This window comes from Loxodonta africana, chromosome 2, assembly GCF_030014295.1.
Source record: "Loxodonta africana isolate mLoxAfr1 chromosome 2, mLoxAfr1.hap2, whole genome shotgun sequence".
Taxonomy (NCBI): Eukaryota; Metazoa; Chordata; class Mammalia; order Proboscidea; family Elephantidae; genus Loxodonta; species Loxodonta africana.
This window is the reverse complement of record NC_087343.1, coordinates 94,890,985-95,179,342: the sequence shown is the minus strand read 5'-3', so window position 1 is coordinate 95,179,342 and position 288,358 is coordinate 94,890,985. Positions and strand designations below refer to the sequence as shown.

Here is a 288,358-nt window from a genome sequence, read left to right as displayed (position 1 = left end):
TTATAAATCATGAAATCTTAATCTTGATTTGGACAAGAGAAGTCTATTACTGTCTCATTCATTTATTGCTTAACTGTGCATTGCCATGTACTGCCTAAGCCTATGGGACACATGCAAGTTGACAGTTCATTGTACTACCAGGTGATAAGGGCTTTGATAAGAAGGCCTGGTGACACTACGGTTAAGCACTGGGCTGTTAACCCAAAGACTGGCTATTTGAACCCACCCTGGCTCCATGGGAGAAAGACCTGGCTGGCTATTTGCTTCCATAAAGATTATTTTAAAAAACCAAACTTGGTATTTGGTTGATTCTGATTCATGAAGACCCTATAGGACAGAGTTGAACTGCCACATAGGGTTTCCAGGGCTGAAATCTTCACGGAAGCAGGCCACCTCTTTTCTCCCACGGAGCTGCCAGTGGGTTCCAAACACTGACTTTTCAGCTGGAAGCCAGGCTTTTAACCACTGCACAATGAGGGCTTTTTCAGTAAAGATTACAGCCTGGAAAACCCTATGGGCAGTTTTCCTCTGTTACATGGGGTCACTATGAGTTGAAAATCAAAACTCGATGGTACCCAACAACAACAACAGGACCTGTGGAGTAGGAGAGAATGAATACACACTGTTTAGAATTCTCCAAAGGACTTTTTAAAAAAAGTATTATTTATTTTATTTTTGTTGTTGTTGAGAATATACACAGCAGAACATACGCCAATTCAACAGTTTCTATATGGACAATTCACTGACATCGATTACATTCTTCGAACTGTGCAACCATTCTCACCCTCCTTTTCTAAGTTGTTCCTCCCCTCCAATAACATAAACTCACTGCCCCCTAAGTTTCCTATCTAATCTTTCAAGTTGCTGTTGTCTCTCCAAAGGACTTTTAATGACTATGAGAAGAATTTTCTGAGTAGGTGATCCATGATTCAGAAAGCTAGCTTTGACAACCAACTTCTCTCTCCAAAAAGGGCAAAAAAAAAGGGCAGGAGCAGAGTAATTCAAGCTCAGCCCGAGAAGAGGTATGGGGCAAGGGCAGAGGAAATCCCTCTCCTCTCTGCAAATTGAACTTGTATTCCTCTATCAGAGGAAAATATTAAGCAGACTGACAAATATTTTCACCTCCCTAGTAAAGATTCATGTTGCATACAAGCCATTATGATCACAATTATACATTCTTCTCCCTCTTTTTACCGATTCACAACAATGCATCTTAGAAACAGTGGTATTGAAATATGGCAAACATCTTACTTCCAGCTGCAATAAACATAAGACTGGGACATAATGCTTTTTTTGTGTATTCCTTATTTCTTCTTTTGGATTACAGTTTTTTTTTCTTCTTTAAGGATTTTATGCAGCAGTTGGTGACAAAATATATTTCTTATTAATGTGTAATATTTGCTACATTAATAATTTTATGGCTTTAATTATTGATGCAAACTTAATTGTGCCCCATGTCCCTTCTTCTTGCAGCTCAATAAAAACTATATATTTCTTTAATTAGGCTTCATTTGAAGACTGGAAGACAATGCAGGAGTAGTTTCTTGCTAATTCACCTATCTGCAGCCAGGAAAGAAAAGGAATTAGTGTCTTCAATGTGGTTTAGGAAGAAAAAATATCTAACTGCTCTGAAAGTGTGACTTTCCTTTGCACAGTTAACCTCACCCGGAGGCCAGGGATATACAGCCAGCTGAAACTGAGCACTGTGGCAGCGGATAGTTTTCTCCCCTTCCTGGCTCTGTGGGGAAATTTCATTGATTTCAGAAGAGATGGAAAGGGAAAATTGGGGTCACCTACATGGTTGTTATACTGGCTTCCCTCTTTATATTCTTGGCTTTACTAGAACTGTAATCTGACGCATTCCTGCTTGATTTCCACACTTGGTTGTGGTGCTCCACTTACAGTCACTGGAAATGTTATAACCACTTTATACTGTGTCCAAATATTTTAAAACAACTACAAGAAAGGAATGATGGAAGGAAACAAACGTTTACGAAGCATCTGGTCTAGGTTATTTTAGACGCTTCCGGTCCATCATTTACTTAATCACCAGGAGTCACAATCACAAATGCCAACAAAATCATAAATGAAGAAAGCACATTGGACTCGAGAAACAAGGAACTCTCTGAGCTCTATCTTTCATTTTTTCACTCTTGATAGATAAATAAGTGCATACAAATACTTCGCTATGGTAAGAACGGCAGCAGAGCAAATCCAAGGATGAATTGCAATGGACACTCCGTGTCAGTGTCAGGAAGGCCATAGGAAGCGATGGGACTGTGGCAAACTGGAAGGTCCACATCTAGCCTAAAAGAAAGTCTCAATGCCAGCCCACTGTTGCCATGTGAGAACATGGGCCTGATATTGACAGATCTTCTACATTTTTAAGCAAAAGTTTAAAATCTGGTTTTTATGTGAAACTTGCCAGTTTTTAAATGTTGTCTCAAATGTTCTTAAACCCTGTGCAAAACATATCTGCAGATGGATACAGCCATGAGCCACCATTTTGGTATCTGCCACAGGGCTTCTGAGCACCGGTGAAAAATGTGGCTCAACACCACTGCATGTCAACCACCCTGAAGCCTTTGTTAGGCTTATTCTAGGGGTAAACCATGGGTTTATTCTTAGAAGGCAAAGGGGTCTTCAGTGTGCTTTTCTTAGGGGGAAAAGGACTGTTGGGCATTGCGTGAGTGTGTATGTGGGTGTAATTATTAAAAAGAAGCCATATATACTCACTTAAAGAGATCTGGGACCTGGGCGGCACAAACGGTTAAGCATTTAACTACTAGCCGAGAAACGTTGGTACTTTCAAACCCACCCAGAGACACCTCAGAAGACAGGCCTGGCAATCTGCTTCTGAAAGGTCACGGCCTTGAAAACCCTATGGAGCAGTTCTATTCTGCACACATAGGGTCACCATGAGTCAGAATCTACTCAAAAGCAACTAACAACAACAACAAAGATACCTGAAAAATACCTAAAAGTGGAAACAAAAAAATAAAATTACCATAGTCCCATCATTCAAATGTAATCACTGTAAACAGTGTTATGCATTTTTATCCAGGATTTTGAATTATACATGCATTTGGTAATTTTCAAATCACTGTAATCATACAATATATACAATTCAGCATACTTCTTTTTCCCTTAATTTTTTTATACTAAGGATTATCACATATGATTTATTGTCTCATTTAACATCACTTTTAATGGCTGAATAACATGTCATTGGGGGGTTTATACTAATTTACTAAGTCAACCCCATTTAAGTTTAATTTAGGGTGAAATTTCATATTACCTAAAATGCTACGGAAAATACTTCCTTGCATAAAATATTTTCCATTTAATAAATTATTTACTTGATATAGATTCAAAAGAGTGCACTGCTGTATCAACAGTTATTCATGTTTCTAAGGTAATTATACTGTGGCCCTTCCATTTCTTTGGCACTACTATGTAATTATTGGCCTATAAAGTCTTAAAAATTAAGTACATTTCAATAAAAATTTCACACCACAGGCATGAAGACAGTCAAATCTTTTTTCCTAGTGCTAACCATAAATGGCAACGGGTTTGGTTTGGTTAACCACAAACAAAGGAGCCCTGGTGGCACAGTGGTTAAGCACTCAGCTGCTAACCAAAAAGGTCAGCAATTCAAACCACCAGGCACTCCTCGGTGACAATCTGCTCCCCTTATGATAACAGCTTAGGAAACCCTACGGGCAGTTCTACTCTGTAGTATAGGGTCACTATGAGTCAGAATCAACTCTACAAAGCTCAACAACAACAACCATAAACAATCAATATCACTCAAATGCTTCTTATCTCTAATATTAAAACTTCTACTTTTGCTCAGTAATTTAATAGAATGAAAGATCTGTCACTTACTCCAGCTATACCTATAGCTACTGATATAGATTTAGATATAGATAAAAATGTGGATAAAGACAAAGGGTTATAGATAAGAGTTTGAGATACACAGAGGCAAAGATGTATGTTAAAGAAGACCTAAAATAAATTATTCTACATGCATATAGAATTTGATGAGAGGGAGAAAGACATGTAAAGAGAGATAGGGACGGATTTACACTCTGGATTACTCCTGGCTGCCATTTATAACCCTGTCTCTAATCTTCAACTATACCGTCCACATAAAAAATTTATTCTCATATAAACCTGTTTTCTATTGTTCTGTAAAAGCTTACCACAAATTTAGCGGTTTAAAACAACACAAATTTATTATCTCACAGTTTTTGTGGGTCAGTAGCTGGCTACAAGTTAACTGAATTCTCTGCTCAGGGTGTCACTAGGCTGAAATCAAGGCATTAGCAAGGGTTACAATCACATCTGAGGCGCCACAGTCCTTTTCCAAGCTCAATGTTTGTTGGAAGAATTCATTTCCTTGGAGTTCTGTGACTGACAACCCTGTTTTCTTGCTAGCTGCCTCCTGGAGACTGCTTTCATCTTCTAGAAGCTGCCTTCAGGTCCTTGCCATATGGCCTCCTCAATAGACTCTCCCACCATGTAGAAGTGTGTTTCTTCCGGGCTAACAGGAGAATCTCTCTCACGCTTTAAATCTCTCCAATCTCTTTTTTAGAGCTCCCCTTTACAGATTAGGCTCACCCCGGATAATCCCCCACTTGATTAGCTCTAAATTAACTGATTAAGGACATTGATTGCATCCGCGAAATCCCTTCTGCATCTAATGAAACATCGTCATGAGTGTGGTAACCTATCATATCTCAAGTCCTGCTCACATCTAAAGGGAGGGGATTGTACACCAGGGGGCAAGAATCCTGGGTGCCATCTTAGAATTCTATCTACCGTAACAAACACCTTTCCTCAGGCTTCCCACAAAAGCATTGCCCTCTTTAAAAATTAGCTGCTGAATAGCCGCTAATACTTTCTTAACTTCCTTTCATTTTCCACAACTGCTTTGACCTCTTAGCACTATCTTATCACATTAATGAATGGTCCACTACCATCTACATTCTGCATCTATCACTATTTTTAAAACTTGAGTGTTGGAGCCCTTCTGCTACCATTTGGTAAGTATAATAAAGAGTTGTCACAAATGAATCTTGCACAAAAGCTGGCTGTGATGTCAATAACAGGTATAGTTTTTGTAACTGTAATGCAGGCCGATTCTTGAAATACTAAATTTATCATTAGTATAAAAAAAAAATTTTTTTTATATACTGTATTCAGAGGGACTGACTCTCTTGATATACATAGAAAATTCAAACTTCAAAGCATTTTAGAAAATGACAGGCATCTGAAAGTCCCATTTTTATTCCAATGAAAATACCTTTTACCAAGAAGTTAAAATTTCCACAAAATGTAAAGCAACTTAAAAAAAAAATAAAAATAAGGGTAAAAAGAGTGCTATTATTCTCAGTAAGACAACTCTCATGCCTGTTAATTTAGGAAAATCTTCAAGCTCTTACTCAGGAAATTGTATGGTAAAGTCAGTTCCTACAATGAAAGGAAAATGCTTATAGGAGTTTGCTGGGGTTTCTTTCCAGCTTGTTTCTTTCATTGCCTATAAAAATCTTCCATACCATTTTTAAGGGAAAACTAAGAAATATTATGTCTGGGGGTGAAATCCATCTATAGGAATTCAGATTTAATTTTAAACACAGGTAAACAATCCTATAAACAAAATCAATGATTTCCCCAAGTACTTTTTGAAAATAAATAAAAACAATCCAGCTCTGGTTGTCTCATTTGTTTCTTGAACACTGAAGGGCAATGCATTTGGGATTTTAAAGAGCAGTTTGTATTATTTCAGATCTTACAAATCATAGTACTATAATTCACGGTTTAGAAAAGAACGATTGAGCTATTAAGTTTCTCTCTTTTAAGAGTAGCAGTTGAAACAATCAGTTCACTTCATGCACGGCAGAGAATTCTCTAAACTATTCTTCTTAAATCTTCAGATAAATGACAAGTTTGTTTAAAAGAGAAGTATTTTTTACTTCCTCAATTCTTGCTGACCAATCTCTCATTCACAATTTTTAAAATGTATTGTGTCAACGAAATGAATAAAAATGAATTGACACATACCTTTTTAAAGTACAGGCGGGGTTCCGGTTACTGACGGACTTCCGACTTACACAACTGGTGCTTGCCCTTTAATGTTATGTAAATTTGTCCTCACTTTGAAACGATGGAACCAACCCCTACTCACAACAATCTCTTCATCACAATCACCGTCACTTGCTGCACATCCAGCTTTTAAATCATTGAAAAGTCTTGGAGCCTTTTCTTGCGCTAAAGTAAGGTTAAATAAGAACTGAATGCACCTGTTCAGACTTCCCTACAAATTCTCAAAGACACAGTTAGGAATGGAACTTGTTTATAACCCAGGGACTGCTTGTATATAGATTTACTATAAATTCAACCAAACACCAATATTTCACCCCATCAGATTTTCAACACAGCATGTTGATAAATACTTGTAGAAGACTCTTCCTGTAGATATTATTTGTATCTTGAGAAGACTGCCAAGCTTAACAAATGTAATCCTAACTTGGAAATTTACTGTGATGAGCAATCATTTCTAGACACTTTATGATTCTACCCAGGGTGAAAAACATGCATTAAGTCTATTATGGTTATTTGATAAAAATAATAAATTCAAAGGAGAACATAGAATTAGTAATAGAAAAGAACTAAGTTCATTTGTTAAAGCATGTTGTTTTGTTTTATACTATACATAAAAATAAAAGCAAAGCTAACTTTAGCTCCTGAACTACCTCTTCATTCCTGTTGGATAAACAGAGAAATCCCTACATAGTGTAACTGGAGAAGCACTGCAGGCCTTCCACTGGCCTTGCCTTGGTCCTAGTAACTAGAACTTCAAGACTTTAGTTTAAAGGTATTGGCAACCCCCATTTAAAGGTAGAAGTTATCTAGAAGGGGCAATGTATAAAGTCATTTTCACTTAAGATTGGTTCTGTAAGATGAATGGTGACCTTCTAATTAGACTCTAACAGAATAGGAACCAAGGCAGTTAAGTTTTGAAGAGAAAAGTCATATACTAAAACACTGCAGTCATAATAAGAACCCAGTGAATATCTGTGGAGTTGAATCAACTTGAACAGAGAACACCAGACCTGACTTCTGGTACACTGTCACAGTGTAATGCTTTGCAGGGCAGATGCTGGATATCAAAGAAAAGTCTGAGGCCCAGCAGAAAGGAGATGAATAGCTAGAGTGCAGAAAATGCAAAAAGGGATAAAGAGCATCCACAGCCAGGTCCGAATATTTGAAATAAAGCTGGGGTTAGGAACAGGAGATGGTATATAAGTACTACCCAGGGATATGCCTCTCTTCCCACAGAACAAAATTTAATCTGTTCCTATTTAGCAGATAATTCATTTTAGAAATCCATAAATATTTGATGGACATCAGGAATTTAGTAAAAGTCTACAGAAGTTTTTCATATATCCAGGTAGCCTGTAAGTGTAGTTTTCATGTCATTTAAGTAAAACAGAATATCAAGGTTCCTCTCAGTTTGTACCTGGAACCCAGAGTACAATTCAGCAATAATGGAAAATACAGCTACTGGTTAACAACTTGAACAATCAGCACCAAGTATAAGATTAAGTCAATCTTGTATTTCCAGGTTTTCAATATCACCTTCCAAAATGGCCAGAGCTTGAATTCAAATCTGCAATAAGGGCCTCATGGCAAAAAGTATCTTTAATTTCACTACATAGTCATTTTATCCAATATGATGTGGATTCCAAAATTTCATTTCATACTTATAATTGTTACCATTTAATTTTCCCCAGCAGTGTAGCAAGACATTTCTAGCAGTGAATTGGTAAAATCATTATTTTTCTCAATTTGTTTTTTGCCTCTTGATGACAATTGTTCAACCCAGCTTTGTTTCTAAGAGTATTTCCAGCTCTTCTTGTGGGAGAGAAGAAACAAAGCTAGTCTGCACAATGCAACAAGATCCAGGGATTTGGAACAAGGGAAGCTGAGCGATTGTTTCAACATTTCCATGAGCAACTTTCAGAAGGTGGGATCGGACAACTGTGCTTGATGAGAGGAATTTATCAGAGAAAATCAGGATATGAACGGGGAGACATTGCACATGATGCAGTGCTTCCTGTTGGTGTCTGGGGTATTCCAGAGTTCAAAGGGAAGATCCACTAGAAGGAGCTTCCCAGGGAAATCAGGGACTTCTGGATAATATTTTAAGTCTGCTTACTCAGTGACTGATCACATTTCTTTGAGTCAAGATGCTCATTTTTCACACTTTATGATTTCCAAAATCAGGAAGCAACTTTTAATCAAGGTGTACTTTTAATGTGGTAACTTTTTTTTAAAACTTCATTTTTAATCAATGGCTCATCGGTGGTTCTTTAGAAAAGAGAAAACTAGTTATTTCGACAAATACATTAGAGGACCAAACATAAAAACAATAAAACCTCATGAGGGGAACCAGTATTTGTCCTGATAGTGTTAAACCTTAGCAAATTAGGAAAAAAAGGAAAAGAGAAGGTTTGTGCCTTAGTAGTGAGCTTAGCTATTAATCACTAGATTTCTGTTTAAAAGCATGTGGAATGCTTCACCAGACTAAATTTAGGAGGCTTGTTGGGGAGAGAATTTACTTGTTATTTATAAAAGCACTGTGTGTGTGTGTGTGTGTGTGCGCGCGCGCACATGTGCGTGTGTGTGCATGTGTGTTTCTAAGTAATTCAAAGCATATTAGTCTTTAAGACCATATCTCCAGTAGCACCATCTTCGTTTTTGTGAAAGATAAACGATCTCATGTGGTTAAGGGTTGTGATAGCAAAATGATTTTTTTTTAAGTTGTAATTTGACCTGTTCTGACACGTTAAAGGGAGGCTTCCAGTCTAAACTTTTTTGTTAACACATGAATCAGACAAATGATTCTAACAGGGTTGTAACGAAGCATTTTGGCCACAGAAGGGGAATTAAAAATTATCTAGAACATCTGACTCACGTTACAGATAAGCAAAATGAGTTCCAAAGGGAAGAGTCATTTACTTTGCCCATGGTCATCTAGTTAATCAATGACAGAACCATGAGTAGAACACAGTTCATCTCTTCTCCGATGTAATGCTCTCTTCAAAGGGCATGAAGACACTGCCTCCCTTCCCCAAACATGAATACCGTGGTTCTGCGCAGCTTCATCAAAAGCTTCAAACTAAGCTCAGGTCCCAGAGGAGTTTTAAAGAAGCAGAGCTCAATTTTACCACAATATTTCAAGTTGTTCTCTGAACTCCCTTGACCACTGTGCACAGACACAATGCCTGCGTGGCCTTTGTAGCAGATCTCGAAAACAGTATCTTAAGCAGTCAAGGAAGTCTTTAGTAAGTTAGAATTATATATCATTTTGAGAGTTGGAAGAGTCCTTTCCAATACATTTATTTCATTCTTTAAATTTATAGGAAAGGAAGCTGTTTGGGTAAGTAAAATGGCCCATCACTTGTTGACCAGTGCAGAGCCAGTACTGGAACACAAATGTCCTAACTCACTACCCACTGATTTTTCATGACAACCACATAGCATTATCATGAATTATGTCTAGAGAAGAGAAGGAAGCAAAGGTCACATGACCTAAATCAACTGTCTTACGGAAGATTTCTCAAGCAAGACAATATGACATGGGTGATGCTTTTCCTCAGGGCTGTCTAATTCTCTATCCTCACCCTTCGCAGTAGTCAGTTCCTGCCTCATGGATTATCCACTTTCCCCCTGTCAAAACATGCACTTAGAAAAGGTTTCACAAGTTACCTTATTCTTCACAGCAACCTTACTTGACAGGCATTAGTATAAGTATTGCCATTTTAGGGATATAAAAGTGAAGGATGCTTGAGGATTGAGTTACTTCTCCACAGCTATACAGTTAGTAAATGGCAAGCAAGGGTTCAAGCCCAGAACTGTCTGAATTCAGTACCTTTCCTAAAACACTGCTAATTCAGCACTGTATCTAGAACAGAGCGTGTGCACAACAAATGTTGGCTGCATGAAAAGAAAGGAAAAAGGATAGGAAAGAAGGAAGGAAGGTGAGAAGGAAAGGAAGGAGGGGAGGAAGAAACTTATTAAGACTAATGTGTGATGAAAACTAGTCGAACTTGTTACCTCTCATTTGCATGTGAACAGGAAAAAAAAATTGAAGGTAAAGAAATAAGGTAGAATTTGAAGTGTCTTCCAGCAGGGTGGGAAATGTGGCAGGAAGAAGATAAAGTTGCCCTATAATTACATATTAGCCAATGCCTTCCTTACAGAGCTTCGTTGTTGTTGTTAGGTGCCGTTGAGTCGGTTCTAACTTACAGCAACCCTATGTAAAACAGAAAGAAACATGGCCCGGTCCTGCGCCATTCTCACAATCATTGCTACACTTGAGCCCATGTTGCAGCCACTGTGTCAATCCATCTCTTGAGGGCCTTCCTCTCTTTCGCTGACCCTCTATGATGTCCTTTTCCAGGGACTGGTCCCCCCGAAAACATGTCCAAAGTATGTAAGACAAAGTCTCGCCATCCACACTTCTAAGGAGCATTCTAGCTGTACTTATTCTGAGACAGATTTGTTCATTCTTCTAGCAGTTCATGGTATATTCAATACCCTTCACCAAAACCATAATTCAAAGGCATCAATTCTTCTCTAGTCTTCCTTATTCATTGTCCAGCGTTTGCATGCATATGAGGCAACTGAAAACACCAAGCCTTGGGTCAGGCACACCTTAGTCCTCGAAGTGACATCTTTGTTTTTGAACACTTTAAAAAGGTCTTTTGCAGCAAATTTGGCCAGTGCCATATGTCGTTTGATTTCTTGACTACGGCTTCCATTGGCGTTGATTGTGCATCCAAGTAAAATGAAATCCTTGACAACTTCAATCTTTTCTCCATTTATCACTATGATTATCCTGGGGAGAGCTTTTCATGATGCAACAAAATTATCAACCCTGTTTCTGCCCAAGGACCACTGTGAGAAAGTTCAGTGCAGTCCAGGAGCAGACTCTGTATGGTTAGCTCAGAGAGCCTCAAATGCCAGAGGTGAGTGGTGAGAAAAGTTTGTTCCAAATTTCGTGGTCTGTGGTTTCCCAGTGGAGACCAGGGAGGGCCACCCAAGGTCAGAATGAATATTTTAGAGAACTCATCCACAATATCTTTAATTCCCTAGATTTGATGAAGGCTTTAAGGTCTTGAGAAGGGTTCCCAGAGAGGCCTAGGCATCGAATCAAGAATCTGTCCCATAGATTTCCTCAAGTTTCTCCCTGTTCATGGCCGTGGTCTACACAGGAGTTAGAGTAGCAGGGACACTATCAGAATACAGACGTAAACACGGAAAGGAAAAAGAGCAGGACTTGGGCATTCTTAATAAGACAACTCAAGTAAGTTACCCAAGGCTCCCAAGATGAATCTGTAGATCATCGTTCAGGAGTCAGAAGAATCAGGTTTTAGGTTCAATTTAACGTACTGATCAAATGGTCTTAAACAAATCACCATCTTTGTACTTTAGCTTCTCACTTATATTGATGACAATCAATACCTATGTAGCCTACCTCACCTGATGGATGTAAAGAAAATTCTTTCAAATTACATATTACTCTACAGCCATGATTATTATCCTTGTTGTTGTTAGCTGCCATAAAGTCCACTCCCGGCTCATGGCAACCTCATGCACAGTGGAACAAAGCTCTGCCGAATCCTTTGCCATCCCCATGGCCTCTTGAGGATCGGACCTTTGTGCTCCATAGGGTCTTCATTGCTGATTTTTACTAGGCCTTTCTTCCTAGACTGTCTTAATCTAGAAGCTCCACTGAAACCTTTTCAGCATCACAGCAACATGTAAGCCTCCACTGATTGATGGGTGATATCTCCACATGAGGTGCCTTGGCTGAGTACCGAACCTGGATCTCTGGCGTGGAAGCCAAAAATTCTTCCTCTGGCCCCATGATTATTATCATTACTTTAGTAATGATAAGAATGTTTTACTATGCTGTTTGGCCTTGGGTATTTCTTTCTTTTTTTTTTTCTCTAAATTGTGATCTGTAGATGCCACATCTTGTAAGGGGAAAATGCAACCCAAGTAGCAGCAGGTAGTTGGAATAGGTTATTATATGATGACATAGCTTAACACCCTGCTATTTTTTGTTATGGTTAACATGAATTGCAAAGGCTATGCTATTGAAATAGAATCGTATTTCTACCCACTTCAAGTAGATGCCACCAAACAAATGGTAGCATTTGCCTGCACAGGTATGCACATGTTTCAAAATCTCAAGAGTATGACATAACCCAGTAAAAAAAAAAAGAGTATGACATAACAGATTTTTAATAAAATGTTTTTAGAAAAAAAACTTTCAAAATAGCAGAGTATAAATATGTGTACTCTCTGTCTCATAACTACATACTATACAAGACGTAGCAGGGATTAAGAAAAAACAGGACATGTAGATAATAAATGAATATGTTTCATATACATATATACACATATATTTAAAAATAATAAATATTACATATATTACAAGGCATAAGCAAGAAGTTCTTTTTAAATTATTATTCAACTTTTTAGAAAATACAATACATGGGAAAGGCAACAATCCTTCAATACTTCAAAGAGCACAACATAGCTGTCATGGGTAGAAGTAAATAGAAAAGAATTGGAACTATCATTTTAAGTATTACTGTTCTAAGCTTTTTCTATAAAAGTAAATTATCACATGCCAGTGAAATTTATAAAGAAAGAGGAGTTTAAGCATCTAAATGTGTAAACATTTAACTAAATGTTAACATATATGTACATATAAACATGTTATTAGGTATACATCATTTATACTTGATAATTTCCTTATGTCTTTGTGTCTTTTCCATTTCAATACAACACAGAGCAATGCTTTCTCCAAAAAAACAAAATAAAATTATACCACTTTCTCACTAGATTCCCCTCAGAAGATAAAACAAATGAACAAACGCTGTGGGGAAGAAAGTGCCTAGTTGTCAGTAGCCTAGAGTCTGACAGAACCCAGGGTTACCTAATATAATGTGGCCAAAGGAAAGGGAGAAGAAAAGTTAATTCAAGAGAAGTGGTTCTAAAAGGTAGATCAAATACCAGTGGGGGCCCCAATGAAGAAGTTAAAAATGTAAGGTCAGAGGTTGGAAGGATGAGCATTGGCAAACCTAGTGAAAACAGGGTTAAGACCACATCAAAGAATCATAGTCCTGCCTTTATGCAGGTTCTAGTGTGGGGTGCTTGATGACTTAAAGACACTAGATGGTTATCCACATTATATACCTCAACCCTCATGCGGTGGAGACTATAATGGCATTCTACTGAGCAGCCTACGAGACAACTGGAGGGGTATGACATCTCAGACATCTGTGGTCAAGTTCAATTAATTTCCTGTTACCACTAATTTGTATTCAAACTCTATTCTTAGAAAATTTAAACATTTATTTGTTGGAAGAAACACTGGAATTGCTAGAACTTTAAAATGAGTATGTGTATTATCTTCATTTTAACATAAGATTTGATCAGATGTATATTTCAAAGAAAATATTCACGGGTTTATAATAAGTTTCTCTTATAAAAACTCCTGTAAGTAATTTTAACAAATGGCTTTCATATCTTCCTCAGTTGGGTGTTTTGTTTAAAGAAGAAAAAAAATATGATATTTCTCTTCTGATAAAGTCAGGAAGTTTCAGCAATTGCCTCAAATGAAAATATTTCACTGTAGCCCAAGTTTCCTCTCCAGTATACGGCATAAAGACCAAAAGTCACAAAACATCATTATTTTCTGGATGACTTCAACCCTTATATTTCATAAAGGAAAGGAGGAGAAGGAATGAAACTATTTCTGAGCATTCCCAAACCAGTTTGCTTTTGGATTTTGCATGTTTAGGCAGCTAACTGTTGGTTGTTTTACTGATTTGAATAACCTAGCCAAGGTGCAAGAAAATCTAACGTCTATGTTACAACTCACATCTGCTTATGCTAGAATGAAAACCCATTTGAGAATCAATGAAGCACATGGAGAGGGTCTAATTAAATCCCTATGCCATTTCCTTTAAAACTGTCAAATTGAAATTGTAATGGTGTATTCATTCACCCCCAGTGGTGTAGTGGTAATTTTAGAAGTGGGAATATTTAAGCAATAAGACCCAACAGGGTGTGTTTTGCTGGAACATCAACAAGACCGGATAGTTCTTAGGTAAGCAGCCAACAGCCTGAAAACAAAGCCTTTCCTAAGTGATGGGTACATTGCGAGACCCTTCTATCAGTGTACAACCACACTACTGACAAAACCTTAATTCTATATTAGGAATGAAAATATGTAATAGATGTATTTATTAAATTATGCACAAAATTATCCTGAAGTGCTTAATGAAAATAATACCAAGCATTGGCACATTAAATCATTGTAGTAATAGGCTCAACAAATTAAAAATGAAACTTCCAAGATTCCTAGCTTTCAAAATCACCATAAAATTCCAAATGCTTGTTCTGTTCTGTCTGCACCCTGCTTAATTTTGCTGTTGCCTCAAATGATTTCCAAACCAAAATCTAGTTAAATAGATTTGAGAGGACTATATGCTCTGCAACTAGAATATTGGGGTGCTCTTTTGCCTCATTTTAGAGGACAACAATAGATTAAGGATGAATCTGTTTGGAACATGGATTAAAATATCCATAGGCTCTTCACATACACTGAAAGATATATAGCCAAGCACAACAATTACCCAGGATGCTTTTCATGCTATATTTAGACAGCAAATAGAGAAAAGAGACAACTTATGTACCTAATTGACTAGCTTCATGAAGACACATCCTGAGTTAAGAAACCATAAGGGTAATTCCAGTCCTCAACAGAACCGTCTTTACCTCTTGTTTCTGAGCTATAATGCAGCTTACTCAATCTCAAGGCAAGGACAAAAAAAGAATACTTCTGCATGTCAAATTATTAAACTGTTTTCCTTGGTAAACTTGCTGACCAGACGATTCAATAAACCCAAGAAGGCTATCAGATAGCATTCTTACAATCTACATATTAAAAAGTTTTCCTTCTGCTCACCTTCTCTCATTCATTCTATGCCCTCCTATCCTTCTCTATATCCAAGCCCAAATATATACACATTTGTAGACGTTGTGTGCCTGTCTGTTCTGCAGCTATAAGCCAGGTAGGAAAGATCATCAAGGTGGAACAACAACAGAGAAAAATGTTAATAGGGAGTTTGGTTCTGCTTTAGCTCTCCCTACTCCTTATGCCAGTTCCTCCTCTACACAAAAGCCTCTTAAAATGTTTTCCTTAGTCAAGCTAGGCTATCTACCAATGTCACTGTGTACAAACACAGAAACCTTAAAGAAAATTAAGGGAGGTTCCATTGTCCTGTGTGTCTATAACATCCTTCAGGGAGAGATTATGACAGGCAATGTTGACCATAACAAATCAAATAAAACTGAATTATCACTTCTGTGTAAAGAACTATGGAAAACTGAGTCAAACTAGAGGTCACACAAAAAGAAAGAAATAACTGGATAAAGGAAGGGCATGCTTTTCACATTCCTCTCCACTTTCTTTAAGCCCATTCAACTTCTGGTGCCTGGAGGTGGGGAGTAGGGCGGGGTGGACACATAGGAGAATGGAAGAAGCCCACTGCTTTGATAAAATAATGATCCCTGTCTCATAGAATATGAAAACCACTCATGCCATCAGAGAATCCTAACACCAACTCACACATTAAATTCTCTATCCTGCACTGGCAACATAACTATATAGAGAGTAACAGAGTTTTAAGATAAGTTAAAGAAGGATGAAATTCATAAATAGTTGATAAGAATCGAAAGTTCTCAGAATACCAGGAGAACCCGTAAATTGCATCTCCCCACAATTAAGTCAAACCTCTTTGACCAGGAAAACATGCACAGGGTTATGACAAAATTCTAACACTGAACTCTTATAAAAAGGAGCAGAAAGCTTAAATGCCATGGGACTTTTCCAGAGAAGGTCGACATTTGAATTATAGGTGAGTGTTCTTTGGGCTCTTAGTTTACCTCAGCCAATTTGGTCCCCACTTAAAAAGAGCGTGTGGCTTCAAAAGAGCATATACTTCTATTCTCCAGGATTAGTGGTAAAAAAAAAAAGAAAAAAATTAGTGATAAGATTGCTAAAATCCCCACAGAAGAAAAAAGATATTAAAAATACTTATTTTCAATGCTTATTGGATAGCATATTTACAGGCTCAAGTTAATCAAGCATTGTCTAATAGATTTCATCAGTGTCAAATAAAGATTCTAAATTAAAATGATCATCTTATAGCTTTATTTTCACAGAACAACGACCAGAGTTTTACAGAAATAAAATTATTATTCCTCAAGGTAGCATTTTCCATGTTTATTTTATGCAGAGGACCCATATAAATAGGTTTCAAAAAGTATCTTTCATTTACAACTTTATAGGGTATCCTTTTTCATTTTTACTGGGTTTTAATTTTTTTAAGGAATATAACATATCCTAAACATCTACAGTGAAAAGCATGTGTCCCATTTAAATAGATGTGCTGATTACTAACAACTTATATTAAAAGGAACTAATTTTATAACATTCAGACAATTCATCCTTTCATGTATACTCAGAGCAAAACGGACCATTTATAAGTACTAAGCGTTATTAACACCTTAACATGTAAGTGATTCTGCTGCAGTGCAAGCAGGTTAATAATGAAAAATAATTAGTTACCTAATTGGTCTTTGGCCAGATAAGAGAAATGCAAAAGACATGCCAGTCCAGACATTTTAGATTGGGTAACACCTGACTTACCTTGAGAGAGAAAAATAACAAAAACTTGTTAAAATCTCTGCTGTTCTAATTAGAGATTCTGATATCATGAAATACCATTGCTTTTTCTTTTTTTTTTTTTCTCCCCTTGCTGGTGGAAAAACACCTGCTCCTCGCCCATTATCTGATCTTGTCTGTGCCCAATGAGAGGAGAGCAAGCGTTTGATATCAAGTGACTTTCTGAGTGGTTCATCTCAACTAAACCTCACACACAGAGCAACGGTTTGATAGAGGAATAATAGTCCAAATTATCCTAGTAATAATTTTACTCTGGAAGTTGAAACGTTTGTAAATGCCCCTATTTAGTGCAGTTTTTGTCATACCTGCGCAGCCTTGCCACAAGGCATGCTGGGATCTCAGAGGTGGGCTGACATGATAAGTAAAGTAAACTGGAATTTAACCTAACTGTAGATCCAGCCCTCAAAAAAGTAATTAAAGACCAAAATATTATGTGTAAGAGGGCATCAAAATCTCAGCTATAATGCTGAGTGTTATTTATGTACAAGAGGCCATGTAGCCGGGAAGCACAGGAGGGGCTGGTAGAGGACTGGTGAGAGCAATCTGAGAGGTAAGCATACAGTTAAATGGCCTAGGGTTCATGGCAGGACGTTAGTTCCAACAAAGATAACTGGATGACACTCAAGAAAGCAAGCGCAGGGCACAGTCCGATCAGGAGATGTAGCTTTAGGTTGGTAGGCACATGGATTGCTTAGGCCCAGGCCAGGGCAAGCACTTAGAATAAAGACTAGTGCTAAGCCCCACCCACCTGGTGGAGATGGAGCTCACATTTCTTTTTCAGTCAGTTCTCATTGGCTCAAAACTGGATAGAAATGAGCCTACAAGGTTAAGGCTTTTCATATCTAAAATTAGATGAGTCTCCTGTTCAGTGGTCATTTAATTTTTTTTCTACCCAACAAATGCTAAGTTCTCCACACACACAGAAGCATTCACACACAAATGGAGTCACACATAGTAACACATTTTTGTTAATATAATATGAATAATTTTCTTAAGTTTGGACTCTTCAAAGTCCCAAAATTATTGCTGCCTGCCAAATCTTCCTAAAATATGAGAACTAATAAGTCATACTTAAAATTAGGAAAACCAGAGTTGGAAATGTGTTATTCCACACTGGTTACTCCACAACTCTACATTTTTTCCCACTAATTTTCACACTCTGTGATGGAGTAGAAGTCTAACACGCATCTATAAGTAAAGTCCATCATTTTAAGAACATTTTTTTTTAAATGTCAGAATGTAAAATACCATAAATGTAATGCGTGCAGCTAAAATTATCATTTCAGGCCATTTCACGTAAATACAATGCGGCAAATATATGTGCATGTTGTATGTATATCACGTATTGTCATCTAAAAGCAATATCCATGAGCAATTGTTTATTCTAAAGAAAGAATATACTTACATTCTTAATTTCCATTCCATATAAGAAATAAATTTACATCTTAAATTCAAGCCCCCAAGCTAGTCTATAGTGATAGATATCGGATCAGTGGTTTTCTGAGGCTGGGAGGGAAGAATGGCAAGGTGGGGAGAGATGTCGAGATTGACCAAAAAGAGTTCCCAGGGAGCTTCCTGGGGAGATGGAAATATTCTCTGTCTTAATTGGGTTGTGATTACACAGGCGTGTGCTTTCTCAAAAGTCATTGATGTGTACTCTTAAAAAATGTGTGAATTTTATTGTATGGGGATTGTACCTCAATGAATTTGACTGATTTTAATAAACAAGCTCACATTTACAGTACAATTGTTGCTAAAATTAAGGGTAAGGACTTGATAAAACTTAAAATTCCACCTTCGGCCTAAGCTTTAACTTTATTAAAAACTGGGAAATTGTTAAACAAATCCATACATTTTTGCAAATTAGAAATATTTGTTAGCTGACTATTGTGCTTCAGCTGTCACACAATTATTGTATTTGTATCTATTCCACACATTAATCCCCCAAGTCATAGATGCTGAAATTTAACCCTCTAGATCATTCAGTTCAATCCTTCACCCAAATGCAAAAATTGCTCCTACAGCTTCCCTGAGATATAATCGTTGGGCATTTTAATCCCTCACGTAGAATGGTATTCAAAGGACAGCTCTTTCCATTAGCAGACAGTTCTCATTACTTACTTTTTCTTAGATTGAGCCCAAAATCTGTTCGTATATCCTTTGCCATCCTCCTTAACAACATTAAACATTTTTAAAAGTTGAAATGCACTACTAATGGAGTCCCTGGGTGGCACAAACAGTTCAGAGCTCAGCTGCCGGGTGAAAGGTAGGAGGCTGAAAAAACTCAGCCATTGAAAACCCTGTGGAGAGCAATTGTAGCCTGATACACATGGGGTCGCCATGAGTTATAATCGACTCCACTACAGCAGATACAGTGGTGATATTGATGGAAATGAACATTTGATATATTTTTCCTTCTGGGGACAGTCATTGTAATTCTGTATCAAGAACTACTTTGTTCACTGTAGAGTTGCCATTTTCAAGGTAGAAAATCAGATGCAACTTACGCTATGCTACATATACCCAGTGCCATCAAGTCGATTCCAAGGACAGAGTAGAACTGCCCCATAGAGTTTCCAAGGAGTGCTTGGCGGATTTGAACTGCTGACCTCTTGGTTAGCAGCTGTAGCACTTAACCACTACACCACCAGGGTTTCCATGCTACATATAGTGTCTTCAAATACATATAAATCTAATAAGAAGGTCTTTGAAATTGAGAAAAATAATTTGGAAAAAGCTCTGGTCAATATAAAGATAAAATTACTAGTTTTAATATCTAGCTCTTTATATCCTGATTTATCAAATGTAAAATGTGAGCCTCTCCAGTTGAAATATTTATTAAATTCTAATATAAAAGGATTTAAGTATGCTTCCTATTGTTTCATTTGTGAGAAAACAGACTGAAAGAACAATGATGCTGGATTTCAGATGTTTGGAGGAAATACTGCATGCATGACATCTGTTTTCCCTGAGGATTTGACACACATTTGCTTTCATGTACTGGTGTGTTCCTCATTACCTTAGAAGCTATATGCTGAAAACAAGAGTTTGTTCCGGTTTTCAAGGGAAGGAAAACAAATTCCAAAGCCCTTCCCTCTGAAGAACAAAAATTTAGAGGCTAAGTTTTCAAATAATGCAAATGACTATGTGTCTATATGGTTCAACTTTTTAAGAATATATGTAAATCTTCCATAAACCTTCCATATGTAAGTCCTCCTTGTTATTGAAGAATTATCCAAAGCAAGAAAGAACGTGCCTTTGGAAGTCAACAGTTAAAAGAAAAAGACCTGCATCTCTAAATAGTTCAAGTCACCAATTTAAGATGTTTGAGGTATTAATCCTCTAGAGAATTACTGGAGCTTCAGAAGCGATGAGTTGTTAAATATCTCTGGTGGATGCCCCGGCGTTGTGCCACACTCTGACACAGAGATCAGTGCTGAACACATAATGCCACTTATTCCATATTACATTAGCTGGCTTGTAACATCCACATCTCTGTACACTTGCCCTCCATCAAAAACATATAAAATAGCCAAAACATTTTTATGATTCTCATTCAGTATCTGTTAAACCAATTTGCAAAGTAAAAAAAAAAAATGTGCCCCTCTTCAGGTCACCTCAATTAAAAAGCGATAGTAAAACATACAAAACTCATGGAAGGAACAATCCTGTATCATAGCATGAGAAATAAAATATATTGCAAGTTAAAGTTCACACATGGGTACGTGAGATGACATCTTTTTTCTTCTTTATCACTTTATTTGCCCTTTGCCTGAGCTGAACATGTCAAATGATGAGAAGTGTCTCTGCAGCATGAGAACTTGATGGAGCTCTGAATTCAAATGTCTCAAATCATTTCCTAAGTCCAGACAATGATAATAAACACCTCTTGAAGGGTCTAAGGCAGACCCATTAGTGAACATGAGCTGCCTCACATCAGCTGAAAGGAAAACTGTTTCCTGAAACTAAAGAGCAACTGATATCAACATTTGCTACTCCTGGCACCATTTTTAAAATCTTGGACTCAGACCTTTGACTTATGTATTTGATGCATTTAAATAAAACTAAAAAGACTTTCAAATCCCCCACTCAGCGAATTGCAGTGCATAAGTGAATTGATTTAGTAAATTGCATCCACACACTTAATTAAATGCATTTCACAACTTAATTTGGGAAATTAGAATTAATTTTGCATTTATTATAATGGATTTCTCTGTTAAAAATAGAGATGTCAAGGGGGATAGAGTAGGGTAGACATAGAGGCTATAAGGCCTACTGAAACAACTAATAAAAATGACTTAAATATCACCGTCCCCTTGCCAAGTATAAGTGATATTTTCAGTTCAATTTGAAAACTCCATCCTTGTTTGCTGGTGTTGTATTCTGAACATAAATACTACAGTTTTCTGAAAGAGATGATATGTGTGTACTTAACAGCTGAAACACTGACAGACTTGGAAACCAAAATCTTTTGTTTATCCAAAGATTAGGTACAGTGCCTTCAGCCACAATGCAAACGCAGAGTACCTAGGAGAGCTTCCCAATGACAATCTTTAGGGCAGAAGAGTAATTCAATGCCCACCTTAGCTAGACATGCCACAGAGATGGCTGGCCAAGTCTAGTTAACTGAGACAAGTTATTATTAGCAAATGTCTCTGCTGAAGATGAGACTTAGTGGTTTTTATGATCTGTGTCTCTTTTGGTTTGAAATTTTTAAAGCCCAAGAAACTACAAAAAAAAAAAAAGTGGGAGTTCTTTATTTATTGAACAAATACAACTAATTTCTGAATGGATGAAGAGATGGATAGATGAATAGATGAATCTTTCAAAGACTGTCATTTGCAATATAGTTTTTAAACAAATGACCAAAGTTTTTGCCTTACGGTTTGAAATCGTATTTGATTTGTTGAAAATAGCTATGGGAAAAATGTTCCCTTATGAGAATATAATGAGGCAACAATTCATTTTCTGCATATCATAGATATTATCATGGAAGATAAATTGAAGAGATTCCAAAAAGGAAAAAGAGTCAGGATTCTAGGTTTTAATTTCTAATCAAGAAGTTTATTTCACAAGACAATTGTATTGTTTTTTACAATGCAATATTTCAAATATCTTGGCTGTATATATGCACATTAGAACAAGTAACTAGTTCATGATAAGATAGATTATCCATACCTCTAAAATCATCTCCAGCTGTAAATTACATGCCAGTGGAAGTCAAATCATCAGAGCCTAATTTATTAAACTGTTGCTGTGTTAATCCAACTCCCCAAGGTGACTCACTTATCATTCAGGATTTGATTAGGCCCAGCCAGGAAGAACCTGGTTCATTTTATTTATATAAGGCTGTTTCAAAACAAACTCTACAAAATGGCTCTCACAGAAAAAAAAAAAAAAAAAAAACGAGAATATAATTATGTTGGAAATCTAAAATTCCAACTCATCCATTCACCACCCATATTGACAACTTGCTATTTATAGAGATAGTTACAAGCTATATAATCCTGCTTTTTTTATTTCAAAGATGTATATGGTAACATCATAGGGAGGTATATTTTGCTCAGAGATCCTTACACCATTATGATACTATCCAATATGCTATGGCAATTGTAATACTTTGTAGACCAGTGGAGCATATACCTAAAAATAACTGTGCCATTTCTGAGCAAAAGCAGAAGTAATTGATGTTTCCTAGAAAAATGATCCCACCTGGCTTTGTAGAAGAGCAGCATGAGTGTTTCAGTGACAGGGAGATCCAGAACAGAGCTTTGTCCTCAATATCATTCTGATTCTCTGAAACCCCAAAGCAAGGTTCATAGAGATTCTTTAGACTGCTCCACTTGAAAGCCAGATTACACTATTTAAGAGGTCTATGGAGTTCTGTGTTAAAGCCTCCCTGCTGCTCAGGCTTTTTTTTCCATTATAATATATTGCTGTGGATTTAACAGTGTAGAATAACACTGTAGATATTCTATCATTAACCAATATAGCTCAAAAGGTTGTCATATGGGACGCTTCTAAATTATACCATTGCAAATAAACCTTGCTACAGAAGGACTTGCTTGTTTAGCAAAGGCATTTTTATGTCAGATTAGCATAAAAATACTACTTCTGTCTTTCAAGTTCATCTGTAACATTGCTGCTGAGCAGAAGAGCATTAGATGTGTTACAAATACAAAGCGACTTTGGCAGCAAGCTAGTTCGTAAACGCATATTTGCAAACTTTAGGTGCACGGCTCTGCCCGAACTTCTACCCTGCATAACTCATAGATGTTTGCATGATAGAAGAGAAAAAAATCCTTATTGCTCAGCTTTTCCATTTAACTTACAGGAAATTGGTATCAAGCACTGGATGTTTGTCTCCTGTTACATGTGCCCTGCAAAGCATGTGAATGACGCAATTCAAAGCAAAGCAGTTTCCAGAGGAGAATGAAACACTTGTCACATGGTTAGATTATTTGAAGAGTTTTTTTTTTTTTTTTTACTCCTTCTCTCAAACCAACCAACACTAAACGTTAAGGCTGACATGAGAAGGAAAGCTATTCACCAAGCATTTTTAGAACTCAGTTGAATGTCTTTGTTTACTGTATATTGCAGAGCATTTTAATAGCTTAGGTTTTAGAATCAAAGGAGTCTGGGTTCAACATTTGTTTTAATCTATGTGCTATCGTGATCCTAGACAAGTTGTTTGACCTGAGACTCAGTTTCTTCAGATATTTTTAAATGTTCTTAACACACTGACCTTTGTGGTGAAAGGAAGCTAATAACCTTTTGAGCTAGATAAGGCAAGTACTTTTACCCACATTCTTCAGGTGAGGAAATTATAGCTGACTGAAGTTAAGTGATTTGCAAAAAGTCACATACATAGACAATGGCGGAGTTCAGAACAAAACCTCAGATTTCTGACTCTTGGTTTAAAGCTATCTCCACTACGTAGGAGTCTCAATTCACATAGTGTTTGTTGGGAGCTCTGACCTCACTAATGTATGCGTGAGTTATTTTCATTTTTAACACAAATAAATCTCTATTTGATTCAGCCATATTAAAAAGTAAAGAAAAAAAAAATGTCAAGTCGAAGGTCAGGCCAGATATTTCTCATACCTGCTAATTTGAAAGTCTCTACCCAGTTCTCCTAAACTGGTCCTACTTTTCATAGATTTTCCCTTTATTTCACTTCTGAACTCAAAAAATATGACAAGACTTCAGCTTCACTCTGAGAATGTAGTAGTGTTGTGCGATACTAGAAAACAGCCTGGTCTTTTGTAAGCACAGATCATTCGTGGGTTGAATGTTGATTTAGACACCGCCCTGGTTGCCATGTTAGAATGTGCTGCCATAATTTTTTCTCTATGTAATTAACATGGTCACCTCAAAAATTTAGATTACAGTAATGTTATTGTTGGTTGCCATTGAGTCGATTCCAACTCATGGTGACCCCATGTGTACAGTGTAAAACTGCTCCGTAGGGTTTTCAAGAACATGGCTTTTTAGAAGCAGATTGCCAGGCCTGTCTTCTGAGACCCCTCTGGATGGGTTTGAACCACCAACCTCTCTGCTAATAGTTAAGCACTTAACAGATTGCACCACTCAGGGGCTTCTACAATAATAACCACAGCAAAACATAAGCATATGAATTAGTTTATTCACACATTCATTCAAAGAATTTTTAACTTCAAATTTATCCATGTCACTTGGTACCATATTCCCTACTATATAATTTATACTATTCTATGTCTACTCTCACTAGAGCTAAAACACAGGAATTTATATCTAATATGGTCACTACCATATGCCCAATACCCGGAAAAAGCACCAAAGACTTAGGCACTTGATAAATATTTGTTAGATAAATAAATAAATGAATGTTCCCCCCAAATGAATCCATCCCCCTATTTTCTTAAATTCGTGTACTCTGTCTTCCATCCCGTTATGATATATGAACCCCCATCTAATATGAACCCTACCATTTTTGCACTGTATTCCATCCTTTCTCACCTATTTAAAGTCACCTCTCTGGCAATTTCCTTTCTTTTTCCTGTATCTTCAATTTATTCCTCTCTCTATTAAATTCTTCCCATCAATGTACAATTACATATTAATGTCTGTCAAAAAACAAAGCAAAATTTAAATCTATCTCTCTCTCCAGCTATATCCTCATATGTCTGCTCCTATTACATGAATCTGTATTAAAGAGCTGTCTTTACTTCCTAGATCTACTTCTTCCCTTTCTGTATTTCTTGACAAATATCTCTAAAACTAAAATTGCTCTTGATATAAGGTCATCAATGACCTCCATGTTGTCAAAGCCAATGGTCAATGTGGTTTTGAAATACTTTCTCGAGTTGACTCTTTGGATACCATTTACCATTCTTTCTCTTCCTTTCCCATTTAGTACCTACTCATCTTTCTACCTTGAATCATTGTAATGTCCTAGAGCTCAGTCCTCAAAATTTTTTGCTTCTATTCTCTTATTTACACTTCTTTTCCAGGTAATCTCATCTAATGTCAAGGCCTTAAATAGCATCTATATGCTAATGAAGAGGCATTAGTAGTTAAGTGGTAGAATTCTCATTGAAACCAGGTGGCACAGCGGTTAAGCACTGGGCTGCTAACCAAAAGGTCAGCAGTTTGAACCCATCAGTCTTTCTGCAGGAGAAAAGATCTGGCAATCTGCTCCCATAAAAATTACAGCCTAGGAAACCCTATGGGGCAGTTCCACTCCATCCTATAGGATCACTATGAATTGGGATCGACTCAACAGCATGCAACGACAATATTGTGGAAGACCCTGTTCCATTCTTAGTCAATGCGCATCATGCACAGTCACCACCCGCCTGTCAGTGAAGACTTGCATGCTGCGATGATGCTAAACAGGTGTTGGCCGTGTTTACAGACTAAGACAGACTAGGAAAGAAGACCTGGTGATCTACTTCAGAAAAATCAGTCATTGAAAACCCTGTGGAACATAGTTCTACTCTGACACACATGGTGTCGCCTGAGTCAGCACTGACTGGACAGCAGCTAGTTTTCTATGCTAATGACTCTCAAATTTTAATCACTCTCTCTCTCCTGAAATACAGATGCCTGCATGTCTACTTCCTCTATTCACTTAGATGTCTGAAAGGCATCTCAAACTTAATATGCCCAAATCCAAACTCTTGATTCTCTCACCACTGCAGACCTGCACTTATTCCAGTCTTCCTCATTTCAATAAATGGCATCTCCGTGATTTCAGTTGTTTATGCCCCAAACCTTAATGCCATCATAAGTTTCTCTTTTTTTCCCACATCTCATCTGTAACCCATTAATAAATTCCATGTGCTCTTCTTTCAACTTAAATTTCCAACGAACCACTTATTAACAATTAACTTCTAATACCTAAAGGAAATCATTATCTTCTTTCACTTATACTATTGCAAATGGGCTCCTCATCTGCTTCTAGCTATGCCCCTCTTACAGTGTATTCTCCACACAACATCCAGTGATCTTTATAAAAAAAAATACAGATGAGCATACCAAACTTTGCTGACAATCATCCATTGCCCTCCCATGCCACTCAGAATGAGACTCAAAGTTTTACTACAGCATAAAAAAAAAAAAAAAAACCATTGCTGTTGAGTCAATTCTGACTCATAGCAGCCCCAAAGGACAGAGTAGAGCTGCCCCACAGGGTTTCCAAGGAGCACCTGGTGAATTCAAACTGCTGACCTTTTGATTAGCAGCCATAGCTCTTAACCACGATGCCACCAAGGTTTCCTACTACAGCATACGAGATCCTAAATTACCTCTTCCAACACACCCCACAAAAATTACCTTCTATCATTCTTCTACTAATTCTCATCCAGTAACACTGGGCTCTTGGATATTCCTCAAATATTCCAAGTACCCCCTGCCTTTGAAATTATAGTTTCCTCTGACTAGAAGATACTCCTTCAAAATGTCTACTAGGTTTGCTCCATCACTTACTTCCTCAAGTACTATGCTCAAATAGGAGTCTAGTTGAGAAACCTTCATTGACCATTCAATATAAAACAACGTCCTATCTCCATCAGGCTATATCCCCGTATCTATTTTATTCTTCATGGCATTCATCACTAACATATTATATATTGTTATACCCACCTAGAATACAATCTCCAAGACAGCAGAAACATTATCAAGTTGACACTTAGTAAATATCTTTTGAATCGGCTGAATGACCCCTCTTCATTATGTGTAGGGTAAGAAGAAACCACTGTCCCAGGGAAAGTTATACTAAGACCTTGGTCTGACTTAATGAGTCTGCTTCTCACTGACATTCTTTTGGAATTTAGAGATCCAGGGAGGAATTCAACCAATTTTCATCAGAAGACCAGGAGACTTCAAGGAAGAAAGCTCTACCCCCTATTTTCCAAGATTTGACATTAGAGAAACTGTTAAAGCAGACCAAGCTGACTCTGACTGTGGTCGCCTGGCCCAAAAGAACACCAAAGGCCCAAGGAGAAATTCACCAGGACAGCAAGGGGAGTCTGGGGAGAGACCCAGGCTCAACACTAGAGCCTATGTGCTCAGGAAGCAAGGCTGGCTCTGGAGCCAGATCCTCTGAACAGGGCTGTCCTTTGGAGAGCACTACCTAAACATTGAATATAAAATGGCACTCTAACATTAGTTACTATGGGCCACCAATGTTCAATGCAGGGCTAACAGTGAAAGGCATCTGGACCAGCTTCTGTTGAATTGTGTAAAACCAGCCTTGGGCAGAGGGAAATTAGACTTACAGTTCATCCATCTTACAGTTCCATGATCAAAAGTAAAAAATACTCCTATTGGGCTTTGTTAATATAAGAATTTTTAGGCACTTCAGAAGAATGGGGGTTGGTTGGGAGTGATGAAGATGTTGGTCAAAACACAAGAGCTCAAGTCCATTGCTGTCAAGGTGATTCCGACTCATAGTAACCCGATAGGAGAGAGTAGAACTGCCCCATAGAGTTTCCAAGGAGCGCCTGGTGGATTTGAACTGCCAACCTTTTGATTAGCAGCCGTAGCTCTTAACCACCATGCCACCAGGGTTTCCAAAACACAAGAGAGCTCCTACTAATGATGCCTTAAATATAAATAAAAAATAAAAGAAGTATGGAAAACATATATTGGAAAATAAAAGAAGCATGACTATTTCAGCATTCAGGGTTGGTGGTGCAAATCAGATCAATTAAGTGAATATTTCATAAAATGTATTTCATGGGCTACAAATAGGAGTTACCTAAAAAGAATTTACATGACCAAATAACATAGGAAAATGCAGGCTTAAATGAATTTAAGATTCGAGAGGGAGTAGGGTAAAGTGGGAGCCCTGGGGTCACAGTGGCTAAGAGCTCAGCTGCTAACCAAAAGGTTAGTAGTTCAAATCCACCAGCCTCTCTTGGAAACCCTATGGGGCAGTTCTCCTCCGTCCTATAGTGTTGCTATGAGCCAGAATTGACTCAACAACAATGAGTTTGGTTTTTAACAGGTTTGGGGTAAAGTACAGAATTTCCCAAATTTATGGGCTTAGGCAAAACTTCTTTTAAAAGGATATTGCATGAGACCAACTTTATCAGGAACATGCTTAGACACATGCTGCCAAATCTAAACTGTATAATACAGAATGTGATTTTCAAGAGAGTTTTATTAATGATTTAATTGAACATTGGTGTTTGGGGCCAGTTAGAATGGTACTAGAATTCATAGAAAAAAATTTATTCAATGAAAAATCACACACTTCCCTTTAATTCTATAGTTATGAATGTGAAAGAAAGAAAGAAAGGAAGGAAGAAGTACGGAAAGAAGGAAAACAATCCTAGTGTGTTGACACTGGAGTGATCTGGGTTTCAACTCTGGTCATAGCATTGATTTTTTTTTACTAAGTCATTTTAACAACCTAAGTTTTATTTCTTTCATGTAAAAATACAGGTAACAGTACATATCTGGTAGAGTTCTTATGAAGATAATATAAAAAAGGACCCTATAAATTGCATAGTTATGCCTACTATGTATAGTATTTTATTCTCTTTTTAACTTCCTATCTTCAGGAATTTTTGAATATTTTGTTTTCTTCATAACTATAGAATTAAAGGGAATATTAACAAAATATTCAAAAATTCCTGAAGATAGGAAGTTAAAAAGAGAATAAAATACTATACATAGTAGGCATAACTATGCAATTTATAGGGTCCTTTTTTATATTATCTTCATAAGAACTCTACCAGATATGTACTGTTACCTGTATTTTTACATGAAAGAAATAAAACTTAGGTTGTTAAAATGACTTAGTAAAAAAAAATCAATGCTATGACCAGAGTTGAAACCCAGATCACTCCAGTGTCAACACACTAGGATTGTTTTCCTTCTTTCCGTACTTCTTCCTTCCTTTCTTTCTTTCTTTTTCCTTCTTTCCTCTCTTCGTTTCTTTCACATTCATAATTCTTCTGTAAAAGTAGCAGAAAGAGAATTGATTAAACAATCAACCAATCAAAATTCGGCAGTCTTCCCAACAACATTTAATTTTATATTATGGGAGAAATACTCTTCCTTGGAAATCAGTAAGAATTTTGCAAGTTCCATGAAAAATGGCTCCTATTTGGAGTTATAGTAATCCATAATTTTATATGGACCACCCTGCACTTCCTATATTCTCCACATGCTCTTTTCATTTCACAGGAGCAAAAACTTTCTACTCTTAAAAGTTTCATTTAAAAGAAAAATTATTTTTTAAAAGGCAGTTCAAATGACATTTGAAATCATACGCCATTTCCTTTCATCCAAGGCACTCTACATAGAATGTAAACTGAGGAGACTTGCTATTTTTAAAATGCTCTTTTTTTTTCCAGTTGTATGGTAAGAAGGAAAGCAAAAACTTCATGCAAATGTGCTCAGTTACCACTTGAGAACAGTATTTTGCATTCTTGTTAATTCCCCTTTAACGGCACACAAAGACTTATTCAAATTTGGAAGTTATGGATGATCAAAAACTTAATGTATGAATTCAAACAAAATACTCAGAAGAAGAATAGAAATTAACCTCTTCTTTTTCCTTTACCTTCTCTTAATTGCTTCTGTGACTATGATTTTGTTATTTTATAACCAAATAGTCCTCTGTCTTAATACTGTTTCTCTCCTTCAGATTGAGCTCTGAAACACTACTGCTGAAATCAATTTTGACTTTAAGAGTTTGACTCCATACCACTTTCTCCATAGAAAATTGAGAAGCTTAAAAGATATAGGAATAAATGATAGCTTAACAACCTTGTGGATTTTTTCCTCTGGTAAGTTTCTATATGTCCCTTCATTGTACAGCATCCAATCAGATCAAGGTTCCTACTGGTATTTTAAACATAGACATATGTAAAAAAGAACAAAAAAAAAACATCGCCATAGAGTGGATTCCAACTCATACTGACCTTATAGGACAGAGTAGAACTGCCCCATAGGATTTCTGAGGAGTGGCTGGTAGATTCAAACTGCCAATCTTTTGGTTAGCAACTGAGCTCTTAACCACTGAGCCAACAGAGCTCCAGGTACATATAGATATACAAATTCATGTGTGGGTGTGTATGTGTGTGTCAGTAATCAGGAAAATATAAATTTAAACAATAATGTGATACCATTCTAGACGCATTGCATTCATGAAAAACAATATCAAATGATAAATGTGATAGATTCATTTTATGTATCAAATACTAGTCTAAGTTTTCTGTAAAGGTATCATATGGGTGTGGTTAATATCTATAATCAGTTGATTTTAAGTTAAGGAGATGATCCTTGAAAACGTGTGTGGGCCTCATCCAATCAGTTGAAGGCCTTAAGAGGGAAAACTGAGGCTTCCCAAAGAAGAAGAAATTCTAGTTCAAGACCACAGTGTCAACTCTTGCCTGAGTTTTCAGCCTGCCTACAAATTTGCCAGCCCCTACAATCATGTCAGCCAATTCCTTAAAATAAACGTATATACCCTATTTGATCTGTTTCTCTGAAGAACCCTGACACAGATTTTTTTTTTTTTTTTTTTTTGGTACCAAGAGTTGTTCTAGAGAAACAGAATGTAAGGATGAATTTTTTAAAATTCTTTCTGCAGTTTGTGGAATTGGTTCTCTAAGATGGGAAAGAGGTACATGGATGAAAGAACTTCTATACATACATGTAGGTATAGAAACAGATAAACCCATTGCCATTGAGTTGATTCCAACTCATAGCGACCCTATAGGACAGAGTAGAACTGCCCCATAGGGTTCCAAGGAATGCCTGGTAGATTCAAACTGCCGACCTTTTGGTTAGCAGCAAACTCTTAGCCATTATGCCACCAGGGTTTTCGATACAGATATGGATATTCTATTTCTCTGGAGAGCTCCGACTGATACAGTAGGTATCCTAAAAATTGATGCAACCACTTTTAGGAGTAATTTAGCAGCACATAGTCAAATTTCAAATGAAAAATGGGCATATGCTATGATCCAGCAATTCTACTTTCCTGTAGAGTTCTAAACACATGCCCATGGAGACATGAGCCTGCACAGTCCCTGCAGTATTCCTTGTGCTACTGAAAGAGATTTATTTACATATGTTTAGTTTTCAAAAAAAAAAAAAAATTGAATGTAAATGGAAAAAATTTCAGGAGACAATTAATGTAAATATTTTAAAACATAAATAAAAAAATACTATAGATTATTTATGATATGTATTAAAATAAAAGTGGACTAGAAAGCTGCGTACCAAGTTCATAGTGATGATTCCCTGTGGAGGCTGGAGAAGTGGAATGAGATTGGTATTGGTAGTTAATGGGAAATAAACATGACAAAAATTTAACAATTGTTTGGTTCTGAGGTTAGAGGGGTTGGACAAGAGGTGTTCTATTATTCTATGCATTTTTTATGAAATATTTACTTTTTAGAATTAATTTTAAAGTAATTAAATTATTAGTATCCAAGGTACTTCATGGTTCATCACAAATGACTGGCTATACTGAGGGTGTAAATGATCACCTGGGGTTCAGGTGGTTGTAGGAGGTCATGTTGTCTTTATCACCATTACAGTAAATGAAACCTGTATTTGTAGAACCCCCACAATTGTTTAACAGGACTGGCAACAATGTATTTGGTGTTCCAAAGAAACATTTACACAGTTTGGATGTTGACAAGACATTTAAAAATGTAGAGAACTTATGAAAATTTATACCACGATACGCTAAGGAAACCCTGGTGGCGTAGTGGTTAAGTGCTGTGGCTGCTAACCTAAAGGTCGGCAGTTCAAATCTGCCAGGTGCTCCTTGGAAACTCTATGGGGCAGTTCTACTCTGTGCTATAGGGTCGCTATGAGTCAGAATTGACTCTATGGCAATGGGTTTTTTTTTTTTATGCTACAATATAAGAAGGTCACTAGTTGGCATCAGTAATGTCATACACGACTGCATTGATAGCCACACGGGTGAAAAAGTAGTGTAACCACATCTAATACTGAGCAACATAGGAGAGGCTACAGTGATAGCGAAAGATGGAAAACACTGCTGTTATTCAAAGACAATGTAGGCATGAATTCTAAAGTAAACCATCAGTGTATTTAGTCAGTCCATTTCAAAATAAATTTGCTGTCAGGGATATTTTCCAGGAAAACGTGTAGAATAAAGGAGAAAGTATAAACATGGATGTATGTGGAGGAATAACACACCTCTGTCAAAACTTCAGGCAAGCTGGTGGTGAATATTTTAAGTCTATGCTTCTCAAGCAGCACGCTATAAGGATCTAATGTCAAAATTTTGTGCATCAGATAATGATGGGCATTGGCATTTTATTGAGACGTGTTATATGGTTTACTTATTTTATTTATTTATGTAAAGATACACACTTCCCAAAAAATGTGACTACATTGAACTCAGGTCTCCATAATTTGTTACCTGATTAATCTCTCAATTTATCCCCCTCCTCCAGTTTCTACCCTGTTTTTAACTCATTCTCCGCTCCAGCACCACATCTCTGATATGCAATTCTGGTCTTCTCAGTCCCCTATTTGAAAAATTGCAATGTGCTAGCCCAGTTGGCTTGGAGACATTTCCTTTAAGAATAGTTGAGTAAGAAAAGCATGATGCAGGAAAATAAGCAAAGTATTATTTTGTAAGGCAATGTCCAAAAAAATAAGTAACTCTGTATGTTGGGTGTTGAATACATACATAAACCATATACTTGAATACAATTACATAGCCGAGGAGAAATCAAAGGATACAAATTAAGTGTTAACATAAGTTGGGAAGGAAAGATGTGGGTAGAGAAGGACAAGAAGTTGGGGAGGAGAGAGAAGTGTGAGAGGGAGGAGGAAATTAAAAAAGGAAACACAGTATGCATGATATGATCACATTTTTATATATTGATATATAATATGTGTATAATACTTTCTAAAAATTTTTTGAAAAGAAAAGAAATAATAATTTCCCATTGCCTACAGAAAGAAGTTAAAACTCCTTGGCATAAAAGAGAATCTTTCTTCCACTATCCAATCCCTTATCTCACCAACCACACACAACAGCCTTACGTACTAGCTACACCTTCTTCACTGCTCCCATCCACATCTTTGGAGCTCTCCCTTTCTTGCCTCAACACAGCCATTGACCATGTGAAATGCCTTTTCCTCCTTTTTCCATAGGGAAGCCCTCTCTCATTCAAGACCCAGTTCAAATGTCGAAGCCTTTCTTAAACTCAGATACTCTGTCTTCTGGCCTCCCTTAGGTCTTTACGGATCTTCTCTCTCGGTGCTAAATCATGTTGTGATTACTGTTGGATGTTTGTCAACATCTGATTCTCTCAGTGGGTGGTTGGTTCCATGAGGAAAGAAGCTATATGTTTAACTTTTGCACATCAAGCACCTAGGATAATACCAGCATCTGGGAGACAGTAACTGATTTTTGTTGAATTATTTAATTATTAATTTGTTTGATTCCACATTTTTAAAATAACACTCAGCATTGTTAGCTTATTGTGGATCAAGTTTAAACCTTTAAATCCCCATAAACCAATTAGTTATATTCAGGTTCATAGCCAAGATTTACATACACTCCACACCTGCCAATGTAGCAAGGATTTAAAAAGAAATCCTTTCTACCCAAGTTTTAAGTGAGGTCCAAAAAGTTAAGAACAAAATAATAGGTGGCAAGTCCTCCCACACTCCAAAATGAGAAGCTAGATTTCTATAAGACTTGAAAGGAGGTTAACTAAACTACTTGATGACTCATCTACCTCAAGGGTCTAAAAGAGTTTAAATTGAAGAAGCTGAAAAAGAAAAAAAAAAAAAATTCCCCTCTGGAGAAAGTTACTGGAGACTGTAGCATTTGTCCACCTCCGTTCCCTGTGAGAGACTTTGAGAGCACCTCCCATACAGCTTCATGTTCATTCCCTAAAGTTTAGAGAATGAGGACACAAGTGTCTAGTACATCCTTGAGAAATTTAAGGGGAAAGAATATATAGCTAGAGCTCTTTGACTGGTGGCAGAGCAAAGAGATACACTGTACTGGGAGCCAGCTGCACTTCTGCTGAAAAGGTAGGGGTTATTTCCATGGACTGAGTGTAGATCCTGTAGTGGGAAATAGCTTAGAGGTTCTTTTAAAATGATTTTTTTTTTCTAGGCATGAGGCAACCTTAGCACAAAGAGAGGAGGGGCAGTTAAAGCATTCAGGCAGAAGAGAGGTAAATGAATGGTTCTGGTGAGGGAATCTCTGCAGAACCCACGAGAGTGTCCCACAGGTCAGCCATACACACACAACAAGTCAACACAGATCACTAGCATGCCCCCCCCCTTGTATCTCCTCTCCCCTCCCACCCCCACCACCCATAAAACCCATTGCTGCTCAGTCAATTCCGACAAATAGCGACCCTCTAGGACAGAGTAGAACTGCTCCATAGAGTTTCCTAGGAGCGGCTGGTGGATTCAAACTGCTGACCTTTTAATTAGCAGCCAAGCTCTTAACCACTGCTCCCCCACCAAGAAGGATGAAAAACCCAGAGTTGATGGGTAGGGGGACGACAAGACATTTCCTCATCTACAGCAGGACCAGCATGGGGTATGGGAGAAGCTTTTAATATTACATGAAATTGGGAGTTTTGATTATTGTAAGGACTAGACATTTCGATTACTGAAATGGGATTGTTTGTTCCCATGACTAGAGTGACTGGGACACCTCTTTTATTGTCCAAAAGTTCATGGAAAAGCTATGGAACTCACCTAAGATTTTAACTGGAAAAAATTAGTTCACAGGAAGGACTTGAGTTTATCAAGTTCTAGTTCAACATACTTGTGCATGCTATTTTACATAAAACAGGAAAGGAATTAGAAATATTTACTAATATGTATACATTTTTTGCCACTACTGGAAAAAGAATCAAAGTAGATGCTTGGCTCAGAGAGTAAATATTAGACCATTTTTATTTTGAAGGCCAATCCTACAGTAAAATATTTCATAGTTACATGTTATATGTACAGTTACATATGCTTTATATGTTATATAAATATATATACGTGCAACAGATATGAACAATAAATCTTATTTTATAGACATAAAATGTCTTGACTGAAATTCACAAAAAGTCACCGAAGAAATTTCAACACAAAAATCTTATCTTCATAAATAACTTTTTAACCCACGTCCAATGAATCATTAAGAAAACTTTTAGAAAATAATTCTTTTTTTTCCCCTGCTTTACTAATTTTCTTCCTGCCAGGCACTATAGCAGACACTGGGGACACAGAGATGAACAAGACCACATCCTTGTTAATGAGGAATTCACAGCCTAGAAGAAAGACAAATACATAAGGAACCAATGTTGGCTGCTGGGCTAGTGAAGGTCCTTTGTCAGATCACATCTAGACTATTATTGTACCACCTAACTGCACTTCCTGCCTCCAGACTCACACTCCTGTTCTCCATCTTCTACACTAATTTCTAAAACAAATTTATTACCATGGCACACATCTGTATGGAATGTTCCTCTGGCTTCTAGTAAACTTCAATAAGAAATTCAAGTATCGTAACCTCAGGTGGGTTTTATAATCTGCCCCCTGACTACTTCTTCCTCCCCTTTAAGTACTCTTCTCTCATTTACCTTGTACTCTACTGCCTCAAACTATACCACATTGTTTCATACCACTGAGACTGTCCATGTTGTTCTTTCTCCCTGGAATCCTTCTCTGTCTCAACTGCCTGAAAAACTCTAGCTCATTCTTTGAAGGTCTGCTAAAATATCCACCTTTTCTGTGAGGTCTTTCATGCTTGCTCCTTTTCTGAACTAATTACATCTTCATATAAATTCCATTTCTTCGCCATACTAATATAATGGCACATATGACATTGATCTAAAATTATTTACTTAGAAGTTTGTCTCTACTTCTAGACTAGTAAGCATCTAGTATAATGCCTGGAACATTGTACACAATGAACAATTAAATAACTCAGCTGAACTAAGCCAAATTCTGCTGAATTATATAATATCCATTGGCCATGATTAAGGTCTCTGGATTTGCTCTCGGCTACTAACCACAAGGCTGGAGGCTTGAATCCACCCACTGGTGCTGGGAAAGAAAGGTCTGGAGATTTACTGCCATATGATTGTTGTTGTTGTTGGTTGCAGTCGAGTTAATTCTGACTCATGGCAACCACATGTGTGCACAGTAGAGCGGAATTTTCAAGGTTGTAAACTTTCAGAAGCAGATCACCAGGCCTGTCTCCTGAGGTTCCTCTGGTTTCAAACTGCCAAACTTTCAGCTAGTAGTTAACCATTTGTGCCACCCAAGTACTCCTTGCATAAGATTACAGTCATTGAAAACACTATGGAATGCAGCGATAATCTGAAAAACATGGGGGCGCCATGAGTTGGGATTAACCTGATGGCAACGGATTCAGTCTTGGTTTATTGACCATGGTTGAGGGCCAGGATAGTAGTTTTAGAGGCCTAATGAACTAGGCTTTGCTCAACACTCAAAAGGAAAGTTGCTAAAACCCCTTCAATTGACTCTGAAGGAAACTCAGATAAGGCAGTTTGGAGGAGAGCTGGCTGGCTCATCCTCTGTGAATCAGGCTCAGGATTCATGTGATTGCACATAAGGAGTCCTGAGAAGTTCAGAGGGTCTGGGCTGTATAAGCAACTGGGGATTAGAGGAAACAATTAGCTAACACTACTGAGAAATCAAACAAGAAATCCCTGTGGTCTGGCACAATGTTTATCTGAACTCTGTTCATACTTTAGATACTGTTTGCTTTCTCATATAGCTCCCATGTTCCTCTCTCTTCTCCCAAAAGTATACTCATGTTTAGAGAACCTATAATAACAAAATAGATTAACAACAAAAATGACTGCTTTTCACTCACAAGAAATTCACACTGTTTATATAAATACATAAATGTTCAGGAAGAATTATTAATCAAACACCCCCTCAAAAAAAATTACTGAATATCTTTCCTTTCTCACTTTATCATGTCTTTAAAGAGTAAGGAAAATAGACTTGGAATTTTTCTCAGAACTTTTATTATTTCTGAATATAATTGAATAGGAAATATTTAAATTAATTTTTCCATAGCACTGGGAGTATATCTTATTTTTTTTTAACATTCATCACAGTGATTTATGATTTCCCACCTCTAACACCACCGCTACCATTAGTAGTTGAACATTCTTAGTATCTGTTTATTCTAGAGACGAATTTATTGTTGTTCTTGCTAGGTACCTTTGAGTCACCCTATGCACAACAGCAAAAAACACTGCCCAATGCTGCATCATCCTCACAATTGTTGCTATGTTTGAGTCACTGTGTCAATCCATCTTATTGAGAGTCTTTCTCTTGTTCACTGATGTCCTCCTCCAGGAACTGGTCCCTTCTCATAACATGTCCAAAGCACATGACATGAAGTCTCACCATCCTCTCTTCTAAGGATCATTCTGGTTTTAAACTGGTTTACATATACTGTCCTTGGTTTTTATGGCTCAAATGTACTATAGGGTCACTATGGGTTGGGATTGGCTCGACGGCAATGGGTTAATGGTTACAAATAAGAAATATAACTAGGATATAGATTGCGATTGTAGCTCTACAAGTCCCAAGAGTCAACCTATTGATAAATCTATTCTAAGCTGAGACACTGTAGCCTAATTATATGATTTCTGACCATTCACTTATTCCACAAACATTTAGGGAGCTTCTACTGAGGGTCAGGCACTGGACTACACATTATAAACATGAAGAAACAAAGCATATCCATTACCTTCAGTGAGCTCCACAGTGAACTCATAAACAATTTACAATTACAAATACTTATAGTAGATGCTATGTTAGAAGATGCAGGAGGAAGTAGGAGGAGACTCCAGGGAAGAATCTCAGGAGGCTTCTCAGAAAACATCATGCCTCACCAAAGTTATGAAGGGTGAGTATGAGTAAGGCCAAATGACTGGAAAGGGTATTCCAAGCAGCAGGAACCACAAATGCTAGAGCACGAAAGCATGAACCTAGTGGTCCTTCTAGAAAACCTGAGAATCTGGGGTGTGTATATAGGTGTAGAAAAAGATGAAGCAGGCAGGTCCAAAGAGTCAGCAGCCTCTTATGCCTGTCTAGATTTTGACCTTGAAAGTGATGAGGAGTCACTTCAGAAATTTTAACAGGTGAAATCAAGGTGGCTTAATCAGATTTGTGTTTCAGAAAAATCATTCCGGCCAATGTATAAAGGAGACAGGAGAACCTACTAGAGTTACTGCAGTAATTCAAGTGAGATAGGGAATCCTGAGAAATGAGTCTGGGAGGGAAGATGGTAGGATCAGTTTGGGGCAAGCTGAGATATCTGATAGAGAACTGAATAGAGCACGTTCCTTGGTTTATATAGTTTACCCTTCTAGCCTGTGGAAGAACATGCAGCATTTCCAATTTAGGGTTCTCACTGCATGGTCTACAAGAATAGTAAACTATCCAGCAGCAATGTATGCTGCTGCTACCTCCAGACTTTCCACTTTGTTGTTGTTAGTTACGGTTAAGTTGGTGCTGACTCATAGCAACCTTTGTATAACAGAAGGAAATATTGCCCAGTCCTGTGCCATCTTCATGATCATTGCTATGTTCCAGTCAATTGTTGCTACTATTGTCCATCTCATTAAGAGTTTCCCTGATTTTCACTGACCCTCTGTTTTAACAACCATGATGTCCTGTTCTAGCAATTGGTCTTTCCCCCTGACATACCCAAAATAAGCAAACCAACATCTCACCAACCTTGCTTCAAGGAGCGTTCTGATCTTATCTCTTCTAAGACTGATATGTTCGTTCTTCCGGCTGTCCACAGTATATTCAATATTCCTTACCAACACCACAATTCGAATGCATCAGTTCTTCTCCTGTCTCCTTTTTTCATTGTCCAGCTTTTGCGTGTGTATGAGGCAATTGAAAAGACCATGGCTTGAGTCAGGCATATGCTAGTCACTTTGATGACCAAAGAGCATCTTCATTTGTAGACTGCTAATGAGTTTGTGCCATGATTGAATTATCCACACTGCAAAATTTGCTTTTGGAATTTTAATCACTTTTGATTTAGGCTGAATCACTGCAGAAAAACTGTGTCTAGTAACTTGCTTACTGGGAGATCTGGTGGAAGAAAAAAAGTCATGGAAATTCTTCCCTAAGGCTGTGTTTATTGGCCAGCCTTACACAGGGCACAAGAAGGTAAGGTCAGGTAGCACAGGGGAGCTAATTTCTTGTGTGGGTACTCAGAAATGGAGGACTACAGTCCCTGGTGTTTTTATTGAGTCTGCTTATCCATAGATAATTAACAGGCAGCTATAAAACCTTAAAAATTATATCTTTTTTCTTTTTCATTTCTTTGTGTGTGTGTGTGCCTTAAATGAAGGTTTACAGAGCAAATTAGTTTCTCATTAAATAATTAATATACATACTGTTCTGTGACATTGGTTACCAACCCCATGACGTATAAACACACTCTGCTTCTCGACCTTAGTTTCCCTCCTCCCTTCTCATCCTTGTCCCTGAGCTGGTGTGCCCATTTAGTCTCATTTTGTTTTACGGACCTGTCCAGTCTTTGGCTGAAGGGTGAACCCCAGGAGTGATTTCAGTACTGAGTTAAAAGGTTGTCCGGGAGCCATACTATCAGGGTTTCTCCAATCTCTGTCAAACCAGTAAGTCTGGTCTTTTTTCACAAGTTAGAATTTTGTTCTACATTTATCTCCAGTTCTGTCCAGAACTCTCTATTGTGATCCCTGTCAAAGCAGCTGGTGGTGGAAGCCAAGCACCATCTGGTTGTGCTAGACTCAGTCTGGTGGGGACTGTGGTAGTTGTGGTCCATTAGTCCTTCGGACTAATCTTTCCCTTGTGTCTTTGGTTTTCTTCATTGTCCCTTGCTTCAGATGGGGTGGGACCAGTGGAGTATCTTAGATGGTAAGAATTATATCTTAAAGCCTTTTAATATGATTTCTTATGGGAAAATTATTTTTGATAAAGTATTTTTGGATTAATCATGTTTTTCCAACAATAATTCTATCACATATGTCAAGGGGTTATTATATATTTGTCTGGAAATAACGAAAAAGATCTAAGTTAAAGATACTCAATTATAACTCAAAAAACAAATTAATAGACTTTTTTCATCTCATACTATATGTAACGTTTTACATACGAAAGACATATTGTCTCGAACTCTATCTTAAAAGTGAATCACCAAAGTAAACAAATGGTGTGAGTGCCAAATATTCCAAGTAATAAACTGTAGTAACTAAACAAGCATGCCTGGGTTTTTATTTAATGATCAAAAGTCAAACTATCACCATGCAACATTTTCTTATGTGAATAGATATAGAGAGTTCAGTAATTCATACACTTTAAAGATTTCCAAATTAATTTTGAAATTCTTTAAAATGTTTTAAATATTATTAACTCCAAAACTTACGATTTCATACAAAAAGGAAAATACTTCATTAACCGTGATTATAACAGACAAATTTTAAATACAATTTAATAAATCTGAGATTCCACTCAGAATATTAAGAACTAACCAATGAAACTATACTAAGCACTAGTTCATTAAAAGTTTTAGTTGTATTTTTAAACATGTGTTATGTAAAAATTAAGGATTATTTATGGTGATTTCAATTGGTGTACGTGGAAAATGCTGAGTTCTTAAGTATTGCTTGATGTTCGTAAAACTCTAAAATGTAAGCACATTTTATGTCTTCATAAAATTGGTTTATATAAAAGAATAATATGAAGTAACTCAAGACATCAGCACATTTTCTACCCCTTGATAGTAGTGACTGAAAATAGAATTCTTGAAAAACATTAAATAAAACTAGCTTCTTAGTTAGCAACTTTGGAGTTTCCCCTGGTCTGTTATGTGGTTAGACTACTGCTGGAGTGTCTGGGTTGGGCTGACCACCCATCTAGCTCTCAATCCACATGCCCAGTTTTGTGGGTGTCTTTCAACTCTTATGGTTTTAAAGTCATGTTTGATTTTTCACTGACCTCCTGTTATGGTGACCTATGAAGCAAAAACATTACTACTCTCCCCATGGGCTATGTGTGATGTTGCAAAGGTGAATTAAATGTTGGGCAGAGAAAAAAGGCTGAAAATCCACGTGGGGGGCCAAAAAGGTTGGGGGGAAAGTGTAAAAACCTACTTTGTGAACTTTTGTGAGTTTCCTAGGAGCCTCACACCATTTACACTTTTTGAAAAGGATATATGAAGAAGTTTTGCAAAACATAGAGATTAATGCTAATAAATAGTAGAAAGGCAAGGGGAGTAAAATTCATTTGCTTTAAAAAAAAAAAGATAACATTTCAAAGTGTATTTCGTGTATAGTTAGAACCATGTGCAGATATATTCCAAGTGGTACCATGTGGCTTCTTAGGGCATCCAGAGTTTGATCTCTGCCTTGCTAATGACCTGTGGAATGTTAAAGACAAGAAGATGCTCAGAAACTGTCTCTTCCAATGGAAGCTTTGGGAAGCAAGAGTAGAGGTCAAGTAGGATTTCTGTTCTAGCACCACCTCTACTTCAACCAAGTAAAAAAAAACATCAACCAAGTAGCGCTGCTTTTATCTATTTTACAGGTACCATGCATTGGAAAAAAAAAAAGTGAGAAAAATTTGAAAATCATTAGTCTAGAGCCCATAAAGATAAATTTACTGCAACTAATAAGTAGCAAAAGACCTTGGTGGTACAATAGTTAAGCACTCGGCTTTGAACTGAGAGGTTGGTGGTTTGAACCCACTGAGCGACTATGGGAGAAAAACCTGGCAATCTGCTCCCTTAAAGACTGCAGCCTAAAAAACACTATGGGGTGGTTCCTACTTTGTCATGTGGGGTCACTATGAATCAAAAACAGACTCGACGGCACCTAACAACAACAATAGTAAGTAGCAGCTTGGCGTCCCTGGGTGGTGCAAATAGCTAATTGACAGATTATTAGCTAAGAGGTTGGCAGTTCAAAACCACCCACAGGTGCTTCAGAAGACGGGTCTGGAAATCTGCTTCCAAAAGGTCGCAGCCTTGAAACACTATGGAGCAGTTCTACTCTGCACACACAGAGTTGCCATGAGTCACAATCAGTTTAATGGCAACTAACAACAACAGCATTTCTTGCAGGTAGGGAGCACTAGGACTAAATTCTGCCAATAAAATGTAAGCAGAAGCTGTTGAGTGACACATGCCTTCTCCCCTTTTCCCTTCCCTAGCCTATATGCCTAAAACAGTCATGTTTTGTACAAAGCTTCAGCAGCCAACCTTTGAACACGAGCTATACTTGAGAAGGGAAGCCAGTGCCACAATTGTGGGTGGAAAGTTAGAAGGATCCTGAGGCACAAGTGGCATCACTGAACTAACACACCAGCCCCGCAACCTTGGGTTTTCAACTCTGTTCCTTGCTTTATTGCAACCTAACTGGTACATGCTAATATAAAAACATGGTAAAAATTCTTCAATTTCTCCCACAGTACGACCCTAGATATTGCTTGATATGTAGAAAAAGGCTTTCCTGGGAATTTCCTGTGAAAACCACTCTCTGTAGAGTAAAACTGATTGTAATCAGATTACATGAAGGGAAAGGTCTCTGCTAGTCCAGTACTCTGATTTATAAATTATGTTTAAAACCAAACAGTTTAATTATTTTCCTGAAGATAATACCCACCCATTAATAGCAGACATTATAACAGTTTGTTCTCTTATGTTAATTAGATATATAAATCACATAATGTAAGAGACATGAAGAAGCCTTAAAGATGTTTTAACTTATTCTTTCACTTTCTGATTAAAAAAAAAAGGCAAGAAGGGTTAAGTGATATTTCTTAGCTCTTCACTATTCATTTATTCTTTCTCAAAAGAAAGAACTTAAGAACTTTATTAAGTAGTGGAAGAAGAAAGTGTTCCTACTACTTGTTTGGGGTTCTTTGCTTTTTTATCTTGCTCCTGCCAACTAAAAAGTCCTTCTTTCCCCTTATCCTTCAACTCTCTCCTCCTTTAACCTGAGTAACTGTAACTCGGCCTTTAAGACCCAGGCATGGTCTCACCCAGAAAACATTCTCTGACTTTTGCTTACCCTCCACACCTACCCAGCCCCTGGCCAGGTGAGGAGCTTCTCCTCTACACTGGCAGTACACTATATACACAACCATCACCACCCTCACTTCAGATTTTAGGAGACATGGGTATGTGCCTCTACATACCCAAAAAGAATGTGAACTCCCCAGCGGAAAGGACAAGTCTGTATACCTTGCAGTGTAGTATGGGATCTGGCATAAAATATTTTCTTTTTAGGAAACATCAGTGAACCCTAGTGAAATAAAGACCAACGCTGAATCAATGGAATAGTGCATGGCTCTTTAATGTATTATGAAACACTTTCTTCTATTGACTACCATCCTACAACCACAAACATGTCCATAATCTCAGGGAAGCTTGTCCTAGAAGGCCAAAAATAGTTTAATACTACCAGAAAGCTTGTAAAAAAAACTCATTGATACATGGTAGTACAATGCAAAGTACACGGTTTTCTCTTTGGGTAGGGTATAAGAATTCAATTCAATAAAGAGCAAATAAGGGCACTTAAATAAACAAAATACACTAGATAAAATCATTTGCGCAAGTCTCTGGTTGCTTAGGCTCAGTTTCCTCGCATATCACGAAGGATACAGCTTTGTAAATTAATAGGTTAATCTAGGCTTAAGAAAGGAAGATTCAATGGAAAAAGCACTGATGCAAAACACAGCAGAAAATCAACTATTGGAGGTAGGATGATTTCCTAGCACACACAGCTAAAGGAAACACCATGTACCAAATGATATTCTTTAGGTAACAGATATTAAATTTCTTCTTTACTATATCAATTATAACTTACTGATATTAGTTGAAGAGATTCCTAAATAAGAGTTCTCGAGTGGTGGTAATGTACCCCTACCACTTTTTTAATGAATGTTCTTTATCCAGTCATTGTATTTTAAATTATTCTATAAATAGTTCTTTTAATGCCAAAAAAGTAGTTTTCTCTTTATAATATAGTGTTAAATGTGGGCCCTATATAAAAGATCCTACAGAGTGAAATATTAGGAAATAACCAAATAATTGATATCCTCCTTTTAATTGCTACCTTGTTATCTGTGACCTAGTTTGTTTAGTGGTTTTTATGGAGCTTGATTCTCTGATTTACTAAAGAATGTTAGATTCCAGACAGATGTAAGAATATTTTGATCTTTCCTTCAATTCTATTGGATTGACAGTATTTCTGTATAAGCAAATGAGGTTCACAAAACTGTATTTTTAGTATTTTTTTTCTAAAAAAAAAAAGAGCAAGTTTATATTAAACAGGATTTAATAAAGAGGAAATGCATATTTATAATTATTATTCCCTGTAGAGTATATGAAGAGCCCTGGTGGCACAGTGGTTAAGAGTTTGGCTGCTAACCAAAAGGTCGGCGGTTGTAATCCTTGGAAACCCTACCGGGCAGTTCTGCTCTGTCCTATAGGGTCGGTATGAATAGGAATCAACTCGATGGCAATTGGTATAGAGTATATGAAAGGGCCCATGTGGCACAACAGTTAAGTGCTAAGCTGCTACCCAAAACGTTGGCAGTTCAAACCTACCCAGCAGCTCCATGGAAGAGAGACCTGGAGACCTGCTCCCATAAAGACTCCAAAAACCCAAATCTGTTGCCATTCAGTTGATTCCAACTCATACATAGTGACCCCACAGGACAGGGAAGAACTGCTCCATAGGGTTTCCAAGAAGTAGCTGATGGATCCAAATCACTGACCTTTTGGTTAGCAGCTGTAGATGGCCATAGTTCTTAACCACTATGCCATCGTGAGGATTACAGCCTAGGAAACCCTATGGGGGTACTTCTACTCTGTCACATAATGTCACTATGAGTCAAAAATTGACTCGACAGCACCTAACATACACACACACACATTCGTGTGTGTGTGTGTATAAATGCAGACAAAAGAGAAAATAATTTTATACTCTCTTGGGACTCTATTGCAAACAATCAAACAAAATTAACCTGAAGTCCACTTTTTCCTCTACAAACTGAAAGCAAGCCTGAGATCTTTTGAAGCCAGCCCTGCACATTAGTTTTCTACGTCCTGTATTAAGTCTTTAGCCTGCAAACTCATCTGGAAATGCTCTTCTTGAAAACCCTCATCTCTACGAGTCATCCCATGCAACCAAGAAACAAAATGGCATTCGCTTGTGATTGCGAATGTCCCCACTGACATAGACTCCATTCTCAGAAAGTGTTAAAGGTCTGGATGAAGACTGTATAGAATTATCATATAATTGACAATGGCAGGTATGTAGGAAAGTATTTTCAAGGAAAACAGTGAAAATAATAATAAATGATGACAGGCAACGTAAGCAAACAGAACAGAGTGTTAAGACACACACATGCATAGACAATGCACATACACACCGGTGCACAGGGCATGACTATGGTGTCAGGATCCCCAGCACCATCTGTGTGACCAGCCCCCTTACGTGATAGTCATTTCTTAAAGACAACAGCTTATCTCCCCAGTGAAGGTGAACATTCAGCCTGGCATGTGGACCCATTCCTCAATATTTTGTTTCTTTGTGCTGTGATGTCTGTGTGAGTATCACACATACCTACATGAGAGGTATTAGGATAAAGTGAGAAATTAAACCAGACCATCAAAGACATGTACCAAATATCACAACTAAAGGACATCAGAAGAACCAAGCTGTGTAAAATTGTAATGCTGTCATAATACGGTTCTTCTGAGTAACTCGTTCGTGGATTGTCTTTATGATGGCTGCTAAGAAACTTAGAGTCATCTTTGCCTTTAAATTCACACTCAATCTCATTTTGTTTTCTTTCCTACTTTGGCCTTCATTTTGCTTATATAAGATATCTTCTTTAAGTCATTTTTACTTAGTTTATTGTATCCCTCTGTGAGCCATTTTGGCTTTTTTCTGATATAAGGCAAGAAGAGACGGAAAAAAAGCAAAAGAGAGTGAATGTGTGTTCTGGGCTTTGAAGTTCAGTCAGACCAAGACTGGGATTGCATCACTTTCCAGCTTTTTGGCTTTTGGCATGTTTCCCAACCTATAATTTACTTAACTTCTCTGAGCCTCAAATTTTTCATTTGTAATAGGATGTTAATACCTACCTCAATGGAGAACAAATACTAAAAGGTCAATAAATGCTAGTTTCTTCCTTCCTGATATTCCTACAAACATGCAAATTCTAGATTGATGATAGATAGATAGATAGATAGATAGATAGATAGATAGATAGATAGATAGATAGATAGATAGATAGATAGATAATGAACTATGCATATAGATACATATCATATACAGACACACATACAACCTCCCCAACACACACACACACACACACAAAAGCTGATTTGTGGGATCAAAACCTTATTCAGAAAGTACCTATTCACCAATTTTCAAAGAACTTCCAGGTGAGCAGTTAGGCTACTAATCCACCCTTCATCGCAAATGCTGTTTTGCTTTTTGTTATATTATGATCTACATACAGATAATATTGGGAGTAGGTCTAGGAAATGAATCATTTTATTAATGCAGAGTTTGGGCGATCTCTATATGTTAAATAGAAGCCTAAAAGCAATTCCTGCCTTTGGGTCCCCTACCTACCCCCGTGACTTACTCAGCCCATCTGCTACAACAATCATCACCACACACGCGGCGCTCACCACTGACCTATTGCAGACAGTTAATCAAGAGCAGAGAGGAGCTTTCACAGCACAAGTAGTTACTTGTTCTCAAGTTTTTAAAGTTCATAATTCAGTCTTACTGTCATTTCTTTCCTCTTGCCGGTGCTTTTATGAAAGGTAAAGCTGAACAGAAAGAAAACCAGAGTCATTAACTCTTTGAAAGTTTAATGTGCTACCAAACCAGAATTAGACGTGATAATGTAATTTCCACTGCTGAAACCTGACTTTGCTAACTGATGTATGTAGTGAGAAGGTGGTCACGTAACCAATGGAAATAAAAACTATGCAGATATTTTATATTTCTTGTTCATTTTTTGTTTGTTTGTTTAAGCTGACCAAACACCAAATTTGGCTTCAGTAAAAATACTTTGCAAAGTGTATTTAGTAAAATTCCACTTTTCTTTTAGAAAATATATATTATACATTCATGGTATAGATGTTGATCAAGTAACCTTATATCTAGAGACATTCTAGAACAAGGGATCAATATTTATGGCTTAACATTACTGGACTTCATTCAGCCATTTTAATTGGTCATAAGAGCCAACCCAAGTCACTAGAAACCTTTCCACGCAACACAAAGTAGTCAATCCATTCCACGGGGGCACAGAGTGGTCAGTCCTTTCCATGGGGACACTGACTGGTGAATCCTTTCAACGGGGACACAGGCTAGCCAGGCCTTTTCATGGGGGCACAGAGCAGTCAATTCTTTCCAAGGGGGCACAGAGTGGTCTACCTTCATGTATGCCACCTCTCAGTGTAGCATTCAAGGCATTTCTTAATAAAACTCCAATTTGCTTTCCAATTTACTTTTTTAACTACTTCACTTTCTGTCTTCTATGCTCAGTATAGTAAAAATGGACCTTTAGTTATTCCCCCAAATACATAATTTTTTTTCTATCCCTGTTTTTGTACATACTGCTCTCTTCCCATAAAGTTCTCAGCCACTGCCTGTAGTTATTTCCTCTCCTCCAACTCTCCCTCCCCCCACCCCGCCCGTGCCTCTCTGCCCACCACTTCCTCTCAGGGGCCTCTTATATATCACCATCTTGAAATTACATCCATTTAAAGTTCAGTTAAACTGTCCCCTCTTTCAAAAAATTATTCCTCTTGCCCACCCCATACTAGCCCAATCACTTTCTCCTCTCAATCCCAAAGCACTTTGCTTTAACTTTTATTCATCAGTTTTCAAAGCCTTTGGCACACAATAGGAGCTCATTTACTATATGATGAGTGAATCCATGAATTATAGATTGTATCACACTTTCATCTACCTACTAGCCTCTTCCATCTCTTTATAAACTTCTTAATTATAAAGATGAGATTCAAGGAAGAGTGTCATGGATTGAATCGTGTCCCCCGAAAATGTGTGTAAACTTGGCTAGGCCATGATTTCCAGTATTGTGTGATTGTCCACCATTTTGTCATCTGATATGATTTTCCTAATATGTGTTATAAATCCTAAGCCTATGATGTTAATGAGGTGGGATTAGTGACAGTTATGTTAATGAGGCAGGACTCAATCTACAAGATTAGATTGTATTTTAAGTCAATCTCCTTCGAGGTATAAAAGAGAGACGTGAGCAGAGAGATATGTGGGGACCTCATACCATCAAGAAACAAGAGCCAGGAGAATAGTGAGTCCTTTGGACCTGGGGTCCCTGCGCTGAGAAGCTCCTCGACTGGGGAAGATGGATGACAGTACCTTCCCCCAGAGCGGACAGAGAAAGAAAGCCTTCCCTTGAGCTGGTACCCTCAATTCAGACTTCTATCCTCTTAAACTGCGAGAGAATAAATTTCTCTTTGTTAAAGCCATCCACTTATGGTACTTCTGTTAATAGCAGCACTAGATAACTAAGACAAAGAAGGTGCTTATTAATATTTATAGCCTTTGTATTATCTAATAGGTTTATTTCACTTACTGAAATCTTGATAAATATTTCTTGAATCATATGATTAAATCAGGTTGGCTGGGCTTGGTTAGAAGCACCTCAGGATCACCCCTTGATTTATCAGAAGTAGTGCTAGTGCCCTGGCAGCATAGTGGTTAAGTGCTTGCCTGCTAATTGAAAGGTCAGTGGTTCGAATCCACCAGCTGCTTCATGGGAGAAAGATGTAGCAGTCTGCTTCGATAAAGATTTGCAGCCTTGGAAGCTCTATGGGGTGGTTCTACTCTGTCCTATAGGGTTGCTATCAACAGCAATGGATTGGTTTTTGTTCTTAGTGCTAATGGTGCAAGAGGTAAATTTTCTTTGCTGAATCATAACTGAGTTTATAGCACACTAAGCTGTGGAAGGTACTATTTTTCATATTAAACATAAAAATAATAACCTTTCTGTTTGTAACATTTTAAGTTCTCCTGACTCCTTTCAGGCATGGGGACATTTCTGTAAGGTGTTGACCTAAATTTCTTCTGACCTAATTTCCTTATTGCAAAAGGAACTCGGTGCAGCCAGCCCCCACTGCGGAAAGGTTTTGTTCTACATCACTGTCACATTTCAGTGACAAATGGAATGAACTTTGTTAGTCCTTTTGAGTTTTCGGAATAGCTCAGGATATTCCCCTCTAATATCTAAGAGGATTTCAGTGATTTGTCCTTTTGGCTACAGACTCAGAAAGGACCACCCTTTGTCCCATGCATTCCCCCAAGCAGTCTGGCTTTCCCCCAACAGAAGCACCAGCCACTACTCACATGCATTTTAACCGTACAGTAGCTGGAAGAAAAGGTTACCTATAAAATGGAGAAGAATGAAAGTGACAAAATGACACATTGTGCTCTCATATTAAAAAGGGAAATGCTTCTCAGCACTACCCAACATTACTTTGGCTCTAGTCCTAAGTATTTTGAAGCAAAAACAAACTAACCTCTACTCCTAAAATTATTATGAAATAATTTTCCTTCTAATAATACAAATAGGCAAAAAAAAAAAAAAACTATTTTTCCTAGTATACAGTGTATGAGTATATATTTGTGTGTGTGTGTACATAGTCATGTGTGTTTAATGTCCACAATACGTTCTGTGAAATAGCACACTACGTGATTTGGACGTTGTGCGAACACCATGTTACTTACAGAGGAGTCCCCAGGGTACGAAGGTCCGACTTACAGACAACTCGTACTTAAGAATGGACTGCCATAAAGCCTATTACATTAAAAATTTGAGTTAAGTACAATGGTTTGGAAGTGTTTCTTAAGTGTCTTATATGCATAAAAAAAATAAACCCAGCACCGTTGAGTTAATAGAAAGGTAAAATATATACTATACCCTAAGACAAATGTTTGATTAACTGACGCTAAATAAGAACTCTTTGTACCTGTTCCAACTTACCTACAAATTCTACCTAAACACAGACTTTGGAATGATGTCCTATTCTCTGATTGGGATATCTGAACTCTATTATAACTTTATGGGACCACAGGCATATATGCAGTTGGACCTTGCCCAAATGGATGTTACGCAGCACATGACTGTGTATATCTATATATATAGATATGCATATATATTTGAGAAAGGAGTCCCTGGGTGGCACAAATTGTTAAGCACTTGACTATTACCCAAAAGGCTGGCAGTTTGAATCCACCCACATGTGCCTAGGAAGACCAGTCTGGCAATCTGCTTCCAAAAGGTCGCAGCCTCGAAAACACTATAGAGCAGTTCTACTCTGAATACATGGGCCACCATGAGTTGGGATCGACTTGATGGCAACTAACAACAACACGTTTGAGAAGGGGGAGGCTAATGAAAACATAGAACTCAACTCAAATAATTCACTAGCTGTAAAAGTCATAAGACAATAGGGTAGAATATAATAAAAACTCTCTATTTCAAAAGTTTTTAAGAAAAGACTAGACAGTCTTCTACCAAGAATAGCTTCAGTCCATTACTTCCTGGAAGAAGAAGGTATACTAGATGACTCCCCAGGGCTTCTTTCTGGTGTTGTTACTAACCAAAGGCCATTCATGTACTTACATGAAGTGTTTCAGTATGGAAGAGACTGGTTTTAAGGTTCAGAATTTTAATAATCATTTCAGTAATATGGTGAAAGTGCCTTAAAATGCTCAAGATTACTGGAATTCTCTCCTGTTGATCACAAATTATAACTTAAAAATATTAGTCCATTATTTCCATTTGGAAGCAAGTCTCCTGGAAGACCTTAAGGTGCTACGCCCAGCCAGCTGGTGATGTGGTCAGCAAAGCCTAGAGGAGGTCAAGAAGGCAGCTGTCTCAGCAATTCAGCCTGAACTTAAATGGCAACATGAAAGAGAATAAAAGGAGAAAGGAGCTGACAAAGGAAAGCAAAATCGTGCATTTCAAAAGAGAAAAGATATAGGAAAATAAGTAATAGAGAACAAAGAAAATACAGAGAGGTTATTCCTAACAAAAATCTAGAAGGAAAATATTCAGAAGAGAGGGGGGTTAAGCAAGTGAGAAAAAGACTCAACATCTTTTGAGGAACCCCCCCGCCCAAGGATTCAACCATCACAAGCTGAGTAAATTATATACCAAGATAACAGGTTATATTAAAAAAAAAAAAAAGCAAGTCACACGAGAGTCCTCAATCAGCAAATTGTCACTAAGCACCTACAAGGGGCAGACACTGCTTCAAGTGCCAGGGATACAGTGATGACCAAAACAGGCAAATTCATTATGAATGTGCTATCTGGCCAAGATTGTGTTACCTAATGGCCAGAAAAACTGAATATGATTTTGACTTACATTTCCTATATTATAGTATGGTGCATCATATTACATTTAAAATATTTCAAAGTTATTTTTAAAACTTTAAACCAGAAGGAGGGAGGGAGAAAGAGAAAGAGGAAGAGAAGAGGGAAAGGGAGAAAGAAAATGAAAATGGGACTATTTGACTGGCTGGCTCTTGAGCAGAGAGAGCTGCATATTATCTGAATCAAGTTGAAAAGCTTCTCCCCTGAGAGCACTCCCCAGAATCCCTACATAGAAAAAAACATAGATCACCTACTAAAGGCAAAAAAAAGAAAAGAAAATCTTTTGTGAAATCAAAGGAAATTATTACTCCAGGTAGTTGGTTTTGGTGGAGAAATTTCTTGGCATATTTCTGTGAATTATAAAGGATCACATAGATTTCCTAGTGTAAAGCAAAATTTGAAAAGCTAAATGGCCCAATAAAAAATGGTCTCAGCAGACACCATTACAAAATGGCACAGGACAAGTTCTATGTAAATTAGAGACCTTGTCTGGGTCTTTTGCATCTTGTTAGTATCTTCTCTTTCTAATCAAGAACTTAGCATCACCCTTCTACTTTAATTAGTATACAACGCAGTAAAGCTTTTATTAAACAAGCAAAATGGTAACCTGAGAATACATTTCAACACACATGTAAACTCTGTGGTGAGCTTATTGTCATTTCCTCTAATGGGACTAGATTTCCATTAGGGTCTATTGCAGCACCTATGTGAGGAGCTGTTGGGGGTTATTTACCTCACATGGCACCCTGGGGCCGTTACTCTCTGATCCTGCTGTGACACACCTGTTGCTCCAGGGTCTTCTCTATGTCAAACACATGGAAAGAAGAACAACCTCTGAAATTCGTTTTTACACTATCAAGAGCAAACATGACAATTTGAAGCCAAAGCTGGGTCAAATTTAGCTCTTCATAAAATTAACTGGGCCTGCCTGTGCGCAGGGGGAAGCCTTGCTGAATCTCTGCTTTCGGAAACCGCACTATATTGAACAATCCGACTGTTTGAAAAACCCATCATCCCACAAGGATTTGTGAAGTGTTGAGCGTCTGGCATATGGGTGTTCTGAATAAAAGGATTTCGCCAAGAGTTTTGAGATCAGAGATCCATGATTAATTCTGACTGCCTGGATCAATAAAGATTGTTTTCCTTTGAAACAGAGCACCTATAAAATTATGTAATTTGAGGTATAGAAAAATCATTGCCGAACAAGCAAAGAGTACTTTGCTGCCCACAGAATCCATTTGGTAATAATTTCAGTATGAAAAGTAACACCATTATTTTGATAGGACAAATGCATTTGAAAGTCACGAAAGATTATATCGGTTAAAAATTATATGTGCATAAAATACATTTTCAGCACAAACTCACTCAGGTGTAGCACTATTCACACCAGAAATGCGATTCAGTGTGAGCTGTTTCCTAAAGGAAAAGTACATGTGAGAATTTAGATTATTTCGTCTAGCACAGCTGCTGCTTGTACTGCAAAAGCAGAGATGCAGCTGATGACAAGGTAGAATGGAACTTGACACCTCCCCTGGCATCCAGCCAAGAATACAGAATGTTTTAGCCAGTCTGTGGCATGTGATCCATTTCTTAATTGTTGATAACATATAATTAGGACAATCTAAGCCTAGTTTAATGAATGCAATAAGTTAAACTGCAGCGCCTGACTATACTTGGATAGACTTTGTTAGTCTTGGAGCATGAAACTCCAGAGTAACATTTTATAAACAGTACAAAATGGAATCTTCCCTTTACAAACTATCAGCCTAGAATTATGGCCGACATCCTAACCCACAGTATAAATTCTGTGCACTGTATAAATGTCAACTGATATTCATGGCCAATGTGCCCAAAATAAATTTTCCCCTTGAAGATTTTAAAGGTAAGATTTATGTGAAGAAATTGGGCACATATTTAAAAAATGACAGACTACACGTTCTGCTAATCAGTTATCGACCTGATTTATTTTGACAGACTTCTTTCTAAGAGTATCGGAGCTCAGTCTAGTGTACTATACCTTTTTAAAAATGTAGTGTTTTTCTTGAAAATAATAAATTATTAACTTTATATTAAAAGATACTTATCGTGTTGATCGTTTGACACCCAATATTACTGAGCTGTAGGTTTTGTAGAAACCTTGTCATTATAAAGCACGCAAAAGACCTTTACCCATGCCATTAATAAATTCACCTGAATTTTGCATATCTCTGGCTAAAGATTTTTTTTCCCACAAAGGAGAAAAAAAATCATATAATCATATAAAATAATACAGAAATGAAAACTTCTGAAAAAATGTATTTTAGCTTTTGATCAAAAAAAAATTGTTTAAGGGAAACTGTCAGTATTTACCCACAGCATGCTTTCTCTGATTTTTTTTTTTGGTCTTTAAATGTGTTCTAAAGTTATCAGAATTGATTTTTAGTCTCAGTCATCCCAAAGGAACTGTCTTGAGTGAAGCTCTTATCGGGGAACTGTAATGAAGAATCAGCTTGCAAAGCTGTTACTATGGTGCTCACATATCTGAAGAAATTTTTAGTGGAAATAAAATTCCAAAGCACTAAATTTAGAGGTATTTCGTTTCCTAGTAAGAGGTATAAAAATAGTACTACTAGATACAATTTAAATTCCAAGGGGGAGATATTTATTTCTGTACGACGCTCAACCACGTACATTCTAGAAAGCCAGTTTCTTTCCACAGGCCTTCAAACAAATTAAAAATCATGTTAACTAATTCCCTGTTAGGCCCCCAAAAGGATAACACTTAAAAAAAAAAAAAAAGAAGATCCTTTTCATTTTCACATTTTCATATCAGTGTTACTTTTAAGATAAAACTTTACAAAGTGAAGGTATAACTATTTGAAAATGTACAGTTTTCATATATTTAAGAAAAAAATGACAATAATACATAGCTCCACTTTTGGATATTAAATTGTGCATCATCCCATAAAGGGCAGGGAGAGTTAAAGAAGGTCACCAGTGTTCCGGTTACTAGAAAGCTCAGGTTAATATCATATCTTCCATTATATATAAGTAATAATTACTGTAGTATACACAAGTCAACAAATCCCCTTTTCCCAAAAAAAAAAATTCCAGAAATCAAAACAAATTACAATCCTGAAATTAAAATTATTATACGTATCATACATAAATATACTTTCATTTGTTAATTATTTAATAAGCCTCTGCCCACTATTGAAAAATGTACTGAACTTCCTCAAATCAAGTTATCTTCCAGGGGCATTGCCTAAGTTACTGCACCCAGAGTAGGGAATTTTTTTTTTTTTAATCGTCCTTAAAATTTTACTTTTATGAGTAAGCTACCAAAAACAACATTTAAAAAGTCCTGTAATATTACATGGGTGAGACTATGACAGTACACTTGCACTTTTAGGTTCATAAGAAAAAGAAGGAACTGCTATCTCTCAGGAAACAAGACTACAACAGTTACAGAGCTTCTGAATAAGTGATAGATACATGGAGAATCACTGAAAGAAGAGGAGTAAAGAGTTTTGTCGTAGCTCTTCTATCCATTATGCGTATTTTTATATATGCATATTTGAATTGAAAAAAATTTTAAACATTTAGATTTGACAAGTGCAATAAAGAAAAAGGTTCTGGATTTACACCATTCTGTGCATACAGGAGAAAGGAATAAGAGAAAAGTGAATGTGATAATTGGTTTTGGTTTTATCTGTTCTTACAAACTGTCCTTAAATGAAATTATTCAGAAAGGCAACCCACAGCACCATTCCCTAAATTAAAATGCAAACCTCACATTAACACGAATAAATGTGTACATAAATTCAGAGATTATTTTAGGAAATACGGTCATTATACGTGTTTCCTTTTATGATGAATTTGGAATTTGAGAAAAATGTGGCTCATAATCTTTAGAATATCAAGATTAAGAGGTAAAATGAAATGCAATAGTGGGTAATTCCCATTATTCTTTTCACAAATACTGTATTCAATACTTCTAATTATCAGTTTGTACCACAAAGGACATATTCCTTCCAGTAAAGCAAATGTACCGCCTTCATTAGAGAATTCACACGATTTTCTAGGTACACTGTTCATGTTATCATAATTTAATTTTCACCTTTCTTTGACAAGGCCTGCTACAAATAGTAAATTTTAATGGGAAAAAAAAAAGTACAAAATAAATGAGTTTATTTTGCTATCACATAAAACAGAACTCTATGCTCTGATATTCACAATATAAAAAATGACTAAAGCTTTTTTTCCTGACAAAACACTTAGAAAACAATCTCTAAAAATGCCACTTTGAAAACAGCTCAGAAACATTTCACTGTAAAAGTCATCTTTTTGTTAATTCATTATTTATTGATAAATGAAGTGTTTGCCTGTTTTTTCTTTGTCCCTATAAAAAAAATAAAAATTTTTATTTTATTTTTTTAGGCTGTATATAAATATAATCTACTAATTTTTACCCACTCTCAGCTCACAATAAAACCAGCTCTCTGCCTTTTCTACTTGCTAGACAAAATAGATTAGAAGGTGATCCTTTTTAATTTTACCAGAAGCTATGTTTGTTTTATGTATACACTACAGAATGCAAACTGCACATGAAGCTATACAGACTTCTGGACTTTCAACTGTGTCTACGTAGCTGTGCCAGGGATGGTATCTTGCGAATATTAAACCAATGTATTTCACGACATTTCTTGAATCATGGGTTTTTTTTTGCAGTTTCTCACTTGAAGGCAGAGTCCTTATTGCCCTAGATCAGGAAAGGATAAGAACTTACCCTGAAAAATAAGGCTTTGTGGAGAGTAAAAGAATTTGCTAAATTCTTCTGTTGTTGTTCAGGCTCTGGTGGTGCAGCGGTTAAAGCATTCGGCTGCTAACCAAAAGGTGGGCGGTTCGAATCCATCAGCCACTCAGTGGGAGAAAAGTGTGGCAGTTTGCTTCCTTAAAGATTTACACCTTTGGAAACCCTTTGGGCCAGTTTTACTCTGTCCTATAGGGTCACTCTGAGTCAAACCAACTCGACGGCAGTGGGTCTGGTTGGTTTTGCGTTGTTTTTGTTAGGTGCCATCAAGTCGGCCTCCACTCAGAGCGACCCTATGTACGACAGAACGAAACTATGCCTGGATGTGAGCCATCCTCACAATCGTTGCCATGTCTGAGCCCGTTATTGCTGCCACTGTGTCGATCCATCTAAATTCCTTTAGCTCCTATTTAACATTTCAAGGGCAAAGCCTGGAAGATACAATCATAGAATTCTCATTCTGAAAACAGGATACATCTTCTGCCTCTCTGGGCCATAAGACTTGCTGCTGTACGTTTGTGACAAAGAGGAAAGGGAGCAAAATCCTTACTTTCCGCTTCTGGGGGAAGTGGGTAGAAGAGTGCGGAAAGCAGTCAGAGACTGCACCCCAGTTTCCCATTTTGGGCTTTCACTCCTCTTGGTGATAAGGTGCAGGGAAGTGCAAGGGAAGAGCAACATCAACCTCAATCTCATAAAAAATCTCATACTGGACTCTAAAATGCAATCCTTTCCTCCCTTCTCCCTGGGCTGTTCCACATCAACCTCTGAAGAGCTCATCTTCAGAGCCTTGAGGAACGGCTTTCCTAGACAGCTTGTGGGTTCAATGTGGGCTGGATAGAAACCAGGGTTTACCACAGTAATCCATCCCTAAGCCAGTAGGGAACTGATGAAAGCTATCAGGCAAGTTACCTCCATAATAGGGGTTCTCTACCAGGAAGCCACATGGGGGATATGGCCAAGATTTGGGTTCTTTAGCACCAACCAGAACCAAGGTGAAGTTGAGTTGATCAAGCCAAGATAAAAGCTGCCCAGCAAGACAATAGACAAGTAATATCACCCTGAAAACAAGAGGATCAAAAGGACCCCACACTCAAGAGTGACAGCTCTTCCTTCCCCTCCACTCCTAGATTGTAAAAGCCTTATCCCTCCCCCATACACCCAGATGCAATTTGAAGGGACACCTGGGAGGCGACAGAAGACTGAGAGATCTGGGAAACAAGGTATGTTTTCGTAAAGGGACAGCTTTACTTAAAGGGATGGGTTTAATTACTGGAAATGGAATGAATTTTAAATTGCCTAACACTCTAAATTTATGAGAAAACCAGAGCAGTTATAGACAAAATAATGGAGCTATGTTTTCCGGGCATATCCAAGTTTCAGTGAGAGTGAAATCAATGTTACACAACCACCACAAAGAAGAAAGTTTCTATAGTAAAAATAATTACCTCTCCAAAAACACATTCCTATACACATACAAGATCACAGCATAGTATTTGGTGAGAAAGAGGTGTGGCCTTTTTGACCTGAATTGTCCAAGTTGGATGACTATGTTGATTAAACTGACCAAATAGCTGCTTGAGTTTCCTTTTTAGTTTTTCTGTTCATGATTTAGTCAGAATTACGAGTTAAAACAACAACAACAACTTACTCTTTCTCTACATTTGTTATAAATCTTAGATTCTTATCTAAAATGCATGGAAAGATCATGGGCATTGAGATCAGAAAAGAGCTAAATGGGAGTTTAGGCAAGTGGATTTAGTTTACTGGACTGTTAATAGGGAATGCTAATACCTTATATGGTCCAAATGGTTAATGTGCTCAGCTTCTAACCAAAAGGTTGGAGGCCCAATTCCACCAAGAGTTACCTCAGAGGAAAGGCCTGGTGATCTACTTCTAAAAATTCGGCCACTGAAAACTCTACGGAATACAGTTCTACTCTGACATACGTGGGGTTACCATGAGTCAGTCCACTTGACAGCAATTGGTTTTAATACCTTATGTGTTATCTTAAGAAGTAAATAAGAGGATTTATGTTAAGTTAAGAGCTTTATGTATATTGACTGACAGCGTCTGGCACTTTTATCTCCATCCCCTTCCCCACGCCATTTTCACACCTTTTCTGAAATCTGCTAGGTCCAAACATTCAGCATCACTGACGCTCCACTCTCCGTTGCCATCATTTCAAAACCCTGATCACTGAGTTTCCAAGTCTTTGCTGTTCACTGGAAATGGTTCTTGAACCTACCCACTCATCTCTTTCCTCACTGCCGTGACCTCCAGTCAGGATCTCATTTCTTCTCTCCTCAGCACCTGTAAGTACCTTCTAACTAAACATCTGCCTCCAACTGATTCCCTCTCATTTGCAAACCGCTGCGTAGCTCTGAGCTTGTCACCCCTTTCTCCAAATCTACTTGTCTTTCCTTTCCCCTTTTTCCCCTCCCTCCATCTTTTCCTTCTGTTTTTTGTTTTTGTTTTTGTTTTTGTTTGTAATTTCCATAAAGAATATGAGGCAACTTAAAATGTTGAGATACATAACATGAATCCATTGAAAATAAACCGGAATAAAGATTAATCAAAAGAAGCAGACAAAGGGGTGTTCCAAGAACCTGAAATACATCTTTCCTCAGCTAAGGTCTAAATTTCACTCTGAACTCTCTGGAAGTTCAAGTGAGAAAGGAGGTATTGTTTTTGGTGATCCTTAACTCAAAATTTAAAAATAATTAACTTTATATTTAATATTCATGTTTCAAAACTTGATATTAGTTACATAATGAGTTTTTCTAAGGAAGTGCTAAAAAATCTAATTTTAAAAAGTTACATAATGTATTAGTAATACCATATTATAACATTATATATAAATCAAAAAACACTTGGCATAAATTTTGAATATAATACTTATATATAAGACCTCAACTAATTAACTGAATTTTCCTTTCTTAACTCTAATTTGGAAAGATAAAATAAGGGGAGAAAATCAAGCAAATATGAGGCAGTTACTGAAGGGGAAAAAATGAATTTGTATTACTTTTCTCTATAGAGATAATTAAAGTTAATATTCGTTTACACAGACCATATTCCTAGCATCTAACGCAGTACCTGGCCTATTTCAAATTGTCTGTAAAATTTTTCTTGAGTGAATGAAGACTTTGATACTTATAAAATCTTTTAATGTAAGCCTGGGAATGTCTTTTATAATAAAGATCAGTCTCCTTCTTTTATTTAAAACAGGAATAGTAATAAAATCTGGCATTTTAAAAACAGAAGCTATCGGTATGCTTTTACAAGTATCTCATTTGATCTTCACAAGAAAACTGGGTTTCTGCGAGTTTAAGCAAATTGACTGGGACTATACACATAGTAAATGGTAACGCCAGAGTTTGAATACGGCTTCTCTAAACTCTTTCCATAGCCTCAATCAGCTTCAATTGATTGATTAATTAGGTGAGAGTGATTAATTGCAAGCAGCTGGAGCCTCTGTCACTGAGGGTATATTCCTCATTACAGTCTCATCCAGGCCCATTTTATATATTATATATTGTCCTCCTTCCCTTTTTCCTACTTTAACCAAATAGGTGGTGGAAATGATAAATGATGAAGAAAGAGGAGAGTGACGTGGTGCACATGCATGATATGCATTTCAAAACGGGGCTAATAATATTTAAGGATGTATTTGCTGAGGGTTTGTGGGAAAGGAGGTTCCTCAGTAGCTACATGAGTCTGCAGCGCATGAATAAGAAAACAAGTAGCCTGGTGTCAGCTACTGGCAGCCATCTTGTGATAATGGGGGACAGGGGGAGTGAAAGGCAGAGAGACAGAAAAAAATACAGTTTTGTCGATGGAATGGACCCGCCTGCACCATCTTTCAGTGGAGGCCCTTACATTCCCGTTTAAGCCAGCCTGAGCTGGGTTTTCTGGAACTTGTAACTAGAAGTATACTAACTGACGTACAAGAGGTGTAAGAGTGGAGATAAGGAGGTGGGCAGTTTACACTTTCATATATATTAAAAATAATAATTAAAATAAAAACAGTTGCTGTTGAGACAACTCCAACTCCTGGGATTCTCATGGGCATCTCAGAGTAGAACTATGCTAAACAGGGTTTTCAATGGCTGATTTTTTGATAATAGATCACCAGGCCTTTCTTCTAAGGCACCTCTGGGTAGATTCAAACCTCCAGCCTTTTGGTTTGCAGTTATTCTTGTTAATCATTTGCACCACCCAGGGATTCCTTTGTATATATATATAAACCCTATGAAGAGATATACATATACATACAGGTAATCCCCAATTTAGGACATATTTGAGTTATGATGAATTGTATTTACAACCTTCTGATCGGCTTTTGTTTTTGTACTACAAACAATGTTGCAGTGAGTAATTTGCTCATATTATCATTCTCAGATGTTCACTTACAGATGTTTATATGTAATGTTTCCAACCCCCAAGACAAATAGAAATTGGATTTATAAAGATACTGAAAATAAAAGGCAATAATAATGAAAACTAAAAAAAAAAGAGTTATTTGACTTACATCAGAACTAACTTATAACACAGTCATCGTAAAGGGGTCCTGTCACAAGTTAGGGACTACCTGTATGTCAGATTTATGTGTAAAAGTCATTAAAACAATATTGTTACTTGATTTATTAAAAATTGTAAGTACATAAGAACTGCATAAACAGAATACAAACTATAACTAACAATGCACAAACACCAGAAGAGAAACTAGATAACTGGGAGCTCCTAAAAATCAAACACTTATGCTCATCCAAAGACTTCATCAAAAGAGTAAAAAAACAAATTTTGGGAAAAAAAATTTGGGCTATGACATATTCAGTCAGGGTCTAATCTCTAAAATGTCCAAGATACTGCAAAACTTCAACAACAAAAAGACAACCCAATTAAAAAATGGGCAAAGGACATGAACAGGCATTTTACCAATGAAGACATTCAGGCAGCTAACAGATACATGAGGAAATGCTCGTGATCATTAGGCATTAGAGAAATTCAAATCAAAACTACAACGAGATACCATCTCACCCCAATGAGGCTGGCACTAATCCAAAAAACACAAAATAACAAATGGTGTAGAGGTTGTGGAGAGACTAGAACACTTACGCACTGCTGATGGGAAAGTAAAATGGTACAACCACTTTGGAAATTGATTTGGCACTTCTTTTAAAAGCTAGAAATAGAAGTACCATATGACCCAGCAATCCCACTCCTTGGAATATATTCTAGAGAAATAAGAGCCATGACATGAATAGATATATGCACACCCACATTCATTGCAGCACTGTTCACAACAGTAAAAAGATGAAAACCACCTAGGTGCCCACCAACAGACAAATGGATAAACAAATTATGGTACATACACACACAATGGAATACTACACAATGATAAAGAACAATGATGAATCCAAGAAACGTCTCACAACCTGGATGAATCTGGAAGGCATTATGCTGAGTGAAATTAAGTGAAAAGGTTTAAACACAGAAGAAAACATTCTCTGATGGTTATGGGGGTGGGGAGGGAGGGAAAGAAGTATTCACTAACCAGATAGGAGACAAGAATCATCTTAGGTGAAAGGAAGGACAACACACAATACAGGCGAAGTCAGGACAACTGGACTAAAGCAGAAGCTAAGAAGTTTCCTGAATGCAACCAAACGTTTTGAGGGACAGAGTAGCTGGGGCTGGGGTGTGGGGACCATGGTTTCCGGGGGCATATAGGTCAATTGGTGTAACAAAATGTGTTAAGAAAATGTTCTGTATTTCACTTTGGTGAGTGGTGTCTGGGGTCTTAAAAGCTTGAAAGCAGCCATCTAAGATGCATCGACTGGTCCCAAACGACTTGGAGCAAAGGAGAATGAAGAACACCAAAGACACAAGGAAAAGATTAGCCCAAGAGACAAAAGGGCCATATAAACCAGAGACTCCTTCAGCATGAGACCAGAAGAACTAGATGGTGACTAGCTACCACCAATGACTGCCCTGACAGGGAATATAACAGACAGTCCCTGACAGAGAAGAAGAGTGTGGAGCAGAACTCAATTTCACATAAAAAAGACCAGACTTAATGGTCTGACTGAGACTGGAGGAACCCCTGAAGCCATGGCCCCCAATGCTCTGTTAACCTAGAGCTAAAGCCACTCCCAAAGCCCACTCTTCAGACAAAGATTAGACTGGACTATAGAATATAAAACAATGTTCATGAAGAGTGTGCTTCTCAGTTCAGGCAGATAAATGAGACCACATGGGCAGCTCCTGTCCAGATGCAGGATGAGAAGGCAGGAAGGGACAAGAGCTGGTTTGATGGACATGGGACACCTGGGGTGGAAAGGGGGAGTGTGCTGTCACATAATAGGAATTGCAGCTGGTGTCACATAACAATGTGTGTATAAATTTTTATATGAGAAATTAACTTTAGCTGTAAACTCTCACCTAAAGCATAATAAAAAAAAAAAAAAAAGGAAAGAAAGAAAACCCTGTGGAGCACAGATCTACTCTGACACACATGTAGTCACCATGTGTCAAAGTCAACTCCATGGCAACTGGTTACTCTTTTTTTTTAATTGTCAATTAAATTGATAAGTTAGTCAAGGCAGATGAATAGAAACATATATCAAAACACTTATTTTAAAATCTGTGAAAGCAAATCAAATTAAGAAAACTACATCTGTAAATTGCCATTATTGTTATTATTATCATTTGCAAACTAGGAAAAAATATATGCTTTGAATTCAATGTCAAAAAAAGTTCATGAGAATCTCTTGGATCACACAAATATGACTTATAAGAGGTGGAAAAGGAGTATAAACAGCACATGAGGAAAAGGCCTGCTGCCTTTACAATGGGTGAGGGAGAAACACAGTATGCCCCCTTGCCCTATACAACGCAGTTTGTCAGTGCATATCCCATCTGGTTTACAGGTGCCAGAAATCAAGAACATTGAGGAAAAATTAGACTAGAAAGAATGTATAAGTGGAACGTCCTCTGTACGAATCTCCTCTATTCAAGAGAGAAAGGGGAAGTTTTCCACCCACACACCGGGCATTCTGTTTCTATTTTATAGAATGTACCCTATCCCAGGCCCCTCTCCCCACTGAAAGGCATTGGGGAAAATAGACTTCACCAAAGCACAAGAGAGAATGACCCACAGTGCAGTTCTGGAAGACAGCCAGTTCCCCAGCATTGATGTGGTCCCACTTAACTCCGCTGGGGTGGACGCATGTAGAGGGTTAGTGACAGCAAGCTATCGCAGCAGCTGGCGCACAAGGAACTGAAGTGGAGTCACTGCAAGTAGGGTGGGCAGAAGAAATGCTCCAGAAAACACTGAAGTGTAATTTCAAGCAATGCCGCATTGTTTGGGAATGCGGGAAACCACAGAAGTAAACAGGCCAAGCTGGCAGGCAGCAGGCAAAAAGAAGGCAGGATTCTTTTTTCCAAGCCCTCAGAAAAACTGGATCAAAGATATGGAGCAGTTGGCTTGGAACCTGGGCTCTACAACATTGATTCATTCTTTTCACCACTGTTTATTGCATACCTACTATGTGTCACACACTCTGACACAGGTGTCTGACAATGAGGAAGGCATGATTCTTTCCCTTCATGCCTCCAAGCCTTGAACTGCCAAACTCAAACGTGCAAAAGATAAATTTTGTTTTTCCATAACAATTAATTTGAAGACCCCATCCAAGGGCAGCGAAAAAGAGGCCTCTTTCTAGCCCACTTCTCCCTGGGTGACCTCTAACTTCCAAGGCACTTAAAAAGTGCCAAGGAAACTGGAGAGCAGGTGGAGGTGAGAAATCCGGTCCTCACTGCCAGCATCCCTCCTCACGGAGAATAGCCTCCATCTCTTCTGTGCTGGTGTTGGTCCATCCTCCTCCGCCCAAATGAAAGCCCTCTGCACGTCCCACTCTCTCATAGCTACTGGTTCACTCCTCTCTGATATTTCTTCTCTGCTTCTTGACCTTCTCAGGGCCCCACCAGCATCTAAGCTCTCTTCTTCCCTTCTCAATTCTCTTCCCTTTCCTGGACCCATGGGATCTTGATCTGCTCTGGGATGAGGAGGGAACCACAGAAACAGATCTTTATTCTTTCAAATCTATTTCCTAAATTTGGACCTTAACTTTAAGTCACTAAAACAAAGAAATCAGTTTCCTCATTGTCTCTTGTTTTACTTTGTGGTCCTTCCTGTGAGGTAGCCTGAATTCTCCTGAATGCAGGGCAAAGGTAGGAGCCATAGGAAATACTAGGAGGAGAGAAGAATTGGTTAATATCTAAAAAGAGATGCAAGTATAATAGAGCTATATGATTCTTTGGGAATATGCGAAATTTTTCACAAAGAGAAGATATATGAGCCAGGTCTTGAAAACGGATAGGTGTTCATGGAAAGAAAAAAGTAAAAGAGGATCAAAAATCTGAGCAAGGCTTTAGTTGTAAACAAAATTAACCCAAGACTTTTTTTTTTTTTTTTTAAGAACAACACTTACGACCTCATAGAAAGCGAAGGTTCAGTATCATTAACCAAATAAAATGTTCACTAGGAGTAGGAAAATTGACCATATGCCACTATATTTTATGTGGTTAAATGTCAATTTGAAATTTACATTCCTTCCCTTACTTTAAAAGTTAAAAACTGGAAAGCTTTATTTAAGGAAAATAAAAAGTGGGTAAGGCCCCAACGCAGAGGTCAGATGCAAAATTAAGAACTTTATTTTCCTTTCCTTCTGTGGCAAGTGCCTATTTGACTAGAGGCTTCCATTAAAATGATTGAGTAATGGAATATAGCATTGTGTATGAAAAGGGATCCTGAACGATGCTGCTACTTCTAAAATGAAAAGTTTTTAGATGCACATTACATAACCAGTTTGACCAAATATATTGTCAAGGAAACGGAGACGGGATAGGAAAAATCCATTATTTTTAATCAGCCACCAATGTAAGATTTCCTACCAGCAATTTGTATTACAAATTTTATCAGCGCATGTGTGACTTCCCTTTACATCAGTGAGAATTGTGTGGGTGTCCAGGCACTGGAGGAAAAAGATCCCAAGAGCACACATCACTCTTCCCAATTTACATTCTCAGTATCCTGAACTTAAGCATGCTCAATGAATCTGACAGGGAGTGCTACTGAAGTCTCAACTCTAAATAAATAGTTTAAAATAAAAAGTTGTATAAATATCAGTCTGTGCCAATGATGCGGTTTGAGAGGGAGTGCTATAAACACAAAGTAAATTAAACGGGATCGACTTTTGTGGGGTAAAAGGCTACTTAGGCTGGTTATTATAGAGAAAATTTTGTTGTGTGGTGCGACAGCACGTACCCATGTGGCTAACCTACAACTGGTAGAAGAAACAAATCCCACCCATACCTAGGAGCAGTGCCACAGCCAGACCACAATTCCTATGAGGGATGAACTTAATTTGCTGAAAATGAAGGCCAGGCTCTGTTGCAGCTCATTAGTTGGTTACAGACACGCTGCAAGAGAAGAAAGTGGAATTTAGCCGATGTTCCAACTTCTACATGTGCTGTGAATAAAACAGACTATTGTTTTTTTGATAAAGAAGTATTGTTTTGAATGTGCAGAGCTGTTAAGGAAAGCCAGCAGAATTTTTTGGCCAAATATAGTCTCTTGCTCACTCCTAAAACTCCTAGCTTTCAAATTAGGAGCTGAAGTCATTGAAGAAAAAAAAAAAAGAAAAAGTTTACATTCCTGCAGCCTGCTGCAGCAAAGCCAAACAAATGTTTGGCTTAAAGCTCACTTACATCTCTTTCATGAGCCTTTTCTTTAACATGGAAGTCTGAAAAACACCATTTCTTTTATCGAGTCATTTAATGCCAAGTGCTGTGTGTATGTGTGTGTGTTTGTGTGTGTTTATGTGAGGACACACACACTCAGCAACAGTACTATAGGGTCAGTGTAGTGGTTTGAAAGTGTGTGGGTCATATTTGAATTTAAAGAAACCAGAGTTTTACAGCTTCTAGCATAATTTAGGTCACAGTCACAAACTGTGATTTTTTTTTTTTTTTTTAAGCATCATTAACCACTGAATGGACAAGGAATGTGTTATTTTCAAGGAGTTCCTTTGGTGCCAGTTCAGGCAATAAAAAGCTAAGGACAGGGGTCAAACCTAGTACGTAGCTGCCCTCCTGATGCACTTTTTTTTATCATAAAAATTACATGTTTTGGGGCCTTACGTCTCTAAGCCCAAGTTGGATAACATGAAGAAATATCATCAGATTGTTGGAGACAGGCATCTTGATGGCCAGTTTCCAAGCAGGCAATCAGATTGTCGATTAGCAGCCCATTACAAAAATCTCAGAATTGATTGTGCAGTGGTATCATATTTTTCAAGTTCACAATCTTTGCTGCAATACAGTTGAGCTTTGTTAAAATGACATTCATAGGTTAAAAAAAAAAAAAAAAACCAGTCTGAGAGCAGAATATGAAATGGTTTAAACCCAACCTCTTTGTAACTACTTGACAACTGACAGTCCCAGACCCAAAGTAAGGGAAATGGAAGAAGCCATACTCATCTCTCGCCTCCTCCGAGCTGCCTCCCTGGCTCTGCATGCCGAAGGCGTTATTGTTTTCAAGAGTAATTCAGTGTCAAAGGTAGGCTCCCAAGTGCAAATGATCAGTGTGTTTGTGGTGCATGGGGATGGGGAAAGCAGAAAGTAATTACGCCTTGCCGGTCAAACAACAGCATGATGAACAACTGAGGGCTCCTTAGGCCAATGCTCCCTCCTCAACCTTCAAACACTGAACAAACAAGTACTTTCATCACTAAAGGCAGTTATTACACAGACAGGAAGAAAATGAATCATTTACTATAAAACATTATTTACATACTGAATCCTTTCTCAACACAATATCAAAAAAGTAGATTTTTTTTGGCACAACCATGGGATCCACAAACTCTCTCTTCAGGTGTCATGTTTTGTACTTGCATTAGCTTTAATGAAATTTGAACTGCATAGTTTATATTATCAGTATAATAGTGAACATATTAACAGCGAAGGAAAGGCAGAAAAATGTGTGTATTCTACATCTTTCCTAGTCCAGGTATTGATTCTTCTGCTTTTAATGTGTGTTTTAAGATATTATAATCTACCAAAGAATGTTTTTGATTTATGTCAAAACCTCTGAGAATTACTTCTGGAGGGGCTATGAGAAGAACAAAGCAGGTCACCTTTTGAGAAAATGGATGGGGTCTGCCTTCAATTTTAAAGACAGTACCACCTCATTAACAAGATATGCCCCATTCATGTGTTTTCCAAATAAAAAATTATTAAATATACAAATAAATACTTTAATTTTAACCATTTTTATTAAATAAACCAAACCCATTGCCATCAAGTTGGTTCCAACTCATAGTGACCCTATAGGACAGAGTAGAACTGCCCCATAGAGTTTCCAAGGAGCAGCTGGTGGATTCAAACCTCCAAACTTTTCGTTAGTAGCCGAGCCCTTTAACCATTGGACCATCAGGGCTCCATTTTATTAACTAGTTTGTAAAATGTTTTATAAATGTCCTTGCCTCCATAAAAAAAGGTTTTAGCATGCAAATTTAAATTTTTTGTCTCATGTCAACACTGTGAATATCCACTGTTTTATTACATAACTTTGAGTGCTATGTTTGCCCATTAAGGTGGCTGCTTCCTCCTTCAGTTCCAGGTTCTCAGATATAACTTGTCGCTGCTGTCTCTATGTATAATGTTTCTTATTCTCCCCTCCAATTAGTTCCGAGATAGAAAGATAGATCTAAATTTGTTAACAATTTATTCTAAATATAATCAATATGAGCCTGAACCGAGGCCTATTTAAATTCCCTAGCAGTTTTGTGACAGTTTTCTTCCAAAGATTTTAAGTTGCTGAAATACCAGTATTCACGTAAATAAGGCATTATTGTACTATACAAGTTGTGACTACTGTCAAACTACTTCAAAAAGTCAAGTAATACATATTGCAACAGAAATTCAAGTTGATCAACAAATGAACTCTCCTCTGAAAAGGATTCAAGTTTTGATACTAATTTATGTCTCAAACTTCCTAAGTCCTACCCTATATTTGAGCACTAGTTTACAATTTATTTACAAATGACTTCCACATGATGTACCCTTCCATTTTACCTCTGTAAGTTTGGCTTTTTCAGATAACAAGGAATAGAAACACATTCAGGTTATGCTCAGTCGTCATAAGACATTACAAGAAAATAAGGAATATGAACATCTTTAAAACAAGCCAAATGGACACTAGGGCATCACTCAGGAACGAAAGATGGTTCAGAATACCATGAGTCCCTCACAACCTGGTTATCACATTGTTACCTCATCAGCAGGGGCCCATTTCTCCATTCATTGTTTGGCTTCACCATTATTCTTACCTATGTTCTTATTTTAGTATGTTCTCAGTAATATCAAAAACTTATTTTCAATACTCTATGAAGGATTAAATACTGCATAGTTTAAATAACCAAAAACACAGATGGTACTTAACACCTCACACACACAAAAAAAAGGATTCACTATCGGAAAAATATTGAGTCTTTGGGTCTGTAACACTTCTGGTAAACTACAAGTAATTTTACCTATTTTACCTGAGGTTCCTTATATGGTTGGTGTTCAACTAAAAACACAGACTTGAGCTGTTAACACTTTTATTTGGTCTCCAGGAAAAGGAATAATTTAGTTTCACCCAACTCTCGTCATGGAATGTCAGTTTCTAGTCTCCTAACCATCTTGACTGCATCCTCATATTAGGTGCTCTCCATTTAGGAGAGAACATTTTTCATAGAACACACACACACACACACACAAATCTCAACCAGAAAATAGAAGGAAAGATGGGTGAAGAGAAATTTTGCAGGGACATAAAAGTCAGCCAAGAAACATTAACACCATAGTCTCCTCAAGGGGCTGAGGGAACGTACAGCTGTCCTTTTGCCAACTTTGCTTTCCTGATCGAGTCAACTTTTGTAAAGCTCCAGCGTCAGTATCTTGAGAAAAGGAGTAGCTCAAAAGGAAGTGTGATGGAAATTTCCAAAACACAGGCAGTCTGTTTGGATAAAAACAGTAAAGACAGGTTTCTATATTTAATGATGGGGCCTGAGTTGCCTGTCTTCTGTGATCACTGGCTCTGTGTGGTGCACTTTGGTGAGTTTATGATGGTGTAATCCCCGGATGAATGAAGCACTCCCTTCCCTTCACTGCTGTTTATTCTTAGCTTATGCACACAAAGAGCAAAGGAAGTTGTCAACAACACGTCCAGTTTACACACTGAACACTGCTAAGAGCCAGCTGACTCAAGTGGACCAAGAAGCTCTTGTATCCTGGATATCCTTCATTCATTCATTCACACACACAAATATTTACTCTGCACCTACTATGTGCCAGGCACAACAAGAGAGGAGGTTAGTCGGGGAAAAGTGAACTACAGGGACATGGCAGTGGTAGAAAGGGAGGAAAGGGGAAAAAATAGTTTGTGTTTGTATTAATAAAAGGGGATATTTTTTCCTCACATGCTGTAAAAGTCAGAGACTCTTTGTCTAACGTCTCAGTCATATTAAATAAACGTTCAATTCAAATTTGAACCATGATTTTCTGGGGAAAGGGCACCATGTCGATGGGCCCTTTATTATTCTTGCTAAAATCCCCATAGTTGTTGAAAAAGATATCTACCCTAGTTCTGTAAACAGTTCAATCCTAAAGACAAAACAAAACAAAAAAACTGTTTTATTTATTTCAAGAGCAGAGAATAATGGAGACAGTAAAATTATTTGTTGCTTTTTATGAAAAGAAAAATGAATTCAGAATTACAAAAAACAATTTTGCTTTCATTTTACAATTAGAAATAAAAGAGATTAAAGTGGATCCTCTCACAGAATCTAAATTCGAATACTTTTGATGTAATAGTTTAGGAAGACAATTGGACAATGGAACACACATATTTTTTAAACTGGGATTTGGAGGTGCTGTGAAACATTCTATACCTTTAAAAAATGAGGCCCTGCCCTTAGGAGAAAAAAACAATTTAGTAGTTCTGACCAATGCCAGGCTGTTTTAATATCACTCTGTGAGTTGGGGTAACAGAAACAGTACTTGTTCAGAAAATGTTTTCAAGTCATGCTTTCTAGAAGTCACCTCACTTATCACTATGTCAGAATATTTTTCTTCAGTCCATTAGAAGCAAGTTTTGCCTTTATGCTGCTTTCAAGAATTCCAAAGGTTCACTCGCAATGTCAGACGACAATAAAATTCAGCGTAATGTGAACCATTCTATGATATTGCCTTTCCTTATTGCCTTTCAGTTACACGGTTCTAAATGCAATAAAGGAGAAGTTGTTCTCAATTGGACAGACAGAGAAATGAGTATCATTCCCTGAGTTGAAAAGTCACAGACTGTAATATGCTAACAGTTTAGAAGAGAATTTCTTATATTGATGGTTGACTATACTTGTTTGAACGTCTGAGTAACCTGAAAAGCACAGGATTGCCTTTGCAAATGGGGATGGTTTTTATTTGGCATGCATTCCACAATAAGCAATAAAGCAGTGGCCTTACCAGATGCAAAAGTATCTGTGCACTATTCTGAAGAGTAGACCCAAGCAGTACTGTGGTCATAAGAAAAGAGAACTAGCGGCTCCTGGCTCTGCAGAAGCGCCCCTGTGAGAATGAGGGACTTGGTGTTTACATAGTGGTTTGACATTCAGCAACAGGTCAGAGCTAGAGAAACAAGCACAGCTCAAAATATCATTCTGGGGGCTGTGAGCCCAGGAACGCTCCTGAGCGACCAATGGTGCCCCAAATGATCCTGATCCATTTACATACAACCTTGGCACAATACAGACCTGCCACTCTGGCTTCACTAGGTGAGTTTCTTGCAGGGAGCACGTGATGCAGCCTGTTTTTCTCTGCCTTCCTTGGGCTCCCAGGCAAAGCAGGAACTTGAGGATACCGGCACTGATCATTCTAGGTGATGTTGGGAAGACTCCAAAAATAAAAGCCAAATTTAAAATATTCAGAGTATATAATGGTTATTTTGCATATGATCATGTTTATTTGAAAATTAATTACCAAACAGTTCTGACCTATAAATAACCACCACTAGCCCCAGTCATTATTTTAAGTGTTTCCTTCACTCTCAAAGAAAAGAATGAAGGAAGGGAGGGAGGGAGGGAAGGAGGAAGGTGAGACTCAAAAGTAACATTTGAAGAGTAATTATACTCAATATTTTGAAGTAACTTAAGAATACAACTGATTCCTATCCAGCTCACATGGTTTCATACAGAATTCCCACTAAACATCCCTTTGCCCAGTACCTAAAATAAGCCTATCTATTCCTTCTCTCAGGAAGAAAACAACAAAAATCTCAATGGTTGCAGTGAAATTATCCCCTGTAACATGAGTGAGTCATTTAAGCCACTGCAGACAAGTGCTCACTTCTTTGAAAACTTATTCCCTGTCTTCCTTCTAGGGTACCTGCATTACTGACATATAACTGGAAAACATACAACTTTACTTCATCTTATGTACTAAACACAGTCACAAGAAATTTTATTTAAAGTTAATGCAGGTATATAGAATTATGTGTTCTCATTGACTTTCACCATAAAGTTAAAGCTATAGACCCACAGAAAGAAGTTAGTCTTAAAACATTTTTAACCTCAGTTTCAACATTTGCTTCAACAGACATTTCTCCTAGTTCTTTTCATATACGACTATTAATTCTGCAAAATAACAAATCTGATTCTTCATCCTTATTCAGAGTATGCTTATTATTTAAAAAAACAAAATATCCACAATTTATTTTATCTTCTTTCTACCTTTAATTTTCAAAAAGTCACTCTGGCAATACCAATTTTACAGTTATTTGGTAATGCTCACTTGTTGGAAAATTATTATGAAGATTTTATTGACTGGGCTCCATCAGGCTTACCAGTAACTTTAGACATAGTACATTCATATATTAATACCTTCTTTTTCTCTTCCATTCTGCTCTAATATTAAATTTTTAAAAGATGCAAGTTCCATGATTGATATTTGTAAGATACCTCAAATCTGATGGACTGATTTCTTAAACTGTATCTTTTTATTTAAATCAATTTAAAAAACCCCTCTTTATAACACATTCTACTTCATTTCAATTAAATTAATAACTTTCATAAAGTTAATTCATTTTTACAGTTTTCACAAGAGCTTGATCTAAAATAATTTTTTTCAAAAATATGCTTCTCCATTTTAAATACTGAATTTCCTTTTTTCTAAATGTTTACTGGAAGTCGCACAGGCATCAGAGAAATTCTGAGTTAATCTAACTTGAAAAAAATGATCTACTAGCATTCACGGGTCCTTTAAAATCAACAATCTCCAGTCTGCCTAATTCTTTTTTTGTTTGTTTGTTTAACTGTACTTTAGATGAAGGTTTACAGAACAAACTAGCTTCTCATTAAACAATTGGTACACATACTGTTTCGTGATATTGGTTATCAACCCCATGACATGTCAACACTCTCCTCTTCTCAAACTTGGGTTCCCTATTACCAGGTTTTCTGTCCCGTCCTGCCTTTTAGTCCCTGCCCCTGGACTGGCGTACCTCATTAGTTTCATTTTGTTTTATGGGCCCGTCTAACTTGGGCTGAAGGGTGAACCTCAGGAGTGGCTTCAGTACTGAGCCAAAAGGGTATCTGGGAGCCATACTCTCGGGGTTTTTCCAGTCTTTGTCAGGCCAGTAAGTCTGTTCTTTTTTTGTGAGTTTGAATTTTGTTCTACATTTATCTCCAGCTCTGTCCAGGACCCTCTGTTGTGATCCCCGTCAGAGCAGTGGGTGATGGTAGCGGGGAACCATCCAGTTGTGCTGGACTCAGTCTGGTGGAGGCTGTGGTAGTTGTGGAACATTAGTCCTTTGGACTAATCTTTCCTTTGTGTCTTTGGTTTTCTTCATTGCCCGTTGCTCCAGGTGGGTGGAGACCAGTGGAGTATCTTAGTTGGCTGCTCACAAGTTTTTAAGACCCCAGATGCTATTCAAGTCTGCCTAATTCTAGGCAGTGTATTTTCTGACACCGTTTTTTTAAGAAACACAGTAGGAAACATTAGTGAGTGTATAAATTCCTCTTAAAGGTGTCAGTACTTCCCATTATCTGTGAAAATTTAGAAGTACAATGGAGACAAAGGAAAGAAAATCTACGTGCAATGCCGTTAAGATGAGTGAAATATAATTAAGAAATCTTAGACCCATGCCAATTTCTTATTTTACTGAGTAGTTATCTCAGTAGGATCACCTCCCCATCAAGACTGTACCCCACATCCAAAGGAATAATGGACCACAACTACCACAGCTTCCACCAGGCTAAGTCTAGCACAACTAGATGGTATCCGGCTACTACCACCAGGCTACTACCACCAACTGCTCTGAAGAAATCACAAGAGTTTGGCTCCCAGACACCCTTTTAACTCAGTACTGAAGTCATTCCTGAGATTCGCCCTTCAGCTAAAGATTAAATAGGTCCATAAAACAAACATAATACAGGTAGCTCAACCATGTATATGAAGTGAAACGTGCACACCAGCCCAGGAGCAAGAATGAGAGGTCAGGAGGGGACAGGAAAGCTAAACAAATGGAAATGGGGAACCCAAGGCAGAAAAAGGGAGAGTGTTGACATATTGTTGGGTTGGCAACCAATGTTACAAAACAATATGGACATTAATTATTTAATGAGAAACTAATTTGCTCTGTAAACCTTCATCTAGAACACATTTTTTTTTAATCACTAAAAATAAATAAGGAAGAAGAAAAAAGACTGTACTCCAACTTACAACCTGGAAGACATAATCCACCACCTTAGCACCACAACATAAATGAGAATTAGAGCAAACATTCTGAGGAATTTCCTAAGGAAAAAATATAAATAAAACATCATAAAAAGTTAGGGCTGAAGAATGTTAGAGGTCATTTTGATAAAATCACTTTTTGGGGAATAAAATTAAAAAGTTAGAGAAATTATTTTATTTAAAAATTTTAAAAACTAATGAACACATAAGTTCAAATAAAGTACCCTGCAAATAAACGTCTTTTAACAAAAAATAGAGCGCACCAGAATGACTCAGTAAATTCTTTATATAACTAGGGGTGATATAGGAAAAACAAACAAACAAACAAACCCATTGCCATCGAGTCGATTCCAACCCAAAATGGGAATAAACAAACTTGAGATCTCCAACTATCAGAACTTTCAGAATTTCTCTCTCTATCTCTTGGGATCCTTTCCAGGTGATACCTCTGTAGCCTATTTCTAGGGGCCTACAAGGTGGCCTGGAGTCCCTGGGTAGTATAAATAGTAACACAAACTCAGCTGCTAACTTAAACTTCAGCTGGTTGAGTCTATCCAGAGGAACCTCAAAAGGAAGGCCCAGCCAAAAGTCGTATGATAAATATATTTACAACAATGACAAAAAAAAAAGAATAGCATCTGAGGCTGCTTATGTACCATGAAAAACCTCATGGGATCTTGTTCCTTGGTTTGGAGGTTTAGGGCCATGGTTTCACGGGACATCCCAGTTAATTGGCCTAATAGCATGCTTAGAGCTTCTGTTCTACTTCCTGGTTCCTTGTGTAGAGCCTGGGATCTTAAAAGCTTGCAAGCAGCCATCCAAGGCACAGCAACTGGTCTCTATTCACTTTGAACAGCAAAGGAAGAGGGAGAATCAGGAATGCGTGCAGGATATGCAATGTGTGGCTAGTTGCCTCCATGAACAACTGCCTCCTGTGCCATGAGACCAGAAGAACTGGCTACTATTACTGAACATTTTGATCAAATATTCTATAGAAGAATCCTGATAAAAAGGGGGGAAATGCAGAACAAAATTTCAAACACTCTTGGAATTCAGACGTTCTGGAGCCATGGAGGTTGGATACCCACCAAATCCACTGCCATCAAGTCGATTCCAATTCATGGCAACCCCATAGGTTCCCCAAGGCTGTAAATCTCTACGGAAGCAGACCACCACATCTTTCACAGAGCCGCTGGTAGTTTTGAACCACTGATCTTTCCACGAGCAATAGATTGCTTTAACGACTGTGCCACCAGACTGGATAAACCCCTGAAATTATTTGAGTTAATCTTTAACCCTTAAACCAAAAATACCCCCTGAAGTCTTAATTAAAACCAAAGAATAGTCTAGCTTAACTAGTAAAATGTCTTCCTTGAGTATTATGTTCTTTTAAGAACTATCTATATAGTATCAAAGTCACAACAACAACTTGAAAGATTAGACAGGAACCTTAGGGGGCACTGATTTTATGTTAACTGGGGAGAAACAACTTAGAAAAGGAAAGTGAGACTGGATGCACAACTCAAAGAATGTAATCAAGGTCACTGAACTGTACATGTAGAAATGGTTGAACTGCTGAATGTTTTTTAAAACGAATTTTAAAAAATCTAAAAAAAAAAGGAATGCCCAGCAACCTACTTCTAAAAAATCAGCTATTGAAAACTCTACAGAGCATCATTCTACCCTGACACACATAGAGTCACCATGAGTCTGGACCCACATAATAGTAACTGGTTAGTTAGTTTGGTAACTCTCACCAAGCTGACAACTGGTTCCAAAGAACCTGTTAACTACAGCCATTTAACATACTATCCCAGAAACAGGTATTTCCATTGAAGACTATAAGCTCTCTAGAGCCCAAGAAAAGAATAGAAGAATTTCTAACAGTTGACAAATAATGAGAATAGTGTTTAGTTCCCAAAGGTCTTCAAATTTGTCCTCAGGGGTGGCTGTCTAGTCATCATACCTGTGACAGTCCTGATGGTAGAAGTTATTGGATTATGGAGATAATGTCTATTACCCAGGTGAATGGTAGAGCTTTGTCAATCAGTGATCAATTGGCCACTCTACCAACCTGCTAAATAATAATAAATATCACTCATGGGATGGCACCATTCCTTCTTCAAAACACTTCCATGATGCAATTTGTTGAGAATGGGGAAGAAATGGTGGAAAGTGTGCCTTCCTTGTCAGCATACACACCTGATTAATTAAGCATGTGTTTTAATTTTATCTAAGCAAGCCAGAATGCACATTAAAGTGCCTAAAATTATACCACAAGAGCTTGAGCTAAAACACGAGCATGGAATAGAATAGTAAATTATCACTAAATGGAAGGCGGTAACACTAGTAGCTCAAAATCCATAGTCAGCAAAGCAATTCTAAACACGAATGAAAGCCCCAGGCAAACTCTTCACTTGGGTGGTTTAATAGTACAGAAACACACAATCTATGCTGAAGAATTCAGTCTGTGGAGGTTTATGACAGCCAGCAAGACAAGCAAAGAAACTCACAACATGGCATTTGTTAGGGGAGAGTCATTCCTTGGATAAAGGAGTTTGTCTCCACTGCAGTTCATTGTAGTTCTTTGATGCTCCACTGAGCTTCTAAAGCCATTGCCACTCTGGGAATTTCATTGAACACTTCCAGTGATCCAGCTACAAAATTCAGAGTTGCCTTAAAAGTTATCACCTCAAACTTCCATAGGAAGTTGTCCAGAATTAACCAGCAATGAAAGGCCCCCGGTAAAAATGGCCATGCCCTGAGGCCAGGCAGAACCACTGATCTAGCAGGACAGGTATTGGTGGTATCTAAGCAACAAGTACAGGTCAGGTGAAGACTGGGTACATCTGGAAGTTTCATGTGCAACTAGTGGGGGTGGCAGAGATTCAGAAGCAGGAGCTTTTATATGTGGGGGTGTGTGTGTGTATGTGTGTGTGTAGTGTGGTTTAGCAATAATATCTCTATGTGTAGTTCATATATTGATCCAATGCTTGAATCTTGATGTGTACTTACCTCTAAAGGGATGCCACATTCCTGACCCATAGTAAGGTTTGGGGAAATAAGATGGTGTGTGTTTAAGAGAACACAGACAGGGCAAAGGACCTTGTAAGAAGGCAGGAAATGGGTAGGCATCTGAGAGGGTAGAGAAGGCAAAGAATGCCTTGACAGACAAGGTTGCCACTTCATTCAGAGGTGAGGTTAGATTAGCTGGAATTATATTGAAAGGTACTATAGACAATCTAAGCCCTTTTCCTCATTTTCTTACATCCTTTTCTCGGACACTCCAGAATCATTATCAGCTGGCATTTCTTGTTGTTTTTATTTGCCTGAATCTAAAAGCCCTGGGATCCCAAATTTGAGTAAATTGCCACTTCTAATTTCCTAAAAGGAGCGCTGGTGGCGCAATGGTTATGAGCTTGGCTGCTAACTGAAAAGTCATCGGTTTGAAACCACCCAGATGCTCCATGGGAGAAAGGAGCTGGCGATCTGCTCCCATAAAGATTACAGCCTAGGAAACATTATGGGGCAGTTCTACTTTGTCCTATAGGGTCACTGTGACTCATAATCGACTCCATGGTACATAACTACAATTTCCTAAGAGCAAGGAAACAAACAAAGGCTTATGAGAACTGTGTATAAAATAAGAACAAGTTTGGTAAAGTAGGGGGCCAGCGAAAATGAGAGAAACCCTCAATAAGATGGATTGACACAACAGCCAGGACAATGGACTCAAACATACCAACAATCATGAAGATAGTACTGGACTGAACAAGCTTAGTACTTTTACATAAAAGGCGGCCGGTAGTCAGAGACAACTTGAAGGCAGCTAACAAGCTTGGTGTATCTATAAAGAAAATCCACTGCCAAATCCACTGCCACTGAGTTGATTCTGATTCATAATGACCTGATAGGACAGAGTAGAACTGCCCCATAGGGTTTCAAAGGCTGTAAATCTTTACAGATGCAGACTACCACATCTTTCTCCCACAGAGCAGCTGGTAGGTTCCAACCACTGACTTTCTGGTTAGCAGCTGAGCACTTTAACCACTGTGTCATCAGGGCTTCTCTAGCTATAAGTAGTGTAGAAATGTCTGAAAAGTCCATGCTGCATATACTGAGGAGTCTGTACTTTATCCTGTAGGTACCAGGAAGCCATCGTAGCTTTTTAATCATATTTGAAAATCTCCTCAAAAAAACAAAAGGTATAATTTCTTCCAAGGCCAGAGTAGCAGGGAGTAGGGTCTGGAGACCATGGTTTCAGGGGACATCTAGATCAATTGGCATGACAAAATGTATAAAGAAAACGTTCTGCATCCCACTTTGGTGAGTGGCATCTGGGGTCTTAAACATGAGCTGTCTAAGATGCATCAACTGGTCTCAACCCACCTGGCGCAAAGGACAATGAAGAACACCAAAGACGCAAGGTAAATATGAGCCCACATAAACAGAAAGGACCACATAAACCAGAGACTCCATCAGTCTGAGACTAGATGGTGCCCGGCTACCACCAATGACCACCCTGACAGGGAACACAACAGAGAGTCCCTGATGGAGCAGAACAGTGTGATGCAGACCTGAGATTCTCATAAAAAGACCAGACTTAATGGTCTGACTGATACTGGAGGGACTCCAGAAGTCACAGCCCCCAGGTCCTCTGTTAGCCCAAGACTAGAACCATTCCCAAAGTCAACTTTTCAGGCAGGGGTTGGACTGTACTATAAAACAGAAAATGATACTGGTGAGGAGTGAGCTTCTTGGTTCAAGTAGACTCACAAGACTATGTGGATAGCTCCTGCCTGGAGGCGAGATGAGAAGGTATGGGGGGACAGGAGCTGGTTGAATGGACACAGGGGAATACAGGGTGGAGAGGAGAAATGTGCTGTCACAATAGGGGGAGAGCAGCTAGGGTTACATAGCAAGCCAGTCACATAACATATTTCTGATATCTCACAGAAGCACCTGAGGAAAAACTTATCTTCACTTTCCTCCTCAAAGCTCTTGTGTCAGGAGGTACATGTAAACTCAAAGTTTTTATTGAAGAATATGATTATAGTCATATACTAAGAGAAAGGAATTTCTAAACTATATATACAGATAATGGTTTTCTTTTCCTCACATCCTTTTCTTTTGTTTATGGGTGAAATATCTATAAGTGAATTGGACCAAAACCTAGGGAAGATATTGGCAATGAGAAGACCTGAGTTCCAGACAGATTATACACCGCTAGCATTTAAAAGAAAATCAAAATTAAGGAAGAAGCTAAAACCAGAACTTCATAAATCTCATAAATGATACATAGTTATCTTTCTTCTAGTTTATAAACCATAGCTCAAGTGCAAAGAGTCATTATCAACTTAATTCTAATAAAACTTTATAAAATAAGAATTTGTGGAAATGAAAACTGTCAGCCAAAAATGCGCAAGCCCATGTTTTTCCTGCCACCATACCCTATTATACACCTTTTGCTTTTTTTTATTTATTCTGATCTAATTTTATAAACCACTTGTTTCTTTTTTAAATCAGTTGCTTAATCAGAGAATCTGAGTGCTCTATGGGAAATTTCTCCTTTCTTCTCCCTTGGCTACGTGAAAATAAAAATGCTAACTGCGACAAATATTTCACAAAGATTTTTGCTTCCGAAATGTTTAATTGACAATGCAAATAAGATAGGCATTAAAGGTTATCACAATTATATTGATTTTCATTTTATTTCCATTAGCAACTTTTTGTTAACTTTTCAAATTATGCATTGTTACCTTGACCTATTTTTTAGATGCCTCAATGGATCTGAAAGGCAATAATTTGGGACTTAAAATTTGAACTTTCAATCGCTATATTTTTAGTACGATCTGAAGGTGTTCACAGGAAAACGTGGATCTAGATGAGAAAATAAAGAGTTGTTTTATGAAAGCAACCAACTTTTGTAGTTCAAGTCACTTTTCATCCTTTATTGTTCCTAAGAATTTTTTTAGCTCAACGTTTTAGCTAATTAATTGCTCATGGGCACTGGATTACTTTTTTAAGTGAATTTTCAAACTGTGTCCTTCTGCTTACTATAATGATGAAAAATATTATAAAGTGATGTGTGCTCATGTGAATTGACAGAATAAATACACACTTTATAAATTATAATTTAGAGCACAAAGGTTTCAGACACTGTACATGGTATTCCAATTCCTTTAAGAAATTGTTGAGATTCAGGAATCATGAACCATGCCTAAATTCTTGGAAACTATGTGTCTGCTATGGTGGCTGCTGGCTCCTGTGAATGGAAAAAAGTGCCATAGAGAATTTCAACCAACATGAAGCAACTGTTCCAAAGAATGTGGCTTAAGATTTTCAAAGACAAGTCAGACAGTTAATGCATGCAGCTGTACTAGAAGGTGACCAAGAATAAGAATAGATGAATCAAATAACAAACGCATTACCCCAAGACAGGTTTGAATTGCCAGGACTAACGAGTTTTGCATTTTCACCTAAATGTGAAGGCATTCATATTTCAAAAGAAACTGTGTTAAAAAAAAAAAAAAAAAAAACCTAATGTAATGCCCATTCTAAAAATGAGCAATGGTGAATAAAATAGTAAATAAACTAATGTTCAAAACTAAAAAACAAACTAGAAGTCAACTTGACAATGGGAAATACCTAAATCCTATATATTTTTTGAGGATCGCACATATGACAAAATTTTAAATCACACTGAAATTCAACTACAAAATTCGTCCAGAATAAATTAGTTCTCAAAAATCAAACATTTCCAGACAGCCTAAAAAAAAAAAAAAAAGATAAGTGTGAAGTGTAGGCCTTCTGTGGAGTCACCCAAATCTCTTAGCTCTTTATTCTTCTTTCTGAAAAGTTTCTCTGTCGAAATGTAATTTAGAGGACATGCAGCAAATAAATTTAAGACGGGCCAAAAAAAAAAATAAGAGGCCTGGAGCTCCAATGACAATTTAGAGAACATAAATGTTATTAAATTTCAACCCATCTCTTCTTGGTGAACACAACTCATTATTTCCTAAGGAAATTGGTCTTGACCAAGACCACTGTGAGTTACTTATATAAATTAAATATGCCACTTCCATAGAAAACTTTAGGTCAGCAGCAGATGTTGGTAAATTCCTACAGAAAAGCATGCCCAGAGAATGCTGGTTTTTTTTTTTTTTTTTTTAAATGGCAGAAATCTGCTAGCTATTCCTGCCTATCTGCAACAGCTGAGCAATCTTTCAGTGCCACGAGGAGACGGAAAACTTGGCTCAGATATAGCGTGGACAAGCTTGCCTTAATCACATTGCTCTTTTACATGTGCACAAGGACATCAACATTGACAGTACAGAGTAAAGCAGCCATTTGCTGAAAACAACTGTCAACGTTGTCAAGTTTTTGGAACCTCTTATAATGTGATTTGTATGACAAATCTTGTGGCATTTTGTTTGTCAGCAACAGTAGTGAATTTCCATGTATCTGGGAAGGCAGGAGAACTGTTCATAAGTGGATTGGATTTCTTCACACAGGCTGTGTTAAAGGAAAACACTTATTAATTTTTAAATGACAGATTTCAAATAGATCCAGAATTTTAAAAGTGGGATTTCATTTTAAGTACCACACGAGTACATTTTCCCCCTTCCACTCACGCTTTGGAAAATTGCAATAGTTGCTCTATTTTCTTTCATTGCACTTGAAGTTTTGAATCTGCTCCTGTAAAAATATTAATATCTTCTGAGACTCAGATGTGTAGCAGTAATTAGTAGGTTGTGTTCTAAGTGACAACAGTAAGGTTCAGTCCTTTCCTCAGGAACTCTGTGTGCGTTGCCATATAGCTCATGAAAGCGTTTGTAACAAGTTGTAACTAACCTATCACACACCGGTGTGATTCAACAATGAACCTATTAAGAGACGATTACAGGGATCTTATGGTTCGTTACTTTTTCAACATTTCCCTTATTCCTTCTCTGACCTGTGTTTTTCATACAGCTATTCCTTAACGTGCTTTGCTCGTATGTCCTCAGTCAAGGTCCTCCTCCACGTGGGTGGAGTCAGCGTGGACACGCTTGTATAACAGATCATATACGCGCCCACCGCGCACACGCCACCGCGCCCTTGGGACGTGTGATACCAGCATACTCACCTAGCCGGGGAACTCTTAGGTTCTTCACATCTACACGGTTTATGATTCCTTTAGAACAGATTTGACAAGTCTAATGAGAGAATCTTCATCTTTCCTTTTTTATGCTTTTTCCTGGGTGGATTTGGTTAGAGAACTCCAGAAAAGATATTCTCTCCCTCTGTCATGATCCCAACTACTTCTTTTTTCCTCTCTCCTCAGAAGTACGCTGAATAGAATGCCTAGCACCACCCTTAAAATTTTAGCCCATTAATTTTTTTTAATTGACTTGAATTTAAAATGATAACTAAAAATGTGACACACTCTTATCCTTGAAGAGCCAATGCCCTGCTTCAAACCCCATCTCATCTCCCTCCTTTTTTCTTCCCTTTATTTATCTGCAAGAGTACTGAATGAGGTGCCCAGAGCAGCAAGAGAAATATAATGCAAGCCATAAATGCAAGTCACATGAGAAATTCTAAATCTTCTTGTACCCATATTAAAAAATAAAGAGAAACAGATAAAAGTAATTTTAGTATTATTTTTTATTTCACCCAATATACCAAAATATCATTTCAATATGTAATCAATGTAAAAACTATTTATGAGGTATTTTACATTCCCTTTTTTTGTACTAAGTCTTTGAAATCTAGTGTATATTTTATACTTATAGCATCTTTCAGATAAAACTAGCCACATTTCAACTGCTCAATAGGCGCAAGTGGCTAGTGGCTACCACGTTAGACAGCAGAGTTCAACAGACTTCAGTTCTACTACGATTTTGTCCACTTGCTTATATATAACTTTAGATAAGTCCCCTTCTATAAAGTCTCGTTTTCACCATATATTATAAGGGGTTTAATAATCCCTGTCCTACCTTACCTGTGGGTAGTTTATGAAGAACATATGGAAAAATACATTTAAATAGTTTAAAAGGTAAGAAGCTCCTTGCATTTTTTAAATTTTTGTTGCTCTATTTTTTCTTTCTCCAGAATTCCCTTATTTTTACTATTTTTTTTATAGTTATTGGCTACTAGTTATAATTTTATATGCAAGGACTCAATGTATTTTATGGTTTAAAAAGCTAAATGTCAAAAGTACCATTCTTCTTCTCCCCTCAGTAACAATTTGCCTTCATGAAACCCAAAGCTTAGAGTTATGTCACTTCCTTGTTCTCTGTGATGGTCACCCTTTCTGAAAGACACATTCTATAGTTTTTTGTTTTTTAATTTTTATTGCGCTTTTAAGTGAAAGTTTACAAATCAAGTCAGTCTGTCACATGAAAACTTATATACACCTTGCTACATACTCCCAGTTACTCTCCCCCTAGTGAGACAGCCCGCTCTCTTCCTCCACTCTCTCTTTTCATATCCATTTCACCAGCTTCTAACCCCCTCTACCATCTCATCTACCCTCCAGGCAGGAGATGCCAACATAGTCTCAAGTGTCCACCTGATCCAAGAAGCTCACTCCTCACCAGCATCCTTCTCCAACCCATTGTCCAGTCCAATCAATGTCTGAAGAGTTGGCTTTGGGAATGGTTCCTGTAGTCACCTTCCATCTTCTAGTTGTGCTTGGATACTTTTAGACCAGAGGTTAGCCGGGTGTCAAAAATATGTAGAGATATAAAGGCAGGATCTCTGTACCTAGATTTATTCTAAACTTCCAGCATATCCCCTATTACTAAAATTGCTTAAAACGGAAAACAATGTATATAGTTCAGTGCATGGGCAGGAGGCCCTGCCTTCCATTCCTACCGTCCTATTTCTTTACATTCTGAAATTTAAATTTCTTTGCCACAGAATGATTTTTACAGGCTTTTCTCCTCCTGGTGATTTCAAATTCATTGTCTCTGTCTCTCTGCTCAGTTTGTCTGTCTCTTTCTTTCTCTGCCTCTCTTTTTCTTTTCCTCCCTCCCTCCCTCCCTCTCTCTGTCTCTGTCACTCTGTTGCTGTCTCTCTCTCTCTGTCTCTCTCTCACTATATATATGTACATATATGCCTATTTTCCTCTTGTCCTTCCTCCCTCCCTCCCTCTCTCTTTCCTCTCAATCTTCTCACTAAGTAGTTTTCAGACAAAAGCTAAACTTTAGCCATAATTCTTCCTTATCTCAAGAGCAGTTGGCATTTAGAATCTGGCAGGCCGTAAATTGGCCGTAGCAAAAGAGCTCTGAATTTTTTTTTCCCCATTTACCAACAGCCATTATTCTATATCCTATAAACATATAACTTACACTAAATTATAAATTTAATATATAAAATACATCAAATTATAAAGTATAATCTTGCAGAACTTAGAAGCGTCACTGGCTACCCAATGCAGCTACTATCTCAGCAAAACAGTGATCCATCTGAACAATGCTCTGAGCGTTGTGGCATTTTTTTAATGCTTTTGAATACGATGTTAATCACCATTTCCAGTGGTGTGTCTACATACCAGCTGCAGCCCTGCTGATTAGAGCATCAATACCAATTGATTTTCTAACACATACTTGCAATGTCTATTGTATCTCACTGCACGCTGTACACTATTGCTATCTATCCAAAGCTAAGAAGAATAGAAAAGATCTTGTATACAGAACACATGGGCCCCAGAGAGTTTCATAATTCCCAGGAGAACCTAAGAATCAGGTACTCAGTGTCAGACTAAATGGTTTCCTGTTTAATGTATGTGGTGGCCACAGCCTCAAATAATTCTCTTGTCCAGAGCCAGAGTTACTCAGCTGTATAATAACCTCTACAGTTTCTCCTTCGAAAAGGACTCAGGATTCATGGCTTTAATTTTGCCACTGATAATATTAAAAGTATATTCCATATAGGCCTGAACAAGCATTCACTCTCAGCTTCCACTATAATGAAATTCTAATTGTTTCTAAAGTTTAGGAAGGATAAAATGGTTAATCTCCATGATGACAAAAGGAAGCCAGAAAAATAAAGTGACACACTTGAATGAACTGTGAGGAAATAAAGTGCACAACATGCGATAATGCCATGACTCCGTGTTATTGCGCATTTCTGGGCTGAAAAGATATGGCTTGATGGGTAATTTGTCATGCTGTGCAATAGAGAACAACAGTAAAGAGACTTCAGACAGAAGAAAATTACACAAATAGTAGGGTGGAAAGGTATAATTGAAGATGGCAAAAGATTGAAAGAAAGACATTTAAAATTACTGTACTGACCTACTAAATGCACTTGGGCGTGGAATCCTGGCCTCACAAGAAGAGGCATTAAATGACTGCAGGCTGTGACTCTGCTGCGGAGTAATGCCAATCTCCCGAGCTCTCGGAGAAGAAAAGCACAATGCACAGCCTAACTGAACAGCCTCAGCCCGGCTTTCTTTCCAAGAGGGGCCTGGGCTTCTGCTGAACTTAGATAGGAAAAGTTTGCTAAACAAGTTTTAGGCTTATTTGGCTTTCATTGTGAGTCCTCAAGGCTGTCTTCTGCCCACAATTTATGACCATTTATAAGATGTATAATCAGGGCCATGCATGTGCCAGGCACTGTGCCAGACACCAGGAATATAGGAGAGAATTAAAAAAACATGGTCCCTGCCCTCACAGAGCCTATTGGAGAATAACAGTCAACTGAGTAACAATGAAATGTGGTGAGCGTTAAGATGGAATATATATGAGGAACTGTGGAACTGCAGAGCAGGGATGAGTAGCTCAGTCAAAGGCTCTGCTAAACCTCCTAGGGGAAACCAGGTGAAGCTAAGTCCTGAAGAATGAGGAAGAATAGCTGCTTCTGTGCTGTGCACCATCTGACTTCTGTATTTTTGCACAAGCTTCCCTTTTTCCCTACAGTGCTCTTCCCACCTCCTCACTCCTCATTCTTTAGGATTCAGTTTGGGCAGCATCTCTTCAAGAAATCCTTCCCTAACTCTTCCACCCCATCTAGAGTGGATGCCCCTCTTCAATGTTCTCACTATCCCCATACATATCTCCACTCAACAGTCTGTAATTGCCTCTATAATTTAGACTTCTTGCTAGGCTTGAAGTACACATCTTTGGTTGTCCACTAAGCAACACTTGCCACTAATTTTGTTTAGGTATCTGCCATTGTGCCCCTCCCAGTGCCTTCGTATTTCTCTATCTGTCCTGCTCTCAAAAAGAGAGAGAAAGAGCTGGTTCTCCAGAAAGAGCTGGTAAATTCTTTCGCACTGAGTTATATGGATCTGATTTAAACAAAACATCATTTCTAAATTCAAAGATATTTACCTCTAACTATGCAACTTCAGGTGTCAGCAAGCACACAAAGAAGGCATTTGTGGAGTATGAGAGCCAAGTACGTATCCATAAAATAGGAATAGATGACTGCTTTACCTGTACACAAGGGTAACTCCAGACATTGTGGTCGATGACCAGCTGTACAGTTCTACAGGTACCTACTCTTGTTCCACTTTCTTAAGAGCAAATACATTCAGTCACCAGTGAACCATGCCGACCAAGTGGCATTTGTATCTCTAAGCAAATCTGACTGTAGACTTTATCCCTGGGCCAGAATTTAACACCATCTGTTCTGGATCCCATTTTGAACTGAATAACTTCACAATTATAATAAGCATCTACATTGGAAATTCCCCTACATTCAAATACTATCAGTGAATTATAAACAATGCTTGATTTACTCCAAGGATGAGAAAACTCAAGATACTCTATATAGACCCCAAACCCTGATAAAAATTAAAGTCTCAAAAAAATCAGATATCTTGAAAGCTGGACTAACGGAAATGAAGAATGCAAGGTCAAGAAGGGTAGAATGTTGACATGTCATGGGGTTGGCAACCAATGTCACAAAATGATAAGTGTATTAACTGTTTAATAAGAAATCAATTTGCGTCATCTAAAGCACAATTAAAAAAAAGAGAGAGAGAGAGATGCCCCTACACACAAACGTAGAGCAATTAAAAACTGTTTTGGCTATCTTTTTTTGCAAATCAGATATTTCAGAGCCACCTCTATTGCCAAACATAAAAGCATCCCACTGCACACCTCAACGGAATTGCTTGTATACACTTAATGTCTTTCCAAGAGATTTTACGTAGTCAGCACCCCATACATTAGGGGAGGAATGGATGTGTGCTCTATGGGCTCTTATAATAGCAATGAACCTTCATAATCAGACTCATTTCTTAATTTTGCTTACTTTTTTATGCAGCTGCATGAATACTACATCACCAGACAAAGACAAGGATGAACATGAGGCCTGAGTGAAAAAAAACAATACAGCCATCTAAGGAGCAAGTGCTGAGCTTGTGAAAAAAAACAGCTCCCATTTTATTAAATAATAGTGTTCAGGCAGGGATGTCTGAAGTACTCCTGCAAGGCTAATTAGGATAGATTAATGTACACTCACCGCTCCACAAGGCTGAAAGGTGTGTAGTGACTATGTGTCACTAAAAATTTACTTGACCATGGGCATCAGATGTCCATGAGAGGATGACCCTGGTGAGCGCTCTAAGCTTCCATTTTACTCGTGTCATCCTCAACACATTGCAAATGCCGTAGACACCATTGCCAGCACCCCAGCCTCCAGCAGCTGATGTGCTATATATGTTTGAGAGGGTGGTGTCAATTAACTCTATTATCTATAAAGCCATGCTTGCAATTACTACCACTTCACAATTTATCATTAACATATTTGGCAGATTTTTTTTTTTTTGCAAAGTAACATTTATTTAAAGGTTAATCAAAATTCTTAGAACAGCATTTATTATAATGTGATTTTTGATAATTGACTAAATCAGTGGCTCTAAGAAAAACACCCTTGTCTCGGTCCTGTTCAGTATACACCACGGTGTCATTTGGGGAAAAGAAATACATATTAGAAATGTTCATTTCAGACCTCGTCGTGGAGGATCATATATTAATGTAATCAGGTGATACATTTACATGCTCATTAGTAATCCATCATTAGTCCAAATGCTCACTATTAGGAATAAATGTACAACGAGTTATTCAGAATACCCAGAAATAGTATTTCTTATTTAAACATTCAGAATAAGCTGACTGAAATAAGTGCACACCTTGAATTTGAACTTTCAAGGCACATCACTAAAGTCAATCAGTTATGTCAGGACACTCTGCTATAATAATCTCAATTATAAAATTCTTGCACCTCCCTAATGTGGGGTGGGTGAGTGAAGCTCCAATATGTGAATCTCTCTAATTCACTGTAATGGCAAAAATTCCTGACGAAGTGTGTATTTAAATTTTATGCTTTAATACATAGCATGCTACCAAAACCATATTAGTTATGCTTTATGCTGTTTAATCATATGTCAAAATCTGTAAATTCTGTTCTTGCATGCTAAGGTAATTTAACTGCAATTAATCAATCAAGGAAATAAATAAAATGTAATAAATGCCAAATAATGTAATGTCTTTAAAAACAAACCACTATCTACATATTTATTCTAAAAATGCTTACTAGCCAACATCATAGAAGGAAAGCAGAATGAAACTAGGACTTTACTGAAGTTTTTTCTCATTAGCAGCGTGCTCTAAACTTACAAATGATCTGACTTTCCAACTAAAATGTGAACAACTTAAGGATCAAGACTTATCTTTTTTTATCCCCTGTGCCCAGCATGATGCATTAATCATATAATTGATGTTCACTAAGTGTTTGTTGAATGAAAGAATGATTGGCTCAAATATCCATGAACTAGATTCCTTTGTCATAATGTTTAGGACCTATAACAATAGTTATACTTTTTCTTCTGGCAAAAATTACATATACTTTATTGGCATGTAGCTATAGACAGCTCTTTATTAATTCTTTCATTTTTTCCACCATCAGTTAGGAACCAGCTAGGTAGATTTGTGGACATGTGTGCTCACATTTGTTTCCCCAAATGGAAACAATGATTTTTTTTTTCAAGCATATAATTTAACAGTTTGATGGATGTAGTTTTGGATGAAGGCTGTTGTTGTTAGCTGCTGTTGAGGCAATTCCAGCTCAGGGTGGACTAAGACAAAAAGGGAGGCTAATTATAAGCCTTGGGTTCGGTCAGCAAGAATTCATTAAGCACCAACGGCATACCCACATTATGCTAATAATTTAAAAAGTTATCAAGGAAGTCAAAAGTATGTTCCTAAGATATATTTATATGAGCATCCAACAAATATTACTGGCTACATTCTATACATGGCACTAAAGGGGAAAAAGACAGGCAACAAGTCACAACTCTCAACAGGAGCTAGCAAAGAAATTAAGAAATAACTGTATGTCTATCAGAAAGTCATGAATATCAGTGAAAAGCTACAAACTAACTCAGAGGAAAGAACATCAGTGAAATCAAGAAAGTCTCCAGGAAGCACAAGAGAATTCCATAGCTAAGAAATTAGTACATTCACTAGTGATGTGGTAATTGAAAGTTTGAGTCCAAAAGTTTTCAGAATAAGTTACTCATTTTTTTGAAAATTATCAATTTGTTCTTTTCATCAATGTTTCCTGTCTACAAACTGAAGGAAAGTAGTTTTAGTAATACATAAAATAATGATAACTTCTGGATTAATGCCTGACAGTCCATTACAAAGAACACTGGGGAATTTTCCTTAAAAGAGTTCCTCTCAAGTGAGCAGCTATAGGTAATATGGTATCAAACCAGGCAGAAGTAGGGATGACTATCTGAAAGACCTAGAAATCAGGGAGGTGGTGGTCATCATTAGAAGATCTGATCATACCCTTTGAAACAAAACTGAAGAAGAGCTAGCAGAGGCATAGAGCCATGTAGACAGAAGGGAACAATTTTTGTTTATGGGGCCATACAAGCCCCCAGAACTTACCTCAGAGTCATGGCCTCCCAAGTCTAGTGGACAACACAGATTCAAGTTGACAAGGAACCAGAAGTTATAGTTGGGCCACAGGTGCACCCAATGAGGAAGAGAAAGTCAAAGATTCTAAGTATGCTTCCTATTGTTGTTGGGTGCTTTGGTGGCACAGTGGTTAAGAGCTTGGCTGCTAAGCAAAAGGTTGGCAGTTCAAATCCATCAGCCACTTCTTAGAAACCTCATGAGTGAGTTCTACTCTGTCCTATAATGTTGCTAGGAGTCCGAATCGACTCAACGGCAATGGGTATTGTTGGGTTTTGTCCAGGGAATGGACTGGCTGTGCTTTCAGGTGGGAACATCAATAGATCCAGCTCAACTTGCCCCAGGCAGACACAGGGGAATGAAGGGACAGGATGGTGCTGCTACTGTCCCTATAAACTGAGGAATCATACTGGTGCCTATGTAACTCTTGTTCGAAATTAAGGTTTCAAGAAAATTTAGGCTACTTTAAAAAGCAGAAGGAAAAAAAAAAAAAAAAAACCTCTTCAGTAGCCTTTCAAATCTATGAAAATGCTAGTACCTCCTGTTAATTCCTATTCCTGTCTGAAAATTGCTTATAATATTATTTAATAATATATAGATCCAGCCTGACTCGGGTACAACTTTAAGGTTATAGGAAAAGCATAGAATATGTTAAATGTTACATAACCTTGAGAGTCCTCACAATAACTGCATTCTAAGAAATAAACAAGAATTTTCTCAGCTATAGAAACAAAAATAGGATAGGATATGGAAAAGATCATACACAAAAATCATATTTGATCATATAAAAATCAGGACTGCACAGTCACCATAAGCTGCCAGAAGATAAGAAAGAAATATTTTGTGTCAGCTAACTATTGACACTACCACCCATCTGTCAATTTATTATATTGTGGTGGCTTTGTAATGCTGTGATTTCTGAAGCTATGCTACCAAATTTCAACCACCTAGTGGACAGGTTTTGTTGAAGCTTCCAGACTAAGACAGACTAGGAAGAAAGATCTGGCAATCTACTTTTGAAAATTAACCAATAAAAACCCTATGAACCACAACAGAATATTGTCTGATACAGTTCTGTAAGATGAACCCGCTAGGTTGGAAAGCACTCAAAATACACAGTGGTTGCAATAAAGGACTTGAGCATACCAACGATCACGAAGATGGCTCAGAGCTAGGCAACATTTTGTTCTGTTGCAATTGGGATCGTCATGGTTGTCAACTTTACAGCAACTAACAACATACTATCATCACAGGCTTTTATGTTTTCTTCAAATGGTTTTAAAAGATTTAAAACAAAAATAACAAGCTTTTATTTCAGAAAATTAGAATTACCAAAATGTAAAGATTAAAAGTAGTTCACAATTGTCCACAATAAACAAAGATGAGGGAAAAAAATCTCAGGATATGATCGGTAATAAATGACCTATTAAATGTATAGTATTTCTATGTTAGTAAAATTTAGAAAAATTATTTAGGACCCTACCACTTGTTTCATCAACATTAAAAAAGAAGCTGAGTCAAAAAGATGGAACTATGAATTTCACAAAGTAGATCTAGATAACTTTAAATTAGCTACTATGTTGATCAAGGTACAGGACAAAAATCAAAGCTGCCTATACATACAACTTGCAATCCTATTTCAGGGAGACTCGGGTCAGACAAGCACTCTAAGAATGCTTTCTGCCCAGTGAGTATTCCAGTAACACTTGTAGGTACAGACTCAGACCCTCCTTAATCAAGGGCAACTCCAACTCAGTTTTCCTGACTTAGAAAAGAGTGAGTTCAGCCAGAAAATTCAAAACACATTATTTCCAGCCTACATGTTGTAAGCCCATCTATTCATGGGTTTGTGAAACTTAGAAACTAGGGCTTCCAACTGGTTCATTTCAGCTCAAACCCTGATAAGAATTTGCATTTCTACCCCAGGTATACTGAATAATAATCTGTATTTTAACAAGATCCCCAGGTGATCCTTGTGTATAATAAGTTTTGAGAACCACTGCTCTACTAGTAAGGATTCCTGGTGGCACAGTGGTTAAAGTGATTGACTGCTAACTGAAAGACAGGTGGTTTGAAACCACCAGCAGTTCCACGGGAGAAAGATGCGGCAGTCTGCTTCCGTAGAGATTTACAGCCTTGGAAACCCTATGGGGTTGCTATGAGTTGGAATCGACTCAGCAGCGGTGGGTTTGGTTTGGGTTGGTTTTACTGGAGAAGCCCTGGTGGTGCTGTGGTTAAGCATTCAGCTGCTAACCAAAAGATCAGCAATTCGAACCCACCAGCCACTCCTTCGAAACCCAATGGGACAGTTCTACTCTGTCCTATAGGGTCACTATGAGTTGGAATTGACTCCACAGCAATGGGTTTGGTTTGGTTTTTAGGTTTAGGGATTCTCAGAATTTGTCCCTAACCAGCAGCATTTAGCATCACCTGGGAACCAGTTAGAACTGCAAATTTTCATCAGGGATTTGAACCAGAACAAACCAGTTCGAAACCCTGTTAGAAATAACCTAATAAAAATTCTAAGAGGGCTAAGTTGTTGCAATGTGACAAAAGCATAAATTCATATTGAGTGGCTTTTCTAGTGCTTCCTACAAAATAACAACAAAACCAACATACAGATTTCCCCAAATATCAGAAATAATGTATTTTCTACTTAGTTCCAAGGAAGGGGAAAAAAAAAAAAAACTTCTATAACTTAAGAAAACTCAAAATATGTGACAATCTGTCACTGAATTAAAATAAACTACAGTAACAAGTGACAATATATGTACAAAACCCACTGCAGCTATGCATTCATCATCGCATACAAAGGTACTTCTAAACGGGTCAGAGAAAAGCTTTGGCTGATTTGTGCTGATGGCAGGATAGGGCCAGAGACGAGCCAAAGTTGTGTGTAATCCAAAACTCATTGATATTTAAATTTGGAATGGGTCTTTGTACTTACATTTGAACATGTTGTGAGAACACGAGCCTCCTGTTACTTTATACACGCTCATTCTTATAAAATGTTTGCCTTGTATGGTTAAGGTATTTTACTGAGCTATAATGAGTAGGCAACATCACCATGTGTGATGGGGGTGGGGAGTATCAATCACAACCATCCTGCCAATCTATTACTGTTAAATACATGTCTCTCAAACAGAAACATGCCCTCATTGGAAAGTTTTAGGGGATAAAGGTAATACAGATGTCTTTTGACTTGGAAATGGGAACAAAGTATGCCTATGTACTTCTATAATTTCCCCCAACTGAGTATTATCATAATGTATTCCAATTGGCTACTTCATTCTCTGTATCCTCCACAAAATTGCAAGATTTTTTAAAAACTTTTCTTATTTTGAAATAATTATAAATTCATAAAAAGGTGCAGAGAAATGTACAGGGAGGTCCTGTGCACCCTCCACCCAGCCTCCCCCAATGTCAACATCTTGCATAACAACAGGAAATTGACATTAGTACAATCCATACAGTTCATTCCATTTTCAGCACTTATATATTCTTGTGTTTGTGTTTGCGTGTACGTGTACAACACAATGCAATTTTATCACATGTGTAGCTTTGATACCTTTGATTGCTGTATCACCACCACAACCAAGATACGTAACTGTACTATCACCAAAAGACTCCTTAGTTCTAGCCTTTTATGACTACACCCATCCTCTCTTTCCCCCATCCTACTAATTGGTTCTCCATCTCTATAACTGTGTTATAAACAGGGGTTAGAACAGATTCAGTCAGGTTCGAACTGCAAATCTACGAATCTGCATTTCTAACATGTTTCCTAGTAGCGCCAAAACCAAAAACCCTTTGCAGTCGAGTAGATTCCAACTCACAGCAACCCTATAGGACACAGTAGAACTGCCACATAGAGTTTCCAAGGAGAGGCTGGTGGATTCTAATTTCCAGTCTTTTGGTTAGCAGCCAAGCTCTTAACCACTGGACCACCGGGGCCCCGCTAGCAGAGCAGTGATTCTCACGTATTATACGTAGGAATCACCTGTGGATCTTGTTAAAATATACATTCTGATTCAGTATATCTGGAACATAAAACAAATCCTCAGCAAGGTTCAAACTGGAATGAACCTGTTGGAAGCCCTGGTTATAAATGGGATAATTCAGGAATGTATCCTGTTAAGACAGGTTTTTTTTCACTCAGCACAATTTCCTTACAGTTCTTCCCAGTTGTTGCTGGTACCAATAGTTTGTTACTCTTCATTGCTGAGTAGCATTCTATACCATAGCTGTTTAACCACTCACCTATTGAAGGACTTTGGGTAGTTTGCAGTTTAGGGGCTATTAAAAATAAAGCTTCTATGAACATTCATGTACAAGTTTTTGTGTGGAAATAAAATTGCAAGACCTGTAAGAGGAAAGGTAGCGTCTTATTCCCTATTGCACACTCAACACTTGACATGACTCACAGTTAAAACCAAACCTGTTGCTGCCGAGCTGTTTCTGACTCATAGCAACCCCATGAGACATAGTACAACTGCTCCATAGGGTTTCCAAAGAGTGGCTGGTGGGTTTGAATTGCCAACCTTTTGGTTAGCAGCTGAGCTCTTAACCACTGTGCCATCAGGGCCTCATTTATTCATGCATTATTTCTGTAAATATTTTTGAGTATCTACTATGACTCAAAGTAGATACTCAAAGATATTTACAGAAAAAAATGAGTAAATAACTGAATGAATGAATGAATCAGGAGATTGCCTCCAAGTGCCGGAAAATAAAATAAGACTCACTAAAAAAAAGCAGTTATTTGAGAGGGAAACTGCTAGCAAGAGGTCCTGGAAGTTACGCTAGCAGTTTTAAAGCTAGAGCAGTGTTTCAAAGGGATTTCCTACTCTCTCTCTCTCTCTCTCTCACACACACATACACACACACACACAAATACTTCAATTAGAACGTTTTTAGTTTGCTTTAGATATTGAACTTCATATTAAGATTTTGCTTGTGTTGATAAGCTATGGCTGAACTTTTTTTAGAAACAATTGGAGAGACATCCTGTTCTAGCCAAGATGAACTAACAGAGACCAGATGTACCTTCCTTTCTAAAACAACCTAAAAACAAACAAACAAAAAAATCTTGACAAAATACATGAAGCAACGGATTTCAAGACACAGGACATTAGACAACAAAGGACAGTGATCCTTGTGGGACAGAAACCAAGCAGGTGAATCCTATGGCTGTCCCAGCTTATTATCTTGAGAATTTCAGTGGCAGAGAGAGGGTAACCCAGGAGAAGCCTGCCAAACTGAGGAAACAGAATTGAGTTGAGGAAATAGAACTGAAGGTACAAAAGAATAAGTGGCTAGAGTTTGCAGGACAGAGTACCTGGGAGGAGAGGGCTGCTGCACAGAAATCTGCAGAGAGGCCCCCTCAACAATTCAGAGCAGCGCTGATCTAGGCACGTGTATGAGGAAAGAAGCATCGGAAAGGATTAGAGAAAACAGTGCCTAGCACTCACGCAGTGCCTAGCACTCACGCATGGCTGGGGATAGGCCTTTTTCCCACCAGCAAAAATGGAAAAACCACGTAAGTTATGTGGAATTGGGTAGAAACTCAGTAGTGAGAAAAAATTAGCCCAAGACTAAGTACTGCTCTGGTCTAGCCTAATTAATTTTTTAATCCCTAAAAATTGAAAGCGAAAAGAACCAAATGATCCTTATCTAGTTGGTGGCATAATCACACCAATGGAAGAATTCAAAGTGACTTAAAACAGTAATAAACATATATCCCTCTGGGGTATAACCTGAAGATATAAAGAACTCCAAAAAGCAATTGCTTTCAGTAATCATATTGATGGTGGCAATCTTAGTATCATTATTCTGAACTTCTATATGTTTTATAGCATAAAGCAAATAAGTATACTGGTATCATTGAGAATTGGGATTGTCACTTTAGAAGAAAGGACATACAGATATAAGATTTACATGATTAAATTAAAACCTGTTGGACTGAATATTAACTGGAAGTATTAGTATGAACTGCTGATATATTTTATCTTAAAAATAAAAATACACAATTTCTAGCTCTTTGCTCTAAAAGGTCTAGAAATAAGGACCAAGTCAGTAGCAATGAGCTCTCCTAATTCCAAGATTGTGGTTTCCAAATACAGCTTCTAAGACAAAAAACTAGAAACTCAGATAATCGGCTGTTTCCAGGTTTGGGAGGGAAAATGTTCAAGATGAGTCTAATACATGTTGTTGTACCAGTAATCATGGAAGCTCTGAAAAGTGAGAGATTCTTTCAAAAGCACATAGGAACCAATCTGAATAAACTTTGACTAGCCAAAGATATGAAAATTTGAACATCTGTAAGCATAATAACTGTAATGCATTGAAACACATAAATGTTTATAATGACATTTTAAAAAATCATTGGTCATCTTTAGAGGATTCTAGGGCATCATACACTATACATTATGTTGAAAACCGGCTTAAATAAAAGGAGAGAATCAAGCATCATTCCTAAATTTCTTACATGAATTAAACCTCAAAGTAACATTATTTTCATAGAAGTGTTTAGCTAATAAATGAAGCAGAAATGATAGAATTGCAATATCACTATTTTTAAAACCATAAAGAATAAATGGATCTAGGCAATGGCCATCAATACGTGTTAACATCACAGAAAGAGAGAGAACAAGTAGTCTTACCCATTCTCCTCCAAATGAATTTGATCAGTGGCTAAAGTGTTAATTACCAGTTAACAAGAAAGATACCGGAGAGAAGAGCTCATTAAACAACACCAGGGATATGGCAGCAAATCCAGACTATGGAAAGCTTTATAGCACAATTGGATTTCCTCAACAAAATAAGGAAAAATAAATAGACGAAGAGAAAACCAAGAGTTTAAAAGAGAATTAAGAGACATATCAACCAATTGCAATGTATGGATCTTATCCGGATTCTGATTCAACCATAAAAAGTAATTGGAAATATATATGAGACAATTTGGAAAATATGAACATCAATTGTATATTTTATGATAGTAAAAATTTTTTAATTTTTAAGCTGTTAATTTTTAGGTGAGGTTAATTTTTTTTTAAGTTAAAAAAAAAAAGTCCTAATCTTTTAAAGATTCCTACCGAAATATTGACCTATGGAAGCAACAGTCAATAAATCAAACACGTTGCATTGGGCACTTCAGAGTGTTTAAAAACAAAGATGTCACTTCAAGGACTAAGGTGCACCTGATCCAAGCCATTATGTTTTCAATCACCTTATGTGCATGCGAAAGCTGGACAATGAAGAAGGAAGACCGAAGAAGAATTGAAGCCTTTGAGTTATGGTGTTGGCGAAGAACACTGAATATATCATGAACTGCCAAAAGAATGAACAAGTCTGTCTTGGAAGAAGTACAGCCAGAATGCTCCTTAGAAGCGAGGACAGTGAGACTTCATCTTACATACTTTAGACATGTTATCAGGAAGGATCAGTCCCTGCAAAAGGACATCATTCTTGCTAAAGTAAAGGGTCAGTGAAAAACAGGAAGACCCTCAATGAGATGGATTGACACAGTGGCTGCGACAACGGGCTCAAGCATAACAATGATTGTGAGGATGGGGCAGGACTGGACAGGGTTTTGTTCTATTGTACATAGGATTACTATGAGTCAGAACTAACTTGGCAGCACCTAACAACAACAACAACTGAAATATTACTTGATGCAATGATATCACGTATGGGATTGGCTTCAAAATTATTTGGGATGGGGATGGGAAATGGAAACGTGTAACCAATAAAACAAGATAGACTGTGAGATGATAGTTGTAGAAGGTAGGTATAGGTATATAGAAGTCCATTACACTATTCTCTCTACTTTTGGATATGTTCGGAATTTTCATAAATAAAAAAACAAAGAAAATAAATAGGTGGATGGATAGATATATAAATGATAGATGTTTGTTGTTAGGTGCCATTGAGTTGGTTCGGACTCTTAGCTACCCTAGGTACAACAGAATGAAACACTGCCTGGTCCTGCGCCGTCCTCACAACCACTGATTGTGATAGATAGATAGATAGATAGATAGATAGATGATATCTATGTAGATGATAGATAGATAATCGATGGTGCTGATAAGGATTCAGGGGGCACAGCCTAAGTTTCTGAGTGAAAATTCATTAGATGTGCAGATAGCAGAGATAATATTTTACAAGGACATCGAAGATTGATTTTTAGGATTCCCATAATGGAGGATCATGTTTTCTCCACATGGATCACTGGCTTACTTCTAAGCAAGGATAGGCCTTTTTGATGAAAACAGATTTGGCAGCGTCAAAGTGGTCGGCTACCTAACTAAAGACACCAAAAGACGTAAAAGGAGATCAAAACACTGTATCTACAAATGTGTTTACTTCTTTTTTTTTTTTTTAATAAGGGCAGTTCTATGAAAATTCTAGTGGAGCGTAGAGCTGCTATCCTTCCAATAGCATCTTTGAAAATAGAACCCACACGATTCAATTTTGCCATCCCCATCTTTCTCACTGGTAGAATTCTTGCCTTCCATGTGGGAGGTCCTGGTTCAATTCCTGGCTAATGCACCTTATTCTCAGCCACTACCTATCTGTCAGTGGAGGCTTTCAAGTTGCTAGGTTTCAGCAGAGCTTCCAGATTAAGAAGAACTAGGAAGAAAGGTCTAGTGATCTACTTCCAAAACCCAGCCAATGGAAACTCTATGGATCACAACGGTTCAATCTGCAAGTAATCATTGGAATGACACAGGATCCGGCAGCACTGTTGTTCTGTTGTTCATGGGGTCCCCATGAGTCTGGGGCCGACTAAAAAGCTTCTACAACAACAACACTATTGCTCTTAACTCCAGTTTCAACACGCACTTTTTAATTTTTTTGTTTTGAAGTGAGAGAGAAGGATTTTTCGAGATTTTCAAATATTTTTTGCAAGTCCAATAATCCATTAGAAAGCATGTTTTATCCAGAACCTAGTTGTTTTGCAGCGGGCAGCTGGGTGGGTAGGCAAAAACTGAGTATCTTATCCAAGGTTATGTCAAAAGTAGTCTCTCTTCTTATCTAAATTTCTACCCATCCAAAAGGATACCCCCAAATCTGATAAATTCTGGAGTTACCAAAAGGATGGATGTCACAGCTCCCATTTTTTCAAGACTAGCATTCAAGAAGTGAATTGTTTCACTAATCTTTTTAACCTATATAAATTTTTTAATTCCCATATAGCTTGGTAGGTAATTCTGTCTATAATATTACTATAGCATATCCTGTCCATAATATTGCTGCGCAAGCAATTTTATAAAAATGGTGTCATGCATTCTGATGTTCATTTTCACTAAGTGCCTGAAAAGTCCATGGGAGCAGATTTAACACCTGATGTGTGCTTTGGGAGCAGAATTGGTTATGAGGAAACAAGGCTAGTGAGCATTTTTGTAAGCTGGTTATACTTCTGGACTATTTGCAAGGATGTATTATAGAAATTGTAACTGGACTTTTCAAAATATTTATCACCGTAGTTAGAACTTTCATTAGAGTATTCTTCTCTGATGCAGTCTTGTTTATAATGGCCATTTAAAAAGTTGCTACCCAAGGTTTATAAAGCAATGCTACAGCATAATGTCTTCCCATCAACAATATTAAAAACATCCATCTCCAGGAAAAAGTTATAAAGAAATCCTACTGCAATGATAATTCAAATGTTAAATAAATATAAAAATAATGTTGTATGACAGAATACCAAAGGATTAGAAATTCTTTGCACGGGGGTATTTTGATTTCTGATGGAATTAAATGCTACTCTTTGAAATTTAGCCTGTCACATGACAATATTTCTTTAAATTATACTAAATAAATGTTGGAGCACATTTCTTCCTTAAGCATTAATGATTTCAGTTACAGTCAATGGTAATTGACATTCACGTAAGAAATAACTGTCAAAAATATAAAATCTATACATATTAGAATCTCTCTACATTTATACACAGTCTAGACAAGAGCTATGCAGTCCAATATGGTAGAAATTAGTCACACGTGGCAATATAAATTTAAATTTATTAAAATTAAATGAAATTTCAAATTCAGTTTCTAAGTTGCACAGGTCACATTTCAAGCGTTTAATAGCCAAATGTGGCTAGTGGCTACTATACTGGATAGTGCAGTTATAAAATGTATCCATCATGACAGAATGTTCTATTTAGAGAGACCACTATTGATGAACGTACATCTCAAATGTACATACGTCCACTTATTTCTATAAAGTTCTTTCTTTGGTATAGGAGGTTGAATTACATCTACCAAATTTAAATGAAAATCTATACACTAATTTAATACAAACAGTGTTCAACAAGCAATGTAGTGTAGATTTTCCTTTTCCACTCAGCTACTAGGAGAATGAATTTCAAAATGTCTCCATTTCCTCAAGATAGTGAATTATAAATTAGCAAGTCTTCCCCTTCAATTTGTTTTCTTTTTTCATAAAAATCTATTCTAACCCGGTTCTGTTTCCAAGTTTATCCAAGCAATAGCCCAACCTTTATTTTGTGGCAAGGAATTTCTATTTTAGAAAACAGCAACTCAGACCTCAAACCTCACAGTTTTGAAGTTTGCAACTAGTACAAAAAAACTAACTTCCTAGCCAGGCCCTCTTATTTGGTAAGGAAGCCCTGAGGCCCTTTCAAAGTACCAGCAAATTCTTAGTCAAACATAGTCTCATCTCTCAATACATAAAGACGTATTTTATAGTACATCAAAAGATAGAATTATGAAGATACATATACAAATGTAATTTGACATATTGTATGATAAAGGAAACTTCCTGCAGTTAGTGACGTTGAACATGAAGGGTCTACCTAATTCAGCAGAAAAACTGTGAGTGAGGTCATCTATCCTTGCCATTTATACTTAGTAAAGAACCAAGCTGCAGAAGAAAGGTGGAAATACCAAAGTAACAAAAATAAATAAAAACAATACGAAAAACTCCCAAACCACAGGGCTAATCCAATTACATTTAAATGCCAAGGGCTAGAAACCTTAATTAAAAGTAATATGACTGTAGTTAAAAGACTAGCATTTAACTGATCCTGATGGTAAAAATGAGATCTGTAATTAGATGCGTATACAGCTGCTGACCAAAAAGTCAGCAGTTCGAATCTACCAGCCATTCCTTGGAAACTCTATGGGGCAGTTCTACTCTATCCTATAGGGTTGCCATGAGTCAGAATCGACTCAACAGCACTGGGTGTGGTTTTGGTTTATGGAAATTTTTAAGTATTTTCATTAACACAAAAAAGTATGTTAATAATGAATAATCATTTCATATTGAATATAATTTGATTTTTAAATTATGTAATGCAAATAGGAAAAAAATAAAGTCCGGATAAGGAAATACTTAATAGAATATTTCAAATGTTTTAGAAATGGATCTTTCTCCAGAATAGCATGTTGTTTAGAAACTGACTTAATTGCCACAAACTTCAAAATGACTTGAAAATGAATTAGAATCTTGAAATTCACTACAGAAATGTACAATAGTTTGAAGGAGGAAGGAAGAAAGATGGGAAGAAAGGAAGGAAGCAAGCAAGCAAGCAAAGAAATAGTGTTCTAACCTCCCAGTTCTTTCCCCAATAGATTTCTGCATCTTAGTAATTACAATTAATTTCAAGATACTTTGCGGTGTTTAAAGCGAAATAGCCTCAACTCCTTGCTCACTTGATCTCTCCCAAAGTGAGCCTGAAGTTAATAAATGCTTACCAATAAAAAATTATTTTCCAAAATGATTTTTCTTGATTTTAAAAATTTAAAAAGTTTTACTACAATTAGGAAACTACTCCTGGCACAAGGCCCCTCGAATATTGTTTGCCAAACACTAATGGGTCTTGGAAAAGTTTAGAACTCTCAATTCATTAGGACTTTGAGTAGCTGTTTTGTACCTAAGAATGAGAATTGATGGAGAGGTTGGGGCTAAACACATAATTTTATGAAATATGATGAAAAACATTAAGGTTTTGTTATGACGTACGTATCAAAAACCTGTTTCTTTTTAGCAAGCTCCCAAAAAGTACTCCTATATAATTATTAAATAAAAACACTCGGTTATTCAGTACTTAGCTAGCTTTTAAACACTGAATAAGAGAAGTACACAGTGAGAGAGGTACTTACATGGTTTCCTTGGATACTGGATGATGCCATTCGGGTCCATGTTTTTATCTGAAAGTGGTGCCCTGTGGAGAAATGAGGCTTGCTGAGTGGCTGTTTATACATAGTAACTAAATAGGAACTTTGTTTATCTTACAAAGCATTTTTTATTTTGACCCAAATTTCTTTTTCATCACACCCAACCCTTGTAAACAAAAATACTATGGTAGAACAGGTGCTTTGCACAACTCTTTTTTAACATCACTGAAGAAATCATAATGATTAAGGCAGAAGCTCAGAATGCTTTGGCTAAGCATATTACTCCTTGGGCTACTTTATATATCTTAACTACTATATTTGTGTCAGCTATATCAATAAACAGTGCCTCCCTCCCTGTTTTCCTCTGAAAGGAATTTTTCTCAAACTGTCAATAAAGAAATTAATTTTAAAAATTCACATAAATGATAAATGTCCTTACCTTAATCAAACAGTAAGAGAACTCTATTTGTAGCCAGTTTCTAAAACATCAAAGGTTTCCACAGATATTGGCTGCCATGTTTTAGTGGGATCCTGGATTCCCGGTAGTTCAAGAGCTATGAGCATTCTGTTTTGACATTCTGCCTCTCAGAGCTACACACTCTCTAATTCTGGTTGCATGATTAATCCCTCCTATGTGATAAGTCTTAACCTTCTAATATTTCTTTGGATTGAAAAGAACAAATGAGCCACAGCAAAGAAAGGCAACTAACTTTAATGCTTAACACAATTTAATAACCTGAAACGAAGTGTGTGCTGTTTCCACTACAGTTTCCAGCCACAATTAATTGAACAAAAACTTGTCTTGTTCCGAAATTATTCTTGGAAATGTAATTTTAAAATTTTTAAAGTCTGTGTTAAATGAGGAGACTTACCTTCTCACCATATGAAAGCAGTTTCATTTTTGAGGAATGATTTTTTGGATAGACTACCGATTTGATATTTTCCATTTGAACTGGCAATGTGGAGGTTTTGCGGGGGGAGGGGAGGGGAGTAATTCTGTGTTCTTTTGCCAGCAGTGACAAAGGTCTGGTTGTCAGTGATACCTTTACAGCTAAATTTACTCCAGAGTGACAGCAACAGGTGCACCTCTGCCTGCCAGACACTTGTGCACAAGGGATCACGCATCTTAACGGCTTGACGATCAAGGGGGGAAAGCCTCGGTCTTCATAGAAAAGGAGAGGAGGCAAACGCAGCCCAGACTGGGGGGTTTCTCTTCAAAGCCAGCTGGTCTGGCTTTATTCTACAGGAATTTTTTTACCTGTCAGAGTTGGAACAACAAAGCCCTCAGCAGGTGCTGACGGGTACAACTTCCTGGAGAAGCAGAAAGGCACTGGTAAGTTTCAATGGCCAAAATATATATTTTTTTAATCTCTAGAAGTTGATTTTGGTGTCTTGGAAGAGGTACTACTGAGGTACCTCCATTCAAAGAGCTGCTGAGACCATTGGAATCAGAGCCAACTAACTCAACAGTGGGTTTGCCTAGTATAGAAAGTTACCATTGACAACTTTTTAGATTACAAAAAATAGATTTTTAAAGGAAATAATTTATATTTTAATGCTGTTCTCTTTCATTACTATCTTCGTTCTCTGAAAGATGAAGAGTTAATTACATGAATAGTTACATATTTGACTATTTAAATAAATGCTTAAATATTATTTTAGTCTTTTTATCTAGTCCTGTCATAATCAATTCTGAATAAAATGTTATTTTTAATAAATCTTCAATTTAAAATGTGGAATGGGATATGGTCTTTTCAAACATTCCATGTGCTGGCATTTTTTATGTGTGCATGTTACAGGAATATGATTAGAAGGAGTGTGGAATTAATGTTACTTTTAATACATTTTTAAAAACATGTATTGCACAGGAATATTTAATAATTAAAAGTGACAACACTTTCTCATTAGTTTACAAAGAGTTTCTTTAGAGAAAAAGCTTTGGAATAAACAACCAAGAAGACAGTACTAAAGCATGTTTTTGCGTCATTGACTGCCAAAATTAGTACATTTATATATTTGGTATTTTTATTTTGTAAATTCAAAGGTTTAAGCAAAAAATATTTTTTTTCAGAAGAATAGGATTTTAATTAATGCAAAACACGGAAAAATGAGGCCACATGTTAGGATGTATTTTTTAAAAGTGATTCTGTTTCAAGGACTCATTCTTTTAACTATGCTTCATGGAATTTCTCTACAAATTGTTGTATTATAGCAAATTGAAAACACTTATTTAAGCAAGTAAGCAGCTCAAAGCCAGAGACTATACATAGTAAACATATGAAACCGTTTTAATAACCAAATTCCATATTCACAAGCGACATGGGCTAATGAATGTAAAAGGCACAACAGCATACACTGATCAAGAATGCTATAAATTATTATGCATAAAATCAATTTTCTGGGCTGTGGGGGGTAGAATTGGTGCTTAAGAAGGGAAAGACTTCTAGCAATATAAATTACTGATACTACTGAGGCAATTGTTTTAATCTGATGATACCATAAATAATTTTTAATTTACTTCCTTAATAAATCATAGTGTAGTGGGAAAAAAATAATATTTGACTTTTTTTAATGACTGCTATATCTAAAACAATTTTCAAGGCAACGATGATGCAGATTTACCACAAATTTTTAAGTATCATACTTTTAGCCTAGCTTAATTGCTGTTTAAAATTATGTAAATCTTTGTGGTTTAAAAAATTACCAGAAATCATCCACTCAACCAAAGAATCTGATATTTTTAAAACGTAGTCTTTATTACATGTAGAATACATTTCATATAATTAAAGCATATTTTATCTTAAAAAAAAAAGACTATATTGTGGTTTCAAACTACTATTTTCATATGATATTTTGTCATGCTTCATTATATTGATTCTGGCAACAGAGTAACCAGTCACTGTGAATTTTTTAGATAACTTCATTAGTCTCTCAAAGAATAAGCATGTACTCCATGCACTTGATTTTTTTTTTTTATCTAGTCTAGTAGATACTTTACTTCTAAAGAATCAAAACACTCACTTCTAAAGGTAATCACTAACCACTGCAAAACTTAACAGTATACACTTAAATCAACTTCAGAATTATGTTTAAGTTTTTATGTGCATTACTCTTGGCTCTAATTATCACACTTTTTCATTAGTACTAAATAGAAGCAATACAAAAGCTTCTTCCAAACTATTCACGACTCTTTGTCAATTATTTAAGTGTAATTGAACCTCTTAGAAACAAGGTTAGACATGGTCCAAATATTGTAAAATAACTAAAATTTATAATCATTTTCACTGTACCCTAAATTGTGAGCTTACTCTAAAATCCTGTAAATTTTTCTTTGAATTATGAGAAGAAACCTTAACTCCTATCTCAACATACAGCTACATGCTTATCCCTTCTCATAATCCTTCAACTTTTATGTCACAAAAATACCTACACCAGTTCCCTCAATGAATGGGAATGATTTCTTTTAATAATTCTTAATTAGAAATTGTGGCTTACAGTAGCAGTGATTTATACTTGCCCTGAAATTTTAATTTTAAAACATATGCATTTTAAGCATCTTTTGCAGTGTGTTTTCATATTTAAAGAAGAGTTTATTTATATTTATGTAAGCTTATTTGTATTTTCTATTTCAAAAATGTATTTGAAAAACATTTCATTTATCTTATATGTGACTAGGAAAAACCTTGATTTTTTTCAGCAATTCATTTTAATAAATGATATTGTGAATATCAGTCTATTTAATTTCAAGACAACACAGTCTCTAGCTAAAATGGTTTACTTGTAAGTATTTAAAGAAACAAAAATATTTTGGCAGCTTCATGTGTATCTCCTCATTGACCAGCCACCTGACTGACAGCTGTCAACTGTCAGTGGGCCAAATGTAACCCAGTAAAGATAAAAATTACACATTACTCATCCCTGTTGATAATACCTGGTGCCAGTGGGCTTTCAAATAGGAATAACTAGACTGTAGATACAAAGAAGTAAAAGGGGAATCATTTTGACTGCCTACATTCTTCCTTTGCCTTTAACTTATTCCCCCTTCCTTTTCGTATTTATCCTAATTCTCTTGATGCCCATACCCCATAACTACAAAGAGTTAATTTCCTTAAAGGAACTTCCAGAGGTGTGTAACAAGTGCGTGTCCATGAACATACTGTGCAGCCAGGCAATGGTGCCCACACATTTCTTTCAATCCAACCTTGTTTTGAGCTTATGAAATCTGTAAGAGTTTTTGGAAGGAGGCTTTGAAGCTTTCAATCTCTCATTTTGAAGAAAATGAAACTGAAGCACAAAATGAAATTTTCCCAAGGTCACTGAGGTGGGTAGGCAGATGAAGACTTGTTCTGTCTCCCAGCTTCATATCCAGTGATTATTCCATTAGACTTAAACATGTGGGTTATCAAAACTATAAAGTAAAAGAGATAACATGAGACATTAATGTGAGTTCCACTCCTTTCGAGAACTTGTTTTCAGTCACAAAACTGAATACTTTAATAGGGAAATACTCATTTTTATCGAGACATATTAAAATGTAGTTCTAAAAAAATGAAGGCCACAAACACATTAAAACATCTATAGTACATACTCTTTTTTTAAGATTCTCTTCACCATTTAAACCTACTTCCTAACTGAAAATATTTGTGAATGTGTATGCAATACCAAAAAAAAACCAAATCCACTGCCGTCAAGTCGATTCCGACTCATAGCGACCCTATAGAACAGAGTAGAACTGCCCCATAGATTTTCCACAAAGTGCCTGGGGGATTTGAACTGCTGACCTCCTGGTTAGCAGCCATAGCACTCAACCACTACGCCACCAGGGTTTTCGTGTATGCAATAGCAGAGATTAAAAAAATACTCAAGGGCAATGAATGCAGAAAGAAGATGAATGCAGAAATCAAAAAGTCAGGTTGCGATTTTTTTTTAAATATCAGCGGATAATGAAAAATACCAAAAATACCCAATATACCAAAACATAAGCATATGTATATACTCACCTGCAGAATATACTAAACAGTTTCTATAACTGACTCAACAACTAACTAGGTTGTGGTGTGTTTGTGTGTGTTTGTGTGTGTGTGTGCGCACGCATGCACACACATGAGTCTGAATTAAATTACTAAACTGCTCTGGATCGGAACCCTCATAGCAGGTGTCTCCCAATAGCTCTAAAAGTCAAAGATTCAATAACCCTGAATTCATATAAATTTTTATATTAATTTAAATAATTATTAATTATATTAATTAACATTTTATATTGACATAATATGATTTACTGATAATGCTGTATAATATACTGATTCAGTCTAAGTTGTGAAAATATAAATATTCAAACTAAATACTTAATTTTCTTCCTCTGGCCCTCTAGTAAAGACATTGTTTAGGTGAAATCTACCATATTCTGAATTCAAAAGAATTTATGTTAACCCTGGGCTTTGGAAGAGTACTTGCCTGTGAGAAATGTTAGTTTTAAAACCCAGACGTGCAAAAGAATATGAAAAAAAGGGGGGAGGAGGAAAAATTCTTAAAATATTGATATAGGATATGGGAGGAAATTGTGGCTGGGATTTCCCATCCTAAAACTGATTTGTCTAAAATAATCTCCATCAGTTGTACGACTAACAACACAACTTAATATCCAAATTGTAAATCTAAATTTATAAATGTATTTGCTTATTCCATTACATGTAGTCCAAATCAACATTAGTCATTAATCAGCAAACCATTTCACAATATGCAATAACAATATGTAAATTAATTACAAGCAAAATAATCAGTAAATAACATCCATTTTAACAATTATGAAAGACAGAGGTGTCAAAGCAAAAGCAGCAGACTTTCAAATAAGTTCAAATACCGCCCTGAATCATCAAAGGGACTTCAGTAAAGTGACTACTTGTCCATTGTCTGCTTTTGAAAGATCATAGATGTTTTCTCTTTACAGTTGAAGAGTGCTGTCCAAAAAGCACCAGGGCAGAAGTAGGAAAATTTGAATCCTAGCCTCTGCTTTACTGCTAAATAATTTCATGATGGAAGCAAGTCATTTACCCTCTGTGAGGCTACTGCATGGATAGGACTTTTGCTGGGTAATGTGCAAAATAGGAATAGAAGTTTTAGTCATCCTATATATAGAAAGTCTTTCTTCTGCTTCGTGTGAAAAAGCCCCAAAAGGATGCTGAACCATACTGATGGGTTCCTGTCTACAACAGAGTGCCTTGCCTGCTCCCTACTGCTATCAGCAGCCCACCCTGTAGGCATTTCAAATAATTAAAACTGACACCAGTATTTAGCCTGTGAAATCACCGGGCAAAAGAAAGTCACTCTGCAATACGCTACTGAACCAACTGGCCATATTTTTTTCCACTTAGATATCTTGGTAACAAAACATATAAGGTCTCACCCTCGAAATTGTATTATCGCACATAGTTTTGTATACAGTATAGGTCTGAGTTGACAGAATGGACTAAATGGTCATTAAATATTTTGGTTCTATAAAATAGGAGACTTTTTTTTTTTTTTTTAAGTTAAAAACATATTCACCACACACACTTCTGTAGCCAGCATGAGGATATGTTTGTTCATGTCGGAAAAGCATTGGAATGAGAAACAGGCACATGGGAGAATCCCTATTCTGAATTGTTAAAAAATATCTGGATCCCAGAGAGGTTAATGACAGCAGGTTAAAGGGCTGGGGAGGGATGCCTGGTGGTGTAACAGTTAAGCATTCAGCTGCTAATCACAAGGCTAGTGGCTGGAACCCACCTGGTTCTGCGAGAGAAAGACCTGGTGATGTGCTCCCTTAAAGATTACAGCCTAGAAAACCCTATGGGGTAGCTCTACTGTGTCACAGGGGTTTGCTGTGAATCAAAATCGACTCCACAACACCCAACAACACCACCAAAGGACTGGGAATATGGATTGCCATGTCGTCTAAGATGGCAATGTTGTGAAGGCCCGTTAATGATTGCTTAGTAGACGGAGATAATTACCAAGATCATAGAAACATTTGTATTGATTGAAAGTAAAGCTACATTTCTCAAGGGATCAAGACCAGTAACAAGGGCCAGCTCTAGTTGCAGGTAACCTAGGCTCACAAGGTGGCAGTCACTGAAGCATGAACGTGTTGTCAGTTGTCAGCAGTTGTCAGTTGTCAGCAGTGGTAGAGGTCCCCGAATCCATAGCCCATTTTACAGGTTTTGCAGAGACGCAAGGATCCAAAGAGCATAGTCCCTTCAAGAAAAAAATAAGGGCTACCCCTCATAGAAGTAAAGATGAAGAACTGTACAGAAATTTGAAAGAACTGGGTTTCCGCATTTCTTAATTGGAGCCCCTGAGTGATGCAAGTATAACCAAAAGGCTGGTGCCTCAGAAGAAAGGCTTGGCAATTTACTTTGGAAAATTCAGCCATTGAAAACCCCATGGAGCACAGTGAAGCACATGGGTTACTGTGAGTCGGAAATGACTCTATGGCAACTGGCTTTTATTGCTTTATGTTTTCTTACAGTGGTCTGAATACAATGTGGCATGTCTTTTATTTACAATTTGAACCAAGACAGGCAATATAAAACTCTATATCATTTTGAACTCTCATTCTTACTTTTTTGAAAGGTGTTCACTAATTTAAACATTCCATAAAATTTAAGATTATTTGAGAAAACAGTAATGAATAGCAGAGAACTGAACGTTAATGTCACAACAGTGCACTTAAATATACCAAACTGATGAGGTTGGCACAGGCCCGGGCAACACTTCCTTCTGTTATACGTACATACGGTCCTCGTGAATCTGCGCCGACTCCCCAGCAACTAACAACAAAAAGATTATGGAAATAAAAGGACTTTGTGGATCCTATGCTTATCCTTACATCAGGTCAAAACCAAACCCATAGCTGTCCAGTCGATTCTAACTCATAGCGACCCTACAGGTCAGCACAGAACGGCCCTATGGAGTTTCCAAGGCTGTAATCTTTATGAAAGCAGACTGCTACATCCTTCTCCCACGGAGTGGATGGTGGGTTCAAACCAGTGACCTTTTGGTTTAGGAGCCACTTAACCACTGCAGCACCAGGGCTGTCCATTAAAATGCAGACTCCCAATCTTTGATTCAGTGGGCCTGAGGTGGGGCCAAGGAATCTGCATTTTAATAGATTCTAGGGCACTCTGACAAACCATTTTCTGCCCCAAACTGTTTGCATCTTCTCAAGAGCCTTCTTTTCTTTAAGAGGGTCACTTCTCCTGCCCTACCGTAGCAAGAAAGCCAGCACTTGATCCCACGTTCTGAGAGATCAAAGGGATGTGGGCTGCGTTAGAGTTAATTATGTCTTATCTGCTAGAATAATATTATGATTTTTTATTGTCTGATATAATTATCCTTAAGTAGCTCACTTATTTTAATCATTTTTATGTGAATTGGCAAATAATAAGGTTCATCTAATACTAGTGAAAAGCCAAAATCATACTCAAGTTCTACTTGAGTCTAAGGCACTAAATAAAACATCTTGAAATATGAAAAAAAAAAGGCTTTAAGTGACTCTTAAGGGAAGTCATAAAAAACATCATGGACAGTACTTATTATGAGAAGTATGTATTCATACATATTCACAAAGTTTTAGAATACTCAATCATCCCTGACCTAGAGAATTTAAGAGGTTATATAACAGCCTAGCAATAACGTGAGGAAAATCACAGGTGTTACTCTCCTGGAGGCAAGTTATTTTGTGGCCATAGGCTACACAGACTACAACCTCACAGCTACGTAAGGGTGAGGTGAGAATGTGAAGATGCATCAACGTAAGTTCTGCACAAACACTACATAAACAATACAAACATATGGCTTATTTGTTGCGAGCTAATCCTCCTTGTGACCAGAGTAGTTACAGTGGTTTGATAATAAAAATAATCTTAGAAATACTTCTGTGACAATATTGTCTACAGCACACATAATCAATTGTTTAGAAATGTTTTGTTAATATTTTCAAGCGATTGAGATAAATAGAAAAAAATGTTTTAATATCCTATGTTTATGAAACAAAAAAAAATGTTACATTCCAAAGCACTGAGGTAATCAGAAGCCCAAGCTGCACTGAAGGCACTGGTGAAGAACGAGGCTCCAGGATTTGACAGAATACCAACTGAGATGTTTCAACCAACGGATGCAGCACCGGAAGTGCTCACTCGTCTATGCCAAGAAATCTGGAAGACAGCTATCTGGCCAACTGACTGGAAGAGATCTATATTTATGCCTAGTCCCAAGAAAGGTGATCCCACCGAATGCAGAAATTATCGAACAATATCATTAATATCACATTAGTATCACATACAAGTAAAAATTTACTGAAAATCATTCAAAAGCAGCTGCAGCCAGAGAACTGGCAGAAATTCAAGTCAGATTCAGAAGAGGATGTGGAACCAGGGATATCATTGCTGATGTCCGACGGATCCTGGCTGAAAGCAGAGAATACCAGAAGGACACTTACCTGTGCTTTATTGAATATACAAAGGCACAGGACTGTGGATCATAACAAATTATGGATAACACTGTGAAGAATGGGAATTCCAGACACTTAATTGTGCTCATAAGGAACCTGTACAAAGATCAAGAGTCAGCCATTCGAACGGAACAAAGGGATACTGTGTGGTTTAAAGTCAGGAAAGGTGTGTGTCAAGGTTGTATCCTTTCACTATACCTATTCAATCTGTATGCTGAGCAAATAATCTGAGAAACTAGAGTATATGAAGAAGAACGGGGCATTAAGATTGGAGGAAAACCCATTAGCAACTTGCATTATGCAAATGACACACCCCTGCTTATTGAAATTGAAGAGGACTTCAAGCACTTACTGATAAAGATCAAAGGCCACAGCCTTCAGTGTTATACCTCAACATAAAAAAAAAAAAAAAATCCTCACAATCGGACCAATAACCAACCTCATGATAAACAGGGAAAAGACTGAAGTTGTCAAGGATTTCATTTTACTTGGAAGCACAATCAACACCCACGGAAGCAGCAGTCAAGAAATCAACGGACGCATTGCATTGAGCAAATCTGCTGCAAAAGACCTCTTAAAATTTTCAAAAGCAAAGATGTCACCTTGAAGAGTAAGGTGTGCCTGGCCCAAGCCATGGTATTTTCAATCACCTCCTATGGCACAGGAAAGTTGGACCATGAATAAAGAAGACTGAAGAAGAATTGACGCCTTCGAATTGTGGTGTTGGAGAAGAATGAACAAATCTGTCTTGGAAGAAGCATAACAAGAATGCTCCTTAGAAGCAAGGATGGTGAGACTACATCTCTCATACTTTGGACCTGTTGTCAGGAGGGATCAGTCCCTGGTGAAGGACATCATGCTTGGTAAAGTAGAGGGTCAGCGAAAAAGAGGAAGACCCTCAATGAGATGGACTGACACAGTGGCTGCAATAATGGGCTTAAGCATAACAACAATTGTGAGGATGGCGCAGGACCAGGCAGTGTTTTGTTCTGTTATACACAGGGTCACTATGAGTCAGAACCGACTCGATGGCACCTAACAACAACAACAATTGTTCATAGTCAGTTTTCTGTGTGTGTGTGTGTGTGTGTGTGTGTAAACTGAGTTTACACATGAAAACAAAGAGACAGAGCAGGAAAGAAAGTAAGGAAGAGATGAATAAGCCCCAAGAAATGGAAAAAAGAAAGCAATAAATCTATTGAAAACCCTATGGTGGACAGTTCTACTTTGTGCACATGGGGTAACCATGAGTTGAAATCAACTGCACAGCAACAGGTTTTAACTGATAAAGGAGTCAAAAGGAACAAGTAATAATGTTCCCTACTTACTGTTGTTATTGACTGCCATCAAGTCAGGCCCCTGACTCATAGCAACTCCATGCGCAAGAAAACGAAACTTTTGCCAGTTCTGCACCATCCCCATGATCAGCTATCACTGTTGTGATTCAGAGGGTTATCAGTGGCTGATTTTCAGAAGTAGATTGCCAGGCCTTTCTTCTATTTTTCACTTCCAAAAAAAATCCAAACCCATTGCCATCGAGTCAATTCCGACTCACAGCAGCCCTATAGCACAGAGTAGAACTACCCCATAGGGTTTTCAAGGAGTGCTGGTGGATTTGAACTGTCGAGCTTTTGGTTAGCACTGTAACTCTTAACCACTACTTCGCCAGGGTTTCCATTTCTCACTTAGTCTTCTTTAGAGAGTATTCAGAATCACTGGCTTACAATCCTATTTCTTTATTTCCGAATCCCTTCAGAGTGGTGATTTTTAATATAAAACGCATTCAATTTGATATGGTGCTCCATATTTACAGGCTTACCACTGTGGAAAGTTGGGAGGTATCTAAAAAGGTTTTTTTTTTTTTAATGCTCCAACATTGCACATAAAACTCATTGCTATCAAGTCAGTTCCAACTCATAGCAACGACATAGGACAAGGTAGAACTGTCCCATAGGGTTTCCAAGGAGCAGATGGTGGATTCAAACTCCCAGCCTTTTGGTCGGCAGCCAAGCTCTTTAACCACTATGCCACACAGGTAGATGCTTTACCTAGAATTTCACAGAGAAGGTAAGGGGCAGAATGCTATTTGCCTTCTAGTCCTGCCTCTCCCCAGCCCTTCCAAACTGTTCCTTTCATCCAGGAAGCATCACATATTCTCTTCACAGGGTTCTTATACTTCCTTTGAAATATTTCTGGAGAAATAATCTCTGATTACACCCAAGGCTTACCTGTTATTGTTGCTAGTTGCCATAGAGTCAATTCCAACTCATGGAGACCCCATGTGTGCAGAGAACTATTCCATAGGGTTTTCAAGGCTGTCACCTTTCGGCAGCAGATTGCCAGGCCTGTCTTCTGAGGCACCTCTGGGTGGGTTTGAACCACCAACCTATCAGCTAGTAGCTGATCGCTTACCATTTGTACCATCCAGGGACTCATATGTTGGCAAATGAAGTGGGTGCCAGTGGTTCTGACTCGAGACATGTGTCCTCCCTAAAATGCCTCCTGACCAACACAGCAGGGCCTGGAATCTGTGTGATCATGGACACTCCTTTGGATTATGAACTTTTTTCAGAAAGTTTAAAGAGAGGTTCATTTAAAGGAGTAACACATTGATACTGTATCATAATTTAGGTTGTTGGGAGTGGCTGGCTTCTCAGAGAGAACATAGTCAAGAGAATTCTGGAACATAAAGGGGCTGCTGAGGAATGAAAGGACCTTGTGGGTCATATCCGTGGAAGGCCCTGAGGAGGTAGAGGCACTTAATGAAGAGCTGCCATTGATTTTTAAAATTGCTGCTGAGTAAATGCAGCATGCCAGACAGGGAGAAGGGCATGTTCAAGGTGAGTATAGGGAAGGAGGTAAGGCAAAGGCAAGCTCCAGCAACTTTACAATGTTGCCTATACTACATGGATAGTATCGTTGATTCCAAATGAGTTAAAAATTCAGATTTACTGGGGAACCACGAATTCTACATATTTAGGCTAAATTCCATAGATTTAAGATTTAAGTATAAGATTTTTTAATCAATAAGCAATTTAGAAGATGTCTGTGGTAACTAAAAAATAAAATCTTGGAGCCTTATGCTGGGCAATGGATATATACTTATTTTCATAAATCTGATAAAAACTCAATATAAACACAAAAAGCTTCTCTGAAAACAATATTATATGGACCACTGACTTAAATAATATTAAGTAGCAACAAAAAATGTAACACTTCTTGGTATTATACTGGTTTAATCAACATACTATCATAACTATGTCTTATATTTATTTTAAATATCAAATGTTCTATCAAAATAAAAATTGCTTTGAAGCATCAAACCTGATAGAAAATGTATGTATGGGACATGGGATACTCCTTGAAAGTAGAATATAATGATAGCTAACATCTATTGAGGATTTTCTATATGCCAGGCAGTACACGGCTATAGAAGTAGAATTTCATGTCCTTTTCTCAGCAGCATTATAATTATGGATAAGTTCTGTCACCTTCCCCATTTTATAGAAAAAACATTGAGAAAATTAAGGTCAAATGGTTATTAAGTATCTGAGCCTAGATTCTAATCCAGGATCTCTGATTTATCCTCCCCTGCCTGCTGTACACTCTTTGAAAAGGACATTTCCCATGCTGTTCAAATGTGGCAAAACCAAACCCACTACTGTCAAGTCCATTCCGACTCACAGCGACTCTATAGACCAGAGTAGAACTGCCCCACAGGAGTTCCCAGGTTGTAATCTTGACGGAAGCAGACTTTCACGCCTTTCTCCCTGGTGGGTTTGAACCGCCAACCTTTTGGTTAGCAACCCAGCTCTTCAACCACTGCGCCACCAGAGCTGCTTTTAAATGTGACATGTAACTATTAGTTAGTAAAACTAACATTTTAAAAAATTACTCGATTTCTTATAAATGTTATTTTTTAAAGCTGTCTCCTTAAAGGACATACATTCATACCAGGGATACCCTGATTTCTCCTTTTGTATCTGCTATTAGTCAAATTTATGAGCCAGCGATTAAATAAATATGCTGTTTATAATCACATCTTAGTTTTCACCAAGAACATTATTCAATACATTTGATTTGGATTTACTTTTGGGAACAAGTTCATCCCTAATAATGTTGTTTTTTTTTTTTTTTTTCCTTAATAGATTCTATAGCATATCCCTAAGGAAATTTCTAAATAGGCTCGGGCAAAGGAAACATTACTAAGAAAATTACCTCCTAAAATGTCTACACTGAAGAGGATCACATACTTGCAGCCACGGATTTCTAAAATATTTTCTGGGGGGGGAATTATATTGATTGTATCATCTCCTGCTCGCATTATCACCGTAAGGAAGCAAAGGTTATGAGTACGAGCAAGCAGTATAGCGTCACAACTAAGGGCAGAGTATCTGGGAACAAACAAACCTAGTTTCATGTCCTGAGTAGCACTTACAACCCTGGGCAGGAAATGCTACCTCTCTAAGCTTTAGTTTTCAAAATCTGTAAAATGGGGATAAGAGCAATACCTGTCTTGAAGATTGTTATTGCTGTTTGGATAAAAAGAGATGAAGTTTATAAAGCAATTAATATAGATTATGACAAATAGTATGTGGCCATAAAATACTAGGCACTTTTTGTTGGTGTTGTTAGGTGCCTGGTCCTGTGCCATCCTCAGGATCGTTGCTATGTTTCAACCCATCGTTGCAGTCACTGCGTCAATCCATCTCGTTGAGGGTCTTGCTCTTTTTCGCTGATCCTCTGCTTTACCAAGCATGGTGTCCTTCTCCAGGGACTGGTCCCTCCTGATAACGTGCCCAAAGTACATGAGACGAAGTCTGGCTATCCTTGCTCCTCAAGAGCATTCTGGCTGTACTTCTTTCAAGACAGATTTGTTATTTCTTCTGGCAGTCCACAGTATATTCAATATTCTTCGCTAACACCGTAATTCAAATGAATCAATTCTTCTTCGGTCTTCCTTATTCATTGCCCAGCTTTTGCACACATAAGAGGTGATTGAAAATACCATGGGTTGGGTCAGGTACACCTTAGTCCTTGCCTTAGACATCTTAGGCACTCAGAACTTATATCAATACACATTCTAAGGAAGATAATATCACTTTTGTACATACACTTTAAATACAATAGATAGTAATGATATTATTAATGTTAAAAAGATTTACACCACAAATTTAATTTTAAAAATTAATAGCCTATAGGAAATTAGTCCTGTCTGGTTTGGGTCTTTGACTCAATAAACTAGTATACTGGGGTAAAATAAACCAGTTTTAATTACTTACTTTAATTTAAAAGTTTTATTGCAGTTTACTTTTAATTCTCAACATATTGCAAAATAATTTAGAGACTGCAGTCCAAACAATGAAAATTCTTTCTCCTCCTAGCAAATTAGAATATGGATATAATTATATATCTTCCTGTATTTAAATATGTATAGAACTATCATGTGTTGGAAGCATATAAGTCTATACATGATCTTTCCTGCTTGATTAACTAAAGTTTTATAATGTTTTTCAAGCCCTCAGTTACGTAGAATACTGTCATTTGGAAAATTACCTACAAAGATAGACTAAACAAGGGGCATTTTGCAGTGGGGTAGAGTCATTCCTTTATTTCCAGACCCTTTTTGTCTTAAGTCCTTGCATGGCACAAACAACTTGTACTCTGTTACTAGTCAAAAGATTGGCAGTTCAAAGCTACCCAGTGGTGCTTGGAAGAAAGTCCTGGCAACCTGCTTTTGTAAAGATTACAGCCAAGAAAAATCTGTGGTGCTCAGCTTTACTCTGCAACCCATGCGGACACCGTGAGTCAGAATCAACTCAAGGGCATCGGGTTTGTGTTTTTGTTTGTTTTTCATCTTAACTTGGTGCTGTTAAGAAGCAGCATGAGTACAAGACACAGTATTTTTAATTAACTTTCCCTGAGCTGTTTTTTTCCATAATGTATCTTTATCCCAACCAAGAAATCAATAGGAATCACAAACATCCCAAATGGGACTTTATTAAAATCAAAAAAGCAAAATGTCTATGGCTTCTGTTTTTGAAGATGTGGTAAACACTCCCTTAGACATAGCTGTAATGTGGATCGTGAGTCCATTATGGAACCACCTCTAGGTCTCTCTTGAACAGAATGCTTCATTAAGCATTCCATGGGTTCCCCCATCCCCGCAGGCCTCTGCCCAGCCCAGTTGCCATAGATGGCCATCAGACATTTTGGAATGACATCAGGAGATAATCTGAGCAGGCTCTGCCCTAAAGAATTCAAGCTAGCAGGAGACTGAAGATATCAATGTCTTCTTGGCTGACAACAGCATTCCAAAGGTCAACCAGGGTGAAAAGGGGATGGACTTGGAGTTTCCAGTGCCTTTTCAGCAACCAAACAGCTAACAAGTATAAGGAAGCATTGCTCAGAAAAACAAAACAAAAACAACAAAGGAAGGCTGAGAGTATCCTAGAGACACCATGCTTGTAAAAGGGAAACAAAGCAACCTATACTTATTAAGGAAACCCTTGTGGCATAGTGGTTAAGAGTTCAGCTGCTAACTGAAAGGTCGGCAGTTCGAATCCACCAGGTGCTCCTTAGAAACCCTATGGGGCAGTTCTACTCTGTCCTAGAGGGTCACTATGAGTCAGAATCAACTCTACAGCAATGGTCTTTTTTTTTTTTTTTTTAATGGGCATTGGTCTTTCAGTGGTAGAATTCTCACCTTCAATGCAGGAGATCTGGGTTCGATTCTGACCAATGCACCTCAAGTGCAGCTACCACCTATTGTCAGTGGAGGCTTTTGTGTTGCTGTGATGCTAAACAGGTTTCAACAGAGCTTCCAGACTAAGACAAACTAGGAACAAAGGCCTGGCAATCTACTTGAGAAAAATCAGCCAATGAAAACCCTGTGAATCACAACAGTCTGATCTCATTGTACGTATGTGACTTGATCGCAGCTAACAACAATATACCTATTAAGTCATGGGGCTTCAGGGCTGAAGAAATCTCTACATTTTCAAAGTTAAAATCCAAGAGCAGTTCTCACCCTGAACCAACTCCCACCTCTCTGAGGACCTACTTCTTTCTGCTATGACAGCCCCAGTGTGGGTGACTGAAAAAGTTAATGGTATATAAGTGGAAATTCTTCGCATGAGAATAATAACAGCTAACTTTTACTGGAGGGCATTGGTGGTTCAGTGGTAAAATTCTCCCCTTTCATGTGGGAGACTAGAGTTCAATTTCTGGCCATTGTGTAGCCACCACCCGTCTGTCAGCGGAGGCTTGTATGTTGCTATCATGCTGAAAAGGTTTCAGCAGAGTTTCCAGACTAAGACAAACCAGGAAGAAAGGCCTGGAAATCTACTTCCAAAAGCCAGCCAATGAAAACCTACGGATCACAAGGGTCCAACCTGCAACCCATCATGGGGATGGTGCAGGACTGCTCAGTGTTTTATTCCATTGCACACGGGGCTGCCATGAGTCAGGGGCTGATTCGAAGGCAGCTACAACAACAACTTTTACTGAAGTTTTCACTTACCCAGCCTTGTGCTTTACATCATGTAGCTCATTTAATTTTCATAACAAAGTTTTGGGGTTAGCACTTTATGATCTACATTTTATAGATGAGGAAACGGAGGCATAGAGAGTTTCAGTAACTTGTGCATGATCATACAGTTTCCAAGTGATGGAGCCAACTGGCTTTTGGCCACACGGCCTTCTCCAAGTCAGTCCAGCCTTTTCAGTAGTCAGTCATGGACAGGCTAAGGCCTTCTAGCATGTTTGTAAGCACTTAGAAAACTGAGTATTTTCTTTTAGGTCATTGGATTGCAGGGTGAATGAGAAGGAACCTTTCTACTATGAACCACATGAAGATGGTAACTTAATAAGAGAAATAAGGACAATAATTCAAATACAGAACAGCTCAGGAGAAGTCCAAGCTCTCATAACATTTTATAGTTGTTATTGTTTTAAAATTATTTACCATTCATGAGCATTCTTATCTGAACATTAAGGGGATCCCTCACTATGGGTTAAGTGAAAAGCTAATTACCATAAATGGGCAAAACACATAGTTAATAAATATTCCACTCCCAATTGGGCGTAAGAAAAATAGGAGATAAACAACTACTTCCATGGCAAAAAATAAATGTTGAAGTCAGAAAGCTTATTTCTTCTCTAAATCTTTATGATGTATGTTGCCTCACATATCTCTGATTGTCTAAGTAATTTTTATTTAAAAAGTTATTAACATTTTGTGGTCAAATTCCACTCTAGTAATATCAGTCTAATACCTAATCAATGTTTCTGGTGTCTGTATAGAGTTTGAGGAAGATCATGGTTTGCTAACCATCCTCACCTTATGTAACACCTTGCCTCTCAGCTCCTAAGGGTGCTTTAAAAGGATGATTCCATTTCTCCAACACTTTTGGAGTATAAGTACAATATTATCCCAATTAGTCTCTTAGAAAAGGCGTTGTATGAATCTGTGATGTTATCAACAACACAGCTTTGGAGACAGAATTATTCCCCGTGCACCTTATTCTTTATTAAATGGAATTTCTTCCTAGAGGAATGTTTAGAAGTATTTTCTCTTGATAAAGAATACTCTCGCCTAAAATATTCAGTCAGGTTACCTTTCTGTCCAGATAATTGGCCTAGCCTACCCAAGGCAAGGTGCCCTGGTCTGGCACAAAGGGCAGCGGAGCCTGTCCAGGGACCTTACCGTCTTTCCAAATCTAGGGCATGACTTGGGGATGCACCACTTAACTTCTCTAGACCTTACTTCCCTTCCCTGTAAAAAACCAGGTGCTTGTGTTAGGTGTTCCCCCAAGATCTCTTTTAGCATGAAGATGCTAAAATTTTGACTTTAAAACTTTTTACACTAGTGCTGAGTACCAGAAATGCAGAGAGGGTCCTAAAGTCTGGCTGGTATCAATCATAAACCAAAACCAAAGCCATTGCCTTCCAGTGGATTCTGATTCACAGAGACCTTATAGGATAGGACAGAGTAGAACTGCCCTATAGGGTTTCCAACGACCACCTCTTGGATTCCAAATGCTGACCTTTTGGTTAGCAGCCTAACTGTTAACCACTGTGCCTCCAAGGCTCCTCACCGTATCAATCATAAAGCAATTTTTTTTTAAACTAACATTCATTTTAAACTCTATAGCAGGGCTCTCCAATGGATTTTCTGAAATGATAGAAACGTTCTACATCTCGAAGTTTAATAGTCACTAACCACGTATGGCTATTGAGCCCTTGAAATGTGGCTAGTGTGGTTGAGGAACTGATTTTTTAATTTTAATTATTTAAATAGCCACATGTGGCTTGTGGCTACCATATGGGTAGCAGCTTATAGCTTCAAGAGCACGGTAACATAGTCACCTCCTTGATTTGTTCTGCCTAGTAGTCTATAATGCCTTTGGAGCACTTAACTTTCCACCATGTTAGGGGCACATGTGATGGCATATTTGCAAAAGATCACAACACTGTTCCCACCTGCTAACAAATAAGGGAGGGGTGGAAGGGGAAAGGGAGTTTTCGGTTTCTTTGTTTTGGTTATGTTTTCTTCCTAGTACCCATCTCTCCTTCTAGTTTGCAGTTTTTCCTAGCCAAAGCTCACACACATCCCACCGTGGCAGCTTTACCGGTAGAGCCAGCGGTTGGCTATTAGTTTCTTAATAATCCTGTAAGCCCTGAGAATTTGAACTGTACTATCCAGTTCCGAGACCCCGACTTTTCCTATTGGTCTTTTACAATAAAGCAAGGTTGGCTAGAGCGGGACACGGGCGGCGGCTGGACCTGCCAAAGCCACTCTCGCGCTCCTAGGCTTGCTTGCAAAACGCTCAGAGCACTTGGGACACAGCGCCGCGGGAAGCCGAGAGTGCGCTAGCGCTTTGTGCTCAGTGCGTGGGTGGATTGTTTTTTCTACGTGGATCGCTCCGAACTCACCCCTGGTTCTCTGGATAGTCATTCTCTAGCCAACCCAGGAAAAATACTACCAGGATCCCAAAACCAGACCAGCAGGGTAACTCTCCTGGCACCGACACCGCCCTTTTCCAAAACCCACCCATCGCCGTTGCGCTCTCCTTTCCCCATACCCTACCACGCGGGTTCTTTACAAACAAACTCTCGGCGGCTTTCCCCAAAGCCGTGACAGTCCCACGTAGACGCAACTCTGCACACCCCTTCCAGCCCCGCGCCGAGACTGCCCGACCGTTCGCTCCAAATACCCAGGCCCAGCAGGCCCCCAAGCGGGCTCGAGCCCGCCTCCTCCTCGCCCGTGGCACGCGCACGTGGCGCACTCACCCCCTACGAGCTGCCTCGGAGCTCTAGAAACACTCTCGGGAGGGAGCCCCCGCCCCCTCATCTCCGTCCACAGGGAGAAAAGTGGAGGGGCGGCGGAGGGGGGGGAAGCGGAGACGGGCACAGAAAGGAGTGTATAGATGGTGAGAGCAGCTTTGCCGGCGAGCACCGACAATAACTGGATGGTGTGCGGCTGTTGCGCCTCTGCCGAACGTCCAGCCAGCGAGGATTCACTTTCCACAGAAATCATCCGGATTGTTGCTACCTGCAATCAATAACTCAGAGGAGTGAGCTCCTGGAACCAGAGACGTTCCTAGTCTGGGTCTTTAAGGTGCCCTCCGGGCTGAAGCCCAACCCTCTGCTTCCCAGACAAAGAAGTGGGCACCGGAAGGCAGGACGGGCTTTCTAACCCCCACCCTCACCCCTTCTCAGGGTAAAGATCTTTAAAAATTAAAGGACACACTCTGGTATTTAGAAGAAACCGTTAAAAGGGAAAGTGTGAAAATCCGTTCTTTGAACTGAAGGCTTTTGTGTTGTTTCTAGAAATGGGATAGAATCCATGTTCCAATGAACATTTAACAATTTTATAAGTAATTGAGGTAAAGTCCCATTAAACTTGGCCACGCATATGGGTACGCTAATAATCACGCTCTCGCCCCCAAGCAAATTACTGATCAAGCCTTATTTGGGCATACTGATGATACCGGAAAAGGAAGAAATGTATCATAATTTGTAGTGGCATTTTAAAAAGCCTTAACATATCTTTCAGACATTTTTCATGAAGGTTGCATTTCTTTAAGGTGAAAAGGCCCTGGGTTTTGATTCTCACTTAGTAGACTGTAAAGCCAAGCAGGACTGGAAGGAAGGAAACCAACCGGTCACCTGGTAGTTATTATCAGTCACCAAGTTTAACTCACCGTGGGCCTGAGCCCAAAAGACTAAACTCAGCTAGCGCCCCTAAAATGAAACTGGCCAAAATTCTTCTTTTTCTTTGCTCTGAAATGACTTAAAAATAAATCTTGAGGATGTCAGTCTAAATACAGAGGCTTCATAAATTGTAATGACCCTTTACTATGGAAAGTCCACCTTCTAATACAAATGGGAAAAATGGATATTGGCCATCAAAGTCTGATACTCTTAAGCTTGGTTCTCTTTCTGGGACTAGTCCCAGGCTGAAGCCAAGGAAGGGTTTATTTGTGTGTTAAAAAGTCATGGAAAGTGAGTCTCACCCAGAGATTAGAACACAGGAATATTTGTGCTTAGTCCAGTTAAACACTGCCTGGAAGGATAAGGCCTTTATTGGTAATAGAACTCCAAAACTCACTAAATCCACATCACTAATCCTAAAGTATTTAACATTGACCTTTAGGCAACCAACTACGTAAGCCCTTTCAGCAACTTCAGTTGCATGCAAATATTTCCCAACTTGATAAAGTTTGCTAGTTTGGGATATGATGCATTTTACTTTCCTCCTTGCAGTTCTTCATCAGACATAAAATTAAAGGTAGAAAAACAAAAATAATCTTTAGACACAATTAAACCTTTGCCTGGAACAACAAAAATCTTTTGTATGTTGCAGAGTTCTCAGTCACAATCGGTCCCTATAGTGTATACTCTGCACGGGCTAAAGCTGAACCTCATTAATTTTTGAAATTCAGACGGTTGATAGTATAGTAAGGGTTATAAGCTGTGAAAATCAACAGTAATTTCAAATCTTTTATACTCAAACTTTGGTTTGAAATTGGAACTAATATTGTGTTATTTCAGATTAGATGTTTTAGAAATAAATCTATTTTAATGTACTTTAATATTAGTATTCTTTAAAATATATATATATATAAACCTTTCTATTTTTTTATACTTATACATTTTAAGGTGCCAAAGAAGAGTTGCAAACTGTGAAGTAACTTCTATGAAGAGATGAAGTAAAGAATGGAAGGCAAATGACTGTGGCAGTAAAGAAGTGTATGTGGTGAGTGCTTAACATTTGTGATATCATCTACCACAAAGTTAGTTCATAAAAATGAAATTGCCAAACTCTTTGTCTTTAGGTGTTTTGAAGTACAGACATGTGTAACAGTGATAGAGTGATACAAGCATTACATGCCTTACTTTATGCCATTTTAGCAATGCCACACCATTTTGTTTAAAGGTCACATGTCACCTTTAAAGGCCTACCTTTGCAAGTATCTTTTACCATTATTCCATTTCAGAGGAAGGTACATATATCATCTACACTGTAACTACAAAAGATATAAAATATGTTTAATGTTCTTGGGGTTTTTATCTTACCTCTTCTTAGTTTTTTTTTCTGAACTTCTATGTTCAATTATCATATATGTATTGAAAGTATTCTGGCTGAAGAGCAAATACTATACAGTTGAATAATCTTGAGGGGTAGATTAATCTATAGTCTTTCTTCATCTCAGGGTGGGTTGCTGTGGCAACCGCCCCAGCTCACTTTAAAATAATATTTTAAAGCTCACTTCAAGAGCTACACCCAGCGTGGGCCAAGCTTAAAAGCAGGCAGACCAAGTGCATAGGGCTTTGGTAGACTGCTGCTTTAATGTAGGGAGGTGGTAGAAAGAGAGGACGGTGGTGTAAGATGCTATGCTGAACAGAAATTGGAATGAGCTTTCCCAAGAGTTAAAATCCTAAGGATCATGTTCTCTGTAACTTTTGTGGCACTTTAATCAAATGGATTGCTAATGTAATTCTTTTGGAGAAAAACAAGCTCATATATATTTACATTTATAATAAAGGAATTTATGATGATCAGTAAATGAAAGAAATATTTGGTGGTTCCAAAAAAAAAAAAAAAAACTGGCTTGATGGTAAATCAATATGACATAGTTTTCTCTTAAAGGAAGAGAAAAAGGAAAGTTTTCATTATACTGGAAAGACCAGTAGCTTTCAACTGGTTTAAAGGGTGTAAGAATTTTCTGTTTTCCAGTCTTAGGAGTTGAATTGTTACTCATTTTACATATAAACAAACTGAAGCCCAGAAAGGACATATACATAAGTTAGGCACAAATCTTGAACTGGATAGGGAATCCAGGTCTCCTAACACCTAGCCCAGGCTTCCCCCTATACCAGGAGATAATCTGATCCTAGCCAAGAACCGTTAGGTGGCAAGGATAAGAATGACTCTGGTTGGGGCGGGGAGCGGGGGAAAGCCCAGAGGTATTTAAAGATTACGAAGCACACTCTGGGTGAACCACTTTGTGGATTACTCATGAATAATTTTATATCTCAGGTGACTTGCTATTGTATATTTCTGAGCAACCTCTTCTGTTCCACTTCAACTATAAAGGATCTTGGGAAGAAAACTAACGTTAACTTAGGGTACACATAATTAAGATGCTACATCTGCTTAGGAGGAAATCTTCGATTTTAAAGGCTGTGATATAGTCCAGATCCAAATTATTTTTGAATTTTCTAGAGTTTGGGGTTATACACACTTTTGAATGCTTGCACTATTATTGGTAATTATAGGTTTGCTGTAATGTTTATTATTAAAAAATTCTTCAAATAAAAGGAAAAAGAAAAATAGTTGCTCTTTGAAGGGGAACAATCTAAAATAGAAGTGTACTGTGATAAATAGAAATACCCTCTAAAATGCATTAAAAGTGGCCGTAGTTTAAAGTCATGTATAGGCTATGTCTATTTGCTCATGTAAAATAGGCTGTTACAATTCATTACATAAATTTCAGGCATTATGGCAATCAGCTCAGATGGCCCTGCATATGGTTTGCTTTATCAGGGCCTTTCTGAACCTTGAGAAGACTAAATTAATTCCATTTTTACCACTATATATAGACAATATCTTAGTACTAAAAATCTGCCTTTAAATTTTTTTTTTCTAGAAGTTGTGCCTTGAGTGAAAACCTGATATAGGTTATCTATGCCATATTAAGATGAATTGATTATAACAGTAAACTCACCTGATGAAAAATAAAGAGACAAAAAATACGTTGTAGATACTAATAAAAGATAATACTGCTTGTGGTGGTTTTTGCTTTGTGACAGTGTGCCATGCTTGCTTATAATAAAAGCAAGGGGATTCATTTTAGCTGTGCTGATAGTCACCATGGGGTGAGCCAGAAGCCTGAAGACTGTTCAGATCTAGTTGTACTTGCCTGTGAAATCTACCTTCCCCTTTCAGTTGAAGCCCTGGGGATGCCACCTAAATGTTGAGCCCACCCTTCTGAGAGAAACTGCTCACATCAAATAGCCCTTACAGTGAAGTAGGAGGCTTTTAAAACCACACTGTCCTCATGCATTAAAATAGTAGTCTGGAGGCATACTACAGAACTTAACAGGAAATGCAACCAGTCATTGGGTTAAATACACAGTACTGAAAGGAATTTTTTTTTAAATGAGGCGATACCTTTAATTAGCTAGATATTTCAGTTTACTCCTGTTGTCTACTGTTGATTTTCCCTTCTTCTTTTCACAATATTAAAAAAATTTTTTTTAATTGGGCTAAAGATTTTCTATAATCTACAGTTCTACTGGCATACAGTCTTGTCTTTTTATGATCTGTATACTAGTTGATATATTTTATCTTTGACTTTATTGGATGTGGTGAAATTGGCTAGGGAGGAGAGGTCCCCAGTCACTGGTGGTTGTCGTTAGGTGCCATGGAGTCGATTCTGACTCATAGTGACCACACATACAACAGAAGGAAATACTGCCCTGTCCTGTGCCACCCTCACAATCAATGCTATGTTTGAACCCATTATTTATTGCAGCCACTGTGTCAATCCATCTTCTTGAGGGTCTTCCTCTTTTTCACTGACCCTCTACTTTACCAAGCATGATGTCCGTCTCCAAGGAACTGGTCCCTCCTGATAACATGTCCAAAGTAGTGAGACACAGCCTTGCCATTCTCGCTTCTAAGAAGCATTCTGGCTGTACTTCTTCCAAGACAGATTCTGGCAGTACATGGTATATTTAATATTCTTCGCCAACACCATAATTCAAAATCGCTGGTAGCCTTTGCTAAATGTTGAATATTAACCTAATTTATTTTTTCTAAGGAAACGTGTTTGCTATGCTTAAACCTGAAGATAAGTATACTTTCTTATCAGTCTCTATTTCTGCTTCCTGTGCAAGCTGAAACTCTTCAGGATAAGTGAAGTCATCAGCTATCAGACAGGGAAGCCTAATGCATTTGGGAAGTTGGTTTTGTTTACATGTTAATGACCTGGATAAAGTCCAGTAAGGTGTGGAAGAGATAGGGTTAAGGGGAAATCTCCAAGGAAGCTGCAGCCTCCGTACATGTTTCCAAACTGATGAAAAAGTTCATGGCCCCGTCGTGAACTGGATATTTCAAATACAAGTAATTTTCTTTATTATTTTGTACACTACTAACACTCGAGAAGCATTTCGGCTCGCCTTTCAAGCCCTCCAACCTCTAAGGGCCAAAAACCGCGGATTCTGGGCGGGCAGGAAAAGCGCGCTGGAATCGAGTGCTGCAGACATCCTGGACCGTGGCTTTCACGCGTGAGTAGCAGAGGAGCGCACGGACCGGTGGAGGAATGAAGTGGTTAACGCGTCTCCAAAGGAAGGAAAAGTCACAAGAGTAACTATTAGGGTCGCGCTCCTATTGGTCAAAGGAAAGATCCCGAGTTTGGAAGGACTTTTCTGCTGGCGGGCTCGCGGCGTCCCCGGGGAGCGAGCGCGCTGCAGCAGGAGGCTCGATTCTCTCCGAGCGTCCTCGGCGACGGCGCCGGGGGAGAAGCAGAGAGCCGCAGCTCGCCGTGTTGTCTTCATTTCGTGCAATAAAGAATTGTCATTAGGTTTGCGTATGGCATGTGCCATTACCCCACCGTAAAACTAAAATTAGCAAAATGTCAGGAATGGAAAGATTGATTCACCAAGATGCAATTATCATTTAAAAGTGCTTGATTGAGGTACTGATGTTCAGTGATTTATTCTGCATACCATATACATAATTAAAGTAGTGTAGTGGAGTAATTTATCAATCTAGTTGAGACTGGAGGGGTGAGGAGAGAGCTGCTGTATGTTTGTTTTATTAAAATGCTCCGAGATCTAGTCCCGCCTCCCTTTTGCAAGAGTGAAACTGATGATTTCTCCAGCTCGCGAGGAGAGAGTCAACGGTTTGGGATTGTGGGGGAGAGACAGACAGAGGAAAAAGGCAGCGCGAGGCAAAGGCAAGGGTAAAATAAAATAAACGGAAAGAAAAAGGCACTTCATCGGACGTGCTGCTTAGGACCCCAATCCTGTGCGCACCGTTTTTCCTTGCCACCGCCCCCCCCCCCGCCCCATTATCCTTCAACCCCTCCCCACCCCCACACCTCCGCCTTTTTTACGCGATGTTTCAAAGGCTGTGAGCTGCTCTCTTTTTCCCATTCGTCTTCTGTCACTTCCTTCCTGGACGCAGTTTTCTGGACGAGTCTGGTTACTTTTAATCTGGCCGGCCGCTGAGAGCCACTTTCTCCTCCTCTTCGTAGTCCTCCTCCTCCTCCTCCCCCTCCTCCTTCTCGGACCGGCCTTGGCGCGCGCGAATGCGCGGCCCCGCGCGCGCCTCCCCCCGCGCGCGCCTTCCTCCGCGCGCGCGCGCGCGCGCACACGCACACATCGTCTCCAGCTCTCTGCTCGCTCTGCTCGCAGTCACAGACACTTGAGCACACGCGTACACCCAGACATCTTCGGGCTGCTATTGGATTGACTTTGAAGGTTCTGTGTGGGTCGCCGTGCTGCATGTTTGAATCAGGTGGAGAAGCACTTCAAGGCTGGACGAAGTAAAGATTATTGTTTTTGTTTTTGTTTTTTCCCCCTCTTTCTGTTTCTTAAGAAAGGAAAATATCCCAAGGACTAATCAGATCCGGTCTTCCTTCATGTAAGTACTTCTGACATTTCTCGAGGAAATAGAAATAGCCGGGGTATTGTCTCTGAAATATGCATCATTCTATTCGACGGCACTTGGGCTATCCCTGTGCCTTTTCTGAAGGCTAGAGTTGAGGCTTGTTGTGCAGCCTTTTTGTTAGATGCCCCATGATTTTCTTGTCTGTGGCTAAAAGTAACTTTTTAGATAGTCGTATCCGTTTGCCATCAGCTATTGAAATCACTCCTGACTTGTTCCTGTCACACCAGTGTGTTTAAAGTTTCATGAAGTTAGTTCACGTCATTAGCATGTTTGGTATGGTGGAGCGTGTGGAGCCTGGTGGATTTTAATATTTCACAGAATGTTCTGTGACCTTGAAGTATATGCCACAAGAATTAGCAGTTAGTTCACTGTGGAAAGATGCTGCCGCGAGTCCCCCCAAAGACTCTAATTTGCCCTGGGTTATGCTCCTAAACCACTAATACTTGGGATTAGTTTGAGATAAAGCATGGCTGTCTGTCAGAGTATACCTTTGTGCATCTCCTCCCCTCACCGAAGTGCTGGCTTGATAGAGGGTTTCTTAATTGGTGTGGACAAAAAGTAATACCCTGGTGTCTGTAATCTATACATTTCACAATTGGTGTTGGGATTTCAGCATATGCATTGTTGTTCAGGTCAGGTCAAATGCATAGCTGCTTAAAAACAAAGTTAAGTCACTTAAATTGCCTTCTGTTTGGACTTTGAATGAAAGTTAACAAACTCAGTGATAAAGTTTGGCACAAAGGACGCTTATATAAGCATACACTGGCACATTGTTTATTTTATTATTAAATAGTATGCAAGTATTTAAGTTTAATACCGATTTAACTCCTTTCTAGAATATGGTTAATGCTTCTTAAAGGAAATCTTATATCTGAATTATTTCTAACAATTCTTGGTCTAGTAATTATCATGCTTTGGGGAAAACCTTTTCTTTCTTCACATTGTAGGAATGTGTGTCTTTTGTATAAAATACCCTTATATGTGAAGGCTGACAGTGTAATCAGTAGAATCAGGCTCTCTGCCAGCTCTCTAACCGATCTTGGTCCTCAGTGGAGAATCGCTCTGACACAAAGTGCATCTTACTATTGTGAATCTGATACTAACTCCAATAGTAACTGTCTTATGAAATGCTTAGTGACTGCATACATTTTGTAAGTGCTATGAAGGAAACTCCAGCCACTTCATTATACCAGCCTCTTTTTCACTGGCACCTTGCAATGGAATTGTGGTTGCAGAGCGGAGATGTTTATGGGGAGCACAACTCCAATCCCTAGAGACTTGGTAGAACGTGGAAATGTGACCACCTGTGAACCCCATTTAACCTCTGTATTGCATACTCGTTTTAGCTTTAATTAGATCAACAAAGTACAATTTGAAGTGAAAACATTTTAATTTTAAAAATCATGTCAGTTCTGGCTAGCCTTTGGAAATGCTCAGTATGTTAACAGTATGGCACAAGCAGTAGTTGTGTTTCTCGGTCAGTTTCTGTCACAGATAATGCAGTTGATACACTGTGTTATTGTCTTCCAGCATATGCACAAAATTATTTATTAAGTTAAAAGAAAGTAGTTACAAAAGAAGTGGCTTCAGAACTTGACAGATAAAATGAGATACCCCAGTCTAACATTCTATCTCAACGGGGAAAAAAATCTCTTAAATATCTTGTTCTATATGTAGCTGTATATCAGACTAGTAACTCAATTCTAAAAGTTTTCATCAAAGCACACTTTAACATTTGTTTAAAATCTGGTCACCCAGTCAAGTTGGGGAGATAGTAGTTCACAGTTATCTTTACTTCAAGTTTTACCAAACTTCATGAAAATCCATTTTTACTAATTTAAGTCAAACAGTATTTTGGCATATTTTCCTGGCTTCTTCTTTCATTTATTACACTATTTATATCCTTGATTGTTGTGAATGTGGAATATATTGAAAGATAATATTAAAGGTGAACTTTGACTAAATGTTATTTCTTAGGTTTAAATAACAAATGAGTACTTTATAAGAAAAAGTCAGCTTTCCTGAGCCGTTCATCTTTTCAAAGCATGCAACCACAGATACTAACTTTTCAGAATAGAAACACATTGCATTAAATAACTACATGAAACTTCAATAACAAGGATTTATTGCACCTTGCCTCTTCTTTTAAGCATGTTCATTTTGCAAAATTTGGGGGAAATGGCTCATCGTAACGGGGAGAAGGGCTCCAAAGAGGATTCAAAATTAAATCATGAAAAAGTTATCATGTTTTACATTTTTCAGATTTCTATGTATTTCTTCTTTGGCCCTCACCTTACCAAGTCAGTAAACTGCATTGGTATCACGGCCATATCTTTCCAATAAATGATTGATTGTACTCAAATTTCTTTTATAAAGAACCAGATTAAATACCTCCTTGGCATGTGTTAACGTTATCTTTTAAACCTTTCTTCTGGCTATTGTTGTATATTTTGTGGTTTTATTTCCTAACTCTGTGTGTGGTATATTTTGAGCCTATGAAATCTCAGAAAGTGACAAAAATGGGGAAATATCTGTGCAGCAATTCTTGGCTACATAGAAACAAAGCAATAGTTATTAAACAGAGAACACTGGCTTTAGGGACCTTATTCAGAGCAACATGGCAGAATTTAATATGCCATTTAAGGGTTGCAAAGTGGACTTTAAAGAGATTATTGATAAACTTCTACTTTTTTCCAAAAGCACATCTGCTGAGAAGATACCACACAAATTAATATCTAAAGCTTACGAGAATGCATATATTCATTTTACAAAGATAGCGATTGCCTGGGCTCAGTGAAAGGATTTAATCACCGATGTTAGTCAGTGGGCTGCATGGGGAAGGATAGGTGGTTACGATCCTCACCCTCAGCACTGTACCTTAATCTCATGAGCGCGTGGACTGCCCTGCACTTAGTAGAGCTTGGCTGTTCACTGAGATCTGTCATCTCTAGGAAATCAAACCAGATTACAGAGGCGATTCACAAAACCAGGAGCAACAACAGAATCTGTGCACCTTACAAAAGGCAGATTAGACAGTTCACATGTTATTTTGATAGGTCAGAGATAAAAACTGATTGCTGAGGAATGGCAAGACACTCCAGTTTTAAATGCTTGCTAGATAAGTGTACCACGACCCTGTTGCTTCATCATTATGAAGAGCCATTCAAACAGTGGAAAACTCAGTTTTCAAATGACAGGCTTTCAATAGTGAAGTGACAGAAAACTTGCCCTTTTTATATACGTCTTTGTTGCTTAAATTTTAAGTTCCATTGCTTCTTTATGAACAGACATCAAGTACTGGCGACTTGCATGAAGCAGTTAGTATAAAACTTAAATGCATTAGACATTTCCAGAAGTATTGTGGAAAGCACTAAAAACCGAATTTGCCAGAAATGAAACATACACCCGTGGTATGGAGGAATTGAGCAGAAAATGCACAATAGTCGATATCCATTATGTTATTCTGTTACCAGATATAGTCTTTTAAAAATGTGTAATTATAAATCTGTAAGTCCATACATCTGAAATATGTATGAGATAGGTGTTTATTGGTCAGATCATATGCATTTGATCATGTTATCAAAAAATCATCCTTTACAACAAAATGTGATGTTTTGAGAGTTTATTTCAGAGAACAGTTTGGTTTACATAATAGCATTTTGAAAACTCCAACTTCTTACATATTCAACTCTACGGTAATTTCTTGCTTCTTCTAAAATTGAAGTCCTTTTTTACCCAACTGATGCCTCCTAGTGTTTTACACAATAAAACACTAATGAGTCACCCATAAATGTAAACATTGCGTTTTCATTGCGTACATCTTCTGTGATACATAAAATTAATATTTATGTGTTTAATTTTCTACGCAGTCTTATAATAAGATAGGAGATTTTAGTGAATGAGATGTTTCATTTGAGTGGATTTGTGGCACACACTTGCAGGTTTTCTTTGACCATAACAATATCTTACTAAGTTTTAATAAGTTTATTACCTTCAGTCCCAGTTTATATATTCCCTGTTTGTATTCACTGTCATTCCAAGTGAAAAGCATGGGCAGGATAGCAGAGCTTCCATTTTGTAGGCCTGGAAATTATATAGCTGAGTTCATCCTGAAATGTCTGATGAACAAATTGCAAAAGGGCTGACCATTTCATTTAAACACTAAAATATATTAAAATACATACATACATATATATATATATATACACACATGGTGACTCTGTATCTTTATACCTGCAAATTTCTATGTGAAAGTAAAATAAAGAAAAAGGGGGTTTAGAAAAAAAAAAAAAGAGCAAAGATAAGTACAGAAATTCGCACAGATATGGAGCACATCACTTTATTTAAAAAATAACAACAACAAAAACTTACTTTGGGAGTATAATATTCTACATAATGGAAGGAAGACTTGTTGAAACATAATTTTCCCTGACTAGAAACTTGCCTTAATGAGGTAAAATTTAGTGGACACCAACTGTTGTGAGTTTTCTGTTACTGGGATGAAAATGAACTTGTAATATTTTTGCCCTCCGGTGATTTCAGACAGCTTTCAGATTCTGCGAAGGTGGATACTTTAGTTTTTTGAAAATAATTTTAAATATTTATGAAAGGGGGTGAGTATCCCTCTAATGGGTCTTATATTCATGAGATGTGTTCAGAAACCTGTAACATCCATGGGCCTCTTCATGAGTTGTCACATAACACATGTCCACAAAACATTCACAAATTTCTTCCATTAACACTTTTAAGTGTTCTGAGAGTCAAATGTCGATTCTAGACTGAACGTAGTTCATTCCTATTACCTATGTATATGTCATTTAGTTCTCCTGATTCAAAATGCACAACATATTGATAATATTTGACTATCATTTAGGATTTTCTGCCTTGTCAATAATACAGCACTATTACAATTCTGTCCATGTTGGACACATTTCAAAGAATGTAAGGGGGTGTGTTCCTTTCGTTCAAGGGAGCAAACATGTAGAAAGGGGTGGACCTTTCCCACAAGAGCCACATTTCTTCCCTTGGAGAGTTGGAGCAAACATGCAGTATGTAAGTGAGTAGCAGCATGAGAAAGAACATAATTTATAATGATCTACTATAGTTACTGAACCAAGTAAATGGTCAGGTTTTCTTACAAGCGACTTTTACTGATAACCTCTTACACTGAATGTTGAAAAAAGTCTATGAAAGTTCTGTGAGTTTATTATTATTTAACATTGATGTGCAAAATCACTATAAAGTGCACCTGAATAAATTTTGCCTTACACAAAGCAAGAATTCAATAGTAAGTATCCTCTTTTGCAGACAATATTAAGGCATGTAGAAATAAAGGAAGCTGGAAACACCCATTCTCCACTACTCTCTTTTGAGAATAAGTAGATAGCATTGGTGTTCTTATGTTAGTTGTTTTTGCCTCGCAAGAAGAAATTGTTAAAGACTATCCTATGACAATAATACCATTGCAAAAAAAAAGTAAAAAATTAAAAAAAGGTTACCTGATAGAGTATTGTTACCTCACCTTTCCTTGATATTATTTTTACTGCAAAAAGTAAAGTCCTATTATTATTAAATTTGGAAATTATGTAATACCTGGGATATAAATCCATCTTTTGGTTTCAGGTGATGATATGGAAAACATTTGTCTGTCATCGTCCTAATCCATTTGTTGTACATTGTCATTCTATTGCCCAAGTGAAATCTATGTATTTATTTTTAAAATATAACCAGTGTAAACAAAGTTCAGAGTATACATGAAGAGAATCTTTTGGAGGCATTATAAAGGAAATTGGTGACATTATAAGCAATAAAATCTGTAAACCTATTACAGGCAGATTTCTGCAGGAATCATTACTCTTTAATAATGCAAACGTTAAAAAAAACGTTATAGAGACTTTATTAATTCTTAATGCTGTAAATTTGAAATGAGTGGAGCAATGTTGTTCATGCTGCAAGTGGTTTCGATTCATGTAGAATGACAGTGCAAGTCTTCAAGCAATGATTTAAATAAAGCACCTTAAACTTGTTTTTAGAGACTGGAGGAACTGATCTTTGAAGCAGTCCGTAGTGAGAACCTGCCTTTTCCAAATAGCATCCTGATTGTCATCTGGTTTTCCTCTTGTATCTTGTTGTCATAGATAAGATGCATGTGGAGAATTCATAGGAATTGTTCTCAGATTTTATGGCTCTCCAGCATATTGGCTTTAAAAAGCAGTAGATGTGGTCCCTTGAAATGATGTGAAGTGTTAAAAAAAAAAAAAAACTACCTCTGTCTTTTTTTTAACAAGCCTGTGATTCTTTTAGCAAGTTAGAGTGATAGCAAGAAAGTGCAACCTTCCCAAAACCCCAAAGACAGGCAGCTTCGCTAAGATATGGTTATTTATTTGCAAAATTAGAAAATAGATTCACTAATATAAATAAGGGGACAGACAAGGAAATGAGTCCACTACTTAATAAAGAGGAATTTTTTTTTTGACCTTCTAATTAATTGTTGACCCTGTATAAGGTGTGCGACCAAAGCTTGTTATGGAAAGCTGGTATTATTGCTTAATGTAACATAAGGGATTGGGATTTCTTTAAGGTAATTTTGAAGATGTGATTATTTAGGAGAAATATTCACTGGAGCATTTTATTTTTAGCAGTAATGGTCACACAAGGAAGCCTTTATAGGACCGACTACCTAATTGCAGCCAAAGATCTCTTTAATGAATGAACACACACAGAAGAACACACATTTTAGGAATATAATGGCTCTATATTTTTTAAAAATTTTGCCACGTTTTTTATATCTGAACAGAACGTATGTGTCTAAGCAGATGTTTTAAGTTATATTCTTCATGTAGGTGAGTCTGTAAATGTACCATTTAACTTAAATGGCTTTGTGGGAAGGTAGTTTAAGGTGTTTAAAAAGAAAAAAAAAAAGGAAGAAACCTCCAGTTACTATAGTTTCAGCTCTTTCTTTTTAAAAACAGTAATTACACTCAGGATAAAGAAGGAAAAATAAACCCGTTTAATTCTTTGTAACATCCACCATTTCTGAGGTAGAGCTTAGTGTATTTTTATTTCTGAATATGCAGGGCAGGTACTGGCAGCAGAGCTACAAAATGAAAACTTCCTGGCCGCAGACCAGATACAGTGCACAGTGCCACATCATAAACTCCCCCTCTTCTGTCTCGGAGTGATTTCAGCCTGAAGTAATGTCCTTTTTTCCCCCTGTGCAGGCAAAGGAGCAGAGGGCCTTCTTCCTGGGCAGTAGCTTTGGGAAAGGAAAAGCATGTTTCCCTTCTTTGACTTGAAAACTCAGCCTCTGAAGTCACGAAGACAGTAACTGCAAAGTGAACTCAGTCTGTTTCCTTTTTGTTCCCATAGAGCCGTTTAGAATGCATAAAACAATAGGTGCAAGATAGAAAATGAGACCTCTTCCTCACCCCCCACCCTCAGCACACACAGACGCAATCAGATGTCTGTATTTTTCTGTTTTGCAGAGAAAGATATAATGGTTTCTTTTCAGTGATGCCTGTACATTATATTGCAGATAGGTTATTTTGTGATGCAAATTAACACGGAGCTTTTTTTGTGCTCTTCTCTGGGAATAGCAGTGTGCCACCCCAGTATGTGATACTACAGTAATTTTTATTGACAAACACTCACACACTTTTAATGATTATTAGGTCCAAATACAGAGTACAGAGAGAGACAGTATGGGCTTTAGTTTTCAGATTTGGTTTATGTTCTTCACTTGATAGGTACAGTGCAAGTAGCGCACTTACTGCCGTGCAAATAAATCAGCTTCTAAATACCTACATTTATGGTCCTTGCATTGGAAACTGTCAACAGAAAACTTGTACTTCTCCTTGGAAAATAAAGTCAAAAATTGTTCAAACCAGTCTTTAATTACCAGTTACAGTTTCAGCTGTTACCAGTGTGAATTTTTAAAATCCTATTAAAAAATAATTTCTAGCTGCCACGGTTCCTTTCAGTCTGTAGCAAAATTCTCATTTGTCTGAGGTGTAGTCAAACTCTTGCCAGCACACCTTTCTAAAACCAGCCTTCTCTTTTAGAAATGTATTTAATTGGAGCCTTGAGTAAAAAAAGTGTTACTATGTCATAAATATTCCTCAACTTCATTTTTAAACTTAATTATTGATTTAACAGTATAGGAATAGTGTATAAATGTTAGTATAGGCATTAAATTACTAAACCAATTATTAATTGTCTGCTTAAAATTTAGCAAGTCAGACTAATAGTTAAATGCAATGTAATTTTCTATTTAAAATAGATAAGAAAGATAATTTTCATTATGTTTAAATATCAAGCAACTGTTTTTCATGGATACAAATGTTTCCTAGTAAGAGTGTCAGGAAGTTAATACAACACAGATCTTAAAATGTAAAAGGTAGCCTGTAAGAGGAATGCGATCACAATGGCGAATTCCTCTTGGAGGCGTATTTGCAAAGAAGAAGAAAAAGCTAAACTTTTTCTGTGCTTGCATATGTTAATATATACAGGAGTCAATAATTTTGTATGTTTATTACTTAAAAAATTAAATATTTTAAAACTCAGATTAAACCTTTAAAACTATGCTTTTCTTCAGCTTCTTGAAGTTTCTTCTGAACAATGGGATAATCTGAATCATCGCCCCTCAATAAATATTTTTAGACACATGGTAAAGTTTCAGTTGTTAAACATGTGTACTAGATGGAAATTTTTAACCAGAAAATAAATTCTCTTGCTATTAAATTCTATAAAACTCTATTTGATTAAATCATGAATCTGTTAGATGTTCCTGTAGTAGGTCATTCTGTGGGCAAAACTTTTAAACTGTGTTAACCAATAAATTCGCAATTACTTCTTTAAGGTGCCTGATTTCCACCCACATTTGAGGAGGCTTAAATTGTTGGGTGGTATTTAGTAAAGGTTTTGTGGTCTAGAAAGTAGATTGTCTCACACTTCTTCTGGAACAGTTAACATTAGGAAGGTATAAATCCTGACCTAATTCTGTTCTGAATTATTTTTCTTAAATAAATGAAGGCTAACAAATCTAACTATTGAAAAAATGTATCTTTTTATGATTTCTAGCATTTATCAAAAGCCTACTTAGAGTCTGGTAGGTTGTAGGCTAAAGAAATAATTTTGACTACATTTTTCTTTCTTTTCATGTGTGAATTTTTCTCCCTTTACATAAGCCAAAAAGAAATTCCCACGATGACTTTAATAGATTCACAGAGGGAGCCGTGTAAGATAACTTGGTACACGTTGCTTGTTTCCCTGTGGCCCTTTGACTGAAAAGAATTGGCAGTGTCCCTTCTAGGATTGTGTTCATCTTGAGTGAGCACTATGTGATTTTTTTCCTTCTCTCATTTTATAGCTTCAAAAGTCAAAGAATTCGTGGCTTCAACCTTTTTTCCTACAATTTTATTGTTTTGGGATGCGCTTCTGTCTGAGCTTCCTGCTTGCTTCAAGGCATTTGGTATTGTGAAAGCAAGCGCACTTTTAACTTATTTTGACTATACATGTGAGGTCATAGAATTGTCTCAGGTGTTAACTTCTTATCTTCTTGCTTGATGTGGTTCATCAGAGCCCAATGTCATGTCATGAAAGAGCACCAGACACTGATCTTGAAATAGCGAAGGCTATAGGATAGCGCCTTTGTAGGGAACTTCTGACAGCTTTAGAGTCGATGAATGGTATACCCACAGCAAAATTGCAGAGCATCGTGAAGCCTCAGGAGGTGGTACAATTACTGGACAAATTGAACCAAATTCAGGCATTCATGATCGTCTCTGAAATGTTGGGACAAGCCTTCAACTGTGTGTGTGTGTGTGTGTGTGTGTGTGGAGAGAGAGAGGAAAAGAGCAGAAGAGAGAAATAGGTAGAAGGAGAGCAGAGAGAGTGAGAGACATAAAGCCTGAGAGAATGAGGATAAATGCAAGAGAAAATCAATTAAGCAAGCATAAAGAGTTTGAAGACCCCATAGCCATACTTCATGTAGTTTCTTTACGTGTATATGTTCTCTGAGACAAATGGGCCAGTAAGCAATGGAAAGTAATGGTTAAGAGCAAAGACTAAACCGACTCAAAGTCCAGCCTCCCATTTACTGGTCAGTGGCTTTAGGCAAGTTATTTAATCACCAGAAAACTTCAGTTTTAGTTTCCTGATATGTAAAATGGGAATAATAATAGCACCTATCTCTTAAGAGTGGAAACCCTGTTATCTCTTCCAGTGGAAACCCTGGTAGCATGGTGGTTAAGAGCTATGGCTGTTGACCAAAAGGTCGGCAGTTCAAATCCTCCAGGTGCTCCTTGGAAACCATATGGGGCAGTTCTACTCTGTTCTATAGGGCCGCTGTGAGTCAGAATCGACTCGACAGCAGCAGGTTCTTTTGGCGGGTACCTATTACAGTTGTTATAGGATTAAATAAGACAATACGTAGAAAAGTTAGCACAATGCAGACACATAGTAAGTGATCAGTAATTATTATTATTAAATTATTATAGCACTATAAACTATATTTGGAAACCCTGGTAGCATAGTGGTTAAAAGCCACAGCTACTAACCAAAAGGTCAGCGGTTTGAATCCACCAGGCGCTCCTTGGAAACCATATGGGGCAGTTCTACTCTGTCCTGTAGGGTCGCTATGAGTCAGAATAGACTCAATGGCAATGGGTTTGGTTTTTTGGTTTTGGTTTTATATTTTGGAGCCCTGGTGGTGCAATGGTTAAGAGTTCAAAGATTGGCAGTTCAAATCTACAGGGTCACTTTGAGTCAGAATTGACTCAATGGCAATGGGTTTGGGTTTTGTTTGGTATACCATATTTTAATCATTTTATCTTCTTGCTATGATCACTTAAAAAATGCTTGGTGGGATAATTATTTTGGACTTTTTTTTTTTAATAATCCCCTTTTAGGCCATTAAAATCGGGTCACTTTCAGGCCATGTCTTCAATTCTGATGCTGTGTTAGGTCATTTCTGATGATCACTAAAGGCAATATACTTTTCCTCTAGGAAAATCAAAACATTTCAGAGATTTGTTGCCATCGAGTCGATTCCAATTCATAGCGACCCGATAGGACATACTAGAACTGCCCCATAGGGCTTCCAAGGAACAGCTGATAGATTTGAACTGCCGATCTTTTAGTATAACAGCTGTAGATCTTACCCACTGTGCCAACAGGGCTCCATTTCAGAGACTAGATGATGTTAAGTAAGTACATTGTTTTTAGAACCAGAAAAGGAACCGATGAAACAAAATAATCTCATCCATGAGATTTAATAGTCATTTATTGAAAGTTTTGAGTTCTGATGTATTAATGCTTAGTTTTAAGCTCAGTTTAGAGGAAGTGTTTGATATACATAGAGTTATTAGTAGCTTTTAATAGTGAAACCACCTCGTCTAGAATTCTAGAGTTTTTTTTCTCCTTAGCATTGTATTACCCACTTTTGAAGGATGCCCTAGTACTTGTAGTTTATTTTTCTTATGGTGCAGTTTTATCATATGTGAAGATAGAAATTTATGACGAATGGGTATCGTTTTACTTATCTGAATATACTTCACAATCACTCTTTTATATGGTAGGTATTTTATAGATGTTTGTTGAATGAATGAATTGCATTTACTCAAAGATAAAATCATTTTTATTTGAATAAGTAGTTTTTTTTAAGTCAAGTAAATGGCACTCCTATAGTCCTATTTTATTTTCCAGATTTGAAGGATTGCTCATTTTAATTGTAGTTTACCAACTTTGAGATGATGAGCAAACAAAATTATCTTGATTTGGGTATTTTTCCTTATGTTGGAAGAAATATCAAATAGTATAGAAGTTGCATGATTTTACCTGAGGATTACACCTTTTAATAACACAGATAAACTTGGGTAAGCTGTGGTTGAAAATAAGAATATTTCTGGTCTCAGATTCTGCTTATCACTTATTTGTTCAGCATTTTAATCATTTAATTTCTCAAGAAACTTATGTTTTGGAGGACACATAATGTCGGTAGGGACTGCTCAGTTTGTAGAACTTGGGGAGTTCCAACCACTTGAAATTATTCTCACACTATTGAATAATCCCTGTCTAGTGTGCACCTGGAAACCCTGGTGGTGTAGTGGTTAAGTGTTACGGCTGCTATCCAAAAAGTCGGCAGTTCAAATCCTCCAGGTGCTCCTTGGAAACCCTGTGGGGCAGTTCTGCTCTGTCCTATAGGGTCGCTTTGAGTCGGAATCGACTCGATGGCAACAGGTTTGGGGTTTTTTGTTTGTTTGTTTTTTAGTGTACACTTTGCATTTCAGTTTTCCGTCCTAATCCTGTTACAATGCCTGGCTAAGAGTAGTCAATGTCAGGAAAGCTTACCGAGTGGACTTCCCTATGGTAAAATAGCATGGACAGCTCCCAACACTGCAATCAAGAATGCTTCTAAAAGCTTTAATTTAAAAATAATAATAATAATAAATCTGCATGAAGATGATGGAGCCATCTAAGGCACATGGGCTTAGAGAATTATTCCCATCTGCAACCCCCTCCCTCTACTTAGTAGCCCTTTCCAGGGTTATGATTACTGGAAAATGGCTGTTAATCACCAGGATTTTTTTTTGTTGTTGACTGCAGCTGCTTCAGTCAGACTACTAATCTATTAAACAACTTCGTCTCCAGTTTAAAATTTGCATTGTGTACTGTATAGAATAAATTTTCGTTGTAATCAGAGCATCCAAGAGAACTTCCTGATATAATTTATAGAAGCATATTTGTTTATATATATGGTCCTCTCTGATGCTATGGAGCCAACTGTTAAAACAATACTGTGGCTGATCAGCGTAAAATAAAATATTTTAGCACTACTGAGTGCAAGTAACATTCACGATAGTCGCACTTGCAGAATATTTGAATTGTGGCATCGTTAGCACTTGGCAATGTAGCGCCCACATAATTCACAACTTAACCCAGATTTTTAAATTTTGACTTGAACCTGAAGAGGTTTGTAGAAGTTTAACATTCTTGTACCAGACTGCGGTGGGGTGGTTTGGCCTGTTTTTCTACCCTAATGCTTATTACATTTGCTATAATCTGAAGAAATAGTCCAAAACCTGAGTCAATCTTTGGTGTTAGTTCTAAGAGAAGACAAAACAGCTCTAATTTTCAAAGAACTCTTTTAAAATACATTCTTATATGTAAAATTGACAGGCTACAAGAGGTGGTTGGATGAAGTTCATCATGTTGGAAAGAATGTTTCAATTAGAGTTAAGCACTTTCTCTTCCAGGTCTTTTTTTTCCTCTATTTTTAATTTGCTGTGCCAAGGTACCCATGTGCGTTTTTCCACTGTCATCTGGCTCATTCCCAGCAGATGCACACAATCTGTTCTGCTGTCACTAACAGGGTTTGGTTTATGAAAAGAATGTGTCAGAACATGCCACTATAGTCACTTTTACAGGTTTTTTTAAAGAGTAACTGAGAATATATGCATTGCCCTAGTTTTATTGCGCTCGGCCCTTAAGAGATTTCTAAGAAACTTTTATGATACTCATAGACCAAAATTCATCTCCCAGACATATTTTGATCAAATATTTACTTTTTATTAAAAATAAAATTTAAAAAATACAATAAAAATAAAATTTTAAAGCTCACAAACATCTTTAATGTTGAACCAAATTATTTAAATAGTAGAGTAGATTTTTATAGGAGTGTTTTCAGTAACCCCAGGATTTCTTGAAATAAATTTATCAAGTGTCCAATCGTGAAATTTACTGCATAACTATTAAGTACATATCTGTTGTTGTTGGGTGCTGTTGAGTGGATTTTTTTACTCATAGCGACCCCATGTGACAGAGTGGAACTGCCCCATAGGGTTTTCTTGGCTGTAATCTTTAAGGAGGCAGATCACCAGGTCTTTCTCCCAAGTTGCTGCTGAGTGGGTTTGAACAGCCAACCTTTCAGTTAGCAGCCAAGTGCTTAACTGTTGCACCACCAACCAAAACCAAACCCACTGGCCATCGAGTTGATTCCAACTCATAGTGACTCCATAGGGTTTCAGAGGCTATAAATCTCTACGGAAGCAGACTGCCACATTCTTCTCCCATGGAGCCACTAGTGGGTTCGAACCACCAACCTTTTGGTTAGCAGCTGATCACTTTAATCACTGCACCATCAGGGCTCCTTAAATATACATACTCTCCTATTAAACGCAAACTTACTCTCTTCCTCAAATCAATATTTAGTTGAAAAAATTTTAGGTGCTTTTAGGCTATGACCATAAATGCCAATTATTTGACCTGATAATATTGTTGTCCTTATGTCTTTGACACCATTAAGTTTAACCAAAAGTGGAGTATAAAATACTCCACTATTGTGTGTAGAGAAACTTGATAAACTATACATTCACTAATTAATGTGACCTTTTTTGTCTGTAAATATTTATATTTTAAAAACCAAATAGGTAAATAGCTCTGAACTTAATTTTTATTTATTAATGTTTCTCGATTCCTATCAAATATGCTTAAGAATAAACGTTTCAGGTTTTTTGTTATCGCCTTCAAAGAAAAGAATTTCCCTGGTTTTACATAAATTAAAAAAAATCAGGCACTAGAAATCTTCATTTAATCTTGAGTTAATGGACTTAATTGCAGTTTTATGTGCACATGCAAATAGATAATGGACACCTTTACATTATGTGTAAAGATCAGAACATTTAAGTAAATCCCAGAATTGAAGGTTTTAAAATGTTCAAATTTTATATTTTTAAAGTGATTTTTGATACAGAAAACAATTTCAAGCTTCAGGAAAATTAAACCTGTTACTTCAAAGTTATAATTCACATGAACTAAAAATTCAGACTCAGAAACTATATTAAGGAATAATCACTTTTAAAAATTAAACATTAATTATATATATATTTATCTAGTAAAACTAGTTATTAGATTTGTGCATAAAGAGAATATATGAATTATGTTTTAAGGCATAATTTGTGTCGGAGTTTCTCTGATTATGAAACTGATATATTTTCACAAAGACAACTCAAACAAGGTAAATCAAGATCATTTTGAAACATTTTAGCAAGAAAATAATTTACAGTTGGAACTCAGTTGTCACATTATATAAAGTAATTCCTAAGTTGCCTTTCTAGAGTTGTATCACATGATTATTATACTAAGTTTCCTTAATCCCTAAGAAAAGAGGAAGTTTGTTCATTGTATTTCAAATATGACAACATATACATGCCTAACAAAAGATGATTTTGTAATGTTTTTGATGTCGTGAACTTAGCATATACTTAGGATGAGTCATAAAGGACCATTTTGGAGTTCACTTTTTTCTGCTAACGTTTTTAATTTTTCCATGATGTTACTTGTCAGATTATTTTTTAACTGTTCTGTAGATCATTGGCTATTTTTTGTACTCCTGCCCTTGGCATAAAAAGCTTAATCTAAACCGAGAATATCAGGTGGTGAACTGATAAGAATGTTCAGATGGGATCCCATGAGATGTCATAGGTTGCCACTCATCCTCTCAAAGCCATCGGCAGTAGGGCTGGGAGACAATTACAGGATGCTACACTTAGCCCTGCTTATTGACTATTGCAAGTACTGGGGAGAGGTCACACAGGCTTGGAGAATCAGAATCTTTTGTTTTGCTACAATTTGAATTCACCTAAGACCTTTTGGAAAAGTCCTTGGGTGGCACAAACAATTAAGCACTCAACTACTAGCTGAAAGGTTAGCAGTTTGAACCCACTCAGAGTTGCCTTCGAAGACAGGCCTGGTGATCTGCTTCCGAAAGGTCACAGTCTTGAAAACCCTGTGGAGCACAGTTCTACTCTGCACACATCAGGCCACCGTGAGTTGGAATCCACTCAAGAACAAACAACAACAACAACCACGACAAGATTATCTGGAGACAAAACTCCATTGGCAAACGTAATTGTACTTATTCTGAATTACTAATCCTTCAAGCCCCCACCTTACTACTCAAAGTGTAAGTACAATCCTAAAGTACGTTAAACCAAAACCGATTGCCACTGAGTTGATTCCAACATAAGGTGGAAGAGCTTACTTTTCTTAGCAAGAGCCATAAAACTTAGAGAATATTTGCAAATATGGCTTGCCTTGTGATATACTTCTAAATACCAGATCTTCTAAAAAGGTAGGCTGTTTCATATTGCTTTACAAATAAATAATCAGAATTTCCCACAAATACTATTTTTTTTTAAATTAGAAGAGTAGTTTTAAGACTTGAAATTTTCTGGGTTCCCCAGGGTATGAACTGTGGGACCGTTTTATCTCAAAAATACTTTTTTCAACCTTGCCAGTTGCCTCAATTTCCAACATGGGGAGGACCACCCTCTTTTGTGGTTGGGAGGTAATTCTTCCTTTGCATTTACTTAGTCATAGGTCTTTCTGGAGCAAAGACATTATTTTTGCGAAGCTGTCCCCAAAATATATATTATTCATAGGCTGAAATAGAGTCTCACTACACATGTAGTGATAGGTTGGACTGCAATGACCAGAAGACTCTCCACTCAGCCTTCTTCAGGGAATTTAAAGACAGATGTACACTTTTTCCATCTGCATCAACATGTGTTGACCAGTTGGTTTTCAGTCCTTGCTGCGTTGGTGGTTGGAAATGGGGCAGATTTTCCATAAATGTAATTGATACTTTCGACTATGACTTAGGAATTCCATTTTACCTTTATCCAGTGTCATTCTCAAAATATTTCTTATAATTCTAGTAACTTTAATGATATGTGTAAAAGCTTGTACACCTGTCACTTATCAAATATCTCGTTATCTGACATTTCACATTTACGACAATGGTAAAAAATGTACCATCCCACAATTCTGCACATTAATGATGTGTGTCTGGCAGTAAAGAACGCCAAGGTGCAAGATGAGAGTAATGCTGGCTTTGATGGTTAAGGTTATGTGTCAGCTTGGGTGGGCCATGATTCTCAGTAGTTTGACCTTTATGTAATGATGTAATTTGGCAGTTAGATAATGATGTGGTCATCATTCATTTTCACGTAATGCCAATTTTGCATAATGACCTTGTCTTTGGAAGCTAACCATGTCAATAAGTGAGGAGAGGGTGTATTATTAACTTGAAAGAATTATTAACTGTAATTATTTCTGGATAGTAACAATCACAGCTAATACTTATTAAGAGCTTAACTGCATACTGGGCATTTTTTAAGGGCATGAGGCTTTATACATATTATTTATTTGCAACAAGCCTAATGATGTAGGTTGTACTACTATACCCATTTTACAGATAAAGACACCAAGGCACAAATTGAAGCAACTAGCCTGAAGTCACCCACTTAAGTGGCAGAGCCAGAACCTCAAGTTAGAAAGTCTCCAGAATCAACTCTTTTACACACTAAGCCAAAATCTCACATACATTCTCTCTTCTGTTAAATAAGAAAAAGGAAATGACTCAACTATTGAATCTTAATTTTGCATGGCATATTGGAGAAAAGTATTCAGTAACCTCAGAATGTGTGAATATGATTTTTAAAAAGAAAAAAATTACTTCTTGGTCTATGATGTATTTCCATGATATTGTTAATCTGGTGGGAAAAAATATGTTTTATCCACTATTTGTTAGATCTTCTTTTCACAAGCAATGTTTTACTACTGTTTTTGAAATTACATTTTTCCAGCTACAGTATTAACTTTAACTGGTTTGTGAACATGTAGTCTTATGTCCTCACTGTCTAGTGACCTCCAGCTTGCTTCTCATTGTTTCAGCAGTTGTAATTTCTAACTTTCACTTGCTAAGAATCATAGTAATGTATATAGTTTTAATTTAAGGATATGAGCTATATGATAGAGTCTATAAATGGATGTTAAGTGATTTTTAGCACTTAATTAATTTAATTAGTGTAGGTGTGTATTCTGGATAATTTTAATTCAAGCACAGCTTTTCACTTTTCCTTTGTAGTTAAAAAAAAGAAACTAAAATCAGAGATAGATGTGTAATAAATAATATTAGTTTGTTGTACTGTGGTGGCATGCATGTTACTATGATGCCTGAAGCTATGCCACCAGTGTTTCAAATACCAACAAGGTCACATCGTTGGACAGATTCGGTGGACAGACTATAAACAAAGGCCTAGCAATGTACTTCCAAAAAGGAGCCATTGAAAACCTTATGGATCCCAAGAGAACGTTGTCCAATTTGTTTGCTTTGTCTTCGGGAGGGATTAATTGCTAGAGGAGGACACATTTGAGGAAGTAGAGGGCCAACAAGGGCACCAGAGACCCTCAATGAGATGGACTGGCACCGTAGCTATAGCAATGGACTCAAACATGGTGGTGATTGTGAGGATGATGCAGGACCCAGAAATGTTTCGTTCTGTTGTACATAAGGTTACCGTAAGTCAGAGTCGGCACAGTGGCAGCTAACAACAACAATAACTAATATTCAAAAACTGTTGTCGTTAGGTGCCGTCGAGTCAGTTCCGACTCATAGCGACCCTATGTACAACAGAATGAAACACTGCCCAGTCAGATGTCATCCTCAAAATCATTGTTATGCTTGAGCCCATTGCTGCAGCCACTACTTCAGCCCAAAAGAGGGTCTTCTTTTTTTTGCTAACCTTCAAATTTACCAAGGATCGTGTCGTTTTCCAGAGACTGGTCCCTCCTGATAACATGTCCAGAGTACATGAGACAGAGTCTCGCCATCCTCACTTCCAAGGACCATTCTAGCTGTACTTCTTCCAAAACAGATTTATTCATTCTTCTTTCAGTTCATGGCATATTCAACATTCTTCACCAACACTACAATTCAGAGAAGTCAATTCTTCTTCGGTCTTCCTTATTTGGAAACTAAGGAAGTATTATATCCAATGTGTTTATCAAATGCAAGATTTTTAGTTTTTAATTGGATATTTCTATGTTCAGTTAAAAGGCCTTTTGAAAAGGAAAAAGATCATTTTTAGAATTTATACTATGAGAAACAACGCAAACTTTCTTTCCTATAATAGTTTCCTTGCTTTTTCATAAAAGTATTGCCACATTCTTGACTAGAAGGGAGGACAGGCTGGTCAGAGGTCAAATAGGACTCATATATTTCTGAATTACCAAATATATAAGTTTTAGAGTTCAGAATTAATAGCTACTGTATCTTTAAAGTTATGGCTTCCTTCCCAAATTTCCACAGTACATTTTAGAAACTACATTTGGCTCTGCTTTATTTCACTGTTAAGAAGAATGAAATATGTATTTGGATTGCCATGCAAACACCAAAATAGTCATGGTCTCTCTGCTTAAAAATGTTTTTGTTAGAAATGTGACCTGGAGATTGGGGAATTAGATGTGTTACTTGGAATTAATTGGATACAGTGATAAATGACCTCTGTGTCACTTTGTGGTGCCCACTATCAGGGGGAGTTTTGTTTGCCTTATGCAGTAGTACATGTAACTGGTAATACTCAGCATTCCTTCTTCTCTGGCTAACGAAACCACTGAGGCCAGTTATGTCTACCTCCTAATGCGATTTGACTAGAGCCGTTTGAATTCCCTATCTTTGAGACCTTCTGACAATCAACCACACTCTTAAGACTCCATAATAAACACTGGATTTATATTTAGTGTTCGTTTGCATTCTAAATATGCAAGAAATAAGTATCCACTATGATTGCCCAAAGGCTACGGAGGAAGTCATAGCTGTTGGCTAATTCCATAAAAGATAATTACATGAAGTTATTAGTGATATTTCTGAAAGATTATTGTAATATAGATAATGTTGCATTTCAAAAGCCTTTTCAAAAATTTTAATCATCCAAGGACTAAAGTCAACTAATAATTTCTCACAAACAGAATCCAAAAATTCAAAAATTGTGAATTGTAATTAATCTTGGGTATATTTTTTCTTTTTTATATGTTAAATGACAAGATTATAGGTATAAAATATTTCATTTCCTTTGTCCAGTTAGTTGAGAGCAGTGGTCCTCAATCCAGACTTTGTGTCAGGTGCACCTGGACAGCTTTTCAAAAATACCAGTGTCCAGGTCCCACCCTCAGATTCCACTTAAGTTGGCCTGCAGTCCTCTCATTGTTGTTTCTCAAAGCTGCCCGGGTAATTTTAATGTAAAGTTTAGTTGAGAACCACTAGTTGTTGTTAGGTGCTGTTGACTCAATTTCAACTCATGATGACCCTATGTACAACAGAAGGAAACACTGCCCAGTCCTGCACCATCCTCGCAATCGTTGCTATGCCTGAGCCCATTGTTGTAGCCACTGTGTCAGTCCATCTTGTTGAGGGCCTTCCTCTCTTTCACTGACCCTCTTCTTCACCAAGCATGACGTCTTTCTCCAGGGACTGATCCCTCCTGATAACATGTCCAAAGTATCTGAGATGAAGTCTCACCATCCTTGCTTCTAAGGAGCATTCTGGCTGTACTTCTCTCGAGACAGATTTGTTCGTTCTTCTGGCAGTCCATGGTATATTCAGTATTCTTCACCAACACCATAATTCAAAGACATCAGTTCTTCTTAGGTCTTCCTTATTCATTGTCCAGCTTTCGCATGCATATGAAGCAATTAAAAATACTATGGCTTGGGTCAGGCATACCTTAGTCCTCAGAGTGACATTTTTGCTTTTTAACACTTCAAAGAGGTCTTTAGGAAACCCTGATGGCATAGTGGTTAAGTGCTACAGCTGCTAACCAAAAGGTTGGCAATTCGAATCCACCAGGTGCTCCTTGGAAACTGTATGGGGCAGTTCTACTCTGTTCTATAGGGTTGCTATGAGTCGGAATCAACTCGATGGCAATGGATTTTTAAAGAGGTCTATTGTAGCAGATTTACCCAATTCAGTAGGTTGTTCGATTTCCTGACTGCTACTTCCAGGGGTTCCATCAATGCCCATAGAATCACTATTTAGAGAAAGAGAAATGTGAATCTTGAAATTGGTCATATAACTCCATGCATACTGAAAGTTAAAGAAACAAGCATATAACTTGAAAACTATCTTGAGCTCTGCTCAGAAAACGTTTATTTCTATTCCTCAGCACTCCCCATTGATCATGAACTACAAATTTATTAATCAATTCATTCACTAAATAATGGGGAGGGAGTGGCATTAGGAATATAGAGGTGAAAAATGGAATCTCTGCCCCTGCGGAATTCAGTCTGATAAGGGAGATGAACGTGCCAAATGCAATTATAAATGTCATGTGGTAAATACTATACTACAAGTATATTCAAGGTGAAGTGGATACTTAAGTAATGGAATGTTCAGGTATTTCGGAGGATGGCTGGTCAGGTCAGTCTTCGGTAGAGGCAATGACACCAAAGATGATCTTACATCGTGTGTCAAATTCTGGCAGTATTCTGGAAATGGAATTTTTTTGTCTAGTCTCCCCTCTGAAATCATAACAGACCTTATATGACAGGTTTTCGTTTGACCTACCATATTTTTAACTTTGCTTCCTCATTCAGAAAATCTTCCCAGGCCTTGCTTAGCACTTTAGGTTTTTTTTAAAATTGTGGGGAGCCTGGTGGTGGCACAGTGGTTAAGTGCTAAGCTGCTAACCCAAAGGTCAGTGATTTAACCCACCAGCTGCTCCGTGGAAGAAAGATGTGGCAGTCTTCTCCCGTAAATGTTTACAGCCTTGAAAACCCTGTGGGGCAGTTCTACTTTGTCTTATAGGGTCGCTGTGATTCAGAATCAACTTGATGACAATGGGTTAATGAATCTGTGAGGATGGAACCGGAAGTAAGAAGACCTAGCTAATCCCCTGTCCGTCCCCCGGTATGACAGAAAAACCTCCCCGTATGAGCCTCCAGGTAATTTGAAGGACTTGCTCCTCCTCCACCCCCACTCATGGCCTATTTCCTAGACACAGCTGAAAGGAAGGATGATCTGATCCAGTTACTCCTCTGCAATTCACTATTTTGACAAGAGATATGAGACAAGTTATGAATGAGGGATAAGAGCACCAACAGGGAGATAACACCACAAGCATGCTTTATATAGAAGACTGAATTTTTATCTCTTACAAAAAGTAATTTAAAAAAAAAAAAACTTTAAGGGGTATTTCTCCTTTTATTCTTGTTCTAGAAAAGCATAACTAAATAAATAAGATAAATAACTTGAGGGATATCATACTCTTAGGAAAAAATCTTGTGTACTTCAAAGGAACTCTAATAAAAGAGACTAAATCTCTAAGACATAGGAAACCATGGTCTTACAAGACACATAGAACCCAAGAAACTGAGCTTGTTATTTCTGCATTGCCAAACATAGTGAAACCTATGAGACCTGGAACTCAGCAGGACTGCCTTATTTTTCTGGGTTTCACGAGTTTTCTGCCTTTGATGGGGTGCAGTCTTACTTTTCTATTGCTCATTTTAGTGGAAAATATCTGAGTTTCCTTCTCTGACAGTTTACTACCTTACCCGTGTTCTGGCTTTCATGGGTTTTACTGTATATATGGAGCCCTGATGGCGCAGTGGTTAAGAGCTTAGATGCTAACCAAAAGGATGGCAGTTCAAACCCACCAGCCATGCCTTGGAAACCCTATGGGGCAGTTCTACTCTGACTTAACAGGGTCACTGTGTTGGAATCAACTCCACGGCAATGGGTTTTTTTTTTTTTAATTTGGTTTACTGTACATATCACAAGACAGAAGATATAAGACATGACAAGAAAGCAATATACTAGTCCCACACGTCCCATAGAAAAATGTTTTATTACTTTATAGGAAGTCTTACTATAAAATGAAACATCCAATTTTATGTAAGGGTGGTCTTAGTTATATTAAAAAAAAAAAAAAATTTGCTCTTGAGTCCATTCTGACTCATGGCAACTCTGTGTGCGTCAGAGCAGACCTGTGCTCCAAAGGATTTTCAGTGGTTGATTTCTCTGAAGTAGATCACCAGACTTTTCTTCCAAGGAGCTTCTTGGTGGATTTGAGCCACCAGCCTTTTGACCACGCCATCCAGGGACAAAATTAGAAGGCTGTAAATCTCTTGGTTCCAGCTGTTAGACAACTTTTCATCCACAAACCAGACTCTTCATAAAATAAGTCCAGTTTCATATGCGGAAGCAGGAGGGGAAACTGGGCTGCACTGTTTGATCGTATTGTGTCATACCCCAGTGAATTAGATCAGTTGAGAAAAAATGGAGAACTTTGATCAAATCAGCTGACTTGTTTTCTGGAAGTTATAAAATATAGTGAATTTGATCTCAAATGGATAATACATTAACACCACCTATGTAATTAGAAAATTATTACCTTGAGTAAATTAAGTATACAGCATTGAATTCAATTAGCGTATTATTAGAGATTTACAAGTCAGTAAATATCATAAGGTGAGGTTTTTTTTTTTTTAATGCAAGTGGAAACCCTCCAAAGATTTCATACAACCTAGGTGAAAACTAGTGCTTTTAAGCCCTTGAAAGCTCCCAATGCTGGTTCTGCAGGAAAGGGATATTTTTGTCAGGACTGTCTTGCCTCAGAAAGGCAGAGCTTTCTATGATTGTAACTTATAAACCTACTAAGAGTCAGCAAGGTTACCCAGATGATTTTTTTCTCTCTCTCTTGTCATGCAGTAACCAAGAAACTTTTTCAGGTGAATTGGCTCCTAAATGCGTAGACTGGTAAATTTCAAAAACATACTATACCCATGTGAGGTGATGCTATACACATTCGTATTGGGGTGATATATTTCTAAGAGAGTTTAATACAACGATTTTCAGATCTGGTTTCACGTTAGAATTTTTTGGAGAACTTTTACAAAATAACAGTGCTGGGGTACCATCTCTGGAGATTCTGATCTCATCGGTCTGGTGTGGGTCTAAGTATCAATATTTTTTTTTTAAGTGATTTAAGTGTGCAATTGGAGTTAAGAGCTGTTGTTTTAACAAAACATTCAAAATTTTTAAAACTCCAAATCATCTTTCAACTAAGGTGAAGTAATATGTAAGGGACATTACTATTACTTCCCTTTTGAATATAGAATTGCAATGAAAGAAAATAAATTGATTTCTTAAGTTGTCACAGGAGAAGTATCTTTTCCATAGGATCTTCTGCTTCCCAGTTTATGAGACCAGCTGCATCAATCCAGTTTCTAAATTATTGACATTTCTAAAAATGAAGTAACAGGGGAAGTGATGAACTTTATAAATAGACTTTGCCTAAAATATTTGGCATGAGGGGTCAAGATGTAGGCGAAGCTGGAAGACTTTAGCTTGGGTATTAGCCAACAGTTGTTGAATTCTCTACATTTCATGAAGAAAGGAAAGAGTAAGAATCCCTTTAAGAACTTTTTTTTTTTTTCCCCTCCAATGTGTAGTCAGTGAAACCCAGAGGGGGAAAAAATGTACCTTTCGAGCCAAAATTAGGCCATGCCAACCACAGCAAATTGGAAGCTCTACTTAAAATGTAGTCTTGCAGGCTTGTGTGGATCATCTTAATGTCACGCACGTGGTGCGGCCCGGCGCTTCCAGAACATGGCTGCCGGCTCTGCTGAGCAGCCAGCTTGGCTGCCTGAGTCTGACCGCCCCCGCCAGGCTGCAGATGGCACAGGGTTAAGACTTAAGGCTCTGTCGGAAAGGTACGCTCAGGAATATGGCATTTTTTTAACGGAAAAAAAAATTACAAAAATTTTTGTCATTACAAAAAATAAAATAGCAAAACAAACACACTTCATTTTGCCTCATGATTCTAGAAGGAAAAATGTTAAATGGGGAAAGGACAAGTCCAGTGTACTGGCCAGAAGGTAAGGCTTCTTGGTAATTAGGAGGTTGCCAAAAGACCTACCATACCATCAAAAAAAGAAAGATGAGAAGAAAGAAAAATGTACAAAGTAGTGAATGGCTTCACTAATTTATTCAAGTGTTCACATTAGAAGTGGCGGGATTGTTCTTTTTCCGCCCTTGAGGGATGTGGCGGAAAATTAGAAGGTGCTTTATTCATTTCACTGGCGCTTTTCATCGCTATTAGCATGGTGAGCCCCGTGTATAATGCATTGTATTTCTGTCATGTAAAACGAACTGTTGTCCTTTTCTACCTGCGAAACATAGTGTATCACTCATGTTTCTGGTCATGATTAGAATGTTGAACTGGCCATAAAAATGCGACGTTATTTCCATTATGTAAAGGAAACTTAAACTTTTTCATACTTGCAGAAAGTATTTAATAAAATGATAAGGCCCTTAAGCTTTAAAGTTTTTTTTTTTTTATCATGAATGCACTGAAGAGCTTTATCGAGTTGTGTAAGAAAAGTATTAACATCTGTTACAGTATTCCATGTTTGTTCTCTTCTTAAAAAAAAAAAAAAACTAAAGTGTATCTTTTGTTGAACAGTACTGAATTCACTTCCACAGAAAATAAATCTCAATTTTTTTGGACTTGTTCCTAAGTGAGCAAATGTATCTCCAGCCAAGGGCCTTATAGCCATCAGCCTTACGTCTAGGTCATATCTGTAAAAGGAAGTTTTCTTCTCTTCTAGAGAAACTTCCGAATATTTATGATTAATTTTGTCTCTCTAGTTTCCAAATTATTGGCATAGGATGAGGTAACAGTGAATATATAATATTTTGTCTGTTATGAACTGAACTTGGAAATTATGCAGGAGATTGAAAAAATTAAATGCTTTCCTTCTATTATGGAGCACTGCATTCTTCAATTATTTAATGTATGAACTTTCCTGTGTTAGATGACATCTCCTTGATTTCTCCTGCATGCTGGCTGTACATTCTCTGATAACACAGGAAATAAAGGCCTATTCGGCACTACATGAGGATACTGGAAAGACTTCACAGGGGAAAAACACTTGAACTGACCTTAAAGCTTGAAGCTGTCTCGTCTTGATACGTGTTTTGACTTTTGAGTATAGACTCCAGCGTTTCACAGTGTACCCAATAATACATTCACACCCCAAATTACAAATAGTTTGAGCCCCAAAAGTCTCTTTGAAGATCACTGTTGGGAAATGAAAAATTTAGTTTTTCATGGAACAGTTTCTTAAATAGTTATTAACTTTTCACGTAACTCACAAAAACCCACTGTAGATTTACAATAGAATTTTTTTTTATAGTAGGAATTTTTATAGTTGTAATACAAATAAGTGGATTAGATTGTTCAAGTTTACCTTCACTAGTAACCTTTAGCTAAAGGTAAGCATCGGAATTTTTGTGGAAATAATGAAAAAAAATTTCTAGATTTCATAGTCCTCAGAATTGTTCTTAATGTTCCTTCAAAGTGCAGATTTCTCAGCCACAACTTCCCTGCATAGACATTTCAAAATGATTTTTAGATGATTAGAATGTTTGCTGGAGTTTGAGAATTATTGTTTAAAAATTGCAAGTCCTTCTGGCTTATAATTTCTTTTATAAATGGCTTTTCTGTTCCTTAATAAAGGAATGAATCAGCATCACTCTAAGTATTTATTAATTGTCTCTATCTAACATGTGGAGCATATGAGGAACATATTTCTCCAAGGGATAACTGAGCAAAAACCAAAGAAGGCAAGAGACAGGGATTAACAAGGATGTGTGCATGCCTGAGAATGACATAACCAGTGTTAGGACTCAGGTGGCTGTACTCCAGATGCCGTACTCTTAACAACTACAGGATGCTGCCTTCCTTGTCCCATAGTGAACTCTTACTGGACTGCCTCTTCCATGAATGTCCCAGGTTGGTTTTATTTCCCATATGTCCAAAACCCAGGCAAATGGTTAATAGGTAGGTACTTATTAAACGAATGAACAAATGAATTGTGCCACTCCCCTAACTTCTGAATTATAAGCTCTGTGGACTCTTGTTCATTTTGGGATCCCCTCACATGACTGGAAACTCTATGGGGCAGTTCTACTCTGTCCTATAGGGCCGCTGTGAGCCGGAATTGACTCAGCGGCACTGGGTTTTGGGTGATATGACTGAGAAAGTGCTTTGGTGCTTTGAACATATTACAGGTGGATAAAAGCAAAAAAAAAAAAAAAAAACAAAACCCAAACTCATTGCCGTCAAGTAAATTTCAACTCATAGCAACCATATAGGACACAGTAGAACTGCCCCATATGGTTTCCAAGGAGCGCCTGGTGGATTCGAACTGCCTTTGATTTGCAGCTGTAGCTCTAAACCACTACGCCACAAGGGTGTCCATAGGTGGTTATTACACGTGAATTTAATTGTGTTGGATTGGATTGATTCAAGGGAGAAAAAAAAAAAAAGGTTGAGCCTTGAATTTAGAATCAGTTCTAAACCCTGGTCATGAGGTGATTTGCATATGCGGAGAAGTGCAGGGAAGGAGGAGGATGCTGAGTTTTGCAAAGAGTGGTGATGTAGACGCTGAGTTTATTTGAATTAGACATTTACAACTTGGATTCTGTTACCAGAAAATGCCTAAATTTGTTAAAACTAAGTTCACAGGAAGCACTTTGCTGAATATTTTCGTGAGTTTAAAAATAATACTCAATGTATTTAAGTCAGAGTTTTTGTTAGTAGGGTTTTATTAACATCATTAGTTTAAAAATCCTCCACTGAGACTTTTCTCCACACCACCTAGACTTAAACCATGATTTGTGTACGCATTGAGCCACTTTATAGGAAATCTGAAGGATGGGAACGGAAGTTCATGTAACATCAAGTGCGTTATTTATCGACTGTCTTTTAAATTACTCATCAGTTCACCTAGGTATTTTATCCTTTCAGATAAGGATCCAAAAAAAAAGCCTGTGAAGAGTCAAGGAACAAAAAAAAAAAAAATGCAAAATTATTTTAAAAGAAATGTATCGTTTTATTACTATAGGTAGTACTATCCTAAAAACTTTCTGGATGCTTTTCTAAAAACTTAATGCTATTTGTTTTGAGGATAAAAGTATTTTCAGATTATTTAAGAATATAAACTTCAGTGTGGTATATATTTTAAAATATTTTTTATCAAAGTATTCTATATAGCATTGATCAGGGCTCATTCAGATTGCCAGGTTTAAAAGAAAGACTGTAAATCTGAGAAAGCGTTCCAGAGCTTCCTCCTAAATGGGTGTCTGTTCTCCAGGTTTCTTCAGTGAAGACAGCATGGGAAGGGAGGGGGCCTATACCCTTCCAGGCTGCCTCCCACCCTGCTGGGCTCCCTTCCTGCACATTGAACCACTTTGGGAAATAAGCCACATATAAGCTATTGTAGATGGGTCTCTCCATTCACATAAACGCTGATACTAGAATTAATCTTCATTCTCAGACACATGAAAGTGAAGCTCCGAAGACTCTACTGAGGATAGTTATGATTCATTGCAATTCTTTTTTATATCACAATAGGAAGAATGTCAACTTTTGTGACCAGTAACATGCTTTTCAAAGATTGAATGAATCGATACATGTGTAGCTTTGTAAAATGAAAATATTGTACAAATGTAAATTATTCTTAACCCACATTGGATTGTAAACTCCTTGAGCTTGGTTGAGGACTGCAGTTTATTCATCTTTCTTTTCTCACTGGTTTAAATTAGTCCACTGCACATGATGAATGTTCCATCAGTGTTTGTTGAATTGAATTGGAACAACTGAATGAAGGATAATAATTGTTCCCAATTCACATAAGAGAGACTTATTAAAAACAGTTCATTGCAGTTCTACCATGAGGTCTTTCTCAATGGAGTTATTTTTCCCACATCTGACTTTTGAAGGACTTTATATTTATTTTATGGTGTTTACTACTTTCTTATACTAAAGCTAATATTTAAAGTGTCTGTTTCAACTTAGTAAAGTTTAAGGATTTTGAGGGACAGGGATTAAGTTTTATTCACCTTTGTATCTAGGGTATACTCCCTGATGGGTATGTAATCTCTCAAGTAACAGATTATTTTTTGCTCTAGATTTGTTATACTTCCTGACTGGCTAAATGATGTTGATCCTAACCAAGATCCTTCCTCTAGGGTAGGCATTCAGTTCCTGTTTTGAAATGCTTCTGCATACTACCGTGTTTTTACGCAAATAACGTGTGCCACCTATATTTGTTTGCTGACTACGCCCTCCCCTGTGAAGTGTTTTCATAAGCGCGATATGCTAATTTTTTAAAGTGTGCTTACAAAAATACCTCCCAGAAGAGAGGGCATGGCTGGCAAACAGACATAGAAGTCCTGCGTTATTTGTATAAAAATACGATACTGTATGAACTCACAGTAATAATATCTATTTATTGTATCCTAATGCACATTTTAGAGTTTCTAGATAGTGCAAAAGGAGCCCTGGTGGCACAGTGGTTAAGCACCTGGCTGCTACACGAAAGGTCAGCAGTTTGAACCCACCAGCTGCTCTGCAGGAGAAAGATGTAGCAGTCTGCTTCCATAAAGATTACAGCCTTGGAAGCCCTATAGGGCAGTTCTACTCTGTCCTATAAGGTCACCATGAGTCAGAATCTAGTCTACAGCAAGGGGTTTTAATGGGTAGTGCAAACAGTTAAGGCTCCAGCTGGTAACCAAGAGGTTGAAGTTCTAGTCTACGCAGAGGCACCTGGGAAGAAACGCGTATCAGTCTACTTCCAAAACAGCCAGTGAAAACCTTATGGAGCACAGTTCTGCTCAGACACACGTGGAGTCTCAGGGAGTCAGGGTCAACTCAATAGCAACTGGTTTTTTGAATACACATTTTATAGACAGGGAAGCTAAGGTTTAGGAGCCACATAGATTAAAACCTTGATCTCTGATTAGAAGCTGTTGCTCTTATATGACTGCAGAAAGCTGCTCTCAATGGCCTTTAATCCATCTTGTATGTAGATAATAGACAAATAATTTGTTTACATCATCCTTAAATTAGAATCCTACATTTCTTTATAAGATCCCCCCCACCGGCTGATAAGTTTTTGTGATTCTCATTTTTGATATGAGTGAAAATCATGGGATACAATGGTGTTGTAACTGATAAAACAATGTTGAAAGACATATTTATGATTCATTAAAAGATAGTTTATCTTATTCTGTTCTTAGTTTAAGCTTTACTGATCAAGTAATGTTCATTGTTTTTATTTTCTGTGATGAGTAACTGATTAGGTTGAGCTCTTATTCCTATAAAATATATGAGTTCAGGAACATTAGAAAAGATTTGTATCATTTGTAAATCTACTATGTAGCCATCTAACAAAAGTTGGCTTATGCCTTAGCATTAGTAGATAGTAGGAGTAAGAAAAACAAAATTATATTCCAATCATAAAGTTTTACTTTTCACTAGCAGTCTTACTGATATGTTTGTTTTAGTAATATTGTTATTGAAAATATTTGTCATTTTTATTTTGCCTAGATTTCATTTATGTATTTGTATTCACTTAATTGCAGTGACTTATTACTGTTTTCAATTTACTCAATGTCTTGGCATTAGATAGCTAAGGAAGCATTTCTTCTAAGCAGTTTTAATGGAGGATAGTTTGACTACCAAGTGCACATGGCTGTTTGACAACTGATTCTTGTCCAAAACTATACAAAGCCAGCCCAGAAGAGCTAAATTCTTAAGATCAGCATACATAATGTCTTAATTATCACTTAGAAAATAATTATGATAAAAAATCTTTGTTAAGATAGAGTTTTCTCAGTGTACAGTACATTTACTTCAAATGATAGTTAATATAGCCAGAGTCCAGTGTTAAAATAATTTGAAAATTACCTTGAATGTTCTTTTGTAGGAATTGATGTAGAATGTGATTCTACCTACCTTCTCTCGTCGCACTTCAGGTCCTTTCTTTGTCTCTACTTTCAACGCTATCGTTGGTACTTTTATATGTACTATGTTTTACTTATATTTATTGATATAAGTAGTTTCAAGATTAACTTTTTGATTATGTAGAAGAGATTTAAAATATGTAGTAAAAGAATATATTTTCCTAAATATAAGTTTTGAGTTTCCTATTGTTGCTGGCCAGTGTCGAACAGATGCTACAATATACAGTTCTAACATCGTTTTACTCATGTTATTATAGCAAGAAAGATACCAATGTTATTTTTACCACTATAGAAAAAATGAATGTAAAGCATTCTACAAATTACTTCCACGCATAATCACTTTTTGTTACTCAAATTTTCATTTTTCGTTATGGAGATGTGACCTAAAATACAAATATAGTTTGATAATTTGCTTATATTTTAGATATCTACAGCACGTATGGATTGGGTCTGATTGTATTGATTGCATTATGAGTAAAAAAAATGAAACTTCCAACAATAATCACCTCAGTACTTTTCAGTATAATTAGAATGCTTTAATATTTTTGAGATGCTGAAAATGGATTTTATGATTTCAAGTACTTAGGGCAAACATAGTTTATTCACATAAATATAAGTGCATAAAATAATTACTTTAATTTAAAAAGGTATAAGAGACATGCACATTACTAAATATTGAATTTTTATACTGTAAGTTAGCCAGCTGGTCATCCAGAATGTGAAATTATTAACAGTAGTGGCTTATAGAATGTTAGAATGTATAAGCTAAAAGTTAGCTGAAAAATTAGCCAAATCCTGGCAGATAGGTTGTTCACACTGAGTAAATCTACTAGGAATCATTGAGTGGCATAAACGGTTAGGTACCTGACTACTAGCCAAAAGGTTGGCAGTTGGAACCCTCCCAGACACACCTCTGAAGACAGGCCTGGAGATCTGCTTCCAAAAGGTCACATCCTTGAAAGCCCTATGGAGCAGTTCTACTCTGCACACAGGGTCACCATGAGTCAGAATCAACTCGATAGCAACTAACAACATATCCAATACTTGTTACTAGAGAAGTTGATATCAAAATGTGTGAATATGTACTGGAAAGCAAAGCTAAATCTTGGCATTAGTCTAACAGTGAAACAAAGTTCTTCATTTATACATATATATGTGTATATATGTATATACATACTCACACATACATATCATAGGGATCACTAAAGTCAGCGTGTGCACGAGGCCTGGATGTTTCAATTGCTACTCCATGTCAAAGTGAAGGGCATCCTAGGTGTCATAGTGGCTCTGAAGAACATTGCCCTTCTAAACTCTACTCCAATTCTACATTCTTCCATTCTCTCATCAGCTTTGGCAGTTACCATCCAGATATTGTATTCTTAAAGCGATCGAAGTAGCCATGATTTTTCATTAAGATGTTGGATTATTTTAGCACTACAGTTAAAGGGCAGACTCTGGAGTCAAACTGCATAGGTTCCAGTCCCAGCCCCACCACTTACCTTGGACTGGAGGAGTTCACATTGCCTATTTCTTCATCTGTAAAATAGAGAGAATACTTTATACACATTAATTCATGGAATTCTCATAATAACCTTGTTGTAATATTGTGCGTGTGTGTGTGTGTGCATCCCTGGTGGCGCAGTGGTTAAGAGCTTGGCTGCTAACCAAAATGTCAGCAGTTTGAATCCACCAGCCACTCCTTGGAAACCCTTGGGTGAGTTCTACTCTGTCCTATAGGTCGCTGTAAGTCAGAATCGACTCAAAAGGCAATGGGTTTGTTTTTTGTTTTTTTTTAGTATGTACGTGACTATATATGTATATATGTGTGTATATATACATGACACAAAGCGATGATTATCAATTCTTATCCTTTTTAACTTTTACAATCAAATATTTCATTGAAGGGCTTTGGTTTTTGCATTTTGCGGGTAAGGTCTGCGGAATAGATTTTATAATTGCCTTTGGTATCCTGCATTATCCTACCAGCTAGTCACTGAAGATTACTTTTTTATTTTGCCTTTCAAATTTTTTTTTTAATGCTTGAAGTGGGATTGTAATGGTTTCCATTCAAATTATCAAATTAAAAATGGAACTAGGCAATACCAGATTTACCAATTTCTGGAATTTTCTGAGTTTTGGAATGTCGATTAACACTGGATAATTTCTTGAAGGAGCTTGTGGATTCGTGTCCCTGGATCATCAAGGAAAACTAAAGGAGCTTTAATAGAGGTCATCATTAATTTGATAATAAACACTTGTTGTTAGGTGCCATCGTGTTGATTTTGACTCATAGTGACTCCACGTGACAGAGTAGAACTGCCCCATAGGATTTTCTAGGCTGTAATTTTTTTTTCTTTAATTTTTACAGCTTTGATTACCACACCTTTCTTCAACGGAGGTTCAAACCACCAGTCTTATGGTTATCTACTGAGCACTTGACCATTGCGCCATTGGGCTCCTTTAGACACAAAATAGGATTTTGTATTACTGTAGATTTTTAAATTGAGTGTTTTTGTATTATTGTTGTATTATTGAGCATCTTGGACTAGCCAGATATCACACTCATTTTCAGTATATCTCATTCTCTTTATATAAAAAAAAAATATATATATAGCCTTATTTATTTATGTATTTATTTTTAACAAACACGTCTCATGATCTTTGCAGATTAAACAAGAGAGACTTCCCATAGAATTTAATAGAATAGGCAAAACCATGCGTGGCTGGCTCTTAGATATGTGACTTCTAACATTTAAACAGCTGGAACATGTGAATTTATGAATGCATTTTATTTTCAGATTAACTGATTTAGATACAAGTGAACTGAAAGTATTTTAAAGTGTTTCGCACAATCATATATTATTTGTAAAAATGTTTTCCAATGTTGAAGAATTTTTGTATCAGAGAAAACAAAATATGCTACATGGCTAAATAACCAGTTCATTGACATAGGGAATCTATTAGCCACTCTTTCACGGAGAACGGTGACATTTTAGTCCTAAGAATGCCAATTTTTTAACCAAAATCTGAACTTTTTCCCCTCTCAGTATACCCCCTTCATCAATATAAGTGGGGGTGAATTCATGGCATCTTTTTAATTTTTTTTAAATGTGGTTACCCGAGTTGCAAATCACTGGTTAACAGTGTGGAGTAAGAAGTTACACTAGTTTTCAGAATCTGTCTCAGTTTATCTACCATATTGTGACTAGAATAATTATAACAAGAATTAAATAACGTGTAAAGCACTTAGCATATTGCCTGATCTGCAATAAGGGCTATAAAATGTTACTCATTATTATCATTTCTTAAAGGATAGAAGTAAGTATAAATGTGAGTTTGTTTTTATCTTAAGGAGATGGTTTTCATCCTTATATGGTTGCACAGTATTCTGTAACGTAAGAGGTGTTGCATAACTAGAAAGTGGTATCCATGCAACCAGACTCCCAGAAGTAGGATTTTTATGTTCTACTAAAATGTTTTCAGCCACTGTGGTGTTGGATTTTCAAATATTGATGATTAAATTTTTAAATCATGTAGCTTCTTTCTACCACCTTCTTCTGCTACCTGCCAAAATGAATAATTTCTTTTACAAGGATCCACACAAAGCAGGTTCCTGTGAGGCAGAAGTTAAAGATGTCCCGAATGTCCAACGTTTCTATACTGCGGTAAAACTCTGTCATCTCTAAAGGAAATGGCTCACATGGTTCTGGAGGCTGGCAAGTCCCAAATTTGTGGGTCAGACGTAGGTGTCTCCTGACCCACAGGGCTGCAGGGGCTGATGAACCCAAACTGGCAGTTCAGGCAACAGGCTGCTGGCTCACAAGGCTGAGGAAGCTGGCAAACCAGGTTACACAGTAGGCCGACAGATCAAACACCAGTCCGGTCGGGAGGTCAGTTGATCCCGAACCAAACTGGACATGGTACCCAGATGCAGAGAGCACCTTGCCAGGACACACACATATATCAGGCCACACTCCAGGGAAGGGTGTAACTTTAGTAAGGGTGGGGCTTCAGTCATGCCCTCCTGGAAGGCTGTGACCCAAGACACCTTATACCAATCATGTCTCATCAACATGTAGAGGTCAGGATCCACAACACATAAAATGGAGGACAACCACACAATATGGGGAGTCATGGTCTAGCCAAGTTGATGCATAACCCCAACCATCACAGATTTCATATACCTTATTTGCATAGCCCCACTCAATCACTGTGTGTGAGTCACAAACCAGATTAAGTAATTCACTGTACCGCACTGCCTTTGAGGAAATTTTTTAATGGGAAATTGTTCCGTATCATCTTGTAACAGTTTTGATAATAAAAAAGATTATAAATCTCAACTAAGATTCATATATTAATTTCAGTTACATCATCCTGTGCTTAATCACTAGTTGTAATTGAAAGTTTGCAGAATACAGTTGATTTGCACTCTATGTGTAGCCAGTTTTTACTCATGTTCTTTAGAAACTGAATTTATTTGAATCTAATTTTGTAATTGAGATAATAGTTGTTTGTATTCAACTTCAAATTTGAGAAACCCCTTTGTAATGCATTTGTGATCCAAGTCATTAGAAAAATTGTGTTAATACAAATAGTAGTCTTATGTGAAAGCTATAGATTGTGTGTCTCTTCTAGTCTCCTAACTAATTATGTATCCAATCAATCTGTTAAAATTGCACTTAGAGATACTAGGTTATTCTTTTGTTTTTAACATTGCCGTTTTATACATGAGTTACTAAATGAAAAAAGTAATAGGGGAAGTTGGCATGGAGAATTGTCGCTGTACTCAGCTCTTTCTATCTTTTTCTAAATATAGTTGTAAAATATTGTCCAGGTCAGCTGATGTGAGCAGGGAGTACTTCTTTATGTCTTCTTTCTTTCCCAATCATCTCAATAATGGTTTGATGAATTAAAATGTATAAGTGAAACAAAGAAATCAGTGCTGAGTTCTAATATCAAATTGAAAATTGAAGTTGCTAATTCCCCAGATATTTTTAATGTATTGCTAATCTCAAGACCAGGACTGAATTGGTATTCCAGGACTAAAGTGGTAACTTTTTAATAGAGATGTCTCTTACAAGCAAGTCTTATTATAACATACTAGAATATCGTTTATTCTTTGAGGGTGTGATTTATTCTATTTAAATATAAGCCCTGTAAAGGAGATGTGTTAATCTGTTTTTACTCTAAGTACATAAATACGTCTGCTACACTCTATTCACTAGCTGTATTCAGAAGCCAAAATGCATACACTGTCACATTTTTTCTGTAAATGATTAATAATATTGATAAATGAAAACTACAAATCTGCAATAGTGCTTAACTATTGAGTACTAAATCATTCTGTTACCAACTCTGTGTTCCAGTGACATTTTCTAGGTAAAAATTGCCATTCCTACATTTAAAAAATATTTTGTGTGCTTTTGCAGCAGGGTAAGCAAATGTGCAATTGAAAGAAAATTCACAATGCAGCCCCAAATAATTCCTTTTCAGACTCAAATTGCCATTTTCAAAAATGGTTCAATTTTCAAGATGGAATATTTAAAACCTCTTTCCCGCCAGACTTTACAGTCACTTGTTTGGTACAATTAAAATGGAAGAGTGGTGGAATGGAACTCTTCCGTCTATATTTTGGAAAAACATACTCACTCACCTCAATTTGTCAGTGTGCATTAAGAGGTTGGTCATTATGCAGTAGAAAAAGAAAGCTCTAACTCATGTGACTGACATATACTGCACATGGCCATTAATACAACTTGACAGTGACCTTGGCAGCATTATAGGGCGATCTCCTTGTAGGAATGAGCTATGTTTGAATGATATTTCTACCATGTTGAGCATAAAAAGAGTTCTCTTTGAAATTTTACTGTTTAATTTTCTTTTATCCTAACAAAAATATTTTAAAAGCGGTTCTTGCAATGATTTTCTTTTTCCCTTTGTTCCCACAAGAGACAGTTTACTCTAAGGCATTGCTCCTGTCATTTTTCACTCTTCGTGGGGACTGCCGTATATTTAGTAGCACTTTCATAGAGGGTTGAAGTCGATTTTATTTTTATTATAGGTATAAATCTACAGTCAAATTTTATTACATCACTCATGACCAAAAGTTCTAAAAAGGAGAAAGCACATGTGGAGAAGGTATCGGTTGAAAACTTGATGTTGAAGAAAATTCTTTATTGTATATTTTATAAAAATTATTGGCAGCATGATTAGTATTGCCATTTAGGATTTATTTTATTATTAAGATGAAATATGTATTTTATCACAACTTCTTGGGTGTTTACAGTAGAAGATTCCAGTATATCATTGCTCATTTCCTACTTGATATCAGTTTAAGACACACAGCAAAGGAGCTGTACTGTGTAGAAGGTTCAGGTAAATGTATGGAAAATATGATGACAGATTTTAAAATGGTAATCTTATTAATCTGCTGTTGTAATTTCATATTTAGCGATAATCGGTTCTGAAACACCTACAATAAAAGAAGTTTCACATAATGAGGTAGGGTTCAGTAAAAAAAAAAAAAAAAAAAAACCCTAAGCAGATCATAATTTCTTACTTACAGTTGCTTTAACATCATATTTCAACACAGGAAATGAGCAGTGACTGTAAAGGAAGAGTACTTTTTTCTGTAATGTGAATCCATTTAAAATCTACATCTTCCTGAATTGTCTCTAAAATCTTTTGACAATTTCAACCAGCTGTTGGCAGCAGCATTTATAGGAGCCATTGACACAGGAGGATATGACAGTTTAGGTTCAGTGTTAGTTATTTGTAATGTTTATTCTAGTTTAAAAGTTTTCAAGCAGTCCAAATTCATTAATTTCTCCAATTAAGCGAGGGTCACTGGTCATTGACATTTTTGAGCATCGCATATACGTATTTTCTAATCTAAATATTAGAAAATCGCTTTCAATCAATGGGTCCTTTCTCAAGTGCACAAGGTGAATTGTTCTCATGCATAGAACTCTTAAGAATCCTTTGATAAGAAGGACATAGAAATTTATTAGGTAAGGCATGTTCCATAAAGCGTAATATGCTGTATTTCTCAATTCACCTATAAATTTAATTTTTAACAGTGTCTATTTCCAGTGTATTCAAGGTGACATATATAACCAAAGTTCCTAATTATGTTTACATTACTAAGACATGCCCCAAATAGAAAATACCTCTGGCTATAAATTATAAGTAAATTATGGCCGGTAGCCTATCACCATTTAAAATCTTAACCATGGAGAAAAGAGTTGTCCTTGAAATGACTGTCGATAGAAGAACATTAAAAAATATAATTTGAATCAGAAAAAAATGTCAAATTTACTTAGTATTTTTGGTGTATTATATTTAAGCTCAAATAACAATATATTTTAACCTAATTTTCAAAGGATGGTGTGAAAAAGCTAAACACAAATTAAAACAAAAACACCTTAATCTAGTAAGACTTGAACTTTAAGGTTTATTTTTAGATAATAGGACTGATGCATTTGAATTTGATATGTTTCCCTGGCAACTGATTTAGAACTGTGACATACAAAGTTTAAACTGGACAATGAAAATATTTCCTTAGAATTTTGCAAGACCCCCTAACACATGAGGCAGTATAGCCAAGCAATTAAGAGCTTAGAATTTAGAGTCAGATTCCTTGAACTCAAAACCCAGTTTTGTTACTTACTTGCAGTGTAATGTTGGGCACATTCTGTATTTTTTTCTGGGCCTCAATATCCTCAACAGAAATATGATGGTCACGGTCATGACCGTGATGGTACCTACTTACCAGGTACAAGGTCCAATTTAAATAACAGAGGTAACGTCTCTGAGTCATGGTATATCCTCATTAAATGTTACTCAAAATTAAAAAAAAAAAAAAAGATCTGTTGCCGTCAAGTCGATTCTGACTCATAGCAACCCTATAAAAAAAGAGTAAAACTGCCCTGTAGAGTTTCCAAGGAACACCTGGTGGATTCCAACTGCCAACCTTTTGGTTAGCAGCTATAGCACTTAACCACTACGCCATCAGGGTGTCTGCTGTTACTAGGATTATTTAACATGATTTCACAAGAATAAAATTTAAAAAATAAATTAATTAATTAAAACTCTGTTGCCAAAATTTCAAATGAACAATTCTTCAGATTTTTCTTTTTCCCCCTCTTTCCAATCTGAAATAAAATCTCCTAACATGACAATTTTTTTTTTTGGATCAGACAAAGTCATCAGTATTAGCAGATGATAGATGATAAAATCTTTTGTTAGAAATGGAAAAAACATATTACCTAATTAATAATCTCTCACTTTGAAACTGAGTCTTAGGAAAAAAAAAATACAAAAATTTAATTTCATAGATAGGAAAGCTGCAGGTTAAATGTAATTATATAGGATACATTGCATAATAATGTGTCTCTTTTTTGCACAATGTCCCAGTAGAGTTCCAAAGATAGCCTTTAATTTTTTTAGCTCAGTTCCAACAATTTGTTGGTGCACCATTGAGTTTTTAATAACATAATTTAAATAATATGCATACATGTGCACACACATGCAGTATTTTAAGTGATGAAATACGCCTGTGTTTGGGTGTTTAAGTATTGAATACAGGTAAAGTTTTGGGGAAAGGCACAATGGCTGATGGAATAAATAGAACCGAGCAGAAATATTTCTCATGCCATGATTTATTTTGAACACACACATACACACAACTAAAATGTTATACAAAGCCCTGTATCCAAAAAAATGAAATAGGAAAAAAATAAAGGTAAACAAGGAATCACCACCCCACGTATTAGGATCTTCCAAAATAATTCAGTCTGTTGTGTTTCCCGGTCGGTTGCCACTGACGTTTCTGTCTCTCTGCCATACCCTTCTCCTCCTGGGGTGGCATTGGAGAGGGGTCGGTAAGTTTCATGAGTCGATGCTTGTGGTGAGCATCATCGTGCCCCTCTCCATTTCAGGCATTTTACTGCCAGAATGATACCTGTCATTAATTTCAAGACTTCTGGAAAATGACAAGTTGATATTATTAAAAAATCATTCACTTAAAGCACAATAAAACTTATTTAAAAAAAATCAATGAGATCCTAATCTAAAATACCACCTTGAAAAATTATTATTTAGATTCTCATAAATACATGAAAGATTTGCCTAGGAAACTTGAGATGCTGGCAGAGATTTAGAGAACTAGGTGCAGATAAGAGATGTTTCCTCCTTTATCTCCAACTGTTCTCTCCTCCTAAGAAAGTTTTCAGCATGTTTAAGGAGAACTAAAATTGTGACAAAGAAATCATCATAATATTTCCCACTTTTTTATTCACTGTAATTTTGCTGACTTGGTACTATATACCAGGAAGGAATTTTATTCACTGTGCATCCTTTATTTTTTTCATGTGGCTGATGTCTGTAATTGCATTCCCTTTTTAATCTGCTGTCTTTTATTATACAATTGAGAGTCATTGATCACTTGCTCTCATTCTGATAATAGAAATATCTAAATATTACAGTCACAGATTACCTGGACATATAATGTCAGGAAATATGAATGTTAATTTTTTCTCTTTCAGTAAAGCTAAGACAATAAAAAATATATATATTATTCATTAATTACTTTTTCATCAAATCTGGTGATTGTCCAAAGATTCACAATATTTTAGGGTCCAAACACAGCCCAGAATAAAATATCCAAAGAATTCAACAACAGGGAAAACGGAATTTTAATGGAACAGTTTCTAAAAACTTAGAAATATTCAAAAGGTATTCTCAGAAAATGTCCCTGGTGGTGCAAACAGTGAACGCACTCGGGTGCTAACTGAAAGGTTGGAGGTTCAAGTCTACCGAGAGGTGCCTCAGAAGAAACGTCTAGCAAACTGCTTTCAAAAAATGAGCCATTGAACACCCTATGAAGCACAGTTCTACTCTGACACACATGGGCTTACCATGAGTTGGACCTGACTCAATGGCAACTGGTTTGGTTTTTTGTTTTAGTCTTAGAAAATTAGTATGTAGGATGGAGGATTTCACAAAAGTGGGCAACGATCACATCATCTTGAATCACCAACATTGAAATGGGAGGAAGGTATCTGGTTGGCTAAAGAAAGACCTGCATGAAGAGTGGAAATTAAGAATATATATAATGAGAAAAAGAGAAATTAAAAATAGTGTGAAACAGAAGTTGAAGAAATAGTGAAGTCTTAAAGTTGAATAAGGAGAATCAGAAATGAAAAGAGATGCTATTTACAAATACACTCAGTTTAAATGACAACTATAACAAAGAATAAAATAAGGTGCCATTTGTTTTCAGTGTGGAAGTGAAAGTTAAAATAGATAATACCAGGAATACATAAATTCCACAAAGGCATGGATTTTTATCTGTTTTATTCTCTAATGTATCCCGTAGAGCAGTGCCTGAAACATAGTAATAACACAAAAAATATTTGTTGAATGAAATGCTTCTTTGCTACATGTATTTTGTTGTTTGTTGTCTTTATTAAGTAGTGAAATGAGCTTATGTTTTTCGCCACATACATGAAACGTAGCACATGTATGTATGGTTTGTGGCATCAAGCGATACTAAGAACAAAGCTGATTTCATGGAATGGCAGGGCAGGTCTGGCTAAGACATAAGATAATAATTTCAATGCCTAAACTGTTGGAACATAATGCCATTTCAGGTCCACAAGCCTATTATTCTTAAAAATTTGTGAGTAAAGACTAAAAGATAAAACTATCACAGTGATATACTTTTAAAGGAAACCAAAGATGATCCTGAGAACCTCAGTTAGTAAGCCTCTTATTTGCAGACTTAAAAATATATAGGGGAAATCCCAATGAAATTCATGTGTATATATATCCTGAACATACCATGGTATGAATATGAACCAACACAGTATCATAAAAGAACCAATCCTATGACAGTATTTTAATGTTCCATGATAAGAGTATCAAGAACGGATGATGAAAGAGAAGGGACCAACGTCATCTCATCTTTCCAAGATTTTTGGTATTGTGTATGATGTCATCCATAAATTGGGAAAATATCCTCTAAATTACATAGAATTTAATGGTAGCTGAAAGAATACTAAAGTAAATAACTTATTCATTAAATTTAAAAATGCTAACAAGCCCTGTGTAAAGAGAGAGTTCACAGTGTGGCCCTGGAAAGATAGGAGCGGAACTCGGAGTGACCTGGGTAAACTGGAGAAGTGATCAGAAATCATGAAACCAGGGAGGAAAGTAAATTAAATCTCTAAATACAAAATGTAGAAGAATTGGGTAGAAACAAATCTGATAGGGGAGAAAATGGAAGATTGGAGTAAGTGAGAAGGTAAACATTTACTTAAAAATGCGTGCAGTGTGTGGATCATTAAAAATATGTTATTGGTAGAAGTATACAGGTGCCTTTTTTTGAGTAACCAAAACCAAACTGAAACCATTGCCGTCAAGTGGAGCCTGACTCATAGCGACCTTATAGGACACAGTGGAACTTCACCATTGAGATTCCAAGGCTGTAGTCTTTACAAAAGCAGACTGCCACATCTTTGTCCCTCAGAGCAGCTGGTGAGTTCGAAACTGCCAACCTTTCGGTTAGCAGCCAAGCGCTAACTGCTGTGCTGCCACCAGGGCTCCCTTTTTTTTATTATTATTACTATGTGCATTTTAACTGGAGCCCTGATGGCGCAGTGGTTAAGAGCTTGGCTGCTAACCAGAAGGTCAGGAGTTCAAATCTACAAGCCACTCTAAATAGGTATAATTTAACACACAATCTTCAACGGTATGAAGTGAGGACGTAATGACCAAATGTTCTCTGTACTGAGGACAGAACAAGAGGAGTAGACATAAAGTATTCAGTGAGGGATTAGCTATAAGTAAGAATTTCCTGAGAGTGAGAGTTGTGAAATATCAAAATAGGTTACTGAGGAAGGTTGTGTTGCTCCTTTTCCGGAAGGCCTTAAAAATAGGAGAGGTGGAATCTTTGTGAAATAATTTGGGTGTGATATTATCCAAAGGAGGGAAAAATGATATGACCTTGCATAGCCTCTGCCAGAGATAATATTTAACATTTCTACCCTTAGTGGCTGAATAGAAATATAGATAACTATTTCTACTAAAAAAAAAAAAAAGATCTTTTGCTCTTCTCTGTCATGGCAAAAATTATCTTTCTCATAAAGATCCATTTTAAGGCAAATGATCTTTCCAAGCCCATCCTGAAATTCTGCTTAATAAGTTTAGGAAAATATTTATTAAATACCCTAGCTGATTTTCTTCAAAGGAACTTGATAGAGGTTGTGCTGCTGTGTTCCTTGTTTTTCTATTTTGTCAGATATAGAAGATGAAAAATTTGATGTCATTTTGGATTTCAGAATCCTCAGCAAAATTCTGTAGCTAAGTAACATTTAGTATGTTAACTAGTTACCTGATAAGAATGGCTGCTCTCTAGCCTCTGAAAGTAATGTGTTCTCCCCCCTACCCCCGAACATTTTTACTACTAGACCCACTGATAGATATGGGTGACACTGATATAAAAATTATTCCAGCGGTTTCTTTACTTTGAAAGGCAGTGTTTGCCAACAGGTCTGTACTTACTGAATAAGAAATCTCAGAGATCTCCTGTCTACCAAGAGCCCTTTTTAAAGTGCAAGAGATACGGAAGCAGCCATTTTGAGCTTTCTCTTTGCACAATCAATTGCCTGGTATCAGAAATTGAGTTCAGTCCTGGATTTAATAATATGTCATTGTTGCCTATGAATTTTTAATTATCTCCCACCCACTGTATTTACCAACTAGTATAACAGTAACATATGTAAATGTGTGAGTAAATATGTATGTACCACTATGTCTTTTGCCCGTGAAAGTAGGAAAAAAAATCCTGGCACATTTTAAAAATACACAAACTATTACTTCTTCACACACTATGGACTCTGATGGAGCAAAGCTACACAATACATTGTGAAAAAAATACTGATGTGAACTTCTATACTGCACTAAAGTATGTAATTTTTCCTCAACAATTATAAATATATGACCAATTATGTCAACGGTTTTTATATAGTTAGTGTATTTTATTAGGTGTGTGTCTTACAAACCTGATAGCCATAAAATTACTTCTAAAATAGTATATTTAAGTAGTTTCAATTGCACAGTTATACCCAAATACAAAGAATTCTAAAGAAGTAAGTAATAATACAAAGTTCTGAAGTGGAAACTCCACCTCAGATGGAAGAATATATATATATATATATTTTTTTTTTATTGTATTTTAGATGAAGGTTTACAGAACAAAAAATTTTCTCATTAAACAGTTAGTACACATACTGTTTTATGACATTGGTTAACAGCCCCACAACATGGCAATACTGTCCATTCTCAGCTTTGGGTTCCCTACAACCAGCTTTCCTGTCCCCTCCTGCCTTTTAGTCACCACCCTTGGGCTGTTGTGCCCTTTAGTTTCGTTTTGCTTTCTGTGCCTGTAAACCCTTGGCCAAAGGGTGAACCTCGGAAGTGACTTCATGACTGAGCTAAAAGGGTGTCCGAGTGCATGCTCTCGGGGTTTCTCCAGCCTCTATCAGGGCAGTAAGTCTGATCTTTTTTGTGAGTCAGAATTATGTTCTACATTTTTCTCCAGCTCTGACCGGGACCCTCTATTGTGATCCCTGTCAGAGCAGTCAGTGGTGGTAGCCAGGCAACATCGAGCTGTACTGGACTCAGTCTGGTGGAGGCTGTGGCAGATGTGGTCCATTAGTCCCTTGGATTAATCTTTCCCTTTTATCTTTAGTTTTCTTCATTCTTCCTTGCTCCCAAAGGGGTGAGACAAATAGAGTATCTTAGATGGCCGCTCACAGGCTTTTTAAGACCCCAGACGCTATTCACCAAAGTAGAATGCAGAACATTTTCATCATAAGCTGTGTTATGCGACTTGAGCTAGATATTCCCTGGTCCCAGCAGCCCTCAGCCCAGCTATTTGATCCCTCAGGGAGTTTGGATGTGTCTATGGAGCTTTCATGACCTTGCCTTGTACAAGTTGTGCTGGCTTAAAATGGAAGAATATTGATGTAGGCCTTAATTTGAGGAGATGAAGGGAAAAGAAGAGAGCATAAAGAGAAGGAAGACTAGGAAAAGGAGTTGAAAGGGAAGGTGGGGAGAGGTAATGATCAAGGCCATACCAGAGTTGGGTAGGTCTAATTTAGAAACTTACTCAAATGTACTTTCAAGGGGGGCAAGATATCTGCTTAAAGCCTAGAAACAAGATGTCATTGTTTGTAATTTTCATCGTCATCATGGATGAAGTGGACTGTCCTGACCCATCATCAGGAAGACACCTGTTTTGAATATTTTTCCCAATAGTCATGATGGATATATGGTGATTCATTTACCTGGTTTTACTTGTGAGCAGCCACATTGACTTGTGGAAAGGGGGCGGGAAACAACTACTGATGACCAGCCAGTAAATCCTAATGTTCTAATGACAAACATCTGACTCAAGTTCCATTCTGTTCCCCTACTGATGCAGTGAAGTAAACTCATTTTTGTCTTAGGAATTAGAGAATGTTAGATGAATTAAGGAACACTGATTGTTAAAGTATTTATTAGATTCCGCCAAATCTCTTGGAGCGTGACATTTTCTGCATGTAATTTTAATTTCTGAGTACTCTTGTGAATAATACTTTGGAACATGGAGAAGTAGCAGAGAATGTAGTTCAGAGTGAGCATGGGACTGGTTCGAATTGTAGATCTAAGACGAGGTGTGTGACCTTGGGCAAGCTACTTAACCTCTCTGTGTTCCAGCCTTCTCTTCTATAAAATAGGAGTTACAATAGGGCCTTCCTCATAGGCTGTGGAGAGGAATAACATTAACGTATGGAAAGCTTTTACCGCCCTAGTAAGTATTTTATCATTCCTAGTTATTATTTTTTAAACTTCTGAATATGATTGGGGTCCAAAGTGTATAATACAACGTTGGTCTTAACTCAGGCTTGTATTGTTAAGGCTGAGGTGAACAAACTTTTCAATACAAAAAAAATCTTTTATTCAGGCAGTTAAACACCATTATCATCTTATTTGTTTTTCTAGAAATGTATTATTTTGAGAAGCATTCCAAAGTCATTGTTTTATACCTTTAACGAATTTATAGACCAAAAAACCAAACGCACTGCCGTCAGATCGATTCTGACTCTTAGTGACCCTGTAGGACCGAGGAGAACTGCCCCAGAGGGTTTCCAAGGCTGTAAATCTTAACAGAAACAGACTGCCACATCTTTCTCCCGCAGAGTGGCTGGTGGGTTTGAACTGCCAACCTTTCGGTTAACAGCTGAGCACTTTAACCACCATGCCACCAGGGCTACTTATTGAATTTGTAGCATCTTGAAAGGGGCCTTAGATGTTGAATCCAGCTCCCTTTATATGTATGTCGAAAATGAAAACCAGAAGAGTTGACTGGCCCAAAGACACAGCTAGTTTGTAGCAAGACCCTACCAAAAGTTGGATTCCAAACAGAGAATTCTTTCTACTGTATCTACTGCTTCTTAGTGCTTTGGACTTTGGAAACAAGTTGTACTCTTTAATTGCTAGATATTGTATTAATATTTTTACTTTCAATGAACAGCAATTTTCTGAACTTGATAGCATGTTTGTACTTCTTTCTAAACGTATAAGAATAGTTTTCCATTGTTTCATCATTTATTAATTTATTCAACAATGTTTTCCTTGTACCAGGCACTGAGCTAAGTGTTGGTTTGGGGCCTTTCAGCAGTTCAGTGTAATCAGTAGAGGGAAGAAGCCTGTTCGAAGTTGGTTCCTTTTCTTTAAAGCCAGTATTTCCTAAGTGATATTCCAGATAATTTGGGAAATACTCCAGATTCTGGCATCCAGCATACTGAGGAATATGAAAATTCGACAGCAAAGAAATGTTTTCCAAATTTATTGGATTTCCTGACTTTTTTTTTTTTTTTTTTTGAGCAACAGCTTGTTAGCAGCCGTAGGAACCAGTGATCTTTGGAATCTACTTTGGGGAAAACTAACTTAAGCACTTTGAGATCTTTGAGGAGACTCATGGGCTTGTGTCCACCCACTGGTGTTTTTGTTTAGATCTAGATTTTAGGGAATCTGGCTAAAATACTACCCATTTTAATAACTTCTGATCTATAGTATCGTGGTCTTCTTTACAGAGGAAATACTGTAATACTTTCAATTTAGCATTATCTGCCAAGGATGACTTGGGCTATCCTTGAAAATAGCCCAGGACAGAATGTGTAGACATGCTAAGATAAGGAGCCTCCTGCCAGGCCTCCGACCTAGGGATTGTGTCAGCTTAGCCCTGGCCACAGCGCCGACCCTGTGCTCTGCAGTATGCTTGCCCTCGCCTTGCCTGGACCATATGGAGGAAACGTTTTGCTTGTCTGAGAACACCTCTATTCCTAGCTCTTTGACAGTTTCACTTTCCATATCCCCTCAGTTCTAAACATGTGGAAAAAGAGATAAAGAAAGGTGATGAAATGAAAAAATGGAGTGGGGAATGTTACAAGTAGAGAGAAGAAACTCGTATTTACGTGTCTGGTTTATAGGCAGCTATTACTCGGCTTTGGAGGGTGAAGTAAATTCACTCTAAAGATCATTTTACTAGATGAGAGGAAAGTGAGAATGCCATGTGAAACATTGGTCAGTGTTGAGAATAAAATCAAACGCTGTGCTACTTTTTATTGTAATGCGTATCTATACTATGGTTCATTTAGGAGAGGAAAAAAGACAGTTTTTATTTAAAAAAAATACTTTTTGAAGGTATAATTCTTGTTCAGGGTATTTAATCAATCATAAATGGAATTAGGTTAGTATTAATTTAGGCTTCATGGTAAATTATGTAACTTACCCTATTTTAAAACTAATAAATTATGTTCACCAAATAGGAAATAAAAAGAAAATGATTTGGGATAAAGGATCAAGTTTATACTACCTCCAAAAATGGTAGGGAAGGAGAATTGAAAATGTACAGCCACTATTCCTTAACGTTTCATTGCATAGGAAATTTTTATTCCTCCCCTTAAAATACTATAGCTTTTCACTGTACATTTCCATTTCACAACTTTTTAAGGTATGAATCTACTGTCTTTTACTCTAATTTCCTATTTATAAAAATTCATAACCCTTAAAGTTTTTATTTTTCCTTTTAAGAAGGCACTGATGAAAAAAAAAAATACTAGGTGATTCAATTTGTCTGTTCATTCCAAGTTGGAAATTAATCTGTTTAGCTTGAGGCTACAGTTAACTCTCATTAGATGGGGATGTCCAGAGTTATGTGAATATTTCCAGTACAGTGAGACACTGAGATTTTCAAATATTGCTGAGATCTTAATCAAAACTCTGCTGACTGCTTGGGAGTCAGGGCATTTGAGAGAAGAAATAAATCAACCTAACTCAGTGAGTAGGTTACGTTAGTAATTTTGTAGATTATTTCTAAAAGTTAAAAAAGTTTGTTTTTTATAATTCTATTTTAGATTTGCAGACATTTTGCAATATTTATCAGATTGTACATGGTGCTATCAATATTTAGCATTGTGAGATGAGCTTTATATCCCCAAGGACTGCTTCACCTAGTGAGCCTTGCTTTAATGAAACATCCACATTTCAAGGGAAGGTGCACCTTTGCATTCAATTGATATGACTTTAGAAACCTTTTGCACTATACTGTATGTTCAGGAGAGCCCTTGTGGCACAGTGGTTAAGAGTTTCACTGCTAACTAAAAGGTCAGCAGTTTGAATCCACTAGGTGCTCCTTGGAAAGTCTATGGGGTAATTCTACTCTGTCCTTATAGGGTCGCTATGAGTCGGAACCGACTAGACGGCAGTAGGTTTGGTTTGTTTCTTTCTTTTTTAGTCCCGTTTTACAGAGGAGGAAACTAAGATTCAAGAAACTGATTTGGCAACATTCATACCACCAGTGAGAGGCAGAGTACTGAGGTACTCATCCCTCCAATCATGCCTGGCTACCTCTGTAGTTAAGGTGTTTCTCAAATGTCATCTTCTCAAAGAACCCTTCCCTGACTGCACCATCCAACAAATGTTCACCTCTGCCCTTTCCCACTCAGTCACCCTCTTGCCCCTTCTCCTGTGGTATTTTCTCTGTAGCACTTCTCTGTCTAAAAATCATCATATGGGTGTGCTTGTTTCTTGACTCTTTCTCCCTTTTGAACGTAAGCATCATGACGACCGGAATCTTCTTTGTTTTATTGACGGTGGTATCCCTGCCACCTAGCATCATGCTTGACACATTTTGCACTCTCTGTGACTGTCTCATGTCCAGACTTTCTCATTGATACCTGTGATATTAAGCACCATGATTTTGGCTCCTGATACCCAATAACGGCAATTTAGCTAGGATTTGAATGTCCCTATAGTCCAAGCTTAGTTTAAAAATCTATAATTAGAAAATACCACATACATTACATGTCGTTTATCTGCTCTGAAAGTTGTAGCAGGTGGCCCGGCTTGCACCCTGTTGAGAATCTGTACTGCATACACGCACCTGAATCTCATTTCTGACACTCCACTGTCACCCTTCTTGACCACCACCCCTGACAAAAGTTCTTAAGTATTAAAACCACATGTTACACTGTCCTAGCGTGTTTTACAGTGAGAGGGGCAGTCATTTAGAGTCCTCTTGTGCTAGACTTTTGCACAGATAAAGGGAGGATACAGTTTTGAGAGGAATGCAATAACTACAAAGTGCATCCTGAAGGCCATTTAGCTCACAATGAAGGTCTGTGTTTTAAAATAGCACTACAACAAAGTAACTACAGAGTTTTGGCAAGGGCTTCAACTATTTATAGAACTAAGTAAGGCATAGTAAATAGTACCACAGTACCCAGCTCTCTCTTGCCGTAACCCAAACTTATAAGACACACTGTAATTATATTTTTCTACTAAAAAAAAAAACATAGTAGCCATTATCAGTTTAACCATATGGAAGCTCAGGCTGAGATTTCTTTTTTAAATGCATAGTTTTGATTTTCAACAGCTGCACTGGGTCTTTAATCATATATTATCTTTATGAAGCCTTTTTCTAACATATGTTAATTGGCTGTTTTCTGTGACAAATTATGAGCTCTTACTTTGATGAGGTTCAATTGCAATCATGTTGGAGTGGAGTATGTAGAGTTTCCACCCCTGCTGGCTCCTCAAACCACTACAAACATCCGCACGTCACTGCAGTGCTGAGTAATGGCAGGATTTGGGCTGGCTGATTTCTCTACAGATTCTTTTTTTTTCCACAGGATATTTTCAGCTTCTTTGTACTAAATCTGTTGCAGGGTTTGCCCTTTTTGGCAGAAGCATGCTCTAAAATTAACATCAAATCTTATTGGAGATTACTATAATACTGTGAGAAATATAATACAACACCCCAGTGTCTGTTTTACCACTTTACTAAAATTTTAGAACACTTATTACACATTTTTAAAAAGTCAGTCAGTTGTGAAGTTGTAAGCGTTTTCTAAGTCGTCAGCGTTTTGCAACAAATATTTTTAATTTTCCTTTTTTGAGGAGAAGAACATTTATTGAATAAGCGGATGGCTCAAGGATATATTTAGTTATCATAAAGAAAAATGCACATAGTCTTTTTCTAGGTGTTGCCAATCATGTCAGTATGTTAAAGATCCCATTGTATTTTCTTTGTTCTTTGCATTTAGTTACATCTGTTGATCAAGTAATAAGAGCCAAGTACATGTTCCATCAACGTTAATGTTCTAGAAGATGCATAGCATCCATTCCACTTCCTATCCTAATGTCAGTTTTTAGTGTATGGTTAGGATGAGCAGATAGGTTCTAATCCATTTGCTCTGAGAACTGTAACAGATAGTCTGCATCAGATACCAATAGATGATCAGTGATAGCTATAATTAGAATAAATATAAAGCTACAGTACATTTGTTTATATTCAGGGGAAAGTAGCCAGGGTAATTGATTAAGGCTTTCAGAAACTGTGTCAAACACCAGTCATATTGGGATTAATTTAACTACATTTTGCCTTGACGTCTAAGGCACAGGACTCTTTGTAAACTGTGGTTTTCCAAAGCCAAAGCTAGGGGCCATATTTCCATACAGGTATTAGAGTTTAGACTAAGATGAGCCAGCTGTGAATAGAAGTTACTCCTCCTCATGAGGCTGTTTTTAATCAGTCATTTCCCTGGAGCAGCCCACAGTCAATGAGCTCTAAATCCTGAGGCTACCTGCGCTCAAGTAGGAAGGCCCAGGAACATCATTACGGAACTTAGAATTGAGCATACGTGAAAAAATTAGAACAGAAATTAAGGGTAATAAAGGTTAACTTCGGAAGTCTTACTTTGGCACTGCTTTTTTAGAAGGAGATAAAGAGATAGTTTCACATGTTAAAAAAAGGATGTTAAACCCAACTTATCGTGTAGATACTACTCCATTAAAGTATTATTGTAAACAAGCCAAATAAAAAGTTATTTTCAATTCGTTAGACAGAACTGTTTAAACATGCATATTATTTTGAGATGGTACTTGTGGGTCAAGTTCAGCATGAGCAGATGAGAGAGAATGGCTTCAGGAGTCCTGTATGATACTTCAGTGCGACTGAAAAGTCAGTTGATACACTGTATCTCCAGCTAGTGTATACAGGGAAATTCATCTTCACTTGATAAGACACGTACTTAATTGGCTTTAACAAAATAAACCAAGGTAAAGAATGATGTGTAAATGAAACAGAGAACTTGGCACTTGACTGTATGGAAGCCCGTGAGCCATGTGGCTTAATTGGGGCCAGTTGGGATCATTTAATGATTGCTGTCAGAAGATCAGATTTAATTCTCCTTATAAGAAGACCACAGTGGGATAGAGTTAAACAAATTGTCATCAGAGGTTTCAGATGAACAAAGCCTTAATTAGGTTGATTAGGATGCTGTAAAAGAGATGAAGAGAAATAGAAGAATTGATGAATCACTGGTTTCCATGTTGAGCCCCATATAATAGCAATATCAAATATCTCTATTTTGAGCATTTTGAATATGTGAGTGTGTGTGTATGTATATATATACATACATACACATATAAGGTTTCATGTAAACTTTCTAAAATTCTAAAGTTTAACCAGAAACAAAAATAAGTAACATTGTGTAAACAGCAGGTGATTGATCAAGCGTTTTCCCCTTAATATTTCCCAGAAAATATTGGCAAAAGACGATAGCATTTCTTTGATTTCAAGGTCATCTGTTGGCAAAGCAGTTAACAAGAAGTAAACTGTTTTCAAAGATGTAATTGTCAGTCATTTCACATGTTTTTTTGATACAGACTAAAACAAAGCCTTTACTTAAGACTGTCCTTTTAATCACTGATATCACCATCTGAATAGATGTGATTATTTACTGGTGTAATATTTAAGAGTATTTGAGTGTCTTAAAATTTACTCTTATTGTTTCATTTATACATTGTGGAAGAATAAAATGGTTTTATTTTCCATTTGCTACAGTTTTGTAGGAAAGTGTTCACAAACAAACATATCAGTGAGGCTGAAAAATGTGTCTACCACATACAGGCTTCTGAAAAAAAAAAGTAGAAAATTTCCATTTTAATGATGAAATGTGATATATTAAAGATAAAAAAATAATAAACATAAAATTATTTTTTTCTACCAGCATCATAAGCTGCCTGGGAATTCAGATTTTGTCATACTAAGATGAAAATTTATAATAGCAGTGTCTCCTACTTCAAGCCCAGCTTGCTTTGAAGGCTGACGATTTCGTATTTCACTGATGTTGGTGTGGTATAGTGTTTAACTTGCTTTGTTCAATAATAGCAACAAAAAATTCCGGCTGCATGTGCTTATGGAGAGGTTACAGCTGGGAACAGACCGCGATCTGGGATGCTAAATAGTAGCTCTTGCTTTGTGATGAAGACAGTGGAAGATTTTCCTTTGGGGTAAGCCCTGCCGCATCACTAAGTGGCTTTTGAAAGAAAACTTGGTGGTGGCCCTATTGTGAAAAATTAGGAACGCAAAAAAATGATAGAGCCTGAATTAATTACTTAGTGTGATGTGGAAAGACTAAAAACCGTGGTGTGGTTGGATAGCATGAGGCTTTTGACATATTTAGACCATTTGGAGTTTATTTTGGCATGGGGACTGGAGAATGCTGTTTTAGCTGCAGTGTGAAAAAAACGTACAAGACCAAAATATACCATGGATAACTCTGACATGAGGGAAACTGTGCTTTCCTCTTGTTGATTAAATTGTTTATAATATAATACCGTCATTTAAAGGTATGTGTCTCCTAAATTCTAGAACTGTGTAAAGTGAGTTATGTCAGTGATAATGGCAGGTTTAGGCCCACCTATTAAATTAATTGCAGGGGTTTTCAAAACGAATTCCTTTTTAGCCTTATTATATTTCTGACATACATTTCATCTCCTTTTGTCCTTGGGGAAAGATATTAAATGTAGGACTAGATGCATTAACGTAGAGTTTTCAGCAGCCGTGGTCATTGGGAAAATTGATATATTTCCCTAGTTATTTCTACTTTTGCAGCCTGAAGCTCTTCTGTAGCTGATACTTAAGAGAAACTTCTTAGTTTTTATGCCATTGTAAATTTCTTCTTTATATGGTGATTATTTTTAAGGGATAAATGAAGCATTTTCAGTTAGAAGTTGCTCATTAGCTTTGCAAAGTGAGGGCTTGATGGTGTATGTAAGGACTACAGTTTATTTCATAGCTTTACTATATGGCTTTAAATTTATGCCTCAGAACTGAAGTAGTCTTACAAGGAGTAAGCCATGTTCCCAGTAGTACCGTGTACTCAGCACCTACCATGTTTAATTATCATAACCATCCTGAAAATGAAGAAATATTTTCCCATTTTTTGTAGAGCATGGAAATAAAGGTTGGAAGGGATTGAATAATTAGTCTGTAGTTACCCAGATTCTAAGTACCCTGTTAGAGTTTAAACTCTAAAATTAATTCAGCTTCTAGTTCTCAGTATAAATTATTTAAAAAAAAAAATGCAACATAGGAGATGCTAAATAAAAATGATAAAGGATTAAGTGAGGTTATCAGTCTGCTTCTGTATAAACAACAAAAAATATGAAAAGATTCTTAGTAGTAGTCATTAAAATGGTGAATGCAGACTCTACTTCAGCTGGGAGATAAACATTAATTAATTCAGCTAATCAGTGGGTAGTTACTGAATTCTTACTCTGTGCCTGGCCCTGGCATAGTTGTTGGGACTACAAAGGTGAAACAAAACAGATTTGGTAGCTGTCATTATTTGACCCGCAGATTTTGAGGAAGGCAGGCAAATGTGGGATTTCAACTGTGGCAAAGGCTACAAAGGACATGTCAGTGTGAGACCCTATAATAGGAGGATATGATATGGTCAGGAGAGCATGGAGTGCTTCCTAAGAAGGTGAAACTGGAGCTGAGACAGAAGGGAAGAGAAGTTAAGGAGGCACAGGGGAGAGAGAGAAGCATTCCAAGCAGAAAGATTTGCATATGCAAAGGTCCTGTGGTAGGAACTGGACATGGCAGATGTGAAGAACTGAAAGATAACCAAAGTTATTTGTTATTAGTATGTGTGATATTGATTTATGAGACTTGAAGATGACTCCAAAACTTATCATATTGACACAAAATTGGAATAAATTGGGAAAATAACTTCATCTGTGACACAATAGTATTTATCCAGGGAGAAAGAATGGCTCTTCTTTTTGTTTCTCTTTACAGATTGAGTCTTGGCTGTGTTACTTTAAAACAAACTCAGCTTTCACTCAAAGCAAGGGTAATATAACATTCTATATGACAGATGGTAAGCTTAGAGAGAAACGGAATGGCTTTCAGGACTAAGGAAGTATTCCTCAACTCGTAAGGCATCACGTAGTTAAGCACCAATAACGATAATAATTTCGTTACTTCTTTTGAAGTTCAGACTAGCTCTTAAGGGGATAAAGCTCTACTTGTTCCTTTTAACTCAGATATGATTGTACACTTCATATGTCTTTCAAACAAATCATAGAGAGTTAAATGCATCTAGATGCACCATAATGAGCAAAGTTTTCCACTTTAAAATGATAATGAATCATTTAAGTGTTTGAATTAGTAATACTGGGCTTGAAGCAACTGGGCTTATGATCATTTCTATCCCTTTCTAAGTATTATTCAGCTTGTATTTATTTATACAGTATTATTTCTTGTGTGACGTAGTGTGCTCTATTTTCAGCTTGAGTTTTTACAAAACATTATATGAAGATGTTAGTGAAAATGTGAGTCAATAAAAGAGTTATTTGCTAATATGAGAAAAAGAAAACCAAAATTTCTTCTTTGCAACTTGACATCACATACTTAAATGTTTTATCATTATTCATAGGCTATTTTTAAGTGGCTGCATTGTGCTTATTGTAACAAAATAAATGCTTTGCAAAGATAAGTTTAGCAGAAGAAAATTAATTTCTTCCCACATCTTTTAATGTGGCATGGCAGTCTCACTCTCAGATCAAAACATATAACTGAAGGTTATGTTTAATTTCTAAATCAAAGTGTTGTGGGAAGATGATTGAAATCTGAAGATGACTCAGATTCACTTGATATGTGGTTTTCTTCCTACAGAAACCGTACGGTAGACTGCCATTTCCATGTTAGAAAGAACATAATAGTGATGAGATTAAATTGAATAGTTTGCGCTAGGTACTGCAAGTTTATGTTAGTTACTTTGGATCTTAGTCTGATTTTTTTTTAAAGAACCTGGAAAGCTGCAATAACATCAGAAGCCCCTCACCGCCACCACCACCCCCCACCTCCAAAGTGTAACTTTTTTTTTCAAACTGTGGAGGAAAAAAATGTAATCAGTGTGCTCTGTCAACAAACATTGATATTTTGACAGTTTTATAATCCTGTTTTTTACCAAAAATAATAATTTATCTTTGTTGGGTCTTTGCTTGTATAGAATTCTTCACTTGCCTCAAAGGATAAATTCAGATTTTATGTCTGCTTAATCTATGTAAAATGATTTTTTTTTAATAAGGCATGGTATGTTTTAAACGCTCATTGTGGTGTATCTGCTACTTCACCAAAGTGACTTGTTTGTTTTCTTCTTTTTCTCTTAAAGCAATCACACAAAATACTAAACTTAAAGCCGAAAGGATTTTTCTCAGGTGTTTTAAAAATAGAAATTAAAAAATTACGTCCCCGTGTCTGGATTTTTCTCACTGTCCCTTATCTGAACCTCTCAAAGGCCTCTCTCTGTGGGGTTTGGTAGCACTGCACACTCAGACGGTTCTGCTCAGAGAAGGAAGTGGAGAGTTTTGGTTCTCATTTTACACTTCTGGAACAGTTTAGGGAAGGAAGCACCTTTACACCTTTTATTGTTCGTGGTTGCTGACATCATATCCTTCCCTGACCAGTCTGTGCGTGTTTCCTGCCATTCTGTCAAGATTCTTCTGTGTTAACTGGGAGGGATTTGTAGGAGGGAGGGAGAGAGGAAGAGAGTAAGAAGAAGGGAGGGAGGGAGAGAAGGGAGAGGGGAGGGGGCGGTGTGTGTCACTCAAGGGAACTTGTTTATTAATGAGAGAGCCTGGGTGGAAGAATGATCTTTAGCATCTGTCCAGAAGAAATTCTTCTCTACTTAGGTATCAAACTATTTTGCCTTCATCTGCCTGCTATGCCAAACTCACAGTGAACAGAAGCCTGCCATAATGAAGTTCCCCTTTTTAGTAAGCAGCCTGATTTTATTTTTCTTACATTTAAGTTGGCAAAAAGAAAAAAAAAATTGCAGAAGACTGTAACTCTATAGAGCGTATCTATGGTAGAGCATTTCTTCTTCTTCTTCTTCTTCTTCTTTTTTTAATTACTGATTGTTTATACTTAACGCTGTTATTTTCCAAGAATGCTTCTTTCATGTGGAAAGAAGTAGCGGCAAGGCTGCTGGAATTATTTTAAGCTTATGGTTGATTGTACATAATGAAAGTTCTTAGCATAACATGAAATTTTACTACATTTATTTTAGTTATTATGGTCTTTTTTTCTCATATACATACAAAACAGTTTTATAAATTGTTAAAATTATATAATCTTTCTCAACCTCTCTAGCCTCTTACAAATTAATACTTGAAACCTGCCTTACAATATCATTTTTGCATAAAAATCAGTTTAGAGAAATAGGTGTGTTAGGAAAACAACTGGTGGGCTATTGTGGACCTTTGTCATTCTTTGAATGAATACTGACAACCCGGAAACATGACCCATAATCAAATGTTGTAAGCCACGTTTCATGACACATTTTACTTCGTGAAAAGTTACTCAGTTACATCACCACCACATATCAATCTGCATAGAAACTTGATAGTATCCAATTTTGCATTTTAAAAATATCAGTATGTTTTCAAAAGAGATCCCTACTTTTACAGGAAGCAAAAAAAAAAATGTTTAATCAAAAGGAAATTTAAACTTGCTTCGCTATTTCCTTGTGTATTTCAAAAAGGAAAACAGAATCAGTGGCATTTTTATTCATTAAATTATGTGTATGTATTTCCCCCCTTCTGGCAAAATATTTCCCATCAAGCTTTAAGAATAAAATAAAAGAAATTCTTGCTGCTGTCTTTAAAAAAAAAAAAAAAAGTCTCTTGTTTCCAGATTGCGAAATACAGTAGTGATAGGGAGGAAGTTCCTAAGTTTGGTTCATCAGGAGCTGTGTCTTTTTGAGGAGACTTTTCTCCCAGGGTTGTTTCTCTACTTGTTATTTATATTTTGAAACCAGGATCTTTAGAAGTTCTCATCTTCCCTGCCTTGTCACCATGCTCTAATCTGTTCACCCTGACCTTCCACCTTAAAGTGAGTAAGCGCTTAGGCAGGCATAGTCCTGTAAGCCGATAGTGCCACCGGCCTCAGCTAAATGAAAGGAAAGGAAATTGTCCCATATGCGTTTACTGTGGATTCCTGCATTGGCTTTTCTGTGATAGAAAAAGCCTGCTTGTCTCCTTGGGGTCTTGCACATGCATGAGAAATACCATTCTAACATACTGCTTGCTTCTAAGGTAAGATTATAGGAAACACAGGAAAGTTTCCCAGTGGAGTGATAGTTAAGAATGTTTCTAAAAATAGTGTTTAGCAACAGTGAATATACGATGCACTTGGCTTTGTGGATCTTTAATATTTGAACGTGATTTTAATATATCTTTAGTAATAACTATACAATATGTATAGCTAATTTTTTCATGTGTTTATTTGCCAAGTATATCCGATTTATATAACTCTTTTAAACTTTTGAACTACTTCCAACATTTAAAAATACAGCTGGTGTAATAGTTTTTGATGAGCACCGTGTGGTCATGATGTTACTGAACATATATATGTATGTATATGCAGTCTCAGAAGCAGAACTGAGCTGCAGTTTTTCACAGAAGGGTACTTGGCAAAGGAGAAGGGATAGTATTTAAGCGATGCTAACCCCCCAGAACTAATTATATCATGACAGCTTCTGCAATTAGACAATAATGGAAAACTTTAAATATTAAAAAAAAAAAATTTTTACTCAAGGTGATAAAGAACTTAGGAATAAAGTTACAGAGATCAAAGGACAACTGATGATCAGACCAAGTGTATAACAGCTTTCCTGTACTAATAACTTTGAATTGGAGCCAAATAATCTATTAAATAGCCCGCACATTGGCTTAACATTACATAATACATGTGGGAATTTATCAGGTTGGTTGTCAAACACCAACTAAAATAAACAGGGAAATTCTCAACGATGTGTAAAGTCGTTGCATTCTTTAACATAAGACGGAAGAGAATAATTGAAGCTGTTGCTTGCAAATTGAAGAAGCCATTGAGGAATTCTTTCTTATTAAATTCCACATTTCACAGCAATTCACTTTCATTATGTTGAAATATTTCCAGATAGAACTTAAAACAAAATAAAATATATACTCTTGATATTCTGGTTTTCTCAGGTTTATCTTTTGGTATTGATGATCATTTCTTTCATTTCAATTCATGACCTAAAGATCTCCAGTGTATACTAGCAAGCTTCTGTAATTTTCTTACTCCCCAAGGAGATACTGTGTGTCTTTTTTAAATATTTAAGTTAACAGGACTTAACATCTTTATTTAAAAAAAAAAAAGCCTATAAATGGAATAGTACTCTTATTTTTCTATCAATGATTGTCTTTTTCAATTTCTATATTCAAGATATAGCTTAAGGGTTTTCAAAAGAAAAGATCTCGCTGCTGATAGAAGCTTGTTATGTAAGATTAAACATTCCTTATTTTTACAGTGTTCTCATAGCAGTGATTTAAAAAAACAAAAAATAAGATTAAAGAATTTAGATTTAAATTAGTTGACATTTCCATATATCAGCTAGCACTTTCATAATAGTCCATCCTATTTGCATAACGAGGGACGTTATCACCTCTGCTGTCAAAACACAAGATTGTTTTCCCTTCAGAAATGAATTAGCTGCCCTACTTAGCATACACAGGTACATAAAGGTTCATTAACTCTCTGATTTGGGTAATTTTTCATAACAGAAGGGTGAAAATAGTCACCTAATTTCATTAAAAAATATTTTTAAAAAACTCTTTGCAAAAGATACATTTCAAGTGTTGGGCTTTAATTTAAAGCCTGGTATTCATCATTTAAATGACTTGTTAAACTACTTATGAGATTACTTTAATTATAAAAACAAACTGTTCTTATTTGATATGCTCCTGCATGTTATATACCACGTACTTTTAATAAACACTTACTTTCGTTCATTCATTTTATTGGTTTATTTCCATGTGGTTTGTTTCCTTTATAAAACTAGAATGTGGTAGTTCTTACGAAACTGGTTTACTTTTACCTCTGATATTTAATTTTCTCTTTTTTTTGTTTAGCAGGAACGAATGCAGGAACTTGGGAACTGAGCTGTGCAAGTGCTGAAGAAGGAGGTTTGTTTGGAGGAAACAGGAAAGAGAAAGAAAAGGAAGGAAAAAATACATAATTTCAGGGACGAGAGAGAGAAGAAAAACGGGGACTATGGGGAGAAAAAAGATTCAGATTACAAGGATTATGGATGAACGTAACAGACAGGTGAGTAGGGTAAACTTTTCTTTGTATCATTATTTACGTGGACTATTTATTGCATTTTTCTCCAGATAGGTTAAGGATACTGAAAACGTTTTGAATTTATAAATACCTATTAATTGAATTTAAAAGAAGTTTTAGCAAATTAAATGTGGCCAGTTTAAGGGTCAATCATCTCTCATATGTAAAGGAAAAAAATAAAACCTTATCTTTTATATAGCTTATACATTAGAAATATAGTTTACATAAAGTTATTCAGTTTTTACTTCAACATGAATTTTAAATGGGAGCTATACTTGTGTAACACGAGTAGCTTAATAATTAAGACTTACTAAGCATATCATTGCTCCACTACATATCATTGCTCCACTGCACGCATCATCAAACAAAGATATTCTTATATTCATGGGAACTAGACTTTTTGTGGTCATTCATTTAAAGGTTTATAAGATGAGCTAAATATCCTTTACAAAAATGGCTTTCATTCTAGTCACAGCATAAGACTTTGAAATGCATTCAAAACAGTGTGCTGACGACAACAACAACGACGAAACTCACACAATATATTAATAACTTAAAACATATAGGCAGGTAAAAACCCACCCAGTGCCATCGATATAGGCAGGTACTGGTTAGTAAATTCATGGCATTTTTTGAAACCCTGAATTTTATAAACATAGAAATAAATGATTTTTTTTCTACAACTTAAGTGATAATGTGTGTATGATGTAATTAATCTATCTGAAGACTTTATATAACCAAACACTATTCAGCAGTAAAGACTATAGTTTGGCTGTATTTTCCTTCATACTTGAGACAAGTGGATTTAATTAAGTGATGTAAGGATAGCTGGGTGGTTTGTAAGCATCCTAATGTTAAATATCAAATCATGATCCTTGGGAGAAATTGCAGTGTGCAGGATCCCGTGGCTTCTGACCGTTACATATGGATATTGGAACCTGCAGAATAGACCTTCCTTGGCCATGAGAGAAGAGAGTTTTGCCTATTGCCCATTTATACTGAGGACAAACAAGAGGACAGTCAGCCTTGGGAGCACCCCACCAGACTATAGTTTCCCCCAAGTAAAGATACTCCATCTCCCCTCTCGTCTTTTTTTTTTTTTAAATCTTCTTGGACCTATAAATGAGACTAGAACTGATAAATTTTTAATTTTTAAAAAATTAATGTTGCTAGATGTATAAATTATAATGAATAAACCCATTGCCATCAAGTTAATTCCAACTCATAGCGATCCTATAGGACAGAGTAGAACTGCCCTATAGGGTTTCCAAGGAACGGTTAGTGAATGGAACTGCCCACCTTTTGGTTAGCAGCCAAGTTCTTAACCACCGTCCCACCAGGGCTCCAAGTTATGACAAGTAGAAATTATTATTTATGTCATCAAAGTCTGTATGCAATTAAGAAGTAAAGGAGTTTTTATTCCTTAGTTTTTAAGTTTACGGTCCTTTAAATTATTACATATTTTAAGGTATGCATGATTTGAACTATTTTTAGCTGAAAATTGAACTAGAGAACAAATAATGCAAAGATTCCTTCAGTGTTTTCCCTGCACATTGCTTATTCTTATGGGCCAAGTCAAAAAGCAATAATTCTGTCAATAAAACCACAGTAATTTTTAATTCGTTTATAGCTTGAAATTGACATTAAGGCTGAAATATTGAACATTATGTATCACTGACTGTTTAGACCTTGTTATTTGGACTAGAACCTACTTTGGGCGCAGTCAGAAATTATATGAATTAGCACTTAGCACTTCGTCAATGATGCTAGTTAATTTTTAGGCTCACGAGATTCATTGTATCTTCCTTTCGGTTACAAAGGGAGAAGAAAATTTTTGTGGGTTGAATTCATGAGCTTTCTTTGTGCTTTATAAAAGGAATTTAAAAGTCACACGTGGATACGAGAATGTTAACACCATACTTTTGAGCTAATAATTGAACGTCTTTCCTTGATTTAAGTGTATTTGCATCTACAATTGCTGTTACTCTCACCCATGTTAGAAGTCATAATAATTTTAAGAGAAGAAAAAAAAAATTCAGTTTGATTTTTTTTTTTAATTCTAGAGATAGATTTTTTGATTTAGAATCTATTTATTCTTTATTTCACTTTTATCTAGGTACAATAAGCCCTTTAATTCAGTGCTCTTAATTGGAATTAGTAAAAATGAAAACCTTCCTGTTTGCTGTATATTTCGGTGATTATTTTAGATGGCTAATGAACATTCTAAAGAGCCATGTTATAAGTAAATGTTCATCATGTATGCCTCTCACCTCCTGTGAGTGGTCACAGGTGCCATTTCAGAGAAAACCTGAAAGATGTAGATAACTTTTTTATAATCAAAACCAGCAAATCTTCAGCAGCACCTCATGCTAGGTGTGGGGCATGGGCTTCCTTTAAACTGTGTGTTCACGTGTTGAAAAGAAAAGTGTTGCCTGCATTGCTCTTTATGAAGCTGCCCCCACTGTAGACTCTCCAGTAGACCCTCGCACAATTACTCGCTGTCATATTTTCTTAGAAGTAGTAAAAGACTGCTCTGCCATTGCAGGTGTTTATTTGGCTATACACAGAACAGGATGTTTTTACCGGAATGAGAAATGCAGACCTACAGTGTGAAATGAAATATTAAAGAGCTTGTGTAAATAGTTGTTTATAATTAAGAAATGAAATTATTGAATAAGAGTGGCTACCTGTTTAATTTGAATTTTGCCTTTGCGTTGACTCTCTTTAATAATGGAAGTCTGGAACAGCTAAAGTTTGCGCGGCGGTTAAGAGCTTGGCTGCTAACCAAAAGGTCAGCCGTTTGAATCCACCAGCTGTTCCTTGGAGATCCTATGGGGCCGTTCTACTCTGTCCTATAGGGTCGCTATGAATAGGAATTGACTTGATGGCAACGGATTTGGATTGGTTTGGTTTTTTATTGTATATGTAAAATAATTTAGGAGAGGATATAAACCAACAACTTATTTTTAAATTTTTTTAGAGTTACCAAGTTTATAAACACTGTGTCTCAATTTCTAATGTGAAAAGAAGATGTCTTTCTTAAGCTAGTGTCTAAAAATAATCGAAATTATGAATTGCCAACTTCGGTGTTATGGAAATTTTCCAGATAACTAAATAAAAATAGTTACATTTATTGAACATCTACCAATTATGTGCCAAGAACTATATATGTATATTTCTACGTAATCCTTATTAATCCCATTTTAAAGCTAAGTAATTTATTAAACCAACAAATATTACTAGATTTTTTTTATGATGTGCCTAATGTTAAGTGTTCAATTCTTATAGTCTACTAAAGGGGCCAGCAAACCTCTTTTGTAAAAGCTCAGATAGAAAATATTTCTGGCATTTCTAGTCATACAATCTGGGTCACAACTATTCAGCTCTGTCATTACAGTGTGCAAGTAGCTATGGACAATATGTAAATGAATGAGAGTAGCTGTGTTCCAATAACATGTTATTGACAAAAATGGGATGGGCTGGATGTTGCCTGTGACCCATAGTTGTGAGCACCCAATCTAACGGGATAAAAGAGACATGGAATATGCCAATGTGTATCAAAAATTTGTTCATACATGCTTATAAATGAAAATATAAAAGTGCCTTGGAAGGATAACCAAAAAATAACCCCACACCCATTTCTCAAGGCAGTTTTACCTCATGGCAACCCTATATGTTACAGAGTAGAACTGTTCCATAGGGTTTCCTTGGCTGTAATCTTTATGGAAGCAAATCACCAGGCCTTTATTCCATGGTGCCAGACTACAGTCTTTATGGAAGCAGATCACCAGGACTTTGTCCTGTGGTGCCACTGGGTGAGTTCAGACTACCAACCACTAGGTTAGTAGTCAAACGCAAACCATTTGCACCACCAAGGGACCTTTTATGAAAGAATAACAAGAGGTGACTTATTTAAATTGAGGATCAGAGAAAGGCCTCTATAAGGGAATGTTGTTTAAGTCGAGAGGTAAAAGATGAGTCAGAGTTGGCAGGTAACAGCATACCAGAGGGGATAGTATTTGCAAAGATCCTTCAGATAGGAACGAGCTTGGCTGAGCAGTTAAAGGAAGGCCAGTGGGATTCAAGACTGGTGTCTGACCTTAGATGAGAGAAGAGATTAGAGAGTAGACAGGTCCCAAGTCTTGGCAACGCTTTGAAGGTCCTCTTAAGTTCTAAGTAACCGGCCCAAGGTCATACAATTAATCCTAGAAACTGGCCAAGATTTGAGCCCAAATCTTTCAGAAAAATAAGCCCATGCTTTTCTGAATTATGTTGCATCCAATAGCTAAGAGCGTGGTTTTTAGAATGACATAAACCTGATTCTGGTACCAGTTTTGCCACTTACTGACTATATGACCTCCAGCCAGTTACTTAACTCTTCTGAACCTCAGTTCCTTCATGGGTAGAATTGAGGGTTTAAAAATAGTACCGACCTCATTAGGTCATTGAGATAATTGAGTGAGTTGATAAATGCAAAGTGCCTAGCACGTACTAAGTCCTCAATACCTTTACTTATTAACTGTTCCCATTGAGAATCCTGTACTTTGAACCATTAGCTGTTGTATTTAATATAATTTCCATTAAAGCAACTCCTGCAGTACGTAGCACACTGAAAAATGGTACCTGATCCTTCATTTCAAGAGGATTTTACCTTGAAAGGGTGTGGGGAAATGGATGGAGGAGTGGAACAGAGTAGAGCGGGAGCATAAAGGATCTTTCAGAAGCTAACAGCGGGGCTAGAGAACCATACCACAACAAGAGCCAGCTGATGGCCAAGGATGGTTTGTGGACAGGAAGAAAAGATCCCACAGGACATTTGCAGACCAAGAGCTCATGTCAAGGGTGGGAAGAAGGAAATTTCTAAATTCTTTGGTTTGGGAACTTATTTTCAAATTTATATCACTGACCAAGTTACTTCGAACTAATCACCATTTTTACCACATATGGCCTCCAGTCTCTTCTAATGCTACTATTTCAATCTCTCCATCTGAGTTTTTTGTTTTTACCCTTTAAATACTTTCACCATTTAAGTAACTGTAATCTTACCCTCTTTCATATAGTACCATTTTTTAAATTACGCTCATGAAACAACCATATTTGTAATTGGGATGGGCTGGAGTTTGCCTGTGGGCCATAGTTGTGAACACTTGATCTAGTAGGGTAAAACAGACATGGAATATGCAAAAGTGTATCAAAAATTTATTAAAAATGAAATACCAAAGTGCTATGAAAGGATAACCAAAAAAAAAAAAAACCCAAAACTGTTGCCATCAAGTTGATTTCGCCTCGTTTTGTTCTTTTATGACTGCTTTCACAAACAGGATATACTTAGAAATCGGTTATATCTGTTGTTTCAATTAAAAAGAAATAGAAAAATTAGGCACGCTTAGCCTAAGCCAGTTTATTTGTGTGTTTGTATTTAAAATTTTCAGTTTTCCTACTTTGAAAAGGACAAGAGACATAAACTAAAAATTAGTTTGTGTGACTTGCTGTGTAAAGACATTAAGCATTTAATTAATTATAAGAAAAAAATACTTGCTAAATAACACAGGATCTAAAATATAGTAAGTAAAGCAAGAAAGGTTTTTAAATGCCTTGAGTCCTTTGCTTCCGTCAGAACTGGAACACTAATAGTTTTTGCCAGAAAACAAAATTTCATGCAATTATCAGTGCAGTAACTGGAGCACAAATTGAAGACAATTAACAACAATCTCCTGTTAATAGAAGAATTCCCTCATGGCCAGAAGAAATTCAAAATTCATTACTGTTAAATTTCCTGATTTTTATTCTTGTGTTACATCCCTATCTCAGTTTCTTTACATGACTTATAGATTATTTTAAATGGGCTAGGAAAAACAAAACAGCTTCTGCATATTGATGTCTTTAAACAAAATCTAGTATTTTCTGAACTAAACTAAAAAAAAATAAAAAGAGATATATTGATTCCCTCCATGACACTGTTTAAAAAAAAAAAAAGCTGTACTCCTTCCTATCTCTTGTTATGCACTGTTTTAGCCTCTTCCTAGAATTTTAGCTAGAACGTTAATGGAATTTTCCTCAAAGCGATATGCAGAATATAAGCAGATAAAAGAGTTAATTTCAGCTCTAAATTTGGGATTTACTCCTAATAACTGAAGATAAAATATGTTGGAATTGAGATGTATTTGCTTTTTAAATGCTAAATAATTTAGATATACATGTTGTTGTTGTTGTCAGGTGCCTTCTTCAAGTCGGTTCCGACTCACAGCGACCCTATGTACAACAGAACGGAACACTACCCAGTCCTGTGCCATCCTCACAATCCTTGCTATGTTTGAGTGCATCATTGCAGCCACTGTGTCAGTCTATTTTGTTGAGGGTCTTCCCCTTTTTTGCTGACCCTCTAGCAAGCATGATGTCCTCCTCCAGGAACTGGTCCCTCCTGATAACATGTCCAAAGTACATGAGATGAAGTTTCGCCATCCTTGCTTCTAAGGAGTATTCTGGCTGTGTACTTCTTCCAAGATCGACTTGTTCGTTCTTCTGACAGTCTGTGGTATATTCAGTGTTCTTCACCAGCACCGTAATTAAGAGACATCAGTTCTTCTTCCATCTTCCTTATTCATTGTCCAGCTTTTACATGCTTATGAGGCAATTGAAAATACCATGGCTTGGGTCAGGTGCACCTTAGACCTCAGAATGACATCTTCACTTTTTAACATTTTCAAGAGGCCTTTTGCAGCAGATTTGCCCAGTTAGGCATACAAGATAATTTAGAAATACAAATTAATTGCTTCAAGAAAATAACTTTGTGATGAAATCTGAACCATGAGTTATGAAAACAGTGATCCAGTCCCAGTATCAAAATGCATGTCTTTTGCCATCTCCACAAACAGAATTCCAGCCTCATTGGTTGTTTGTCTGCAATTCAAACAAACATATATTATTTGATAGGAAATTTCATTTTAACTACTATAGAAGAGTTATCCACACTAGTCAAGGGGTATCTGGAACCTTGTTTCAGATCAAGTGAATAAAAAGTTTAATCAGCATAAAAGCATTGATTTTTCTATCTCTAAATCTAAAATAAGTTTCCACATACCTCATAATGGTGATTATTATGCCATTTTTTTAGTATCATAACTTAACATCTGACTGCCTCCTTTAAACTTACATTAAATTTTTTATTAAACCGATTTTATACAAATAAAATTAGGGTGTATTTTTTTATGGTAATATAGTAGGACATAGCACATCCTATAATTGAGTTGTAGGGTATATTGGTGGATAATGTGGACACCTGTTTAAAGGTTCCCCGTGCATGTAAGTTAAATCATTCTTTCGTTAATCTTAAAATCACAATGGGGAGTTCTTATTCAAACAACTGGAATTACTGGTGATTGAAGAGATTGGAAAAGAAAACCAGAAGGAAAGAAGTGGCATAAGGTAAACTCTTGTGAGTTTCCAGATCAAAGAAAGCAGTAGCCGGAGTGTTCAGATGTATATTTAACAGTTATGACATCAGACCATTCATTTCTGCTCCTTACCTAGCAACTTGAAAACAATTCACAAATGGTCTCCCAACTATTGGTAGATGAATCCTACCAATAGTACACCACACACTTACTGTATATTCTGTACACCATGTGCCATCATATATTTATGTCAGCTACATCTGTTTCTTTACTGCTAGAAAGGTATTGTCCCAACTGCCATCACACTCATTCATTAGCTTTCCTTTGGTAGGAAATCCAAGAGACCAAAATTTTCACAAGGAAAAGGATAACTCTGTACAACTCTGTCACTGTTTTATCTATTTAAAAAATAAGCTCTTCCTTGAACTTCAGGGCTTCGAGTTTTTTTGTTGTTGCATTCCTGATTTGTGTCTCTGCTATAGTTTCTATTTCAAAGTCTGACTACAAAAAAAATTCTGACACTTTTATTTATTATATTTCAAGCAAAGGGGAGCATTGAATGACCCCTTTCATGTCTGTGAATGCATGCATACACCATTTGGTTTGCTACAAGTCACCTTCTGCTTTGCAAATGCACAAACTATGTGTGACATTGTATGACTGGGAAACCAACACTAAAAATATTAACATTATAAATAGACCACATAAACCAAGAGAAGAAACCCAAAGGTTTCTTCCAAACTGTAAATTAAAGAACATGTTGCTAATTGTCTCAAAAGCCATGTTCTTTTCATTCTTGATTTCCTTTAACTTTATAATTTATTCTTTTAAAATGAGCTCATTTTCTTCAAAAATTGTTATGATGAAAGTATTTTTAAAGTTTATATCCTAGGGTACTCTTATTGAAGACAATTTGGAAATATTTTTATTCCGAGAATAATGGTGTTGGCACAAAAATAAATAACATAATTAAGCTCAAATAAATTCAAATTCTATAATATATGGTATATATTTGTGGGGTTTTTTTTTTTAATATGTTGGACCATTAATAGGAATAAGAGAACCAATCTGAATGTTTGGAAGTTTGACATTTAATTTTAAATTGGAACAGTTTAGCTTCAGAAATCACTAACATTTAAATAACATTTCAACAAATGTAACTGTTTGGAAACTGCAACAGAGACAGCCTCCTGCCTTCTGTCTTGCAAGGATTGATTTGGAAGGCCCTGAGGGAGAAAATATTGGAGTTAGGAGGTAAAACTGAAGCCATTGTGGAAAGGAAGAAGTTACACTCTTCCTGTTATGACAGGAAACGTAGACAAATGTGCTTCCTGCGCATTTGCTCAGCAGGGAATGAAGTATTCTTTGACCTTTACCTTAGGTACATTTTGGCTTTGTTGAAATAGTAAACATGTTTTTGCCCCCAAAATCTTAGTCTATTTTGCTTCATCCCGGATTCAAATTATATATTTTATGTTTATGAACTGTGGAGGAACAGAGAGATTTATTTCATGGCTCTGTAACTGACTGGACTTAGGATGTAAGTTATCCCTTTAACAAACCAAGCAGACCTGTGCAGCACATTATAAAAAATTAGAAGCATATTATGTTATAGTCGTCTCTTCTTAAACTCCAAAATATTTCTCAGCTTAAAGACAGGTTAAAATAAAATCTCTTAAATTCTGATAAAGCTAATAGTTTACATCATCCTTCTTCCCTTTCCGCATGTAGACAAATGTATCCGAAGTCAGCTGTCAAAAATTTCAAAACCCAGATTCTGTGAGCTTGTTAATAAACACCCGAGTTTATTAATATTCATTAATTTATTCAATTGTGAGCTAACCCAGTGTTTATTGTTTGTTTGTTTTTCCTAAAAATAGTGTGTGATGCATGAGATTTAACATTTTATTTAGGGATCTGGGGTGTTGATTTAGGGTGAGGGATGAAGAGAATTCTAAATCCCAAACTCTAAGCCTTTTATTTTAATCCTTTTATCATGTTCAGAATTTTAGGAACTACTGCTTGAAAACCCTGCTCTTTGGAAATGCTCCTACATTTCAGTGAAACACGGCTCAGTTTGCTTGAGGCTAACGAGGACAATAGTCCTCTTTGCAGCAGAACACACTGCTGTCTCATCCTCTCGAGTTATGCTGGAGGGTTACAAGCACATGGTAGCAGTCTGCTTAAAAGAGTCCCTCACTGGTCTTTAAAGAGCCTTTCATTTATGATGGCAGGCCCCGTCATTGTATAAAGGGGCGCTTGTCTAGAACACAAGTCTGCAGTGGCATTGCTTCCTCCCACCAAGAGTAATCATCAAGCCTAAAGCTCACAAGCCTTTTAATGACAGGCTGAATTAAACAAAATAAAATTGAAGAGGAATACTTTAGAACAGTTGTACCATTACTTACTGTCAGGAACAAGACAGAGGAAGAAAAAAAGCATTTAACAGGGCATTTCCTTTTTTTTTTTTTCCAATTAGAGATTGTCCTTGCAGACGCTTGACTCCATCCCTAACCCTTTAAACACATAGGAAGACCTTGGAGCTCATGGATTACAGAGTGCATTTGTGTCTACTAACTGCTCATCTTGTCACTCATTAGTCATTCAGTTCCCAAACTAGGTTGGCCACGAGAAGGAGGGGATCTAAAATATTTTCGTAGAATGAGGGTTATATTGATCGTGATACCGTTTGTAAAAAAAAAAAAGATAAAATTTCAGAACTTTGAAATTAGAATTAGCTGGCTAGATTCGTCCCAAACACACTCTAAAACAAAAAAAAATATTATTACTTTATGAGTTTTAAGAAAATGGCTAAAATGTTCCCCCACTCACCAAGCAGACTAAGGTTCAATTAAGGTAAGATCAACATTATCTCAGTTGCTGGAAAGAAGTATTTGGGATCCATAGAAAGAATTATCATTGCTTTCCTTAGTGATAGGGAAACAGTTCCCTTTTGCATCTGAAGCCATTTGGGGGTAGGCCTAAATTATTCTTATAAATGTGGGTAGCCGCTATTTCTAAAGGTTCTTTTTCTCATTTATTCAGAACTCTTTCCTGTAAGGTGCAAGAACTCCCACAGTTCATAAAGCAGTAAAGTTCTTCTGAGGTGACTTTATGAATGGGGCCGGGACTGGGAGGGGCGAATGGAGGAGGGATGTGTGTGCAGTGGAGACTCCTTATGAAATGCCCTTTTCGTTACACAGTAGTCAAACTAATTTCCCTGCCCTTTAGGAAATGATACAGGACTGGTCCTCTGTTTTTAGAACTTGCTATTTACATTGCCTGTGTGTAAATCGTAGGCCCACCTTTTTTATGCTGGATGTAAGCAGACCTGTATTTGCTCCTAACCAAAATACTTCTCATTTTGTTAAATTTAAACAAACATCCATAAATATAGAACTAGTCTGTGCCCACTGGTGCACACATGTGGTTCTTACTGGCTCTAGCAGGAATGGCTCAAGTGTCTGAGGGCACAGTTGGCAACAGAGTCCACACAAAAGTAGTGTTGGATTTTGGTTGGAACCTAGAAGCTAACTTCTTCTCAATTTTGATATTATTTTGTTACTTGAACCTAGTAGGAAGCTATCCTTACATTAATTAAAATACACTACTCTGTCCTCATCAGACTTTCTGATGGTTCTTTTATTGTGGTAAATACATATGTCACAACACTTGTCATTTCAGCAGTCTTCACGTGTACTTCAGTGACGCTAGACATGTTCATCGTGTTGTTCAACCATCACCCTTATTTGTCCCCAGATTATACGATCACTTTTAACAGAAGCTCAGTGTCCCCAGAGCATTCTGTCAATTCTTAATGGCGCATTACAAGCTACAGTGCAGGTCGATTGCTCCATAAACAGCTGATTGAATACATATTGTGCTTAACTCCAGCCCATGAAATGCATAGTTATCTATGTATTCTGTTTATTGTTCAGCCAGGGACTAGTTTTGTGACCTTGGATAAGGCAATTCATGTCTTTGTTTATAGTATTCATCTGAGAAATGGGGATGATAAACTGTGCTAAACACTAACTTCAAAGAGATACCGTCAAACATGGCAAGATAACTTATAAAGTCTTTGAACTTCTTTGAAAGAAAAAGTTACCAAATAAAGTCAACACTTATCTAAAAACAGAATTGTAAGAAATATGATATGCTCCAGTTTCACTAACAAACATGCCCATGCACACAGGAGCAAAACTGAGCTAGTCCAGTTTTGCTCTTGCTCAACTTTATGAAATATAAGGTTTTACTGTAAATTAAAAATGACAAAAAAAAAAAAAAAGCAGCTGTGTGAATTTTTTCTCTCTCAGTAGCAAACTTTCTATTAGGATAGCCTGAGCTACAAAGAAATTTATTTTCAGCTATTTATTTTGGGTTCCAAAAAATGGATCTTTCCTCCATCCATCTATCCCTTCTTTCAACAAACATTCGCCCAAGTATTGTTCTTGGACTTCAGGTTAGATAGCCCCTGCTTTCAAGGAAAGCCCAGGGTCTAGTGTAGAGAAACTCGTCAGACATGGGTAAATAATGCAACGCACTTTGACAGGTCCTAGCAGAGCAGTCTTTACAGTATATAACAAGAAATGACTGAGCTTGGCGCATCAGAGAAAAGATACTACTTATCTCTCAGAATTTCACAGTCAACAAGTCACTTACACTTGTATCGGGTCCCTTAGTTTAATTCTCATTCAACTCTATAAGATATCTATTACTACATCCATTTTGCAGGTGAGGAAACTGGGGTTCAGGTAAGTTTAAGCAATTTACCTAAGGGCTCATAGCTTATAATTGGCAGATCCCAGGCTTGATTTTCAATTCCGAAGTTTTTGCTTCTACACCACACTGCCGAGTAATGATGCATCTATGCTATTTCTTTTAAAATATTTTAATCATGAGTTTTCTACCTTAGCAGTCTGGACTATTATTTTCCTGTGCATTTTCGTCACTGTGTATCATTTAATGTTTTCTACTCAAATTCTTTACAACCTTTTGCATCTCTTCTATTCTACAAAAAGAAATGGAACTTGCATATTCCATTTTGTTTCTTAGAATATGAAGATTAGACGTTATGATGCTAACCTGTTTATGGGAACGAGTAAACAAAATATAAGACAGGTTGTATAGTGTGAAACTGCAGACGCTGATATTGTTTTAAACCATATTACCATTCACTCTTACCTACCTCTTTACCTAAAAATCTTTGCTACCTAGGCATAGAATCTCGACACCTGAAAACTGCAATAAATCTTTTAAAAATCTCTAGGCTGACTTCTTGCTTGACTCTGGAACACCTTCTGTGCCTTCCTGGATACGTAGCTCTACTTGAACAGGTCCAGGAATGAGCTGCTTCCTGCTTTGTGAAATAGGGCCACTCTTACAGAGTTCCCATCACTTGGTTTCCCTCTATTTTGAACCTTGTTTGGTTTGCAACAATGCTTTCTAATTCTGCTCTGTGGCGCAACATAGAATAACTCATCCACCTCTTCACATGACCACAATTCGTCAAACGTTTGAAAGCGTTTGGAGTTTAACTTTTAAGTGTACTTTTTCTGGGTTAAATGTTCCAGATTCCCTCAGAAGTTCCTCATGAAAAATTGTTCTCCAAGCCCTGTGTCAACCTGTTTGCCTTTCTGACTTTGTCAGTGCCTTCTTAAGATCTAGCTCTCAGAACGGAATACAGTACCAGAGATGGTTTTAACAAATAGATTAATAGGATGTCTACTTCCCATTAGGAAACACTATAACTTTAGATTCTTTTTCCACAAATCATCTACTGCACTAATTTGCCTTCAGCCTGAGGCTTTGTAATTGTTTGGTTATTGTTATGCTTTTAATATGAATGCAGACTGTAAAATTAGCTCTGCTTGTTTCATCTTGGTAGTTGTGATCTGCTTTCTAGCCTGACGTGGGAGCTATGAATATGGGTACTACTATCTATTAGGTTTCCTCTATCACCCAAAGTTATGTTGTATGTGAATATGATAAGCATACTTTCTGTATCTTTATCTAAGTCAATAATGAAAGTGTTGCTTAGAACAAGGAAGGGTATTGAACTCCTTGGCACTTTACAAGAAATTGTCCCTTAAACTTAATGCTGATCGGTTAATTCGCTCTCATTAAGCATAGTTCTTCAGCTATGTTTAAATCATCTGAATTGTACCCAAAAAAAATCCCATTGCCGTTGAGTTGATTCTGACTCAGAGCGGCCCTATAGGACAGAGTAGAACTGCCCTATAGGATTTCTAAGGAACAGCTGGTGGATTTGAACTGCTGACCTTTTGATTAGCAGCCAAGCTCTTAACCATTGCGCCACCAGGACTCCAAATTGTACTAGTCAGTCTCAGATACATAATATTGAGTGTGAGGATTTCATATGTTCTTTGAAAATCTGAACTCATCTGAAAGTTCAATCATTTTTTGCTCAACAAATGCAGTCATCTCGAACTCTTTAAATCCTCCCCTTTCTCTCTGTATCCTGTGATTATAAAATTAATTTTTTATCTTCAGACTTTTCCATCCTTCATGGTGAGTCATCCAGTCAAGGAATAAAGACCACTCTTTTCTCTGAACTTTCTGAAATATTTTTTTCCCTGAAAGCTAGAGCTTATATACATGCACATTTCTCTTCAGACTTTCTCTTTGCTTCTCTGTTACAAATTCCAGGATGGTATGATTACCCCTTCTCAGTATTGCTAATATGTTCAACTTTTTAGTTTAAAAAGAGAGAATGAGTTCAGAATCTCTTATTTTTCAGAGATTAAATTATCAAAAAGGCAAGTTAAAAAAAATGTCTAGTTTTAGCAGAAAATTATATTGAGACATTATAAAATAGAGTATTTCCATTCTCTAATCCATTCATTCAGTGAAGGTTCATTATTTGTCCACTGGTCAGAGTCTAATGAGGCCTTAGGTGGGATCTACTGGGAACTCAGCCAGCAGGAGAGGGCAACTCATGAACAACCAACTCTGTAATATTAGAATAAGTCTCATAATTAAGGCTTGTAAAAAATGCTATAGGACTACATAGAGGGAGCGATGAATTTTATCTGAATCTGAGAATAAAAGCTTGATAGAAGAAGTTAGCATTTAATCCTTGCAGCATGATGCGAGCCTGCCAGGGGCCAGATGGGAAGAGGGATGGTCATGGTACCACAGTCAGCTTTCACCAAGTCCTAGATAGAAATAACCAGTATGGTAGGTTTCATTTCATATTTATCTTGACTGGATGAATCTAATATTATTTTTCTCACTTAATCTAGAGAAAGAGTTGGTCAAAAAAGCAATAAGTGAATTCATTCAACTCTAGATAAAAATACAATTTCAGGTCGTTAGGTAATACTGAAATGTAACTAGATTGGCCAAATAATTTAGTTTCAAAGAAAGCAATTTTTTTTTAAGCATTAGGGAATTAAGTAACTCCTTTTCTCCATCCATGAAGAAGAGACATGGACAAGAAAGATATACATGTAATGAAAGCCACAACACCTAGCACAAATATCTGACATAGGGAATGCTCAATAAATGTTGCTTAATACAATGTTTAGTATGTATAAAATGCTCAGTAAATATTGATTTAATTATTTTTTAAATTTTCATGAAGAGATTATCCCAATGCCTTTAAAGCTGAATTGTTCGTAGCTGTATTTAATGAATGTACCATCTCTCCATTTCAAACTCTTATTTCAATTTCTGACTCATACCTTATAAGTCCTAGAGCAGTTGTCAACAGAAGATGGGTGACGCCTGTCCTTTAATGCTAGAATTTAAAATTCAGGGCTACTAAAAAAATTAGCAGGAAAACGTCTTAATACAACCTCATTATTTTATTTGGAGCTGTTTAAAGATTTAAGAAGCAAAGTAATAACATAAAATGGTCAGTGTTTACACAGTAATTTTGCTTTCCACATGTATATCACATATTAAAAGTCTTTGATTCTGAAAACTAAATGTCAGGTTATAGTGCCCACTTAAATAATATTGACTTTATTCTCTTCTTGATGCACTTTGATTGATGTAAATACTGAAAAAGAGCATGCGTGGCTCCACCTAACTACTGTAAAAACAGTTTTTAATCTTACCTATGGTTCAAAATATGTTATTGGAACTGAAATATGGACTTGTCCCCATTACAGACTATTGTCAAGTTATGAAAAAATGTAATCATTGCGTTATTATATTTAAGTCTAAAAGCTCTGAATTGCAATCTTTGTCATTGAGTGGCATATTTTAAACAAAGAGTCACATCCCAGGTCTCTTTAGAAAGCTTAATGCTTAAAAAACAATTTTATCTAACGATGAACAATGAGAAAAAGCATTATAAAATACATTTTGAGTATGCTATGAAGAATATGAACACAATACAGAATTAAATTTAGAGCAATTAAGAGTAGATTTTGAAGATTTTCCTTAAATGCTTTAATACAGTCATCATTTCAGTTTGTAGTTTTAATGAAAAGAAGCTACATGCACTGGTTTATTTTATTTTATTTTTGATGGGTATTATCAAATAAGTATGCATTATCCAGCAGCCTGTTTGGTTACACAAAAGGTGAGGAGCATCTGAAAGTAAACACAAATAGTGGCTTTAATGATACTTCTGCACAGAAATGTACTTTGATGGTGAGTGTTGTAACGTGCTAAATTCTGAGGTTTGAGTACAACAGAAACCATGCTGTATTGAGACATTCCACCTACAGTTTGTGGTCATGAAGTCTGATTAAGAGTGGTTTTAGATATATGAAAGTATTTTGGGTTAATGCCTTCTGTATTGAATGTATTCTGTGACCTATTTCACTGAATAAAATACCAATGTGCAGGTATATTTACATGACTAAATTGCATCTAAAAGTTATACTAAATGACATATAGATCTATGTAATTAATTATTACACTTCTTTATACATTCCAAAAAAGATAATCTTTATTTAGATCATCTTTAATATCAATCATGACTCACTTGAATGAACCAAAATTTTAAGTTTCTAAAGTAGTATGATACAAAAATCAAATATGCACTCAGATATGAAAACAAAATATTAGCTGTACTTTATCAGAACCACTTTAATAAGACCATCAGTGAACGTAAAACAGAAGGTGAGACGTTGGCAATTATTACAAAGAAAAACTGCCCAAGTTGAAGTGTAAAATAACATGTCTGAGTGGATATTGACTAGCTGATTTAGATTGGTAACTATCTAAATGCGATATTGTTTAAAGAGTGATCCTTGAGGATTCCACAGCTCAGCATTATCTTTCTATCAACAACAGTAACAACTTCAAATACCCTTAATCGATAGACTCTTCAAGTCACCAGGACAGATATATTTTTTTAGTTCTTTTTCTGTTAGTCAGCTAAGATAGGGAAGGGAACTGTGATTTATTGAACATCTACTTTAACCCCTGTGCTTGATGTAGTACAGACATTATTTCATAGTCCTTAGGCTAATACTGAGAGTAGGTGTTAGCTCTGTTTTATGAATGAAAACTCAAACTCAGGTAAAGTGAATTCCTCATGACTAGCCCTGGTGGCACAGTGGTTAAGTGTTCAGCTACAAACTGAAAGGTCTGGGTTCAAACCCTACCAGCCACTCTGCAGGAGAAAGGTGTGGCAATCACTTAACTGTAATATTATTAAGTACATGCTTATCTCTTTAAAAATTATATTTGAGTTACTCATATATATCGTGAGGAAAAGTATTGCATAATTTTATATAACTAACATACATCAATTTTATGTTTTTAAAAATTTCACTTAACAATTTTCCATTATTCAGTTTTTTAAGCCATAGCCTTTACTGTGTGCCCATATGTGTCTCCTTCTAGGCACTGGGGCAAAATAAAATGCACCAGTAAGCAAAATAAAATCTCAGGTGCCCTCATGGTAGAGACAGATTTTATACGAATGGTATTCTATGGAAGACCTATTAGGAAACGCTGGGTTGTTGTTTAAAGTCTTCTAATTAAGAATGTTCATGACTTTTTGGTGAGCAGACTAGAGTGGGGCTGAAGTGTAACCAACCCAAACCCATTGCCACTGAGTCGATTCCAACTCATAGTGACCCTATTGGACAGAGTAGAACTGTCCCATAGGGTTTCCAAGGAGCAGCTGCTGGATTTAACCTGCCTACCTTTTGCCTTTTGGTTAGCAGCTGTAGCTCTTAACCACTGTGCCATCAGGGCTCCGAATTTAACCAACAGAAGGTTTAAATGAGAAATATATTTCTGCATTGGTAGGATTGGTAGGTAGGATGTGTTCAAAACTACAGAAAGGGAGCCATTGTAGACTGCTCATTAGGAGAAAGGCAGTAGAAGAGTGGGGTTTTGAAGACTGGGATGAATAGAGGAGGGGGTGATTCCAGGCAGGGAGATCAGCTGGGACAGGAAGCTGCTAGGCTGTCCAAGAATGAAGTGATAAGGGCCTGAATGATAGAGCTGCCTGGGAAGCATAAGGAAAGTTTGAACCTGAGAAACATTTTGAGGGAAGGAATTATGGGACTTGGTAACAGATTAGATTAAAAAGAGAAAAGGTCAATGTTAACAATATAGTTTTTGGCCTGGGAGAGGACAAAAGATACACAGAAGAATGAAGCCAAAACCCTAACAGTATTATGGCTAAAGTACTTCCCAACACCCTGCTGGATTTCTAGAAAACAGAACACAACATTGTCTGAGAGCACAGTCATATCCCTTCAAGTGTTTTCAATTAAATGGCCTGAGACTAAACAATTTTAAGATTCCTTTAGAGCATAGACCTAAAATGTTAAGTTCATAATGCCATGTCCAGTCCTCAAGCCGTCAAAAAACAAGCTCCAGACTCATAATTGGGAACGATGTTAACCATGCAGAAATTAAATTTTTTTTTTAATCTAAAATTGCTGAAGGAAACATGAACAGTTTCCTGGTAATCTTCATTAAAATGCCCTACCTGAAATCTTGCATTTACGGTTTCGCATTTGGCAAAAACTAGAAATCACACATTTTCAAATTCTAAGGAGAAGTTAGTTTTAGATTTATTTGCTTTCCTTCCAAATGTGTTAGTGCCCAAGGGCTCTGACAACTGCAAGTCATTGTTTTACAAAGAAAAAAAGTACTGTAAAAAATTGCGTGTGTGATCTTTTTTTTTTTTTTTAGCCCTTAACAAAAAACGCGTGCTTTCTTTTTTCCAGGTGACATTTACAAAGAGGAAATTTGGGTTGATGAAGAAGGCTTATGAGCTGAGCGTGCTGTGTGACTGTGAGATTGCACTGATCATCTTCAACAGCACCAACAAGCTGTTCCAGTACGCCAGCACCGACATGGACAAGGTGCTGCTCAAGTACACGGAGTACAACGAGCCGCACGAGAGCCGGACAAATTCAGACATCGTGGAGGTGAGAGGGCAAGCTTGGTGAGCCCCGAGCTCCAGCAGAGCTATCTGGTGTTTGGGCCTCCCCCACCACACACGCACACACATATGCACGCATGCAATCACGCATGCAGGCACATGTACCCACATACGTACCTTCCTTTTCATATGATGTTCATATTCCCACAGATATATAAGGGTTATCACCCCAGCTGTTCCTCCACCCCAACTCCGTGCTTTTCTGTCCCCCTCAAAATGCAAATTAGAGTGATATTATAATTGGGAGAACATTGAATCTGGTCCTTGATGGAATTCAAATACCAGTATCAAATTACTTGCCTCATCCTTCACGAGTGATCATTGCCTACCAGTGTGACACCATAGTTGGGAACTGTGGGTAGGGGACAGCTAACCATATTTTAGATTGCTTTTGATGACTTTTTTTAATTTAAATAATAATTTTCCAAAATAGTCAAAGAAAAAAATATTTAAATATGAGCTCACCCAAACCCTACCCTTCAATTTTTCACTTAATGCTTCTTCTTTCTGATTGATTCTTCCTAGCCCATTGCTGCTGGAAGAGTAAAGACAATTGTTCTCCTAGAAATGTTTTATAGCAGTGAAAACTCTTAGTACACATGGAATCAGAAATCTGATGAAAATTAATTTTTCAGTATTAGCTCATGTTTATAAAGTGAGATTTGAAATAGTTTAATTGTGCTAAAAATAAACTTCATTGTAAGACTCATTTTTTTTTTTTTAAAGATTTGTTAGCACAAGTGATATTGCCGTACGATTTTGGTTGATACAACTTAAACATTTCCAATATGTATCTTTAGATCTAAATGCTATGGCCTTATAAAACCCATTGCCATTGAGTCAATTCTGACTCCACCCTCAGGGCTTCAATATAATACCCTTTATAAGCAATGAATACTAAACCAGAAAAAGAAGAGGTATAATGAGAACTGTTCCCATCTGCCTATTTTCCTCACCTATCTTTTTTTATCTAGCTACTGCCCTCATAGCCCAGTGGTTAAGAGGTCACCTGCTAGCCAAAAAGTCAACAGCTCAGGTCCACCAGCTGCTCCTTTGAAACTCTATAGGGCAGTTCTGCTCTGTTCTGTAGGGTCACTATGAGTTGGAATGGACTCAATGCCAACAAGTTTGGTTTTTGGTTTTATCTAGCTACTGCAGGTTTCCTAGATTGTGCCTGCTTTCCTAGAATTAAAAGAAAATTAATAAATGTTTCAAAAGTATGTACTCAGGGCCAGTTTGCCAGAGTACAAGTCCTTCATGCCACTATACTATGAGAAAAACCTAGTACTAATGCTGATCAAATTAATCTACCAACCACATCCATCTTCCTTTTACACATTCTGCCTGTCTAAAACTAGTTCTCAGTTTTCTTCTTTTATTTGGAAGCTTTTCAAAAGTGTAGAGATGACAAATTTATTTTTGCCTAACAAAGCCAAGCAAATAGTTTCAGAGAAACTAAAATGATAGTAGGTAGACCTCTAATGTAGTATGTACTTAAAATACTTTCAGATTCGCATTGCTGCACATCATTTTAGGTAGCTTTTCATTAAATTCTCTGCTTGCCTTGATCTTGAAATTCAGGAGTGTTTATAAAATTTACGTGCCATATATTTCAGGTGGTATTTTATCCATGTACACATATAAACATAAAAAAATACATAAACGTATGTAAAGGTGAACATAACTAGTCAGTTGTCAGACTGCATAGTGCTTTTGTGTGTGTGTTCACACATATTTAACATTAATTCTAGAAACAAAACAAGTCTGCATTCAAAGCTCCATCTCGGTATGGAAACCATTACAATAAATCTTCAGAGTAACAAAAGAATTTGAGTTGGAATTTGTCACTAAACTTGAACTGTTCCAGTCCTTATATGTGAAACAAGAAATTTTCTTCTTTAAGGAGTTGAAACTCTAGAAAATGCATCTTTTGAAGGCTTTTCTCGGGAGTACACAAACTCTTTTAATATGACCTAAAGGCCAATTTAAAACTCCATATACTGTAGGAGACTTCATTTTCTTGGGCAGATGGGTATCTGAAAGTCAGACTTTTTTATAGAAGCTGTCAGAAGAGCCCTGGGTTAAGAGTCAGAGGTCTTGCATTTGATCCTGGTTTTGCAATATTATACCATGTGACAAGTTAACTACCTTGCTGGGCTTAACTTTTCTCATCTCAAAAGTAAAGGAGTTTAATTTAAAAGTCCTTCTGAACATTATAATTCTCTAAAAAGCAATACCGTAAAAGAGAGTAAAACAGCAGCTTCGATTTCTTGAGTTTGACATCAACAGATTAAAGTTTCCGACTCCCTGAAAAAGACACCTGGCCTTCTAGGCCAAATCTAGAGACTCGACAGTTCAGTTCTTTGGATGAACATAAGACTTTGTAAGTCTGAGACATTGTGTGTCTGCCTGGTTCAACTGCCTGAGTCACACTTTGTTCACATATTTGACCTTTCTACTTTTTCATAATAACAGAGATGATAAAGAAGCAAGCTTGATAAAATTTTACCTCACTCCCACTTGGAGCATTTTTCAAAGTGCAAATCGTCACTTGGTGGAGAAGAGAGGACCTGGGTGGGAAGTTGCATTTAAAATAGGTTTGCCAAGGAAGTTTGTAAGACTCTGTAGCACCAAGAGATAAAGTGTGTTGGAAGCTTAAGAACCTGTGATACGTCAGGGACTTGAGGAATCTGTTCCTAGATCTAACATCAAGTTGAGAGTTAAGGTAGTTTACTACTCCTGGGTAAAATTTTAAATCCTATTTATTTTAATTTAATGGAATGCATTTAACTGAGTAAGTTTAATGAGGAGCATAATATGTTTCATGAAGGGTCATTAGTTTTATATTTCCCATTTGGACCATTACCCCTCTCCTCTAACCTTCTAAAAACAGTTTACTCACAAGAAAGAAAAAAAGGAGGTGGGGAGGGAAAGTGAGAAATAATAAGATTCCCAACATTGAGATTGAAATACAAATTTCTGGGCCATACCAGAGTAATGTTACAGGGTCATAGGAAATTGTGTGGCGCGTGGGTGTTGAAAAAGATTCCTCCTTTTAGCAAAAAAAGCTCTGCATAATTATCATGTCTTTGCTTGATAATTAGCACTACTGTTACAATGGCACAAAGACTCACAAAGGCTTAACAGACAGACTGAGATAGTTTTTTTTATTATTATTACTTTATAATGCTGCATGAATATCTGTTTAGATACAATATATAAATATGCCAGATTTAGTAAATGTGTTAAATTTTTAATCCTTCAGTTAAAAAAAAAAGCAAACAAAAAGTTATTGTATTAAAAACACTTCTTTTGAAGAAAGTCCATTGTATTTAACTCTGTGACATATATACTTGGTATTTACTCAAAATGCTGGTTTATGAGGCTGTTGAAATTCAGTGGGGATTTTGATAACATTCATGAACTGCCCCCCTCATTACTTCCAATTGTCTAGCTCCACTCCTCGTTCTTTTAGCTGCTTTCCTATCCTAACAGTTTATATTGGGCGCTATTCCTGGAAGGAGATGCGGTTGTTGCGCAGTCAAGACAACCTAATGAATGCAAGTCCCACAGAACATGCTTACAGGCCATTCCTTCATTCAGCAGCTATTTAGCAAGTGCTGCCCAGTGCTCAGCACTGTGCAAGGGATTCTGAAAAAGAAGAAGACAGGCATTCTTAGTAAGGCTATAAAACATATGCAGACATCAGCTTGGATACAATTGGAGGGCAAAGGAGCAGTAACCTTAATAGTAGCCTAGGCCAAAACAACTCAACCATTCATTCGAGCAGGTCATGCGTTCTGCCAGATCTTTCCAGGTGATCTTTGGAGCAACAGAGGTCCCAGACAGATTACCGCCATATCCAGCACATGCTCTTTAGCCACAAAACCCATATGGCAGTGTCACTTAGCACCCAGCCAGGAAGAGGCCTCTCACCCCTCAGTGACTCAGAGATTCTATTGAGCTGCTCCTCCAGTAGGGCTGAAGTGAAGTGACTAAGCATGGGAGGGTAATAAAACACAAGGCCTCCGCTGCTCCTCAGGAAATTCAAACATGGGTTGAACTACTGGGGAAGAAACCTTTCATTCCATAGAGAATTGTTGGCTTTTTTTTTTTTTTGAAGATACAAGAATGGAAAGAATTGCATGTATCTGTGTTTGAGAGGTAATATCTACATGAATTATGTTGTCACCTGAACCCTATTTAGATTTAGACACAACTAAGAACAGTTGTCTCAGCAAAATTCTAGGCCTAAATTAGGACTGGAAAGGCCTTAAAATAACTTGTAACCTTTATTGCTTCACAGTGCTATGGGGGGTTAACAACACACTAACTACCCTTATATAGTTTGGTGAAAATTGGTAAGTGCAATTTTTATTGAAAAGCAAATATAGCCAATAGTATAGTTGGACATCTTTATAAACTCTGTATTACACACAAATTTCAAGGATAGATATACAATGTGACTATTCAGCTTTCAACCAGTGGAGCTTAGACCAATTTAATAGACTTCAATTTTATACTACATAGATATGCAACATTAGTTTTATGGGTGCTATATAGATATATGAAACCGTGGTGGCACAATGGTTAAGAGCTTGGCTGCTCACCAAAAGATTGGCAGTTCGAATCCACCAGCCACTCCTTAGAAACCCTAAGGAGCAGTTCTACTCTGTCCTGTAAGGTCTCTATGAGTAGGAATCGACTTGACGGCAATGGCTTTAGTTTTGGATTTTTTATAGATGTATAAGAGCCCTAGTGGCACAGTGGTTAAGTGCTCAGCTGCTAATTGGAAAGTCAGTAGTTTGAACCCACTAGCCACTCCATGGGAGAAAGATGTAACAGTCTGCTTCTGTAAAGATTTACAGCCTTAGAAACCCTATGGGGCAGTTCTTCTCTGTCCTGTAGGGTCGCTATGAGTCAAAATCGACTCAATGGCAGTGGAGCTATGGGGCATATATAGATATATATTATACACAGATATTTCTCTTAGAAGTATAACTACATTCACTTATTTGTTTGCTCATTTGTTGAATTCCTTAATGTATTCACTTAACAAACATTTACTGAATTCCTGCTATGTGCTACATGCCATGGAATGACTAGAGATACAAATTTAACAAGGCCCCTCTAGGATACTCCATCCTTAAGATGGTTCACAAGGCCATGTGTGATCTGACCCCTGTATTTCTCTTTCTTTCCATCTTCACCTTTTTCTGTTTCCCTCTTATCAACCCTCCACACACCACCATCCCCCTGGTCTAGCCTGTAACATGTTTGTATTCCTTAACCTCTCCAAGCTCTCTGTGTTGGTTTTGTCTGAAACTTTTCTTACTAGATTTATGCTTGGATTTCACTTATCATTCATTCAAGTCAGATCCCACTCTATACTTCTGCAAAGTCTTCCTTGAACTTTCCTCTTACCATAAACCTATGTTCATTTCCTGTATCACACCCATAATAAGGTGTACTTTCCCCTCAGAACACCACTGAAGTTGTTACCCAACTGCCTGTCCCACAATAGATTTTAAATTCCTGGAGGCAGGGACTGTGCACGTTTTGTTCACCATCATATCCCCAGTGTTTTACAAGTCTAGAGAGTTCAGGCCCTCAAAGCATTGATACAATAAACATAGAAGAGACAGACAAATTACCAAATGATTGTCATATAACATGCTACTCATTTGAAGTAAGAAAAATGTCTTTATAGCTCCAAAGAAACAGTTCAATTAGAATCGGATAAATTTTTTTAAAGCACTGAAATAATCCAGATCTAAAATGCTGTCCAATAAACCCTATGGAGCAGTTCTGCTCTGTTCTGTAGGGTCACGATGAGTCAGAATCAACTTGACGGCAATGGGTTATGCTGTCCAGTATGGTGGGCTGTAGCCACATTTAAATTTAAATACGTTAAAATTAAACAAAATATAAAACTCAGTTCCTCAGTGGCACTAGTCACATTTTGAATGCTCAATAGCCACATATAGCTAGTGGCTACCGAATTAAACAGGGCTGATGTAAGTGTGTTGATCATCACAGAAAATTCTGTGACACTGCACTGGTCTAGATTATTGAAACGTGAAGAGAGACATTTAAACTAATTGTGTTCTCAAATTAACACCAAGATTAATTTTTTAATGTAAAATTTGAGCAGTGCATTTCAGAAGTGAAAAACTATGTAGTCTTGTAATTTTAGAATGCAGATCATAAACATTGTCTTTGAGAGAGACAAATATGAATTTAAACACTCACTGTAAAACTAAGGAAACCCTGGTGGTATAGTGGTTAAGAGCCGTGGCTGCTAACCAAAAGGTCAGCGGTTTGAATCCACCAGGCGCTCTATGGGGCAGTTCTACTCCGTCCTATAGGGTCACTATGAGTCGGAATCGACTTGACAGCAATGAGTTTGGTTTTTGGGTTTTATAAAACTAAATGCACGTTTTACCCCTAAACCAATAACCATGCAGTCGGTCGGTAAACTTGGTGTCTGGGCAGAAAGCACTTGCAGGTTGTCAGAGCTGACTGGGAGCACTAACCATGTGATCTAGGTAATGTCTGTTGGTTTTTTATTTGAAGCTGTGAACGGAAAGATGATAGGTCTTCCTCGTTACTATTTTAAACTTTCTTGAGGCAACATTGGGCCACTATTTAGCTTTATAATTAGTGAACTGTTTTTTCCAGAAAAGCAGGGGCATTCTTGAGGTAGAATAAAAATCTTAGGTTTATTGTGAAGCATAATTAAAACAGTTCTTATTGCAAGTGGCTTAGTAAATCTTCCTTGTCCTCCGTTAAACCAAGTATATAATTATTTTTCAATGGGTAGTATTGAAAAATGAACAAAGAATTTGTATACTCCATAAAGATTTAAACCTTCAGTGTTTAGGCTCCAAGGAAAAGGGTGAAAAAGGGATTTTGTTTAAAAAAAAATTCAATGTTTTTCCTGTATTTTAATGTTCATTTTTGTTGACATATCTTTAAAAGACTTTTCCTAGTACCTGTAAATCATATTTTTATTTATTGCCCAAAGTCTAAAAGGAGAAATGAGTCTCAAATTTTGAAAAATATATACATACTCCTCGTAACTATACCACAGTGGATTTTTATATATCAAATTAGAAAACCCATTCCTTTTTAAAAATAATGTTCTCGCTTAATTTGCATATGTTTTATAAACATAAAAAGCTGCTTCACATCTCATTTATTAAGAAAATAATCACTGCTCAACAAATAGTAAATGTGCATGTTAGATTACTTAAGCTGCATGTACAAGGCAGTAAAACTGAATTTCCTCTCATCTGTCATTGCACAGTTCTAATGGCTTATAGGCTTTACTGCTAAGACAGCGTCAACAGAGAATTATTTAATAACAGTAGGAGCAGGGAAGACAATAGGTTTCAAAATACAGCCTTTTTGTCAGTAATGTGACTTCTTTATCAGTATTAATCATTACCATTTTATCACTATTATTTACATGAACCTTCTTGAAATAGAGCAAACTAAAGTTCTCATGTGTTTTTTCCCTAATATCTGGATGTGGAAGGGGAAAAATATTTAGACTGGATTATAATTGTCAATTTTTAATGTAGTTAACAGATTTCAGGGCACGTGGAACTTGATGTTAAGCAGCATATTTGCACTAAAGATTGCCTTCTAGCCATTGATAGGCCCTAAGCAAAAGTGACATTCTTTCACTTTAAAACATATCAAATAAGATATCAAGAATAGAGCAGTCTTAGTTTCTCAGGATTGGTTAGTGAATATATAGCTGTAAAATATTCAAAAGTTAAGTTCTAGGAACGATTGCAGAGTTCTGCCAAGAGTCAGAATAAAAGATGACGGCTCTTTTAATCAGAGGAGTGTTTATTATTTCAGTTACCTCACTCCTTTGTATTTTTTTATTACAAGTCTCTTTCCTGTCCCTGAGGGCCGTGACAATGTTTTATTCATCTCTGTAACTCCAGCTGCCGGCTCAATGTCTGGCACATTGTAGACATTCAGTAAATACAGATATATATATGTGTGTGTGTGTGTATTATGTATGTGTGTATATGTGTATATATATGTAATGAACTGATAAATTCATTTCTTCACTTTAACAACATGCCGATAATGGTTATAGTATGGAGAAAAAAATTTTACAAAGTTTTCTCTGTTAAAATCATCCGTGTTCTAGTAATAATAAAAATGAGACTCAAGTAAACCAGAGATGAATAAGGCTGTTGCTGTGTCAGAAAAAAAAACTAAAAAAGATGCAGGAAATGAAATAGCGATATTGATTGTAGTACTAGTAGAAAACTAAAGAATTTCCAGACCAAACACACTGATTCCTGGGGAGGAGCGAGGCAACCTGTTAGTGTTTTGACTGCGATCTGTTAGGAGGAATCCATGGGTCTCCGATGAACCACCTCTGGACTAGTCTGAATCATTAGGAATCTTGCTAAGATACTGTTCTCATTCAGTACGTATGGCATAAGGCCTGAGAGTCTGTACTTCCAACAAGCTACCAGGTGAAGCCGATGCTGCTGGTCTGTGAACCAAACTTTGAGTAGCAAGTACCTTGGCTTCCTTTTCCGAACATCATTTTCTTCAGCATGGAGCTTAGAGCATTTCTTCTTGGTAGTTTTACTGAGGGTTAGGATCATACCATTAAAATAGATTCATTAAACCGATATTTGGTGAAACTAATTCTTGAAAGCAAGAACATTAGTTTTCCTTGGAAATATGATTATAAAGAGGCCTATCATTACCTAATTTGGTATGTGATTGCTAGGAGCACTGCCTTTTCTGGCCTGGCTCCCTCCCTGGAGAGTGTCCATCCCAGGGAGTGGCTGCTGGGAGCACGTGTTGAGGAGGACTATGAGTCCATGTCCAGACTCGCTGGGGAACTGTGATGTGATTGCTTAGGGATGTCCACCATGGTGAGGAGGGGTGCTGACAGCTATCCTTTCCTTGTGATCCTCATTGCCAACATAATTCATAGGACATTCTGGGAAAAGACTTAGTAGGACTTGGTCATTAAAAAAGATTGTAATTAGGCAAATGCTGCATAGGCATACAATAGATTAAGTGGAAAGAATATTATTATTGGAAATATATTTATGTCCCATTTTACAGATAGCTGTTTTTCATACTATGCATTCACGTCTCAAAGGCAATTGCTGTATTCTGTGTTATTTCTTAAATTTAGTCACCTGATGGAAGTTTTAGATAAGGGAAAAAAAATTCTCTGTCAATTATTTCTAAAGGTCATAGAGTTAATGACTAGCTAGGAGGTTAATTAGATTCTGAAAACCTCTTCATATCAATTAAATCTCTTATCTTTATGTTTTAGTAAATAAACTCAATAACTATTTAGAGCTACTATTTCAGGATAAGAAACACTGTAAACAGTAAACTGTACAATGAGTACCTATATTTTTCCTCACATCTAAGACAACGTTATCACCAAAAGCCTGATGTTTGAATTAATAATAGTAACTCCTATTATAGAATTTCTGAATTAGACACTTCTTTTCCAAAATAGCATACAAATTCCACCTTAGTCATAAATAAATGTCCTCCCTGTGACCTCAAGGAAACCATTTCATAGAGAGGGAAACTGAAGCCCCAGTTACAGTGAGAATGAGCCACTGCTCTGAAACTAACTCCAATCTCTGTCGCTTTTTGGTTCCAGAAGCCTAATTCCTTTCAAGATTATTGTACACGTTTGTAAATAAATTATATGACAATTACATACCCAGTTCTATTTGTTATGTGAATCCTCTTTGGATAATATACCCAGATTTCAGATGAAATGGTACAAAACTGTACCAATTAATAAGGCAGCCACTAGCCACATGTGGCTATTTAAATTATTTAAAACTAAATAAAATTAAAAACTTTGTTTCTCAGTCATACTAGCCACATTTCAAGTGTTCAGTAGCCAGATGCAGCTAGTGGCTACCATATTGGTCAGGGCAGGCATAGAACATGTCTGCCCTCAAAAAAATCCTTGCTTTGGACAGTAGTACTGTTGTAGATGGTGAAACTGGTAAACCTAGTGCTATTGTTTATTGAAGTAACTGGCATGGCGGTTGATGGACTCAACCTAGTAAAGGGCATGTAGTGTGGAGAGGATGCACACGGCCATTGTATCTTTTGTTGCTGCAGCACTATTATTGCACGCCCATGGTGTAGCAGACTTGTGCCAAGACAGAGAATCCAATCAGGAAAGCTGAGTCACTCCGTCAGTATTTACTGCAAAGAACAGAATATTTGTTGAAGTAAATGTGACTTTTCAGAGCAAGACGAGAAGATGGAGGGAACACTGGGACTGGAATTCCCGTAAGGAAGAAGAGAAAATGGAGGCAGGGACAGGAAAGAAAAGTAGTAAAGAAATAGACAGAAACAAGCTATGTAGATTCTGAACTTTTCCAACTGAAAGGAAAAGAGCGTGCGTCCGCACAATTTCTTCTGAGTTTCCCTAATTAGATATGTAAGGAATTTTATCTTCATACGGGCTTTATGCTTGGGTCTGTCTTAAATGTGGTGGTTCTGAATTAATTTCATGTGGGGCGGGGGAAAAGAAAGCTGCATAGTGATATTTCTAAAGAATGCTGTTGAAGCATTGTTATGAAATGTCATCATGTAAAGTTTATGAATTGCAACTTCAAACACATGACAGATTCGGAGGAAAGATAGAGATTAGAAATTAAGTTTGAGTTATAGCAATGTCCCACACTAATTCTCTAACCTGGGGCAAATTCCCTAACCTCACTGGGCTTCTGGCTCCTCCTGTGGGTTAGTATTGTCTACCCTGTGTTCTTCAGAGGGCTAGTGTGAGGATTACTGAGGATTACAGGTTATAAAAAATGTCAGAGCCCATTATAACCTGTAAAGTTATACAAGGTGTTTTTCTTTTTGACGTCAAGGGAAGGTTTAGGTTCTAAAACTTGTTTAAACAAAGAAGAGAGGAAACAAATTCTTAATTTTGCAATGATTGTATAACATTTTAAATGCATAAAGATTTCATTTAATAATTAAATATAAAAAAATAGTATTATATAAATCAATATAGAGTTTTATACAAATTAAGACAATCTATCAGGGTCAATGAATTGATTTTTTTTTCCCCTCTTTCCACAAGCATTTATGAAATGCTTTGTACATGCAAGGCATTACGCCCAATGCCACAGCAGATACAATGATTATGACTTTTTCACTGCCCTCCAAGGCCAATAGTCCAGGGTGGACAAAACATACGCAGTATTTGTCCTTTCATTTGGAAGATAGTGGTGAGCATGAAGACCACGTGCCACGTATTTTGCTGGTTGCTCGTGATGCATCTATGATCGTGATACCCAATAATCTGAATCATAATAGGACACAGACAAGGTGCAGTTGGCATAACAGAACAAAAATAATTTTACGTGTATGCATCTGAAACACCTCATGGTGGATTTTAGAGGAACATATGACCTTGAACAATAAGTAGAATAAGTTGATCATGATAAATCAGTCCATGAGCCATACAGTCCCATTTAAAGTAAAAGTGAGACTAAATAAAAGTAATGATATATAGATACATAAATGCATATGTGTGTATATACAGTATGTAGGTATAGACACACCCAGAAATATATGACTCATGTAATATATGTAGCAGCCTTTATTCTGGTTTCCCATTGGCATTGGATTTTTTAATACATAGTTTCTTTGTAAACATGTGGTTATAATTTCTAGAGAAATCCTATAGAATGCAAATGTTAGAAAAATGCAAGGAATATAATTGCCTTTAAGTTTGATATAAAATTCTCTTGTGCTGTGAATGAAAACCTTAAAACTGCATCCCACATCCTTGGTTTAACTTTACAAATGAATTTTGTTGTTGTTATCTTCCCCCCTTTAAATTCTAAAACATGATACATCTGGCTGAGAGGCTGGAAAATTGGTACATGCCTGTGTAACATTCTTATAACCTAATAGTTCTACAAGTTTTCTCAAAATTTAATCATTGGCAAATGTTCTTTGTTTTTGTAGTCACTGTTTCACATAGTAACAGCTTGTTGTATTTGGGTCTGTTTGCCAGAGGGTAGGTTTATTTTTAAAACCCTGAACTCTGAATTTTTCTTTATTTTTCCAAGATTGAAAGCAGCTGAAATGCCTGGAGTTACAGGTTGAAGACTGCTTTACAATATGTGGAGGGAAGCTTCATTCCCTCCTCCCGTGTGTGTGTGTGTGTGTGTGTGTGTGTGTGTTTTAATTTTTCCCTAACAAATGTCTTCTAAACTGGTAGTTGTCTAAAAATAGAAAACTGCCTAACTAAAAATAGCTTGGCTCCCAGTCGTGCCAAGGAAAATGGAGAGGAATAGGCGTGGAGTAGAAGGCTGAGTAATCCAGTTCTATTCATTCAGAGAAACCTTTGAGAATGCGGGCGATGATAAAGTGCCCTCAAAAAACCACAGGCCTGACTCTCTCTTTTCAGACTTCTAGGTGCCAATAAACATTTTAGCCCCAGGGAATTTTTTTTTTTTTTCCTCATAGATTGTAAACATTTTCTGAAAGACAAGGCTTTGTTTCACAGACCCTGACAAACTGCCATAACTAACTAACTTTTCGAAGGTCTTAAAAAAAAATTCATAATTGTAAGATGCATTTTAAAAAAGCATCTTAAATGAAAGTATTATGAAATTGCGTACATCATGTAATAATTCAGAGGAAACTTTGTTATAATAACTGCTTACTGCTTGTGATTAAACTCTTAAAACTTTAAAAAGCTTCACAGAAAGATTATTCCTGTGACTCATTGTAGCTTGAGAGAGCAGATGACTTAGTTTAGCTCCCTGAAACATAAAATCCTTTGTTGAATATATATCCCCCCCTTTTGATATGCCAATATTTAGTTCCTTTTTAATATGATAATTTTCACCCAAGCTGATTTTCACTTTTAATTTTTAAAGCGGAGTAAAAACTACTTGGAAAAATAACACTGAGAAGAGGATGGCTTTCAGTTTAGAGAAATGGAATTATGAGTAAGCCATAATATATATATGTATTATATATATATATATATATATATAACCCATTGCTGTCGAGTTGATTCTGACTCATGTATGTATATATAGACCAGTTTTACAATGGTGACTTTTTTTTTCTACTTTGTTTTGCTTAAGTAATCTGAATAACCAGGTCAAACATAGCAACAGGGTGTGGAAATGTCAGCACAGTTCATGGGGTGACACGGGTCTGAGCATTGTTATGTTCAGTTCCTGTAAAGCTGCTTGTGATAAGAGTCTTGAGACAAAGGACGATAATTGATGGAAAGAGACTTAAATCATTGCTAGAAGAATCAAGGTCCTTGTATCTATGTACATCGACTCTTCTGGTCTCCTTCCGTCTTGTAAAGCATTTTGTCATCTTGCATGTTGGCCCCCTACTGCTTTTTGTAATGGATGCAGACCACAAGTGATTCCTTTATGCAGTGTACAGGGTATAATTGTGTCTGTGTGGTGTATTAGTAATTACCAAGCTGAATTCCCATATTGTATCTTTACTGCAGGCATGGAAAAATAGGACATACAACCCTGCAGAACCATTTTCAACCTAGATAGTAAACCACTTAGAGCTGTAATCCAGGGACAAAGCCTTTTATATGCACACTTTTTAAACAAAATTTTCATTGTTAAGTCTCTTGTACTATGCACTATACATTCCATTTTGGAAATAATTACCTTTCATATTACACATTTCTGACTCTTAAACAAAACCTTTGTCATATAGAAAATGTTGGCTATTTTTATTTGCTGAAATAAAATTATTTTAATATTGCTAGATATAATAGTGATACGAGCTGTATTAACTATGCTAGACTATTATATCGAGAGAATATAGTACGTTAATTACATTCAGAAACATTAATTATTTTCATAGCATTTTTACTTTAAATAGTGATATTTTCTTATACAATTTATTGATCTGGTGTTAAGCATTGTTAAACTTCAGAAAAAGCTGACAACAACATTTTGTTACAGTAAACAGAATTAATTATTAATTTCTTTGCTATAAAATTTGCATCCATCCTTTATGTATTATGCAGCTGATATCGATTTGACTATCTCCTAATCATGGATTTAAAAATGTCTACAATATTATTTATCTGTAATAGAACTCAAAACAATGCACGAAGGCTGACTTAAGCAAGAGACAGTACATTTATTTTATGCAAAAATGTTTATAATGGCAATTAAAACTATTAAATTAAATAGCAAATAAATTAATATGGCCTTTGCATTAGTGATAATTAGTATAATTAGATGTATTTTCTGAATTATTGTTTAAAGCATGAAAGATTTTCATTTCATTTTTACCTTCAGATCTAAAAGTGTCCTTCCAACGTGTGTATTTTAGAAACTTACTTCCACTTTCATTGGCAGTTATTTGTATTCAGGCAACAATTATTCGATTCCTAAGATGTAGAGGATGTATATCAGTTGCTCACATTCAAGTTCAAGTCAAAGCTGAAGAAATTTAAAACAATTCCACAAGAGCCAAAGTACAACCTTGAATATATTCCACCTGAATTTAGAAACATCTCAAGAATAGATTTGATGCATTGAGCACTAATGACCAAAGACCAGGCAGGTTGTGGGATGACATCAAGGGCATCATACATGAAGAAAGCAAAAGGTCATTAAAAACACAGAAAAGAAAAAAAAAAGGATACCAGAAGAGACTGTGAAACTTGTTCTTGAATGCTAAAGCAAATGGAAGAAATGATGAAGTAAAAGAGCTGAGCAGAAGATTTCAAAGGGTAGCTCCAGAAAAAAAAGTAAAGTATTATATTGAAATGTGCAAAGACCTGAGTTGGAAAACCAAAAGGAAAGAACACATTTGGCATTTCTCAAGCTGAAAGAACTGAAGAAAAAATTCAAGTCTCAAGTTGCAATACTGAAGGATTCTGTGGGCAAGAAATTGAATGATGCAAGAAGCATCAAAAGAAGATAAAGGAATGCACAGAGTTACTATACCAAAAAGAATTGGTCAGTGTTCAAATGTTCAGGAGGTAGCATATGATCAAGAACCAATGATACTGAGGGAAGAAGTCCAAGCTGCACTGAAGGCATTGGTGAAAAACAGGCTCCAGGAATTGACAGAGTACCAATTGAGATGTTTCAACAAATGGATGCAACACTGGAAGAGCTCACTCATCTGTGCCAAGAAATCTGGAAGAGATCCATATATGTGCCAATTCCAGAGAAAGTTGATACAATAGAATGTGGAAATTATTGAACAATATGATTAATATCACAAGCAAGTAAAATTATAGTGAAGATAATTCAAAAACAGTTGCAACAGTACATCAACAGGGACTGCCAGAAATTCACACTGAACTCAGAAAGGACATGGAATAAGAGATTTCACTGGTGATGTCAAATGAATCTTGGCTGAAAGCGGAGAATACCAGAAAGATGTTTACCTGTGTTTTATCGACTGTGCAAAGGCATTCAACTGAGTGGCTCATGAGAAATTATGGATAACTTTGTGAAGAATGGGAATTCCAGAACACTTGACTATGCTCATGTGGAACCTGTACGTAGACCAAGAGGCAGTCTTTCGAACAGAATAAGGGGATATTGCTTGGTTTAAAATCAGGAAAGGTGTGCATCAAGGTTGTCTCCTTTCATCATACTTATTCAATCTGTATGCTGAACGAATAGTCCGAGAAGCTGGTCTATATAAAGAACAAATGTGGCATCAGGATTGGAGAAAGACTCATTAACAACCTGTGTATCAGTTACACAGATAACACAACCTTGCTCACTGAAAATGAAGAGGACTTGAAACACTTACTGATGAAGACCAGATACGACAGCCTTCATTATGGATTTCACCTCAACATAAAACAAAAATCCTCACAACTGGACCAATAAGTAACATCATGATAAATGGAGAAAATACTGAAGTTGTCAAGGATTTCGCTTTACTTGGATCCACAATCAATACCATGGAAGCAACAGTCAAGAAATCAAACGATGCATTGCATTGGGCACGTCTACTGCAAAAGACCTCTTTAAAGTTTTAAAAAGCGAAGATAACCCCTTGAGGGCTAAGGTGTGCCTGACCCATGCCATGGTATTTTCAATCACCGCATACACACGCAAAAGCTAAACAATGAATAAGGAAGACCGAAGAAAAATTGACGCCTTTGAATTGTGGTGTTGGTGAAGAATATTGAATATAGCATGGACTGCCAAAAGAATGAACAAATTCGTCTTGGAGGAAGTACAGCCAGAACGCCCCTTAGAAGGGAGAATGATGAGACTTCATCTCGCGTACTTTGTATATGTTATCAGGAGGAACCAGTCCCTGGGGAATGCTTGTTAAAGTAGAAGGTCAGTGAAAAAGAGGAAAACTCTCAACAAGATGGATTGACGCAATGGCTGCAACAATGGGCTCAAACATATCAACAATCGTTAGAATGGCACAGGACTGGCCAATGTTTCAATCCTGTATATAAGGTCGCTATGAGTCAGAACCAACTGGATGGCACTTAACGTAAGAACAAGAAGTGTGTACAGAACTCTGTAGTGATTCCAGAAAACATATAAGCTTGAAAGAGATGGTCTATGATCTCACAAAACTTAAAAGTCTAGCTCTAAGCTAAAAAATACGTGTGTAAAACAACATAACAAGAACTGTGAGACATTTGGTGGGGGGGCAGCATCGTGTAGCGTTTGGGAGAATCAGTTTTGAAGATAGACTGCCTGAGACTATTCCAACTCCACTACTTGCTACTTATATTACCCTGCACAAGTTACTTTGTGTGCCTTAATTTCCTCACCATTACAAATAGTACTGGAGCTCTCGTGGTGCAGTGGTTAAGAGCTTGGCTGCTAACCAATAGGTCGGGAGTTTGAATCCACCAGCCACTCCTTGGAAACCCTATGGAACAGGTCTGCTCTGTCCTGTAGGGTCACTATGATTTGGAATTGACTCAATGGCAATGGGAATAATAGTGCCTACCTCATTGGGTCACTATGAAAATTAAATGATTGAACATTTGTAAAATGCTTGGAACAGGGTCTGACATAGTAAGGTTTATAATGATGATGATGGTGCCACTATATAATCAAGTGATAACCACTAGAGTAGAACAGAAAAGAATCAGGAAAGGAAGGTGTGATAGACAGTTATTTTTAGCCCCAAACAAGTTCAGAGAGATGGCTATGAATTGGTAAAGAATATGGACAAACTTTTTTCAAAATACCAATTTTGCAAAGGTCCACAAGGAGGAATGAGCAAGAGGGAAAAAAATTAGCTTGATCTGAATAGAAGTGTCACATACAGAAAGACCTTTTACAACAATGGCAAGATAAATGGAGAAAGAGAGACAGGAAAATAAGCGTTCTAAATGTTTGGTGTGGGATTAGATAAAGTACGTATGTGTGACAACCAATTCTTGAGAAAGGTTCTACCAAAAAATGTAGCTATCTCTAAATACATAAGTATCTCTAGAGAGAAACAATTTAGTTGTAAAAAGGATATGACAATGTATCATTGTAATTTTCATAAGTAAAATACATATGTGTGTGCTAAAAGCCCAACACCTTTCGTGCTATGCTTATATATTTTAAGCCATTTATATCACCCTGTAAATATGATTATAATATAAAACAAGTTGTTTTTAATATGCATACAATTTCCATTTGCACCAGTAATGTACACATCCATTTCTTTGACTGAGGACTATTTATCATATGTAACGTGCAAAAGAAGCAAATGATTGAGACATCAGAAGGTGTATTTTAAACCATATAAGCTTATCTAGATTAAACCAAAGAAAAAATCAAAAAATCTACAAATTTAAAAATTCCTAATGAAGTACATGCACTTTCAATGACCACAGTAACAAGTCAGAATTCTGAATACAATACTGCCAGGTGTAAAAACTCTTCTTGTACACTTCCCCATCTGTAACCTAAAAGCTCAGCCTTTGCATTGTTAAAGACAGGGTTGTATAGCATATGGGACAGACGCAAACTTTAGAGTCAGACAAACCTGGTTTTGAATGCTGGCTCTACCACTTTCAAAAACTCTGCTGGGCAAAGTTTCTAAACCTCCACTGAACTTCAGCTACCTAAGCAATAAAATAGGGATAATAAATCTCACTTTTAGTTCATTATAAGAATTAACTTGTGTAATGTACATACATAGCAACTAGCACGTTTCTGGGCACATGGTGATGATAAACATGTTATTTCTTTCCTGCTACTCCTTTCTTCACATTAACACTTAGGCAAAATTTTTACCATTTTCTTTATCTTCTACTAACATACATTCCTTGGACATAGAAATCGTCAGTATGCAAAACAAGAAAGAAATAGGATTCTCCATGTAGATGTATTTTGTGCTCACACTCAAGCAAAATATCACATTTTATAAATTGTTATATGTAACATATATAACTATTTCTGTGTGTCTGTGTCACAAAATTATGAAATTCTTCAGAGATAAGATCCTGACAGTACAGATTTTACAATGAGGTACAGTTTTTAAATAAAGGTACAGAAATGAGAAGCTAGGAGTCATAAAGTAACTCTGTTAAGTCAAAACAGAATTGAAAAAAAAAAATAGGTGGCGTCCTGTCAAATAGAGGGACTCACCCACGTTCTGTTGGTGAACTCTGGTAGATAGAGTTAGGATATAATTTATTCCCTGATGTCCTCTTTGAACTACAATGTGTCCAGGGAAGAACACGGTAAGACTGAGAAGGAAGGAGAGATTGAGATTGAAAGGATTTAGCAAAGCTAAAACAGGTGTCCCTGTACTGCTAATTCCATTCCTTTCCACAAAAATGAATAATCGATTTCATTAAAATACTAGCCAGTCAGTAGTGTTTAGTGTCATGGTATTGTTAACAATAAAAACTATGTATCTTGCTTCTAGTGTGAGTCTAAGTTATCTTTGCCCTGGTTTCCTCAGTACTTTGGTAGCAGTAACACTGCATATTCTTGGAAATGAGCCAAACATGCTCTCACGTATTACACATTTGGCTCAGTTCCAGGTGAACAGGTGTTTTAAATATTCCAGTCACATACCCACAATGTATATTGCTACTGGGAAAAGATATCATTTCTGAACCACTGATGTTTGTTTGACACTCTGTTCTGAACCACACCTCTTTTGCACTGTGAAGAATTAGCAAAGATGAACTGTTTATTTGGAGAAAGACGGCCATCAGAGCCTTACTTTTACCAATAAAAATTGCAACAAATTTATAGTTTTGGTCTGTGTCCCTGCATATTAAAAAAAAAAAAAATACATAGCCCATTGCTTGTATCACCTGTGTCTGTCTGCTGAGGTCAGAGCATGGTGATAAACATTAGAGGGGATAGGGAAGCATTTCAGAGTTTCCCACCGTTGATGTCTTACCTATATGAAAGATTTGATTTATGCTAGACAGAAATGTAGCAAATTATATGAGAGCAAATTATTTGTTATAATATGATTAGGAGGAGAGATTTGTTTTCCATTAGAAATCAGCACTCTGTTTGCAAATACACTAAAATAAAACAACCTAACATTTCTGGGGTCCAAATTCCTAAATTGAAAACTTTCCTTCCGGAGGAAAAGTAAAAACAGCTATGCAGAAATACGTCTACTCAGAAATAATTTGGAAGTTTCTTTCAAAGTTGGTAGCTTTTTGCAACACACACACACACACACACACACACTTGCTAGCACATATACACCCATACACACACAGAGTTAATGTGAAATCGGCACATTTTCCAGCAGATGAACCTCAGATATCTGACTTCCACCTCACCGTGCACAAGTGCCTGCGTCAGACCAACAAAACTGCCATTGATTTCTATCTATCCCTGGGCTTCAGCAATAAAGTAATGCGATAAGAGGGAAAAGGGGTTTTCTAACTTCTCCCAGCCACCTGCCTTAACCTCATTCTTCATCTCGGTATAGATTGGATTCCTTTGACAATTAGTCAATAGTGTGCATTACCTCATGGAAACAGACTTTGAACCATGTTTTGCTTCCTCTTTTAATGGTACTGTTTCCCCTCATCTGTTAACAGTGATCTTTAAAAAGAAGTGAGATTCTACTCAGAATGGTGGTGATGGCCGTTTGAGGCGTTCTAAAACTCGTAGGTGGTTGATATGTGGTTAATATTATTTATTCAACAGAAAGTTGACTTTAAACCCATGTAAAGAAGCCAAGTATCATAATTGCAAACTTCTTTTTAGAAAATGTGCAACTTGGTTGAATTTTAATTTTCAGAATACTCCAGTTTCCTATCTGAGAGAATCGTGTATTGGCCTGGCTGTGGGAAGCCTGCAGAGAAAACAGGGGAGCTGGGCTACTGCGGAAGCCAAGCCAAGTCAGTGACTCCTTGGGTGGCATTTTCTCTGCTGAGTCAGGTCCACGCCAGCCCTTCCCCAGGCTCTTACTAGCAGTGTGGATTTTCTGATGAGATGAAAAACCCAAGTCTTTGTTGTTCTTGAAACTCTCCTGCAGTTTTCCCCTTTTCCTTGGGACCTTGGGAAATTTTCACTGAAGAAAATGACATCTTGCTGTGTCTCCCTTATAGCTGTTAGAAAGAAATTGGGACTTGTACAGTCTTTTTTTTTTTCTTTCTTTCTTTCTCTTCCAGCCTATATAGTAATAATGTTATCCACATCATTTTGAAAAGAAAGGAAAAAAGAATTTATGCCCCCATGATTAAAAGAGCATTTATAGTTGATGCAATATTTCTCCATGATCCCCTAGCTTTACCCAGAGAGAAACAACAGTTTCTCCATAAAAAAATACATTTATCTCTTTTCCTCAGCCCAACCCCTCAGCCTCAGTAAAAATGTAATTTTGCATCCCTCATTTGCTCAAGCAAATTGAAGTGAAGAGCTGAGCAATTAGCTTCTGAATCTAAAGAATATAAGCACTGGAAAAAAAATTAAGCAACCTTTTTTTTTCCTCTTAATAACAGAGACTTAAGGTTCTTGCTGCTATTATTTTAATAATGCAACAAACCTACACTTCATGTTACTCAGGTAGACACAGCCTAAAGGTTATTGCAAAGGACCTCCTTCCTTGTCTTGAGAATATGTTGTTGTTGTTGTGTGCCTTTCTCTTCCTTCAGTTTTCAACAACATGTTCTTCATTGTGCCTAGGTGATATCAGCAGGTATTATAATACAAGAAAACAGACATTTGTAGATATGATTATTTGTTAGAGAATGAATTCTACTACAGAATATCTTTTTGTGAAGAAAATAAGATTTGTCAAGCATTTCACTGATTCCACCTGACAGGTGAGTGTTCAAAGGAGAAGTAGGCGAAGTTGAGGCAGTCTTTGTAATTGGACAGACTTGCAGAGGCAAAACAGTGCATTAGCTAAGAGAGTAAACTCTGGAGCTTGAGGATGTGGGTTCACTAACTTGGTTCTATCACTAACTTTGTGAACTTCAGCAAGTTCCTGAACCACTTTGGGCCTCTTTTCATCTGTAGAATGGCAGCCATAGTGGAAAAGTAGTTGTGAGGACTTTTTTAAAAAGACCCGAGAAAAGCCCCAGGCTCAGATCCTGGCATGTAGTAAATGCTCGATAAATCGTAGTTGTTACTGCTGAGGGATGTGTTCAACTAAGGGGAGGCGGGGATCAATATTTTGATGGTGCAGGAAATGAGTTTAATTTCCTTTTCTTGCCATAGAAGAGGAGATGTTGTTTTTAAAATTACCTACTAAGGAATATTGAAGAAATTATTGTGCAAATGAAAAAATCTAAGTTCACAATTAAACTTAACAAACTCACTAAGGTTTCTTAAGGTGTGGTAGTTGAACTGTCGAACTTAAAAATCAGTTTGCAGTACAATTCCACTGATAATGTCTGAAATGTTGAAGACAGCACGACTACAAAAGTAGGCAGCTAAACGACATGGGGCCAGGAGCCCAAATTCACGGACTCCACAGAGAAGACCATTTACGGCCAGATGCCAGCCATTGTTTGGCCTCACTGAGGCGGACAACAGGTGCCGAGCCACTTTGGGGGGTATGGGTGGGTATCAAGATGAACAAAAATGCTGATAGCTTGTGATAAAGCTTCTTGTTAGAGCATAAAGTGCTGAGCCTGGACATGATGACAGGCCGGCTCACATACCCAGGGATCACCTAATGTGCTCACTTGATTATTTGTCCCCTTCCTCTCTTTCACAACTCCCTCAACTTCTCTCACCAATTTATTCTCATGCCGTCTCTGTCTCTTTCTGTCTTTCTGTCTCTTTCTCTCATCATTCCTTTTCTCCAACTTTTACTCTCTGTTACATAAAAACCCATTGCTTTCAACTTGATTCCTCATCACAGTGACCCTCTCTATACCTTTCCATTTTTCATTTCTCAGAACTCTCTAGCTTTTGTAGCATTGTATGAAATCCAAGGCAATTGAATGTAGAATCTAAGAATACAGCATTACTATCTTTATAATATATGAACTCATGGAAAATATGATTTTGTGAACTATGAGCTGGTCCAAGATTTTGGGACCGCGGACCCATATGTGGATAATATTCAAGGTGTAAGGAAAATAAATTGAAATGAGTTTATTTTATTTTAAATTGATTTTAATGATACTAGGCTTTATGAAACATTTCTTATCAATTATATTTTATTTATAAGTGTTTAATCTGGAAGATCCCAGTTTGCCATAATGGAATGTATATTTGGTATTTTCGGTATCTGTTTTGCACATGGCTCGCATCCTTTTTATTGCTAATCATTACACTCAGTTCACAATTGCCTACACTAATGAGAAAGGACCGTTCACATCAATACTATAAAATAGCAGAAACTACAATGTGAGTCCAGGAGACGGCGGCCCCAGTAACAAACGAGCCAGGAAACCAGAGGGCAAATCCCTGTGGAAAGTGAAGCTAAGGCTCCTTACTCTGAAATTCTACTGGCACTTTTGATGTCTGTCCTATAAACATTCTCTTTGGTTATTTTTCTGGCACCAGCTGGAAATAATTATACAGTTAGGAAAGCAAACAGAGGCTTTTTGATTAATGAACTCAAAATTCACATTCATCTATGGAATTCTAAGGGCCAGGTTCTATGCTAGGTCCTAGGGATACCCAGACAGAAGGCCTACCCCCTGCCCTCAAGGAGCTTGATCTTGTGTGGAGACACAGGTGGACACACTGCCACAGTGCAGTGTGAAGAACTGTGGTAGGACTACAGAGAGGGCTAGTTTAGAATAAAGACCATCACCAGAATGATGTCAGTGTACTTTGTAAACACAGCAGAAGCCTAAAAGGAGGGTTGAGACTGAGTGACTCCCTGACAGAGAATTTTGAAGCACTTTTATGTTTAAGCATCTTTTCTTTTTAACCTGAAGATTGTTGATTATTAAAAAAAAAAATACAATCCTATCAAACTTCCTTCATTGGACACCCACCCAGTGCAACTCAATATAATACCCACTATCTCTTACCAATTCACATATTAGGTTTGTGGTAATGAGGTAACAGCTGTAGAGGATAAATTAAACTCAATCCTTCCCCTCAAGTAGTTTATAGTGTGTGATGGGAGAGAAGGAGATAGGTGTAAACCAGTATAAACTTATTTGCAGAAAAGAAAGGAGTGGTCATTTTAAGTGTGCTGCTGTGTATTTTGGAGATGCAGCCAGTGGAACTTTCTTCATGCCTGATGTGATTGTGGGTGGAGGTTTGTTCCCTGATCAGTTAACAACAGCCTACGAACAGAACGTCCAGTATAGCATCCTGTATGTTGAGGTCAACCAGATCTCTGGTTTCCTGCCAGCTTTCTGGCCCCTTGTTCACTGGGTAGTGCTTGTCTGGTTTCCTGTCCACGGACCAGGCCTGACGAACACCTTGGTGTATTCAGTTTACTGGCTTACCTGGCCTGGCCCCTGGCCAGTGAGCATCTCACCTGTTATATATTGGACACTGTTAAGCAGAAAGTTTACCAATGGATCAACCACTAAAATGAAACCATTAATACTGCATTAACCAAGTCCCAGGAGGGATTTTATATGAAAAGAGACAAATAATACGAGTAAGGGTAGAGACCAAGGCTGCTAGCTTTTGACAGACGTTGCAAAAATTACTAATGCTAAAAGGAGAAAGAGAAGGTTCAGCATAAAAGGGGGGAAAGCTTGGATTTCTAACCACTAACTTTTGCTTAATGTTTCTGAGCCTCTTTTTCCTATGTCATTAAGCCATACTTAGCGGTATTCTCCTATAGAACACCTGTCCAGAATAGTTAACTCATTTGTTTCCATTGGACTATGCTAGTTGCCAAGGTTAGAAAGCCCACAAGAGACACTTCCTGTCTGCAAGAATCTTATAATCTAGAAAATGAGATAAAACCAAGAATACCAATAGCAAAAACATGAAGTAAATGTTAATCACAGAGTTCTGGGGAGCACTAAAGAGGGACATATTAACTCTCTAGGCCACGTAATTCTTTCCTTTTATAATTTATATTATAGAATGAGTGGAGGATGGGGGCAGGGCTGAGGGAATTGCTAGGAGTTAAAGCTGCATATATAGGGTCGCTGTGAGTCGGAATTGACTCGACAGCAATGGGTTTGGCTTTTATGCGTAAAGCCTCATGTGTCATGGGATCGTCATGAGCCAGGGGCAGACTCAATGGCACCTAACAACAACAATATCAACAACAGACCTAGTACTACTCCCTACGTGTTTTCAGATGCCATTGTAATTCCATTTTAAGTAAGAATCTGTGTCACTGCAGCCTTGAATATCATTATTCTTTCATTAACTACAGTATTGGTGAGTGTCATCTGTGCACTGAGTACATTCAAGTTGCTGTAGATGCAGTGGTGATGCTCTCCCAGACTGAAATCTTCCATAGATGCATGTTGGTTCTGTGACATAAGACATGGAAACTACAGTGTCAAGGATGAACAGCAAAGAGCGGGTTTCTCTCTGAGGCCGTGAACATCCCAGGAGAGAAGTGGGCCAGGGTCAAGCCCTTTGTAGCTCTTCACCTCTGTTCAGCCAGGCAGGGGCCCCACAGTGGGAGAGGGCAGTTAGAAGGAAATGATTTAACCTTCATCTCAGAAGTCCATGGCTGTGTCAGAAATTAAGATTTTAGTATCTTTAGTCCCATCCTCAGATATGATCAAAATTTTCATAAGTCTGTCATTTTCCAACTCCACTTTCTTTTTTACCTTATAGACTATTCTTTGTGCACTCTGCTTTTCTGATAAGCTGGTGATAAATTGGAGATCCTAACTAACAGAGATTCTTCAAGTTACTTCGAGGGTAATGCCCTTGCTTCAGAGTGAAACCTTAGATACAGGAGAGAATGCACGAAGGCATCTCTTGCTAAGTTTGGTTTTCAAGATGTTTTTGTCCTCCTGCTGGTCATTCAGCACTTTCCTAACTACAGAAGGCTTGGGAGCTGGAAAGGAGCAGTCTACCATGCCCAGGGCTCTGAGTAGCTCCTAACAGAGAGAAATCCAGCCATTTTGCCCAGGTAGAGTAGACAGCATCACCTGCATCATTCCCTCCATTCCCACACAGTGAAGTGATGACATTGCCTTAACCTACCGGAACTTGTACTCCTTACATGTGGACAGAGCAATCTGACTAAAACAAATAAAGTGGTCATCTTAGGAGACCACCCAACTCATTTCAATTAATCTGTCACTGTCAGAAAGTATGACTGTACAGTTTGTTTGGTTATTCATTTATCCAGTGAACAGTTACCAGAAACCCATGTTGAGCCCACATATGTTAGCCAGGCCCATGCTAGGGACCAGAGACATCCAATCCTAATGGAATTCACATCTGGTGGTAAAGCAGATATATAAAATGATATATAACTGGTTGCCATCAAGTTGATTATAACTCATGTCATCCCATATATGTCAGAGTAGAACTGTGTTTCTAGAGTTTGCAATGGCAGATATTTCAGAACTAAATTGACAGGACAGACCTTTCTTCTCAAGTGCCTCTGAGTGGACTTGAACTTCTAACCTTTTAGTTAGCAGCTGAGTGCAATAACCATTTGCACCACTCAGGGAATCCACTTATAACTTACTATATTATATGTAAATACAATTTTAAAAAAAGGTCAGGGACTATAGGGGTACAGAGAAGGGAGCCCTGAGTATCTAGGAGAGTGAAGAAAAAGCTTCACCAAGCAAGTGATGGCATTAGTAATAGGTGTTCTAGGATGACAAGGTTTGTATAGCAGAGAGGAGGCATAAACAAGGATATTCCAGACAGAAATGAATGGCACATGTCAAAGTATGTTATTAGAGGACATACCTCATTTGGGAAATGGTAAGAAGTTCCCTCTTGGCCAAAACACGGAGTGCTGGGGGAGATGAGGCTGGAGAGGCAGGCAGATGGCTTGCTATCCAAGCTGGTGGGTGTGGCTGTAGTAGATGTGGCTGTTGGAAGCCCCCGTGATTTATAAGGGCAGTAGTAATACTATTAGATTTATATTCTAATGAGACCTTGCCAATAGCGGAAGGATGATTCACAGGAAAGTAGGGTCAGGGGCCAAACAGACCAAGGATGGGAGACCAAATAGAAAGTAACGATAGTTGATACGATAGTTGAATCTAGAGTGGATGGAATCAAGAATGATTTCTGCGTTTCAGACTTGAACAACTAAAGGGAAAGATAAGAAGGAAATGAACAAGGGAAAGATTGGACTCAAGAAAATAAAACGAAAAATAAATAATGTAGTAGAGGAAATTGAAGGAGCCCTGGTTGTGCAGTAGTTAAGCACTTGGCTACTAACCTAAAGGTCAGTGGTTTGAACCCACCAGCTGCTCCATGGGAAAAGGACCTGGCTATCTGCTCCCATAAGGACTACAGCCGAAGAAACTGTATGGGACGGTTCTACTCTGTCCTCTAGGGTGGCTATGAATTGGAGTCGACTGCATGGCAACTGGTTTTTATAGAGTTTAGATTTCTCTCATTTCAAATGACTAATCATGCATTGACTTAACTTGAATAAAAAGGCTTTTACAACCAGATTTAAGAGCCTACATGGAAACAAAAATAATGGTTTTACCCTACTCTAGTTATCTAAGATAACATATTCTTCTTTTCTTAAAATAAGTCATTAATGGTTTATAAAAGATGCTTCAGAGAGTTACATTTAAAGCATCACTGCCCCAAGATTCTGCCTTTTTGTCCCTGTAACCCATCTGCACGTAAAATGCCAGAGTCTATAAAAGTTCGTATGTGACGTACCATGCACATTTTATACTTTCAGCAATTCTGCTTCCTGGTCTTGGTTAATTTACTCGTCTCCTCTGTCTCTCAACCTTTATTTAATTTCTCATTCTGTCTTGTCGTTTCCTCCTTTGTTTAAGTACTGGCCAACATCATCCATTTTTCCAAACCATCTGTACAGTTTTAGCCTTTGTATTCCAGCTGTTTATCTTGTCTCCCAGCCTTTATTCGCTTAACTTGCTTTACCTAGATTATTAAGATTAACTGCATGTATTGTAATGAATTTCAATTGTATATTGAAATGTTCCCTTTTCCCTTCAGATCTCTCCTGGATTCAGGATGTCAGAAAGTGTTTCATGGCTAAAGTTTGCCAAACACCCCCATCTCAGTCCTGTTCTAGGCCAGCTTTATGATGCATGTCTTGTCCAGATTCCAGAAGAGGGGTGGTGGAAGAATCCTTTAAAAAGCCAAACCACTGACGCAGCCCGAGAAAGCCTGAATCATCTGATTGGCCCTCGAATCACCCTGATTTTCCATGAATTCCTCCCAGGCTAAGGTTGACCTAGGATAAGACTGAAGCCACAGCCCAGGAGAATAATGGAGTAGTGGACTAGCATCCAAGAATGGGGAACAAAGGTGAACTTTCTCCAAGAACTGTAAAGAATGCTTGTTTAAATTTATAGTATCTGACTCACCTTCACAGAAGTTTTCCCCATGCACTTTCCTACATAGTTTCTGTTTTCCCTTTGCTACCTCTGAATATTCTGCCTAAAATTCACTCCCTTTTTCTCCTTCCATGCTGAATTCTGTGCCATTTCTTCCCACCCTTTAAATCACTGAGGTTATTTGCATATTACTTTTTTGCTGTAAAGATTTCTTGAATGCTCACAGTTTTTCTGACGTTCCATATTTAGACCAAAGGTGGGAAAAACAAACTTGTTGCTATTGAGTTGACCCTGACTTATGGTGACTCCATGTGTTACAGAAGTTACAGAGTAGAATGGCTTTTAGGATTTTCTTGGCTATAATCTTTATGGAAGCAGTTTGCCAGGCCTTTCTTCCTTGGTACCATGTACTGGGTGGTCTCGAACCATCAACCTTTAGGCTAGTAGTTGAGCGTAAACTGTTTGCACCACCCCAAAACCAAAAACCAAACCTGCTGCCGTAGAACTGCCCCATACGGTTTCCAAGGAGTGCCTGGTGGATTTGAACTGCTGCTGACCTATTGGTTAGTAGCCGTAGCTCTTAACCACTATGATACCAGGGTTTCCAACCCAGGGACCTGTATATTTAGACCAATACCTCAGTTTTTAAGCATTTGATGATATAAAACTCCCAAGTTATAATCAGTTTCATACTTGGTACAAATTATGTCTTTACTGTGTTGCTTTCTAACTTAAAAACTGTACATTTCAAAAATAATAAATTTATGACAATCGCTTAGGAAGAATAAAATAGTAAGTAGGTTTTAATATAATGTTAAATAGTAATACAATGGTGAAAAAGAAATTGCAGCTGAAAAAAATACTGAACTGAGACTTCTCTTTCTCCTTCTAGCATCCAAACATTTTTTCCTGTTTTGTTCATTCACCCATTCTGTCAGCCAATCATTCATGCCTCAAACATTTAGTTCCTATCACGTGCCAGGCCCTGTACTAGGTTTTAGTAATAAATGATGACCAGCAAGCAATCCCTAGCATCCAGGAGCTCATAGTTATAGGAAGAAAAGCATGTAAACAAATTATTTTGGAGATAGCATCTTTACATCCAAACAGAGGACCACAGACAACACCCAACACAGAGTAAGTAGTTAATATAAAGGTGTATCAAGAAATCTGGGTTCCACTCCCCTCTCTGCCTCCAACCAAACAGACAACCTCAGTCAAACTGCAGACATCTACATTCATTAACACTAAGTGGAAATGCTTGCTTTGTTCATTCAGCAAGCTTTACTTGAGCAGCTATAGTGTGTCAGGCTGTGCTATATACTGAAACTATATAGTGAATAAAGGAAGGTGCTATGTTAAGAACTTCTTAATCTCATGGAGGAGGCGGACACATAAAGTATCATTAATATGTGATAAAGAAAAATACCTAGAATAAAATGAGTGCATAACTGAGGGAGAAATTAATTCAGCCTGCGTGATCAGAGAAGCCTGCAGAGAGGAGTTGATAGGTCAGCTCTGCCTTGAAGGATGACGGTCCTCATCTGGGGGACAAATACCAGTGGGCTCATTCTCAAAGGAGAGCCCAGCTTGAGCAAGACCACCAGGTATGAAAGAGCATGTTGCTTACGCACCATTATTCCTCCCCTTCCAGAAGGCATGAAGAAGGACCAGATTATTTTTTATGGTTTCTTCTAAGATTATCTCAGTTGCCATGAGTCAGTTTTGACTCATGGCAACCCCATATGTTTCAGAGTAGAATTAGGCTCCATAGGGTTTTCAATGGTTGTGATCTTTTGGAAGTAGATCACCAGACCTTTCTTCCACAGCACCTCCAGGTGGATATGAATCTTCAACTTTTTGATTAGTAGCCAATGGCTTAACCATTTGCACCACCCAGGAGCTCCGGGACTTAGAATACCAATAATTCCATGCTATCACCATCTGAATGTTTATATGAAATAATCTGTGGCCATTAGGAAGCAGTTGGTAGATGTTTCCTTATGTTCTATGAATTAAAAGCCTTTCAACTCTTCAGTGTCTTTTATTCTCATTGTTCGAAGAGGAAAGAAAAAAAACTCAATGCAGACAATTCCGAATCCAATATTTAGATTGTCTTTTGAGGAATTGGAAAAAAATGAAAATCTCTAGCTACTCCCTGCCAGTAAGAGCTCATATCTGGCTAGAAGAAGCAGTAATATCCTAGTGTAATGCAATATTGTTGATAGGTTTATACTTTCAATTTTTTATTAAACATTTTACCACAGAAGAATAATTTTTGGTAAAATTCCTTTTTTCATACTCTGTACTTCATATGATTTGCTTGTCTAATTAAAATCTACCTCCTGATTGTACTAAGTTCACAGTATTTTAATGTTTTTTTCATTTCTATATTAAGAACAAAGAGAAGAGCTAAAGTACAGGGAGAAATAGTATGAACAGTGCTTACAGTGTTGATTATTTAAACCTGTGGAGAAATTTCTTGGCACCTCATCATTTCCCAGCCTAAGTAATCTTAGCTGGAAATCACAGAGACAGTACAATATTATAGGTCAGTTCGGAGCTTTATAGTTTGAATTTGTATTGCCTGCTTCACTAAAAAACAACTGCCTGGAGGGAGGGAGCAGGCTGACTCATTAGGGGGAGAGTAAAAGGGAGTATGTAGTAAGGTGTATACAGGCTTATGTGTGACAGACTGACTTGATTTGCAAACTTTCACGTAAAGCACAGTAAAAATTATTTTTAAAAAAAACAACCACACAGAACAGTATCTGGTGTAGAGTAGGTTTCCAACAATTGTTTGCTGAATATGTTTTAAATGAAATAAGTCATTGGTCGCAGTCTTCAGGGTGGCCACTCCCCAGATAGCAAAGGGACTGGAACCAGCAGCATCATGTGTATCAGCACACCAGTGTGGTAGAATGTTTATGAAACAGTTGCAGAAACTTCGTTTATAGGCAGTATCCGTTTCAGCTGCACCTCTTATTCCTGTGTGGATTTGCTACTTTCTGAAGATTATTCTACCTGTTAGAGTAGGTGCTTTTCTTCATAAAACTGTGTAAAAGATTAGGAAAAATAAGTTTTAGGATCAGGCCACACACACACAAAAAGAAAAACCCTAAATCCATTGCTGTTGAGTCGATTCCAAATTATAGCAACCATACAGATCAGATAGGACAGGGTAGAACTGCCCCCATAGAGTTTCCAAGGAGCCGCTGGTGGATTCAAACCACTGACCTTTTGGTCAACAGTGGAGATCTTAATCACTGTGCCAGCAGGGCTCCTTTAGGATCAGAGGAAAAGAAATTATTTTTCTAAGTTGTTTTCCTTATTTCTGGCTTTCTTGTTAGCACAACAATCAGCAACTAATACTAATGATTCTAGTATGCGTTTTCTTGACAAATCAGCAATCCAAAGTAAGGATAGCACTAGCCGTGCAAGAAAGGGTGAATTTTTTTGCATTTCAACCAAGATTAATAAGAGTATTTTGGGCTTTTTCACAAAGGGATTTGAGATTTCTGTTGTATAATGGGTAGGTACACACACACACACAAAAAAGAAAATATATAGGAATTGAGATTGGAAGTTTTTTCATCTGTGATGGTTGTTCTCTGAAAGAAATTGAATTTTACTTAGGTAGCATTAATAAAAAATACATAGCTACATACAATTGGAAAAGACCAAGGAAATAATTAAGAAGGGGAAACTAGTTTTAACTCCTGTTTGTGGAAAGGAAGGAGCCCTAGTGGTACAATGGCTAACCGCTGAGCTGCTAACCAGAGGGTTGGCAGTTCAAACCCACCAGGCGCTCCATGGGAGAAAGATGGGGCAGTCTGCTTCTGAAAAGATGTACAGCCTTGGAAACCCTGTGGGGCAGTTCTACTCTGTCCTATAGGGTCGCTATTAGTTGGAATTCGACTCAACAGCGATGGGTTTGGTTTGGTTTTACGTGGAAAGGATTTTCTAGTTAATAACATAATGCCTGAGACCAGAAATGAGAGCTCCATGTGGCTTTTTTTTTTCATTTATATTCTTTCCAGTAATGAAACAGAATCTGTTCCCCTACATCTATTTCATTAGAATTTTTGAAGCACCTGTCACCAATCATCGTCAGTTTATACATATTTCAAGTTTTTCTGATGAACAAATGTAATAACACAGGGTCCATATGTCCACATGCCTGGGAGGGGAAATTCCACGTGGTTTTTAAGTTACCTGTCTGGACTTCTTTTCCCGTTTACTGTATGGAATATGTCACCTTCTGTCAATCTAATTACTTCTCTAAGAAGCGGCTGTTCTCAGCTCACTGTGTGACAATTGCTGCCTTGTGAAAACATCCCAGAAGCCTCTGCAGTCAATTGATGTATCCCGAAAGTGTCACTCTCACCCGGAAAGCTGACTTCAGTATACAGGCTTACTGAAGATTTGCAGAGTTCTCTAAGTGAAGAGTGTCTTTGGATATGAAGCAAGAGAAGCTGGTGGTTTCAGTAGACCTCTTGCTGTATCTTGACATACAGGATAAATCTTCTCAAAACAGAGTCAGTCCGCTGAGAGACACTTTATACATATATATCCAGGACTCTAGCCTCTGCAAAAGAATAATGATTTAAGTGTCAACATTACCTGACCAGTGAAACTTGTAAAAGATCAGAAGAGCTTTTGGAGGCCAGCAGCAGAGGTTTTGATTTTGCTAGAAAAAGCCTGAAGGAATAATGCTTATTTATTCATTTAGTAATCCCTTTAGTTTATATCGAATGTTCATTACTGTGATAAAGACAGACTTGGCTAATCTAACAGTAATCCCTTTGTCATCATTAAACAGCTGTAGATTTTTAATATAATAAAGATAGAACAGTTCTTAGAGCTCCACATTCACACTGCAGTATTCAAGTTTGTGCCATCACTTCCATTTTCAGAGCTTTATAATTCTGCCATAATCATTTGTTCTTGGCAGGAACGTATTATAGAAGCTCTCAGCTGAAGATAATATTTTTGAACATTTTTTTTCAATGTTCTGATTATGTGGTTAAGAGAATTTGGAACCCAATATTAATTTGCTCTTGGGTTTCGTGTCTGTGTATCTCAAAATGCTCTTTCTTTAAATAATACAGTTTAACTTAAAGTAAGACAAGAGCGTATCATTAACTGGCAGGGATATTTCATTACTTAATGGTGATATTCTTTACGGGATAGAGTAGTCAAATACAAGAAGAGTTTATTAGAAGAAAATGAGCCACTGTTGTTTTTTCCCTCGTCTTCGCCATTTCCTTTGTGATTTCATGCCACCTCCTTTGTGTGCTTAATAGTTGATATAATTCTTCAGGTACAAAGTGAGCTGTTGATCTAATTGATTTCTTAATCCGTAACTTCTAAGTGTTTTATTGACTAATAGCCATTTCCACTCGAACTAAAATTTGACATCTAAGAAGTATTGATATTTTAGCCATATTTTCATACTCAAAATTTTCCCAAAGCCTAATTTCTAAAAAATTCTACCTAATTTATTTCATGGTTCAATCTGCTAAGCCAGTTATTGGCAAGTTGAGTCTGACTTATGAGACCGCATGTGTGTCAAAGTAGAACTGGGCTCCATAGGGTTTTCAATGGCTGATTTTTCAGAAGTAGATCACCAGGCCTTCTTCTGAGCCATCTCTGGGTGGACTCAAATCGCCAACCTTTCAGTTAGCAGCCAAGCATGCTAACTGTTTGAACCACCCAAGGACTCCTCAGTCTACTACTGTGGTTGAATATAAGCGAGAGGGATCTAGTCCACAGTCTCCGCTCCCCGACTTCACAGATGTGACAGCTTGGACAAGGGAAAGGCAGGCCCCGTATTGCTCCCAGGGGGAGGAGAAAACATGTTGCCTGATGCTTGTCTATGCTGAAACTGGGCGTAAGGTTTCCCTAAAATCTTCATAGGAGACCTATGAGAGATAATGAGTTAATATTTGCAGGGATCTTTCAGTAAAGTGTAATTGATGTTTGAATTTTTATAAGCCAAACACAACATCTACCCCCAAAAGCTTTGTAAGAATATTTAGCACACATGCATGTGCCAGATGGATGGTAATGACAGTTGATAGGCCTCTCCTAACCCTTGCGTTCGGTTGTCAAAAATCTGTACATCAAAACAACTATAATTTTTACAATGAGATTTATTGGATAAAAGATTTGAGTTCACATTAAAAAAAATCTGTCTAGATAAGACTATAAATTAATATTATATATAAGACTTTAAAGGTTTATATAAGAATGTTTTAGCATGCTTTATGGAAATATAGAGAAGTACATTTTGAAAACTATCAGATAATGTTTTCTTGTTTGTACATATTCTTCCTTACGTAATTCTTATTAAAAAAAAAATTATAGTGTATGATGCAAGACACTCAGAAATCATTCTTAAAAGCTCAAGGACATGCAGAGATCAAAGCAAAAACACATCATAATACAAGTAGTTATCATCCAGAAGAATGCTTCTGTGGTTGAGATAATACTAACAAAGGACTTAAAAACATAGGAAATTAAGTTAGCCAGTAAAATTATTATTATTATACTATATTGTGACATCTTTTATAGCATTATTGTAGGAACCCTCTAGAAGTACTTTGGTTGAAACTGATGCCTCTAGATCCATGATAGGGGGACAGGTGGCCCCACCAATTACAAATTCCCCAAGATTGTAAATGTATATTTTATCATCTTGTGTCAAAATATTCATTTTAATATTCAAACATTTTACCACATAATAAGCTGTAACCATATGTTTATTTGTTATATTATACCGCTATAACATTAATAAATATTTACAGAGCTGCAGTGCATCATAGATGTATTAGAAATGGTAGCTCTCTTAGTTTGATTTTAAGTGAAAATCATCAGTGCCTCAGAAACTAATTTTAAATGATGTTACATTTGTTACACGTTAATAAGAGCCAAGGAGCTTAAATTTTTAAGAATGACACCCCCTTTTTAACCCATGTTGTTTTATTTATTTTCCCCAATTGCATGAGTTAAAGATGGGGTGTTATCTCAGCTTTGAATCCCTTAGCTTGATGTCACAGCTTTTGCTGTATTTGTACGTGAATTCTGTCTTTAATAAAGATGAGCTCTGCAGAACTTTCCATTAATGAGAGGCACTTTGGGTCACATCTCTTTATACAGCAATTTGGGGGAGTACCAGGAAAATTCAGAAATGTTGCTAGTCTATTAATAATTAACATGGCAAGCTACATGATTAATAAGTTTTATAATCTGTAAAACTTAACATTTTCTCCATAAATCAGATTGTGTACAATTAAATTGACAACCATTAGTTTCAAAAAAGAGAAAGTAAAACTCAGGATTCCTGACTCATACTTTTTCTAGCTGTTACAGCGTTACATTAGTATTTACCCTTCTGTGACAGCTGAGACTAGACCAGACCTGCATTCAGGAGAGAGGAGGTTCAAGATAAGGTACTGACTTTTCACTTTCATGTGTCTGGAGACAGTCTCTGGGTGATTCCTGCTCAGCTGAAACCAGGAGGAACTTTTGCTAGTTGGGTCGTTACTGACTTGGTTACCTATTTTCAGTGTTCTTTGGCTTCCTTACTCAGCTCATGATAATGAAGCCCTAAGCTCAGCTGTTTTGACTTTTCTTTCAGCCTGTGTTTAGGCAGGTATCTTCTCAGTATGATAAATTTCAGTACGGATTTTCACAAAGCATAGAACTCTAACCAGACTAAACAAAAGTAATTCTCCCAATGGGTGCAATACCTGAACACCCTTCATCAGCGTTGGGTGCATGTTAGCGAGGCCCTCTTATGTCCCTTTGCTGTGAAGGCCACATCAGAATGGGGTCGCAGGCCACCTTCGTGCCAACCATTGTGTTCAGTTCAAATCAGGGATCTGTTTTCAGTGTTTCTGCTTTTGTCACGATCACAGATTCTAAATTCATTGTGAAATGCCCTGACTTCTAATTTTTCTGTGGGAAGAGTGTTGCAGTTTGCCTCCTTCATTGTGTTCTGCTGCAATTGTCTCTCCCCAGATCTCAGAAGCACATAGGAACTCCCTATCACGAAACTGCCGCCCTCAGACCCTCTTTGTTCATTGACTTAATTTAGTTGCAAGATGAATATTTCTCTTAATATTTAATTATTTAATTTATTTAATGAGCGTGCAATTGAAATGACTCATGGTTTCTCTCTGTGCTTTCTTTAATATAGCAATGTAATAACCACCTGAAGTGCTGGACAGCTTGAACTTCTGTAACACCCCTGAATGTTTCTTGCAGCCTTTGTCTAGGTTTGAACTTTCCAAATTATGTATTTCAGACGTTGAGAAAGAAGGGCCTTAATGGCTGTGACAGTCCAGACCCTGATGCAGACGATTCAGTAGGTCACAGCCCTGAGTCTGAGGACAAGTACAGGAAAATTAACGAAGATATTGATCTAATGATCAGCAGGCAAAGATTGTGTGTAAGTACTCAGCACACCCTTCGTTTTTTTTACTCTTGATATTTCTCTGAACCTGGCAGGCATTGAACAAGAAGGAAAACAAAGGCTGTGAAAGCCCCGATCCCGACTCCTCTTATGCACTCACCCCACGCACTGAAGAAAAATACAAAAAAATTAATGAAGAATTTGATAATATGATCAAGAGTCATAAAATTCCTGTAAGTACCGAAGGTAGATGGCTGGTCTGCTGATAACTGCTGCAGTAACATACCTTAACCCTTTCAGTGATGGCTTTCTCTAAGAAGCATTGGAAAGTCAAACAGATAAAAGAGCCATCTCACCCTACAGGCAGTTCATTTGAAAAGCAATCCCAGGGGATGCTTAAATTATGTCATCTAAAAGAGTTGCCATCATGAAGTGCATTCCGAGGTCGAAAATTCACAGGAGGAAGAGGAAGAGAGTTTGTGACACACCCTGAATTTGCACAATCTTTTAAATGCAAAGCCCATACAAATGAAAGCACTAGAATCTCCTTCTGAATAGGTTTAAAGATGCCCTGTTACACGTATATATATTGTCCTGAGACCAGACGCACGAGTGGAACTGAAATCGTCTCATATAAGCTGAGAGTCATCCCCTAAATAAAAACTCAGTTCTGAATAAACCTCAGCCCTTTCCCTGTCCATGCAATCCCGCAACAGCACTGAAGGGTTAAAGCTAACGCTCGCTGCAGGGAGACAGACTGCATGAAAACCTAATGGTAAGATTTCAACATGTTTGTGTGCTGGGGTGATTGTAAAGCTTTATCAGAATATTCGCTTTGCCTACACCAACATTTTCCATGCTTTAACATTTGGCTCAATTTTGTCTTAACCAAGTCAAAAAAATTTTTTTCTAACAATCGGTCATATGCCTTGCCAGATATTTAAGAGAAATAACTCTGCATGTATTATTTTGTTTGCCCACCTCAATAGAGAAAAAAACTATATGCCCTTTGTTATATTCTATCACCAACCAAGAGATGTTAATGTTGTGACCTAAAGTGATGAAACTCAAGACGTACATGTTTTCTGAATAACTAATATTAGTGTCTGAAGCCTCGTTGTATATAAGCTCCTTAAGAGGTAATTAATTCCTTCCGCAAAAAGGAATGTTTTTGTAAGGTAGGAAAACAACGTGAGCCTGATATTTAGAGAGACTGTGCAGTGAAAATGTGCTTTCCAATGACAAGTGCAGCTATTTGGGGACAAAAGCTCTAAGTCAGTCCACAACTGAACTCACAAGATAAATTGATGTTTTATACTTAGTAGGTACACAATCAACCTGTATCAAATTAAACTGAACACTTTAAAACTTATTTTTAAAAAATATATGCATAATTCAACTTTCTATCTTCATAAATACATGTCCGCTTCTTTTGTTAAGTGAAATCATGCCAGAAATAGAGCTTTTGTTGAATCAGAATTATTAATACACTGTATCTTGAGGAAAGGCTCTTGTCATTAGGTTCCGTTGAGTGGTTCCGACTCATAGGGACCCTGTGTACAACAGGACAAAACACTGCCCAGTCCTGCGCCATCCTCACAGTCATTACTGTGTTAGAGCCCATTGTTGCAACTCACTGTGTCAGCCCATCTCATCAAGGGTCTTCCTGTTTTTTGTTGACCCTCTACTTTACCAAGCATGATGTCCTTCTCCAGGGACTGGTCCCTCCTGATAATATGTCCAAAGTATGTGAGACATAGTCTCAACATCCTCACTTCTAACAACATTCTGGCTGTGCTTCTTCCAAGACAGATTTATTTGTTTTTCTGGCAGTCCATGGTATATTCAGTATTCTTCACCAACACCGCAATTCAAAGGCATCAATTCTTCTTCAGTCTTTCTTATTCATTGTTCAGCTGTTGCATGCATATGAGGCGATTGAAAATACCATGGCTTGGGTCAGACACACCTTAGCCGCCAAAGTAACTTCTTTGCTTTTTTTTTTTTAACACTTTAAAGAAGTCTTTTGCATCAGATTTGTCCAATGCAGTATGTCCTTTGATTTCTTGACTGCTGCTTCCATGGGCATTGATTATTGATCCAAGTAAAATGAAATTCTTGACGACCTCAATATTTTCTGTCTATCATGATGTTGCTTATTGGTCTAGTTGTGAGGATTTTTGTTTCCTTTATGTGGAGGTGTAATCCATACCAAAGGTTGTAGTATTTGATCTTCATCAGTAAGTGCATCAAGTCCTCTTCCCTTTGAGCAAACAAGACTGTGTCATCTGCATATTGCAGATTGTTAATGAGTCTTTCTCCAATCCTGATACTGCATTCTTCTTCATGTAATCCGGCTTCAGCATATTATTTGTTTAGCATACAGATTGAATAAGTATGGTGAAAGGATACAACATACACCCTTCCTGACTTTAAACCATGAGGGAAAACTAAGTGCTGTGAATTCTTAAAGGTTTCATCAGACCGAGTACTATGTACAGCACATTGACCATGAGCACTTGATCAAATGTAATATTTCCTATCATATGCACAATGCATACTTGTTATCCCCAAAATTCTTAAATGGTAAAATATCCATTGGGATTTTATTTTGCCCAAAAGAAGGAAAAAAGTAGCACCTCTGAGCTTATTTTTAGTTCCGATAACCTGAGTTTCTCTTGCTATGTAATACACTGGTTCGGATCAACTTTACACAGAGGTCTGTGAACTTGGGATTTTAAGGTGAAAGCCCTTAAATGTCTCAGGTAGGAGGAATCCCCCCTCTCCCCCGCCCGCACGTCAGCAAAAGGGCAAATACATACAATACTGCTGATCACTCTCGGATGGAAGCCACGCCAAATGTAGGTGGAGCTTTCACCCCCAGATTTCTGGGGGAATGCCCATATTTGCACATTAGATCATTATCCCCTATGCTTTCCGGAAAAGAGGTGTGATGCATACCTGGATTCCCTCACACTATTTTACCCTGTCATGTAAAGAGTTCAAAATAAAGAAACATGATTTCTTAAGAGGTACAGCGGTGTGTGGTAGAAGATGAAAACCACATTAGAGTGCACAAGCCGAGCTGGGAGAAGGAGCCACACAGCTCCTTCCTGCACCCTCAGAGTCTTCATCTCGTCAGTAAGTGCTTCGGCCTCCACGATGAAAAGCCCAGTTTTTGCACATTGCTTTCAGTTGCTGGAAGTAAATTTTGTTGAAAGTTTCCACAGCTGCTAAAACATTTACAGCAGGGCAAGGACACTCTGCCCTTTGTGTGGAAGAGAGTGTCTCCACCTCTTTAAAAACATTACAAGATTATTTTTCTGTTTCAGAGACCCAGTTTAGAGAGTTTCCTTTTTAAAATAGAAAATTTAATATTGCAGTCACCTGTTGGTGTAATATAATTTATGCCCATATTCCTCAATTACATGAAATAATTCATGGATGATGTGGAATCTTGTCGACCAGCATTTCCTCATGTGGGGTTTGCCATGCATGGTTCACATTGGGCTGCACAGCAAGAAAAAGCAGCTCCGTTTGAGGAACCAGGAATTAGGAAATAGGCTGAAGGAAGGAGCAGCAAATGCAAGACTGATTGAGAGTGAGCAGGGAGGGAGGAAGTGGAAAGGAACAGTGTATATGTTCTTCAAAGTAACAAGACTGTGAGGAGAGAAATAATGCTGTAACTAGAATAGAGGGAGGCATTCAGATGAAAAGCTCTTGAGATTATTTGTGCAGAGGAAGAAGGCTTGAAGAAAGGAAAACTTTGAAAATGTATATACAATGGGGATGAAATGAAGAAGGTGCCTCAAGGACCAAGAAAGAGGAGAGAGGGATGGAATGTAAACAGGAGGGAGTTGCAGATGGGCCCAAGAGCAATTAAGGTGCTAAGTAGATAGAGCGAAGTTGAGTGGGGGACCACCCAGAACAAAGAGACAAACAAATGCTTTGCAGTCAAGTCAGTTCCAACTCATGGCGACCCAATATATTATACAGAATAGAACCGCTCGTCAGGGTTTTCTTGGCTGTAATCTTTACAGAAGCGGTTTGCCAGGCCCTTCTTCCACAGAGCCGCTGGGTAGGTTGGAACCACTAAACTTTGGGTTAGTAGCCAGTCACAAATTGCTTGCACCACTTGGGTTGAGGACCAACTAGTGGCCCCTATTTTTTATATTTAATTTAGCGTCTACAGGACAGAAGGTATCAGGTGCTTGAAAGAGGTCTTGAGAATGATGAAGGTTTGGAAGTTGGGAGGAATTAGAGATGGAGGGGGAAGGAGCAAGTATAGGCCAGAGAGTTGTAGGCAGCCTTGAGGACATTTGGATATCAGAAATTGGTAGTTGTCAGAAATACGTGATTGCTTTCCCTGCTAGTGCTCACCAGCCTGGCAGTGGTCGCTCAGACGTTAAGGGTGTCATTAGTGGTGAAGAAATGGATTCAGATCAGTCATTCACGTTAAATGAAAGAAGGCTCATTAACTACAAATATTTTATTAAAAATATTTTATTGGACTTTTTATTGGACTTTTCCTTGTGGTAAGTTTGGGAAAATAGTGGGTAAGAGTTTGGGTAAGAGTTCAGATACCTTTCTAACCACGATGACTCCTAGCCATGATGACTCACGTCAGTAACCATGATTTCTTTGTTCAGGGACAGAAATTACCAGCTTTTTAGCTATCATACCTGTATCTCTTTAAAGCCAGGGCCAGCTTCATGGGCCTGAGGCCCGTGCAGTTGCACAGGGCCCTGCTCTCAGTGGGCCAACACTTAGTTCAGTGCTCTCTTCTCACCATCTTGGAATTCTTAATAATTGTTAACACAGGGCCCCACATTTTCATTTTGCACTGGGCCTTGCAAATTATGTAGTTAGTCCTGCCTACAGCGTTTTATTTAATCACCTCAAATTCCTTCTTCCTTCCTCTCTTGAGTGTTCCAAAGATTTGGAGCCTGGCTCTAAGACCTTTGCAAGTGTGGAATTTTTTACTACTTCTTGGCTTTCGGTTTTTTAGGAAACAAAATTAATTTAGATACTTTCACAATTCCTAATTTTGAAAAGGCAAGAAGAAAATGAATAACACAAATTTCTTGTTAACATTTATACGTTATTGTAGTCTGTTAAGGAGCCCTGGTGATGCAGTAGTTAAGCACTCAGCTGCTAACCGAAAAGGCGGCAGTTCAAACCCACCAGCGGCTCTGGGGGAGAAGGACCTGGTGATCTGCTTCCATAAAGATTACAGCCAAGAAAAACCTAAGGGGCAGTTCTCCTCTGTCACATGGGGTTGCTATGAGTCAGAATTGAGTTAGTGGCCCCCAACAACAACAATTTAGCCCCTTTGCATTCACAAAAATGTTTAGAGCCATTTGGTCTCTTCATGGCTGCAACCACTTCATTTCTCACCTAAGGAAATCAAGGTCCAAGGAAATGAGATGACCTGCCCGGTTAAGTGGCAGTTTATTACACAGCCTGGACTGTGACTGGGGTTTCTAATATAAAAGGTGACGTTCTTTCTGATTTGCTGAGATATCTTCTCAGTGTGATCATTTTTTAAACTTACAACTTGCTTTCAAAAGTATTATGGCTAGTTTATGATACTGATAAGAAAATAAAGAGGTAAAAAGAATGCAAAGAATATTAGCATATTTTATGAATTCTAAATTTTTAATGTATACTCTTGATAACAGAATTATATCTGACTGCTGTTTAGCCAGTCACAGATGAGTTTTGTAACAATCGTCACCAAATTACTTACAGTCCAGAACACTGGAAACGAAATAATTTGGGGGGGCGACAGTCTGAGGAAGAGAGGAGAAGTAGAGAGACTTTCACTGAACTGGTTGTTAGAATGGTTAAGAATTCATTACATGATTATTAATCATTCTTTTTATTTTGGTTGTGCATGTATTCACTCAAGGGAAAAAAATGAGTTTTGCTCCCTAATGAGATACAGTCAACATTCTATAGAATATTCAGGGGATAAGTAGTTTTATAGGGGATTGCGCTAAGCAAGGAGCACGGTGGGCAAATCCCACCTTCACTGCTAACTGCATGGTAAAGATCAGCGTGAATCCAGTTCTCAACTGGAAATGGATCCAGTCCCCACCTTCCTACTTCTCCATCCTCCTTGTAAGCCACTCCAAGAAGCCCTGTCTTATTCCCAGCCACCAGGGTCTAGGTCACTAGGGCACCATTTACAAGTCCAGGGGTCCACATGACTCTCTCTACCTTAGACCAGCCAATGCTCTCTCTCTTTCATCCCTAGCCACCATAGATGAGGTCTTTGGGCATTGGCCGTAAGTTCAGAAATCCACATGATTCTCTCCACTTCAGAACAGCTGGCCTCTTCTCTGAACCTGGTCACCCCAAGCTAGGTCACCAGACACAAATTAAAAGGACCCAGTCCTTCAGACTGCCAAATAGGCAGACGCCAGGCCCTCCCTGGCTCTCACTGCCCTTGTGGGTTCCTTAATTGCCTGAATGACTCACAGAATTCAAAAAGAGTATCTATACTTACAGCATAGTCGGCTTGACAGCACTGGGTTTTTCTGGGATACTTACAGCGGAGCCCTAGTGCTACAATTGTCAAGAACTCAGCTGCTAATCAAAAGGTCAGCAGTTCGAATCCACCAGCTGCTCTTTAGAAACCCTTTGAGGCAGTTCTACTCTGTCCTATAGGGTTGCTATGGGTTGGAATCTACTCGGTGGCAGTGGGTTTGGTTTTGAGCGGTATACATATATATAGCTACTGATTTATTATAACCAGAAAGGATACAAACACAGAGGCACAGAGAAAAAAGTACGGGTGTGGTCCCAACCGGGCTTCCCTGTCCCATACATGGATGTCTTTCTCCAATCAGGAAGGCCAAGGACATCTGTGTTCAAAACCTTTTATTGCCTTTATTCCATAGTCATAATTGGAGCCTTGTTGTGTAGACAAGATCTACTCAATCATAGATAATGCATGATTAATTGAATCATGTCCCCCCCCACCCCCTGCATTCTTCCTGAGGTTAGCTGTCCAGGTATGGTCTGTGTAACCCCCACTTATTTGCACAAATTTGTAAGTGTTGCCTGACTCTTTTAGATACAAAGACACCTTGATTACTTGGGAAATTTCAGGAGCTATCTTTCAGGAAAGGAACCCTGGTGGAGCAGTGGTTAAGAGCTCCGCAGCTAATGAGATGGTTGACGGTTCAAACCCACCAGCTGCTCCAGGGGAGAAAGGTGTGGCAGTCTGCTTCCATAAAGATTTACAGCCTTGGAAATGCTATGAGGCAGTTCTACTCTGTCCTGTAGGGTCGCTATCAGTAGGTTTGGATCTTTCAGGAACCAAAGAAAAGGGCCAAATCGAGTTTTTTTCTCACAAGGATCCTTAGGTACCCCGAAATAGTTAAACATTTAAACAAATCAGACATTTGTAAATATCTTTAAAAAACCAACTCTGAGTAAATATGGAAGAAGGGAATCTTTAGGCTTTTTTTTTTTTTCCTAAATTGAAGTCATACCCTGGCAGTTAGTGAGCATAGACTCCACTCCAGCATGGACGATTATCCACCTTCCATGAGAACCCATTCAGTTCATTGTGTGGTTTACAAATAGTAAACTTGTAAGGAGATAGTTACTCCTCTGTAGAGTACCATGGAGTCCTGGTAGGGCGGTGGTTAGGAGTTGGACTGCTAACCAAAAAAGTCAGCAGTTTGAATCTACCAGCTGCTCCTTGGAAACTCTATGGGGCAGTTCTACTCTGTCCTGTAGGGTCGATATGAGTCGAAATGGACTTGGCGGCAATGGGTTTGGTTTTTTGGTAGAGTGCCACAGAGTACCACTATTCTGGATCTAGAGAGTGGCTGTATGGCTCAAGGCCCTAGCAGGAAACAGATGGCATACTCAAAAGAATAACAGAAGAGAGTTTATTAAAAAGGACTGTTTATGAATGGACAGAGTTGAAGGAAGCCCAAATGAGTAATGAAGTATGTCAGTGCTTGAAACCAAGAAGCCTTTACCACCCTAGGCCTGAAGGAACAAGGGGAAGGAGAAATTACCAGAACATATCAAGGTGTATGTCTGTAGGTAGGAGAGAGCAACTCAGAAAGAGCCATGGTCTTCACTAGGGGAATCCAGACTCTGCCAATCTGTGCCCAGCAGGAAGATTAGGTTGTTATTATAAAATAATAATCTGATATCTCTCTTCTCCCATCCTCTGAACTTCTGCTGGTGCCTCCATTGGCCAAGCTGAAGCCAGAGGGCAAGGGGAGCCTGGTTGATGCGGTCTGGAGGGGTCAGCCTCCTGAGCGCAGAGTGGAGAGGAGTGAGAGTGCATCTGGAGAGGCAAATGGAGAACACCTAGCGTAGTTACTTTACTTTGTTTTCTTAGGTGTTAGGGTAATTCCTATCTGGCCTTCTAACAAAAGAATAAAATATTGTATTCACTCTTTAGATACTTATTCTACAGTTTACACTAATATTTTTTATTGTTCAGAAAGGCTCTAGAAATTTGCTGGTATAATCTTTTATATTTTACACAGAACATATGATATATTCCTTGTATTTTATCAACATTTATGTTTCATTATACCACTGTTTCTATCCAGAAATTATCTTTTGTTCCCGTTTACATCAGGTAAAGCCTAATAAAGAATGACTGTATTAACGTATTACCTGAACTTCTTTAATTCCCCTCTAAAACGATGAAAAATCAAAAACATATGAAAGAAAAGAAATATGAAACATCTGCTCTTGGCAGTATTGACATGTCCAAATCATGGAAGAAAAGAAAAACAGAGAATAAGGGAGCATAACTCATAGCGTAATCGTCACCAGCATAAACAGAATTATTGCAAAGTGTTGTATATGATGCAGGCCAGCCAACCCTTCAGTAACAGGAGGTCCATGTTAGGGCTAGGGAGAGAGAATACTAAAACAGACGTCTTTGGGCCACATGTACGTATGTGTTTAAATTTGTATAATGACCTGAGAACCCCCAAGGGAATGCTCTATGTAAACCCCATTTCTAGTATATTTATCATACATTCATATTAAGAATGCTGCATGCTCTGACTCTATGAGTCCTCTGGAAGTATTCAACCAATATTTTCATTTTTAATGTTAAAAAAAATGGGGGTAGGGAGTTACAACTATGATCAGTTAGTACAAGCAGAAAATAAACATGATCTTGCTTAAATTGTCAAAATAAAATTGAAAAAATTCAGTAATGGGGACCTGAATTACTTTCATTAGACATCTTCAGTTCACTAAATGTTTGCCAACTCTCATTTTGAGAGAAAATTCTCGTCATTTGTTAGGGCAGTATATCCCAAAATGTGAAAAGTAACATATATTATGAGCTATCATTTTAAAATGTGAATTATTGAATGATACATGCTCTGTTGAATCTGGTATCTTAAAATGTCTGTTATCTTTAGAGTTACTTTTAAAGACAGACTTTAAAAAGTAGTAATTAAGGTATATGTGCTATTCACATGCCTGGAAATGATTTTATATCATTAAACTTCTGCATAAATATGCTTCAATAAGCAATTAAAACCAAAGGCTCCAGTTTGCATTTTAATCCTCCTTTTTCTCTGTGAAGTCATCACAATCGTGCACCTTTGATCTTGCAGTCATTTCTGGCATCAGATTCAGGTTATCACAAATGAACAATTATTACTTAATAGAATGGAATTCAAAGACAATGGAGTCTAATGAAACAGGGCTTAGTCTTAAACAAAATTGAAACATTTTCTAATAGTTGCAAAGAAAGTGTTCTAAGCATATTAAAGAAATCAATTTACAACATCTTGAGAGTTTTCTTTATGGTCTTCCAGACACCAAGTGGTTTTGAATTTGGAATTTTTCTTGAAAAAGTAAAAGCTGTCCATACTTGACGGTTTCTGTTATTATCCTTTTGTTTCACCCGTGTTTCTTCCTGCTTCACAGGCTGTTCCACCTCCCAACTTTGAGATGCCAGTCTCCATCCCAGTGTCCAGCCACAACAGTTTGGTATACAGCAACCCCGTCAGCTCACTGGGAAACCCCAACCTTTTGCCACTGGCCCACCCTTCTCTGCAGAGGAATAGTATGTCTCCTGGTGTAACACATCGACCTCCGAGTGCGGGTAACACAGGTATGTCCTCATAAGGAGCTCATGTTAAATCGTTAGAAGGAGCCAAGACTGTTCTATCAATGAAATGTCAACTTTTCCAGTCTTCCATTCACGTTTCTCCATTGCTTACCATCTACCCACTGCTAGGTCTTGTACATGATAAAGCCTAATCCCTTTAGCATATTTTTCTAAATCTTTCATAATCTGCAATTTATCTTTTCAGCCTGTCTTTCACCAGTCCCTCACGTGGCTGCATTTAAACCACTTACTTTCTCAAGCTGCATGCTAAATATGCTGGCTCCATGCTTGGTTTATGCTCCTCCCCTGCCTGGAACATCATACCACCGCTCCTGGGAAGCCTCCCTCTGTATTCTTGGTTCTTAACATTGATAGCATTTATCCCACTTAGTTATTATTTTGGTCAGCTTTTAATTTATTTACATGCTAACTTATCCCAGAAAGGATTTAAGGCACAAAGGCACGCCAGTAGCATAATGTGTAAGTGTGAGATTTAAAAAAATTGAGTCACAAGTGAAGTAAAGAGCACCTGATAAACGCATGGACACCTGCCACAAATTTGGCTCTACACTTCGAGGAGATCCTTACTGTTATATAATTCAGCAGTGTCCCAGAGAAAGTAAATCATTGTTCCAGAGAAATTTGATTATTATAAAGTACTCAAATGAAGTGAAAACATATAATGGTGTACTTTATAGAACATGTCTATTTCCACTACTGCATTTTAAAGATCCTTGAAGAGAAGAAGAGTGTCCCGTTGATTTGCCAGGCTTGCCATAGGAACTAAGTAAATGTTGATGGAATATCACTAAATTATTCCATCATATATCCAAAAGAAGCATCAAAAATAATTGTATTTCTAAATCTTATATAGCAAACCATTATGTATTTACATTGTATTTTTAAGAAATCACTTCATAGAAAGTTTTTAATATTTCTTAGGCACATAGCTATATTAAGAGTGTTTATTCATAGATGAATTTTTCCTTTAGAATGCTTAAATATCTGCCTTTATGTAGAAAATACAGTCCAAATCAGCCAAATAAATAAATCTTGATAAATCTTGAATCTAGTCGATGCACATAAAGGAGTTTGTTGCGCCATTCCCTCTCTGATTTTGAATATTTTTGAAATTTTCATAATTTTCAATAGCCATATGTATTTGTTTCAAATAATACTTAGATTCAGTTGAATTTCACATTTGATGAATTCATGCTTATTTAATTTTTTAAGCTTGATGTTTTATTTTCAAAATATTCTTTGGAAATAAACATTTTCTTAAAATGTAGTGAACATTTCAAAAATCAACAAATAATTAGAGAGTATCAATTAAAAGCAAGTAGAAATTAACCTAGATGATAGTCTCACTGTTATTCTTTGTGCTAAACTTTATTCCTTCAAAACTAAAAATAACTATTATAGTCAATATCTTATTAGAACATTCTGACATTCGTGGTTAAACATTGCCAAATTTTAAATGTGCTTCTTTAAGTTAGCGGTAAATAAGCATATGTTTATAAATTTGTGGCCAGTGAAAACTTGTTTTATCTTGTCAGTTGGTAAAATTCAGGTAGTAAGTAGTACTTGAATTCATTGTTGTTAGATTCATGAAATGGCGAAACACCAGGATAAAGAGCATTACACAGAATTAATTGTGTAAAGCATATCTACAAAGAACACAAACTGTTATCTAAGCGTATGGTAGACTTTTTTTTTTGTTTGTTTGTTTGTTTTTACTGACTATAAAATACCTTCTTAGGAAAAACTAAACTTCAAGATAATAAAAATGCAGAGACCTTTCAAAGACTATTTTTTAAATGTAATCTTTCTTAAAAGAAAAAATCTTGCTAGATGTCAGTGATTGAATGTATTTTTAATGTTTGAGCACAGCATGCCACAATAAAACAAATGTCAGCTGTTACGTCTGACTTAGGCAGTACTTTACAGTTTTGTGACTCTTGGGAAAGGACAAAATACTAAGGTTGCTAAAGGCAAAGTGTTTTGTTTAGTGGGTCTTTAGCCTGTCTCCTTTTGATCTTTCTCTTTAATCCATAGGTGGTCTGATGGGTGGAGACCTCACATCCGGTGCGGGCACCAGTGCAGGTAAGCAGAGACTTGACTACTGCAGTACCATAGTTCAGGGTTCTTCTACCAGGTGATTGGCAGGAAGTAAGTCTTTTGAACAAAATAAAGTTGAGAGGTCTGTGAGAAGCATGGAAAAATGGCCCCGAGAATTTCTAAAGCACTTTTCTGAAGTACGAATGCCTAACTAGAACTTAGAAGAAGACTATTTATTGACTAGAACCTTCCTTAATAAAACTTCAACTAGTTAACATAATCAGAGAATTGAGGGTTCCGATCAAATAAATCCTGCGTACCAGCCCTGGACATAACAATACCTTTAGCAAGCCATACCATTTGTGTTCCCTGTTCATCATTTCACATTACATGTGAGTCACTTTCCACCCAAAGAAAGTGCATATTTCTTGTGCATGTTTCTAAAAGAGAGTACATGAAGGAGAGAGTGAAATACTTATAACCATTCAATAATACTGCTAATAAAGTACAGCCATATTTGGTATTAAGATGAGCTCTTAGAGAGTGTAAATGTAATGTACCCATATTAAAGCCCCTTAAATATATTTCATTTCTTAAGAACTCCTTACACTATGGCCAGTTGTCTCATAGTCACACTTCTTCAGGGGTTCATATCAATTAATAATATTTCAATTTTTGAGATATTCATGTCATTTTTAATGCAGAGGCAAGACAACACAATATTTTTCAATGCCAACTGCAGTTTACTATTGGCATAAGAAGTAACCATGGTAATTTTTGCAGCTGGAACATGCTATACATTTCAAATAGTAGAAGGCAAGCATGAATGACAGAAGGCTATATTTGAAATGTCAAAAAAAAAATTCAAGTGCATTGAAATATCCATGGACAGCCTGATTAAAATATTTTTCCAGGGTCAAATATAATAGCTTGCTGATTATAAGAAAGAAGGTGAAGAAAATTGGCTTACAAAAACATTTTGTAAATATATCCATTTGGGGATGATGTTTCTCACTTCTGATTTAGGCTTCTCACTAATTCAGTGAATAACAAAGAAAAATATTAGAATTACACAATGAATTAACAAACAGAATGAATGGCACTAACCCTGTATTATCTATCTTTGGAAAATTCAGAACACAGCAAATTAAGTAGGATTAAATTAATAAGTAAACTTAATACCTTATTTTGCTGGACTCTAAAATCAAATGCTCATTTCTTCTCCCTCAAAAAATACTTTGTGGTTAGTTGCCCCAAAATTACTAATCGAACCAGGTCAAAGCCAGAACAGTGTTTCTTGGATTCAAGTCCCTGCCAAATACATGGTTAGAGAGAATTGTGAGGACTAAGAATTAGATTGTCACAAAGAACAAAACATAATATAAGAAAATGATTTCAATTTTTTGGTATTTTATCCAGTATCTCACTGCACCAGTTGGTTTGCTGTTGTGGGAACAGGCAATAGTGGTGGTGAAAGTTATTAGAAGTAGTAAAAAAAAAAAAAGTTATTAGAAGTAGTGAAAAACATGTGGGGGTGAAATGGATTGCTCAACATTGATGGAAGTGGCCTCTTGTTACTGCTTAAGAGCTATAATACTTTAGAATCCTATATTGAAAATAAACATTTGGTTGTTCAATTATGCTATTATTGTCAATTCCCTGACAGGCCACTAAGTTTAATGGCCCTCCAGGGACAGAGAAGACAGTCTTGTAAGCATAAAAGTTGGCCACATATAGGATATAGCATCATAGAGCTAAAAATATTTTAAGAGCTTGGCTAATCCATCCTCCTACCTCGGGACCACTGCCATAGGCGTGAGAATCTTCTACTTCAAATATAGAGAAGAAAAAAAAAATAGAGATTCACTTGCTCCACCCTGAAGATAACAAATACCATATCTTGATGATTGTATCTTATAGCAGTGACCATGTAATTTTCAGTTTCTATGTAGTTGTGAAATAGTTTCTTACCCCTTGTTTTAAAAATAGAGAAAGAAGCCATTTCTAACTCTGGTTCCAAGGAACACCTGTTGCCGATGCCACTTAGTCTTGAGCTTAGCTGTCACGTCCTGCTCACAAGCTCAGCCGTCTTCCCCTTCTTTCTCATGCCAGCCAGTATCATATGTCGAAGTTGAATATATCTCTGGTGATGTCAGAGAATCACATAACACCAGGGGAAAATGAGGCCAGCCAGAATGTCTCTACATTTTCTGAAAAGAAAACTAAAGCAAAATAGCCAAAAGAAATCTTCTGAATTTTGAATATTGTCACTGAAATCCAAGGTCTTAGATAAAGTTAGGAATGACAAGGGCAAATAGCAGGACTCGGCAATCAAGTTAGTCTCTTCGGTCTTGGTAAATTCATGCTTTAAAAGGTAACTCATTCATCCTCATAATAGTCCTTTAAAGTAGATACTCATGTTATGCCCTTTCCACAGAAGGCGAGACTGAGGCACAAGTAGTTACTCAAGGTAGAACCCAGCCAGTCTGGCTCCAGAGTCTGTGCTTTTAGACGCTACACTATGCTGCCACTTTCCAGAGTCAAGGCCACTTGCCTTTGTATATGCATTCTTAGGGCGTCTTTCCCTCTCCCTACTTCTGAGCACCCGTTATCATCTGTCAGAATTCAGCGCAGCCATTCAGGAAAGCCCTTTCTGACTCTTCTAGGCTCTTCCCATGGCAGCCTGTACCTACGTTTACTTATCTTATTGTCTCGTCACTGCAGTGTCTGGGCACATGTCTCTCTCCTGTATATTCAGCTCTCTGAGCACAAACAAGTCTTATTCAGTTTGTATTCCCAACCCAAAGCCCAATAGTTAGGGCTTGGAAGATACTCAATATATGTTACCTGAATAAAGGAAAAGTTGATTTTCTAGACATAAAATTTTAATAGTGTTGATGTAAAAAAATGGAGAGAGTATTTCAAGGAAATTAATGTAATTTTAAATAGGAAAATATATACTTTTGACCTCACAAAAGTTGAGTTCTGCTATATTACATACAGTGAATATCTAATTAACCATCCAATTAAATGACTGAGCACCGTGGGCCCATAAAGCAAAGTTTTACTGACTCAAAGATACTCTAACTTTTCTAACGTGCAAAACCTAAAACACTGACGTATGGAAGTAAATGAAATGAAATTGGTATCTCAGATCAACACAGATCACCTTTTAAAATAATGAACCTCTTACCGCCGCTTAAGGTGAAATAACTTCAAAGACGAAGGCAAATGGTAAAGAAGTAACAGGATGGGGTTGTACTCTCAGTATAAGGAAAACATACAGCGAGGCATTATAATATGTTAGTAATAGTGACATTTCCAGGGTTTTCAATTGACAGTTATTCATCCACCACTTAATCCTTTTCTCTCAACAACCAAAATGAAAGTCACTGCTTTTAAAACTACATTTTGTCACATCTTTGTACATTAAAGCTTTTAATGTGCTAATCTTAATGGTTATTGATGACTGTAAGATCATGTTCAGCTGAGTTTTTTTTAATCATTAAATTTAATGGAAATAACCATTAGCACAGCAATGCCTTGTGTGGAAATTATTCACTATCATATTAAACAAAAAAAAAACTATCTTTGATAACATGGTTTGACATTTATTGAGTAGACACTACCAGTATGTTCAAGGAGCAACTGACGCATGATGGAGAGCCCCCTTCTCCCCCCAAAAAAGCCTTTAGGAATCCCTTTGAAAATTTAGGAGAATTTTACACTCTACATAGCTATTTGACAACAAGGCAGAAGAGATTTATGTATATTGGTTAATTTAATTGGCATTTATTGTAAATTAGATATAATTTTATATAAAAAGAAACCAACAGCTGTTTCCTTATTTTGATTGTTAATTGTTTACTATTTTATGCATTTGGTTGTCAAGCATTGTCACTTCTGGAATACTTAATTTATATCAGCTAAATACATGGAGACTTGATGGTGGCAATGTACTGCTTTGGATAAATTACTGAGGAGTGAATGAGGAGACCTGCTTTTCAGACCCAGAAAGGACTCCATCCAGTCAGACCATGGGCAGTGACTTAGCACCTTTGAATTTAGTACTCATATTGGGGATAACACACAAATACCTTTAGGGTCCATTCACATCCAAATATTTTATGATCATATAATCATAAACTTTACTTACATCATGATTTTGTAATTCATTTAGCATTGGAAAAGGAAAAACTATCATATTACAAAATAGGACTAAGTGGAAAGAGGAAAAGGCCAAGGATATTTAGTTATTCACCACCAGTGTCATTGTTTTCTAAGTATTTGTTTTTAGGAATACTTATCAAAAAAACTTTGGCTGACTTTCTTATCAGGCATAAAGACTTCTCTGCAGTTCTTACCTGAAAATTTAAAATGTTGGTAAAGTGGTTAAAAATTCAGTCTAAAAAATTGGCTTTAATGAGTTTGTGTTTTTGTTGCCTAACAAAACACAAATTCAGATGGCAGTATTCAAGAAAGGGGGAAGGATAGTATTTAATTATTCTCAAATAAGAAAACTATGTTTTTTTATCAGTATAAAGATATAATTTTTATATGACTCCTTGAAATATCTTTAAGCATCAAATAAAAAAAGGAATACCTAGGTTAATAGTTGTTTTCATTTTAAAAGTAGTATTCTGTTGGTTTGAATTGTTCTGAGTGAAGACTCTCCATTCATTCATAGTTTTGCCTTGGGAGTTGACCCAAGGCATAAATAAAGCTCCAGTGACATTGCTTTATTTTTATTATCCTATGAAATTAAGTAACAATTATATTTTAACTAAAGCCAAGGCTATCTAGATTTATTAAAAAAAAAAACACACACACAAAAAAAATTTATTAAAGGAAGAAAAAATTTAGCCCTCTAATTGGATGATCTACACCATGTGATATGTAGCCGCTGCCAAGAAAATCAGTACCCACTTCCCATATACAAGAGCTGACAAATTATAGATAAAGCAGTACCTTGACACCATTCTCTGTGGGCTAATGTTGAAGAGGGAGAGGTGAGTCAGAGAAGACAGACAAGAATGTTACAGGTTAAGTCGGGATATCATAAAATCTGCTTTCAACCCCTTTGGCTTGATTTAACTCTTCAGGAGTTTGATTTTGAGAGGGAAAAGCATTTCAAATTACAACTTCCTAGATAGTGTTTAAGGAGCCCTGATGGCACAACAGTTAATTTCTTGTCTGCTAACAGAAAGGTTGACCGTTCAAACTCACCCAGCAGCTCCACGGGAGAAAGACTGAGTGATCTGCTCCTATAAAGATTACAGCCTAGAAAACTCTGTGGGGCAGTTCTACTCTGTCCCATGGGGTTGCTATGAGTTGAAATCGCCTGATTGCACACAGCAACAGAGTGTTTTAGCAGATTTTAGAGTCCTTTAGTTTATCATGGTTTCTGACTTCACAAATTGTGTCCCTTTTTTTTCTAACTATTCGATTATATTCAGTAAAGCAATGTGAAAATCCACTCATACCCCCATTGATTTAACCATTTTTAATATTAAATTCAAACAGTTAATGTTTTCCCCTGAAATATTAGTTCTACTCAATTTTTTTTTTCCCTCCAGCCAATCTTTTTCCTTTATACGCTTTTGCTATTTCTCTATTCCGTATTTTTGGCATCTGCATAAGATTCTATTTGGAGATGATATGGAAAGAAAAGCGTTCTTCATAATTACCAGTGATATGAAATTGTACATCAACAGACAGCAGATGCTAAAGGAGGGGTGTGGTTAAAAACCCCCTTTTTTGGAAATCAGTTTTTACCTACCAGGGACTTTCTCGCTTGGTGCTTCAAGATTTTCAGCTAGGAGGATAATTTGTTGTTTTTAGTCAACAACTGTCCAAAATCTCTTAGATTTTGTAGTTAGACTTACAGAGTATATATTTCACTAGAATCTCAATTCAGAGAGAGTAATGTTACAGTGCCATATTTGAAAGGTCCTTTGCTACTTTAAAGGAAACTATATTGTACCAAAACCTTGGATAGTTTGTTTCAATTCCTAATCTGTAGACATGTCCATAAAGTGCCAAGTAGCCCCTGCATTTCTTTATTAGTGTTCCATTTTAAGTGTTTAAACTGGACTCAGTATTTACTAGCTAACTTTTTCTAAACACCATGCCTTCATGTCACAATTCCAGGACCTTAGACCCCTCTTAAAGCCTCTAGTTGTGGTAAAGAACTGATTACGTTGTGTTTGTAGTATAAGAAAAAAAAAAAAAAAAGCTCTGCTATACTTATATAGGAGCCCTGGTGGCACAGTGGTTAAGAGCTATGGGTGCTAACCAAAAGGTCAGCAGTTCGAATCCACCAGCTGCTCCTTAGAAACCCTGTGGGGCAGCTCTGCCCTGTCTTACAGAGTCACTATGAGTCGGAATCAACTCAGCGGCAATGAGTTTGGTTTTTTTTCATACTGATAGAGGTTACTATAAAAAAAAAAAATAGTATAGTAAAATAGCAAATCTAAATCTATGGTTAATTTACATATTTGAACGTAACAGTAATTTACATAATAATCATGATAAGGGAATCTTTGATTTACTCTAATGTTAAGCAACTCAGAGAAAATTATAAAATCATGGAGAATTTTTTGCTCAAGCTATAATTTGGAAAAATATTCCAGAGATAGCTGTTCAGAATACTGAAATAAGTAAGGGAAATGCATGACATACCAGCTCCTTTAGGGACAACATATTGCCGGACAACATATTGCCCTTGGAAGTTCTGTGAATTTCCATTCTGAAGGATCATTGTAAGAACTACGCCAGAATATCTATGCAAGGCATCTACCATAGATCCCACTACAGACCACGGAGTTTAAAAAAAAAAAAGCAGTTGCCATTGAGTCGATTCCAACTCATGGCAACCCCATGTGTGTCAGAGTATAACTGTGCTCCACAGAGTTTTCAAGAGCTCTTACCGTTCAGAAGTAGATTGCCAGGCCTTTCTTGCAAGGCACCTCTAGGTAGATTCGAACTACCAATCTTTTGGTTAGTAGCCAATCGCTTAACAGTTTGTACCACCCAGGGCATAATCCCTGCTTTTAGTAAATATTAGCTGTTGTTAATATTGTATTACCTATATCCTTGATTTTCTAACCCCCCGAAAAAAAGGTAATTCAATGCAGTTCCCGTAATCAGTATCAAATGTGCAGTAAGTGAGCGACTGGCGAGTGAGTGGCTCTCTTGTAGGCTTCACGGAGCTGTCCAGCATGGCCCCCGTACTCACGGGTGGGAGTGAAGCAGATAGGGTAATAAATCTGAGGCAGAATGTGAAAGCAGCGCAGCACAGCGCAGTGCAACGCATTTCACTTTGAGCATTATGAACTTCTGATGTGTTCGCAGCAGTTGTGTAAATGTTAAAACCACAAGTAATTATTCTTTCTCTTCTGTCACGTTCTCTCTAATTTATGCTGTCTCAATATTTTTGTTTATAAAAATGACTGAAAGAGTGAGCGACTGTGTCAATAATGAAGACACCCCCTCATTTTTAGCAAAGAGACAGTCCCAAACTCACAAGAAGTGAACAATTAAATGAGTCATAAATCTATCATTCATTGTTAAGTGGAATTTTTAAAGATAGGAAGGTTCAATATCACTTTTATTGTGCAATTAAAACTATCCCTTCAGTAAATCAGTACCCAGAGTGGAGCAATATATTTCAAGTGCTTTCATGTACTAGAAATGTCAGCTTGCCCATTTCTTTCTTATGTGCAAATGGAGCCTTTATTTAGGGAGTGGAATTCAAGGATGCATTCTAAATCTGAAACAGCTGGCTCTTATAATAACGTAGTGGAAGTAGCCTGGGTTTTGGATTCAAATCAGAGCTCTCCCGCCCACTGACGGGGAGAACTCAGGCAAGTCACAGAACTCTCCTGAAACTCAATTTCCTCAACTCTCAAAAGCTGGAGCAAGAATGCCTGACTCGCATGACTATTCGGACGAATGAGAGTGGTAAACTAGCAGAGACATTCTCAATCTTTGGAAAACCAGTTGAGTATAAGTAAAAATTGTTTACTTCTGCCTCACAGTCCAGAGTTTATAATATATGCTGTATATTTAAAGTTTTGTATCTAGTTGGCAGGTACACTGTTAATTTCACTGAAGATCACTAAACAAAGCGCAGAACAAGTAGGCTAGATGTTGAATTCACAAAGTTCTGGCTCAGCATCCAGGATGACCTGGTCAAGCAGAAGAGACAAGTCCTTTTTTAGAATGTCTGCTGCCCTCTAACTGGTACAGCCAAGAATAGTCTTGGCATTGGTGTATTCTTGGGATATTTTTCTAAGAATACACCACAGCAGTCGCTGAGGTTTCACAGGATTTTCTTCAGAGTATAGAATTATATGCAATTATATTATTAGCTCCCTAAGAAACCCCCAGAAAGAGTAGAGACTTGATTTTATGTTTAAGAATCTGAAATCAGAAGTCTTTAGCAGGATACGAATCAGAAATCTGATTTGCCCCCATTCTACATTAAGCATATTGAAATTTTCATCATTCCCAGATTTCTGACCCCAAGTGTTTTGTGGTTGCCTTTTCCCTCAGAGCCATCCCATGAAGAAGATCTCCTTTTTTCTCCAAAAAAAAACACTAATGATGGTTCACACCAGCTGAATCACATGTCGTTCCTCCAGCTTTTAATGGGCTTTCAGGCAGTCAGGGGAGAATGACTACAGGACTGAAGTCTAGAAAGTCATAATATTTTTCGACGAAAAAAAAATTATTTTAAAAGAATCACTGCTAGTAATGGGTTTAATGTGCAAGTTTATCACGTAAGATTTGAGGGAATTCCCTAGGAAAAGACATGTTCATTTGAGACACAAAACAGTGTCCTGATATGGAAACTAACTTTTAATTTTAAAAACATTTTAAAAGTCAAATATAAAATTAATTGATAGTTGTGAGCATTGTTATGCATATAACACCTTTGCTTTACCAAGACAATATGCTATAAAGGTTTTCAAAATTGTTCTTAAAAAAAAAAAATCTAAGAGGGTAAAACACTTGGCTGAAGTAAAAGCAAGCAAATCAATACCATCAGAGTTTCAACTATAGGGAGCTTAATGCTTTCCTGTGGCAGTTTGCTCCCCAAAATCAGATACCATTAACAAATTACTAAAGAAAGCAATTGTATTCACCCGTACATTAGAAACTGTTTTACAGATAACAACTAATAGCAGATACTGTATACTACTGGACATTTTGTTATCATGTTGAGTGGTTCTGATAAAAGCTGGTCTCCTAAATTGATAGTAGATAGTTAAGTATCTTCACCTCCTGAGTCTATTGCAGAAAAGAAGATTGTTGGCTAAAATATTATGAAATCTACCTTTAAGAGCATATTCGATCATCCATTTAAAATAGCACGTTGAAAGTTAAATAGCTGCTCTGGTATTTAATGTAGCTAAACCCAATATTCCCTATTAGTAAATATTTATCCAGAAGGATATCAGAAATATGACTTGGAACATCACCTTCTGTGCCTTTTCATGTACATTCAGCATCTTCTGAACCTGAACTTGTATTTATGATCCTGAGTTGACCATGTAATGTGCCCCTCGAGCTTCTATATTGCCTTTGGTTTAGGAGGACCTTTGAGTCTCCTGTCCCTGTTCTCACATTTGTTTCCCCTCCTCCTTTTTTTTCCTGTAATTTTAGAATGAGATTTGACTCACAAGAATTTTGCAAAATCTCACAGCATGACTGATTCTTGAGGATCAGGGCAGTGTTGACTTCAGGGCATGGACTCTGGACACTGCTTAGTTGCAAATCATGGCTCCTCCAGTTGTTAGCTGTTTGATGTTGGGCAAGTTAGTTGACCTCTCTGTTCTTCACTTTTATCATCATGTAACATATGGATACTATTTGTACCTTATAAGGTTGTACCTCCGAGGATTAAAGATTTTTTAAATCCACATATAATAATGAACACTTATATAGCATTTACCAGGTGCCTGGTGTAGTATAACACATATAGTGTTTGCTGTTATTAATATTTTTATTGCATGGCCATATTGGTAATGACTGCCTTAGACATATCTGGGGGCCTCTGATTCAGATGACTACTTTTATGCTTCTCTCACACTAATGAAATCATTACTTAGCATTGAGAAAACTAGGGCTCGGTAGTGTTGAAGGAACTCTAACAGAAACCTAGATTCAACATCTTTATCCTCCCTTGCCCTCAACTCCTGACTGTTTTGTAAATCTTTTCACCCTGCAGCCTCATCCGGATCCGTTTCTCATGTGCTCTGTGGCAGGAGCATGCTAACTTGCTTTCCGAAGAGCAGTCTAACCCCTTTCATCACCTTTCCATTGCCAACACACAGAGTTAATGATGTCACCCACCACTCAGAAGCTATCTTTGGCTACTCATATTCTATAGTATAAAGTTTGGTAAAAGTTTAGTGTAACATTAACATGGTTTAGGAGGCCCAGATGTTGGCCAAGTCAACTTCTCCAACCTCTGGAAACTGCATACTCTAGAATAGCTGGTATTTCATCTTCATTCGAGAAGAATGATCTCATTGCATCAAGAAGCGACTCCTTCTCAAATAGAGTAGGGACTCTGAGGTTTCTCCATCGTGCACTCCCTGTCTCCGGGAAGTCTCTGTCCCTAAACCACGGAATAAAATTCTACTCACCTTTCATGGCCACCTTCCCATCATTCTTTTTTTAGGATACCATGCAGCCCACCTTTTTGTGGAACGTTCTGTATGAATAGAATATCACTGAGATTTGTCTTAATATAAAGAGAACCCATGACAATAAACAGTTGTCAGTGTGGAAGAAAAGATCTAGTGTCTTATTAAAGTTTTCATTTCCATTAGGGAATATTTCCACTTTGTTTGATTCTACCACTTCCCCTTACGCTAAGGTAATGTGCTGTGAAATGCAACAGGTGAAAAGACTCTTCAAATTACCTCTCTATAAACAAATTTAGTAAGTGGGTCCTTGCATGATTTCTTGGCTTTTACAGTATACGGTTGATAAGCAGCTTGTCTCAATCGTATACCTGGTCATCACTATGCAATCATTATCTGATACAGAAAATTGTCAAAAGCAGCCTATGAAGAAGAGAGAGTCTTGTTTGAAATTAACAAATTACTCATTACGTTTTCAGTTCTTACCCCACATTCCCTCAGTAACTTTTAGTGTCGTTCCAGAATAATTCCAACATGTTCTATGTGTCTGTTTCGTGAGCACCTGAAACATTTAAACTAGCGCTTTACTTTCTATCACCACCTCCAGTTGTGGCAGGAGTTGAGAGGAACGTGAGTTCAGCACGGGCTGAAGTTGTCTGAAAGGCTTCATGAAACAGTTGAGACTTTTAGCTGTTCCTTAAAGGATGAATTCAATTAGACAGGAGAGAGAGCACTCCCTGTTGGGGAACTGCTAGAGAAGAGACTCGGGCATATTAAGAGGACACTGAGCCTGGCTGTGGACTTTGGAAATTAAGTTAGGTTGATAGAGGGGGTCAAACTATTGACAGTCCTGAGAGCCAGGCGCAGGGCACTGACCCAGCAGGGTTAAGCAATATATGAAAAAGGAACATAATGGAAGTGGCGGTTGAGAGAGATTCCCCTGGGTGGATTGGGACTGTACATTAAATTTGGCATCATCACACGTACACACAAAAGTTTGCATGCAGCTTTCAGGAATTCACAGCCTTCCTGAAACCCATCTTCAGGCCTGGTGAAGAAGCCTTCAACTAGATACTAGGGACCCAGATGGGGAGGTATTGAAAGATCCTAGTCAAATGAGGAGGAAAATCTAAAGTAGGATGGTGGTAGTGGAGATGGAAAGAATAGGTGTAGCCAGAAGGCATTTTTGAAGAACATTTAACAAGATTTGTTATCTGAGTGGATACGCAGTTGAAAAGGAGGAGGGAAGGGTGAATGATAACAAGGTTAATTTGGGAAATTGAAAAAAAAAGATAAGTCCAGTGAAGAAATCGGCCTTGGTTTATAGGGACTAGTTTCTGTTTTGTGCTTATTAGTTTTGTATGCTTGTATTTATAATTGAGAGTCCAGAAAAGTGCCAAAAAAAAAAAAAGTAAGAAGTCTCATAATGTCTAAACACCCAAATAAGACAAAGTTCCAGAACTTTGGGCTCAAAGAGAGCTACATGCTCAATTGAGCTCTGTGAGACAAGGCAAAATGTCCTCCTCATAACATCTTAAGCCAGGAATATGTTCTTTGAATTTACAACTTCTTAAAATAGGAGCCAAAAAAAAAAAAAAAGACCAGCAGCAAGTGTTTGCAAGTTAACTGGGAAGGCAAAAAAATACATATATTTTTTTCTCCTAACACCGCATTTCAAGTCAGTGTATTTACACTAATTTTAATATGAGTGTTTAGAAATTTGCAACCAGTAGAGGTAGATTCTATTATTCCTTTATACAAATTAAATTATGAATGCCTAAATTGTTTTATTTTTCTAATGAAACAATATTTTTAATCAACTGCAACTGTAAAACAAACTGACTCTAAAGTTGGTCTGTTCTTCGTTTTCTTATAATCTATAATCAGGAAATCCATTCACTCGTGCTATATAATTTTTGTGCTTTTAAGTGGTCGGGGAATGTGACATCTGCATGCCGTCACATCTAAATTGGTAATTGTCCAGGCGGACCGTAATTTTAAAACATAGCATGAAGAAAGGTTTAATCTGTATATTAGAAGGTTGTTGAGGGGTGGTGTTGCCCAGCCCCCTCGCAACCCCTGAATTTAAATGAGACCATTCTCTTTGGTGAATTTATCTTAAGGTGGGACAGCAGGCTCAGCCCAGGCCACAGCGTTCTGAGTGAGGAGGAGACTGCGGTTTCTGAGCTGGTTTAAATGCAGGCTCTTCTTAGCAGTAAACCACACGCATGTATTCATCATTGATTTTCAAATGATAGGTTTCTATATCGCTGGCTTAGAATCCACAGTCTTGCATTCCTGAATCTATATTATGCCAAAAGAATAACAATTTGGTGGCTGGAAACAGAAATGGTTATTATACGGCTCCAAAATGCTAGCTGGCACAATATGCTAAAAACAGCAGAAATTCACCAGTAAGAAAGCAAAATTTATTTGTTCTTAAAAATAACTTGAGGCTCTAAAAATATGAATTTAAGAAGTGTCATCATGGTTCAAAATATTTTACATTCAATATGTAAACACCTTAAAATATGTGACTAATCTTCTAAAACGGCTTCGTTTCTAAATAACAAGACATATTCCAAGAGAAAAGCAGAAGGCTCTTGAAATCATTTTTTTTTTTTTTTTTTTTTTTTACCTTTTGATGAATTTATTGGGTGGAAAACTACAATGTCTGTTTACTTCTTTCTTTTTTTTTTTTTTTAATGCGTCTTCCCCAGATCGTTGTTTAAAATGTGGGCAAAACGACGTAGGCTTTGTTGGAATTTCTCAGAAAGTTTACTGTAGATTTTTTTTTTTAAAAAAACCCTTTTCGCAGAGCCTCTGTGAAGCATTTCCATTTTCGCACACTGGCCCAGGGCTTGTCATATCATAGGACAACACATTTCACGAAGCGGTTTTACTTCCTTTTAGCAAAATTACTCCTCCATGCAAACCAGTATCGGCATCTACCGAGCCGGGGTTTTAGTTTCTTCTGATCTATTCAAGCTTCATTGCACCGCTTAACTGACTTCTTTTTCCCCCTTCTTTTGAAATTACCCAGCTAATTTTCCATTTGATTGTTTATTTAAACCAGATCACATACAGGCTTAATGGATAAGTGACGTATGTATTCAGCATGTCAGTCTGAACTTCAGCTGACGGGAAAGTCTAGTGCGATTTTGCCTTCGTTTCCTCAATTCCCTTTTTATCTAACAAAATCTATTAATTAAAACTAAGGCTCTGACATATTTACAATAATGATTCAGTAAGACACAGTAAATACAGGACTTCTCTGAGCACTCCATTTTATCAAGCATTTTTCAAAATGAGTGTATTCTTTGTTTTATATTTCTCCTGCTGAGAGAAGGTAAATATGTTTTATGTAATAACTTTTGCCACAGAAAACTGTCCAAATTAACTGTAAAAAGAAAAATTTGGCTTCTGACATATTTAGCTGGCTTCAGAGAATGTAACTAATTTTCTCCAAGTTTTATTATAGAAGAGTAATTTCTATTCAGATTCAACCAACATACCTTTAACAACTACTATGTACGAGATACATGCTTTAGAGGCGTTCCGTTTGTTTTATTTTTTGAGTGCCCCCACCCCCAATAACTTGGAGAATTTTACGCCTAATCCAACTGACAGATTTAATTTTGTAGTTATTTGTTACATATTCAGCCTGTTTATTCATGCATAAAATGAGACAGGTAAATGAATGGGATATGAAGAACAAATATGCTCTACACAGTGTACCTCAAATATATCCTAATTCAAAAGATGTTCCCAAAAATATCTGCTAAAATATACTTGTGCTTTGCCTTCCCAGTTCCTCATTGCCTCTATCTCAGACCAGCACCATGGTCTCCAGATAGTTCTCTGTCTACACTATCAAAACCAAAAAAACCAAACCCGTTGCTGTCAAGTTGATTCCAATTCAGATACCCTTTAGGACAGAATAAAACTGCCCCGTGGGGTTTCCAAGGAGCAGCTGGTGAGTTCGAACTGCTGAACTTTTGGTTAGCAGCTGAGCTCTTAACCACTGGGCCTTCAGGGCTCCGTCCACACTGCCAGGACTCTGTAATTCCTCAGTATCCCAAAGACCATCTATAGACCTGTGTTATACCTCTGCCCTGAAACCTTCATGGTTCTATATTTCCATCATGTAAGCACAAGACATTTTAGCCTAGAATTCAGTATCTCTTCTACAACCTGGCCTCCATGTCCTCCAGGGCCTCCACCACCCCTCTCTTTTCTCTAGCTCCCTTCTAAGCAAAACCAAACCAAACCCATTGCCATCAGTCAATTCCAACTCATAGTGACCCTCTAGTGACCCTATAGGACAGGCTAGAACTGCCCCATAGGGTTTCCAAAGCTGTAAATCTTTGTGGAAGCAGACTGCCACCTCTTTCTCCCATGGAGCAGCTAGTGGGTTAGAATTGCCAACCTTTCAATTATGAGCGCAGTGCTTAACCACTGCACCATCAGGGCTCCTTCCCTTCTAACCAGACTGTGCTCTGTAAATTCCTACCGCGGTCCTTTCCCAGTACTTAGTCACAAACCTAGCATATATCTCTGTCTCTTGTCCTTTTTCAAAGCACCCCCCCTGCCCCCGCCCAAGGCCTGCCTCCTCCCTGGATATTTATCAGATAATCTCTTCCTTCCTATGAACTCAGCAACACTCATCTGGAGCGTTCTGTAGGCACCTCACCCTAGGCTGTCTGGTATTATCTGTACCTTTTACATGTCTATGCACTACCAGAAGGGACTGCAGGGCGTTCGAGGCCAGGGCCTTGGCTTTGCATCCCCACAGTATCATAGATCCAAGGGTAATAGATACTTGTGTTTTGTGATAATGATAATGATGATAATAACAATGAGGTTTAACTGCCTCCTTCAGAGAGCCTCTGCAAACAACTGTCTGGTTTTCTAGCAAGGATTGTTGAACCTGGTGGTTGGTTTCTGTCACTCTCCAAATCAAAGGCAGGGGAGGAAGGCAGCCCAGGACTTTCTGAGTCGGCTCTCCTTCCAGCTCAGGTTACGTTTCCCATGGACTCCCCCTATAACTCCCTGTCAGGCAGCAGCATATTTTGGAGCATGAGAAATGGAGACCTTCAGATATCCATGTTTCTGTTAGTAGGGTGCTAAACATCAGAGGCCTAAGAAAACCTTTGCAGTATTCTCAATCAATGGCTATTCCTGTACCTTGGTGAGTCAGCAGTTTCCTGGGGGCGGCATCACTTCATTTGAGCTCCTGAGAAGGAGTCCTGCTTCTTGAAGTTCTGTGTGAGCAGGAAAGCAAAGCTTCATTTGGGGTACATGCTGAACTTAGTGAGGAGGGTTAACCTGACTAAAGGAAAACTAGAGAGAGAGTTCGCGCAGAGAAAAGGAACACTGAACAGCGAATGTGTCTGAAGCTTCCCCTCCTCCTGCATGTCCTAGAAATTACAGTCTTGCTGGTATGCCCCTTTTCATTTAAGGACACACAGACAGAGAAAATAAAACCCAAACCAATTGACTGAAAGAGTGAGTCACACCAGCCAGGCCTCCGCCGAGCAAGTCGATGAAAGCGCAGGACCAATTCTGTGCTTTTCTTAGACCCTGAGCAACTGTCTGACTTTCTTCCTGTTGTTTTTTGTTTTGTTTTGTTTTTAAACAGAAAAGAAGTATATACTGACTTCTGAGCATGTTGATGAATATTAGGTCTCTCCTCATTAAAAGTTTTTAATCTTTCTTCAGAGGGATACTAAATAATTAACTGTTTTGGTTACTCTTCCATGGAAGTTGCCAGTCATCTTATGATCTTCCCATATGTGTTTATTGTACAGCTTACCCTGTGAAGCTTTTATTTTTAATCCCATGTAGTGTATTCTCTAGGGCCATATTTGAGTCTAAATTTCTCCCTGAATGCTTTCTTTGTTTTGTTCGAACAGGGAATGGGTATGGCAATCCCCGAAACTCGCCAGGTCTGCTGGTCTCACCTGGCAACTTGAACAAGAATATGCAAGCAAAATCTCCCCCACCCATGAATTTAGGGATGAACAACCGTAAACCAGATCTCCGAGTTCTTATTCCACCAGGCAGCAAGAATACGATGCCATCAGTGGTAAATGCAAAACTACATTTTAAATAAATGTTGACAATATTTTGTTATATGTTTTGTCATTCCTGTATTTGTCTAGCTTTATGAACTACCTAAGTTCTCCCAGAAAAGTAACACCTCAATGGTATTGCTGGAGCCCTGTTTGTATGTAGCTATCATTTCTGATAATTGGTTAGCTTTTGCTTTTTCCATGTTAAAAATAACCAAGATCCAGTGAACTCCTGTAGATGATCTGGGGTTCTGGGACAAAGAAAACATTTCTTTTTAAAGCCTCCAATTTACCGTTAGGAAAAAAAAAAGTATCTCTTACCCTGCTTGTGGGACATATGGTTTGACCAGTGGTAGAATCGGACTCATGAATGAGATACTACATACTAGATTTTTACAATTTTTTATGTCCTAAAGGTGCAAAAATAAAAAATGTTTTCTATAATTTCCTGATGTACTTTCCCCTATTAATTTGAAAATCCTTTTTTAGGTATATTGTGATAATTTTACATATCACATTCCTATGCATGACTTCAACTCATCTTTGCGCATACGTACTTATTGCATATACCTAGCTCTCAAAAGCAAATTGTTTTAAAATCCTAGGCATTCTGAGAACAAGGGTTATATTTTACATCAAAAAAAAAAAGAGTTGTGGGCCCTTCTAAGAAAAAATATGAAAGATAAATATATACATAATATTCATCGACCTGTCCTTCTCCTGGGCCTGCATGCCTAAGATTAAAATAATATTGAGGCCAAATTCAACAACAAAGAGACTTACATCAGTGTTCTCCAGATTAGCTTTGCTTAGGAGAGAGTACATTTAAAACCAAGATTCAGCAGACAAATTTAGATCATTCTGCAAATATATTTTTTTTTTTTTCTTTTTGTGCTCTGTGGCAAGCTTCAGGGTAAAACAGTCCTGCAAGCTGATTAGTTTATTATGGCACAGTGCAGATTAATTTTGAATATCGACCAAAAAAAATCACATAATATGCAACATTCCCTTCGGAAAAGACTAGGTCTAATAAATAAAACCTCCCACAGGGCCACAGCCAACCAGTGTGGGCCGTGGCATGCTGTTGCAATCGGGAGATTTATTCCAGGTCCCTTAAAACTGATGCTTTCCCAGGGATTCTGTGAGTGGTCAGGTCCCCAGCAGCCAGGTGCAGCTCCCCCTCCTCCAGCAAGTGGGGTTTCCAAGTACAATCTTATTTTCAAAATGTGGTGGTGACATAATGAATGTTGAGACACTGACCTGTGCTGAAAACTGGATAGAGTGTCTTCACATTGGAGACAAACAGCTCATTAAAGGAGACAAAGGATGTCTTTGTAGGGAGCTATCTTTACAGCCTGAGTTTTAAAACTGTTTAAACTCGTGCAACTATCAGAAGATGCTTTTCCTTTTGTTGAAAAGATATTGCCCAATTCTAAATATTTACAGACACTAATGAATAAAACTCCTTCCTCATGCTCTCAGTCTGAGGATGTCGACCTGCTTTTGGTAAGTGGCGAGAGTGCTTCTGTTAAAATGACGAGTACAAGGGAAAAATCTAAAGCGACTTTTAGGTGGAGGTGGTAAAAAAAAAGTGTAAAATTCTGGAAGTTACAAGATTATGCCAATATTGCTAAATGTTTCGGTGCTATTAATTTCTAGTGTAACTCACAAGTGAAAAGAACGTCAGGTTATTTATTTTTCTGGCTCAGCCTCGGTAAGGGATAGCCTTGTTTTCAGTATTTTAGCACTTAGAGTAAAATTTGAATACAAAAATAACACTTTTTTTTAAAAAACTTTTGAAGATACTTTTTTTTCTAGTAATTAGATTTTAATGATCTTTATGTATTTGTGGATCTCTAATCTCCTTGCTGTAAGGAGTTAAATATAAGCCTTAGCTGCTTTGCCATCTAGTTTGAGAGTTTAAAAGAATCTGAAAAAAGTGGTCAGAGCACCACCTGCTGGTCAGAGTACAGCATGAACTTCTACCCATCTGCTCTCTGCTGTACGTACAACTGAACATAAAAACCACCATGGTTGATTTTAATTTTTTAATTTGCATTTGAATAAAAGCTGAAACAATGGAAGTACAGTATACATATTTCATCAGTTTTCAACATAGTCTGTTTTTACCCATAATAAAGCTATGGTACTTTTACTAGTTCAGTTGCCTAGGAGATACTGATGTAATGGGTTACTATGGCAACAACTGGTCTCTTGAAGGATTGTAAATGATAGGGTTGGCAGAGTTCATAGAGACACATGTTAAATGATTAATTTCATGAGATTTATACCAAGTTATCTCTTTATGTGCAAAACTAATACAGAAATACAGTATTTTTAACTTTTTTAAAAAATCAATCAATAATGTCTTTTTTATTTGCTTTAAAAGAATCAAAGGATAAATAACTCCCAGTCTGCTCAGTCATTGGCTACCCCAGTGGTTTCCGTAGCAACTCCTACTTTACCAGGACAAGGAATGGGAGGATATCCATCAGCCATTTCAACAACATATGGTACCGGTGAGTAGCTTCACCATGTGTAAATAGTACATTAAATATTTTTTTTATTAAAAAGCAAGATAAAGCAATATTATCTCTTTAGTCTGTTTGGAAGCTTTATTTAGTGGCTGTGGTATCCAGAGCAGTCAGTGTACCATTACCGGTTCCTTAGGAAGACAAAATGTGATATCCATATCTTGTCTTTCTTAAGTGACTGGAAGTTTAATTAACCCAACGTAAGTTCAAAATAGAAGCACCAGGTCAAGGAAATTGAGCTGTTATTTCTTTGGTGTAATAGAAAGATTACTTTCTGGAGATAGTTAAATATTTCTCCATCATCAAATGCCTATGTACTATAATACCAGAGTGTAGTTCTAATAAACTAGAAATTGCAGGCTGTTCTACTTAGAAGCCATCATGGAACACTTACTTTTGCTGTAATCTGTTCTTTCTACATTAAAATTGTCCCTGCTGTTTTATCCTCTTCCCCTAAAAGAGTCAAAAAATATACAATAGCAATCATAAATAATATGAATAGAATATGTTAGAAATTGAATGGTTCAACATTTGAGAATTTTCCAAATGAAATAATTTTCCTTTGTTGTTTTGTTCTTTAATCTAGAGTATTCTCTGAGTAGCGCAGACCTGTCATCTCTCTCTGGGTTTAACACTGCCAGCGCACTTCACCTTGGCTCAGTAACTGGCTGGCAACAGCAACACCTACATAACATGCCACCATCCGCCCTCAGTCAACTGGGGTAAGCAATATTATTCTTCTTATAATATAAAGTTCCAGTGTATTTTTAAAGAATAAATGACAATCTCCAAATATGTGCTTGAATGTCCCACAGAGGGTGTAAAATTCTACTTATGTTATCAAAATCTGAAAGTAATTATCAGATCAATACCTTTCAAGGAGCTTAAACATATTCTCCTTATTCTTTAAGAGGACAGGGAGCTTTGTGATAATAAGGCATATTCTTTTCCTTATATTTTAGGCTATATTTGTTTCCACTTCTATCCATAAAGGGTAGAATTTTCATTTGGTTTAGTTTTCATGTAGTTCATTTGGGGAACAAGAAGGCATTTATAGTTACAAGTCTTTTAAATGTTTGAGAATCCTTCTCAGTTAACATAAACCGTAGAGTTTATGCTAATATTAACCAAATACTCATAGGAAAAGCTATTTAATCAACATAAAGGCTTCATATAGTTATAATGGATTCTTAGTATATTTGTGTATTTGCAGATATTGTATTAATTTTTTTTTTACATACATATATATATATCAGTTACCAAATTTGGATATAAAAATAATTTTTTTTGTTTTCTGAAGTCAGTGGATATGAATTTCTGCCCTCTTGTGGTAGCTTTGAGATACGTTTTTATCATAGACATGGCTCCTGTCATTTGTCTACGGAAACATTCAAACTTTAGGAAGCCCTGAATTCACAACTCACACTCCTTCTTGTAAATCAGAGGAATCTTGAAAAGAAAAAAAAAAAAGAGAGAGATTTAACATGGACCTAGGACTTGACTTTAACTAATGACTCCAAAACTTCAATTCATCATCAAAAGAAAATACTAGGAAGATATAAAATATTTGACAGTAACAAGGTTTTAGATTTTAGAAACATTCTATAAACCTAGTCCATTTGTTTAGAATAGGCAGCTAGGTCTGTATTCATATGTCTAAGGAGAAAAAAAACATTTCTTAGAATAAAAACCACTGATTGATAGCACAAGCTCATGTCCCTTAGTGCTCCCCACTCCCAGCCCCCTGCTAGCTTTCATTGATTTAGCAGAGATTAGTGGTCTGATTATGGGATCTTCACCCCTTCACAGTTTGGTTATGTACATCTTACTCACTAATCACTGTCATTGGAAACCTAACCTTTCGTGTAAATAATAAATTCTACATGACATTGTTGACCTACTTTCTTGAGAAAACCGTTAACTTTGAAAATACAGTAAAAATTCATCAGCGATAGTTTCACCTTTTAGGACGTTTAAATTTTCTCCGGAATTTTGACCATCCGAGTAGATATGTACCACAGTAATAACCTTTCCAAGGAATTATCACTAAGCACATAATACCATCCAGGTGATTTTATTGACATGTGGCGTTATACTGTTGTGGTTCAGTGGCGAATCCAGTGTCCATGCTGCTTGTCAAAAAAAAAGGTTAACTTTTTCATTCTTACTTTTTCTTATTTTTCACAAAACCTGTCCTTTATAGGACTAGATTTTCTTAAAAACTATCAGTGATATGTAAAAAGCCATATTCTCTTTGAAAGTGGCTTTCTTTTGTTTTCAGTAATACCTGATAATATGCATTTGTACATAAAAATCCATATTTATTTACATATTTTAACTATGCCATACTTTTAAAACTGTCTTCTGTTACATGAGAAGAATCCAGTTCTCTGTTGCCCCTAACAGGTTTCAGAAAATGAGACAGCCCTGCACTAGAGAGGAACTGAATTACAACAGCAAAGGATAAAACGTTTTGTTTGGCACTGGGTTTATTTCAACACTGATTCTCATGGTGTATAATTTAACTCTGAAGTTGGTCTATGAGTTTTGATTGTACTTAATCTCTTCCCTTAATGCTAGAATGGATAGCCCTCCTAGTCCTTCCAATTTTGGCCCTCCTTCATCTGGTGTAGTAGTTAAGTGCTATGGCTGCTAATTGAAGGTCAGCAGTTCAGCTCTACCGGTTACTCCTTGGAAACACTCTGGGGCAGTTCTACTCTGTCCTATAGGGCCAACTAGGAGTTGGAATTGACTCAACAACAATGGGTTTGGGTTTTTTTTTTTTTTTTTTTAATCTCACACATGCACAGTAGCTTTTAAAAAGAAAATTCCTCAAATGAACTACTCATGCTCACACAATTAAATGCTAACCTGTAAAAAAAAAAAAAAAAAAAACTCTAAGGTATAACATTTATGTTAAATAAGTTATATGGATAATTTCTTTCCATGTAAATCAATTAAAAGAACTAAACAGTTTTCAAAGCCAAAGTGTTCTTATATACTTCTGTGGTGGTTTCAAATTATTTCAGATAGATACAATATTCAAAAGTAAAGAGTAGAATATATTTCCCCTCTAAAAGAGTAGAATATATTTCCCTTTTACTAAGTATATATTCCCGGTTTCCCAAGAGGTTTACCATACTTCTTTCTCAAATAAAATAGTATAATAGAGCTCTTGGTACTTTGGAAATTCCTTTAAGTCTTCAAAGCTATACTTTTAAAATGCTCTAGTATCTGATTTTATCTAACCAAGTTTGGGGATGATTCACTTGCCTAATAATATGCTAAGCCCAGTAACATAAACTGGTTTGAGGTGGGGAGCAGAGAGAACTGACAGCAGGAACTTGTCAATAAGGGCTAGTGACATTCATTTGAATACTAATATTTGAGGAAATGACCCTCAAGTTTTAAGTATTTTGTTTTTTTTTTATTACCTAAACAAAAAGGCAATCTGTTTTCTGAAAGCGTTTCTGTGCATCGCCTTCGTTGATGTGGACGTTCAGTACATACTGAGAGAGATAACCTGGACTAGAGATGTTTCTTAAAAGGCTGGATTAAGTATAGTCTGATAGTCTTAATTTCCAGGCGGGGCAGTAAGGAATTTGAATAAACTATCTAGTCATGTTTAATTTCTGGACCATTAAGTGTTTGCCCAGTTCTAAAGCACATATCTGTAGTAGATGAAAACTTGCACAGAGGACTTGATACAGACAACTTGCATGCCTGGCTCTTAATCTTGCCCATTTGCCTCTTTATCACACACACATATGAAGTATTTGACGATTACTTAGGACTATAAAATGTTGTTCTCGAGAACAAGTAGACCGACATGCTTATATCTGATTCTAGCATGTATAAAAAATAAAAAAAAAAAAGAAATTCTTTGAATACTACTTTTTCTTTTCAAGACAATGTTTCTTTGATAACCGAGTGGACAACTAAATTTCCATTCTATTTTGTGTCCCATATCCCATTATATCCTGGTATAGTGAAGCTAATCTATGATATTATTGACATTTCGTTACTGTGGATTTAGCCCCCTGAACTACTCAAAAAGTTTAATATGTGCTTTCAGTGTCAAATGAAGTGCCACTGAAAGATAAACTTAGGGACTGACTTATTTATTTATAGAAAGGGATAACCAATAATTGTTGTATCTTCTATAAGGAGAAGATGCAGCTAAACCTATATAGCCAGTTGACATTGGAATTTTAAAACCAAGATATAATTCAGCTTCTAAAACCTTTGTTAAAGAAGCAGCCATGTTGAATATATTGTTTTTTGCTCAGTTTATCTAGATTAACTGCCTTTACTGGTCTGGCTGACCAAATATTTTTTTCTCATTTTCCATGTCACCCTGCCTGTGAAGACACAATCTAAATGTCAAAGGGCAGACAAAAGCGTTTATTTGCTACTTTATTTTCAGTCTCCTAATTGACACTCATTATGAAACAGTTATGTGCTTCATGATAGAAGCATTTAATTAAATCTTAGTGAAATAGTCTCTCTTATCCAGGGCCAGGAAAATTCTTTCTTCCAGAAATCAAAAGATGATTTCCTCTGACATCAAAATGAATCATTAAGTAACTTTGAACCAAGAGAAAATAGCCTACCCTTATAGGTTCTTTTGAAATACAGGTGACCCCCCCATTTTAATGTCTTCTTGATTTAAAGATAATTTAATTAAAACTCTTAGAAATTAGTATACTAATGTAGCCTAGAAAAGAATGAACTACAAATAATTAGCTCCAAATATAAATAAATATAAATAGGTGATTGAAAATTGTATATGCTCAACGTAGTATCTTGATTTAAATGTCAAGACTGGTTTGAGTCTATAAGATTATAAAAGCCAGAAAAAGCAAGGCTTTTAGGGAAACAAATAATTTCCCTTTATATCGTTCTCTATATTAGCTTGTCGATTAATAAGAGGAAAGTAGTTCTTTGCCAGTAGGTGGTGCTTTTGTATAAAACATCACTCAAAGATAAACTCATTTCTGACTAATTTTATATCTGTATACATCTTTAGCCTTTATTGCATCTGCCAAAACACCAGCTTCAAGTTACCCCACTTTCTCTTCTGGAATATATAATCGTTCTCTCCCTCCGCATAATCATGTTTTTAATGCCACCTACTCCTCTCCACTGGAAAGTAACATATTTACAAACATTAGTAGATGGGCTTGCTTCCCTTTGTTTAAAATGGGTGCGTCTGTACGGGTAATTCTTTGACTCTTCCTCGCTAAAAGAAGTTTCTGTACTCTCTTGACAATATGGTCAAGTTATCGTGACCCTAGCCATGGATGTTAGTGCAACCAGGATGCAAGGACAGTAACACTGATGTGGCAGTGTTACTCTGGTTTGTCCTGATCAAAGTCATTGAGGTTGGCTTGCTAATCTACACTTAAGGGCTTCACACTTTTTCCCTCCAGAATTTCAGGTATCCAAGTTCTCCCACATTTTGGAAGAAGGGCAAATTAAACTCTCTAGGAATAAAAACCAGAGGGTTAAGGATTATAAACACAGCAAAATCACAGGAGGCTTTCCTTTGCAGCAGCCTTTTCTTAGGCAACCCCAGTTCATCAACTAATGCCAATTAAAAATAAGAGGAGTGGTATCTCAAGTAACCAGCAGGGGGTGACCAACAATAGCAAAGTTGAGATGGTAGTGGAAATGGACAGTATTTTTATCCAGTGTAACTAAGGAAGGATGAAGATAGTCACATTTTTATCAGTCTTAGTGGAAATGAATGTCTGTTTTTAAACCAAGGTTTGCCCTTTTTACAGATAAATTTCAACCTCCTTCTTCCTCTCCCTTCCTTCCCCTCTCCCAGACTTTTCAACAGACAGTTATTATGTAACATTTTATGGGACTGTTCATTTGACATTTGAACTCTCTTCGTTTTCTCTGAAGAATATGTAACTTAATTTTTACATGCTTATTAGCTTGAGGGAAATATTTATATCCATAATGAGCATTTGGAAATAATTATCAAGCACAGGTATTAATAAATCAAAGAACTCTGATTCAAAAGCTGAATACTATATGTAAAGGATTACAGCATTAATTTTGGAACTAGTGTAGAGAGAAACTCCATGGACACACAAAATGATTTTTCCCTGCGTGTCATGTTAAACCTTTCTGAAATGGTAGCCTATGTGTTTGGGGAGCCTGTCAGAGACGAGAGCTATGATTCATGAGGCCTGGACCTGTTAAATACTGTAATCACTACCAGCCATATCAATAAAGGCATCCTAAATCACTCTAAGAAGGCGATGCCCTGAGTGCTTCCAAGTACACTGTCCTGCCTCTGGGTGTGCTCTGGTGTCTATGCGAGTCTTTAAGCTGATGTTTTATGTAATTGTGAGTTCCTGGGGGCTCCAGGCCTCCTCCATCTGTAACTGGGTTTCCTTTCCTCCTACAGAGCTTGCACTAGCACTCATTTATCTCAGAGTTCAAATCTCTCCCTGCCTTCTACTCAAAGCCTCAACATCAAGTCAGAACCTGTTTCTCCTCCTAGAGACCGTACCACCACCCCTTCGAGATACCCACAACACACGCGCCACGAGGCGGGGAGATCTCCTGTTGACAGCTTGAGCAGCTGTAGCAGTTCGTATGATGGGAGCGACCGAGAGGATCACCGGAACGAATTCCACTCCCCCATTGGACTCACCAGACCTTCGCCGGACGAAAGGGAAAGTCCCTCAGTCAAGCGCATGCGACTCTCTGAAGGATGGGCAACATGATCAGATTATTACTTAATAGTTTTTTTTTTTTTCTTGCAGTGTGTGTGTGTGCTATACCTTAACGGGGAAGGGGGGTCGATATGCATTATATGTGCCGTGTGTGGAAAAAAAAAAAAGTCAGGTACTCTGTTTTGTAAAAGTACTTTTAAATTGCCTCAGTGATACAGTATAAAGATAAACAGAAATGCTGAGATAAGCTTAGCACTTGAGTTGTACAACAGAACACTTGTACAAAATAGATTTTAAGGCTAACTTCTTTTCACTGTTGTGCTCCTTTGCAAAATGTATGTTACAATAGATAGTGTCATGTTGCAGGTTCAACGTTATTTTGTAAATAGACAAAAGGAAACATTTGCCAAAAGCGGCAGATCTTTACTGAAAGAGAGAGCAGCTGTTATGCAACATATAGAAAAATGTATAGATGTTTTGGACAGACCCGGCAATGGGTGGCCATGGGTAAATAAATGTTAGGAACAGGCCAGGTCACCTAACATCCCAAGAATGCTCACAAACCTGCAGGCATATCATTGGCGTATGGCACTCATTAAAAAGAATCAAAGACCATTAACAGAGGACCATACCTATTTAAAAAAAAAAAAATGTGGAGTTTGAGGGCTAACGTATTTAATTAAATAAATAAATAAATCGGGGTCTGCATCTCTTATTAAATAAAAATATAAAAATATGTACATTACATTTTGCTTATTTTCATATAAAAGGTAAGACAGAGTTTGCAAAGCATTTGTGGCTTTTTGTAGTTTACTTAAGCCAAAATGTGTTTTTTTTTTCCCCCTTGATAGCTTCGCTAATATTTTAAACAGTCCTGAAAAAAACCAAAAAGGACTTTTTGTATAGAAAGCACTACCCTAAGCCATGAAGAACTCCATGCTTTGCTAACCAAGATAACTGTTTTCTCTTTGTAGAAGTTTTGTTTTTGAAATGTGTATTTCTAATTATATAAAATATTAAGAATCTTTTAAAAAATCTGTGAAATTAACATGCTTGTGTATAGCTTTCTAATATATATAATATTATGGTAATAGCAGAAGTTTTGTTATCTTAATAGCGGGAGGGGGGTATATTTGTGCAGTTGCACATTTAAGTAACTATTTTCTTTCTGTTTTCTTTTACTCTGCATACATTTTATAAGTTCAAGGTCAGCTGTTAAAAGGATAACCTGTGGGGTTAGAACATATCACATTGCAACACCCTAAATTGTTTTTAATACATTAGCAATCTATTGGGTCACCTGACATCCATTGTATATACTGATTGGTTTCTTTCATGCTTTCTTTTTGTTACTTTTTTTTTTTTTTTTTGCATTTTTTTCAAATGCAGGGCCCCTTTCTGATCTCACCATTTCACCATGCATCTTGGAATTCAGTAAGTGCATATCACAACTTGCCCATATCCTAAACCATCAGGTTGGTTTTCAGCCTAGAATTTGATATGCTTTTTAGAGATACGCCCAGAGTAGAGAAGCTCTGTTGTGGCACATGTCCTGCAAATATGGCCCTAGAAACAAGTGATATGGAGTTTACTTGGTGAATAGGTTATAAATTCCCACAGAAGAAAAATGTGCAAGACTGGGTGCTAGACAAGAAGGAAGCAGGTAAAGGGATAGTTGCTTCGTCATCCATTGCCAATTATTTTAACTGACCCTCAACCATCTTGTCAGCAATATAGGACTGTTGAACAATCCTGATGTGTCAGGACCCCCAAATGTCACTTCTGCATAAAGCATGTATGTCATCTATTTTCTTCTTCAATAAAGAGATTTAATAGCTGTTTCAAAAAAAATCCCATTGAAGAACCTCTCTATGTCCCTTTTTTAATTTTTCAAGAAAATATGATGACTCTTGTCTAATATTCATCAATAGGGATTAATTTTCAGACCCTTTAAAAAGTGAGTGCCATAAAAAAAAAAAAAAAAGTTAATACGTATCGTTAAAAAGATGTTTCAGTCCAGGAATAATTTTCCTTCTCTTGGAATGTGAAGATCTGTCGATTTGTCTCCAGTCATATGCATTGACATACACAGCAAAAAAAGATATAGACAGTAATGTCAGCACTGCTAGATCATGTTTAAGCTATTTCTTATCCATTTTTTTCTTTCACTTGCATAGTTGCTATGTGTTTCTCGTTGTAAAAGGCTGCCGCTGGGTGGCAGAAGCCAATAGATCTTATTAACGAGGCTATATTTTTCTTAACTTGATCTGAAATCCACAATTAGACCACAATGCACCTTTGATTGTATCCATATAGGATGCTAGCCTGCCTTGTACTAACGTTTTATATACTAAAAAGAAAAAAAAAAAAAGATCAACCATTTCATATATCCCACTACTCAAGGTATCCATGGAACATGAAAGAAGAACATTTATGCGGAGGAAAAACAGAATATCATCCCTAAAAATACACACACACACGCATGTTAACTCATGCAAACGGGAAAAAAAGCGAAGAAAATCATCTTCCTTACCATAAACTTGATCTCATCTTTATAACCCATCGTTATAACTTGATGTATATAAAATATGCAAACATGTCACAAACGTTCTTTGTCATTTCAAAACACTTGAGTTTATCAGTATCAGTAGAAACTTACCGGTGGGTGGGATAGGGTCATTATATGAAAATATGAAGAAATAGCCATATTAATTTTCTACCTGCAATTTGCCTCAGCAACAAAGAAAAGGTGAATTTCTAAAGCTGAAGATAAAGTAAGCTAGCTTGCCAGCAGAAGCCTTGGCTATTTATAGCAGTTCTGACAATAGTTTTATAAGAACGTGAAAAGAATAGAATCACTTGAAAATGGATGCCAGTCATCTCTTGTTCCCACTGCTGAGTTCGTATAGAGTGGTGGCAAGATAGTGAAGGGATAATCTGAGAATTTTTTTTTAATGTAATGATTTAATGAGAAGAAGCACAATTTTGATTGTGGTGAGTCACTTTCTGTAAACAGACTTCGTCTATCTTTACCCTTACACCTTCTCTGTAATTTACCATTTATTGTATTTGCAAAGCTAGTTTGGTTTTTGGGTTTTATCACAGTAAATCGTTTGTAGTCAGGAGTTTAGGGCAGAGCCCCAGGGGAGTATTATTACTTTACCAACCCGACCTAGAGTAACATTTTAGGCAACATTCTTCTTTGCAAGTAAAAAACCGTAAGTGGCATTTCCCATAACTACCTGTTATTTTATCTAATCCTGTTTTACAAGATTTTTGGTAACAATATGAAGCTAAAATACTGAAAACAGTGATGCAATATACGCAAGCTGTACAACCCGTATATTGTATGCATTGGTGCGTGGAAGCTGTTCATTTCAACCTTTTTAAAAACTGTGTTTTTTAGTATAAAAATGGCTTATTTTTTTCCCAAAGATGGAATTTAACATTTTGTAATGATGAATATGAAAATTCCTGTCATGCTCAGATCATTTTAAGGTTAACTAAAATGAGAGAATTTAAAAAAAAAAAATCCAATACAATTTTTCAAAGAATATCTGCCCTCTCACACTTTTATGTATTTGTGTTCCTTAAATATGCATCTTTTAACTTAGCATTTTTTTTTGCCCCTTTTATCCTTCTGTTTGTTTTTCCAGAGAGTAAATGCTTTGTATTTCTTTCTTTAAAAAAAAAAATTTTTTTTTTTAAGAAGAAGAAGCCACTTGAACCCTCAATAAAGGCTGTTGCCTTAGCATGGCATCCTTCATCTGTTCCCGTTTGTGCCATCTGCTGTGATGTCGTCACTTATATGGCGTTAATTTCCTGCCACTGCAGATCTTTTGAAGATTGATGGAATACTGGTGTCTGTTAGAATGCTTCAGACTACAGATGTAATTAAAGGGTTTTCTTAATATGTTTTAACCAAAGATGTGAAGCAATCCAAACCACATATCTTTTACATTAAATTTGTCCATTTTGGTTATTTTCACAATCGAGTATTGCATTTTGCCTTCCCTGTTCATACCTCAAATTGATTCATACCTCAGTTTAATTCAGAGAGGTCAGCTACGCGATGCATTTTGCTGTGGTGTGAGTGCAGTACCCGTGTTCGCCTGGAGAAACATAGACCTGGGTCACTGTAGGCATAGGACTTGGATTGCTTCAGATGGTTTGCTCTATCATTTTTCTTCTTTTTCTTTTTCTGGGGACTTGTTTCCAATAAATGACAGTAATTAAAATAGCTTGTAAATGAGGGCATACAAGCATTTGCAACAAATACTCAAATAGAGGCTCACAGCGGCATAAGCTGGACTTTGTCGCCACTAGATGACAAGATGTTATAACTAAGTTAAACCACATCTGTGTATCTCAAGGGACTTAATTCAGCTGTCTGTAGTGAATAAAAGTGGGAAATTTTCAAAAGTTTCTCCTGCTGGAAATAAGGTATAATTTGTATTTTGCAGACAATTCAGTAAAGTTACTGGCTTTCTTAGTGATGCAGTGTCCGTGGTGCATTTTTTTAATTAATACCCTGATGTTCAAATTTATTCCACTTCATCGTGTTTTGTAAAGGTGGCTTCTGCTACAAGCACAGATAAACTGTCTCAGTTTCCAACTCAGAATACTATAAAAAGAGGGGATGGGGATATCTGTGTTGGGTGGTGAATTGTTTTACGATTCTTGGGGCAAGATAGTGTGGGTGGTCCGAGGATTTTATTGAGTGGCTTTACTTCATTATCAAAGTGGTTACATGAAGCGTTTTTGATAAGCTGTTTCATACGCAGAATTTTCCAGAAGTCAGCAGGAAAGGCACTACCATGAAACAAGTTCAATTATTTTTTAAACTAAAATATGAAGAAACTGTTCCCTGAGTTTTCTTTTTTCATCAAAATAGTTTAACTTTAAAAAAGGTTGAAAATACAGGCTTATATCTAGCTTTATCTGAGTAAATTAGTGAATTCATACAATTTTAGAAACTAAAAATAGATCCATTATTGAAATCCAATTATAATTTTGAAAGGGGATGTTCTCATAAGGACTAATTTGGAAAATGACAAGGAAAACAAGATGGCCCCAGCTCGCCAGCGGAGGAACGTATGCTTTTGCATCAGCGGCGATTCCTGCTCTGAAAAAAAGGAGTGCACCTCAGGGGAAATGCTGCATATGGCTTCTAAACAGCAATGCTTTTTTCTTTGTTTTCTTTTTTTCATTTTCAGCAAGCGTTCATTAATCAACTAGTATATGCAACTTGTGTGGTAGAATCCAGAATGAATGAAGATATTTAACCCTCGCCCTTAAGAATCTTATAAACTAATTGTTGGCTGTGCTCAAGTCGATTCTGACTGACAGCAATTGCTCCTTAGGGTTTTCAAGGCTGTGAGCTTTTGGAAGCAGGTCCCAGTCATTTCTTTGGCGTTACCCCTGGGTGGGTTCAAACCACCAGCCTTTCAGGTTGTGGAGCATTTAACTGTTTGTGCCACCCAGGGACTCCTTATAAACTAACAGGAGATGAAATGACTGAAAGATGTTCTCAGAGAAGTTATGCAGAGTGCTAGAGGGAGCCACGTTGGCCATCTGTGGAGCAGAACAGAGACTCGGGGTGAACCATCATTATCTGTCCAGCAGAGGAACATCTGATTTGTCGTGGAAGGGTGGGTAGGATTGAGAAAGGCCCGGATGGATGAGGGCAGGGTTGGCTGCGTGGGCATGCGACCTCTGTGATTGCACATGGCCCTGTATTTGGTTCAGTCGTCTGCTGCCACTGTCTTGAAATTGTTAATAGTTTTATCTTTGAACTTGTGTTTTGTAAGTGAAGTCCAATGGGACAATGAGCATGCATGTGAGGAGGAAAGAAACACCAAAAAAGGGGGGAAGCTTTGTATTTTAATACCTTTAGCGGCACTTTTCCCTTGTGTTTTGAACAAAGAGTCCCACATGTTCACTTTGCACTGGACCACACAAGTGATGATGCTGGCCCTTGGTGAAGACATTCTATAAGAGGACATAGTGGGTACCAAGACACCGGAATGGGAAAGCAAGAGATAAATTTGCAGGGAAGGTGGACCATTTTGTTCAACATACTAATTTGTAGAGGAGCATGAGAAAAGATTGGAAGAGTTGCCTCAGGTTTGATTATGTAACTTCAAATTGAGAAGCCTGCGGTTTAGGTTTTAGCAATTAATTGAAAGATACAGTGGAGATGGAATTGTCAGAATTCAGCAAATGATTAGGTTAAAGATAGGAGTGATCGTAGATAAGA

The 288,358-nt window shown here is 37.2% G+C and overlaps 1 protein-coding gene across 13 annotated transcripts; it reads left to right on the top strand.

Annotated features, from left to right (window-relative positions):
* The first annotated feature begins 128,881 nt into the window (after positions 1–128,881).
* On the top strand, positions 128,882–284,148 carry MEF2C (myocyte enhancer factor 2C). 13 transcript variants are annotated; one of them, XM_064273945.1, is made up of 11 exons: positions 185,378–185,502; positions 188,665–188,860; positions 207,441–207,644; positions 243,859–244,002; positions 244,062–244,199; positions 253,900–254,086; positions 256,139–256,186; positions 272,712–272,884; positions 275,260–275,389; positions 275,991–276,126; positions 281,829–284,148. In XM_064273945.1, the coding sequence occupies exons 2-11, from the start codon at positions 188,807–188,809 to the stop codon at positions 282,148–282,150; spliced, it is 1,536 nt and encodes a 511-aa protein (XP_064130015.1). In that variant the 5' UTR covers positions 185,378–185,502; positions 188,665–188,806; the 3' UTR covers positions 282,151–284,148. The 13 variants fall into 13 exon arrangements, with proteins under 13 accessions (XP_023401389.1, XP_023401386.1, XP_023401390.1 ...); XM_023545621.2 differs by lacking the exons at positions 185,378–185,502; positions 243,859–244,002 and adding an exon at positions 128,882–129,140 and having other exon boundaries at positions 281,925–284,148; XM_023545618.2 differs by lacking the exons at positions 185,378–185,502; positions 243,859–244,002 and adding an exon at positions 128,882–129,140.
* The last annotated feature ends 4,210 nt before the right edge of the window (positions 284,149–288,358 follow it).

Bases quoted from the DNA above. Each gene is read 5' to 3' on its own strand.
- MEF2C (XM_064273945.1), top strand. From the start codon at position 188,807: ATGGGGAGAAAAAAGATTCAGATTACAAGGATTATGGATGAACGTAAC. The intron at 272,885-275,259 runs GTAAATGCAAAA...TTGCTTTAAAAG, and splicing joins AGAATACGATGCCATCAGTG to AATCAAAGGATAAATAACTC. The intron at 275,390-275,990 runs GTGAGTAGCTTC...TCTTTAATCTAG, and splicing joins TTCAACAACATATGGTACCG to AGTATTCTCTGAGTAGCGCA.